The 225202-nt window shown below is 37.4% G+C and overlaps 34 protein-coding genes, 1 long non-coding RNA gene and 1 other non-coding gene across 69 annotated transcripts in view; 21 read left to right on the forward strand and 15 right to left on the reverse strand.

Annotated features, from left to right (window-relative positions):
- Window positions 1-332, reverse strand: part of LOC140793222 (uncharacterized) — a 6421-nt gene extending 6089 nt beyond the window's left edge. The window contains exon 1 of one of the 2 annotated variants that reach the window (XR_012109926.1): window positions 275-332. This is a non-coding gene — a long non-coding RNA (uncharacterized lncRNA). Of the gene's footprint in view, window positions 1-197; window positions 235-274 lie in introns of those variants that run through there. The other variant, XR_012109927.1, reaches the window with a different exon arrangement.
- Window positions 333-7494: 7162 nt separating this feature from the next.
- On the forward strand, window positions 7495-11468 carry LOC140794005 (cytokinin dehydrogenase 3-like). The gene is made up of 5 exons (XM_073145811.1): window positions 7495-8173; window positions 8270-8397; window positions 8496-8756; window positions 8821-9083; window positions 10863-11468. The coding sequence occupies exons 1-5, from the start codon at window positions 7594-7596 to the stop codon at window positions 11266-11268; spliced, it is 1638 nt and encodes a 545-aa protein (XP_073001912.1). The 5' UTR covers window positions 7495-7593; the 3' UTR covers window positions 11269-11468.
- Window positions 11469-13849: 2381 nt separating this feature from the next.
- Window positions 13850-14605, forward strand: LOC140794357 (two-component response regulator ORR5-like). Its single transcript, XM_073146370.1, has 5 exons — window positions 13850-13982; window positions 14069-14115; window positions 14195-14272; window positions 14357-14427; window positions 14518-14605. The coding sequence occupies exons 1-5, from the start codon at window positions 13850-13852 to the stop codon at window positions 14603-14605; spliced, it is 417 nt and encodes a 138-aa protein (XP_073002471.1).
- Window positions 14606-15131: 526 nt separating this feature from the next.
- On the forward strand, window positions 15132-19403 carry LOC140793338 (protein RETICULATA, chloroplastic-like). Its single transcript, XM_073144761.1, has 8 exons — window positions 15132-15702; window positions 15789-15887; window positions 15974-16194; window positions 17068-17137; window positions 17238-17317; window positions 17712-17776; window positions 17895-18090; window positions 18980-19403. The coding sequence occupies exons 1-7, from the start codon at window positions 15223-15225 to the stop codon at window positions 18086-18088; spliced, it is 1209 nt and encodes a 402-aa protein (XP_073000862.1). The 5' UTR covers window positions 15132-15222; the 3' UTR covers window positions 18089-18090; window positions 18980-19403.
- A 276-nt stretch (window positions 19404-19679) lies between these two features.
- LOC140793342 (uncharacterized) lies at window positions 19680-20792 on the reverse strand. Its single transcript, XM_073144765.1, has 3 exons — window positions 20667-20792; window positions 20419-20563; window positions 19680-20147 (listed from the first exon to the last, which is right to left on the reverse strand). The coding sequence occupies exons 1-3, from the start codon at window positions 20702-20704 to the stop codon at window positions 19881-19883; spliced, it is 450 nt and encodes a 149-aa protein (XP_073000866.1). The 5' UTR covers window positions 20705-20792; the 3' UTR covers window positions 19680-19880.
- A 107-nt stretch (window positions 20793-20899) lies between these two features.
- On the forward strand, window positions 20900-22884 carry LOC140793339 (uncharacterized). Its single transcript, XM_073144762.1, has 2 exons — window positions 20900-21874; window positions 22470-22884. Exons 1-2 carry the CDS (start codon window positions 20900-20902, stop codon window positions 22500-22502), a joined length of 1008 nt encoding a protein of 335 aa, XP_073000863.1. The 3' UTR covers window positions 22503-22884.
- A 165-nt stretch (window positions 22885-23049) lies between these two features.
- LOC140793337 (uncharacterized) lies at window positions 23050-28369 on the forward strand. Of its 7 annotated transcripts, XM_073144760.1 has the most exons (6): window positions 23050-25342; window positions 25466-25773; window positions 25870-25974; window positions 27261-27378; window positions 27718-27831; window positions 27915-28049. In XM_073144760.1, the coding sequence occupies exon 1, from the start codon at window positions 23494-23496 to the stop codon at window positions 25324-25326; it is 1833 nt and encodes a 610-aa protein (XP_073000861.1). In that variant the 5' UTR covers window positions 23050-23493; the 3' UTR covers window positions 25327-25342; window positions 25466-25773; window positions 25870-25974; window positions 27261-27378; window positions 27718-27831; window positions 27915-28049. The 7 variants fall into 7 exon arrangements, with proteins under 7 accessions (XP_073000861.1, XP_073000859.1, XP_073000858.1 ...); XM_073144758.1 differs by lacking the exon at window positions 27718-27831 and having other exon boundaries at window positions 25466-25795; window positions 27991-28369; XM_073144757.1 differs by lacking the exon at window positions 25466-25773 and having other exon boundaries at window positions 27991-28127.
- Window positions 28065-30936, forward strand: LOC140793340 (kinase-interacting family protein-like). 2 transcript variants are annotated; one of them, XM_073144764.1, is made up of 3 exons: window positions 28065-28207; window positions 29091-29352; window positions 29878-30936. In XM_073144764.1, the coding sequence occupies exons 2-3, from the start codon at window positions 29259-29261 to the stop codon at window positions 30777-30779; spliced, it is 996 nt and encodes a 331-aa protein (XP_073000865.1). In that variant the 5' UTR covers window positions 28065-28207; window positions 29091-29258; the 3' UTR covers window positions 30780-30936. The 2 variants fall into 2 exon arrangements, with proteins under 2 accessions (XP_073000865.1, XP_073000864.1); XM_073144763.1 differs by having other exon boundaries at window positions 28066-29352.
- A 617-nt stretch (window positions 30937-31553) lies between these two features.
- LOC140794358 (protein BPS1, chloroplastic-like) lies at window positions 31554-32480 on the reverse strand. Its single transcript, XM_073146371.1, has one exon. It carries the CDS (start codon window positions 32478-32480, stop codon window positions 31554-31556), a length of 927 nt encoding a protein of 308 aa, XP_073002472.1.
- A 4445-nt stretch (window positions 32481-36925) lies between these two features.
- On the forward strand, window positions 36926-40088 carry LOC140793298 (type III polyketide synthase A-like). 3 transcript variants are annotated; one of them, XM_073144696.1, is made up of 3 exons: window positions 36926-37066; window positions 37755-37933; window positions 38985-40088. In XM_073144696.1, the coding sequence occupies exons 1-3, from the start codon at window positions 36996-36998 to the stop codon at window positions 39956-39958; spliced, it is 1224 nt and encodes a 407-aa protein (XP_073000797.1). In that variant the 5' UTR covers window positions 36926-36995; the 3' UTR covers window positions 39959-40088. The 3 variants fall into 3 exon arrangements, with proteins under 3 accessions (XP_073000797.1, XP_073000796.1, XP_073000798.1); XM_073144695.1 differs by having other exon boundaries at window positions 36976-37066; window positions 37731-37933; XM_073144697.1 differs by lacking the exon at window positions 37755-37933 and having other exon boundaries at window positions 36980-37066.
- Window positions 40089-40180: 92 nt separating this feature from the next.
- On the reverse strand, window positions 40181-41886 carry LOC140793297 (small ribosomal subunit protein mL103 (rPPR7)-like). Its single transcript, XM_073144694.1, has one exon. It carries the CDS (start codon window positions 41851-41853, stop codon window positions 40585-40587), a length of 1269 nt encoding a protein of 422 aa, XP_073000795.1. The 5' UTR covers window positions 41854-41886; the 3' UTR covers window positions 40181-40584.
- A 736-nt stretch (window positions 41887-42622) lies between these two features.
- On the reverse strand, window positions 42623-53288 carry LOC140793374 (pre-mRNA-processing protein 40C). The gene is made up of 17 exons (XM_073144822.1): window positions 53082-53288; window positions 51977-52433; window positions 51758-51898; window positions 51391-51648; window positions 50696-51299; window positions 50452-50615; window positions 50295-50332; window positions 49027-49105; window positions 47685-48152; window positions 47152-47235; window positions 45720-45860; window positions 45495-45601; window positions 45265-45376; window positions 44727-44870; window positions 44434-44580; window positions 43853-43975; window positions 42623-43102 (listed from the first exon to the last, which is right to left on the reverse strand). Exons 2-17 carry the CDS (start codon window positions 52376-52378, stop codon window positions 42803-42805), a joined length of 3312 nt encoding a protein of 1103 aa, XP_073000923.1. The 5' UTR covers window positions 52379-52433; window positions 53082-53288; the 3' UTR covers window positions 42623-42802.
- A 1022-nt stretch (window positions 53289-54310) lies between these two features.
- LOC140793373 (uncharacterized) lies at window positions 54311-68823 on the reverse strand. Of its 6 annotated transcripts, none has more exons than XR_012109946.1 (8): window positions 68558-68823; window positions 63663-64085; window positions 62835-62905; window positions 62343-62738; window positions 60108-61878; window positions 59535-59627; window positions 57095-57236; window positions 54311-55375 (listed from the first exon to the last, which is right to left on the reverse strand). XR_012109946.1 is itself a non-coding variant. In XM_073144818.1 (8 exons), the coding sequence occupies exons 1-8, from the start codon at window positions 68769-68771 to the stop codon at window positions 54729-54731; spliced, it is 3762 nt and encodes a 1253-aa protein (XP_073000919.1). In that variant the 5' UTR covers window positions 68772-68823; the 3' UTR covers window positions 54311-54728. The 6 variants fall into 6 exon arrangements, 4 of the variants coding, with proteins under 4 accessions (XP_073000919.1, XP_073000920.1, XP_073000921.1 ...); XM_073144818.1 differs by having other exon boundaries at window positions 59530-59627; XM_073144819.1 differs by lacking the exon at window positions 68558-68823 and adding an exon at window positions 67265-67360 and having other exon boundaries at window positions 59530-59627.
- Window positions 68824-69173: 350 nt separating this feature from the next.
- Window positions 69174-73402, reverse strand: LOC140794277 (probable metal-nicotianamine transporter YSL12). The gene is made up of 6 exons (XM_073146238.1): window positions 72883-73402; window positions 71500-71663; window positions 71316-71413; window positions 71022-71156; window positions 70721-70910; window positions 69174-70515 (listed from the first exon to the last, which is right to left on the reverse strand). Exons 1-6 carry the CDS (start codon window positions 73337-73339, stop codon window positions 69409-69411), a joined length of 2151 nt encoding a protein of 716 aa, XP_073002339.1. The 5' UTR covers window positions 73340-73402; the 3' UTR covers window positions 69174-69408.
- Window positions 73403-75959: 2557 nt separating this feature from the next.
- On the forward strand, window positions 75960-88284 carry LOC140794241 (protein EXECUTER 1, chloroplastic-like). The gene is made up of 12 exons (XM_073146180.1): window positions 75960-76576; window positions 77133-77249; window positions 77319-77384; window positions 80487-80593; window positions 82361-82439; window positions 83466-84167; window positions 85292-85400; window positions 85513-85679; window positions 86213-86287; window positions 86363-86455; window positions 86547-86689; window positions 87822-88284. Exons 1-11 carry the CDS (start codon window positions 76073-76075, stop codon window positions 86637-86639), a joined length of 2112 nt encoding a protein of 703 aa, XP_073002281.1. The 5' UTR covers window positions 75960-76072; the 3' UTR covers window positions 86640-86689; window positions 87822-88284.
- Window positions 88285-88860: 576 nt separating this feature from the next.
- On the forward strand, window positions 88861-93587 carry LOC140793300 (uncharacterized). Its single transcript, XM_073144698.1, has 3 exons — window positions 88861-89484; window positions 89984-90114; window positions 92339-93587. The coding sequence occupies exons 1-3, from the start codon at window positions 89248-89250 to the stop codon at window positions 93066-93068; spliced, it is 1098 nt and encodes a 365-aa protein (XP_073000799.1). The 5' UTR covers window positions 88861-89247; the 3' UTR covers window positions 93069-93587.
- A 2104-nt stretch (window positions 93588-95691) lies between these two features.
- LOC140793302 (ATP-dependent Clp protease proteolytic subunit 2, mitochondrial) lies at window positions 95692-96877 on the reverse strand. Its single transcript, XM_073144702.1, has one exon. The coding sequence runs from the start codon at window positions 96701-96703 to the stop codon at window positions 95945-95947; it is 759 nt and encodes a 252-aa protein (XP_073000803.1). The 5' UTR covers window positions 96704-96877; the 3' UTR covers window positions 95692-95944.
- Window positions 96878-98067: 1190 nt separating this feature from the next.
- Window positions 98068-106306, forward strand: LOC140793303 (endoribonuclease Dicer homolog 3b-like). 6 transcript variants are annotated; one of them, XM_073144704.1, is made up of 8 exons: window positions 98068-98417; window positions 98520-98706; window positions 98849-98908; window positions 99810-99944; window positions 104676-104783; window positions 104921-105157; window positions 105490-105580; window positions 106055-106306. In XM_073144704.1, exons 1-4 carry the CDS (start codon window positions 98368-98370, stop codon window positions 99867-99869), a joined length of 357 nt encoding a protein of 118 aa, XP_073000805.1. In that variant the 5' UTR covers window positions 98068-98367; the 3' UTR covers window positions 99870-99944; window positions 104676-104783; window positions 104921-105157; window positions 105490-105580; window positions 106055-106306. The 6 variants fall into 6 exon arrangements, 5 of the variants coding, with proteins under 5 accessions (XP_073000805.1, XP_073000806.1, XP_073000808.1 ...); XM_073144705.1 differs by lacking the exon at window positions 106055-106306 and adding an exon at window positions 105789-106031; XM_073144707.1 differs by lacking the exon at window positions 104921-105157.
- LOC140793301 (uncharacterized) lies at window positions 106167-108380 on the reverse strand. Of its 2 annotated transcripts, none has more exons than XM_073144701.1 (2): window positions 108064-108380; window positions 106167-106862 (listed from the first exon to the last, which is right to left on the reverse strand). In XM_073144701.1, exons 1-2 carry the CDS (start codon window positions 108343-108345, stop codon window positions 106365-106367), a joined length of 780 nt encoding a protein of 259 aa, XP_073000802.1. In that variant the 5' UTR covers window positions 108346-108380; the 3' UTR covers window positions 106167-106364. The 2 variants fall into 2 exon arrangements, with proteins under 2 accessions (XP_073000802.1, XP_073000800.1); XM_073144699.1 differs by having other exon boundaries at window positions 106167-106865.
- Window positions 108381-111116: 2736 nt separating this feature from the next.
- LOC140793995 (uncharacterized) lies at window positions 111117-113578 on the reverse strand. The gene is made up of 2 exons (XM_073145800.1): window positions 113074-113578; window positions 111117-111808 (listed from the first exon to the last, which is right to left on the reverse strand). The coding sequence occupies exons 1-2, from the start codon at window positions 113371-113373 to the stop codon at window positions 111278-111280; spliced, it is 831 nt and encodes a 276-aa protein (XP_073001901.1). The 5' UTR covers window positions 113374-113578; the 3' UTR covers window positions 111117-111277.
- Window positions 113579-116763: 3185 nt separating this feature from the next.
- Window positions 116764-121038, forward strand: LOC140793537 (uncharacterized). The gene is made up of 7 exons (XM_073145061.1): window positions 116764-117010; window positions 117252-117282; window positions 117363-117381; window positions 117616-117716; window positions 118526-118624; window positions 119201-119376; window positions 120567-121038. The coding sequence occupies exons 1-7, from the start codon at window positions 116831-116833 to the stop codon at window positions 120651-120653; spliced, it is 693 nt and encodes a 230-aa protein (XP_073001162.1). The 5' UTR covers window positions 116764-116830; the 3' UTR covers window positions 120654-121038.
- Window positions 121039-122671: 1633 nt separating this feature from the next.
- On the forward strand, window positions 122672-126648 carry LOC140793536 (serine carboxypeptidase-like 34). Of its 2 annotated transcripts, XM_073145058.1 has the most exons (10): window positions 122672-122960; window positions 123966-124073; window positions 124526-124621; window positions 124733-124825; window positions 124905-124993; window positions 125122-125415; window positions 125511-125647; window positions 125762-125851; window positions 126134-126239; window positions 126333-126648. In XM_073145058.1, exons 1-10 carry the CDS (start codon window positions 122678-122680, stop codon window positions 126480-126482), a joined length of 1446 nt encoding a protein of 481 aa, XP_073001159.1. In that variant the 5' UTR covers window positions 122672-122677; the 3' UTR covers window positions 126483-126648. The 2 variants fall into 2 exon arrangements, with proteins under 2 accessions (XP_073001159.1, XP_073001161.1); XM_073145060.1 differs by lacking the exons at window positions 126134-126239; window positions 126333-126648 and adding an exon at window positions 126009-126096 and having other exon boundaries at window positions 122678-122960.
- Window positions 126649-129694: 3046 nt separating this feature from the next.
- Window positions 129695-132204, forward strand: LOC140793538 (thioredoxin-like protein YLS8). The gene is made up of 2 exons (XM_073145062.1): window positions 129695-129957; window positions 131712-132204. The coding sequence occupies exons 1-2, from the start codon at window positions 129838-129840 to the stop codon at window positions 132018-132020; spliced, it is 429 nt and encodes a 142-aa protein (XP_073001163.1). The 5' UTR covers window positions 129695-129837; the 3' UTR covers window positions 132021-132204.
- A 153-nt stretch (window positions 132205-132357) lies between these two features.
- LOC140793535 (pentatricopeptide repeat-containing protein At5g08305) lies at window positions 132358-134769 on the reverse strand. Its single transcript, XM_073145057.1, has 2 exons — window positions 132973-134769; window positions 132358-132887 (listed from the first exon to the last, which is right to left on the reverse strand). Exon 1 carries the CDS (start codon window positions 134733-134735, stop codon window positions 133083-133085), a length of 1653 nt encoding a protein of 550 aa, XP_073001158.1. The 5' UTR covers window positions 134736-134769; the 3' UTR covers window positions 132358-132887; window positions 132973-133082.
- Window positions 134770-135315: 546 nt separating this feature from the next.
- LOC140793881 (actin-related protein 4) lies at window positions 135316-149758 on the reverse strand. The gene is made up of 20 exons (XM_073145646.1): window positions 149486-149758; window positions 149284-149375; window positions 145620-145796; window positions 145461-145534; window positions 145253-145333; window positions 144418-144478; window positions 144241-144290; window positions 143175-143229; window positions 142778-142855; window positions 142584-142637; window positions 141855-141908; window positions 141708-141768; window positions 140103-140154; window positions 139836-139902; window positions 138971-139030; window positions 138813-138875; window positions 138146-138208; window positions 137019-137083; window positions 135872-135940; window positions 135316-135765 (listed from the first exon to the last, which is right to left on the reverse strand). Exons 1-20 carry the CDS (start codon window positions 149496-149498, stop codon window positions 135720-135722), a joined length of 1335 nt encoding a protein of 444 aa, XP_073001747.1. The 5' UTR covers window positions 149499-149758; the 3' UTR covers window positions 135316-135719.
- Window positions 149759-151390: 1632 nt separating this feature from the next.
- Window positions 151391-154723, forward strand: LOC140793240 (uncharacterized). Of its 2 annotated transcripts, none has more exons than XM_073144608.1 (6): window positions 151391-151563; window positions 151675-151842; window positions 152303-152482; window positions 153453-153579; window positions 153719-153832; window positions 154391-154723. In XM_073144608.1, exons 2-6 carry the CDS (start codon window positions 151681-151683, stop codon window positions 154504-154506), a joined length of 699 nt encoding a protein of 232 aa, XP_073000709.1. In that variant the 5' UTR covers window positions 151391-151563; window positions 151675-151680; the 3' UTR covers window positions 154507-154723. The 2 variants fall into 2 exon arrangements, with proteins under 2 accessions (XP_073000709.1, XP_073000710.1); XM_073144609.1 differs by having other exon boundaries at window positions 151427-151563; window positions 151679-151842.
- A 2004-nt stretch (window positions 154724-156727) lies between these two features.
- LOC140794147 (uncharacterized) lies at window positions 156728-157486 on the forward strand. The gene is made up of 2 exons (XM_073146034.1): window positions 156728-157104; window positions 157202-157486. The coding sequence occupies exons 1-2, from the start codon at window positions 156753-156755 to the stop codon at window positions 157369-157371; spliced, it is 522 nt and encodes a 173-aa protein (XP_073002135.1). The 5' UTR covers window positions 156728-156752; the 3' UTR covers window positions 157372-157486.
- A 558-nt stretch (window positions 157487-158044) lies between these two features.
- LOC140794210 (nibrin homolog) lies at window positions 158045-162920 on the forward strand. The gene is made up of 13 exons (XM_073146129.1): window positions 158045-158190; window positions 158324-158377; window positions 158466-158727; window positions 158837-158925; window positions 159494-159624; window positions 159891-159937; window positions 160089-160197; window positions 160276-160362; window positions 160736-160907; window positions 161523-161935; window positions 162054-162115; window positions 162198-162300; window positions 162403-162920. The coding sequence occupies exons 1-13, from the start codon at window positions 158154-158156 to the stop codon at window positions 162457-162459; spliced, it is 1623 nt and encodes a 540-aa protein (XP_073002230.1). The 5' UTR covers window positions 158045-158153; the 3' UTR covers window positions 162460-162920.
- Window positions 162921-164308: 1388 nt separating this feature from the next.
- Window positions 164309-171010, forward strand: LOC140793870 (putative pentatricopeptide repeat-containing protein At5g08310, mitochondrial). 10 transcript variants are annotated; one of them, XM_073145633.1, is made up of 10 exons: window positions 164309-167189; window positions 167277-167339; window positions 167957-168215; window positions 168328-168403; window positions 169391-169432; window positions 169586-169694; window positions 169818-170220; window positions 170339-170396; window positions 170481-170612; window positions 170710-171010. In XM_073145633.1, the coding sequence occupies exon 1, from the start codon at window positions 164596-164598 to the stop codon at window positions 167137-167139; it is 2544 nt and encodes an 847-aa protein (XP_073001734.1). In that variant the 5' UTR covers window positions 164309-164595; the 3' UTR covers window positions 167140-167189; window positions 167277-167339; window positions 167957-168215; window positions 168328-168403; window positions 169391-169432; window positions 169586-169694; window positions 169818-170220; window positions 170339-170396; window positions 170481-170612; window positions 170710-171010. The 10 variants fall into 10 exon arrangements, with proteins under 10 accessions (XP_073001734.1, XP_073001725.1, XP_073001726.1 ...); XM_073145624.1 differs by adding an exon at window positions 167532-167708 and having other exon boundaries at window positions 170339-171010; XM_073145625.1 differs by adding an exon at window positions 167532-167659 and having other exon boundaries at window positions 170339-171010.
- Window positions 171011-173304: 2294 nt separating this feature from the next.
- On the reverse strand, window positions 173305-178882 carry LOC140793871 (E3 ubiquitin-protein ligase RING1-like). Its single transcript, XM_073145634.1, has 2 exons — window positions 177796-178882; window positions 173305-173556 (listed from the first exon to the last, which is right to left on the reverse strand). The coding sequence occupies exon 1, from the start codon at window positions 178797-178799 to the stop codon at window positions 177813-177815; it is 987 nt and encodes a 328-aa protein (XP_073001735.1). The 5' UTR covers window positions 178800-178882; the 3' UTR covers window positions 173305-173556; window positions 177796-177812.
- A 514-nt stretch (window positions 178883-179396) lies between these two features.
- Window positions 179397-179469, forward strand: TRNAF-GAA (transfer RNA phenylalanine (anticodon GAA)). Its single transcript has one exon. It is a non-coding gene; the product is annotated as a tRNA-Phe (tRNA).
- Window positions 179470-181517: 2048 nt separating this feature from the next.
- Window positions 181518-183374, reverse strand: LOC140794359 (acetylajmalan esterase-like). The gene is made up of 5 exons (XM_073146372.1): window positions 183196-183374; window positions 182480-182673; window positions 182141-182353; window positions 181904-182052; window positions 181518-181802 (listed from the first exon to the last, which is right to left on the reverse strand). Exons 1-5 carry the CDS (start codon window positions 183372-183374, stop codon window positions 181518-181520), a joined length of 1020 nt encoding a protein of 339 aa, XP_073002473.1.
- A 7923-nt stretch (window positions 183375-191297) lies between these two features.
- On the forward strand, window positions 191298-192346 carry LOC140794034 (uncharacterized). The gene has a single exon (XM_073145843.1). It carries the CDS (start codon window positions 191404-191406, stop codon window positions 192124-192126), a length of 723 nt encoding a protein of 240 aa, XP_073001944.1. The 5' UTR covers window positions 191298-191403; the 3' UTR covers window positions 192127-192346.
- A 4332-nt stretch (window positions 192347-196678) lies between these two features.
- Window positions 196679-199664, reverse strand: LOC140794296 (DEAD-box ATP-dependent RNA helicase 47A). 2 transcript variants are annotated; one of them, XM_073146274.1, is made up of 2 exons: window positions 199467-199664; window positions 196679-198701 (listed from the first exon to the last, which is right to left on the reverse strand). In XM_073146274.1, exon 2 carries the CDS (start codon window positions 198595-198597, stop codon window positions 196894-196896), a length of 1704 nt encoding a protein of 567 aa, XP_073002375.1. In that variant the 5' UTR covers window positions 198598-198701; window positions 199467-199664; the 3' UTR covers window positions 196679-196893. The 2 variants fall into 2 exon arrangements, with proteins under 2 accessions (XP_073002375.1, XP_073002376.1); XM_073146275.1 differs by having other exon boundaries at window positions 196679-198704; window positions 199467-199621.
- A 6157-nt stretch (window positions 199665-205821) lies between these two features.
- On the forward strand, window positions 205822-218525 carry LOC140793570 (myosin-1-like). Its single transcript, XM_073145106.1, has 23 exons — window positions 205822-206607; window positions 208128-208229; window positions 208313-208456; window positions 208554-208704; window positions 208806-208833; window positions 209070-209235; window positions 209390-209453; window positions 209552-209565; window positions 209662-209746; window positions 210124-210227; window positions 210326-210464; window positions 211330-211448; window positions 211570-211722; window positions 211798-211887; window positions 212797-212874; window positions 214357-214515; window positions 214601-214804; window positions 215097-215302; window positions 215384-215519; window positions 215875-216004; window positions 216127-216273; window positions 216359-216438; window positions 217594-218525. Exons 1-23 carry the CDS (start codon window positions 206260-206262, stop codon window positions 218266-218268), a joined length of 3522 nt encoding a protein of 1173 aa, XP_073001207.1. The 5' UTR covers window positions 205822-206259; the 3' UTR covers window positions 218269-218525.
- A 4147-nt stretch (window positions 218526-222672) lies between these two features.
- LOC140793286 (cytosolic sulfotransferase 15-like) lies at window positions 222673-224000 on the forward strand. The gene has a single exon (XM_073144676.1). It carries the CDS (start codon window positions 223054-223056, stop codon window positions 223906-223908), a length of 855 nt encoding a protein of 284 aa, XP_073000777.1. The 5' UTR covers window positions 222673-223053; the 3' UTR covers window positions 223909-224000.
- The last annotated feature ends 1202 nt before the right edge of the window (window positions 224001-225202 follow it).

Genomic DNA, 225202 nt, shown 5'->3' on the forward strand with positions numbered 1-225202 from the left:
GAAACTTTCGAAATCCTAGCCGCCTCATATCCTAAATTAATAAACATCAAGAAGATATCATATCTTCTAAGGAAGTAATTGATACGAAAAGAAACTGGTTGCAAAACTCCGAAGCCCAAAGTTTACCGAATCAACAAGTAATCTGTTTATCACACAATTCTCTCAAAAAAACGAGAAAAAAGCGCACGAAACCCTACCGACATGGAATAGAAGAATCAAAATGACAATGTTGAGGAGAGAGAGAAAGAGAGAGAAGAAATCGTAAAAAAATTACCTGGAAAGAAGCAAGAATCCGCTACGGCGAGAGGAGATGGAGCGAGCGACGGAAGAATGAAGAATAGTGGAGTCTTGGCCGACTTATATAGGATAATAGGAACCCAGGGCCAAAACTGAAGATCCGACCCGGTATACGGATATATATATATATATATATATATTCCCCTTATATTTGGCGTAAAGTTATTCCGTATCCCTTAACCACCTTCTACTTATAATAAATATAAATTAATAACGTCATTAAAAGAATGTTTAAAATTATTAAATATCCTCATTATTTTTATTAGAGATTACAATATATTCAAGGAGAAAGATTTTTGTTTAAAGAAGGGTATTTTAGTCCATAAAAATTAAAGAAATTGTGGGAAAATAGATTTTCAACTCTTATTTTAAAGTCTTTAGGCTTTGGCGTCGTTAATAATTTTGGTAGAAAATTTAATAATCCCACATTAGTTCTAAGTAGAGGGTGGTTAAATTTCATATAGGCTATAAGTATATGGTAGTTAAGTGATACGAAATAATACAGAGGGACATCTTAATGCCAAACTATAGAAAGATAAAAATAGGAGGTCAAAATAAAATGGAGGAGAGGAGACACTAAGATCGCAACCACTTTAAAAGGAGAGAGGAATGAATGCTTCGAGAGTCTAAGGCAATAGCTCCCCAAGGGAAAAACAACTTACAAACTAGTTTATTCAGGTTCTAAACAAAATTTATAGGAGTGATAAATAGAATTTTTGTGTTATAAATTAAAATAGGTTATTCAGGTGATAAGCATGTTATTTAGGTTACAATCAAATTATCGTGTCATAAACATATTGATCGGTTAGATAATAAATAGTTAAATGGTTAAATGATTAGGTTAATAAACACAAATACGATTTGATTATTAATTAGGTTAGACAAGTTGATCCATTTATGAGCCAAACTAGATTAGACTATAACTAAATTAATTTAAAAGCTAAATTATTATATCATGTTATTGAGTCAATCAACTTTTGTCATCCCTAGTATTTATGATCAAACCAATTACTAAATTGAATGGAGTAGTTATAATTTGGACTTACCAATGATTCATTGCTCATGACTATATTTATAAGGTCTTATTTGCTCAAACTTTCAATATAATACTTCTCATGATTAATTTCTAATCTTAATGACTCTTGAAATTAATCTTTTTGTCTTAATAACTCTCAAAATGAATAGTCCAAACTATATTTCAAAAGATAAAAAATAAGTGGGCCTGGACTAACATTTATCTATAAAAAAATACTAAAAGAAAAAAAAAAAGTTTTTTTACAAAGATAAAAAAAATTCCCCTAGAATCTATAAAATATAATAGTTTAAAACCATTTCTAAGGCGATTTCAATCATTTTTTATGATGAAATCTTTCATGCTGATATCAAGTCATTGAGAAAAGGGGATCAGAAGGAGGCAGTTAAAGATAATGTTGTAGGTAAATAGAACAATCGTTACCCAGTAACCTATTTCCCAAACCATATTTACTCTCAAGGTGTTTTTTTCTTGAGAAAGTATCCTTACACTGAGGTTCGTTGAAATCACTGATTACAGAGAAGATCTAGTTCTAAGCTAAGACCAAATTTTATAACTATCTATACATATAGCTAATTTAGTTAGAAGATGGGCGGTGATATTGTTACTCCTAATAGAAAATATTTCTACGGTGTTATTTTAAAATGAATAATTTTGTGAATAAATATTTAGATTAGACACATTTTCATAATTATAACTATTTGTTAGTTATTTAACTATTATAACTACATTTTAATTATCTAACTATTTTCTAGTTATTTAATTACCATAATTATATTTCAGTTATCCAACTACTTTTTAGTTATATAATTATTTTTTAGTTATCTAACTACTAGCACATTTTAATTGGTATCTTTTCATTTTCTATAAATAGAAGATGGTGCTATTGTTTTGGACAATTTCATAGACCTAAGTGCTTGTTTTGTTACAATTAGCTCTTGTTGGTATCAATGTTCAATTTTGCGAGTTGCACCTTGATTCGTGACGGTCTTGTATCCCGAGAATAAATTGCCTTCGTAATTTTCAATCGCAACAAGTGAACAACAAATTTGTTTAAGAGATAGATTTACCTTTGCCCGACGGTTACAAATGCCTAGCCATTTGATTTCATTAATCTCCGCTTTTAATTTCCTCCAACAATTTCAACAATAGCAAACACTAATATTCAAATATTAATCTAGGATGGACATCATTTCAAAAATTATAGAATGGATCTACCAATCAGCTGAGAATTTTAACAGTAGTTAAGCGAGTCACTGAAAACCGAGATGAGTTTTTAGTCTTTGCCTAAGGAATGCCAACAAAAAATGCCAAAGCTTTGCCGAAAAGTGAATTAGCACAGTAGTTTAGGAAAGCAGAGTATCTTTGTCGTGGACTTAGTGGATCAACTAATAAAATTCCTAACTACATAAAGGTACCAGCATCAAATATATGTAATTTTTAATTATTATAACTACCCAATTTCAAGATGAGAAATAAATAGTTAATGTTGTATAATGGTCTTAATTTAAATCTTAGTGGCATCGATATTCTCATTTCTTTATAAGAAAAGATAAATACAAAAAATGCAATTCTTTTGTTTTTTCCTCAGTCGTAATATTTTCTTTTTCTTTTTTCTTTTTTCTTTTGCAGCTTTTCAAGAGGTTTATTTGTAAGATAAGAAAATGGAAGAAGAAAAAAGATTTTTTTAATTAAAATAAAAAGGAAAACCAAATAGGACATGGTTAGAAATTTTTTACAAGCTAACTACACTAAAATCATATTTAGACACTAAACCAGATTCAAATTTACTGTTATTTAAGCTCAATAAACAAATTAGAGGAGCAAGATAAAAATACTTTATGAAAAATAAAAATATTATCTGGAGTGGGTGAAATATTCTTTTTGCTAATGTCATTCATTATGTTTTTATTAAGATAAACTATGTACTTTAGTATTTTCTAGTAAATAGAGGGCTCTATTTGTGATGTTGCCAAAATATTGTTCATAATTTTCTCCAATATTAAAGATCATAAGCTCTGGTATCTTGGGTTTAGGCTCTACTTCAAAGCATTCAGAACTTCATTAGGTAGAGAAACTTCAAAGCCCAAGAAGTCCAAAAGTGAGCCGGGCCTGTTCACAATTTATAGTTTTTTTTTTTCAGCATTCATATTTCATATTATTATCTAAGATAATTACACCTAAAATTATGAACTATTATTTATTTTTATATAGACCTTCTTATTTATTTTAGTAATAAATGTCATTTTTAACTACACACAGACCTTTGGAATGTTTCTTTCGTTGGTTATCCGTTATATTTTTTATTAAAAAATAATACGTGAGATCATTTTACCCTTTGTTTTAGAGACAAAAGAAAGAAAAGTTGAGTGTAAAATGATTGTTTCGTTTATTTCATTAATATTGTCGGGGGTGAGAAATTTTACATAGTTTAGTGGATTAGTGCGGACTAAAAACGGATGATGGGTTCATATGAAAATGATTAGTAGTTTATGAGGTATGTTTTATTATCCTTGTACATATATACTGGAAGATAATTTTCTTTGCAATCTAAAATGGTTAGTATATATGAAACACAAACTCATATATACTTCTCCTGAATCCATATAAAATGCTGCAAGTCCCTGTTGATCATTTTGTTGGGAGTTTACTTGGATCCTTCTTCTTTCTTCCTTGTAATCCATAAGCTAGTTGACAAGAGATTTATTTCACTAATGGTCCATTAATGAAGTTTTTTTAATGGTCAGCATAATCTAATCCTAGATGATTAGCATTCTCTCTCCCTATTTTTCCCAAGATAATGCTAGTAATCAAATGCCAGCAGACAGTTAGGTGAGGTATAGTTTGCTAGTTCTCATTTGTTGAAAACATACAAGATATATGTTGATGTAGACAAATCACCTAATGTGATTCCAAATCCTATAATTTAGCGTATATGGAGTTTTCATCAACTCCCTAATCCAATATTGTAATCTAATGAAAGAACAAAGATTGTTTTTGTTTAATATCTAGGATTAGCATTAAAAGCTGTCTACCAATACTGACTAGGTCTTATGGATTAGATGATCATCAGTAAGAAGATTGTAAACTTATTTCTGGAAAACCTTTTTCCGGAAATTAGTAGGAAGAAGCAGTCCTTGTTTTAGACTGAAAAATTATAAGTAAACCTTTGCGAAAAAGACTTGCTTATATTGTACTCTAATTCTGACAATTATTTGGAGAGACTCAAATAAGAGGCTTTACTGAATGTCTGATAAAATTTTTGAGAAGTTGCATTAATTTTCATTGCAGATGTTCTGAACTGAAAATTATAAGTAAACCTTCACCAAAAAGACTCGCATATATTGTACTCTAATTCTGACAGTTATTTGGAGAGTCTCAAATAAGATACTTAATTTCTTGTATGTTTGATAAAATTTCTCAAGCAGTTACATTATTTTTCATTGCAGATGTTCTGATAATTAAACCGTAACTCTCATAACCAAATACTACAAGTAGTAATCGTTGATGCATGAACAGTAAGTACTGTTGAGAAAGATTTCATTCTCACCAAAAGACTTGCCTATCTCTGTTAGAGTCTACGATGATATGGCAAGATAAGGATAGATGTAGTAGAATCTAAGTAACAAAGAGCACATTGGTTGGCCATATGAGGTCTTAACTTGTCCTTGGATAAAAGCATATGATTCTAGAATAAGATGAGGTTTGAGAGGTAAATGCATGCTCTTTCGTTTGACTAGTTTCTGATGGAAATCTTGGTGTGTCTGAAAGCTTACATATAAAATCTCTGTGACACATGCATAATCTTGACTTGTATAACAAAGTATGCAAAAATATTCATATACAAAGCTTGTTAACTAAGGTTAATTAAGGCGGTAAACACACATGTTTCAAATTTGAACATGGCTTTTTGTTTCTAGATATTGTTTTTGGAGAGTAAGAAACATGTACATAGACTCGTGAATATTATACGGAGCTTAGTCTTAGTTTACTCAAATATCCAAATTTTTTATGATAAAAGTGTCACCACTGTTGAGCTAAACCATACAAATTGTGTTGAGAGAAGAATGACATAAACAAAATGATGCACGAAGATAGAGACAATCTAGATATCAAGTTAATAGCAGTTTATGCTCGTTTAATAATGTAAATCGGTAGGATGCTAGATCTCATGATGATGAAGAAATATGACTTCTTCTAATGGACCATTTTACTGAATGCTATCTTCCTCAATATAAAATTAAATTTTAGCATCTAAAGAACTCACGAGTCTAGTTCTTAGGATCTCTACAAGATGAGGAGAATGATAGAGAATAATTTTGGTGCTAATAAAAAGAGGCAAGTTGAAGATTTTGAATAAAAGAGGCAACTAAATTAGAAGAAAGCTGACCAAGATTTGGACAATGATGGAAAAAACTAATTACATGCTAATGTGGCAGAATTGTGTCCAATGACAATCTAGCTAAGTATCCAAAAAGGTAAAAAAAAATATAGACAGAAATTCACCTTTTTGGATGTGTCTCTACTCTCTAGTCTAGGGTCTAGGCAATATCTGATCCATTTATCTACATACCTCCTTTATAGGTCAATGGATGCTCATTCAACAAGTCATTTGAACAGGGAATTCATCTTTTTATTTGCTTCACTTTTTTTACTAAACATAATATGAGTAGATGCATTGAAATCTAATACGACAAAGCGATAATCTAATGGAGATTATAATTGCCAATGGCATATAGCATAAAGAGGATCTACTGTGGTTGGTGGAAGGCAATAGAAGAAGATCTACTAAGGACAAGTGGTGCCTTGCAGTGGCTTGTGGTGGAGAGAAGCAAATGGAAGCATAATTTGTAGTAGACTCTATTACATTCTATCACTTTTTTGTAAAGTGTGACAGTAATCTCCAAGGACAAGAGACAAGATTATCTTGTACCAGTAGATAGATTAGAGCCAGAGCTGAATTGGCTTAAAAAGCTCATCAGAATGCTTAGAATGGAAAGAGGATTTTGGCCTTAGCCCAGTTGCGCAAAGCTCACAGATTCCAACCACACAATCCATGGCATCCTCTTGGATGGCCGGTGGCCAATCATCATCATCACTGGATCTGGGTCCTAGATCACAGTACCAGCAACGACAGAACAATGCATAAAAGATTTGGCACCAGGGCATCTTGAGGTATTGGACATGTCTACTCATCCCATTTAATGAGCTCTGGTCAAGAGCAACAGGAGAAGTCACACAAAAGGATCTATCTTGGTATTCTTTTTAAATCATGGGCTCTTAGTTTATAAGCCCTATTTTCTTCTATTTATACATTAGACAACTGAGTCAATTCTTCTAAAAAAATCAAATGAGTTTAAACTGTGTGTATAACACTTCAGTAAAAAAAAAAAAAATCAAATATTAATCTCAATGTGTCTATAGAGAGGGGAATCAAGGCTCTTGACCCTAAAAGCCACTAATAGAGTTTAGTTGAGTTGGAGAAAGATCATTAGAATATAAAAGGAGTATCCTTTTTCTATAGATATAAATTCAATATTAAAATTAGATTTCTTTATTATAAGCATAAGCTTTGAGCTGCATTGCATTATTTAACCTGGAAGTTTAACTTAGGACCTGGAATAACTCAACCCCCAAGGGCCCCCACAAGTTCTTTTTCCAATTAAAACAAGGAGATCTATACTTTTGCCCTTTCCTTGGCAGTATATAGAGTTCTGTTCCTGTCCTGTCTCTGTTTTTACAATGTGTGTTCCTTCCATCTCCACCTCCTCATTGTTCCTGTTCCAGGGATAGAGAGAGCTACCTGGGTTTCTTTTGTGCAGATGAGAGCATCTTAAAGGTGGAGATGGGAAGGAATTTCTATTTCCTATAAGTACAATAAGACCCCCAGACAAAAGAATACAATGAGATCTGTACTTTTGCCCTTTCTCTTGACGGGAGAATTCTGTTCTGTCCTCTCTCTCTTTCTCTACTTTTACTAATGTGTGTTCCTTCCATCTCCACATCCTCATTGCTCCTGCTCCAGAGATAAAGATGAGAACATCTTAAAGGTGGGGAATAGATATAGTAGAAGATCACATGAAAGCTTTTCTGGCTATGTGACTGCTTCAACTGTTTGCTCTGGAAGTGCTCTCTCCTTTTATCTCCTTCTCTCAAACCTCATCTGGGGGTCTCAAGAATTCCTTCTTTGTGGTATCTTGTAATAATACTTGTAGTATGTAAAAGTTTCCTTGAGCATTTGAGTTGATTAGTGCTTTCTAGCCATGGACTTTGCTCTGTTCTGCACTAGAGTTAGTGTTCTGGTCCTCCTACTGGCTCTCTGTTCTCCAAACAAGTTCATCCAGAGCCCTGTGGACTTTGACCCACTAAACCTTGTGCAGACCACCACAACTGCATCCGTAGATTTTGGAAGGATTCTTTTCAACTCTCCTTCTGCAGTACTAAGGCCTCAATCCCCGAGAGACATCTCCATGCTTCTTGTCTCCTTGTCTTCTTCGTCCTTCAGCAAGGTGACAGTTGCAGCAAGAGGAGCAGGGCACTCCATCCATGGCCAAGCCCAAGCTCTTGACGGCATTGTCATTGAGATGGATTCTCTCCCTTCCAACATTGAAATCCACAAGAGAAGAGAAGGGGAGTCTGGATTTTCTTATGCAGATGTCAGTGGTGGAGCTCTCTGGATGGAGCTCCTCGAGGAGAGCTTGAAGCTTGCGTTGGCTCCAAGGTCTTGGACAGACTACCTCTATCTCAGCATTGGCGGGACTCTCTCCAATGGTGGGATTAGTGGTCAGACCTTCAAATACGGACCTCAGATTAGCAATGTCCTGCAACTGGAAGTGGTGACAGGTGAATCAAGACATTAAACATAACACCTTTTTCTTTCCTTATTGTCTTTTGAGATGCTCAAAGGCTATAATTAGACTTTCAATTTCTATTTTGCAGGAGAAGGTGAGCTGGTGACATGCTCACCAACCAAAGATTCTGAGCTTTTCAATGCAGTTCTTGGTGGGCTCGGCCAATTTGGCATTATAACAAGGGCAAGGATATTACTTCAAGATGCTCCGGAGAAGGTAAAGCTCAAAGGCTTTTACCACTCAACACTTTGCCTTGTATTATAGATGTGATCTTTTGGTTATAATTCATTGGAGATGGATTGTTACATCCTTAGGTGAAGTGGGTCAGAGCCTTTTACGATTATTTCCACACCTTCAGCAGAGATCAAGAGCTGTTGCTCTCAATGCCAGACTCGGTGGACTATCTTGAGGGGTTCATAGTTCTCAATGAGCAATCCCTTCATAGCTCTTCCATTGCCTTCCCTGCCCATATGGAATTCATCCCAGATTTTGGCACCAAGGCCAACTCCAAAGTGTACTACTGTATAGAGTTTGTGGTCCATGAGTACCAGGACAAACGCACCAATGCAGATCAAGTAAGCCCCTCATATGCCTATTTCCTCAAAATACTTGTAGACTGATGATAATCCCCTGTATCAGGTTGTGGAGGAAATCTCAAGGCAAATGAGCTACATGCCATCCCAAATGTACACTGTGGAGGTCTCCTACTTTGATTTCCTCAATAGGGTCAGGATAGAGGAGATGAGCCTGAGGAGAAGAGGACTTTGGGAAGTCCCCCATCCATGGCTCAACATGTTTGTGCCAAAGTCTGGGATAAACCAAATTAGGGACCTGGTGATGGATAATATCTCAGCAGATGACTTTGAGGGCCCTATTCTCATTTACCCATTTCTCAGAGACAAGTAAGGAATGTTCTGATCAACTAGTTTCTATTGTTAGAACTCCTTGACTGTTATATGCTAATGTAAGATATATGGTAACTTTACAATATTATTTCCCTGTTCAATATTGCCAGCTTCTTTGATTTTGCCTCGGTGTTTGAACAGTCCAGTGCCATCTATTCCTTGTGAATTAGTAAAGTTTTGAATTTAATAACTAGGTTATATTATGTTGCTTTCGTTTAGGGATTGCTTGTGGGTCTCTGTTCTTCACCATCCATCACAACTAGAACAACAATGTCAAACCTAAGCTGCTTGAGCCTTTGAAATTTTTTAAGAGTTGACACATGATTAAAAAGATTTCCTTTGCTATTCTAAAAGAAAGCTGTTGCCATGTTCTCTAATAAAGCTGATTAAACAATGCATTCTTCACATTCATGATTACAAGTACTAGCATCAAGTGACAAAAGATTAAGGTTTGACCTGTCATTAAGAATGTCTTTATTGTTTTTTTCTTTCAAAAGACTTCAGATTTTTTTCCTTTTTCAGAAAAGTAAACTTTTTAATATGGATTATATACAGTGCAAATAATTGAACATCAAAGTCAAATCTAAGTCGCTTGATTCTGTAAGAGATTTTGAGTCTGACTTTTGATCCAAGTTCAATGTATCATTCAACAAGCATATTGATTATGTCAGACTGAAATTATAGTCAGACAAAATTGCAGCATTTTGACATTCATCATTCAAAGGGCAAATTAAACAGCCATAATTTTAAACCAGTCCTTCTCAGTATTCAATGCTTGATTTAGTCTTCACTTCCTTTAAATGATCACTTATTCTTGCTATTTCACACTATATTCTTGCTTTGCAATTTGCATTATTCTGTACTTGTTATATCTATCAATTAAAGAAAATAAACTAAACTGCGAAATTTGTGCATAAATATTCTTCTGGTATAGTTTTGGATTTTACATAATTGTCACTAAAGTCTTTTGATTCTTTAAAATAGCCATAGTCAGTTTTTAACATAATATTCATATAGTATTTCTAATAGATGGTATATCCATCAAAACGTATGGTATTTATATAGATACTCTCCCAATTATTTTCAAATTAAGTCTCAAAAATTTAAATCTATGAAAACTAGAATAAAGATATTTTTATCTTTTGTATTTAAATTATTTTAAATTTAAAGTTTAATTAACTCTAAAGGATAATGTTTTAAATGATATAGACATAAAACCATGTATTTTGAGGGGGTAGATATGCAAATATCTCTACTTTAGAGAGGTATACAAATAAATAATAGGTTTTTGAAGAATAGTTATGTAACAAAATCTTTCTTAATTTAAGTTTAGTCTTAATTATATTTTTGGAAGAGCCTATATAATTTCGATAACAATTATAATATTTTGAAGAGTATGAAGATAATTCTGATATTTAAAAAGTTTTGAGTGACATTATGTAAAAATTCCTATAATTTGAGTCTTTCCTCAGAGTTGTCGTTTAGATTTGGTTAATGGATTCTTTGATACTGAACTATCTGACAAGAAATTTAAGCCGCAATGGAAGTTCCTGCTTGAAAACAAACTCTCCTATGGTGGGCTCCATTAGAGTAGACGATGCTCCTTTTTCTACGCAATGGAAGTTACTTCTCAACCTAAAATAAGATTACTAAACTTTTGGGGTGTTAAGTGGAAAATTGTTCGTTTAAATTTATTTGTTTTTCCCTCCATACTCCATAGAGACTTGCAAGCTGTTTTAAGCCTCTATATGGTTCATGGATCCCAATATTTGGCAGGTGGGACACCAACACATCGGTCGTGCTACCGGAGGCAACGCCCGGATCAGGGGAGCAAGTGATATATGTCGTAGGGATGCTTCGCTCCGCTAACCCTAAGTCGTGCTCCGGTGGTTGCCTCGACGAGATCCTCCATCGCAATACGTGGCTGGCCAAGACTGCTAGAGAGCACGCCGGCGCGAAGCAGTACTTAGCTCACCATCCATCGCTGAGCCAATGGACCGACCACTTCGGTCGCCATTGGCATCGGTTCGCCGACCGGAAGTCTCGATTTGATCCTCGGTGTATTCTCAGCCCCGGCCAAGAAATTTTCTCAAGAATCTATGCTTCCACTTCCTCACGCCGATGTCAAGATCTTATCAATGTCTACGGTGATCATCTAACCTTCCAAGCTACACATGAATGATGTATCTATTGAATGGCAAGTTGGGGATCATGGAATGTTGTACATGATAACAGAGAGAAATTGTTACAGTAGTCTTTAAATTTTATTCAAACTTAGTTTTTAAAGCTTATATCATTCAACGGAAGATTGGACACTGCTCACTATTTTTTTGGGCTTTTGATTCAAATCTCCAGCCCAATAATGAAGTGCGAGTCCAATCACTTCTAAGTCCAATATGCTGCTAATCTTTGCCGCCGCCACCTTGAATCGTGGGCTAAGGATATAGCTGCTTGTGCGTTTGAAAATTAACTACACACATTTTCCACATAATATGTATATTTTTTCTATAATTAAGTGTAAATAATGTATATCTTTCTATAATTAAGTGGACACAATTTGTGCACATAAGAGCCCAATGTTGCCAAATACAAAAAACTAATATAATTAAGTTGCAAAGATTAATACATAGGAGAAAGAAAGGAAAAAAGATAGGGTGGAACCATCCGGGGAACGACGGAAAAAGAAAATAAAAAAAGAAAGAGAAAAATCTCCTATGGAAAGAAAGAACTCCTCCACTCCACTTAATTACTTAGGCATAGGAGAAAGGATAAATCTTCCGCGACAAGGGAGACCCTTAAGACAAGGGTAGAAAGAAACTAAAATTCTTCTTCTTAGATAATTTTTTTACAATTAAAATTCTTATTTTGTTTCTAGCAAGGATTTTGATTCAACTACTTGTGAGACATGGAAAAAGTTAGAATAATATATTAAGCTCTTGTGCTCTACCACCTAATGGTTTCCTCCAATTGCTAGAAGGATAGAACTTTTCCGAGGTGATCAATTAATTTGACTTCTCCAGTTGGGAGCTGTCAAAATAATCGAGCAGCTCGATTTCAGCTTAGGCTCGAGTTAAGTGAATTTAGTCTTGAACAAAAAATTATGTTTAAAATTATTATCGAGTTAGTTTGATTATATCCAAGCTCGAAGCTCAAATTATATGTAAATTCCTCTCGGCTTGAAATAAGCTTGAATTGGCCTCATTTAAATCTCAAGCTTAACTCGAGCTCGAATTAGGTTTAGCTCAAGCCTAGCTCAAAATTAAGTGATCGAGCCTAAATAAAATTTTAGACTTACTATTAATTTCAGAGAAGCAACTCAAGTCTCTTGTTTACCCAGCCAGGTCTGATATAAATAGTTTGCATTCTTTACAATTCAGATAATTTATGCAAATTAAATATTGATTCTTATACTTTCAAGTTTGATCTGTACACTCTGGATGGATCTCTTCATGCTAAAATATAACATTTGGAGATCTCTACGCAAGCAGAGGTGTATGGCATATGCTAATACTAGTAGGAAAATATATTTTCCTTTTTCTTTCTCTTAACTATATGCATTTTGATTTCATGGTCCTAATATCAACCTTGGTAGGTGTGGCAAATAATGCTTATTAAAGAAGCTGAGATCATTTTAGAAATTGTAGTGATCTTTCTTTTCCCATAGGTTAGATTAGATTTGATAGGCGTTCTTCCTCGAGGAATGATTGTTCTTTGGACTCAATGTTCATATAGCTTTAAGGATGATAATATAATATATCTTTGGACTCAATTATAATTTTAAATGAGCCGGGCCTATTAGAAATATATACGAGTTATTGGACGAAAATTTTCATAATTATAAATTATACATAATATTTATATATAAAATAAATAATAATTTTAAGCTTATCGAGTTGAGTCTATGTGAGTTGGTTTGCACTCGGGCTCAACTTATTTAAATTCGATCTGAGTCTAGCTCAAGCTCAAGTTGCTCATTTATATTAACATCTATATACTTTGATCTCTATATTTTGCTTTAAATGGCTCAAGAACACCTTGCCATTAGTTTGTTTAATGAATAGATGAATTAAATTAACTAAGATGTACTAAATATAGATGAAAATATGTATTTAAATCAAGGTAAAATGAAAGGAGAACCACAATTTAAGGTGAATATATAAGATGTCTTCTTTCTTATAAGTAACATAATATATTCTAACTGCTTAGTGGTTGTTAGGTGAAAATTAATTATGGATGTTCTTGAAACATTGAAAGCAAAATATAATAGTATCTATATCCACGTAGCATATTGCAAATAGTAATAATAATATCTTGTGAGTGCAATATATCTATCAAAAAATATATATATGCAAGTATATCTATTATATATATAGCAGTGATACAGTGCCAAGTTATTCTCCAGTCAGAATAAATTCAAGTTATCTCGTGTATCCAACCTCTCACTGGAGTTTATTCACTGCTATTCCTACAGATATAGTGCTTATTTATTACCCAGATCGTCCTGCTCCATGAAAGATACGAGATGAAGACCATCACAGTCTTAGAGGCGGCTTTATTTATTCTGAATCCCTGTGGCAAAGATACACACGATTTCCTATATCTTTTTCTTATCTCTCTTTCCTCGGCTCTGGTGCGATTCGGTGATTCTTAGCAACCTTTGCAACTCTCTCTATATATATTACCCCACAAGATCACTAAGCTTCTCGTTCTTTGAAGAACGAGAAGAAGAAGAGAGCAGAGAGAAGGTTCTTTAGTTGATTCTCATGGCGACGACCAGAGGAGGTGAAGTAACCGGCGGCGACGGGAGTCCAGCGAAGCCGCACGTCCTCGCTGTGGATGATAGCTCGGTCGACCGCGCCGTCATCACCAGTCTCCTCCGCAGCTCGAAATATCGAGGTATTATTCCTCGGATAACTTTATCTATTCCACGAGAACACGAATAGTAAGTCCCTTTTTGAGATTGTTACAACGGTCGTGTACAGTTACGGCTGTGGATAGCGCCAAGAGAGCTCTAGAATTGTTGGGCTTGGTGAGTTACTTAATCTTGTTTAAGGGGAATAATTCTGGTGGTCTTATTCTTGGATTATGAATGGAGTTATTCGACGTAGGAGCCGAATGTGAATATGGTATTCACGGATTACTCGATGCCGGGCATGACAGGCTACGAGCTTCTCAAAACTATCAAGGTAATTTGCAAATTAATAATTATAATTATTAAGGTTTAGATGCTGTCGAATTTACGAGTAATGCCATTTGTATTTGATTATTAGGAGTCATCTAATCTGAGACAAATCCCCGTCGTGATCATGTCCTCCGAAAACGTACCCACAAGGATCAACAGGTTAGGATTCCATAAAAATAATTATTTATATCATTATATTAATTTATTTAATATATATAATTTTAAAAAGAATCTATGAATTAGTTTCAGGTGCTTGGAGGAAGGAGCTGAAGATTTCTTGCTAAAGCCTGTACGACCGTCCGATGTGGCCCGTCTGTGCAATCGTGTATTACATTGAAGATCAATTTTTTATTTTCAAAATTTAATTAATGGACTATAATATCAAGTTCTATTTGCTTATTACCTACATGGTAAGATATTAAATCATCTTATATTATTAATATGTGGTAACAAAAATCTGGTTATATTGGTAAGAGATCTCCTTATCATGATTATAGAGATTGGAAAGGCTTAGTGTAAATTGTGGCAAGTCCTTGTCTGGCGTAAAGAAAATGATATAACTTGATCCTTCTAATCTTCCAAAAAATTTATTGTTTAAAAAACATTTAATGATCAAAGTTGGTTATAATATATTCACCTTGAGCTATAAGCCTATAACCTATTAAAGTATTACGTATTTTGTTTATTTGCTTATCCATCATAAATTCGAGCTTTGTTGCTCTAAGTAACGTTAGACGATTAAAGCATCGTAACTCGTACTAGGATACAAGAAATTCCTGCACCTTCCCTTGCATAGAATCCGCTTATTTGGTACAGACCGAAGTCTTCGGATAACCAAGCGGTCCGATCAGATAAGCTGACGTGCGTATCAAACTCTCTCCAGCGTTGACGTATCAATCTTAGGGTTTAGGGTTTCGGAGTTGGAATCCTGTCCTCGAATCCAAATTTCTTGTAATGGCCTTTTCCTGCCCCAGCTTCGGAGCCCGTGGATCCTTACTCTCCACGGCCTTCACCGATCTACGTACCGACTCCTTCGATATCCTCCCCAAAATCCGAATCAAAATTAGATGTTTCGCGCCGCAGCGAAATCCCCGATCGCTTTCCTCTACTTCCTCTCCGAAAGGAACCATTTTTCCCGCTTCTCATGCAGTCGAGAGGAGGGACCTCTTCGCCGAGAAGGGCAAATGGATGACCTTCGTTGAGATGGAAGGCGGCAATGGCGGCGGCGACGGGAAACTGCCACCTGGTGGTGGCGGTGGAGAAGGAGACGTTGGGGATGATAGAGAGGAGGAAGAGTTCGGTCCAGTGATGAACTTTGAGGAGGTGATGAAAGAAACTGAGTCTCGAGGGGTGAGGCTTCCGGCCGATATGCTAGAGGCGGCAAAATCTATTGGGATCAGAAGAGTTCTTCTATTTAGGTACTTAGATCTGCAGGTAATCCTCTACTTAGTTAGAATCTGTGCGCAAAGTCTTGACTTGGTGTTAAAGATGATACCTTTTTGGGTGTTTCTACTTGAAAGGCGTTGCCTGGGCTGCTGGGTGCTGCCATAAGGTCATTTTCTATGCTTCGGAATCGAATGCTTGCAGATCCAACCTTTCTTTTTAAAGTTGGAACGGAGGTCTGTTAGTACTGTTCACTTTGGCGTTGTCTTATAATGGAGATTAGAAGCACTTGAGGAACTCTCTGGTTTTATGCACAATGCAGATTGTTATCGATTCCTGTTGTGCCACATTTGCTGAAGTTCAAAAGAGAGGAAAAGATTTTTGGGCGGAATTTGAGTTGTACGCTGCTGATCTTTTGGTCGGAGTAGTTGTGGACATTGCTCTCGTGGGTTTGTTGGCACCTTATGTCAGATTCGGACGACCTTCCATGCCGACAGGTTTTCTCGGAGGAATCACACGTGTTTGTGGAGCTCTGCCTAGCAGGTGAGAAGCAACACTGTTTTGATGGGATTGGGCTCATATTAATAAATTTAAACAGTTTCTTTCTTTTGGTTCTCCTCGCAAACATCATTCAAGGTATTCCTTCAGTTCAGTTCTACTCGGTTGGGCCTGAATTTGTGATTAATTTTGTTCCTGCTGAAGTTGAGCAGTGCGTTTTGCATTGTGTCAGTATGAGAATATGCGCAAAGTACTGTGGAGTCAGGATAATGATGGTTCTCTTCTATCCAATAATAGTTTACAATTTAATGATTCAATTAAAAATTTTCTATGGAGAAGCCTTCTCCTTGGAATCTTGTGTTAGTCCTAAGACTAAAAAAGGGTCCATCATCCCAGAGGAAAGGTTTTTGTTCAATGATTTCTTCATAGGAAAGGCAGAACGTTAACCAAATAACCGGTTACTTTATATGCTTCCTGCAGAACGTTAACCAAATAACCAAATCTTGGCTACTTCTTTCTGTTTGAATCCATCAACTACTGATCCAGAATTCTTGGTACTTCCAAAAATTGACTTTAGCTTTTCGTCATGGGAATGGACTTTAGATGATATTGCAGGATCTTCTAGTGATTCATTTTTTCAAGTGTTGCTTTGATCTGCTTAGTACTCATGGGTATCTTTTTCTTATTGCTGCCATTCTCTTTGGGATTTAGATATTATTATAGCTTTATGTATTATTTTATATTGCATTCATTAGGTTTTATACAATTTGAAGCGATTAAGGGTCACACGTACTGGTAGTGTGCATGCCAATGGAGTTGCAAACTTGCAATTCATCTTCCACGTCATTTTTCCTTGTTTAGCTTGCACATGAAATGGCTCTCATTCTTTTTTGTATGCTGTGAATTTTGTTGCTGAAGTGTTTTTGAAGCTGAAAGGCCAGGCTGCAAATTTACTCTTCAACAAAGAATTGGGACATACTTCTATAAGGTACCAAATTATTGAAAAAGTTAGAGGTTCGCTCCTTTAAATAGCTGTCGAGGTGGCTATAATTGTCATATAGAATAATGCTCGCACAATTTGAAAACAGGGAGTTTTGTATGGCTCAGTTGGATTTGTTTGTGGTATTGTGGGCCAGGGCGTTGCTAACATGATTATGACTGCCAAACGGTAATTCTTTTCTCTTTGTACATCTGACAGCTTGTCTCCTGTTGAACTGATACATACATTTTAAGAACTGATATGGTACTTAAGTTTTCATGTTAAATTATCCCTTATGCCTAAGGTTGTCCTTCGCTAGATTCTACATTCTTCGAAAAAAAACCTATTGGATTTGACACATTGCCAATGGAGATCCTTTATTATTGTATATGGTGTCTTGATTTCCATATATGGGATTTTACTTTCCTTGGACCAATGAAAGAGTACCTGACTGATATTAAGTACATTAATGTTTGTTTGCTTAAATTCTAGTAATACCTTTTGATTCTTTATTCTTGTCTTAATCCTGATGGTAGCTTCTGATATGTCATTTTGTTGGGTGTTTCTTTTGTATAATTTCTAGGTCCGTGAAAAAATCAGAAGAAGATATACCAGTTCCACCACTTGTGAAAAGTGCCGCTCTTTGGGGTATGCATGTACCACAAGACATGATTCAGTTTAACTGTTCTATCTTTGGAAGTAATGCTGTACTGAATTAGTTATGTTTTAACAAGCTTTACTCTAAAGTTAGCTGCTGAAAATCCAGGTGTATTTCTTGCTGTATCATCCAACACTCGTTACCAGATCATCAATGGTCTGGAGCGTGTAGTTGAGGGTTCACCACTAGCCAGACGTCTGCCACCTGTGGCAATGGCTTTTACTGTTGGCGTTCGTTTTGCCAACAATATCTATGGGGGTATGCAGTTTGTTGATTGGGCTCGGTGGAGCGGTGTTCAATGATGGTAACAGTGCTTTCTCCTTTTATCATCTCATTTACTGATTTTTTACATTCCTATAGGAGTTTTTGCCAATTATTTTGTGCTTGCTCTATGGATATTTGCGATCCTTGTTCCATGAAGTATTAAACTCTGAGAAATTAGTTTTTTTAATAGTTTCAATAATCTTCTATTAAATGTGCGAACCTGGATTAGGTTCTTCTCTCAACCTTCACCCTCTTTCCCACTCATTAAAAACTTGCTTGATTGAACTTTTCTTTAAGAGTTCTACTTATCTGTTGAGATGTGCATCTGACATATCTTTCTAACTAGACATATGAGATTACTTTCTGCACTTTGCTGGTCAAAGAGTTTTGGAAATTGAGGAACTACTGAAGTAGGTGCGAAAATAAAGTAAGACTACTGAATGATGAATAATCATTCTCACTTTATGCCCTGCAGATCAGGGAAGAGCTAAGATTGATACTGATGCAAGATAAGATAGTTTGAAAGGAAAATTTTGAAACTTGCAAGAACTTTGCATCATTAACTTCTTAAACAATTCAATACCAGCAATCAGATTGATATCACAATATAGATTAATTTAGGGATAACTTTTGCTGTCCTTTATTGTACTTCAGAGGAGTTTGCTACTTAAAATTGCTCTATATTAATTTAGTTCTTGAGTCCTTACTATAGGCATATAATTTCAGTTCTCTTTATGGCCCTTCAGCTGACAAGAACTGTTCTTTATCTGGCGTACATACAGAAGAATACTATAAAGGGCAAAATCAAAGTATATGCATACTGTGTTCATGAAGTTAAATTCCGTTGCAAAACCTTCTTATCCTTTACATTACGATATATTTATATCTTGTGCTTCATCTAACTATAAGTACATTTTATCTTTCTGTAGATTTGATGTATCGCCATGAAGTGCCCTTACATTTTTCTGTGTGGATGTGATGTATGGCCATGAAGTGCCCTCTTGGAGAAGTCTTTGAGGAATTTCCCTGAGAATTCAATCAGTTGGGCCTTCTTTTCCACCGCAGCAATAAAATAACAGTAAATCATGGTTCAGTTTTAACATAGAAAATCTTGTCTTCTTGGAAGGCAATTAGTTGATTTATTGTGTGATGCACTAAATTATCCTGGGGAGTTTTAAAAAAATTGTTGAATGCGAGTTTCTGAACTCGGTTGAGAGGACTGTGCATCATATCTTTCTTTATTATTACTATTATTGTTGCTGTTAATACTAATTTCAGAAAGTGCTACTCTGTTCTGAACATTGAATTCTTGTACATCCAAATGTTCATATATATTTTTTACAATTTTCTTTATAGTTGATGTATATTTTGTTACAAATGCATACAATTTACATTTGCAGTTCACACTAAAATCAAATAAATGCACTTCTATTTGTGTCAAAAAAATGCACTCACAGCTTATTCTGATACAAGTTGAACTCTTTTGCAAAATCCAGATGTTTGGTTCGCCATGAGACAGGAGCTACAAGTTGATACTGTAGCTCATTGTACTTTTATATGGAGCTTCTCTGATAGAGCCTAGATTTGGATCATAATTGCTGCTGAAGCAACTGAGAGGAGGCACTGTAATTGTGAAAAAGGCAGGATAGCAGTAGAAACTGAATACATTATCAGGATTATACAGAAGACACAGACATGCCAATCCGCAACGTTCGTTTGGAATTAACATCTGCTAAAGGGAACCATGATAAGTTTTGAACAATTTCGTAGCAAGTGTACATCGAAGCAATGGTATAACCTTCGGTTGTAGGTCCTCACATTCTGAATTCATCATTCAACGTCGAAACCCTTCTCTTGGAGCTCTTGTATAACCTCACTCCTCATGCGAAACCAGAGCTTCTGCGCTTCTTGCTCAAACTTTTTAGACTGCAACTGCTTCTGTATGTTATCTGAATCCTTGTCGGAATCGATAAATCCTTTGGGCCCGATGGTGGTGCCAAGAGTGCCTCCACTTTTTACGAACTCCTCGACTGCCTCTTTGTCACCTGGATATGGGAACATCCTGCGCTCGTACAGGTGAGCCATTTCTTTTTCTTCCTGGATTCAAACAATAATGAGTAGGAGATTAAGTTCATAATAATCGCCTTCCCTTTTAATGTAGCTATTGTAGGGCATATGATGGAAAAGATCAAACTGGTGGTGAGAAAACAAAGTTTTGTTTACATCTTCCAGTTTTCAAGGTCAATTGGGAAGAAATATTGCTATAGTAGCGTAACTCTTGCAGAGATAATAATAATCATAGGAAAGCACAAAGAAAAATGACAAATTTGTCATAACTCTGAAAGGAAATAAAAGAGGCCCATTTCACCTTTGGCCGAGGTTTAAGCGTCCACCATCCCAGCGGCGAAGTTTCATTCCACAACCAAGCAAGCCCGCCTAGGGCATACGTGCAGAGCATAGCTTTTCCCATTTGCTTCCAGAAGTAAGCATCATCCTTGTCAAATCCAAATCTCCTGAACCAAAAAAGCACGATCAAAGCTGGTAAACATCAATCGAAGAAGATTGAATGAGAGAGGAGAACGCTGGAGAAGCCAATTGCGATCCAAGAGCTCTCACCTTAGAAGCTTTCGCGCTTTTGGGAAGTTGGCCAACATCACGAGGAGTGGAGAACGGAGGAGGAGAGAGGCTTGGTCTGGTCTTAGAGGAAACCCTAAAGGAATAAAGGCATGCCGTCCTCCGTTGGATGGATATCTAACGGTGAGAATGATACATATACGGGTCTATTTTGAGCCTAATTGATCGAACCTAAGCCCGTTCCTCTCTCGACTGCTCGCGAAGGGTACACAAACATGGCGCGATTTCTCCGACCGACGAGGCAAGTCCTCGCCTTGTCTTCACGAAATCCAGCATCGCTGCTCTCCAAGTTCCGTGCTTTATGCTCAATCCATGGGCAAGACGATTCAAATGCACCGACTTTGATCCAGTTGCCTCAAATTATCCCCTCTAATGGGGAGCCATTGGGGAAAGACTTCAGCATCGAGCTCGTCGACTCGGATCTCTGGGGCGTGTCTTTTGGATTGGCGGAAGCGTTGGATTCGTCCAAACGAACAGTTGGTGGGCTACCCGATGTCTCTCCGGCAGCGGAAGAGTGCCGAGATTTTGATGATGAGATTGAGGATCTGAGGTTGCGTAAGAAGTTGTTCTACAAATTGGATAAGGGATCAAAAGAATTTGAAGAGTACAGCTTCAGCTTTCACCGGAGAACGAAATCGTCAAGTAAGAGAAATAGTCGCACGGAATCTGTTCGACAGGGAGACTGTGAGAAGCTGGATAAGAAGAAGCTAAACTCGAAGGCACTATGCGATGACAGTACTAAGATTGTGAAGCAAAAGGCTAGCATTTTATACCAAGAGAAAGTAAGATCTTTAAGTGAGAGTGGTGGTGTTGAGGGTAAGAGGGTGAGGACGCCGACATTTAATCAATTGACCGACCCTTATCATCTGCCATTCTGTCTGGATATTTTCATAACAAAAGGGTCTGTTCGGGCTTGCATTATTCATCGTATCACCAGTAAGGTCGTTACGGTTGCACATTCCATATCGAAAGACATGAAGTTCGACTTGAATTCTAGGAGAGATACAAAGGCTTGTGCAGCTGTTGGAGCAGTTCTGGCAAAGCGTGCAATTGAGGATGACATTTACAATGTGATGTACACGCCGAGGAAGGGGGATAAGATTGAAGGGAAGATTGAAATTGTTCTGCAGTCTATCACTGAGCATGGGGTTGATGTGAAAGTGAAGCTCAAACAAACGAGGCCCATGAAGGTATGCAGTTTCAACTCCATATTTTATTGCTATCATATTGTCAATTTTCATATAATACTCCTTTCTATATGGTCTGCTGCTTGCACTTGGTCCTCTTGTAAGTCCTTCTGATGGATTCAGGAAAGATTTTACTTTGGTGGTGAAAGAAACCACTTCCACCTTAGGTATTTAAGGGTCATGTAGATGATAGGACTGCACTGATATGTTCCTATATCAAACAAGAATCTTATAGCAGTTCTTACAGTATAATGTTGAATATAATCATCGACTCTACACAGGATAAGGAGAAATGTGAAGAAATTGTTTTGCAAGGAAAAGCTTGAACTGTAGTACAAAGCCTCTTCCCATCTTCACATGATGGCAAACTGTTGGAGAGCTAATATATCTCAATAGAATGCTATCCAACGTGATGATTTATCAGCTTGTATAATTTACCATGTTACATTCTAAGCTTGCTGGATGCCATTTTGCTATCGCAAAGGATCCATAAATGATTTAGTTCCTGTTCTTCTATTCTTCATGTTCAGGTTTTACTTATGACTCTTTAAGTTTCTAACCACATTAAGCTAACCATGTCCATCTTTGTTTCTTTCAGAAAGCACCGTTTGTACAGGTTGATCAAGCTTGATGATAATTTCAGGTCCTCAGTTGGCATAGTTCTTCCTGTATGAGTTGTGACTTCTAATACTTGTTTCTTTGACTAGTGGATGAAAGGTATAAAGCACTGAAATAAGGAAAAGAAGAGAAATACAACTCTTCTTGCTGGTCATCCCAAATGAAGAGTACCCTTTGTTCCTGCAATTCTTTTGAGATACTTGCCAGCTTGACCGCGACTCTCTTGTTTCTTCTCTTTGTGATGCAATGAGAACCTTGTACATACCCATCATATGTTTAATTACTGTCTTAATTAAGAGCACTGCAATTGACCATGCGAAGCTTACGGATGCCATGAGATTGTTCATGATTATAGAAATATTGAATGCAAAGTTCTCTTGTATGTACTTTCAAAAGGGCTAACTCTACAAAACAATGTCGTAAAGGGTGAAGCACTAGATAGTCACTTGTATGCTGCAATGTTCCTATATTCCATGCAGTTGAGTGCCTTTTTCTTGGAAGTAAAACTTAAGTGCCTTCTATGAGAACTCTTCAGTATTGTAAGCTTTCTCGGTTTAAAATGTATAAAAATCTAATCTGGAGTGTTTTTTTCAGGGAATGTCTAGTCTCTGAACTTATTGAATTATTGGTAATTGTTAAAGCTTGTTTGCCATTAACAATATTTGAACCAATAAATCTTTTGAAGCAGATTTAACTTTCCCTCAAGATTTGGAGATAAACAAATCTTGTATGTAATACTTAATTAAACCTTTCTTTTCATCATACGATTGATCTAATAAGGACTAACGTGCATTCAGTTCATATATGAGTAAATTTTCCTCAAAAATAGAGATTTGGACATGAAATCTAGGCATTTGCATAAATTTTTTTAAAATTTTTTCAAAAAGGGAAGATTGAGCTCTTGTTGTAACCGCTCAATTTTAAGAGCTTAATCTTACTAATACTAAAATTTAAGGAATTTTTTTTTATGCAAATGCTCTCATGATTTTTTGTGTGATTAATATATGTGTGTGTGTGTGTGTGTCAGAAGGCAAATATGCATTCCCCTTCCCCTCCCAGCATCGAATACAACTCAAATGCTCCAAGTCCAACGTCGCCGACTCCTCTCCACGCTTCCCTCTCCACCCGTTCCCGACCTCACCACTCTCTCCTCCCTCATTGCCTCCCAACATTGGTCACGCCTCCAAACCCTAACCGGCGCCGCCACCGCCACCGCCGCGTCCGACCTCCTCCGCCGCCTCCTGCTCCCCACCCCAGCCCTTCCTCCTCTCCTCCTCCTCCGCCTCTCCCGCTGGTCTTCTTCCCACTTCCGCTCTCCGCTCCCCCTCGATCTCCACTCCCACCTCCTCCTCTCCCTCGCCTCCGGCAAGCTCTACTCCCACCTCCGCTCCGAGCTCCACTCCCTCGCCGCTTCACGCCTCCACTCCCCTTCCTCGCTCCTCCACTTCCTCTCCTCCCCCTCTTCCCCTTCTTCCCTCGCTCTAATCGCCGACTTCCTCGTCCTCGCCCTCGTCAAGGCTTCCCAGCCCTCGTCCGCCTTCGAGGCCTTCCTCCGGTCCGGCGACTACGGCTGCCGCCTCTCCGTCCTCTCCATCAACCCCTTGCTCTCCGCTTTAATCAATGAAAACAAGCTCGATCTCGTCGAGATCGTGTACAAACACATGCTCCGGAGAAAGATCGGCCCCAACTTGATCACATTTAATACCGTGATCAACGGTTTGTGCAAAGCCGGGAAGCTCCGCCGTGCCGGGGACCTCGTTGAGGATATCAAAGCTTGGGGGTTCTCGCCTTCGCTGGTCACTTACAATACCCTAATCGATGGGTATTGCAAGAAGGGTCGGGCGGGAAAGATGTATAAGGCTGATGCGCTGCTAAGAGAAATGGTGGCCGCCGGGATACGGCCTAATGTTGTTACTTATAATACTTTGATTGATGGGTATTGCAAGGATGCCAACTGCTCGGCAGCGATGAGGTTTCTTGACGAAATGAAGCGGCAAGGAGTTCAGCCCAGTGTGGTAACATATAATTCGTTGATTAGTGGGCTTTGTGGTGTCGGGAAAGTGGATGAAGCTATTAATCTGATGAAAGAGATGGAGGCATTCGATGCGGTGCCTAATATGGTTACCTTTAATGGGGTTGTTAATGGGTTATGTAAGAAGGGGACGATGGCGGAGGCGAAGACCTGGTTTGATGAGATGATGAGAAGGAATGTTGAGCCAAATGTGATTTCTTACAATACATTGGTTGACGGATATTGTCGATGTGGTATGATGGAGGATGCAGTTAGAATGAAGGGCGTGATGATAGGGAAGGGGATTAGTCCTAATGTTTCAACATATAACTGTTTGATATTGGGCTTTTGTAGAAATGGGGATAAGAAGAGTGCTACTAAACTTTTGGATGAGATGGAGGAGAAGGGTGTAAGAGCTGATCTTGTGACTTACAATGTGCTAATTGGTGCATTGTGCCAACAAGGAGAGCTGGGGAAGGCAGTTAAGCTCTTAGATGAGATGTTAGATGTTGGCGTTGAACCAAGTCATGCAACTTATAATACTGTGATTGATGGATTCTGCAAGAAAGGGAACCTCAGGGCTGCATTAAACATGAGAACTAGGATGGAGAAGGCCAGAAAACGTCCGAATGTAGTAACATTTAATGTGTTCATTAGGTATTTCTGTGGCAAAGGTAAGATGGCAGAGGCTAATGAGCTTTTGAATGAGATGTTGGAGAAAGGGGTGGTTCCAAACAGGATCACGTATGGCATAATCAAGGATGAAATGATCCAAAGAGGATACGTTCCTGATGTCAAAGGATATCTTTCCAATGATGCTGCTTAACACTCCATCCTTCAGGGTAAGTAAAATAATGTTAGATGCTTTGCCTTTTCTTTTTCAAATGATTTGATACAAGAAGCTATTGTTCAAAGAGTTCCTTGTTGGGAGATGCTATAACTAATTGATGCTCACTCTGATTCAGGAATGCGTACTGTGGATTAAATTGTTACTCTGAGCCAATTGCTGACTTGATTGCATTTGAGTTTAGTTTTCTACTTCCCTTGCTAGACAAGTGAATAATACTCTGCATGTGCATTCTTTGATTCTGAATGGATCACTGTTGATATGGATTGGGCCACATGGTTGAAGCAGAGAATATTCTAGATATTAAGATCCTTTTGTGACCATGTTTCAGAACAACTAATCTTATCTTGAAGGGTCAAAAAACTATATAAATCTTATTTCAAGGGTTGTGAAAAAGTGCTGTAATTGTAACAGGAAATCTGAAAGGTGATAGGTGATCTATTATTAGGTGTGCTCAAATTTAAAACTTTTAAACAGTAAATTTCGGAGACATATGATTTAATTGTCAACCATTACTTGCAGGACATCACAAGAGCTGATAAATGGTGGATTGTACTGCTACAAGTTGGCAGATGGATTGTGTGACCAATTAGATGACTTCACCATACTAAACTTCTTGTGCTGAAGGTAAGTATTAAGAGAAACTCCTTACTGATGAGAACTGTAATAAATTGCGATGATAGTGAACTTTAGTAGCACGCTATTAAATTAAGGATGAAAGATTACATCTAAAGCCCTTCTCTTTGCTTGGCAAAATAAATATGATGTTATAATGCTGAATGCTGATTGCTGCTTCTTCCTGGAAGGCTTTTCATTATATGGCATATACACAGCGTATGAATCTCTATATAAGATTATTCAAACATCTAATTTCCTTTTAACCCTTTATGCTCCGACTAAAATGTACAGTATCCAATATTGAAACAAATAGTGATGAACAAAATTGGTGATTGTTTAAATAGTCAAAAATTTATATGCTGAGAGATACTGATAACCTGAATTTGGAAGAACATATTTAGCTAGATTACAGAAGTAGAGAGAGATTGTGAGTAAGCCTACCATTTTTGTCTTCATGCAGAAAATATCAAAAGTGTTTATGGTGTCCAACATCTGGTGATATTCTCCATTGCAAAACAGGGAAATGTAGTACATTCGATGCTCTATCATACGTTTTACTAACTGCCTCATTAATAGCTTTCAGATAATTTAAACTTCAAGGTCATGCATAACAGATGGAGTGAGTTGAGATATTTTTGATTGTTTAGAGAGTTATTGTGTACCAAAAAATAGTTTCAGAGGTCATTATAAAAAAAAGATGGTAGTTCGAGAGGTGAAAAATAAACTGTTCCTTTTATGTCACCCTAATTATAATACAATATCAAGCCATGCTATTATGATAGTTAAGTACATTGTTTAAAGTTAGGTTGGATTAGAGTTGGTTGAGTAATAATGTCTTACTTCAGTAATTCCAGCTATTGGAAGGTGGCCACGCTAACATGAACCTAGTTTTCCTGAGTCAAGCTTGTGATGACTATTGTTCTAACTTCTAACCTCCTAGATGCCCACAACTTAAGAAGTTACGATATTGCCAGCCTAGACTTTTATTACTTAGAATCATAGTAAACCGCTTTTCTAACAACTAGTTGATCTTGTTTGTTAGCTCACCTTTTATTGTTTATTTTATCTTTATCACACGCTTACTTCTCATGTCATTTAGCTGCATCCTTTGCAACAGAAGGATTATTCTCTCTGTAGTTGTAGTTAGACCCATATGTCCAGTATTCAATCTTGCTCACTAGGAAATAATTCATTACTGTTGGAAATTATCCACATTTAACGAGTTTGCTTTATTTTATGTGGTCAGAATGTCACGCGGATGTTTAATTGTTGATGGTATATACTGTTCAATGCAGGCTCTTCTCTCCTATAGGATGCATGGAGATGCAGGCGAAATCATCCTAAAGCTGACTCCTTTGCTCTTGAGCCACTCAACTGAATTCTATTACAATTGCGTGCACTCTATTAAACCAGGTTAGATCTCATAAATTGCAACTGGTATCATGAGCGTCTAGGTTATCGGATTTTTTTTCCCTATCTGACCCTTCAGCCCCAGCCCCCAGATACGGTTTGTATAAGTGGCACGAAAATAAAAAAATCGAAACATCCAAAATTGCCATTACGTGCACTCTTCACGAGTAGGATATCGTATTTGGGAAGGATAAAACTTTAATATATGAGAAAACTGTGAGTTAATGTATGGGTTGGTGTTTAATTAGATCATCGTAGAATTTACACGATATTTTGAGAAGCTTGGTAGAAATGTTATCTTTTGTCAAATTAATCTAGGATAAAACTTCACTTATTCGACAGGGATTATATAGTTTTACTATTGCAAGGGTTATGTCGAAAATACGACCCAGTGATGGTGTTTGATTAACCTCTCTTGCACGCCATGGGACATGTCGCAGTTCTGGAATCTTGCAGGTACTGCGAGCCGACGTGTCATTTTTTCACTGGAAAGATATGAACCCACGTGTCATAACTCTTTGCTGTTCTCTTTGGAACAGCGAGGAGGCCATAAGATCCATCGAATCCGCCTATAAAGTTATTAAATAAAAGCACTCGGTGTCTCGCTGTTTGTAGGGAAGCAGCAAGCACCAATGAGCGGTCTGGCCCACCACTGCAATATATGTCTCCACCGCTACTACACTGGTCTCTAACGATGAATTATTCCCATTACAACTCAGTATGAAGTGGTCTCCTTGCCTCAAAACATTCCTCCTCTAGGAGTAGGGCGATGAATCGATGATATGGTTTGAGTGCTTTGGAAGCAGCGAGTAGAACCTCCTCCAAGGTGCAGGTGAGTGTTCCTGAACCCTGCTTAGTTTCTATTTCTTGTTTTTTTTTCCTAATCTTTCTATGCCACTAGTTGCTTTCATCTTTCAACAAGCGTCTTGAGTCTGAAGCTTCTCGTGTTCTTGCACTTCTTTTCCATTTATTATTTATAATCTCTTCTTTGAAAGATTTCTTCTTGTGTTTGTGTGTGTGTTTCTTTTATTCTTGGTCGTTTTACTAAAGATTGTTCGAAGTAAATATTTCTATTGATGCATGCGACTAGTAGAGCAGTAGATATACACTAAGAAAAAGAGAGAGATATAGAGGTAAACTCTATATAGGGGCCGTTAGATTACTGCCTCACTCGGATAAATACTTTCTGGATCATTGTGCAGCAGTATTATTAGCCTATGGCTGGTGGTAAATATTTCTTCTTTCAAGGTACTGATGGTCGTCAAAATAAAATAAAAAAAGAATAGTGGTGGTAAAAATATTTCATCTCAACCGTTGTTCTAACGGAACAGAGTTGCAAGGCAGCTCCAGTGCAGTCAGTCATTGCTGCAGTCGAGATGCTTAAACAGTAATGCGACAGCCGATCCGGCGCTTCCAAGTAGCCTGTTTGCGGGATTTCCTGCACAAGATCTTCTACCCGTGAATGTCGCATTATTTTATTCCTACATCTCGATCCGCTAAAAACTTTTTCTATGAATTTGTTTTTCCTTCTGAACTGTTGTGTTTTTTTCTCTATGACGCGTTGCCTCGAGATCTGTACCATAAGTTAATCGATTATTTACGTTTTCTATGCTGTTATTACTGTTTACCGCGCTGCCAATTTGGCCGATCTCTCGTCGCACTATTAATGCAGGCTGTTTTGCAATTTTTGTATCCACTGATGGCAAAGCTGGCAGACAGTCACAGTACGAGCAGCATCGGTATAGTCAGGTTGCTCTCATAACAAACATCTCCGTAGTCAAATCCTGTAGCTCGTATCTCCTTCCCGTGTTGCCTTCGCTTTGTGTGTTGGACTGTTGGGTTGTCGTTGTTGGGTATTGGGTTGCTCGCATCTCTCCCTCCGGATGGCGACGACCGACACTACTACTATACCTGCGAGCTGTCACCACCCATGTCGGTCCTTCACATGCCCTCCTTGGCTTCAAGCAGCCCTTGCAGGTCTCTCTCTCTCTCTCTCTCTCTCTCTCTCTCTCTCTCTCTCTCTCTCATGAACTGCTCATATTCAGTGAACAATTGCTTTCGTACTTGCATTAAGATATAGCAAGCAATTGAAATATTAATAGTAATTTATTGTGGTTTGTAGAGAGCTATAACTTAGATAGTAATGAACAATTATTTCTCGTGAGAAACGAACGTAGTCCGTGGGAGGTGGTTCTGATCATGATAACTTTCAATTGTCTCATTGTCTGTCTATGAAATTTGAAATCAGAATTAATGGTAAAGAAATAGTGTAAATACCGTTTAATTCTTGAGCCTACTAATACTTTTACATTGCATTGACTACTATGAACTCGTATATCTAATTTTCCTTCTATCTAGAATTCACAAGGATGATATAGAAGTCGGTCATTTAATACCTTCCTGCACAACACCAAATTGTTAGTCTGCTATTTACCATAGTAATAAATCAGTGCGTATCTGTTCATTTCTTACATTCGGACCCATTTTGTCATTTAACGACAGATATCGAGCAGCGGGTCCGTACCCTCGCGGTGAGCTTACCGGACGAGGAAGACTCCGACTCCTTCGCAGAGCGAGCGGAGAACTACTACCAAAAGCGCCCCCAACTCATCTCTCTCCTCATCGACCTCCACCACCGCTACCTCTACCTCGCCGACCGCTACACCCAATCACTCAAAGCATCCTCCCACCGCCGCCGCATCTCCTCCGTCCCTTCCGAATCCGACGAGGGTGACGGCGACGGGGACCTCACCTCCGCCTCTGATGCCGAGAGCTCCCTCTCCTTCCAACCCGCTCCGATCCGCCGAGATCCGGGTCCAGATCCGGATCTGATCGTGGCGGAGCTGGTGGTGACCTTCGTGGAGCGCGACATTCTCGCGTCTGAGGCGGTGGAGGCGGAACGCCGGCGATCGGAGTATCTGCGAAAGATCGAGCTCCAGGGGAGCTTGGTCGAGGTGCTGGAATCGGAGCGGATGGTGCTGCTAGGGGAGAACGCGAAGCTAGGTTTCCGGGTAGAGGCTGCGGAGGAGGGGGCGGCAGCGATGGCGGTGGATCTGGGGCGGGCGCGGAGGAGGGCGGCGGAGATGGCGAGGCTGGTGGTGAGGCTAAGGGAGGAGCACCGGGTATGCGTGCTGGGGAGGAGGATCGAGGGGTTGCAGGCGCAGATCTATCGGCTGGAGAGGAGGAATCGAGAGTGCTTCGAGGCGATGAAGGCGCGGGAGGAGGAAAAGGCGAGGGAGAGGGATGAGGTGGAGCGGCTCAGGAGGGAGAACCGCCGGCTCGCGGAGGCGGCGGCGAGGAGGAAGGGGAAGTGGCGGTGGTGGTCAGGAAGCGGTAGGATGATGGAGTGGGACACGTGCGGGAAGGGCGGGAAGGGAGGAGGGTGTTTTGGTTTTGTTGGTTAGGCAGTAGGCAGTAAGTAGGCATGGGTGGTTTGTATAGGAAGGATAGGGATGGTCGAAGTCGTCTACATATTAATATGGTTGTTGTAATGTGAGGTATGTTTTGCGATGTATGGACTTTTTGTTACGTCAGTCAGACCTATTTTAAGTTTTCTTCCAACATTGCCCTTATTTAGTTATTCTGTGATGAATAAAAAATTAATGTGACTATTTTTTTGTTGAGACAAAAAGAGAGGTGTTGAGACAAGAAGACACAATCCTGCTATATATTTAATAAGGTCTCATTATCATAAATAAATATTTGTTCCCTCTTTAACTCATAAATTTTATGTAATAAGTGAAATAATTATAAATTATATTATGTGAATTATGTTTGCAAATTAATTTGATATTTTTTTTAATAAACTATCATGTTATTTTTGTCTCTCAAGAATATTTTTAATACAACTAATAAATGCCAACTTGCTTTCTCTCACACCAATGGGTTGAGAGCAGTTTAACAAGAAAAGATAATAGTAAGAAAAAAAAAAGGTTAAATGGATCTAATTGATCAAATTAAAAGCGTATAACAAATCACCCTTTGTTTCATCATGTTTATTTAGTAGTTGTAGTTAGGATGGAAAACTGACACCATTATAGCTGAGAATAGTTTTTAAATTAAACCTTGAGAATCGATCACACCCAATTAATGATATATATGATATATGATTTAAAATACAAATTTTATTTATTTTTAAGAGGAAAGCTTATACATATATCATTAGACTAAACAGTGGTCTATTTGTGCCGAGGCATACTATTGTTTATACATCTCTTTGGACCAATTCGGAGGTTCATCAACGCCATGTCCCTGGAACTCATAGTGGCATCGAATACTCCATTAACACCGTCTGCCAAACGATCCAATCCCGCTGTTAACTCCCCCGTTGCTTTCTCCGCCTCGGAAACGGCGCTTTTCAATCTCTCTTCATTTCCGTCGTCTCCTTCGTCGATTACGGCCGTCAACCTCCTCACGGCTGCCTCCGTCGCCTCCACCTCCCTGGAGAACCCCTTCCAGAGGCGATCCGATACCGCGGCCTTCACCTCGTCGAAGGCCTCCGCCCACGGGAGCTCGCTGGAGGCTCGGATCCCTACGAGAGGATCGCTCCCCTCTCCGCCGCAGAGGACGGCCACCACGGTCGCCATCACCAGCCCCCCGACGGTCTCCACGGCTTGCGTCGCCCTCCGGACGGCGTCGCCCTTGCCACGCGGCGTATCCTTCGTCCCCAGCCGTCGGATCAAGTCGGCGGTGCCGCCTCGGATCTCGTTCCCCGGCCGCGCTGCCCATTTCGCGAGCGCGTCCCGATCAAGTAGGTGGAGCCCGTAGCGCAGACGGAGGACCCGCAGCCGGATCCCCTCGATCGCCGCGGAGGCGGCGTTGCAGGCGTCGAGGAGGCCGACGGTGAAGTCGAGGTGCGCGGAGAGGGCCTTCGATTCGTAGCCTGAAGCGGCCGACGCAGCGGCTCCGGCGATCGCGAGGGCGAGGATCTCGAGGAAGCGGGAGAGGTACGAAAAGGGAATGGGCGGCGGAGATCTGAGAATTGGGAGAAGGGAACGGAGGCTCCGGGTTAGGGCCAGGGTTAGGGTCTCATCCGGGTCTCTGGAGAGGGATTGGATTTTGAGGGGTTTGAGATGGACGTAATGAAGCAGCTTAATTGACGACATCCCCAACACAGCGAAGAATTTCGAAGTATAGATTGCATGCTACTGATGTTTACCTTATATAAACAGAGGAGGTCGGACAAGAGGCGGTTTCGGAAAACAAAAAAGATAAAGAAAGAACGAAGGAAAGACTTGGAATAATTCTGCGGTCGCCGCGGGTTTGCAAGCTTGCGCTTATCCGGATGACGTTAGTTTGGACATATCAGCAACGTTGGAGTTTGATTGAAGAAAAGGAGACACGAAGTATTTGACCAAACTCTTTTTAGCACTCTATCTTTAAGAAATAAACTGCGAACTAATTTACAATAGATAAAATATACCGACTGGAAATCTAAATATGAAAAAGTAGCATAATGTTCTCGAAGAGTAGTTTATACGTAATTCTCGTTAGCACGTAGTCTTCAAGTTTTTCAATAGTTTCATTTCCCACCTAATATGTAATTTAAACGAAGTTGATAAGGCTCTTTTTACGCTTTTTGAGGAGACGACGACCCGGTTGTCTTAGAGTCGACTTTGAAACATTCTATTTTTTTAACTAAGAAGACTTTGATTTAGTATAACACTCAGCTTTTAGGAGGACTCGGCTGTTGCTGGATAGATTCCGATGATCTTTGGCCAAGCTCGATGAGATTTCTCATCCTCCTTTTCTCTCTGTTTCATTGGCAATTTCTCATGTCCAGAGAGAGTGTTTATTATACGGGAGGTCTTGACACCAAATATTATGTTAGATAGATGAGTTTTAAACTTATTATGAGGTGCTGCCACTATCAGTCAAGCAATTTTATATCGTTAGTGAAAAAATAAAGTAATTTATATTAAGTAGAATAAGTAATTCAGATAAAGATTTTTGTGGGTACGTATATAAATTATCTTATTACATGACATCGTCGTGGGTTAGAAATCGTCTTGTGTAAACTTATTTACTTTGGGTATGTTGTTTGATTCCTAAGCTTAGAGTGGCAAAGAGAGTCGTAATCTTTATATTTCATATATTAGATATCGTAATTAATCCAAAACGATTAGATATAAGGTATGACCCCATTGACCTCTCCCAGTTCGTTAACTTTGACCCTTGACCTCCTTTAATATTGTCTCCGTATGAAAGAAGTTCTTAGGTTTTTCTTTATTCCCCCGTGGGTGAAGTTCTGGCTTTATTAGGGCGTGTTTAAGTTTGTAAAATTAAGAATCCGGCAGGTAACTTTCGCATAATTAAGAAGGTCATAGATTCGACTTTAATCATAAATAATTATTATAGAGAAAATTATTTGATAGCTTCGCTTAACGGTTTGACTCGATTGATGGCTTGACGGTGTAGTTGGCTTGAAGGAACAGCGCGACAACTTATAGTGGGTCTCGGCAGCGTTTAATTCGGAGCAATTATTCGGCAACGCAAATAACTTGAAGTCTAGATTAGATAACTTATTGTATCTAGTGAGGGTTATCCCTTTGTTCATCATATATATATATAACATTCGAACTCATAAATGATAAAAAAGAATTTTAAGAATCTAGTAAAAATATAAGAAGGGAACTTTTATATATACTTATGTGGGAAAATTTTCCCACGAGAAATTGGCTCTTCCTACGTGAATCTACGGTAATTTTTTGCTAAGAACAATGTAGGAGAAAAATAAAATATTTTCTAAGATCATGTTTACTTTGAGTTTAAGTACACCCTCTGAACTCATTTAGGGACTCCTAAACTAATTTAGTAACCAAATTTTTTTATATCTAATTAAGTTTATTTTTTAAAAAATTAAGACTAATTAATCAAGTTTGAAGCTTACTCTTAAACTAAACAAAGCCTAAGGACATTCGGTAAGTAAAGAATTTTTTCCAGAGAATATTCGTAATATAGAAATTGAAAAGTGTGCCTGTTTGAAAATTTTGCTTTGGATTGATTTAATTTAGAAAAAAATTATATTTTAACTCTTCGTGATTAAACCTAGATTTACTCCACTTTCTTATAGTTTTATTTGTATTATTTTATCACGCTATGGATATATTCAAACTGAAATCATTATTTTTTTATTATATTTAATAAAAATTACGATTAAATTTAACCAAACTACACATCAATTTTAAAGATTTTCGTTAGGAAAAAAGTTATAAAGAATTCTAGAAAAGCGACTAAATTTTAGATAACAAAAATATGACAAATATTTTTTTTTTGTCATATCCATATCATCTAACATCTCATAAATATTATTTTAGATGTATTAAAACTTATTTAATCATCTACAACTTTATTTCTAATACTTCAAATTCGACCTATAGTATAATTAAATGTAATAAAAAATATAATAATTTTAGTTTAGATATAACCATAAGTGGTAGGGTGTTACAGATAAAACTATATAGGGTGAAGTGAATCCACGTCTAACCATAAAGAGGTAAATATAATTTTTCTAAAATAATTTAGAAAGAGAGAGAGAAAGGAAGACAATAGAAATGAGGAGGCAACGATAGTGGTGAGTGAAGGAAGAGTACGGTAGTGGTGATAATAGTGGGAGAAGGAGGGGCGAAAAATGTGGCAGTTGTGGATGGAGAAAGAGTTGGAGAATGTGGTGTTGGGCGAAGGAGATGGAGAAGTTGGTGGCGTTAGGTGGATATAATTTTTCTAAAATAATTTAGAAAGAGAGAGAGAAATGAAGACAATAGAAATGAGAAAGCGACGATAACAATGAGTGAAGGAAGAGTGGTGGTGGGCAAAGAAGGAGACGGAGAAGGTGGTGGCCTTAGGTGGAGGATGAGAAGGGTGGTAATAAAAAGGGGATATAGAGCTTTAAGAAAAAAATATTTTCTTAATAAAATAATTTTTTTAAATTGTCATCGAACTATAGTCTCAATTTTAATTGAAATAGAAGTGTCAATAATATTCAAAGAGCGAAGGTTGACTTAAAAGAATACTATAGTAAATAAGTAATACCAATTGTTATCTAATGTTAAACCACAAAATTATAGAAAGAAATTATATTATGTTAAAAATTCTTAAAGCCAAATTCAGGCTATCTGAGGTGTTTGGAAAACATTTGCCAAATTTTTTTTAAATTTCTTAAAATTTTATAATAGTTCTCTCCCCTGACTTCTTTTTAAATTGCCAAACAATAATTTTAGCTGTTTCTTTGTGTTCCCCAGATACTCTCGGCTCACCAATAAACCCTAACAAAAACCTCCTCCCCAACCCAACCTAAGTAAGAAAAATGTCGACTTTCCTCTCCTCCTGTCGCCGCCGCCGCTGCTCCTTCCTACCCCTCCTGCGCCTTCTCTCCACCTCTTCCCCTTCCACCGGCGGGGGCACCGCCTCCTCTTCTCCTCCCCTCTCCGCCTCCGCTGCCAAATCCCGCCTCCGCCGTGAGTTCGATCCCGATCGCGCCCTCTCCCTCCTCCCCTCTCTCTCTCCCTCTTCCTCCGACCTCCACGCTGCCGCCCTCGCCGCCCGCCGCCTCTCCCGCTCCCGCCGCTTCGCGGACGCTGCCGCCCTCCTCGACGCCCGTCGCGACCCCTCCCTCAACCCCCTTGCCTCTTCCGAGCCCTACCTCGCCACCCTCATTCTCTCCTACTCGGCGGCCTCCCTCCACCCCGACCTCGCCCTCGCCGCCTTCCGCGACGTCCCCCGCCTCACCTCCTCCCCTCCCTCGTCCCTCTCCTTCAACGCTCTCCTCTCTGCCTTCGTCCGCTCCAAGAAGCACCGCCGCGTCCCCGACCTCTTCCGCGACCTCTCCCAAGAGTTCTCCATCTCCCCTGACGCCGTCTCCTACAGCATCCTCATCAAATCTCTCTGCCTTTCCGGCAAAACCCAGGATGCCTTCGCGGCCTTCAAGGAGATGCGCGAGGATAAGCAAATCCCTCCCACCACCGTCGTCTACACCATTCTCCTCGATTCCCTCTACAAGGAAAAGAAACTCGACCAAGCCGAGGAATTGTGGAAAGAAATGGCGGCCAACGGCTGTCCCCCGGACCTCGCAGCCTACAACGTCAGGGTTACACACCGGGCGCTTCACGGGACGGCGGAGGAGGTGGCGGAAGTGATGAAGGAGATGGAGGCGGCCGGTGTGAAGCCCGATACCATCACGTATAATTTCCTCATGACTTGTTATTCCAAGAACGGGCGATTCGAGGAGGCGAAGGCGGTGTACAAGGGATTAAAAGAGAAGGGTTGCTACCCGAATGCGGCGACGTATAAGAATTTTCTTGCGCAGTTGTGCGGAAATGGCGATTTCGATGCGGGGCTGGAGGTATTCAAGGATAGCTGGAAGCAGAACAAGGTGCCAGATTTTAGGACGATGAGGATGCTCGTCGAGGGGTTGGTGAAGGAAGGGAAGGTAGACAAGGCGAAGAAAGTGATCAAGGAGGTGAAGAAGAAGTTCCCGGAGAACTTGGTGGGTGGATGGAAGAAGGTCGAGAAGGAGCTCGGGTTGAGCTCGGATGAGGAGGCGGCGGCGGCAGCAGCAGCAGCTCCTCCTCCTCCTCCTCCTCCTCCTCAGGTAGAGGCGGCTTAATTCCGGCATTAGCATAATGTCAGCTGACGACGCAAATTGTCTGAGAATTTGGGATGATCGCCGCATTATTATCACCTGTTTCCGGAGGTACGGAGTTCTTGAACCACCTGTAGAAGCATCTTAGTTGAACTCTGCAATGTTATTACTAACCAGGAGCCTGGACTAGTAGGTTTTGTTTTCTAAAAGGAATTCAATAAAAGGAACAATGTTGTACATTGCATTGTGAATTTGAATGTGGATTGTCATTCATGTATGGTTTGCCTATCTATTATTTGAAGATAGACATGCTCTTTTCGATATCTTATATGTTTGTTCCTGTTATATTTGAGATCATTGAGTTTTCTTAGAGCATTTTATCTTCTACAGTAGAAGAAGAACAAGTAGCTTCTGATTGATATTATTGTGAACAATAAGAAATATTTGAACACTTTTTGTTGTTGTTGTGATTTGCTGCTTGCTTTAACCAACTGTAAGCTCCTAAGATCTTTTGAAATCGCAATGACATTCTATATATTGCAGTAGGTCCAAAAGCTCATACCAAGAAGACTTCTAAGAAAACCTGAACCATCTTCCACCTACTTCCCACCATCATTCTGTGCTCATGCCTTCATCTCCTTCAACCAAACAGTCTCCTGAATCCAAGCAATTCTCCATATTAAAGCACTTGGAAACTAACGTAGATTATATACCTCTATAACAAAGTAAGCTAAGTCTCCATCTTAAAGAGTGATTAATACCCCCTCCTCTCAAGCATGTCTGGGTTTGATCTCAATAGTGCAAAGATGAACGAAGGGAACAGCTCTGTTGCGTGGAGTAGGAGCTCAAAGGCCACGGTTTTGGCTCTTGGGAAGGCTTTCCCTGACCAAGTCCTTCACCAGGAGAACCTCGTTGAGGGATACCTCCGTGATACTAACTGCGACGACCCAGTTATCTCACAGAAGCTAGAGCGCCTATGTAAGTAATTTATCATACCAACATTTTCTCTCTTTTCCTCCCCCATATCCCTACTTGCGTCTTAATCTTCTCACTGCAGTTCTCATTTTGACTTATTTTGCAAATTTCATGTATAAAAGAGTACACAGTACATTGCTATCCATAAATTATGAATGTCTTATTCATAGTTCATACTCAGACACTATGTAAATCTGGTACAACTAATAATATAGTTAACGTAATAAGAAGAGACTTTACCGTGTTTGACATAAATATTTACTATAACACTCCTAAGACATAGAACAATTACAATTCTTTTAAAAGCGTCAAAGGTATTTTTAATATTTGGCCTTAATCATGCTCCTTATTTTATATTTTGACAATCAAATACCTCTTTATCTATGACATGCTTTAGTCCAATATTACAATAAAACACAAAAAATTGTAATTAAGAATAACTCTTCCCTAAAACCATGCATATAAAAATTAGTCCTAACAATATTCACTTCAATCAAACGAGGTTTTGGGCAAATTATATGTGTAGTTCGATTGAGTGATTTTAATTTACCTTTATATACTTCAAATTTAAACACTTAATCTCTCTTATTTATATGAAGTTGCAATCATTAGATTTTGCAGCCAGAATTAACAATACGAACGTTTGAAATCAATGTGGTTCAATTCCAATACTTTTCACTATTAACAAGTTGTTGTATTTTGTAAGGATAATTTAGTCTCTTCATATATAAATTTAACAGTTAACTAGTTAGTAACATAATGAGACCATATAATTGTTTTGCAATAGTAGGACAAGAGGAGAGGAAGAAATAAAATGAATATGCTGAGATCACTATTCCTCAATAACTGGAGGAGTTTGTTGATTTACTAATATATCAAGAAAGTTGCGGTAAATCACAATAAGCCTAAATGTAGGCGGTGATATGCAAAAAAGCAATCATATGAAGATTGAAGCAATAATAGCAGTAGAAGATATAACACTCGAATTATTTCAATCGATTTTGTAACAATTTTATGTGCAGTTATAGTGCTCTATATATATTGCTTCTCACAGGCAAGAACACCACAGTGAAGACAAGGTACACTGTAATGTCCAAGGAGATCTTAGCCAATTACCCGGAGCTCGCATCGGAGGGCTCTCCCACCATCAAGCAGCGCCTCGAGATCGCCAACCCCGCGGTAGTCGACATGGCCGTGGCGGCCAGCCTTGCCTGCCTCAAGGACTGGCACCGCCCCGCCGCCGATATCACCCACGTCGTCTACGTCTCATCCAGTGAGATCCGCCTCCCCGGCGGCGACCTTCACCTGGCCGCCCGCCTCGGCCTCCGCAGCGACGTCGGCCGCGTCATGCTCTACTTCCTCGGTTGCTACGGCGGTGTCGCCGGCCTCCGTGTCGCCAAGGACATCGCCGAGAACAACCCCGGCAGCCGCGTCCTCCTCGCCACCTCCGAGACAACCATCCTCGGGTTCCGGCCACCCAACATGGCGCGACCTTACGACCTCGTCGGCGCCGCACTCTTCGGCGACGGCGCAGCGGCGGCGATCATTGGGGCAGACCCAATCGCTGGAGTCGAGACTCCGTTCATGGAGCTCCACTACGCAGTGCAGAAGTTCTTGCCCGGAACGCAGGGTATAATCGATGGGAGGATGACAGAAGAAGGCATCAACTTTAAGCTTGGTAGAGATCTTCCACAGATGGTGGAAAGCAACATTGAGGAGTTCTGTAAAATGCTGATGGAGAAAGCCGGGTTGAAGAAGGATTTCAATGAGCTCTTCTGGGCTGTGCACCCCGGCGGTCCGGCAATACTTAACGGCATCGAGGGTAGGCTCGGTTTGCGGCCGGAGAAGCTCCAGAGCAGTAGAAGGGCATTGATGGACTATGGGAATGTGAGTAGTAACACTGTGCTGTATGTGTTGGAGTACATGAGGGAGGAATTGAAGAAGGGAGGAGGCGAGGAGTGGGGGTTAGTGTTGGCCTTCGGCCCGGGGATTACCTTTGAGGGCATTCTGGTTCGAAGCCTTCAGTAGTCTAAAACTTGTTTTGGGTCTGATTCTGAGTGAATCATGTAGGTTGTGCTTTTGGTCTTTGTCTAAGTGTTTGTAGGTTGATTTTGGAGTATGGATGTCTTAATAAGATGCATATGGAGTTCTCAATGAATGGAGCATCCAAACGTATTGAGTGGCAAATTGTTGCATTATGATTATAGCAACAAGAAGAGCACCCAACACACATTAAATGGCAGAATATAGTGGAACAAAAAGGAAACTCTACCTCGCAATATTCTTAATAGATTTTTAAGCAATCCGCAGGCATGCACAAAGTCTATTCATCTTTTCCTCTGCAAAGGCAAACAGAGAAAAGACCAAAACAACATCCACATGAAACCAAGATGGCAAGAGTTCCTAACATCCTGAGTAAAACTGTAAAGCTAAGTTTAACAAGAACGACACCGCAGGAGCTGAGCAGGAAAAATCAGCTGGCGTCGATAACAATAACAAGCACACAGAAAATCTTATCTGTGTTTGGCTTCATATATTTGCTATATGATCCTCATCATTGATCTTCCCAATTGATTTCGTCTACTTTGTATGCCATCCATCTTCTTCGTCGCTGCTTTTCGAATGCCAAAGGACAAAGTCTGTCAGCAAGAAGACTAACTTGCGGTTTCCTCTTCCTTCAGGGCGAGTTCACCCTCAACCTTATTCCAAGCATCAACAGCATCACCTTTAACCACCATCCTCATCTTGGCAACAACAGCCTTCGCCTCGTCAACCTTTGATTCCTTCATCAAACCGTCAACCAACCCCTTCACCACCTCAAAAGGCGGCGCCACCTTCTTCGCCAAGCACTCCTTAGATACCCATAATGCCTCTCCAAACCCTCCCTTCTCTACTAAGCTCCTCATCAAAGTAATGTAAGTATCAGCATTAGGCTCCACGCCTTCGCTCCCGTTCATCCTCTTCATCACCTTCATCCTCTTAAACGCCCTCAACGCCGCAGCTGCATCCCCTTCCTTGCAGAACCCATCGATCAATGCATTGAAAGTAGCAAGATTCGGATGTACCCCCTTGGATATCATCACGTCGAGCAACTCCTCGGCCTTAAAGCTCTCACCTTTCGCGCAAAACCTTGTAATCCTACAATTAAAGGTGACCACGTTCGGCTCCAATCCTCTACTGATAATCTCCTTCAAGATCTCATCAAACCCCTCATCATCCTTAGTCCTCAAATACCCAGTAAGCAAAGTGTTGTAAGACACAATATTGGGTTTCAACTCTTCCCTCCCACTCATTTCACCGAGCAACTTACGTGCGTCGCCGAGCTCACCATTCTCACAAAGTGCGTTGAGAAGAACGTTGTGGGAGACGAGACCTGGGTCGATTTTGAATTCGTCGGCGGCGCGATTGAAGATGGACTTGACTTCGTCGAAGCGGCGGCTACGGAGAAAGGCGGCGAGGAGAGCAGAGAGCGAGACATCGGAGCGAGGGTGCGGGGAGGGGGAGAGGAAGGCCTCCAAGGCGGCATCGGGAAGCGACGCGGAGGAGTAGAGGGAGATCAGGCGGGTAAGGAAACCCTCGGACTTGGGAGAGTTGGGGTCAGAGAGGAAGGGGTCGAGGAGGCTCCGGACAAGATCGGGGCGGCGGAGGCGGGAGAGCTTCGCAACGGCGAGGGAGAAGAGAGGGCGGTTAGAGTGGAAGCGGGGGAGGTGGGTGGAGGAGAGGAAGAGAGAGGTGATCTGGTCGGGGTCGGGTTCGGATCGGATTAGGGTTTTGAGGTGGTGGATTGGTTTGGGAGCAGGAGGGGAAGATGGAGATGGAGATGGGGAAGAGGAGGGAAGGGGTTCGGGGAGGGCGGAGAAGGGGAAGCGGTGGAGGACGCGGGGAAGTTTAGGGGTACTTTTGCGGAGGAGAGTGGCGGCCATGGTTGGCTGATGTTGCTTGGGAAATTGGGAGGAGGGTTTATGGAAAGGAGGTATGTATATGGGTTTTAGTTACTAGTAGATGACCATTTTAGAGTTTTGGACCAAACTACCCCTCTCAAAGGGTTTTTTTTTTTTTTCACCACATTAATCCTGCTCGGCAAAATTATTGAACCAAAAGCGAATTCCAAATATAATTTTTTGTCTAATTTAATGACTTATATAAAAATAAAAAAATGGCTGAATAAATTACTAAATCTTAGATATATATATATATATATATATATATATTCAGCTATTTATATTTGGAAGTCGTTCGTTGTCTTAAATGCACGACGATCTGGAGCTGGGTTGATTATTTTAATAACCCTAGTATGAGCAAACCATTAAAGTGGTTGAATCTTATCATTTTATGAAGAAGGTGAGTTTGTTTTTTTTCTATCAAAGCACTGTGTATGATTAAAGATCGTTATAGCCCATTTTTTAGGGTTGACCTAATTATTCCATTTTGATTTATAGGGTTAACTTCTTTATCTAATCTATGAGTTCGTGACAAAAAAAAGCACTTCCATGTTCTTGAACAAGATACTCATAATGCAGAATACCTGCCACTGCAAAAAAAATTTCATCGTGCACTCACATTAGACGTGGAATGCTGCAGCAGCATAATTAGTCACAAGGAACGCAAGCACCTTCGTCTGGCTATAATTGAATATTCACATAACACAATCAAATCATATTCAGTCTTGCGAGGAAGCAACATATCAGAGGATAGGGGAAAAAAAAAGCTCATTTATGCAGTCAATCACTCTTCAACAAAGATAAAATTACAGATGTAATAGAAAAATAGCAAGATGGGGACTCAGCAATTTTGCTACAGAAAAGGAAATCTAAGCAGAGCTTGTCCTAAAGAAGAGTAGAAAGTAAGGGGAGATAATATACACACAAAAAGCTACCTACGGCCATGGGACCTGCTTGAAAGACTACTGGAGGTTCTACTTCTTCCATCTGTATCTGGTTTCTCCTTTAGATCAGAAGGTTTTTTCTGTTTTTGTATCATGTCTTCCGCATATCTGCGCCATATAGACTCGCGGTCTTTACTTGGCATCTTGGAGTACCTTGGATCAGGCTTTAGAAGTCGTTTTGCTTCGGTCCAAGAACTTAGAACGGTTTTGCCATCATCTGTTGCATGGGCTGCTGCTTCCACAGTTATGACTTCAGTTAGGAGCGTACGATATTCTCGTGCACATCGCTGAACAAAATACATAAAACTGAGTTTAGTTTCATCAATATACCAGAGTTTACTAACATGATTTCTGGAACAGTGCAAACTCAAAAATCAAATACTTACCATCCAAGGATAAATACCTAGGATTTTTCAGTTTAATTATCGAACAAAAATTTATTTACTACTAACTTGTAATGCTGAGAAATGATTTTTACTGCTTCAAAGTAAAATCAACACTCTCTTCTTCAATGCTTTACTCTGATGAATTCAAAATAGCGACTAATATAATGACTTAGTTTCAACTACATCACTAATTTATCCTCCCTTTGAATTGAGCAAGTTAGCTGAGACATTCAGCAGCTTAAGCTACCAAGTTACCAACCTGCTATTTTGAACCAAAAAAAAAAAAATCTACTCTTAATAAAGTAGGACTGATTTAACTGATGCAGGAATAGTATGTCGAACGCATTAGGACCCGTTTGGTTTGAGTTCAGAGATTTCTAATCTGATTCAGTAATCAAACATCTTTTTCTTTATTTTTATGCCTAACCAAATTCACTCTCTAAAAAATCAAGACTAAAAAATGAGACCAACTAATCAAGTTCAAGTTCACGCTTAGCCTCAAACCAAACAAGCCCTTAGTGAACAACAAAAACTTCAAAGAAAACATTACTTGGACTTTACTGAAATTCAAGGAACAATTAAATTTATTAGCGCAATGTATTGGCAGAGATTATAAACTCCTGCATGCAAGAAATAACAATAACAATTTACCTCATATAAGTCCTTAACATGATCCCGAAATAACTTTTCCGCATCACCTTGGCTCAAATCAGGATTTGCAGCACGGCCTTGGGGATCCTTCTCCAATTTTGGTTTGGATTCTGTCCAAGATGCCTATGGTAGAGAGTAGCTTATCAATGTTGACTATGATCCAGCAAAGTTGCTAAAAGAGAGAATGCACAGTATTTGGCAATTACCTTCTGATAATACAAGTACATGTAAATTAATGCAGTACGAAAAGTGATAACTCTGAGAAAAATGGAGGAAATTAGGGCAGCCATTCAAGTAAATTAGTCCAGTTATCAATATCTAAGTATCTAAATACATTTGCCCACAAACACGACAGACACATCCAAGAAATATCAAAATTAGCATATGATGTCACGAGTCAAGACCAAAAAGCTAATATTACCTACTTTAAATACAGAAAAACTGTAGTCAAAGTAGATGTTGCTAGTAGAAATAAATAACATGGAAGGATTACTTGAGCACGACTAACTTCAGAAAAAAAAAAACAATAAGTGCTGGAATTCGTCATAATGTCAAAATGAAAGTTTACAGTGAGAAATTACCTTTGGGTCTTTTATTGTTTCAACAAGTAAGGCTTGATAAGAAGAGACAGCCTCCTTTCTTCGAACCTTTATTCTAACCCTCTCCATTTCTTGTTCCTCTCGTTCTTTCCTTTTGCGCGTTTCACGTTCTCTCTCCCTTAATTTCTCCTGGAAAGTTACGTTGCATAATAATAATAATATCAATTTCTCTGTCTGACTAGCAATCAAATCAACATATCACAACCACATGACAAATCCGTAATTCCACAAATAGACACACTAAAACAATCTAAGGAGATGAACCTAATGTTTACCTGTTCATCTACTTTAGCTTTGGCAGATCGTTCAACCTCCTCTTCAACAGATTTCAGTTCAGATATGTATTCATTAAACAAAACCTCCCGCTCTTCGTGCTTTACAGCTTTGTATCTTGGATCACTCCTAAAACTATCTTTTACCTAGAGAATACAGCAGCCAAATAGGAAGATAAATTAAAAGTGATAGTGCAAACCAAGAATATCCAATATTCCAATTGATACTAATTCATGTTTTTGTGAGCACGTCAGATGAAAATAGTTTGTTTCAATAGAGATTAAAACATAAAATATGGTAATTTGGGACCATGTAAACATCCATGATAAATGAGATAGATTTACTGCTAATTATAATTCTTGATAATGCCAGATTTGGATTTGAAAGTCTCACCATACACATTTAATTGACTTGAAGTTTAATAAGATGAATAAAATTTGAGAGCTTAATATATTAAAAAAAGAAGAAATAGAACCCAAACATGTGCAGTTATATGAGAACAAGTAGCAGAGTTCAAGATGGTTACTACAAGGAACTCACCTTGGACCACCGGCTACTCAGAGTTATGCCTTTACTATCTCGAAGCAGTGACTTGAAGCTAGCTATAGTAGCCATACGCATTGATTGCACCTTCTCTTTAGCAGCCTTTACCCTGTATATAAAGAAATGAAAACAGGATAACAAATTGAAAAGCAGTTTAAGAAGATAATTGAGAGGAAAAGAATCACATCCCTATAGAAAAGTAGAAATGAACGTGCAGCTATACATACTTCTCATTGAAGAGGAGCTCCCGTTCCTTGCGATCTAAGCCCTCAAACCGGGGATCACTGCCCCATTTTCTTTTAAATGCTTGGTAGTCAGATTTGTGATCAATATCCTGATAATTGGACGCGTTAGTGACACCATAATAAGAAACTTCAAAATAGATCCCCACTGAATAACTCTTAAAGGTTAACGTTCCAAAAGTTCAAAGTAGAATATGAGACAAATAGTACCTCTGCAGCTTCTTCTAGTACTTGTTTGAATGCATCTACTGCAGCCTTCTGAGCTGCTCTTTTCTCTTTCCGCTCTTGTTCAGCGCGTGTCCTGACATAGTGCTCAAATATAGCTCGCCTGGAAGAATAACTTGGAACAGCCTGCAGAATAGCCGCTTGTATGATTATCTCTAAAACATTTTTAGACTATTATTAACAAGAAGAAAGCTAGCACATAAACAGAGAGCTACTAAATCATCACTGAGCTAAATAAAAGGGACCACTTATTGAAAATAAATGCTTTAGTGTAATATCAAAAGCCAGAAGATATTCTAAGATGAATCATTTAAAGACCTATATACAACAACTTTCAGCTCTTACCCTTCTAGGCATGAAATACTAAGTAAATAAACTGTCAAAAATTCTACCCCTAATCAATTGTCAAATACCATATTGACACTTGATATAGTAGTCTGCTGATGCAGCTAGAATATGTACCGTGAGATAAAAGAATGAACATATCATCTATTGAATACTAACAGTGTAGGCACAAAACTCTACATCTCGTACCCTGTGGAACTTTCTACATTTTGTAATGGACGTAAATCAGGAGAAATTTAAATACATCATTGTAGACCCAAAATATACAATTCAGGATTGAACTATGACATACAATGATAAAAGTAGTAAAGATAGCCCATTGAAGTCAAATAAAATAGAATATGGGATTTCTTCCTTTTGTGTATTAATTAATGAGGATAAACAGAGAATCAAGGGGGACAGTTGCATTTTTTATGAAACAATGTCCAATGATACACAAGATCTAGTCATATGCTGTACGCTTAATTGCTAGTTGCTTTAGGAAGAGGACTCATATCTAAATGGTGGAGTTAATGTAATGGTGATGTTTTGTCCTTTAAATTTTTATACTATTGGGGTAGTGTTTTGTTACTAAAAATTCCTATACTATTTCCTCCTGCATCTACAATTCCAGATGATTATAAAATGCTTTAGCACTTTTTTGTGAGTGACATCTTTTTCTGGCAACAAATTATCAGGCACAATTACTCAACACTGCAATTACAGCTAACAAGTACTTCAATAAGCTACAGCACAATTTAGCATATCTAACATCTAGCTATCTTTTATATTTTGTGATAACAGATAATACTACAAAAGACTAAAGCCTTGATGTACCTCAATCATCAAAAAAAGCTTTATTATATATGAATCCACACCACAAAAAACATATAAATGAATAAAGGAATTGCCTATAACTGAATATGAATAGTTTTACATACAAGGAAAGCTTTTTAGCATGACGAAAAGAATATCTGTATAAGTAAAAAAAATTCCCTGCCACAAAGTGAACACGATATATGGGTCTGACCTGAGACAAGGAGTTCCAGGTGTAGGAAAGGTCCAAAATTTGTAATCTTTAGACTCAACAAACCTTAAAGCGTGGATCAAAAACTATCTTCGGCAGCTCTTTATCCCACTTTGAAAATGGTGCCACTCCTCGTTCCTTGAGCATCTCCTGTAGTTTAGAAAAGATGAAGCATTCAAATTTAATAAAACAGTTCTTTATCCCATATCCAAAATATCCCAAATAATTTAAAACTTCTCAGCAAGTATAAAAAGATTTTGTTCAATTCCAATAAGGCAACAACAAGGCTTCTGCCAAGAAGGGTTCTATGGGGAGGCGAGCTTTAGCATTCTTACCCTATTTCTCTAGAGGTTGTCAGCCTGGGAGAATGAGTTCAGTAATGCACAAGATATACTAGTGATCCAAATTGACAAATGATTTTGAAGATGAAAATATCAATTGGATAAGAACATTTGAATGGAAAAGGATGACCTATCTAACCAATGCCCTTTTGTGTTAAAGTTATTAACTTTGTTAAAATTTATCGATTTTATTAAGGGATTCAGAAGACGCTTCTTCTTTGAACTTAATAAAACACTGAAAGAAATCATTGACATTACCTTGAACTGAATAATGCATTCCTCTTGAGTCGGTCCACTTTCCTCATCATCTGAATCTGACGAGGAATCTGTCATATTTCCATCCCCATTAGCATCTTTTGATTTATCCTTGCTATTTGAAACCTGCGGTTCCTTAGTTGTAGGCTCAACTGCTTTTAAGCCATTTGAATCAGATGTACCAGAGCCTGAAGCTGGAAGAGGTGAGGGTGAGCTGGGAGTACCAGCATCCTGCAGCTTCTTTTTAATCAAATCTAATGCAGATGAAGAAACCAGTGCAGCAGGAGCCCTGAGTGCCACTGAATCACGCCCACCAGTTTGCGCTGCAGGAGCACTTATGCTGACAGCTGCCGATACCTTCTCGGTCAAAATCACAGCATTTTGCAATTGAATTGCATTTCCTTTCAAGGAATCACCCTCTTGATTCTTTCTCAACTCAGCAATGTCTGGTGGGAGTTGCCAGCTACTCACCTGAATTAGTGGGAATCTCATTAATTCAATATTTCAATATTCATCAGATAAGCACCGACCATAAATATATAGATGCTAACAAGTACCTCCTCCTTTGAAAGAAAACAACAGATATAGAAGAAGAAATGGCATGCACTTCAGTAAATTTAAATTCTGTCCTTATCATGAAACATATGTAATGATATACCTTTTGAGCACTCAAATAACATCATCAAGGTTATCACATTTATAAAGAGTCATACAAATAATAACGAAGGACAACAATAAGATGTCTAAATCCAATTTGAGGTCACTTACAAGAAATCTTTCACCAGAATACTATTAAAATGTTGTATCAGCAAATAAGAGGCATTAGTAGTTTCTTCAATTAACAAATATCTTGGATCAGCAGTCAACTCCATAATCTTGACACAAAATACTACCACTCTATAAGAGAGCCACATGACCGAGTGCCAACACACTTGCTAAAGATTATTAGATAAGTACAGTATTAGGTTACTTTGATTTTCACCTAAAGAGGATGACTTTCAGTAAAGTAGTAAACATCTTGAACCTGAGCCTTCTTCAGAGAGAAAAAGAAAAACATGATTTGGAAAGAGTTCTTTTGCGCAAACATATACATACAAGTATGCAACTGATGCAAATAAGCAGGAAGAAATAAAGAAACCACCTCAGACCAAGACTACTTTGTCTTACATTCCAAACTAGGATGCTGAGTAAGAGTTAGTGCTGTTAAGACCACAAACATATTCTAGAACAGAAGAATATCCAACTCTACAAGTAACAAGAAATAAATTCAGAATTTCACATTAAACATGCAAATATCATGATATTAAGGCAATATTTATTTGCGCTTCACTGCCAAACAAACTACCTTGGTCTTGGTATCATAATAGTACTTCTTTCCATCATTTGTAGTTACTAAGGTCCAATCTGTGCCAGCCAGTTTCTCCCTGAACAAAAAAGAGAACCAGTATAAGCATATATATAGAACAAATTTTGAATAGCATCTGTTTGTTATGATTTCTATGTGGGGAAAAACATACTAGCATACCTTGTATGGGGACAAATAGAACAATAACTGAAAGTCTGGAACACAGTAAATTTGATTAGTCTAGCACAGTTTACTTCGCATAAGTTAAGCTGTTAAACAACTAATCATAAACACCTTAAATATCACTTCATGTTGGACTATGTTACAGTTCATGTTTTGTTTGTTCTCTGGCTTTTATATGCCTCAGAGACGAAAATCAATCCACATACCAAAAGCAAACCCATTTTGTCTAGACTCTTTCATCTGTACTTTGTATATACAATGGCTTCTCTTTGAAGACAAGATTCACTATCATTACCAAAGTGATCTTCCTGCTGACTAATTAACCTTGTATATCTCATTGAAATGCCTCCTGTCACCTAAATTTGACTTTCTTAAGAATTAACCACGTATGTAATACTTGATATCAGACTGCAATTAGTCATATAATCTAAGGAGTTGCAAATGCATAGGTCGCCCACTACCCATATATTGGCAGGGAAAAGCCCAAAGGATAATGAAAATTATAGTGGATAGTCAGAAACTAATTTGAGAACCATCCTACACGTACATGAAAACTTAAACTTTACACAAATTGATGCAATAAAAATAAAAGTTATTTCCTTTATGCCTAACACTATCAACCCTGAATATGATTGACTATTTTGAAGTGCATATACATCCATCACAATAAGATGAGTGCAAATACTAGCACGCAGCAAAAATTAAATGACCAGAATTAACACATTGAAGAGCAAAAGTTAACTAGTTGCAACTATTATTGTTTTTGCAAGCATGAACAGAGGTACAGTATAAGCTTTGAACTTTTACATCAAGACAATGAAATAATTCACTTGAAAGTTGAAACTTATCAGGCTAAAACAAATAATAAGAGATCCTTGGCTCTGCCTTACACTTTGTAAAGGAAACTTCATTCAAAGCCAAAAGAGACTTTATCAACATGAAAAAGTAAACAACTTGGATTGAATTTGCCACAAGTAAATTCTACTGCATGATTGAATTTCGAAACAATAAAATGGATTCATTTTAACAAAATAAAATCCAATGCAGCATGTCTGAAATATAGAAAGTAAGTTATTCATGCATACCATGAAACTGGTACAGACTGAGCTGTAATCCTCTCAATCTGCAAAAGAAAACAAAAGAAGAAAAAAGATTTGATTAACTAAGGAGCATCACTAGATTATTCTCTCATAAACCAGAATGGACATATTACTTGATAAAGTAATTCCTCTGTGCAACTACCTCCCCCTTAAAATCGGCAGGTTTTTCGTAAGTTGATTTTCCTGTAACAGAATTGTAATAGTATATAGCACCAGAATCTGTCTTGTGTGCTGTCCACACATCTGCATCTTCATATTTTGTAGTTGCTTCTTCCTTTTGGAGATCGTTAGCTTGTTTATGATGATCTGCAAGATATAACATATCAGTGAGAAAATTGCAACCTATTGATACTCTTGGTGACTGGATACAGGAAACTAACAGATACCGGTGGAAGGTGATTCCAGGGCTGAAGTGTTCGAAAGATGATGAGAGCCTGAGATGGTTGACGCCGATTCTTCAGGACCTACAATCGTGGAAACACCAGGAGGCTGGATACTGGTTGATGGAATAGCAGGAGAAATACCATGCATCGTCACTGGCAAAGCTGCAGGAAGGCCACCAGGATATGGTAGAAATGGGGTATGCTGCAAGTTACCTTGCGAAGGATTTAACCATAGAGCCTGAGGAGGTGGAACAATGGTAGAAACCGAAGGATAAGTTGGATAAAGCTGCTGCTGAACAGTTTGTAAAACTGGACCAGGAGTTGGAGCAGCATTTGAAGTCTGTGACAGAGAACCAGGAGATGCAACTATATTCTTCAGAGAAGGAATCACAGTTGTCGACTGGCTTATTGTAGTAGGTAGTCCAGGAGATGTCCCAGGACGTGGAGCAAAAGATGGAGTTGTTGGCATGATCAGACCTGAAGAATTTTCATTATCATTTGTGCATGATGCCACAGAACTTGATGGCTGACCAGAAGGCAACTGCACATTCTGGGAACTAACAGATACTCCAGAAGTAGTATCGGAAGCAACAACATCAGGGTTTGCCTGTTGTCATCCAAAATTAATAGATTGAAGCTCACTTAAGAAAATTTAAACATAATATTAATAACTAACAATTGAATGATCCAAAACATACTGTATTGGAAGGCATTTTTCCCTCAGAGGTTTCTGCTGGTGCCTGCTGCAGATTTCCACTAAAAGAAAAATTAGCTGGGTTTGATAGATTTCTTGGAAAAGGTAAAGGCAATTGAGCAGGTGCACGAAGGTTTGGTGCAACAGAACCAGAGAAAATTGCGTTGGGGCGAGCTAATTGCCCTGGGACTGGAGGTTGCAGCAATGCAGCAGTATTTGGTGGAACAACCTTTCCACCATGAAAGTGAGATTGATTAGCAGCCTGAGACAAGCAACATTAATTGAAGCCTGAGCAACCTAACCAATAAGGATGTATACCTTGGAATATAAGAAACCACAGTAGATTTATGAAACAAAGCCATGATAATTACAGTGTTAAGTTGAACAGTTGGCGAGACAGCATTAGCATGTGAGACCACATTATATGAGAATGAAGGTCTGTTCCCCATATACTGTCCTGGAACCGGTGGCTGAAGAGCAGCAGCAGGCACAGGAGGAGCCAGCCTGAAAACCTGGAAGTAAATAGCATAAGTTACCAACTAATAAATTAAAATATTTAAATAGATAACTAACCCAGTAAAGAATTTTACTGGAGCAGATATAGACTGTGTGTTCCCAAGTGCAGAGTTCGCCCTAGGGAAGACACTATAGGAAAATGGAGGAGCAGGAACAGCATATCCTGGTGAGGCAGCAAATTTTGGCGAATTTGCATTTATGAGAGTGTTCCTTGGGCTTGGTGGGTTTGCAGATGGAGCTGCAGGAACAGTGACTGTTGATGATGGACCAGAACCTTCGGGTGGAGAAGATGAAGTTGTTGGTGCTGCACTAGAAGTTGGTCCTTGAACAGGTGAAACCAAGTTTGAAGGAGCTCTAATTGAATCTGGCAGAGCAGAATTTTGCCCTCCAATAGGTGCCTCTGCATTTTGGGACTTCTGTGTTTCACTAGGAGCTGAATGTTGAACCTCTTGAGCAATCCACACCGGTGTTGACATAACAACTGTGAATGCGATCTCTTAATTTGCAGGATGCTTTGACAATACACCGTCCCTTCTCAAAAGTTTAAAGAAAATACAAAGCCAAAAATGCAAGAAATCAGACGTAACGTTTTATGCATATACAAAGGATTGAAAGTGCAACAAGCCATATGTAACGAGTTTTGTGCCTATAGATACTAAATAACAATTATCTTCAACAAAAAAACTAGAACTACAAGGGGCAACAATTTGATACCACTAAGGTTTAATATGACAAATACATTCCAATACTACACTGTCTTAAGATGCTAAAAGAGAATAAAGAATACTCATACCGAGTGGGAAGGTAAAATTTCTATGTTGTACAAGCTAACGTTCGAAAAATTGTGCATGGACTAGCAAACTTAAAATTTATTTAGAAAAGAGCCCAGCATTTTACGTGATCCCTGGATACAGAAACGGTTGTACTAAAGCCAAGAAAAGTTCAATTACGCGTCTTTTATGCTCAACATGTTACTATAAGATGGAAAAAGAATTGTACTGAAATCAATTGGAGACCTCTTACAGAATGAAATCTAGTACCATAGCCAGCAAAGCTTTGATTTTGACAAATTCCTAGGTAGCAAGAATGAAAAGAACCCTCTCTCCCAGATAATGAACGAAGAAAAGTAACGGAAAGCATGAGTTAAACCCTAGACGAGGGAGAAGAGGTCCCACGAACCTGAGGAGAGCGAGAGGAGGAGATAGGGACACGAAGAGACACTGCTCCGTTATAGGGGGCCGGGGGGCGACGACCGTGGTGATGGCGGCGCGAGAAGTGCGATCGGCGTAGGGATTTGGATTTGGAGGTGCGAGGAGAGTGAAATCGATACGATTACGAAGGCAATGCGGGCTTTCGGGTTGGCGGCGAAGCGGAGGGCTTCTTGCCTCCTCCTTTTAGGGCTGGGTCTTGGTTGAGCTTCGAATTGATCCAATGGGCCGGAAGAAAATTATTCATGAGCCTAAAACTAATTTCTCGCAGATTGGGATCTGACAGGAATAGTTGAGCTTGGCCAGTCCTAGATGAAAAGAACAATTTATTATAAGCACCCTATATTTTAACTTTATTATCATTCTCATCTTTTAACATATTGATTATTTGACTCCTGGATTTTACTTTTAATCCTCAAAAACAGCATGCTTTTACTTTTCTTAAAGATTAGTTATCATATAAACGAGTTAGATTAACTATAAATGCAAAGTAATCTTAATACCCTAAAATAAGTTTTTTCCAAGTTAAGGTGAAAAATGAAAAGGGAACTAAATTTTAGAATAAAAAATGAGAGGCAATTTAGTTTTTTTTTTTCAAAAGTAACATAATGTTTTATATTTTATCTAATGTTATTAGATTAAAATTAACTCTGGGGTTTTAAGGTATTAAATACAAAATATGGTGGTTGAATAATGGATATACATGATACGATATAAATAAAAATAATAATAATAAAATTGGAAAATTGTATGTCACCATTTTACCATTAAATTTACTAACAAATAACTAATTACTATTTTTCTCTTAAAAAGCCATCATTTTAATCATTCTCTCCCTCTCCTCCCTCTTCTCCCTCTTCTCCCTCCTCTCTCTCCTCTCCTCTCCTCATCCATTCACTATAAAAGATATTCTAATCATTTAATAGAATATCTCATTTTCATGTCACAAGAAATATAATTATAATACCATCAAACCAGTCACAATCAAACACCATATATTTCTAAACCAATTTAAACTACCTTGAATAAGAAATAAGAGTAACAAACTAGGTTTAGAAGTCAAACTACATCCCAACGCCACCAAAAAGGAAAAGGAACAAGGAAAAAGGGTTACCTGAGTAAATCTCAGTCATAAAAGCAGATATAAGCAGACACTTATTTGACCGAATGTCTGAAAAGTAGAAGTAATTATACACGAAGTCATATAAATTTTCAGCTTTATTCTTCTCAATATGTTAAACTTGACGTATCTTGAAGTATTGTAAGTAACATCAAAGTATTCTTCTCATCAAAGTTTGTACAAAAAAGACGCAACAACAAAAAAGTACAAGGGTTTATTCTAAGTGATAACAAAGTGAATGCTGATACCTCTAGATATACGTTAAAAGGAACATAATGATATCCTCTTCTCCGCAGAAATTTTAAGTTACTGTTATAGACATAACGTCTGGCAAATGGAAAGAACTGGTCAGAAATGAAAATTAGTAGTACAAACTCTGCCCTCCTGCCACTGTCATCTTTGTCTCATTCAGCTGGTGCGCTGCTGCTCTATCATAATGCTATGAGGTATTCACTCCAGGGTTACAAGGAAAATGGAGCTGCGAATAAGAATATAGCCTCAGATGTGTGGCCAGTCTAAATGTTCAACTGGCGCTTCACTTAAATCCCATGCTCCTTCATTTAACTCATCAAACAGTTGGTTATATCCCCAACTCGAGTAGCCGAAAAAAAACCAAAAGTCATTAGCAGATTGATCTCCTGCTCTGATACTTTTGATAACCAGGCTTGTAGCCACTGGATTTCCAAAATAAACATCTTCTGTGACTCTTATATACCCATTGACAGCTTTGTGAGCCAAACTAACAAGAGGAAAGCTGCGAACACTGACAGGACCTCCATAGAACAGGAGAGCATTTCTTAAAGCTTCTATGTTGTATGAATCCTTAAAGACTTCCCAGCTTATTCGCTTATTAATTATCACACCATGAAAACCTTCTTTTCGGTCTGCAGAAACAATAAGCACTGTTGAGTTATCAAATGGGACTGCATTCACAAGCTTGTAAGAGGCGGTGAGGATTGATCCTACAACAACATGTTGTCCCTCATTGTCCGAGTTGTCTGAAACATGAGAAGCAACATGACTGGAGCCATGCCCCCTAACTGTTCCACCAATTTCACTGTCTTCAGGCACTTGAACTGGCACAGATATATCATGTAACCTTGCCCTTTTCTTGCTTTGCTCACATGCCTGAGTCCATAAAAATCCTGACAGTTCCAAAATAAAGACTATCATGCCACTGCAGTAAGTATTACAAACTTGAAGTCATGATACCTTTTAACATAGAATGTTCAAACAATAGTAAGAAAGTATACTAAGAGATTCCGTGATACTTTTGAGTAGATTATCTCAACTCTAGGCAGGTAAACAGTCCTTCTAACTAATTCCATATACTTTTGACACATTAAACATCTAAAATGAATGTAAGTCCTGAATTGTGAAATTTTAACATAATTTCACTTCACATTCAAAAGATGGCGATTGCAGCCGTAACCATAATTTGTCCTACAAGAGTTCCAGTGAAGATTAAATTGAGGTTGAACAACATATAGCAAATAATGCAACACTAAAGGAGGACTTGTCATGGAATTGAAGCACAATAGGTGCCCATTGCACCTAAACCTTATTACAGGGACATGCAGCCAGAAGGACTCGACTCCAGTACTAGTTAAACCAGTCAAAGCAAAAGGTTTGCCATGTCTGCCTTTTTCTCCTTTTCCCTGAATACTTATCTAGCACGAGGAATTCTTATTGAACTTATGTAGGAAAATTTCTATGCAAGAACGATAATCAAGCTTTGATGCCATAACGCACTAGGAACATAAATGAACTTGCTTAAGTGAATATTTAGAGAGCAATTCCACTGGCAATCTCAACAACATTAGACAATTATTCAATAGAAGTAGAAAAAAGTCCATTATGGAAAAGTTTTTGGTGTTTATTGTCTGAGAGTCGGATATGCTTTAAATTATACTTAAGCTACAAGGCCAGCAATGTTTCATTGAAATATTCCAGATAAAATATCAAAAGTGAGCACAGCTCAGATGAGAATATTGAAATGTATGAGAAATACCACTAGAAAAAAGAATCAGAAATCATTTGTACTAGTAGACGAGTAGCATCATTAGAAAATAAGTTCTATGAAAATTACTGAAGATCTTTGGGGATGTTCAATTACTGCTATGTAATGCATCTATAAGGACATCACATAGTGTGATTGATGCAAACGTGGTGAAGAGAAAGAAATGGAGGAGGAAATTAAGAGAGGAAAGGAATAGGGTTTCACACCTCCACCCTAAAAATAGTTTGACACCAAGGTTTTCAAAAGAGCAAAGTCAAATAATATTCATTAACCTCAAAAGAAAATATAATAGGTTTATATATAGACCTACAATAAAAATAAGCAAAAGACATCCTAAATAAATAAAAATATAAAATCGATCATAACCAAATTCCTATAAGGGGAATCATCAACTGTTGGCACAACCTGCACAGGCACACACGCTATCAAATCCTATCAATGATGATCGCATTAGTAACGATATCTAAGAAGTCAGGAGTTCAAACAATAAAAGCAACTTTTTCAAAAATAAAGTAAAATTGTACACATTTCCTCTCTCCAAACCCTACATTAGTGGGAGCCCTCATGCACTGGGATGCCTTTTTTCATCAAAGAAAATAAAAATACTAGAAAATACTTGGATCATACAGTGATAAAAAGATATATGAGGATTCTTTTCATGAATAACATTACTGAAGCAAATGTTGGATGAAAGAAATGGATTTGTATAATCAAAACCTGGAGATGCGGTTTTTGTCTCATGTAAATTAATAGTACTAAATAACATCTTATGAAAATCACTTTCCAGACAAATGAAACAGCTGGAAATATGCCTATAGCTTCAGAAGAGTCAAGCTATATGTACCTTTATGCTTATTTAGATAGTGAACATTGCTTCCATGAGACTCCAAAAATTCAAAAATATTGATGACTGACATGTCACCCTCATAAGAAATAGCAGTTTTATTTTCTGCTGGAAAAAGCAATAATGTTGGATAGAGCTCCTCCTGCATATTTCCCATTGCAAAAGTATATTATAAAAATATGAAACGGTGCATAGAACACTTAAATATTGAATTCATTCCTCTACATATTAAGTGTTCATGAAACAGAGATAGAAAATTCTTGTAAAAACATCAGGCTTACAGGTTATCAGCAGGCATAATGTATAGCTTAGAGATATTAAAACATTTTTCACATTTTTAACATAAATATTCTAGTCAGTGTATTGAAAGGCGGTTATGAATTGCGAGCGGTCACCCCACCGCCTAGGCCTAGGCGAAAGGCGTGGTCTAACAATTTAATATTTAAAAAAATAAAAAACAATTGTATATATGAGTTAGGTTCTCTTTCCCACATGGCTTCTCTCTTTCCCACCACTCTCTCTTCCCCACGTGACTATCTCTTTCCCAACTCTTTTCCACCACTCTCTCTCTCTTTCCCACGTGGCATCTTCATCTTTTCCAACCCTTTTTCACCATTCTCTCTCTTTTCCACATGGCCTCTTTATCTTTTCAAACACTCTCTCTTTCCCACTGTTAAAGCACAGAGAAAGAAAGACAAAAAAAAGGGGGTGGATTCGAAGCCAGAGAGAAAGAAAAGACGAAGAAAAAGAAGAGAAGGAGGAGGAGATGAGGCAATCAATCCTCGGCCCGCTACGCAACTTTGTAGTCCACCACGCGACTTGGCAGCCCGCCAAGTTCACCTAGGCAGTCTAGTCGCCAATAGGTCGCCGCTTTTCAATACAATGGTTCTAGTACAACTCAAACTGCTCCATAAGATGAAATCAAACTACATAGAGGATGGACTGTCCCTAAGAACCACAAATTGTCCAGCAATAGGAATCACCCTCAACTAGGGACTCTACCGGAGGATAGATTCATTCATTTAAAATCAACAACCAACCTTTCAAAATTTTTGTTCCAACCAATGAATGTATTAGCCCAAAAATATCCAAAATAGTATGTTAATATTATAAGTCAACGATGGTCATGCTGGTCAGCACAGAGCGTGCCGATGGTGGCAAGGCACCTGAAACGGTGTGTGCTAGCAGCACACCCCCATGCTAAGTCGTCGTGCCGAGCCATGTTGGTCCAACATGGGTGCGTGCCAACCCATGCTGATATGGAGCTCATTATTTATAACTTTTTTATTTCCATTAATCATCATTAATCAACTTTAGATATTTTCTTAACAAATATAATGTCATATGGAGCCATTTTTTTACTTTTTCTTATCTCAATCGATCATTATCAATTAACTTTAATCATTTTCTTATTATGTATATTTCTATTAGAATGACAACTCATGCCTAATTTTTATTTCTCATAATCTAATTTCCAATCATATCATAATTAATTCACGTTTTATCATCTAATCATATTTCTTTTTTGTCTTTTTCTTATTTCCATCCATCAACTCTTTTAAATGTCTCTAAAGCTCTCATAAATTGCTAAACACAATTAGCACCTCTTCTTAACGCATTTCTCAACTCCTCTCAACCGTATCTCTCTTTAGTCTTTATATTTCACTCTTTCTCTCTTCCTATTTTATTAATAACTTCTAACTCGATGATATTCTTCAACGGTGATGAGCATGGTGACAAGCCTCGGCAACGAGCTCATCTTCTCCGACAATTTTTTCATAGCTTGTGTATATGTGAGTTCCTTTTGGTAATCTTTTTTCTTTTATACTCTTAAGTTTTTATTTTTTTGTTTTATATTTTAAAAACTAATTTGGGGTTACAAATATTAAATCTAGCTCAATTTGCTATATCTATTATTTGGAAGGATCTTTTTGCATAAGTCTAACATTTTGGTGCTATTATGGAGTGTTTAATCATTACTATTAGTTTTAATGAATGTATTCAATTATATTGTGCATCAAATAATATTTATATTCGACTATTGCTGTTTTTAATAAAATAGGCCATTTATAAAAATAATATAAAAGACTATAATATAGATTTTAATACATATATTTAAATCAAAAATCAAATCTTGATGTGACGAAAACTCAAAAACATCTATAAGTATATCCTAACTAATTATATCTTCCTATTGCTTTAAAATGAAATATTGATAGTAAATTCTCATCCAAACTCTTGCACTGGAGATATGGAATTATTTCTAAACACATGGCAGTGTGTACAAAGAAAGAGGGAAGGTGTAACAGAAGTATGTATCCAAGAAGAAATAAATATTTAAAGCAATTAGTTTGTCAAGTTAATGTAAAAATGGCTTATCCAGCGATGCTCTAACGGAAAAGTAAAGTTCTGAAACTGATTTCCAAATTAATTACCATGCCTTTTGGTCTTAAGAATGGGTAACAGTCATTTTGTGTGCAATCCATCAAGTAGATAAGCGGTGGACCATTCAGGGGAAATTCCTCAATCTTATCTGCAAGACAAAAGCAAAAGGCTTAGGTTTCAAAGATTCTTTCTAACTAAACAGGTCAAATCATATTAAGTTGAGCACAATTTTAAAAGAAAGGAATTCTTTGCAAAACATCTGATATAACAAAACACAATCATTAGATGCTTTAATGCTTATAACACAGTTTATAAGTTCATAACATTGTGTACTTCAAATTTTCAGAATATCGTATGTTCATACATTTAATGCTTACAAAACAATTTCTGAGTGCAGTATAATGTACTGAAAGTTGTCATATATTCATGTATGAAGACAACTGCAGCATCGTCCACGCAGATCATGTTGCAGATAGAGCATAAACACTGGATACTAGATTAATCCCCCATCCCTCGAAAGAACCCAAAATCCACCCAAAACAGAAAATGCCACCCTAAAGGAAAGATGACAATATTTGAATCATAGGTGACATAAAAGGTTATTGCACAGTAAATCATCACTTACTACCTTTCATATGCAGAGGATCCATGTCCTTGGATTGAAAGTTTGACATGGCCATAAAGCTCTTGAAAGTTCTATATACTTCACGGACAATCAGCTCCATCCTCTGGCAAAATCCACACCAGGGACTGCTAAAGAGCACCAAAACATCTATCTTCCAAGGAGACAAAAAAATTTCAGAGTTGATAAATGACACTTCGTTTTTGACTTCACAGGTTCTAAAACCCATAACCAGTTCACAGAATGTACTGGCTGTCACTTGAGGTATAGAATTAGCCTCATGGAGATCTAGATTAACAAATGGTGGCCTTGGGGAGTCCTTTGAACTTGCAATAGAGGAAGCAGAATGTTGATATGGTGTAAGACTTCCATTCAGAAACTTGTCTACAAAATTAACTACAGACAAGTAGCTAATATCTGCTTCCTCGGGAAAGACAAAATGTTGTTGCTGAATTGGATCAAGTATAACCAAAGAAGGAATCTTAGATCCAGCAGTCAAGGCTCTCAGAAGCCGATACCCACCATCAGAGAAATACAAGGAACCTACAAAAGGTGGACGTTCATCATGCAGGTCATCCAATTTGCTCATGGATCTTTCAGATAGTACTGCACCGTCTCCATCAAAACTCATCAAAGAATAGGCAGAATTTTGTCCATTTTCATTGGGATATGCCTCTAGGCTGCCATCAACATTATCAACATGATCCTTGGTGTCTTTCGCAGGATTTGTTGATTTATGATAATATTGGAAAGATTTTCCATATTGCTGAATGAATGATTCTGACTTCTCTTGCTTAGAACTTTTACTCCTCCCATTAGCCTGCATGCTCCTGTAAGAACTTGTCTCACCTTTCACTTCCTCAGCTAATGTATCTGCAAGTTGACAATCACTGCCTTCATTATAATAGGACTGTTCCTCAAGATTGGTTTCCGTATCAGTGTGCTCAGGTTTATTTCCTTCATCCACTTCAGTAATACCAGTAGCATCCACTAAATCACCATTGTTCATGTCAACATATTTTGGAGAAGCTTTCTCAAGCAATTTAGAAGGTAAATCAGTCTCCAGATCTGCAGTTTCAGATTTCTCCCCTTCATCCACTGAAATTATGTCACTAGCAGCTAGATCATCATTCTTCGTACTGATGGAGTGCCCAAAATCTTTTTCAAGAATCTCAGAAGTTTTGTCCTTTGCATTGGTCACTACACTATTGATAATGTTGCTTGATTGGTCAATTCCCTCATGAGTTGGCAAGGAGTCGACCACTTGGACGTCAAAATCATCAGACAATAGTTGAAAGCCAACTTCCTTGGCTAATAAGCTCATTTTGGCTTCCTTAGTTTCATGTGTAGGTTTTGCTTGGTGAAGCAATTGCGTCAGAATATCATACAAAGAATTCCCTTTATTATCATGATCCGTGTTTTTAAGTGAAATAGTTTCACCATTATTAACTATCATTATAGCCATATTTTCCTTGATTTTCATAATCTTAGGGTCTTGATGATCCACTCTTGTGTGATAATTCGAGGGGTCTGTGATACTTTTACTCCTTAATCCAGAAGGACGTCGTAGCAAGCTAGTAGCAGAATTACTTCTTCCTACTCCTCCATCCATCTGGTATGTTAGCTGATTGTGCCATGCAAACCTTCTAAGAACCTCGAGTGCTAACTTGCTCTCTTCTTGAACTTTTGATAATTCTGATGACCTATCAACAAAAAGAATGACTGAAGGCCTATTTGCTGGAAATGCAGCCTCAACATTGTTCCCATCAACATCAAGCTACAAGAAGAAAATTGAAAGTTCTAGAGTTATTTTCTTAGTTATATTACTTCATCAATATACTATGCTCTATGTAATCAGATCAAAATAAACATCTTTATAAACTTGCGGGTTAAGAGGAACTTGTGAAATCAGCAAATTCCAGCCATGAAACAGATTGAATAGCTATAATCAATCCAACAACCCAGACTGAAATGCTCAATCAGATTTAAATATTTAAATATCAAGAGATACATATAATTCACAGTTTACTTTGTGGGCCAATCTCTACTCATATGATAGCAATAGTAACTTACTAAGAACTAAGAACTTATATAGGATAAATATGCATGAAAATTTTAAACCATTATATACTCCCATGCATCTAATAAGATATTATATGAAGCCAACAAATAAGCTCTTGCATACGTTAATAAATGATTTGACATTCAAAAAAGGTGGTTGATTGGGAAATGCATAATGACCTCCTTTACGAGAGACTGATGATCTTGCAAGATGGTTCTAAGGTCATCTCCTTCTTCAACAATCACTGAACAACTGGGGCATCCTGAAAATTTAATCACAAGTAGCCATTTCTCTGGATAGACATCCAAGAAAGGCAAGAGAGATCTTTCAGATACTAGAGCAAATCTCTGCCTCTCAGGAGGTAAAAAATGTTCTCTTGCAATAGCTGCAAACTTTGTGTAGAAGGATTCAAAATGACGAAACTCTTCCAGTGTACATGTCACAGTATCAGTAGTAGAATCTTTATTTTCAGTTCTCTGTGAGACACTCTGATTTGCCAAGGTAAATCCTCCCTTCCAAGGAGAACCAGTAAGCAGATCTTCAACACCATATGTTAGCTCTTCATTATCCATAACCTGTTTTCAATCCAAAACAACTCATAAAAGAGGGCATCTCATTAACTGATACCAAAAGAAGAAGAAAGAGGAGTGCATCAGAAAGAACATGCAAACCTTCTCGTTAATGCCGAGAAGTTCCAGTTGGCCATCTGATTCTCTGGAGATGACTCCACCAGGGGTGTCAACTGCAAAATACAAATGCACATGGAATCTAAATATCCAACAGTCAAGTTTATAGTAATTCAATAGTCAGAAGATAATGGACAAACAAAGTTCAGTAGAGAAAGTGGTAGAAGTTTTGGGGGGGACACCCAAAAGGTTCAACTAGCATAACCTTAAGAAGAAATCTATTTTCATCCATGCTCTTGTCCACACAACAAAAAGTATCATTCTAAGTGCATCATAGGAAACAATTGCGTGCCATTTGTCGTTATCCTGTCTCAAGAGTCAGGATTCAAGATATATGAGCAGGAATAGATACTGAAGAACTAATTCAGACTAAATTTTCATTTTCAAAAATTCAAAGTAGCATAGGATTTTAGACAATACAATGACAGTAATAGAATTAATTCTTTTTATTTGATAGCTCAACATGAAATAAGCAAATAGTAAACGGCAAGCCCTTGATCCGATGGCTTGTTAGTTATTACAAGTGCAAATAGCATCTGATCAGAAAGTATCATATTATTAGCCTAGTGCTCAGTGACACTGTCTCAAGAAATACTCAAACGACAGTTAGAAGGCTAATTTCCCAATCAATGAACAAAAGCAACATTTTAATATTAGATTCTATTTTCAATAAAGATGGAAACGAACATTCCAGTTAAGATTATTAGTTCTAAATAGATATTAATTTTCTATGTGCAGATTGCTGTTCACATGAGATAAATAAGTTCCCAAAATGGTGTCATCAAGAATATATAACAGGTTGAGATAACACACCGTTCTGTGAATGATTCTTTAAAGATGGAGGGCATTCATAATCCCCAGAACTTTTTTTATGCGACAATTTGGCAGACCATCCACAGAACTCAAGGAGAAGTACAGATCTATCAGTTGATTGGAGAAAATTCTCTAGATCTTCTTGAGTATTTAGGGACTTCAATGGAACCTCCTCATGTTTCAGTGACATAATATAAAGAATCGAAGATAGTATCTTCTGTGCACGAAGCCTCCCATGATACTTGTATGACATAGAATGATGATAGTAGAGTATATTTATTCCCTTAGAAGCACCAAGAACATCTGCTAGCATCTTCTCCGAATTTCTATAAACAACCATCAACCTTAGAAGGCCCAACTCTTCTCTGTTAACAACAACCCGATTCTTTATTTCCTTCATCAAGGATCGTGACTCACCAGACCCTGTAGATCAGTAACAGAAGCTCAAAATTTAGATACAAAAAACATGTGACTGCAAAATAAAAGATACTATTAAATGAGTAATATCCACAGAACAGCCATCACCTAGAACAAGTCAATGCAGCATCAATTATATACTAGTATTAGACTATTAATAAGAGAGATAGTTACATAAGTTGTTTAGAGAAGCTCTGGTGGGCAAATCATTAAAGTTAGCAGAATACAAAGAGCTGATAACATATTCATTAAACCACAACAAACAAATTTATAAGACTTACTGTAGGATTCAATGAAATTCAACTTGTGGTGCAAGTTAAAGCCAATAATCAATCAAACTTGCAGAGGTATCAAAATATGTTACAACCCTAGGGGAAGGTGTAACCAAGCTCAGTCCAGGTGGGGACCGAGGGGAAGCCGAGAGCACTAGCAGTGCTCTCAGCTAGGTATGTGCACAAGATGTTCGGTGGCTGCTGTCAGGGATTCGACCTAGCCTGGCCTTAGCCGTGGGATGTGAAGAGAGCAGCCACGTATAAGACCAAGCACGAAAAGGAAAGAAGGAGGCCGAGGCAAGGGGAGCTCTCGGCCAGAGCAGTGCTCAGCTAGGGAGGGTGGCTGCGCACACGAGAAAGGGAGAAGAGCTAGGATTTGGCAGAGAGAGAGAGGACGAGATTAGGTTCGACATGATTTGGCTAGGTTGCACTCCACAACTTATATAGGAGGCTAGCTCTATTAGACCTGCCTTAGCTAAATTGGCTAAGACACAACAACTCAATTACTAACTTAGTTTGAATTGAACCCCATACATAGACCCAAACGAAAGATAATAAGTAAATAACTATTACAAAAGCAAATGACTTTGACCAACTCACAGATTTGAGCTAACTAGGCCTGACACTTGACCCGAATTATAATGATTCAACACATTTCCATACACCTTGACCTCAAGGTGATAACTTCAAAAACTACGCCGTGTAGTCTGATTTAGCCATCCAAGTTGTATCATCCTTAGAGTTGGCCTCATTTGGTTCCTCCATTAACATGATAGTAGTCGTCTTGCACGCCTGTGCCTTTAGACAAACTTTTCGATGCAATAGTAGAATAAGCCTTTGTCTCTCCTTTCATCATCTTAAGCTGAAGTAAGACGTTGTGTAGGAGGTCGTGGCTGTTCTTGGAATGTTGTTAGCATCATAAGACCAAAGCTAACAACGAGTGATCAAGCCAGCCTGTGCGTATCCTCAAGAGAACAAGATCAAGCCGCCTTCACCTTAGCTTGGATGTCACGACGGGGCTCGCAAATAAAAGAACTCCAAAGAGAGAAGTCCGGCAATTATCGAACTCGATTGGATATCCTCTCAAACTCGTCTTGATAGACACAAGCAAAGATTATTTGTGTGAGTTTGGAGAGAATAGCCTCAAAGTCTTCGTACTCGGACGACCTAAAACGTGGGCAAATAGCCTTTCTGAGCATGTCTCGTGCCCAAAATGAACTGTTCTGTTATGTCGATTGGAACCACCGGATCGTGACATCCTCTAGATAAAAAGAAGCCAGTGTGACCTTATGCTCCTTCAGTGTGCCTTGGAACGAGAAGAATTACTCCGCACAATAAACCTAATCAAGCGGGTCTCCACTGCTGAATTTCGAAAAATCCAACCACATGGTTCAACATTGGATCGTTGGTCCGCAAAGGTCCCCATATTCAAAGTCTTCTCGGCAATGGTAGAGCTCCTCAGTTATCCTCTAATATAGTTGCTACAACTTGGGTCACTCAGCTCACGTAGTGTGCGAGGTGGTGACACAAGTCCATGGTTGCATGGTATCTGCCCTCGGGCGTGCTGGTTGCTCTTGAATTTGGTGTGGGCAGCAACAGGGCAGGTATTGACGGGTGGAAGGGTCGCGTCTCTATGCATAGACAACGGTAGGGGAGGCAGTATAAACTTGCGCACTGTTGTAGCCATGACGACCATGTTAGGTGATTCAATCATCGGCTTGGACAGTTCTTCATCTCAAGGACATGAGTGTTCTCCGGTGTTCTCCGCGATGGCTAATTTCAACTGGTGAAGAAAGAGAACATTATAACCATCAATGATGTCATATACACTTATGGGGCTGGTGCAACCCTGATCTTAGGTTCCATCAATGGATCAAGCGAATTCATGGTTGGCATCGACAGACTCAAGTTGATGGTGCCTCTTCTTGCTGCCATAAAGTGTGCGGAGGCTGTAAACCAAGCTCAGTCCAAGTTGGGTCTGAGGGTAAGCCAAGTAAGCCAAGTATTAGGGGTGCTCTTGACTAGGGTTGCATGCAAGACGATTAGTGGTTGTTGTCAGCGATTCGGCATGGCCTGGTCTCAGTTGTGTGATAGTGATGAGGGTAGCCATGTGTAGGGTCGAGCAAGAGAAGAAAGTAAGGAAGCCGAGGCAAGGGATGCTCATAACCAAGGTAGCAACTCTTGGCTAGAGAGGGTGATTGCACACGCAAGAAAAGGGAGAACAACTAGGATTTGACCAAAGTTGGGGAGAGAGAGAGAGCTAGATCAGATTCAACATGACCTAGCTAGGCACTCCACAACTTATATAGGAGGCTAGCTCGACTAGGCCCGCTTTGGCTAAATTGGCTAAGACCCAACAATTCAATAGCTAATTTAATTCAGACTAAACCATACATGGACCTAAATGAAAGATAATAAGTAAATAACTAATACAAAACAATGACTAACCAACTCATGGGCTCAGTCTAACTAAAACTGGGACTCGACTTCGACCGTAGCAAAAGTTACAAAATAAAATAGCTAGTCAATAACCAAAGAGAACAAGGGAAATAATAATGAGGTATGCATAATATAAGCACCAGGAGATAGGTCGTTTCTCTTACATCAATATCTTTTATCACTCACGGTCTCATGGGGTAAATAATTTTTTCTAGACTCAACAGATACTATGGTCATACCTACTATACTCCACATGATGAGCATCCACTATTTAAGCATAATTTCAAATGCTTGTCTGGTAGCTTTTGACATATCAAATTATGAAATAATCTAGACTAATCAAAATAACGTAGAAAATGGTTCACTACATTGTCATGCTAATCTGTGGGAAACATGGATCAATCTCTAGCAGTGCGCACAGCTACAATAAGCAACATATAATCAGATTTTTTAGGTTACAAGTTTGAGCCCTACCTCTCTATATTAAAACCACGGAAACCATCCTTCATGACAATCCAAGCTCTTTCTTTCGAACTTTCCATTTTATTCAACTCAATCAAAAACTCTAATCTGTTCATCCAACAATGTGTTAAAAGACGAAAAGTAAAAGAAAACAAATTTACTTGATCAATGGATTGTTTTTTAAAATAAATTAAAACCTCAAACAAAATTGGAAAATATTGACATAAAATAAATTGCGCCACTTAAAGCACCAAAATACAGTTCCATGAGAAAACATCTAGAAATGGTGCTTCACCAATACTACAAAATAAAATACTGAATTATTCCAATCATAGACAAGGAGTTGCTCCTGTACTGCTTTACACATTAGCTATTCATGGGATCAACTTCCAACATCCCACAATGTAGATATGACTAATATGACCAGATGGTTTCTAAACTATAAATAAAGTACCAGAATCCTCCAATATCACTCCAAAGTATATCAGCCATAGTTGTTGTAGTACTTAACTACTTATCTAGCAAGATATGTAGTACATAGTTGTCTCAACATCCCAATGTCGGAACATGAAAAAGAACACCAAGAGTATAGCTCATTTTATCTGTGTTATTCTAATTCTTTTCAATCTAGTTACGAAAGTCTGGCTATGATGGATTATTTATATGGAAAGAAGTTGCATAGTTTAATAAAACAATTGCACGCGGTATCGCTATGGATTTCCAGAGATAATTGAAAACTTATTCATCTAGAAAAAATCCAAAAATGTAATAGTAATGTTGAAATAGGTCTATTTTAGGAAAAATATTACTGTATTTATAATGCCAAGACAGGCCTATCCACTCAAGTCGATGCACGCATTGTACGAAGTGTACCTTTGAATTAGGTCGATTGTCTACTACATCTTTATCCTCAAACATGAACGATGGAGCACAACCAGATTCCAGAACAATTAATGCACGAAAGATCAGTCTTTAGCAGACAAATTTCATCCCACAGAAACAGCTCAGAAGAAGCTAGAGAAAAAGGAAGTACTCTAGTAATCTAATTCATGCATTAAGAACCCAATCCGGGTATCAGGAACCGTACTCAGATCAAGTAAAGGCACACTTCCTCAAGTCAAGCATCAGCCTAAATCAATCGAAAAATATTAGGAACGATTTCGTAACCGTCCAAAATTTGAAAGGAAGAAATACATGTAAGTTCTTCATCTTTCTATCAAGAACTTTATTAATCACTCCATCAATTCTCGATCGCAAGAAGAAAATATAGGGGTAGAGAGAGAGATAGGTAAAGGGGGGCCTTACAAGGGACGGTGACCACGATAAGGATGTTCGGATGGAGACGGATCTGAGAGGAGAAGTTTCTCTTGGTGAGAGTCAGCCATTCCAATCTTGAATCCGAGCTCCCCACGTGATCGCCGCTCATCTTTTCTCCTCCGGAATCGAACACGGCCTTCGCCGATGACAAGAGGAGTAGCATCGAGGAGATTGCGACGAGGGATAGCTTCGGCTCTCCCATATTCCGCTCTACCACGCCGGGAAGCGCGCAGGTGTTTGTCCTAAAGCTCAATGGCAACTCCCCCTCACTTCTAAGTTCTAAATCCCCGGGCTCTTTGCATTTATACCCTTCAAAGTCACCTAAATTATGAACAACTCTTATGAATTATATATATATATATATATATATATATATATATATATATATATTAGATTTTAAACTCATGCGGTTTGTTTCCGTTTCAACTTACTCTCATTTACATCAAATTAAAGCACTTCACTATATTGTCTATATAATTTATTTATTCTTTTGAAAAGTGAGAATTTAGTGACATCCTACTGATATTTTGACTTACAAACTCTTATAAACATGAGCCCAAGCATTATTCCATTAGCTACATTAAGTTAATTAGCTATAAAAATATTAAAAAAACATAATTAATCTTACAAAAATATAATATAAGTTACAATTTCTTAAAATATTAGTGCATGGCGATATAATGATGGCAACTTTGCCTTCACAAACATATATGGAGATCAGAATTTCTCCAGCCAACTATCTTAAAATTTACATACATAATCTATTATTTAATCGATTTGCACTTCAACATTGTAACGATACGTACACAGACTGACTTAAATCGATCCTCGGGAAAATACTACGACGAGGTAGCAATGAAGGCATCCACTTTGGCGTTCGTCGTCCTCGACAAGAACTTCATGCAAATGGGAGGCTTCACCTTCGCCAACGCAAGCACGGACTGCGGCAGAGTCCAAAGCCCATCTCCACATATCAAGCCAGCCGCAACCGCGGGTGCAGACGCATCGGCCTCAGCCTTGTTCACAGCCTCCCACACGAACAACGCCAAGCTCCCCAATGCCATATCAATGGCAAAGTACGGCCCATTATAGAATGGTATCGCCATCGCCATCGGGATCGGCAAAAACCTTGCCGCCTTCTTCGGCACAAGATCTCTCACCAAGTTAATCAAAATGGCAGCGGCAAAGAACACGTAGCAGAGAGTTAGGCAGTGCTTGGGCAGAGACGAGAAGCCGTCGACGCCGAGTATGGCCATGTTACGGAAGACAATGGCGTAAGGCGCCGGGTACTCGCTGCCACTCGAGCCTATGTCTCTGAACGCCTTGTAGAAGAGCCAGAAGACGCAAGGAGCAGTGACGCAGCCCATCGCAGTGCCTATCACTTGGCTGACGAACATCGACCTGGGCGAGGCGAGAGTTAGGTAGCCAGTCTTGAAGTCCTGCATCAAATCCGCAGCGGTGGAAGCGATGTTCATCATCACCCCGCACGCCGCGAGACCAGCTAGCACGCCGCCGTCCGAGGCGCCGGCCCAGGCGCCGATCGTGAAGATGGCGAGCTTGCCGTAGGTGGACGCGAGGGACCAGTCTGTGAGGCCCATTCCGTAGGCGTTGCAGAAGGCTAGCACTGGGGCGAAGACGTAAACGACCAGGATGTAGTACCATTTCAGCTGGGGGAAGATGTGGGGGACGGTGGCGATCGAGACGGCGGCGACGGCAACGTAGCCGACGAGCGAGAAGGATTTTGGTATCTGGTCTTTGTAAAAGAACTCGAGGCGGCGTTCCTCGTCCAAAGAGATGGTGGTGGGGTGATCGTCTTCGGAGACAGGAATCATGGCCGTGGATTTCTTGCTCCGGAGAACGGAGGTCAGGGAGGAGACCGTCCGGATGAGGACCTTGAGGAAGTTGTAGATGCCGTCTCCAAGAATCACGGAAATCATTATGAATACCTGCAACACGAGCGTACGGAAGAAATCAAGCTTTTAGAGTATCATTACATTCTTTAACATCAAAATACTTTTTCTTTCTTCTTTTTTTATCAGGAGTCTACACAATCTTCCTAAGAAACAAACTACATTAAATCAGATAAAAATCTATAAAATATTAACTCTAATGTTCACCGAGAAAATTCAACCTATGACCTCCCTTGTATACCTGGTATCCTTTCAAGCCACGCATACTAGTAGGTGGGAGATCAGCTGAATACCAATTTCCCTTTTGATTACCAATGAGAGGCCACATGATGCCCCATGAGAGAATAGCCCCCAGAAGAAGAGATATGTTCACAATGTAAGGGCAGATCATTCCAACTCCAACATAAATAGCAGAGAAATCAAAGTAAAATCTACAAAAGAAAAAATAAAATGTACGTCATTGATTAAGTTCAAGCTTAGGTCATGACCAGTCAAAAATTAATTCATAAGTAAGAGCTAGATGCGAAGGCTCTGCATCTCACTTGTTTTGATAGGCTTTAAGGCCCAAGGTTGGGAAGGCTTGGAATCCACAGTCATCTCCAGCAGTGTAGAACCACTGGAAAAATCCCCACAGGAAACTAAAGAGGAAGAACTTACCTAGCGTCTTTACTTGCTTCCTGTCATAGATCAAGAGAAGCATGAAAAATCTAAAAAAAACTACTTGAAATTTTTCATGAAGAAATCGAGTACTTAAATTTAAAGTATAGAAAATTAATTAAATCAAAATCAGGTAAAACTATAGAAAGGCAAACTGTAATTTGCTCCCTTTTCTTTACTTTGCCAGCTTGTCACCCAGAGGTGTATGGAAGCCATTGATGAGGAAAGCAGTTGCAGTGCCACTGGGGTATATCAGCTTGTAGTCGACGATCATAATCTGAAACAAAAAAGATTCGTTAGTTGACGAACTGTAGAGTGCTGTCAAATAATTGCATGGATTGATAGCGTGAAATAGAATTCAACCTTTCTGAGGGGCACTAGGGCAAAGAGGCCAAGGAAACTGACAGTGAATAGAAATCCAATCATCCATCCTAGCTTTGGGTTCTTTATGTTCTGGGGATCATTTGCTTCTGATGCTTGTTTGGCGATCGTTTCACTCATGGCAAAGAGGTAAGTGCCAAATCCACCTGCAAAATATTTCAAGCAGCAAAGGGATTTGATGGAAATAAATAAAGGAATCAAACTGAAAGTTTATTAAATTTGTTGTCATAGCATAACATTGCAATCTTAGCAGCTATGCATGCAGAGCATTGTTTTCAGCAATCGAATTCTACTTTTATTGAACGTAAGGTTGGAGATGGAAGCCAAATCCTCAATAGAATTAGAAGCTAAGAATGCCAAGAAGCCAAATACCCAATATAAGTCGGCCTTCCATATATAGAAATCACGCTAAATATATTTAACCTATTGTGACCAATTTCTACGAAAAAGTCAACCCAGTTATCCAACTTAATTATTTAATGTATTACGAAACAGAGCTAATCCCATTCTGTAGTCTATTGGCTCTAAAAAAAGAAATCGATCAGTTGTCTAAAAGAGCAATGCTTCGATACAAACTAATATTTATTAAAAAAATTCATCCATTGATCAACTACATGTACGTAAGATAATTTATGTCCATGACTTGAAAATAGAGGGTGTAAATCAGAAATAGATGAAAAGATCAGTGTTAAATGAAAATTCCCCTTTATTCTACCTAGAGCTTTATTTTAATTTAATTTATTTTCATATTTACAGATTAAACCCTATATTGATAAAAACATATCTCATACATTTTACCAAACAAATCTGATACCAGTATGTCTTTTTTAACTATTTCGTAAATAGGTGGGGGTCGAATTGTAAATAGTAAAACTATAAAGTAAACTGTAAAAATATATAAAAAAAATGGGGGTGTTGATGAATTTTTTGTTTGTTGGCTCGAGAAGAGAGGGCGAACATAGAATTAACTGAAAAAAATTAAAAAAGTGATCGGTATTCTCGATTAATTTTACTTAATATTATTTAATCTGAACGGTTAAATTAGGAGAGAGAAATTTATAATTTTTATGGAATAATTTGCCTATAAAAAAAATCCAAGCAAAATCAGCAGCATGTTAATATATCGCCCATAAACTCCATCAGAGGAACAGCTATAGAAAATATTGAGGAGTAACGATATGCTTTTAAACACTTTGCAGAGTTTGCAGACGTTTTACAAATGGTTTTGATACGGCATCTTTCTAACGATGGATAGTGTGTCTTTCTATCTCATAGAGCAAGTATTTTGTTTTCAGCACTACTCTTACCTAAACTTATATAAAATTTATAAAAGAGAGAGGGAGAAAAAGAAAGACGTGAGCTTACCGCTGAAGGCGATGTCAGAAGCAGCAACGACGCAGGTCTGGATAACGGTATTCTCCTGGCGGGTGAACGGTAGCTTAAGAAGACCGACCCATTCCAACGCCTTCGTCCACGTCTGGAGGAAGAAGTACCCCAGCAGCCCCGCGGCGACGTTGAGGGAGGGGATGATACCGGTGGTGAGACTAAGCTTCATCACGATGACGTTGAACAGCACCGACAGCACTAAGCTCACCGCGAAGGCTCGGAACGTGAGCTGCTCCCTCCACCCCGGTACCCGTTTCCCCTCGAACGCTCTCTCGATCGACGCTGTCGTTTCCCCTCCCGTTTCCTCCCCCTCCTCCTCCTCCTCTTTCGACTCGCCGCGGTGCCGGTGCCTCAGCTCGCTCGCCTCCACCATCTCCTCGTCCCCGCCTCCCGCTCCCGCTCCCGCCTCGGGATTGGCGCCGTCGTGGATCCTCATGGCGACCCTCTGCTTCCTGGTCGAGTGTGGGAGTGTGTATTTATCAAGTATCGACTAACGTCTGATGTGGATCGGACGGTAGATAATGATGATAGAGAAATGGGCGAGCCGTTTAAGATTCTTCTACGCTAATACTTTCTAATTGCGTGGCTGAGTTTAACCGGTTTACCGTATTGTGCGCAGCCGCATCTGGTCTTAATCCCAATATCTAGGGCAGTATCTAATGTAAAAGGAATCATTTATCTGTGATGAGGATGTGTTGATTAATAAGTTTTATTTTGTTATGATTATTTGAAGAGTAGGAAGAATGGAGAGCCACGGCTTTTCCAGTCCGAAAGCGAACTCAAAAAGGGACAGTCGCGTCGGCCTTCTGTGAATTTCGTGCCATTTTCTTTCAAATGTCGTTCACTCTGGGCTCTAGCCGTTGTTTTTTACCAACCGATTCAATTTGGCCGTTGCTTTTTTCGTGGAAAATTCTTAACCTTAGTCATTGTATCATCATGCACATCTAATATTGTCAACATTTTAGTTCATAATTCTCGGGAGATTATGACTCTTTAACAAGAAAAATTCTCATATTTATTTGGCTTAAATTAGACATAACTATAAATAGAACACAAGATGAAGTTTTCCAAAGACTCATAAAGTATAAAATAAAGTATGACTCATCTACAATAGGTTTAGACTATAAATAGTGCAGCAAGCCACTGATAGGTTAGTCCACAAAATACATAGTTAGGAATAGAAGAGGACGAGAAAAGGAGTGAAGAAGGGGAGATCGCAGTCGTAGGGAAAAAGAGGGAAGTGGTAGATAGAACTGGGAAAAAATGAGGAGCTATGTTAATAGTGAGAATATGGGGGCATGAGGAATTAAATTTCGGTCACCGGTGGCCAGCCTCTGATCAAAAGCTACACCTAAAACACCCAGATGGATAAGAGAATGTGAAGGGTGCTAGGGTTGTTAGTGAAGCATGAAGCCTCTAAGGATTGGTCTCCCAAACCAGCGCAAGACGTTTGCCTCCAGGTGAGCTTAATTAAGGATGATAGAGAAATGAGTGAACTGTTTAAAATTTTTCTATGCTAATAATTAGCTCCAAGTTTCATATTTTCTGATTGTTAGCTTAATCGTATCTATCTGAACCTAAGTAAAAAAAATAAAAAATAAAAAGACAATTACATTTTAGTTAGGCTAAATTTTAAATTGTCTCATGAACTTTTGTTTGTATAATTTAACTCCTATCCTTCTAATCTATGTCTAGCCATTAGTTTTTTTTCCCTCCAAAATTAAGGATGAAACTAATTTTCTATTAAAGCTATAGAACTTTTGATCAATTTTATATTGTCTTTTTTTTTATAAATATTTTGCAATGCCTAGAATTAAAAATGAGAAGATTAAGAAAGCAAATGGCAAATTATGAAAAATATACTCATGCATCTATTTCTTAATTATTTTCTCCTCTCTAGTGTCTATTGCTTAGAACGGTCCAATTTGTATCAATTTGCTTCTGGAGGGGTAGAAATCTCCATTTACGGTAGAGTATAGTATAGTTTGGATGAGAAGTGATTCTATTTTCTCTTTGGTGATAATTTTTAAAGAAAATATCCAACAAATAACTAACAAAGCCACATTTCATTATGTTTAATATAATTAAGGGGGTTATTGCGTTAAAAAAAATAAAGTAAGGTCTCTCTCAAGGTATACTCCTAGTTACATACCTTTTGAGTTTTTTTTTTCTTTTTTACCAGACTACTTACTGTACCAAATTTTATTTACCAAAATAAATAACACCCTAAATTTAATACTAAGATGAATTTATTTTATTATAAATTTTCATTTATTTTATTATAAAATTAATACTAAGAAGAAACAGAGACACTTCGATCAATCAAAGCACTAAACATCTCATGTTGCTGAGATTATTGGCAGACAACCTTCTCTATCACCTTTACCTTCTTTCAATTATAGCCTACCTTTTGTAGGAATACTTCTACTATTTCAAATGAAATTGCTATGAATTATATTATCATTTACATATTATTTTTAGATCGTTGCGTTCATGTTTCGGCTCTATTGTACTGAGAATTTAAGGATGATGATCTTAAACTAGATTAAAACAAATTATAACTTTTTCTACTTATTTGTTATTTACTGACAGTTTGGAACTTTGGATGAGACATAAGTGCAGAAGAATAAAGTAAAAGCTAAGAGGTAAATATACAAGCTGCTTATAATAATACACTATTTAGGAACACTGTAATTTTTAAAAAAGGTCAATGTGAAACTTGGAAACTCAATTAAAACAGTGGAATATGCAAAAAAAATGATAGTGACGAATGGGATCAAGATCCAAAATACAGAGTGCAAATGATAATAAATTTAAAATACTGGGTGTAATTTGTATATTGGTATCAGTACTTTACGTACAAACAATAATAAACATAAAATGCAGGGTGGTAAATGAAAGATGTAGAAATATTATAACGCAGGTCGGCAGGAGGTTTGAACACCAAACCCAATCTGATCGGACTCGAACCCGACCGACTGCCAACCCACTAAGTCCATTTTACGAACCACAAGATATTTTTCGATATAATCAAATCGAGCTCTAAACCGAAATATATAAAAAGATCGATCGATTCGTGTGCGTATGGCTTATCTTTCCTTCCAGTCACGGCGAATTCCTCAATCTAATCCACAGATATTAATTCTCTATCTCTCTCTCTATCTCGGCCATGGCTTCTCTCCCGTCTCCCCGCATCTCGTTCCCGTCTTCTTCCTCGCACTCCGATCCAAACCCTAAAGTGTTCCCCTCAAGAACCCCAAGGTTCCTCTCTAATCCATCTCGCCCGTCGCTTCGCCGGTACAAGAGAGCTCCTCCTCGCCGTTCCAGGGGTTCCGATCGCTTACTCTGCCTCTGCCGGAACACTAATTCTAGTGACGACGATTCCGGCCGCCGGAGATGGGATTTTCTCCTCGGCGATGTCGTCCAGGGCGCCGTGAAGAAGTGGGGGGACTACGTCAGCGCGTATTGGAGTTCTCCGCCGAAGAACGTGCCGGTACCTGTGGCAGTGGATAATGAGGAGGAGGAGGAGCAGGAGGAGTTGGTGTGCGAAATGGAAGAGGTGGAGATGAAGGAGGGTGTATTGGAGGAAGTGGAAGGGAATTGGAGCTGGGATAGGTGGAAGCGGCACTTCGGTGAGATTGAAGAGAGCGAGAGGCTCGTCTATGCTCTAAAGGTTCTCTTGCTTTCGACGTTTTTTATTTGCGTTCTTCTTGGTAGTTACTTTTACCTGCGTTACACACACGTGATCCCATTTTTATGTGTAGTTGCTTAGACCAGTTTATTATTTTTGAATGATTATCTAGTGTAGTGATAGATTCTTTTGACTTGATCGGTTATTTTAGAAAATATGTACGGCTTATTGGATGTCTCAAGTTAACTTTTAAGGTCTCAAAACCTTAAGTCAGTTAATTGAGTTCATCGTTGTGTTTATTCAAATCCTAGTTGTGAGTTTCATTTAGTCAAATTCTTGAAACACCAAGTTACCATCTTTATGCAGAATGACCGGACCATGAATATTCTTGTGTAACTTAGTTTTTAGTTTAAACTTTACACATTTATTCTGTCCTCTTTTAATCTAGTATTGCTGTTATGTCTTTGCACAGCTGTTTTGTAACCACATTATATGAACTTCTTTATAAACAAATACTCTTTGATAGTCATCTTTGTTTCTTGCTGTTGAACAATCAAAATAAATCTGAACCGTTTATTGATGATATAATTTGTTTCAGTCACAGTTACGTGCTGCCGTAGCCAGAGAGGATTATGATGATGCTGAGGAGCTGAAGCTGGCAATAGTTACAGCAGAAAAATATGATGCTGTGGGAAAAGCAATTTCTGACATGAATGTAAGAAACTCACACGACTTCTTTATGTGGTTGATTACCTTGCCAGTCTAATTTTTTCTGTTGCTGCAGCGAGCTGTAGATGAGGAGCGTTACAGTGATGCAGCTTCCATTCGAGATAATGCTGGTGCAGGACTGGTTAGTTAACTTATTAAATGCTCCTTTGAATGTCCGTAGATGCAGTAGTTATCAGAATTACTTTTACAACCTCAATAATTTTTACTCTGCAGTTGTTAATTTATTAATTATTACCAATATATAAGGAATGCGTAGACAAGGTATGACATGTAGTGGGTGGGAAAAGCAATTTCTCACTACACCAGAAACAGTGTTATAAAAGTGGCAGCGGCCGCCTTGCCCCGCACACCGGCTTCCCACTAACAGGAAAAGCGGTGAAGGCTTGGTGGGCAGGCTGCCAAGTTGCGTGGCTGGCCGGGCGGCCCACTATAGTGTCGGGGCGGGTCGGATATTAATGGGTCAGGTTGGGTGGTACTAATCCATTTAAAACAAGACCCATCCCACTGTTTTCTTCTCTCCCTCACTTTTGATTTGAGCCCTAAAAGATCATACCATCGTCTCCCTTCCTCTCGATCGTTTCCGAGTGGCGGCAAGCGAGGTAGCCCTCAAACCAATTTATTCTTCTCTTTTTTACCTTTTCACTCTCCTTTATTTCTTCTTCCAAATGAAGCTCTCATGGCTAGTTGGCTACCTCCCGGTTTGGGCGTCGAGAGTGAAAGGCCGTAGAGAGTGAATTAGCAGCAACATTTTTTTTTCTTCTTCTCTTTCTCCTTTAATATTTTTCTTCTTCCCTTTCGCTGTTGGCTTTCTTCGCTTTCTTAATTGCTATAGTATATTCCCTTCTCTAATTAGCAGCAATAGCTAATTAGTTTGCTAATTCTATAGGCAATCCGACAGTGTTGATTCCTTGGCTCCTTAGTCTTGAATAATTAAACTCTTGAATGTAGATTTCTTTTACTGTTTTTGAAAATTTGCTATATTAGTAATTATTGTTAATCTGTTATGCTAGAGGAATTAATTGATGTGAACTTGTTATGAGTTTGATAATTTTGAATCTTTGATCATATCTTTGTTTTGGATGTTTGGTTGTGATTCTTGTGAACTTGTTGTTATAGCTGTGAACGGTGAATTATGATTATATTATTTGATATTTTGGTATAGTACACTATTACAAATTTTATATATAATATATTAGTGTTGAGAATTTATCATATGTAATTATTTTTTAATTTTTTTGATATAAAAATTGCTAGACTGCCTTGTCACCTACCTTATCACCTGCGTTCCGTCTCCTGGTGCTAGGCAGTAGGGTGACCACTTGCCATCCGCACCCATCTTTTCAAAATATTGACCAGAATTCTGAAGTACTTCTATCTAAGGGTATAATCAAGCCGAGTTCTGATCAAGCTTGAATTGAAATTAGTTTCTAGCCTAATTATAAAATCAAGGTTGAATTAAAATAATTTCATTTCGAGCTAATTTTGAGCTCGAGCTTAAACTAGCTGATCAATAAGCATTAAGCAATATCAATATAAGCTTAGTCAAGCTTGAATTGACTCGAGCTATTGAATCAAGCTTGAAATAAGACTTGATTCAATGATGAAGGTATAAGAACTAATATAGTAATAATATGAGCTAGATCTAAAGATTCATATTAGTCATATATACTATGTATTATATTATATTATTATTTTTCGATACGTATCGAGTCCGTCTCATGATCAAGTTTGATTTCGAGCCTATTCTGCATATCAAGCTTGAATTGACTCACTTTGGAGTCGAGCTTGAATGAGCCTTAGCTAGTCAAACTCGAATCGGTCTGATTATTTTGACAACCCTACTTCTATCCACAATTCTAAGTTCCGGTTTTGGCTTGGTTAAAGAACAAAATGTTTCAGTTGGATTTGGTCGGTTCTGGTTTTAATTCGTTGTATTGATTTTGGATTTCTTTTAATAAATTATCTTTTTAATCTTATTTTTCAGTTTATCACACAATATTTAATAGCATTTAAGCAATGAGGTTTATATTGAATTAGATACAAGTTAGATTCAAGTCAAATTTAGCTTCGAATCTGAAAAACATACTTAAAAAAATTATTATTAGAGTTGTTTGGGTTGGATGAAAGTTTCGGGGGATATATCGTATTGGACGGAATCGGAACGCGAAACGTTTCGGCAAACGTCTTGGTTTTGGACAAAACTTGAAACATGCTTCTATCAACGGAGAGTATACATGTGTTTGGATTATGAGCTATTTCTTCTCGAGGTCGATTATAAGTTTTCTCTTTAAGATTGCACGAGACTAAGCCCTGTTGACATTTTCACTTGCAGTGCACATAAATAGTTCTACAATCATATATCAGAAAATAATAAACTATTCTGATATTTGTTATATTCTTTCTGTTTATCAGGCATATATTTATTTCCATGATAACATACTTCATGTTAGCTATGAGTTGCGAGATGTTTTCGCAACTGCACAGATTTTTATCTAGGTGTCTGTCTTAGAGATAGTAGTTGCCTTTTTTTCAAAAGATTGATGGATAACCAGCTTTACCTAGGCTTTCAATAGTTTAGCCTGTTTGGATTGTTAGAGGGTGGTACTTTATTGGGATGTGGGGTTGGTGATTTTTATTTCAAACTATTCGGAGCCGAAAATATATTATAATAGACATGCTTATCCACATATATAATACTTGTGGTTAGATACAAACATTGCAACATGGTCACAAGTTTCCACTTTTTCTATTTTTGACTAGTATAAGCATATGAGATCTGTTTCTCCTTGAACGCTAATTAAATGTTCTCGAGTCGCATATACAGTGTTCCAAGTAACAGTGAGGAGGTCTGATAGATCTTACATATGTACACCTAGTCATCTATCATTGATGGGAGGTTTGGTGCACTGGTAAATCCTCTTTCTGTATGTGCATATAACTACAATTATAGGAGTAACTATTTCTGCTTTCATGCAATTTTACACTGTTACCCCCTTCCAAGCACCATCATTGCATGATATTTTTCTACTGTTCATGTGCAAAACAAGTGCATATGAATTTCAAGATCATTGGTGGTTCTTTAGAATAATAAAAAATATCTATTCCTGCTAACCGTAATTATAATTTTAACAACATCGTATGATATTTATCTCATAACTATTTATTATTTCCTTTCCTCTTTTTTGATTAAAAACTAAAGGTTGATTTATTGAAACACATGTAGGTAGGGTGGTGGGCTGGCGTTTCAGAAAATCCTGCTGATCCTTATGGTCAAATAGTCCGTATAAGTGCTGAATATGGAAGATTTGTGGCAAAAAGTTATAGCTCCAGGTATATCATGTTGATTCTAGATAATGGTTGCTTACATTCTTGAAACAACAAAGTTAATCACACATGGCATAATGAAATGAAAAGGTAAACAGAGAGTTTCTTTAGGATTAACTGTTGATTCCGAAAGGAGAGGAGATGAGAGAGCATATAAATCAACTAATAAATGAAGACAGCCTAAGTGAAGAAGAGATAATGCCAATACCATATGAAAGAAGGCTGCTTGATTCTATGGATTAATACAGAGAAAGTAGGGAAATTGGTCCTTTGTTTATCTGTATTTTAGAACTAGCTTCAAACAAAGTTGGTGATAGAATATGGAGGTGGAAAAAGCATCACTTACAGAAATTGACAAGAATTTAGAAGTAGTGCATGGAAAGGTGAATTTTTTATAATTTATTATTCAATGAAAATCATAGAGATGAGTTATTTATTAGGGTTAAATACATTTTACTCCTATATTATGGATGAAAATCACTTCACCCTTTGGATTTTGTTTTGTATCACTATACCTTTTTACATTCTTGACTAAATTGTAGCTGTAGATTTTTCCTCTAAAGTTGGTGGTGTCCATGCCTCTTTTAATTTAAAAATTGTTACCAGTTTGAATAAAAGTCGCTTTGCTCTCCTAACTTTTGTTTTATATAAGTAAGTCACCTTGAACTTTATTTTGGAATTCATATGTATTTAATACGAAGTAAAGTCATTAAGTCATTTGTTGTCCCTTTTAATAGCATTTGTATTTGCAATTTAGTCAAAGGTGCAAGGAGGTGTAGTGATACAAAACAAAATTCAGGGGGGTAAAATGATTTCATCTAAAGTATAGGGGGGATAAATTGTGTTCAAGTCTACTTATTGATATGATGTAACCGAGTTACATCTAGTCTGTGGGGTAGCACTAAAATTTATTGGAGATGGTGAACTCCTATAACGAAAAGATTGTGTAAAGGTTAACACTAAAGTTTCTACTTATTTATGCTGTTTATGTACAACTAAACTAGATATATTAAAAAATGAGGTCCTATCGGTATCTCTTTTCTTTGCTAACAACTAAACAATGTATTTTTTAATCGATGAGCTTAAGATAGGTTTGAAGTAAAATTTGAAATCATGAAGAAGAAACCTTGAATCTAATTTTTCCACTTTCCAGAAGTAATTCTAAGTCAAGAGTATATTAAGCATAATTTTGTTCTTGGAGACATCATCATAGGTAATAAAATAGAAAATAAAAAACTTCACACTTGCATAATATTTGATAATTTTCTAACAAAATTTTGTCCTTCCCTAATAAAGCCACTGTTGCTTCACGAGAAATCCTCTTTGAGTGAACATCCATTTTTCATGAAGATCCTGGAATGTAAAGTCCTTTAAGTATATCCAAAATACTAGTTCCATCCTTCACTACTAATGGGAAATCAGCTATTCTGCCTTATTTTTGTTAATGAAATGTAATGTAAAGCACCTTATATCCCTTTATGGGTTGTTTCCTGTTTATATGAATTAACTTGGATGCCCTCTTCCCTTAATTTGGATATCTAATGGTCATTACTGTTTTAAACTGCTATCCTATCTGATAAGGTGGAATGTTTGATTCATGACTCATTTATCAGCATGTAAACAATTTTGAGAATAATTGATTAAAGAATTTCTAATGTTTTGTTTGTTATTATTTATGAATAATCTTAATTAATTACTTAATCTCTGATTTAGTCCTAAAAGTGGTATTACTTGCTTCGATTGGTGAATAGCTTTTTACTGCTATATCTGCAGGCAGATAACTTCCTGCAGTCCAGGCATTCCTCTTTTCGAAATTTATCTCACTGAGACAAATGGAGAATACAAACAGCAGGTACTTAATGAGATGCCTGTCATAAATTTTGTGTCTTTTTATTTACTCTGAGTTGCTATTCACAGGGAAATATCTGTTGACAGTTCACTAAATTGGAGCTTGTCAAAGTGACTAGGTTATCATAGTCCTTGGGAAATTCAAACCCATAAATGCCTAGATACTTAGGCTAACTGTTTAGCAACTTAGCAGCTGGTCAATCAAGGATGAAAAACAGAGACGAGAAAACAAGAGTCAGGAAGACAAAGAAATAGAAAACTAAAGTGACATGAAAGTAGAGGTAAAGAGAAATGAAGAAAATAAGGTATATCATATAGATAACTAAACTTGATTTTAATGGATAAAATGGTAACTGAAAGAGGAGATGATTTTTTGTGGCACTGTAACAATGTGAAATAACTTAACTAGTGAGAGTAATAAGCATAACATTGTGCATGCAATGTGGCCTTTGAGAAGGTATTTTAATAGGTACAAATATTTTGATTCAGAACATTAGACATAAAACTCAAAGCTTTTAATACTTTAAACGGATTACTAGCAATTAGCTATAAAGATGTTCATGATGCATATCTTGATGCATTCTTTTTTCCAGTTATAGATATATATCTATTTTATCAGCAAAGTTTAGGTAATGGGTAACAGCTACCTATTTACCTCGACTGCACCTTGGTAGTGCCTAAACAACCTGGTAACTTTTACACCATTGCAATGTCTAGGATATTACTGCTTATGCACCTAGGCAACTGCTTGTGACAATACTAGATACTCTAGATTTGATACGCCATATTCCTGATAGCAATATCAAGTAGTTGATACTCTAACCATGCTCGGATTAAATTTGTCCCATAGAATGAACTTTATCTTACTTTGTACTCTGGAATTCTTAATAGAACTCTTCCCACAACCTGTTGTAATGTCTTGGTATAAAGTTCAATGTAGCCATGCATTTTTAAGAAAGACCATGTTATCTACATGTATGAACTTATTTCTTGATCCTTTTCTGATCTGTGGAAGGTGCATTCTTTTCAGGCAGTTTACATGAAACCGGATAATAATGAATCTGGCGAATTTTGGAAAATATCCAAAGGGAAATATGATGTTGGCGGTACAAGCCCTTCAGACAGTTCATTAGAAGGAAAAGCTGAGACGTACAATGGAGATGCAAACTCGGATGATGAGAGGGATGATGATGTGGACCTAGCTGCTGGACTGGCTGGTTTGGAAAATCTGTCTCCAGATATGGTACCTATTATTAAGGTCAAGGTCTTAAAAGTGGTATCTACGGGAAAAGTAGATAAAGATTTTATTTCTAAAATTATTGATCAAATTTTGGAGGAAGATGGTGATGACAACAGTGTAGAGTTAGAGAGTAAAGAGCTAGATGATATTGGAAGTGAGAATAACATTGAAGAAACAGAAATTGATGCAGGACAGGAAGCTAGTGATGCTTCTGAGGATGAAAGTGAATTTCCTATCAAAATTTCAGTGGGTGCTATTACAGAGGAGGATGGCTCACCGAAAAATTTAGTTCCTGTCCCTGCTAGGTTAGAGATACGAGATCGATTGTCATTTTCCTTATATGTTGAGCAAGATGATAAGAAAAAAGAAGCTGGTGGGACAGAATTACTTGCAAAGAAAAATGATTCTGTACGTTCAGTTCCACGTACTGCAGATCTTCTTATTCCTGATCTTGCTAAGGTTATCGGCAGAAAAAACAAAATATCTGTAAGGGTGGGTAATTCCTCTTGGCTATTTTTCCTTTTATCTCGTGCATGGCTATTTGAATATTTTATAAGACTGTCTAGCTGTGCCAAGTTGACCCTTTTATGATTTTATCTTTAATCATAGATATGACTGCTTCCTATTAATCCTAAATAGTATTTTGACCATCCTGCACGACAGTCTTGCTACATTGACTTGCATCTTTTTATGTTGCTCTATGTTTTGAGTGTTTCACACATTTTCTTAATTAGTTTTGAGGTGAAGATAGGTATCATTGTCTTGAAAAGCTTATAACTTGACTGAATTTTGCAGCTTATGATAAAAGAGTAAAGGTGACTTTGCCGCTTTAGTAATATTCAATGACATCAACTAGTTGGTCATAATCTTGTTCCCAATCTACATCTTTTTATTTGAAGAAGTGATGTGTTTGCATCTGGATTCCCCATGATAACCCAATTTTCGTGTTCTGATTTTGCGATGAAAAATAAAGTATATGATTGAAGGCCTCGCTGACAAAATTTCATCTTACGAGAAAATATCTTTGATAAATTATTGGATTTAAAAATGATAGATAAAGCCTGAAGGCTGAATCATAGGCAAGAAAAACTGCAAACAATAACTAAAATTTGAATGTGAAGATACAATTAGTGCAAAATTATTACTGTACTGATAAAAACAGAAGGAATAATAGAAAGTATCCTTAGAAATACTTATGATAAATCAACTATGGTGCTACATTTGAATCTGTGAATGGAAAAAAAAACATGTAATTTTATACAAATGGCTATTTTCGATTGACTTATTTGCACTAATTATGCAGCTTGTAAATGTACTTTTCACTCTTTCAGTTCTATTTTTCTTGAAACTATTCTCTTTAGATTCGAAGAGATGCTGATCTATGTAGTATTGCATGTTCTACTATTTCCTCCTATGATCCTATCCCATCGTAAAACAAGCTAGTGCTAGATGAATTACAGCCAACAAGTCTTGGACATGTCATTTCGTTCTCTTCTGTAGAGAAAGATTGATGTGGGGGTGTTGTAATTGCCTTTTCACATCTTTTTTGAAGGTGAGATTATATGCCTACTTTTATATCTCTTTTGAAGCTAAAATTTGCAGTTCATTTGTTGTAGATACTTAACCGGGACGGAAGGTTTAGTAGTAAGAGAGCTCGTCAAGCACTTTCTGCAGTAACACACTTTAGCCGCATTGTGATACCAGCTACTTCAGATCCTCTTAGTGGTATGCCACTATGAATAACAGTTGGTCCACTTCGGTTAAATGTTTGTCACCATTATTTGTGGGTTTTCTGGTATATTAAGTATATTGATCGAAAATATATTTTCTCTGGTAGGCCTTTATGTTGCTGCGTCTGGATTTGACTCTGAAGTCCTCTATTTAAAACGTAAATTTGGTCAGTGGCAAGAGGATGATGCATCTCAGAAAAATATGAATTTAGAATTTTATGAGTATGTTGAAGCCATCAAAGTGACTGGAGACCACCTTGTACCAGCTGGTCAGGTATTCTGCTGTTTCTCTTGATAGATCAGTTTCCAATATCTAATGAATGTTTGTTGCTCTAGTCTATATTGCGTAGTGGAGCTCTTGATGGTTGCAGAGTATTTCTAGTTGCTTCTCTCAACCTGGGGAGATGCTATAATTTTTATCCTTTTTGTTTCCCTATTTGAGAAGAATATACATGTCTGCTATTTGTAGAAATAATATGTTTTTCTGCCCCTGTGGAGCATTTCACTTAATTCAACGACCTAAGGCATAATTTATGTTTGTACCAAGAGTTATTTAAAATTGGTGATCTAATTTTTATCCCATGGATTCACTATTGAAACTTTTGATTTTCAACCAGTTGAAGCTGTCAGCTAAGACTAGTAATCATAGTTTTTTATTTTTATTTTTTTATGAACCACTAGTAACCATAGTCAAAGGTCTAGACATATCAATCAACAGATAACAAGGTTTCACAATTAATAGGATTTTAACCAATTAAGTTATTATGACTTGTTATATACATATATGTGATGTCATCTATTTTGCAGGTTGTCTATCGTGCAAAAATCGGCAAGCAGTATCAGCTTCCTCATAAAGGGATCATCCCTAAAGAATTCGGAGTGGTATTTTTCTCTAGTACGATAGTGAATTAATTATTCAAATGTTGCCTTAAATGCTTACATTTCGTCATGACTTAGGTTGCTAGGTATAGGGGACAAGGAAGGCTTGCTGAGCCTGGATCTGAGAATCCTCGGTGGGTTGATGGTGACCTCTTGATTCTTGATGGGAAGGTATATGTCTTCCTTGTATGTGAATGTATTGGTTTCTTTGTTATGAGGCATATTTTTAATGCGCATGTGGCATTGCACTCTAAATTTGCAGCACATTAGAGATGGCCCTGTTGTTGCATTCTTTTACTGGGGGCCGAATTTTCATCTTTTCGAATTTTACAACCGGTTGAGGCTCCCCGACTAGATTCTCACTCTATGATTAAGAGAGAAGAAGATGCTGACTGCAGACTCAAGGTAATCCATTTATAATATTGATTTTTTTTATATTTGCTGTGTATACGGCTTCTATTATAATACAAACATGTTTGAAAATTTTTATTTTCCACTTAATTACTATATATATTGCCTAAATCATTATAGTTGATAATTTAGTACTTTATCTTCTTAGTCAGATAAATCTTGGATGCTAAAGAAAATACTCAGTAGGTAGAAAACATTACAGAGTGCATTATCAAGTTATGTTAACATTATGGGATATAACAATGCCCAGAGCTCCTTTAATGGTCAGTTTGAATGGCTAGGTGGCCAAGGGAGTCACTATCTCTCTCTTGACACAAGCACAAATTACAAATTTCCCCCAGTTGTTATGCCTTAAATCACGCTACCTCCCTAAACTTTCATTTGTATCATTCTAGATTGATGTGAAAAATTAAATGACCGTTAATGAGGCTATCAAATTATCATAATATTTCTGTGATATAAATTATACCATTGTCTAAGTAGCTATGACATATAACTTTGAGGTGATTAAGATATTTGTTCCATGATGATGTATTTAAAGGGGCGTATATGATGATAAAGAAATTATCATTTTTAAGTAGGAGAGATTTTTAGAGGGAAGAGGGGGGAAATGCAATTTGTTTAAAGTTTGAAGAATAGGATATGGTGAGTAAAAATTTAGGGGTTAAATACATCATATGAGTTTCCTTCTCATCTTGTTATATATTAGTTCATTTCTATTTATTTTTTGTGTGCATGTTTTTAGATCTGAAATTGTTGAAATATACTTAACATGGATAACATATGTGTCCATAGATTCTAGTCCTGGTGCATAAGCACCATATGGTATATTGTGCACCACCTTTTATTTTTCTCTAATATTGATAAACATGCAAAGAAATGAAGGTTTTAAATTTACTAGTTATTGTTATAGACAATTATGCTTGCCTGTAAGTTTGAAATTTCTTTTCTCCATCGAAAGGCAGGATATCTCTTCATTGTTTATATCAGAAAAAAAATGACCCAAGAGAACTCTCTGTTTTTGGTAGAAGATAATAATTTTATTTTTGTTCATTCTTTTTTACGTCTATAGAAATATGCTCTTCATTTAATTATGTACCGGAAATAATGTAATGTTTGTTCGCAGATATTGCCAAGTTAAGTTGAACGTTGGTTATGTTTTGCATGCGAGAGTAGAGGGTCTAGCAAGCTCCAGTTTTCATAGTATCTTCTGAGCTTAATGGAGACTTGTCACCTGCTCGGCAATTCAGAAAGTCTGATATATTTTATTAAGACACGAAACCTGCAGAGGTTTTCTGTGGAACGAGAACTTCTTCCTCAAAGCTCGACATCGGAATGTGATTCTGAAGCCAAGAACCCAATGATGTGTATAGCTGTCTCGAAGCATCTTTTTGCGTCATCTTCCTCTGCTGCCTTCATCTGCCTCATGATTTATCTAGTGTACAGTTTAAACTTAAAGCAAAATAACCTGTGATCCAAACTCATACAAGCAAAGAGTTATCCATCAAAGATGGTTTTTGTTCTTTCGGTTTTAGTTTGTTGTATATGAAATTTAAGTTTTTCCTATATAGCCGAACATCTTTAAATCCTTTTTGGGAGGTGTTAACTTATGCTTGCCCTTATCATTCCTAGAATTTCTTGTTTTATGAGGAAAATAGAGATGTTCTTGGATGTGAAATCTGTAATCATACATGTTTTAGTGGTCATAGGTGGTAAGGAATCTTTCTTATTCTTTAAAAAAGTATAGAAAATAATAACAATGTTATGCTTATGGAAGCATTTCAGATTCTCAGCCATTAGTAACTTCTCTCCATAAGCTTAAGTATAATTAAATTACAAAAGCTTCCGGCATAATTTGGCATTAATATAATTCAGAAAATAAAATAGATATAGACGAAACATTTTGGGAAGGCAAAATGGTTGAGAGTTTACAATTTAATTATATTTTGTTTTTTAATATATTATAATAAAATTTTGTGTGCATAGTGTATATAAATTATATATACTCCATTGTATCAAAATATACATCAATTGTTATAAAAAAGAAATGTGTAGTCAATTTATATACTAAATCGAAAAACCAATATCGTAATAATCATAAATTACGAGGGTTTTAAGATGACCTAAAGACGAGCCAAACCATTAAGGTTCTGCCACGTGTGCCTCCAATCGCTGGAACCACGTCAAACCTCGTGCTAACTTCTCAATCGTCGCCTTCTCCCTTCCTCCAATTACCTCTTCTTTCGTGTTCGTTTTAGAGATTTCGTAGACGAATTGGCACCACGCAGTGTTCGATTTAGAGAACTCGACTAAAAATTCCTTCAAGAAGTCTCAGATATACGGATCTAGGTTTTCCCGCAGCAAACTTCCATCAGATTTTGAGCAACTTCGACGAATTACGGCTTCGAACGCAACGAGCTATTGATTAATTCCATTTGGAGTTGATTTATCTGAGAAACGAAGTTCTTAGCTATTTTGGATGTGAAGAGCCGTCCATTTGCTATATAAAAAAGAAAATAGATTTTGTGTAGGTATTTCTCGTGGAGTAGAAGATGGATTTGAAGATGGAAAGAAGTAGAAGAAATGAGAGTTCCCAGCTCCCATCTAATGGTTTCTCGGATGGGCTCGTCCATTGGACAAGGGAGATCGATAGCATCGCGACGATCCCCACGTCATCGTCTTTGCCTTCTTCGTCATCCTCGTCGTCCTCGTCGGGTGCTAACTACATCGAGCACCGAGTAACCAAGATGGATACACTTGCGGGCATTGCTATAAAGTATGGTGTGGAGGTAAATGAGAATGCCCTCTTTTGCGTTACTGCCATTCCGGGTCAAAAAGCTTTGACTGAGAATTTTCTTTGCATTTTATTTATTATTTTCTTGATACTAAACAAGTGCAATCTTGGTTAAGAATGCAACCCATAATCTGGAATTGAATTATATTCAAAAAGCTACATGGTTTTGCTCATGTTTCATATTTTCTTTTTGTCGAATTTCTAAGCATATCTGTTATATGGTGTAGAAAAAGATTAATAGATCTTGGTGTAGACTTTATTTGAATTTCCATAATTCTGTTAGCAGCTTACTTAGTACTTGTGAGTTGGAACTTGGAAGAACATGTGGAAGAGGATTTGATTTAACTTTTCTTCTTTATGTTGAATAATAGAAATTGTTAAAGAGATAATTCCTAAGGCCAGATCATTTTAGCCATCAGCACTTGTTTGGAGTTTTCTCCTGCGTTGTCTGCAATGCACTTGATATGCTACATGTTACGCATTTAATGATGTAGGTAGCAGATATTAGACGGTTGAATGGCTTGGTGACCGATCTTCAAATGTTTGCTCACAAGACATTACAGATTCCACTGCCTGGAAGACATCCTCCATCTCTTCTTGTAGCTGATGATTCAGACAATAGCAGGTGCGACTTTTTTTTTTTTTTTGGATGTGTTTGCTCGTACTTGTATAACACCTGTCAATTTATTTGTTGTAGAATTTCCACATCTACGATCTATCTAACCGGCTATATTAGAAATAAATATAATCCCCATGATCAACCGACTGGATACTTTCTTACCTTAATTTTCTTTGGAATTGGTATATTTTTAATTTGGGTTAAATATATTTTATCTCTGTACTTATGCCCAAAATTATCTTACCTTCCTGTACTTCAAAAGTTTTCAACTAGTCTTTATACTTATAAGTAAAGTGAAACCGTCTGTTTTTCTGTCAAAGTTAATGGAGTACGGTCGTGTTTATTAGACAAAATAGATGAGTTTTTTATTTGAAATTTTTAAAAATTTATATTTGTCTTGTTCCTAGGTGTGATATAATTATTAAATTTGATAAAAACCCAAGTTTAATAAAATTTACTATATATTTGACACAATCTAGAAAGTAAGAGAAGAATATATGTGAGCATTTTTTAAAAGAGAAGAAATGCTTATATATGAGGAGGATATTTTGTCCATAAAAATAAAAAATTGAGGGAATTCAGCCCTCTATTTAATTTTTAAATATGGGCGTGTACCGTTAATTTGGATGAAAAAAGTAGCAGTCTTACTATAGTCGTAAGTACGTGAATTTGTTTGAGACTTTTTAAAGTACAAGAAGATAAAATAATTTTAGGCATAAGTATAATGGAGTAAAATTATTTAACCCTTTTAATTTTAATATCAATTTTGTCTTGACCTCTCCATTTGAGCTTGTTTGCTCTGTTCTTTGAGGACTTTGTACCAGATGTTGCATTCAAAGGACATATGACTGCTGCAGTTGGTTATAGTTCTTTACATGTAATATGGAACTATGTTTGATTGATTAGCAGTTTGTTAGTGTAAGACTTGTGACTTCCCTAGAGATACTGGCTCTAGTTTTTCTTTTTCATCAGTTAGTTTCCTGAATCATAAGATTTCTCTATCTCCAAACCAATTATTTTTGTTATGCTATGGCAAATGATTTGCAATCTTTGAACATTTGGGTGGTTTAATAGATATTTTTCCAATTAAGACCAAAACACATTTGAACTTAACTATTTGTGGATTACTGCATATATGAGGGGCACAAAGTGACCACGAGGTCTTTATGGTTTTGCAACTTTTTTGCTTCTTATTATGGATAAGTCTACCAGCTGGAGACTCTAACGCCATGCTTCTCACCTTTTCTTGTATCCAAGCTATCTGACTTAATTACACCTCACGTTCTACCTAATTAATCTTTGCAAGGCCTAAGGCTTCCTTTTGCAAAGTTAGGCATGTGCCTTACTTTCTTAGCTAAATTCTTATCAAGCTTTTAGGTATTAATTGCTCATGCCACTTGTGCTGGTTCATGTTCTACCATTTTATGTTCTAACATGGTACAGAGTACAAACGTTTCATAGTAGAGTATGCCCCGCATTAGACCACAAGTACTCCATGCAATGTGTTATCATACCCCTACATCATACCACAGACATGTCCTTTACTACCAATTTACTGGTCTTGACGCATATCAAGAAATCCTTGATTTTGGTTGTATGTCTGCACTGTATAAACATAGACATACAAGACATATGCATGATCCGATCCACATTATATTCATTCCTCTGTGATAATCAAGTGTGGTGGTTATGGTGTAATTATGTGCATGTTATAGATAATGTATTACTCAAGAGTCGAGGCAACTATTTTTTTTTTAATCTGTAGGTTATATTATGGACTGTATAGTACTTCGAATAATTATATACTCTATGCATTCAAGTTGTTTATTAATGAAGCCTTGTTCAACATTTAACAGACTCATGTAGGAGTTGCAGTAGGCTGCTTAGTCTGACTAGATAAGATGGTGAGTGACTAGTTCCTTTTAGTCAATAATGGTTGTAAGCTGGCGTTGGATTTTGATAACTTTGGATGACAATTTCTTCACAGGATATACCAATTCTTTATGTTATGTTCCGTTGGCGACGACATAAAACTTCATAGTATGTTTAGCTAATGACTGTGATGGAAAGTGAATAGTCATGAAAAACCATTGTGATTAGTCGACAGTTCTTCACAATATTTTTTCCTGACATTTCTTTTCAAAGTCGATTATTCATTTCACATCTTCTGCTAGATTTGTATTTGCACTATGCAGTTCGCTACCTCTCATAACTGTAGAAGTTATTGCAGAGAGCAGACCCCTCTGCGTCAACCTTACAATGATATTTTAGATTCACTTCAATCACTCAAGCTGAAACCATCATCACATAAAGTTTCTCCAGCAATGAGCCGTTTGCAGGGATACTATGGCCTTACACCTCCTAAACGGGGACAGAAGTTCGAAGGCACTGAAATGGCAGTTTATAAAGTTGGTAGGTCTCTTTGCTTGGAGGATGATACATTGCCTAGGAAGGCACCAAATTCTGAACCACCTCCCAGCCGGCATAGGAAGTCTAGAAGCCTGGTCAATGGATTCTATATTGAAAATGGCGAGATCATCGAAGATAGAGCAATAAGTGAAGTTGCAGACAACAGTGACACTGAGAGATCAATTAGGCGGCGCCAAAAAGTTGATGCGAGTCCTGTAAGGGGCAGCACAGAAATGTTGTTGAGGGAGGAAAATAGTGGAGGGTTCTCTGGAAGGACAGGAAAAGGGCTAGCTTTGAGGCCAAAATCAGGTAGCAGAACAGATGCAGATACAAGTAAACAGAATCTCATCCCAAATGGAAACTCTTTGCTACTTGATACATTATTAACTGTGCGAAAATCATCGAGCACCTCCAATCTGCAAGATTCTGATAGCAGCTCCTCCATATGGTCAACAAGCAAGTGGAGTTTAAATCCAGATGCCCTTGGTAGACCAATTTTTGATGGTTTGCCAAAGCCCTTAACTGCTAGGAGAAAGGCTGCTTTGGATTAGGTATATTTCTGTTCTTCTCTCTTTTGGTGATATTTGATCACTGGTTTAGTTTGATTTCTAATATGCTGGCTGATTCTGCTCCTGTATGGATACCATGGGATGAGATCTTTTTACATCAAGCCTGGAATTAAGCGAGGTAGGTTTGTATACAATGTATATCTCTACAAGCAGAAAAGGGGGTACAAAGAGCTGGGTATATAAAAACATACCGAGTGGATTGCTTCTACTCTGAGTTTATAGAGGACATAACTCAAAATGCAGCTGCAATTCTTTTTGTCGCCATTTATATATTCTTTTCCACCTCATTATCTTTAGGGATGTGGTTGTATAAACGCAGATAACGTATTTTGAGATACATGAAGAAAAAGAAGTAAGTGTTGTTGAGTCTTCTGTAACATTGAAAACTGATTGTTTACATATTTGTGGGCACTTTTTGTTCCCTTTGTATTGTGTACCCTGTTGGGTCTATGCTATATACCACTAGCATAAATAAATAAATACCTGCTGGTGATTGCACCACAGAGACCTCAGATTTTGGGAGAATGTTGAAAATCTCATTGCAGTATATAGATTGCCTAGATTTTTTTTTAAAATTTTTTTTTTGGGGGTTATAACTTGTAGTTGGCTTGATGTTCCTCTGTTAGATAGGCTCTCTTTTTTGTCCACGGAACAGCGTACTTTTATGGACGCTGTGATGAATAGTTTGGTATGAGATGCCCTTTTCACATTCGATTGGTGACAAATGGATTGAAATAACATGATTAAAGGACTAGGGGTTCATGTTGTATAAATATTTTTGGATTAAAAAATAGATCGCACCGATCTAATCATCATCATTAAGTTTCCATTTCTCCCTTAAAATGTGACTTCATATTTTAAGAGTGTACACGGCACAACTTTTAAGCAAAATTTCAGGACAAACTCACTGGACCTGTCTGTCCCTCTACATTTGTTCACATTTTCGAGGTTCTGGATGAAAAAGCTTATTTCGGCATAATTTGTGATGGTTGAAAAATTGATTGCTTGCAGGGTAGAGTTGACAATACTTGCGAAGATCAAAAGAGAAGTCCTCTTGATAAAATCAAATTTCAAACATATGAGGATCTCGATAATAAATGACAGGAGATAAGAGGGACAGGGCAAATCCATCAGTAAAAGAAACCGATCTATATAAAGATGAAGGTGCCTCAAGAGGATGACAACAGCACAGCCTACTTAGTAATAGTTAGAAAAAATATTTCATTTTATCTACAACTGGGTTTAATGGAGGGAACGAATCCATATAGAAACTCGGTCTAAGAACTACATCTACAAACGCCCATTTGGTAATCAAACATCTTTTTTATACTTAACCAAGTTTACTCTAAAAAATTAAGACTAAAAAATAAGACCGACTAATCAAATTTGGAGCTTAACCTCAAACCAAATAAGTCCCAAGTGATAAGTTGACTACATAATTGGATCAACAATAAGCATTCAGGATGCTTACAAGGAAGAAGCACATATTAGTTAAATTACATGTCCCACAGCTGAACTGCTATTCAATGCTTCTGAGTATGATATTTGCAGGCAATGTGTAGCTACTAATGTTACAAAGAAAGCTGACCATGCCATACCACTAAACTACTAAAGTGAACATAATTGTGCAACTAAATTGACCAAAATTTGGATACAATTAAGCAACTAGATGACCATACATCTCATTGTAGTCTAAAGAGCTGATACTCATCACTTGGGACTTCAATTTCATGGGCTCGACAAGATAAACCTCAGACAAAAGAACTTCAATGTTGCAACTAAACCTTTAATTTCTCCATTAGGTAAAAAGCTTTACACCTACTGAAATGTTGCAACTCATGGAGATGAAATTAAAGTCGAATAGAATCATGCCTATCAGACAAAAGAACTTCAATTTCATGGGCTCGACAAGCTAAACCTTTAATTTCTCACAAGATAAAAATTCATCGCCGAACCAATAAAAGCTTCAAACCTCCATCAAGGAGAACCATTTGAACGTCTAACAAAATTGTCCGAACTCTCCATAAAGAATAACCTGAGATGACAAAAGGAGCATAACAACAAAGTTGAGAACAAGTTCTCTGAAGTAGTGAGACCGTTCACCACAACCGTTGCCTAAATTAGTGCAGTCTTAAGATTTATCACTAGTCTGCAATTATAAACTTCATGGATTGTATGTGGTAGTCATCAAATCAATTTCAAAGGGCAGGGATACGAGTTCAATCTTGATGTCACATGATATTTTCTCTTTCTTCCTTAAATATCAATATGTGAAAACTGTATATCACTAAACCAAATTGAAAATACCTTAAAGCTTAAAAGGAGATCTTGAGACAGAGAGATCTTGTCCTATTTATGCATACTGACCTCTGTTATATCAATATTTCGGTCAGGGCTTATTCTCTAGATTAAAAGAGATTATGAATTCAACCTATAATAAGCCTGGTCTAAATGACTCAGATCCAAGACTCCTAGGTTCATATCTAAGTTGAGGGATGGAAAACAGACTTCTCACAGTACGAAATTACCCTCTTAGACGCAGTTATAGCCTAAGTGTTTATCAAATTAGCTAATGTATGAGCACATAATAAGGAAGAATAAGCTGTGCATATAAGGACTCCTAACACTTTTATTTCACCAATATGACCAAATTCAGCATCCAGCTGTTGGATAAAAATGTCAACTTTCGACAGCAATGTATTCATAAATAACCATAAGCAATCCAACCAAAAATAATCCAGGCATGGAGTGGATTCAACATACCTGCCTTTTAAATCGAAGCAAAATCATCAGAATTTTACGGACCTCATCTAATTAACCTTCGATTTAGATACTAATAGAATAGATATCCAAGGGAATCATACAGGAACAGGAACCTCTTCCTTTCCCTTACCGTCTCCACCAGGCGAGACATCAACCACATCGGCAACAAGCGCCATGGGCCGGTGTTCGATGACCTCGTCGACGAGCCCGAACTCCTTTGCCTCCTCGGGCGACATGAACATGTCGCGGTCCATGCTTTGCTCGATGCGCTGGATCGGCTGCCCGGTGTGCTTCGCGTAGATCGCGTTGAGCCTTTCTCGGACCTTGAGAATCTCCTTGGCATGGATGGCCACGTCGGCAGCCTGCCCCGAGACCCCGCCGGACGGCTGGTGGATCATGACGCGGGCGTTGGGCAGCGCCCGTCGCTCCCCCGGCGCGCCGGCAGTGAGGAGCAGCGAACCCATGGATGCGGCCTGGCCGATGCAGAGGGTGGTGACGGGGGAACGGATGTACTGCATCGTGTCGTAGATGGCGAGGCCGGAGGTGACGGCGCCGCCAGGGGAGTTGATGTAGAGGTGGATGGGCTTGGACGGGTTCTCGGACTCGAGGAATAGGAGCTGCGCCACGACCACCGAGGAGGTGTCGTCGGAGATGGGGCCGTTGATGCAGACGATCCGCTCTTTGAGGAGGCGGGAGAAGATGTCGTAGGCGCGCTCTCCGCGGGATGTGTGCTCAATCACCATCGGAATCAGGCCGTAGTTGCGGCGGTGGTGCTGGAATGCGATTGGGACAGAGGAGGAGGAGGAAGCGGAGAAGAAGGCATTGGGGAATCTAGCAAACCGGCGACACCACATAGCAGAAGAGGAGGAAGAAAGCTTAGAGTTAGGGTTTAGGGTTTTGGGAAAGAGAGGAGGAGGAGATGGAGCCTTGGAGGTAAGGGATTTGAGGAGGAGAGGAGAAGGTATCCGGGTAGTGAACCGGTCTAGTTTCGTGACCGATGCTCTCTAGCTTTGAGATAAAAAAGAGTAACTTAGTTGTTTGAATGTATTAGTTAACTTTAACATTTATTTGCTAAGAAAATTACATAAATATATAATGATAATTTTGAAAGAGTCAAAAGAATTAAATAACGATTATGCTATTTTAGAAAATATATAGCTGTAATTATGGTATTCTAAAATGTTTTAGTTGCTATGTTCTTTATTACTTTCACCCTATAGAAAAAAAAATACTCTTATTTCATTAAAGTTTCAATGGAAATAATCATAAATTTTTTACTAACTTAAGTTTGATGAATCAAAATGACAGTGTATTCCTTTCATCTTCTCCTTTAATGACTACTATGATAACTTTTTAACTATTAAATTTTAAATTGATCTTCTTTAAATTTTTTGTACTTCTAAGAAAAAAGAAAGAGAAAGTAAGTACATTTTTATCTACCTAACCAGAAGCAAAGCATTGTAGAACTGATAGAGGCACCGAGGATTGAAGGCCAACCAATATATACAATTTTAAATATTTTTTCTAACAAAATTTTTAATGGAGTGAACTTTATAATATAATTAGATAACACACGATAAATATGTGTCTATTTTTTTTTCTTAAAAGGAGCGAAGTGATAGTTGAGGGGTTAAAATATAATTAACCCAAAATTATCTTTCTAAAAAATTTATTTTATGTGTTTAGTATATTTTAAAATTTAAATATAAGATTATGAGTGTTTAGAAACTGCTAACTAACTTTCAAATATAAGTGGTTAAGTGAATCAATAAATTTTATATAAAAGTTTTTAAAAATAAGGCTAAATTTTAGAAAGAAATTTTATATAAATTATATTTAGATTGAGCGATTCAAGTATAAGTTACTAACCCTTATAAATTTCTCTTACACATTGACATTTTTTTGAGGATTTAAAAAATATATATAAATTGCTCACTAGATTAGTTATGTATATTTGAAAATGACTAATTGGATGAGCAATTTTTAAACACATTGAATCACATATTTAAGTTTTGACCTGAATTGGAATTTAGAAGTATAAAAAAAATTAGGGACAGATTTAAAATAGTCAAAAACTCTAAATTTATTAATGGGTATTTTCAGTCAACCTCACATACAGGTCATTAAGGTCTATTTACAAAAGGCCCGCCCAAACGACACACAACTTCCAGTCTTCCATGCTCTCTCTCTCTCTCTCTCTCTCTCTCTCTCTCTCTCTCTCTCTCTCTCTCTCTCTCTCTCTCTCTCTCTCTCTCTCTGCACTTATTTCCTCCAGTTTCGTCGACTCATCGTCCTTCTCCTTCGAGGGCTAAACCGAAACCCTTACACGCTTCTCGTTCTTTCCCATCTCTTTTCTACCAATGGAATTCATGTCCTCTCATTCACGTCCTTCTCCCATTCATGCCTTCCCTACCTCGCTCTCCTCCATCCAACCATCGTTGCATCCCAAGAAACCGCTTCCAAGAACCCTAACAGATCTGTACCTCTCGATCCCTCATGGACGAACAAAGAATCGCAGATGGAGCGTCCACCGCCTCGTCGGAAACCCAAGGACTTTGAGCCAAGAAGGTCTTTTCTTGATCTTTACGGCCGTGGTACCTCTATGATTCTATATCTCTTTGTCGAGCAATGAGATCGGTTCTTGAAATGTGTACTCTTGATGCCTTCCAGCTATCAGGTTGAGGTATTCAAAGGTGCGATGCAGTGGAATACGATCGTGGTGTTGGAAACAGGGGCAGGGAAGACGATGATCGCGGTGATGCTAATGAAGGAGATCCGAAATAGTTTGAGAGAGAGAGAGAGCGGGAAAAGTATGCTCATTGTTTTCCTTGCGTCAACTGTTCACCTTGTCAATCAGGTGAAGCGATTATCCTGCCTTAGTGTTTCTTTGATGTTAAGGGTGTTTAGTGGTCGTACTTATTGCGCATATTTGGTGCAGCAATATGAAGTGATTAGAGATTATTAAGATTTTATTGTTGGCCAATACAACGGTGCTGCAGGAATTGGCGTGTGGAGTCCTGAATCCTGAGTCCTGGGAGAAGGAAATCAGTAGCAGAGAAGTATCACTTTCCTTTTCCATTACTTTTATAATGAGATGTTATCATCGTGTGCTTCTGTTCTAGTATCATCTCTTAGATGTCAACTTGTTTTTGATGGTTATCTTTATTTGCGAAGTTCTGATTTATTTTTTCATTTTATTTTTACCCTTAGTTGTTGAATTCGCACCTCATATCATGCTTATTGTGTTAGTACTGCTGTTGTTAATTCAATCTGTATGGTGTTGAATGCTGAGATCACCTTTATTCACTTTCATTTATCCTATGGTCAAAATAGCTAGTCTGAAGAGGTATGATGGCATCAAGTACTGATCTTTTGTCCTATCAGATAACATTTCTACTATATGTGAAAGCCAGCTAATATAGTTGGTGATATCAAGCTGCTCATTCATTTAGCAAACCAACATTTGCAACTTTTCACCAAGCCAATCATTTGTATCTCACTAATTTGGTATCTGCCTATTTGTGACAGTCGACACATCCATGCACGTGATCCTTGCTTTCGTATCTTCGTTATAATCTCCAGTGTAATGAAAGTGTCTACTTTGAAATTGTCTACCTTCTAGGTCTGGCAAACACATCAAGAAAATATGGTTTTGTTTTTTCTTTCTGTTGATTTTACTTTTTAGATAATCTTCCTTTCTGGTTTGCTATTGTCTACTTTTCTCTGTTATAGCTAAATGTCAGACTTTTCCACACAAGTTTATGTTAACTACTTTTTATTTCTTTCTCATTTATTTTTCTGCTTCCATGATGTACTCCATTGTTGCAGCTATTCTATAGAGGAACATAAGTGCCATTTCTGCACACGTCATTTTTTTCTACTTAAGTTATCATTTTTTTCTACTTAAGTTACAAGAGGTGAACTCTTTTATGAAGTCTAATCGGCAGCTTTATGGTACAGATTGTGGTTATGACACCCCAAATATTATTGGATGCTCTGAGCCATGCTTTTATGACTTAAGACATGGTGCGCTTGGTGATATTTGACGAGTGCCATAGTGCCTGTGGAGATCATCCATATACCAGGATAATGAAGGTTTGCAGAATTTTATATACCAAATTTAAGTTTCTTGGTTGATCCAATTAATTGGGACATAAAACTCTCCTTTTGTATTGCATGAAAATTTCTCTATACTACAGTAACTTGCACAAGTATGCATGATAAATAAGAATGTATACTTTGGATAATTTCATTGCTTATTTTGGTATGTTCTTTTTCCTTATCTTTATTTAGGAATTTTACCATCGGTCTTGATGGAAGCCAACCATCTTTGGAATGATTGCTTCTCCAATTGCTAAAAAAGTCCTATATATTTTCCTTTTCTTTGATATTTTTTAATAAAAATTACATGCTCCTTTGTTTCTTTGTTTTAATTCTTGTAGTTTGTCCCTTGAGTACTTTTTGCAAAGGTTATTAAGTGCAGGATCAACTAACCATGGTATATAAATAATGCCATTTGAGAAAATCGAACTTTTATCCATCTGCTCCATACCTTAACTGTTTCCCATCTACAGTAGATCATAATTTTTCTCTATCTAATCTGGATTACCATGTTTAGCTGGTTCATTTATCCTTCAAGCTCACAGAAGTTTGGAAACAGTGGAAATATATGGAAGACAATAGTACTGCAAGTCTGCAAGTTATAAATGTGTCTTAGGGACTCGGGCTGCCATGTTGGGTTTTGGGTTGCACAAGTTATAAAAACTATTCGTGTTGGTGGCTGAATTAGACTTCCATGACGCAACAAATGAAGAGATGGTTGAAGCAACCCTAGATGATGCGATGGAATCACTGGAGATCATCTTGCATACTTTACCTGATTGTGTGATGTTGCGTACTCTGTGAATTGCAGGATCCTTGAAAGGAAGGCTAGTGTCGGTGTTGGTTGTTAAAAATGGAAGCATGCATTATTTTGTGAGCAATTCGTCATTTGATGGCTTCGGGATAATATAGAGCTTGGTACATTGTTTTTAGTATTGGTGGCTGATGAGAATCAGTAGATTGCAAGAAATTTGTCGTGATGTAGAGGTTAGACTGCATGACTATTACTTTCTCATCGATATGTATCTTTTGGAACTATAAGGCTTTAATATTATATTACAAGTGCAGTGGTTGCAGAGTCTAGGACGGTCACTTTTGATTATGGAAGTTTGACTAGTTAGGAAAAAGTATCAATTGCAAGGTGATGTGGGACATACCTTAGGATGGGAAGAGTGGACACATTGTAGAAGATGATGATTCAGGGAGTAGGGGTGTTTTCGATGATGATGATGGAGGAGAGTTCAATTCAGCAGCTAACAATAGCATGGAATATCTAAAAATCCGAGTTGGGCGATTAGACCTAGTGGAGTGTATATGACAATTGGAGAGACTGTTGGAGGTCTAATAAGTGTTCTTGGATATGAAGCGTCTACCCTTAGCAAGGGCTAATGATTATTGTATTTTGAGCACACCTAGGGTGGAGCCAACAAATGTGCGACTACATCATCATCCTCACTATCAAAAGATTTAGTGGATTGTCCGGGAGTGTCAGAGAAAAGTATTATTGAACCAAGTACAAGCTCCTATTCATCACTTGTACTGTTAGTTAAGAAAAAAGATAGGTTGTGGCAAAAATTTTTATGTAGATTACCGAGCTTTGAACGACATTATGTTGAAAGATCAATACCCAATTTTGGTGATCGATGAGCTTCTGGATGAGTTTTGGGGAGCAATGTTTTGCACTAAATTGGACCTTAAATGAGTTATTATCAGATTAGATTGGTCACCAGTGATGTGCCAATATCACATTATGGACGCACGACGAACATTATGAGAACTTGGTGATGCCATTTGGCTTGATGAATGCATCGATCATTTTTTTAGGCCTTGATGAATGATATATTCAGGTTGGTCCTCCAAAAATTTATTCTTGTATTTTTTTTAAAGACATTCTTATCTACAGTAGGACCTAAAAAGAGCATGTACAACATTTGCAATTGGATATGCAAATGCATCAGGCTTTATACATGTGTGGACTTATCCTGATATGATTAGGAGTTGGCATGTTCCAAGATAGTGACGTGTAGTTTTTATTAATTGCATTGATTTAATAACTCATGATAAGTCATTTAAACAAACGTATTGTTATTGCTAGCAATTATAGGTGTGCATTGGATATGCATCTGTGATTTCATTGGTATAGATTGTATGGATTCTACTTCCTGAGCTGTGTGCTCACCACCTCTTGGTGACATCATTTCAGAGCTAGAGGAAGTAGGTGCGGGTAGCGAAGAGTAGCTGTCTTTATTTCAGTAATGACTGTTTCTATTAGTTGTATTGAGCCTCTGCGAGGGTGTTATGATTGGCTTGTATTTTGGATATTAGAGTTATATTTTGGATGTGTATCTTGAAGGCTTGTTGTGGCTTGTGGAACTTATATCCGGACTCATATTAGTTTGAGACTATTTGTGGTATGAATCTATATGTGCCTTGTGGAAACCTATTACTAACAGGTCACGTGATGTGCCGGGTAGGGGAATTTACCCACTCGGTATACACGTGTATTTAGAGGTTTGGGTGTTTCATGTATGAACTCTACTCGTCTGGTGGGGATTCCACAGTACTCTAGTTCTCCTCAGCTAGCCGGCTCCTCCAGAATCCCAAAATCCTCCTCACGCAGTGTTGATCCTATTAATTCACGCAGGTAAAGCCATGCAAAATGTTAGCGAATTAATAGAATTAATTATCTTATTAGAGAATTTAGGTTTAGGCATATACATGAGTCAAGGGTCTCCTAAGGTGAGTTCTATGTCATCCTAAAATTCACACTATTTAAGTGATAATAATTTATCTTTGGGGGAGTGGTTAGGCTAATTAATCAGGGTCTCCTAAGGTGAGTTCTATGTCATCCTAAAATTCACACTATTTAAGTGATAATAATTTATCTTTGGGGGAGTGGTTAGGCTAATTAATCAGGTGGAATAAATAAATGGGGCTATAGGGTCCAAATGACTCCAAATGGGCTAAGTTGGGGTGTTGGGTTAGGCTCAAGCTCAACTCAATAGGCAAGGGAGGAAATAGTTCGTGGGTTGCGGTCCAAACTGCAGCCCACAGGACCGCAGCCCAACAAGCTCAAGGCTTCATGGGCTGCGGTCTAAATCGCATCCTATTTATTCCTATGGGCTATGGTTTAGACCACAGCAAGCCCCGTAGGCTGCGGTCTAAGCCGTATCCCAATAAGGGCGTGGGTGGGGGTTAAACAACCCTTAACCCCCACCCTCGCACACCATTCCCTTCCAAGGGAAGGAGGCAGAAGGGGGGAGAAAAGAACCCGACGCTGCCGGTGGCCCACGTCGCCGACAGGCTTTCCTCGAGGTCGGCGGCCCGCGGCCTTCACCCGGGGTGGGTGGCTAGCCGGAGGGAAGGGGAGGGAAAAGAGAGGAGGAAATCGAGGAGAGAGAGACGCGGCCACCATTGAGGTCGACGGCGTAGCCACGCGATCGGGTAAGGCACAGCGGCCGAGGGGGTGAGTGCAGGGAAGAAAGAGAAACAACAACATCAACAATGGAAAAAAAGGTTTACTGAGGGGGTCGAGGCTGGGTGGCGTGCACGGCAAGAGAAGAAGAAGAAGAAGGGGAGGAGGACAGGGGGTGGCAGGGGCGCTGGGACGCACGCACGCGCTCAGCGCGGGTCTCCCCCTCCCCTCCCCCCCCCCCCCTTTTTTAAATTTTTGGGGTGTTACAATTCTCCTCCAAGATAATGCCTATTTTTTTTATTGAAATAAGATGTTAATTATTTCACATTGCCACATTTTTTAAAATTGTTTGTGCCATCAAACTTCTTTATCTCAAATTTTGTATTTGACACAATTTTTCTCAATTTGAATGATTTTGACATTTTGCAAATTAAATCACCAAATTCGATGCTATCCCCAAATTCAAAAACCTAAGTTTGAACCTTTGGTTTTGATACCACTTGTGCAAATTTAGATAGAGCAGAGGGAAGTGAAAACGATCCTAAAACACCCACAACACATTTCAAAAGGAATAGCAATGGATAATAGCAACACCAAATTGAGGTAAACACGAATAAGATGCTAATGGTAGAGTAATAGCTATCAACCAATCTAACCACTAACAAGAACTCCTAATGTAAGTAATCCACAAAGAAGAAAGCGAGAGGCGAAATTTATGTGGTTCGGTGATGTGCCTATATCTACGGGCGGTGCAAAACTCCGTTGGTTCACCTATTAAGTGTTGAGTAAACGTGGAGAGACCCACTAGGGGTGGCTTAATATTGGTGAATCTGTTGGTTCACCTATTAGGTGTTGAGTAAACGTGGAGAGACCCACTAGGGGTGGCTTAATATTGGTGAACATTTTGCAAAGGAGAGGAAAACCGAAAAGGACCTGGTTAAGAAGACTTTGAGGTTCGATAGAACTAAATGGCAGAAAATGTCCAAATTATTTACATATTAGACACTCATATGTTTGGGACATAAGAATCTGCTGCTGATCTCAGTTTCCATACTGATCTTTTTGTTTTCATCAGCTGGTCTAAATCTTCGGACTGTCATATGAATATTATATTACTAAGGATCTATTCTGATTATATGATGTGTGATAAAAATAGGAGCTGAGTGCAAGTTTCTGTAAGTTTGAGTCAAAACATTATGTATACAAGAGATTCTGAACTAAGATATTTGAACATGTGTCAAATAAGAGCTCAGAACCTAATATGGCATCCTTTTCTTGCACTGTGTACTTATTTTATTTTGCATTACCAGTTACTCATGCTTAGAATGGAGAAGGGAGCCCCCCTGAACTGCTCTATTTCAGCTTTGCAAGATGTTGCAGTGGCCAATGCCGAAGTTGTTTTTAGAACAAAGGTTCAGGTATGTGTACCTAGTATTATCTCTCTCTCTCTCTGCGTAGAAGGTATCGAGATTTAGTTGTGCCTTGGTTAACCTCACAAATAAAATCTGTTAACTACAGAGATATTTTTCCCTTTTGCATTTGGCTATTGCAACAGAACACTACTTGTAATGGATGGGGTAACGACACCAAATTTTAATAGCTTTGCATAAACTATTAAACACATATTCCCGATTCCAAGGTCATCACATTAACAGACAAACAAAGAACCGACAAGAAGAGATCACAAGATTCAGCAGCTCTCGTCATGCTTCTTGAACTTCAAAAGCTTGAGTGTGTATACTTAATGAGCCATAGCAAATCCTTACAAGGGGAATTACATTTCAAGCTGAAGGTACACAAATTGAAGCCTACTTGGAAATTTCTAATTTCTCTTCCCTTTACTGTCTGATACAGAACATCCCAACCTATATAGACCATTGATTTATGCAAGGTCCTCTTTTCTTGAGAAAGGATTAACTGGGAGTCATACTAAATCAATGAATGTAATTGTTGATCCTCAGTGGTAGATTTAATCGTTAAACCTAAAAGAGAAAATTAGTTGCTTCCGTGTGAAGGCTCTTCCATGTACTATCTAGATGTGGATTTATACTATTCTAATGCTTTATTAAGATCAGAAGCCACTTTTTCCTGTCTCAGTAATTTTTTTCTTTGTATTTGGTTCAGGTCATATCCATTAAAATTGGATGAGCATGGCTTCAGTCAACAGTTTCTCCAGTCAGAGATGGGCCCACAGGAATATATCCTCAACTGCCGAGTATGTCTTTCTTGCCCTTTGATGTCCTCATCTAGTTGCACTGTTTGTACCGGAATTTCTAGGAACCTTTTTCATTTCACACTATGTGCCTATTCTATTATGATTTACATCCTACACTTTTTACTATTTCTTATTGACCCTTGCATTTTATTAAATTTGATGTAGACTCTGCTAATAATACTTTTTGGTGATTTAATGAAAAATATAGGACTAGCTCGAGAGTGATTCTGCTGTTTGGCTTGAAAAATACAGAGGTCAAATCAAAAATAGTTAAAAGTCGGTGTAAATTGCAATAAACCCATAAAGCGTGGTGCTAAATGAGAAAATCCCAATTATTCTGGTCCAACTTCTGATCGACTTGGAAACCTCTTTCCTTTTCATATTAACTTGCTGTAGACGTATAAAGCATCAGGGTATTTGTCTTTTTCTTTTATCTTTTTTTCCTCTTACAAATTTTATCCATCTTCATCACAGACTCCTGGATCTCTGGAGCTGCACATTTGAGGCAAATTATAGGTCAATAGTGCAACATTATTCAAATTATACAATCTTCACTTGCACAAGGATATAGTGTTATAAACACGAGTTATGATAGCTGCCCACTTCCTCAATCGGAAGAACATATCAATATCAATGTTGTAAGGAAACAGTGTAGACGTGTAGTTGTTGGGAGAGTATTAGTCTGCAGCATTGGATTTATTTCAATCTCAATGCCAATTTACAATCTATTTCATTCTTTATACATAAATAAAAGAATATCAATGATATTCATGCTAAACAAATGCTAAAAACCGCGGGAAGGTCTTTGCCCCTTCCTCTCTGGCAATCCTTCCATTATCACCCTCTTCTTGTGCTCCGAGTTCAAATCAACTCCTTTCAAATTCATTCTACGCCCACCGTTCTTTGCTGCCGTCACCCTGACGAGTGGTAGAATGTACGAGCATGAGGAGAGGAAGACCACTGCGCTTGCCCGACCAAAGAAGACCAAGACACCCAAAGTTGTAGCCATGATCCATAGCCCGACAACTGGTTCGACTCGACCGGTTCGGACTATATGATGGTTCACGTGACGGGTGATGCGTCTAGGTAAGCTCGATTGATCTGTTGAGTTCCTGATCTGGATCGGATCAGGATTGGAGCTTGGTTGGGGCGGTTCAGCTCTGGTGTTTGAATTAGTGGGTATCGTTGATGATGGAAACTGCTGCTCAGAAATATCTGCTTGAGGTTGGGATTCTTCCGTGTTTAGCTGTTGAGTTTTGCTAGGACTTCTGCTGTTTCGAGCCTGCTAAAGTAGGAAATAAGTCATTTCTCCACATCTTTAAAAAAAACTATGAAATGGAATCACACTTGAAATCTTTAGAAATTATCTCAAAATTATCAAAATATAGGGTGTTCTTCTAAATATTCCCGTCTAAAAAAGAAAAAGAAAAACAGGAGCCCAATGGCCCATTGTAGCGATATTTAGCCATGTTGCAAGTTAAATTCCATTTACGAATTGAAGGATGTTCACATGCTTATATTTGGGAATTATAAGAAGAGGACAATGATTACCTATGCCAGTTGCAAAAATAAACAAATAAATAAATGACCTATGTAAGGAGAGGATACAAGATGGCAATATGGCATTGACACACAAGCAATCACCCATCAAAATCTAATATAAATTTCCAATTGCGTGACTAATAATGCACGAGATTTAAAGGCTAAATCTTAAAAGTTTTGACGATGTGACATTAGGAAACAAACATAACCACAGCTTAAATATGTTACTAGTTTCGACCGGTTTTAACTAATACTCCTCAATTTCATATGCCCAATTTTATTTTATTTTTAAAAAATCAGCTGGAAAACTTCCGTCCTAAAATTCTTTTTCAAAACTATTCCTGCGGGGAAAAAATTCTACTCAATATCTCAACCCCCAGCTGAGATTTTATCAAAATATGTATTTATAACCCCCACAATGATGTTAATATGTTTTTCAGAGGAAAATTATGGTTGAGATAAAGACGAGGGGGAAGTACAACGCCACGTCATCGGATAAAATCTACGGCGACTGGCTACGTGTGGGACCCACAGAAACTACGACGTGGAGGCGATGAAGCAACCTCCAGGTGTAGACTTCGTCCACTTCCAGTACTTCTCCCACGATGTATAACAATATAACGTTAGTTAACTTCCCCTCCTTTTATCCCCACCAATGACCAACCCATCACTTTGATAACGAACTAGGGATCTACGGTAAGTACGGGACAACGATCTTCCTCAAGATTCGTGCGAGTACATCAAAAAGATTCCGTTGCAAGAAGGCTGCGGACAAAATCCTATATATCCTCCTACCGCTGCCAACCTGGACCCTATCACAGGCCTCTCTATAAATGCACTATCAATCTATCTATCTATCTATCTCACGTAGCATTTTAGGTTAGAATAATTTTTAAATTATTTATTTTATTTTATTTTTTAAAAATTAAGAGGTAACGAACCTTTGATGGCTTCTTGAACGGACACTTTGACGCTGAATCCTTAGCCGCCGATGACGTATCAGTTGCAGCGTCGACAGCAACGATCTTCTTCTTCCTTCTGAATCGCGACCACGAGAACCAAGACGACTTTCCCTTGCCCTTCCTTTCACCGACGGCAGCCGCCGGTAATTCCGAGATATCGGGATCGAAGACCGGCGAGCCCCGAAAGCAGGAAGAGAGAAAAGGATTCCCCTTCCTCTTTCTTTCTTTTGGGTTTGTGATTGTAGCATCTTTGATCGACATAGTATTAGAGAGAGAGAGAGAGAGAGAGAGAGAGAGAGAGAATGGGGAAGAAAAGAAGTGGGGGAGGAGATGAAATTGAAGCCTTTTTAACTTTCTTCTTTGACAAGTATTATACTTCGATACACGTACGATGGTACGACTGATGAGGAATTGGATCCCACATTCCCACCTTTCGCTTTCTTGTATCTATTCTCGTTACAAGTCTTTGGTCGTGTTCCATTATTTTTCCTGAAACCACCTTGAGCTTTCGGAATATATAATTTGCCTTAAGACCTTAATATATAACTTTAAGAAGTGGTATCGAAACATTTGCTTTAAAATTGAGATGCAAATATGTCGAGAAATGGATTACTTGGTTGCTCTCTGCTATGACGATAAGATTTTTAATCAATTAGGAAATCAGGATATATATTTGCTGGGAAAAATCCTCCCACACGTCTCATGTATATAATAATTAGTGTTTCATTTTGTCTACAACGCTATCTCAATTACAACTCTCAACTATTTGTCAATGAATTTATTTATTTACTTATCCTTGTTGTAATAAAATTATTATGATGGAAAATAGTAATTTAGTTTTAGATCATTGGAACATTAAGCGCAGTAATGAATTAGATTATCATGTTCAGCAGAAACTGGAACAAGAAATAAGTTAAATAATGCATTCAATTGGGAGGAGGAAAATAATCAGAATCCAAGAAATGAAATCTAAGAAAACAAGGCATTAATCTTTAACCTACCCTTAATTAAGCCTATAAGCAAGGAATTCCGATATCATAAAAGAAACTAATCTGGATGATAAAAGATGGCCATTTCTAAACAAGAGATTAAATGGTAAATATATCCACATAACTATATTAAAGTCTGCAAGAGATATACATGGGTTAATAAACATTGCAACTTCCTTCAATAGACAAACATCTGTGACAACATACGTATTAAGAATATTTTATTAAAAAACTATCCTATAATCTTTTATTTGATACTCATCTCTGATCTTTTCAAACTTATGATTACATAAAGTTCTTCACATTATTTTCTATGCAACTGTCGGCCTTCAGAGCTCATAAATGACTTCTTCTAGGTGCCTTGGGGATAAAGACACCTTCAGATTCCAACACCCCATTAATAAATATATATGGTATTATTCATGGTACCTATATATCTATCTTTATTTGAGTCAAATTCACTTCGTAGCAAGAAAATCCAACTTTATATATAATACCTTCAAGAATAAAGCAACAAGCTATCATCAATATGCATGCATGATCTTCTTAACATGTACATAAGATGATTGGGTGATGCCTTGCTGTAAGTGGGCATAATCTTCAACAGAAATTAAAATAGATAAGCGTCAGCAATGATGATCGAATGATCAAGTGTTTGAATATAAAAATAAAAGACTAATGTTTTTTTAATACTTTAAACTTTTAGAGTACTTGATGAGTGACTCTGAATTCTGTTATTTAAAATATAAACTTATGCTCATTTATTAAGTCAACACTAAGAGGCCATCAAAAAGAAACAAAGTCGATTGAATAATGCATAGGACTACTCATATTAATAAACGCACATATGTTTAATATGTCCATACGCTTCTTCTTCTTTTTTCTTCTTCCAGTTAAATTAATTGTTAATTTTTTTTTAAAAAAAACTTCCATGTTAATATTACTATTTCGAATCGCTAACTATTCTCGAGCTTATCTCGTTCATTGAAGGCCACTGCCCACGTAAGTGTATAGCTAAAAGTTTTGAACTATATATATATATTCTCATAAAGGCAAATTAAGTGAGGAGAAGATATGGATGAGAGATAACTATATATATTTCTCACGTCAGACTCGGAAAATTATGGAACCTGGAAGATTGACAAGCAACACTAGAGCCAAAACAGGTGACTATGGATTCAATTACTAGCTCACCTAAAAGTTAAGGTTTTAGGTGAGTTGGTAGCTTAACATTGTATTATATATGTTGATTTTGCGATCAGGAGTGTGAAGTTATTGAATCTCGATCTTGCTTGCGTGATTTAATGGTAAAGAATTGAAGAGCATTTGATCAGCAAAACACTGAGTCAACTTAAATCTCATTAGGCCTATCCACCATTCAATTGTAATGTTTCTCTCAATCTTACGATACAAACAACGATTAAAATATACATGCATGTGATATCAAGAGCTTAGCTAGGATTTATTGAGGGGGCTGAGTAAGAATATAAGATGTGCACTATATTTATACTATATGGAGCGATTTCTAATATATATTTTTTATGGAACAGAACAATATTCCGAAGAAATTTTTGATTAAGAAGGGCCCAAATAGTGATACTAATAAAAATATTTACATTAATTTATAGTATAGTATAATTAGTAAAGAAAGATTTTAAAATTAAGGAGGGGGCCATGATTCTCTTTTGGGATAACATAGCTGGTCTATGTGTGATATTAACGATTTCTTTTCTATCTTTGAAAGCTTTGTCAGAATTTACTAACAAACTGATGTGGACATTAATTATCTGATAAAAAAAGTGAGAATTTAACGATGTCCCACTTAAATCCATGTAGTCGAGATTCAAACTAGAAAACACTTCTACTAGAGATGCAGACTTCAATCATTAATTCTTCCCTCTGATTTAAACAAGAAAAAATAACTAAAACAACTTATTACTTATTAAGGCAATATTCTTTACTGCTTCTATTTTTTTTTTTCTTCTTTTCACATTTACAATTCGCCACATTTCTGTAATAGTACTTATCAATCATCTAGGAGATGTTTGGCCTCCCCAAAAAATTGCTTTTAGGCAATCACTCTCCTCCTTTGCTCAAACCCACTATGCAAGCACTATTTATATATAATATATATACAGAAATCAAAGAAAGAAAGAAAAGAAAACCTAACAACTCCTCCCACGTACAGAAATATTCCAAACTTGTCAAGATGCATGCAACGTTCTTCGCTTGTCTCTCTCCAGAAACCCTTTCAACACAACCATTTTCTTGTACTCATCCGAATCCACGTCCCTTTCTATCACTCCATCAACCTTCTTAACCTTATCATTCCGAGCATCTGTCTCCGGCATAAGGAGGAGCGGCGAGAGGTAGAACCATGCACACATGAAGAGTATAGCGCAAAACTTTCCAGCGAGAAGCATCACAGCTAGTGCCAAGGTTAGCACGGAGAGGCCCATGAAAGGGTTGAGATGATCTTTTGATCTGCCATTAGATTCTCTCGAGTTGAGGGGCGCGGTCTTCGGCGAGCCGGGGTGGCTGGTTCGGGTGCGAATGCCGGCTCTTGCCGGGTCGAGCATCTTGTAAAGGGGAGCAGGCTTGTTGCCGGCAGTGCACTTGGAGGCAGTGGCATGAGATGATGGTGGTGGTGGTGGTGGTGGTGGTCTTGGATGGTGTTGCTTTTGTAGTTGATTGTGGTGAGGTTTAGTAGAGCAGCCTCCTCCCTTGCTTTTCTCCTGATTCAATTAAAGAAGAAAATAAAATGAGAGATATGTAAATGTGTAATAGTTATGATATATAAATAATATAATGAAAGGGTAGTTGGTAAGATTCATCAGCGTTATTTTATGTAGCACTAAAGTCTTATCACAATAATCAAAAAAAAGTTATGATAAAAATCCTTCTAATATACGTTTAATAGCAAGTACCTGAGCATATATAGTTTGTAATGACGCTACAATGATAGTTGAGCGGGAAAAATCACACCGAACTTTAGCAGGTACTCTTAATAATTAAGTATTGCGTAAACAATATATATTCCCATATATCATCTAATTATTATATATATGTATGTATAAACTTATCTATTCAATCAACACACCGCATTAAATGGATGCAAGGGATGAGTAGACACCAAGCTCAATAGATCATATGTACCCTGATGCGCCACGTAGGCCTACCGGTTGGCCAATCAATCTTGACCAATCAAATATTCTCCAGCATCTGGTAATGTAGTAAATTCCGGCAATCTCAGCTGCAGCCTGTCCAGTGCCTAATAAGAACCGGGTCGGCTAAAGCCTAAAAGGACATAATAATGGTCGCTTAGCCACCACTGATTAGACAGTGAGATTTCTCAGCACGGACGTTGTGGGACCCGCAGAAGCTTCCAAGGTAACTGACCTATTTCGTATATTTTTTTCAAATATATTTTGTAAATTAAGTCTATTTCTCTAACTAATATGAATTTATAAACTATTTGAAGGAATAGGTTCAGGGGACCAAAGCGAATCGAATTTTAAATATGCGGTTCATTAGCCGCAAACTAATAGAAACCTATTTTTCTGAATATTTTAAAGTAAAAAATATAAACATCATTTGTGAGAGAGTAAATATTTATGGAGCAAGAGAAAATTTATTGAACAAATTCTTATAGAGAGGTTTACTAATGACTGGAGAACTCGGATGAAGGCAGGATAGATTTATCATCTTATGGCATCCATCTTCGCACTATTTGTGGTTTTATTCCAGGCTTCCAGCATAAGCTGCTATCGAGGGTGTTTCTGGGATAAGTGGAGGATTGCTCCCCTCGCCCAGTTCGCTCTTAAATCGCGGTAACTAACTTCTCACGTGAACCTCGCCTATTCAAATCGTGGCCGCGCTATCTAAAGCTACTATAAAAATTAAAAAAAAAAAAAAAATTCACGAGTGCCGAATTCTATCCTAATTTTCTAAAGTCGATAGAATAAGAATATATAAATTAAATAACTATTTCAAAACTTACCTTGCGAAACTTCTCGAACAAGCTATTCCGCTTCATCGATCTCTTCTTCTTGTTCTCCAACTTATCGCCCCCATGCTTCTCCACGCACGGCATCGTCGCGTCCCCGGAGATCTCCACCGGCACCGTCCTCTTCTTCCGCCGAAACCTCGACCACGACAACCACGCCGATCCCCTACGTAACGGCCGCCCGTTCCGTCCCGCCTCGCCCGAATCCGACACGTGCGATCCGCCGAAGCACGAGAAGAGACCCGAGACGCTGTGACGGGATCCGGAGACGGGGTTCTCCTCGTCGGAAGCCATGAAAATCGAAGGCGAAGCAAGCTCAGTGGAGTGGATAAGAACAGAGAAGATGACTCATCTCGATATCGATTTCTAGAGCAAAGAATTAATTGGGATAGCGCAGATGAAGAAGGGTTTGTTAGTTGTCATGGAGATGGGATTAATTATAGAGAGAGAAGAGAGAGTTGTTGGAGGAGAGACGACGACTTGTAACTAAAAGGTGAGCGAGTGGGTCAAAACAACTGCTGAGACTTATAAATATGGATAGAAGGAGGGGCGAAAATGGAAAATATGATTCCTTGTCGGACACGGTTTTCCCTAGTACGAGTACAAATATGTTAACCATGCTATATACTGTTTATGTACACCATGAGTGTCTTAAAAGCATTTGCATCACTTAGAAGTTGAATAATTTGCTTGTTGACCAAAGTTAAATATACTTTTAGAGAGAGAAAATGTAATATTTGGCTGCTATTAATGATTTTTTCTTTTTATATGCACTAAAAGAAAAAACCCTAAATATTTACTGAGAAATTGAATTTATAATTTCTGTTATGAACTAATAAGATCTTATAGATTCAATCTAAAAGAAAACAAGATTGTTATGTAATTAGCACTTTTAATTTGCTATATAAACATAAAGACCCTAGATCCCAATATAGCGATTTTATTTACTCTTACTCCAATCCTTCGCAAGAATTTTGAAGAATTTTTTTCTCTCCTTTCTCGACCAAATCTCTAATCTCCTGTCGGCGTTCATGGGCAACACTAGAATTTTAGAAGGTTAGAGAACATGTGCATGACAAGATGTCAAATACTCAGAAGCCTAATTTTTAGCTCTATTTAAACAATCATTAAAAGGCATTAGTGGTCCATTCTTGCCAACTTGCTAGCTTCTCAATGAGCAAAAGTCATGACTTAAGAAGAAGGGCATTAATTCAATACTCAATAGTCATAAGATTCACCAAGACAAAGAGATCGAGAGTAATAAGAGAACATATGGACTACTTTATAGTCTACATAGTTGAAATTGCGATAGAAGCTTTCTCTCTACTCTTCTTGCATGTTGAGGACGCTGGATTCAAATTTGACCCATTCCAAGCCTAATCTTGTTCTTGGTCTTATTTTGATAGGATAATTGCATCTAGATCCTCATACATAGACATATCATTTAGTTAATCGTAAGATTTTTTTTAATTAAAAATATTGTATGATTGTCAAACGCTCAATTTTTTTTATTATTTTACAGGAACTAAAAAAAATAATTAAAGGTATAATAATCATTTAATATTTTCTGTTAAATTAAATAGTTGATGTCATAAAAATAAAATAAAAGGACTTATGCGAAAATGAGCTATTGTTCAGGCGTCCAGATGTAATTAATCTTATTTTAACATCATAAGTAGAATTTTTTAGAATTTTTTATTCCAAACAAGTATTATTCTGCACGTAAAACTTGAAAACTTCTCACGTAGGATAGCACGGCGTTGACTTTGACTTTGAATGTGTACATATGCTATTATTTTACTAGAGAGATTGTTGCATCTTCTCCTATCTATGATAGCCAATTAAAATACGATGGAATATTTAATTGAATTTAATTTATACAGTTGGTATGCACATTTCTACGTATCTTAGTCGTCCCTATATTTTATACACTCTAGGAGGCAACTTATATAAATACCAAGCTAATTCAATGTATATGTTTATTTCTACTTAATATCGGGATTTGTATGATAAATTTTAGGGGAATTTATCTAACACTTCCTTATTCAAGGATTTTGCTTTTAATGCCTAAGAAATTCATAACATTAGTTTTCTTACGATTAATTATTGTATAGATATCTATTGGAATTTAAAAAATCTAAGTAATTTTAATATATTAAAATCAAATAGTAAATGTCAATATGGTAGTATGTGAATAATAACTAAGACAAAATATATATGGTGTTTTTGATAAATATCTCTAAATTTTATTTAAACTTCATTATCATCATAGAATTATGCTGTCTTTTTTTCGAATTAAATAGATTTAACGAGTGGGTTAGTTAGCTTGGAGTCCCGAAGAAATCAAACATGCTGTCATTAAATCTATATTGAATTATATATAATTCTCAACATGTAGCAACTTGGGCTAATTCTTTGCTTCCATATTTATTATCTTACGTTATCAACTATTACCACCAGCGCTATCAACAATTAATAATACTATTTTACTCACAAAAATCTTTGCTCATTATAAAACATTTCCTATTTCTTTTTTATCATTGTAAGCATCACTGGTTACGTAAATTGTCAACAGAAATAATTCTTTGATCATCCACATGCTTGATATTGAGTAAATTAGTCGAGTAGGATTCTATCCTTTACTTTGTTGCTAGTTTTGGAGACACGTACTTGCCAGTGCTATTGGTGGTGTTTTTCTTTTTATTTTCTATTTTATATTTAAAATAAGTTATATGTAGGGGAGCTTTTCTATCTCTAATGCTATAATAATGCTTTAAGAAAATATATTTAAAACAATAATTTATTAAATAATATTTAAATAGTATAGAAAATGGAATTAAAATTCTGAGGTAGAGTAGTATAAAATAATTTATTAATAATTTCACTAGAGAAATTGATGCAAATGCTTTCCTTATATTTTATATGCAAAGCTAAATGCCTCATACCACAATATAAAACAGGGTATTATACTAATATTCTTGGTCCTCCTTTATTGCAACCCTTTTCTATCATCCTTGAAGACGTTAGTGAATATTATGGGAGTTAGAACCTAGTGGTGTTTGAGTTAAACAAATGGTGTTAATATTCAAATCCACACTCATTCAATATGAATGTCTTTAGTCATCTTAGCACAATTTCATTCATAAAACATAATTTATTTATATTCCTAAACTTTAATTTAACATTTTCAATGGTATATATGTCCTATCATTTTAATATTTTAATTCAGGAACAATTTATGTATTTAATTTTTTTTAAATAACCCTCTACATTTTCATCATTTTCTTTTAATTGTTTTAACACCCTTCTTTAAGAATATTTTAATAATTTAATTAGTAGAGTTATATAAACTATAGATTATAGCAATTAATTAAAATAACATCAAAATATTAGATACAAACTATAAGGACATTTTTATCAATTATTGCGGCTTGTAAGTCTGTACGAGAGTGGACTTATAATAAGTTCTCAAACAAAAATCTAAAGACGTTGTTGTTATATTTTATACGATATGAAAAAGAAAAAATATTAATTTTGAAAAAAAAATTGAGGATGTTAGAACTAAAATATTATTAATAATTTGGAAAAGACAAGTTTAAATTATTTTGCCGGTAAATTTATATTTGAATTAAGTTAAATTTAGTTTTAATTTTCTTCTCCTAAACTACCGTTTCGTTACTGGACACTTCGGATTCGGAGACTACGAAGTGGGGTTAGTCGATCGCGGCGCGAAGAAGAGGAGGCGGTGGAGATGGAGAGGGAGAAATCTCCAATGGTGAGGAACGCGGAGAAGCTTGTGGTGGAGATGATGGCACGGCGCGACGCCTCCCACGATGCCTCTCACGCCTTTCGGGTCCACGACCTCGCGCTCTCCCTCGCCAAAGAAGAGTGCTCGGACCTCGATCCCTCTTCAAACGGCGATTTGGAGATAGTAAGTATCTTTATCTATTCGTTCTCTTCTATTTTGATCTATTTGAACGCCAACTCGTATTGGGTTGTAGCCCAAATCAAACCCTTGTACTAAGAATTAGGCCCCTTTGGGAAGGTCATTTGTACTTGTTTTGCTTCCTAAGTTTGCAATATAGTATTTAAGAAGTAGGATTCTTTTTTATGGTTATGAATTGCCATTTCATCTGAAGGTCTAAAGATTTGATCTTGAATGTGTTCTCTAGGTGGAGTTGGCTGCTCTACTTCATGACATTGGTAATTATGTTTACTGCTTGCCTTGTCTGGATGTTCTTGGTGTTGACATTTATTCATCTCTTTTGTTTGGCTTCTTGCAGGTGATTACAAATATACCAAGTGCGTAGCATTACAAGTTATTCTCTTACCGCGTGATGTTAAATGCTTTTTATTTATTTTACTTCTGTTCTTCTAATATTTTCGAACACTAAATTGGATAGCTGAATGTGTTCTCTGCTGTTTATCGTGATTATCTGTTTGTGCTTTTGCGGATCTTTTATCTATTTAGCTTCATTTTATGACTTCCTATTTGAAATTTTTTCTCCTTTATTAAAGCAATTTCATGATAAATAGGGATTGTGTTGAGGATACATCTATTGTTGAGAAGTTTCTTATGGAGCAGGGGTTAGAAGAGAGCAAAATAGAGAAGATACTGGCAATTATTGAAAAAATGGGTATTTTTCTTTTCTTTTACTTTGTCTTCTGTTGCTCTTTTAGCTCGAGCTTTCAAGTTCTTTTTTTAATCTACCAATAACTCAATTTGGCTCTGCTTTTATGAAAACTGTTAACTGACTAATCTGGTTAGGAAAAAGTCATAAAATTGATCAACAACAACAGAATAAATGAAGGGATGACATTATAATTACCCTTGAATGCTCATAAACCAGGCATTTAAGTGATTGTTGCCTAAGCCTTCTGGCATCATAGATGCATAGTTGGTATGACCACATGGCTTTAAGAGTTGATTAAACTCACAAATAGGAGTTACTATGTTTGAGCTCAAGGATATGAACTTCCAATTTATATGTAAATCAGTTTGTTGCAAATTCAAAATGCCAATTATTTTATGGGTATCATTAGATTTACATAACCTCGGTTCTTCAGTCTAGGTGATCTCTTGGTCTTACCTTAAGGTGTTAAAAGAGTAGGTGGTTCACACCACCTTAGAGCAATGAGTTGCTGTCTATTTTACAAGCCTCACCTTTATTGTTTTAACATCTCAACTTAGAAGCATAGAGGGACTCTTTAAAAGCAAAGAAGCAGATGAAAATTTAATCATGTAATATTTGTGTCCTTCCATATATCAAAATATATCAAAGCATGTCCTTATAGATATATATATATATATATATGTGGATTTGTGCATATCATGTCTTAGTGATGATGGGCCAAGGCATTATTTAGTGTCAATAAATTTTCCGGAAAATACATTCTAAAGAATGTTTGTCAGTTGTGATGTCTAATATTGTTAATTTATTTCCAGGGTTTAGTAAAGAAGTTTCACAGAGACCAGTAAGTGATTCCTTCCTTGAATTCAGGATTGTACAAGATGCTGACCGTCTTGATGCAATTGGTGCTATTGGTAAATTCTGTTTAGTTGTTCAAAAAGTTTTATCTATTTTTTTATGGTCTTGTACTTGAGTCATCATCTATATTCGTGTTAGTTTGCATTTTGTAGCCTCTGCGGTGCAATTCTGTTGACTTTACTTTCTCTGATTCTGTACTTGGTATAAGCAAGTGCTTTAATTTATTTCCAACAATAATCGAGTGATTCTTTCCTTCTTTTATATTTTCCCTGAGTGATGGGGCAGTGGGGTGGTGGAATCCTTTCCTTTATAGTTAGAAATGTGAAAAAAAGGAAAGGTCCTCCCATCTTTGACATACTCTTGTTTGACTACCGTTCCAACTTATATTTCTTCCTGTTGCTTTCAAATTCTCAGGGTCCCAGTTGGTACACACACTCTTTGTCTCTATACCCTCTTAATCCCCATTAGAAAACATTGCTAATTTAGCTGGCCTTTCTTTACAATCCCTTTATTATCTTCTGCTGCAACAGTTTGAACAATTGGAAAAGGAAACCGCTGCACAGCAACTCAAATAATGCGTGCTATTTTGCATATATAATTGATGCTCCCATTCTTGTATTACTGTTCTTCAGGAATTGCGAGGTGCTTTACTTATGGTGGAAGCAAAAGTCAGGTACTGCATGATCCTGAAATATTACCACGGCAGGATTTATCAAAAGAGGATTATATGAATAAAGATGGGAAACAGACGACAATAAATCATTTCCATGAGAAGCTCTTGAAACTGAAGGATTTGATGAAGACAAAGGTAATGATACAACCAATTTATTGGAGTTCCCATAAATGTTGTAGGAGCATTTTATATTTTCTGGCATCATAATAACAAATTTAAATGAACAATCTCAACCATCTTCTACATTTCATGTGCACTTACCTATACATAATGGAGAATTGTCGCAGTTGACTTGATCTATCTACTAAAATATTTTTATAATGGAGGTGCTTGGAAAATATTTGGTTAAATCATTCCCTCAATTTAATGTACAGTTAATACAAATGGATCCACATGCATCATATACACTTGGACAGTCGTGCACACTTATTGTGGAAAGCTTAGTAAGAGACTTTGTCTCTATGAAAGAACAGAAGCTAATATTATCCTATAATGCATAAATTCATTTTTTTTTGGTCTCAGCCAGTCCATAGTTTTATAAGGACTTCTGAACACAATTGTGACATGCAATAGTTGGCTGACGACTATTTTCTGCTTCCATTTACAAACACACCGCAACTACACTAAGTAATTTGATGATGTAGTTCAATGAAATTACTTAGCTCCAAGGATTCCCTTGCCATCGGCCATGCCATGCCGGCTGCTAATCGACACAGCACATACCGTAGCACATGTCGTGTTGACACACCATGCCAATGCAAAACTTGCCAAGAAAAGAGGACGAGAGATATTGGGAGAGAGGGGGCTTATCTCTATTGAGAGTCCCTGCCTCTTCGAATGGAGAAGATGACTCCTCGCGCATGCCATAGATAGGAGAACACATCTCCTTGATTGATTGGAGAAGACGACTGAGCGTATCGTCTTAATTGGTGATCCGCAACTTATAAGAGGATTTGCCTAATCTAACTTAAAGAAGTTATATCTATTTAGGTCTTAATAATTATAATGATCTGCTTGGAAGAATTGTCTTCTTAGGCGATTATTAGGGCAATTTGATGTCCTAACCTTCTCTGATTGCAACGGGAGAATTGAGGGACCTCCTACAGCCGTAGAACACTGTTAGAAGGTATTCACAGCTTACCTTGGTTTTTTGGGGGTGTTGTCCACCTCCCATGCCACGTGCCGATGTAGCATCAGCATGGTATGTGCCAACTATCATGGCCATACTTCTTTAGCTCAATCTTTTCTTTATTCTTTTACTTATTGTCATTTTTTTTTTTTGAATTAATCTTACTGACTTCTATATTTCATTGGGAAAATCTTAGGCTGGTAAAAGGAGAGCAGAGAAGAGGCACAAGTTCATGCAAGATTTCTTAGCAGAGTTCTGTGAAGAATGGAGTGGCCGGGCTTGAAGTTCTATTCACCTGTCATTTTCACATTTAAATCTCAAGTACTCTTCAACTCTACTTAAAGCTCATTAGTCGAGATATTAGTAGCACAACTTCAAAGGCATTTTCTTTGTGAAGTACCACAGGAAAGATATCTTCAGCTAAGAAGACCTATCATACTGATTGCAACCTAATGTGATAAAAAAAATTATTAGTAACTGTTTTCTCTGGAATATTTTCTCACCCTCACCTGCTCCAAAAGATGGCATGGAATCACGTCTTTGGCATTTGTAGCACATTATCATAATATCTTTTATCCTTTTTATGGTTGAGAGCTAGACCAAAGCTTTTTGTACTCTGTAAATGTTATTTATACAGATTCAGATGTGATGGTACCACCATTGTTCTATTTTGTTGCTTCTAGCCAGATCAAGAAAATGTTAGCCTTTTTTTTTTTCTTTCTTTTTCCAATTTGTTGGCCATATCAAAATAAGATGATGCTGTTAGAAGATAAAAGTATCAAGGATTCTTTTGACCTCTCTAGTTAGTAGTTGCATGTCACAACCAAAATGGTTCTTCTTCATACCCACCTAGAATAGTGCAACATAACTGCCTCTTCCTGTGCCCCACCTGGATAGTGTGATGCTTAACCAGGCCTATATATTTCTATAAATTGGTAGTAGCTGGGGCGACCACCTAATTCACTGCAGTAGTTGATATAAGATTAAGAAATGTTCCTTTTCTGGATTACGCTTATTAATCAAAAGTTATCATTGTTTCATTTGTATGCCTTTCAGGTGGGTCTTAGACTGAGTAGTTGGTAGCTATTTGATTGTCCAATGTATTATTTATGTAGAAAAAGTATTAGAAATATTCTACGTTTTATTTTTACTATTGATATTTATCATTTAACTCTTACTTAATTTCTCAAAAACACTTTGAATTACATTTTAATTGATACAATAGAAATTATCCTATTTCTTTTAAAATAAAAAATACTCCTTATTTATTTATCTTAACTTTAGACAATCTATTCAAGGATATTAAGATTCTTTTTGCATAAAAAATAAAAAAATAAATATTTATGCGATAAAATATGAATAATAAATAAAGGTAAAATATAGGATGTCTTTTTTTTTTTATGAAGTTCTTTATTTATATTTTTGGAGCAGACCATTTTACAACCCCTGGGCCCTGGCACTTGGCTGTATGTAACAACAAGCTGCCAAACAATACTGACGGAAGCTATTTATGTTATACCAGCATTCCAATTGAAGAAATACGTGGCAGTCCATCATAGGCTGCCATTTTGACAGTCAAGTCCTCCAAATTCCTGCATCATGGAATTAGAGATATTTTTTTACTCTTTAGTCCATCGAGTCTAAAACTTCTTTCGACTTCCCATAAAAGTGGGGCCTAAATGGAAAAGTGCAATGTAGTATAGAGATTTTTATAAATAACACACTATATTTTACTTATTTTGTGTTTCACACTTCAGAATTTTATTATTCAACCCGTTTTTCCCTTATAATTTTTATTTAACGTGCTAATGTTATTTTTAACTAACTAATATCTATCGAATTACTAAAATACCTCATTATTTTCTCTCATTTTCTATATTTCTCCATCATATTCTCCGCATACCTCATCTACCATCATCATTTTTGCTATCGTCGTCGCCGCCACACCACCAACTTTCCTCATCTTGCCCCTTCCCCCTCCTCCTCCTCTTCTTCTTCTTCTTTGGGAAGAGAAAAAGAGTACGAAGAAGACATGAATAATTTATATTATATTTATAAATTATTTTGTATATTATAATATAATATTTTTTTAATACCGTCTAAGTTAATTTAGAAATGTTAAATAGGAATTAGAGAGAAAAATAAGAGATCAAGTTATAAAATTCTCAAAGAAGAGATGTGAATTACAATAAATACAAAATATAGGGTATAATCTGTACTAATCCTAATCCCTCTGATACAATACCTCACAAACATCCAAAGCCTTTTTAAGTCTTAACTATCATACAACCACTTACAACTGACCAAATGGGCTCTTTCTCATCTCTCACCTTCTCTTCTCTCCTCCTTGCTCTCCTCTTGTTCACTATTAACATCTCTTCCATTTTAGCAATTGAGTTAGATCTCGAGGTCCAAAAGCAACAAGAGGCGGACCGCGTGGTCCGATTACCCGGTCAGCCGCTTGTCAACTTCCGGCAATTCTCGGGGCACGTAACGGTCAATGAGAGCCATGGGAGGGCTCTCTTCTACTGGTTCTTTGAGGCCACCCATGATGTCAAGAAGAAACCTCTTGTCCTATGGCTAAATGGAGGTAAATTGTTATATAACACCATTGAAATGATTCAAAAAAAGGGTAAATATTAGCCGTAATTGCACGATTTTTGTTATTCTTTGTGCTGAAAGATTCAGAGTTAATGTCTTCTATGGGGATAGAAGTTGGTTTGCATGTAAAAGAATACTTTTGATGAAAAATACATTATTTAGAAGCAATATATGATGGGTTGCAAGCTAGAAAAGAGTGTATGATAACTATTCGAGAAAGAAGCTATCTTTTAATCTTCTTTACGTGCAGAAGCTAGATGACACCATGATGACAGCTCTAAGGTTGCATTCTACTTAAGAATTCTTCTTCCATGATATATATATTTAAGTTTTTCGAGTAGATGATGAATTAAGAAGGTAGTCAGGAGAAGCCACACATCCTTTTATTTATCATATCATCGGAGGCAGAACTATATATTATATTTAATTGAACAAAATAACTAGTCAAATACAGAGTAATTAGAGCTAGAAAAGATAGACCCCTTGGTGTTCATGACACATAATGTGGTTTCTTGACACTTGATGAGGTGGAGTTGATCATGACTAGTATTGGATACATTATGGTTCATGGGGCCCTTTATTAATTAATATATGTCCCTCTTTGAGAAGGACGGATTACCTTAATATTTTCCATCAACTAGTACTCTTTCTAAGGGAAAGCCTGACTTGGTTAGTTTATGCTTCTACTAGTTTCACATTCCTTTATATATGTGATCTACAATGCCTTGGGTAAGTTCCAAGCAAAGCTTCTATTTGGACTGTTGACTTCTCTCACTCAACTCTCTTGAGCTCTGTGCTCTATTGGTTGATCCTAGTAAATCCTTAAATTTAAAAGAGATTGATTGGATTTCATTTAATAACATTTTATATGCAGGTACAGAAGAATATCTATGAAGTTTTATTTGTCAAGTAGTTGACTTTTATTGGCCTCTTCCTTTTGGGGGAGAAAAGAATGTGTAAGATTTTATCTAACATGATCATAATTTCATTTCAGGACCTGGCTGCTCATCTATAGGATTTGGAGAGGCAGAGGAGCTTGGGCCTTTTTTGATTCAAAAGGGTGTTCCGGAACTCAAATTTAACAACCATTCCTGGAACAATGGCAAGGCTACTGATCATATTATAACTTTTAGTTTACTTCTTCACATCAAAAGAATAAAACAAAAGGAAGAGTAGTTATGAAGCATTAACAGTCAAACTGCAGCATAATTCCATTGGATTTCTTCATCAAATAGACTTGCATACCTTCACCTATTCTTTTGAGATAATTAAAATGGGTTCACAGATCTGAACTCATACTAGAAAAAAAAAAAAAAAAAATCTTGCCGATAGGATCCTGTTTAAGATTTTGTTTTGGACCACAATAAGTTTTTGCTGGATTGACAAAGAGATTACAACAATCCTGGAGAGACTGGTTTAGCACAAAAGATTCATTCATATTCTGTGAAGAACCAGAATCTTATCTATAGTATAAGAGTGAACTGAACACTAATCAATGATAAATGAAAGAAATTTTGAATAACATGTACCTTATGTTTCTCCTCACAATTGCAGAGGCTAATTTGCTATTTCTGGAGTCACCTGTTGGCGTAGGGTTCTCATACACCAATACAAGCTCTGATTTGCTTCAACTTGGCGATACAATCACCGGTAAGTCATGGAGTATGGCAATTTCGAAGATCCAACTTTCATTTATCTTAGCTACTCAAGGTTCAGCACACTGATGCTAATTATCTTTTGTATTACTTTTATCATTTAAAGCTGAAGATTCCTACGCATTTCTTATAAACTGGTTTAAGAGATTTCCGCAGTTTAAGTCCCATGACTTCTACATTACTGGAGAAAGCTATGCAGGTAAAGAGTTTGTTTCAGCTGAGCTGATGCTTAGTATTCAAATTTGAAGCAATCTCATTAACCTTTTGCTACTGCATAGGGCATTATGCTCCACAACTGTCTGAGAAAATATTTGATGCAAACAAGCAAGTTGCCAAGGAGAATTACATAAATCTCATGGGTTTCATGGTAATAGTCTCCAACAAACTTTCAGCTGAAATAATTCATTATCACTTGTTGGTGTGCTTCATCTTAACTATCTTCAACAAATATTTCAAAATTATTGTCTTTAGCTAATAGCCTCAATGGTTAACCAGATAGGGAACGCATTGATGGATGACGATACCGATCAGACTGGAATGATAGAATATGCTTGGGACCATGCCGTAATATCTGATCAGGTGTACCACGATGTACAGAAGAACTGCAACTTCACTGAAGGAGAAGTCACTGATGCCTGCTACAATGCATTGGATGAATACTTTGCTGTCTATGATATCATTGACATGTATAGCTTGTACACTCCTGATTGTATCAAAAACACATCCACTGCATCCAAAAGAAGGTCCTTTTGGATAGAGGGTGCTGCTCCTAAGCTCTTCTCCAAATTTGTAAGGATCTCTCTTATCTCTCGTATCACCTCTTGGCATCTATAATCTTCTATTTGGTGCTGGTCTTTGAAGTATATATCTGTTAATTGATGCAGAAAGGTTGGCATCAGAAACCGGCAGGTTACGATCCTTGTGTTTCAGACTACACTGAGGTGTATCTTAACAGGCAAGATGTCCAAGAAGCACTTCATGCTAATTTTACAAAGATTGGATACAGTTGGAGCCACTGCAGGTGCAACTGGTTACTTTTATTTCATAACAAAATTACTGAAATTAATCATCAAATTTCCGAGAATCCCAAGTATGGTGGCAAATTACATCTTCTATACCTTCTTAATGTATGCAGTGATGTGATAAAATGGAATGAAGCACCATTCTCTGTACTCCCTATTATTCGAAAACTCATTAACGGAGGCCTCAGAGTGTGGGTTTACAGGTAAAATTTCCAAGAAACTTATTCTGATTTATGTATCATTAAATGATACTAAACTTTTGAGGATATCTATCCAAGGTTGAGATATTCTCCAATTATAAGTCATAGTATGGGTAGGAAGTATAGAAGAAATAGTGACTAGTGACCAAAACTTCTTCAGAGATTATTCTCCAATAACAAAGTGCAAGAAAAATATCTAAAAATCACAGAACAAGAGCAAACTTGCAACATTGATAGCATGGTATGAGGCTAACCAAGATCGCAATTCCTTTCGCCCTAAAACAGCGGCGACACCGATGGAAGAATTCCAGTGACATCAACAAGATACTCATTAAACAAGCTTGGCCTGAAAACAGTTCAGGAGTGGAGGCCATGGTATGACCACAAGCAGGTACATATAAAAATCCTACTACTGTCTACTATGTTTACTATATCAACACCTCTGGATGAACATTAACATGATGTTTTCCTTATGGTAATGAAGGTTGGTGGATGGACAATTATATTTGATGGACTAACATTTGTTACCATCCGTGGTGCTGGGCATGAAGTCCCTCAGTTTGCTCCTCGACAAGCACAGCAACTTGTCAAGCACTTTCTAGCTAACAAACAATTGCCTCCTGCTGCTTTCTAAGTAACTTGGCTTCATATCACGTTTGATGACCATTCACATTGGCGAAAGGTTAATTCATACAGTAAGAACATTATAGCAAGCAAGGATCTCAATTTGAAGATTTCTAGCCTACTTATTAATATGAAGAATAAAATTAAGAGTTGAAGTTTTGCTTATTCCTTTACAAGCCCTGCTTTTCCCAACCTATATAATATTTTGATCGTAGGAGTTAATCTTGGATGTGTGAACCATATTAAAGTTGAAGTCTAATTTCATGACAATCTAGTGGAAAAGGAAGAACACTTCTTGGAACTAAAAGATTGAACATTCTTCTGGCCAACATATGTGGATCAAATGACTATCTCACAGTAAGACACCCAACTCCTTTGATGGGTTTTATATTTCTATGGTGTTCGAACATAAAAGCTCAAATAAGTTTAAGTTTTAGAGTGGTTGATTGTTAGGAAAGAGTCCCAAATTAATATATATATTAATTTATTTATCTTTGTGTAAATAGAATGAATTAATTACAATAAAAAAGTAAGCAAGTAAGTCATACTCAAAGACAATCAATTTTCATAAAATACCATTTAAATTTTATAAAGTTTAGTCAAAGTTAGAGATGATCACAAACTTCAAATAACTTTTTTGAATTACAAAATTAGAAATAGCATCCCATTAAATTAAAAACACATAAGTATATTTAAAATTATTTATGTCGTTAAATTAGATAATGTCAGGTGAAGTCAAACGGAGGAAAAGAGATCGGATTAGGTAGATTTTGACTAATTATAAATCTCCTAAATATTAGGTCCAAAAAAGCAGGGTGTGAATTATAATAAACATAAATTATAAGGTGTTTATTTAATATAAATCTCTCCTTATTCTAGAATCCACTATTCTACAAAAAAAGAAAAGAAAAGAATACACTATTTACTTTATCCTCCACAGTCTACAGGAGTCCAGAGTATTATTCCTCTATTTGCCACATAACGAGAGAGAGAGAGAGAGAGAGAGAGAGAGGTGGTTGTCGGCGAAGTGATCGAGGATGTCGTACCTTCTTCCTCATCTCCACTCGGGATGGGCGGTGGACCAGGCGATCCTGGCGGAGGAGGAGCGCCTCGTCGTCATCCGATTCGGCCACGACTGGGACGAGACTTGTATGCAGGTCCAAACCCTCGACCTCTCCCCTTCTCTCGCTTGATTCAATTCGTCGATTTGTTACTTTGATCTCTCTTTCTTTTCTTTTCTTTTCTTTTCCAATTGCGAGGGTTCTTTCCGATTAGGGTTTCTTCTCTTCGTGTCTAGATTGATTAAAGGATTATTTGGTACTTGCGGCTTTATGCGAATTTAAGTTTCTTGATGCCTTATTTTCAGTAGAATCTTTAGTTTGTTCATGAAAAGGAGGGAAGAAAAAAGGATATGCAAGATGGGCACACCCATTTTATAAGCATACTTTTAGACGATTTCTTTCATTTGCTTGTTTGGTTTGTGAATCATCCGATTTGAGTATGTTGGAGGAAAGGTATGTCATATATTCCATTGTGATGAAAGCTATGAAGGATTCTAAAAAATATATACAAAGTTTGCTTCTCTTTTTTTAATATGCGTGCTTTGCATTTCCCGTCTATTTTAAGGACGAAGGTGAAACCCAGGAAAGATGATGGACGGTAAAATTCTCACCAACCTTGTAATTAGTTGCTAGGTTTATTACGGGATGATATTTAGCGCAATTTGGGGCTTTCGTTCAAACCTAGAAGACATTTGCACTTAAGTTGAACCGAAAGTTCACTTAGATAAACACTTCATAAAAAATTGAAGGACTTCTGCAATTAGGACCTTGTATTTATGCAATATTATTGGACGCAAGTTTTACATATCTATAGGGCCTTAAATGGAAACATTACCAGAATTAAGAAATATGCATTAAGCAACCAAATGAAATTACACCTATCCGTAGGGTGTTGGATAAAAGTTCACCGAATACTAATGATATTTATAGCTAGCACCCTGTATTTTAAATTATTTTCATCAAATATGCAATATTATTCGAGTCGAAAATTCGCATAAATATAGGGTTTTAATTTAAAACTTTACCAAAAATTTAAGGAACTTACACGTAGCGCCCTGTAATATGCGATATTGTTCAATGAAAAAATACCCTTATCAGTAGGGTGTTAAATGAAAACCTTACATATAGGTCCCTAAATTTATGCGGTATTATTCGATCAAAATTCACATAAACGTAGGGTGTTGAATATAAAACTGTTTAAACTATAGTTATTTACATCTAGAACCCTGAATTTATGTAATATTATCTGTAGTTAAAATTCACAAATATTGGGTGTTAAGTGAAAATTTCACCGAATCTGTAGGCATTTATATTTGGGACCTTGTATTTCTTTAATATCATTTGAACCAAAAATTGACGTAGATATGGGGTGTTAAGTCGAAATTTTCATCAATTTCGGAGGCATTTACATTTAGCACCCTGAATTTTTTAATATCCATTGAGGAAAAAATACACATATATGGGGTGTTAAATGAAAATATCACCAGATATGTAGACATTTACACTTAGCATCCAGTATTTCTACAATATTATTAACTTACATCTAGCTCCCTATATTTATGCAGTATCATTTGATCAAAATTTATATAAACATAGGGTGTTAATGCAAACATTTACATTTAGAAACCTGTATTTATGTAATATTATCTGTAGTTGAAATTCACATAAGTATTGGGTGTTAAGTGAATATTTCACCGAATTTGTAGGCATTTATATTTAGGACCTTGTATTTCTTTAATATCATTTGAACCATTGTGGAGGCATTTACATTTAGCACCCTGTATTTTTTTTATATCCCTTGAAGCAAAAATTCACATATATGGGGTATTAAATGAAAACTTCACCAGATCCGTAGACATTTACATTTAGCGCCCGGTATTTCTACAATATTATTAACCGAAGATTCAAATAGAAATACGGTGTTAAATAAAAACTTCACCAAACCTATAGACATTTGCAGTTAGCACCTGTATTTCTGCAATATTATGTGGATAAAACTTCACATTTAACACTTGAAAAAATTTAGTAACTTACAGAAATTTGCATTTAGCTCCCCATATTCAAAGCAAAAATAACTTATCCATAGGGTGTTAATTAAAAACTTGATAAAAAAACTAAAGAAATTTAAGGTGCTTTTTTTTAATATATCTCTCTTTATTCTAGAATCCACTATTCTCTCTATCCTCCACAAGAGGGACTTTTATGCCTTGATTCTCCCCTTTCCGGAGCATTATTCCTCTATATTTGCCACATAACGAGAGAGAGAGAGAGAGAGAGGGGTGGTTGTCGGCGAAGTGATCGAGGATGTCGTACCTTCTTCCTCATCTCCACTCAGGATGGGCGGTGGACCAGGCGATCCTGGCGGAGGAGGAGCGCCTCGTCGTCATCCGATTCGGCCACGACTGGGACGAGACTTGTATGCAGGTCTAAACCCTAGACCTCTCCCCTTCTCTCGCTTGATTCAATTCGTCGATTTGTTCCTTGGATCTCTCTTTCTTTTCTTTTCTTTTCTTTTCTTGTAGCTCAATCGCGAGGGTTTTTTCCGATTAGGATTTCTTCTCTTGTTTGTGTCTGGATTGATTAAAGGATTATTTGGTACTTGGGGCTTTATGCGAATTTAAGTTTCTTGATGCCTTGTTTTTAGTAGAATCGTACGACCTTAATATTGGTTATGAAAAGGAGAAAAAAATAGGATATGTAAGATGGACATCCATTTTATAAGCTTATTTTTAGATGATTTCTTTCATTTGAATGTTTGGTTAAATGCGGAATTGTGCAGTTTGGCGTAAAAAAGTTCATCTTGGACTTGTGAATCATACGATTTGAGTATGTTAGGAGCAGGAGATAGGTCAGATATTCCATTGTGAAAGCTATGGAGGATACTAAAAAGTATATACAAAGTTTGCTTCCCTTCTTCTTTTTTTGTAGACGTTAGATGCGTGCTTTGCAATTTCCTGTCTCTTTTAAGGACGAAGGTGAAACCCAGGAACGATGATGGATGGTAAAATTCTCACCAACCTTGTAATTAGTTGCTAGGTTTATCATGGGATGATATTTATTGCAATTTGGGGATTTTGTTCAAACCTTGAGGATTCGTTGCAACATGTGACTGTTAGTTCCAGAATTGTGATCGACTTGTAAGCAATTGGTAAGTATCCATCATTTATTTTGGACTCTGAAGTGTTTAAGTGAATATAGTAAGTATTTAATGCATGTTTAGGTGATACTTTCTCTGATTCTGAGTTACTCCATGTTTGTAACTTGCAACATGATGGTTGTAAATGAGTAAATTCTTTATAGCAATCTGGAGGTTAGTGCTCTTAGACATAATAGAGCAAGCTCACTACCTTGGAAATATGTCTTGCCTTCTATTTGTACTGATTTCGTCTTTGATGTAAATTCTGTTTGATTGTCATCTATCATCAGTTTTATGCTGTGTATGTGTTTCTGCAGGAAGTCTTTTTCTTTCTGTCCCTGCTTTTGCTTCAATTTTAATAACACATGCTTTCTGTATAAATCTTGTATTATGATCCTCAGAGTACTTTATGTACAGTAAAAGGCATGCATTGTGATGCAATCTGATGCTATAAGCTTCAGTTTCTAACCTCTCTCAATCTTCTTGAATGCCCCATTACAAGTACTTGTAATGATGGGAATGATTTTATTTTCTGAAACTTTTGCTGAGCGTTTTTTTTTACTGAGAGGGTTTTATGCTCTTCCAGTCCATAGAAAATCTTAAAGGACCTACTGAAGATTACTCCCTATTTTCTCAGTTGTGGTGTTTACAGTTGTTGGATTTATTAAAGGCCTTAAAAATGAAAGATAACCAAGTGGGATTGAATTGTTTATTAGTTTTGGTAAATGGTGCCTTGGAATTTTAGCAAATACCCTACCCAGAAGTTACTATCCTCCCCCTTTAATTCTTTCCATGCCTGCATGTAGTCCATCAGTTGATTGATGGTGTTTGACTTTGAATTGCAACCGATTAGCCTTTCTGCAACAATTTCTCATTGGCAAGCTTGGATTACCATATTTTGCCTGTAGGAGCACGAATTTTAAGTGAATCCTCCCCTATTCAGAATGTTTTCATTTTCGGTATAATATCCGCACTCTTTGAATTTTATCTTTCACATTTTCCTTATTGTGTTATGATGGATCTTAACTTCCAAGTTGTGCAGATGGATGAGGTGCTAGCATCTGTAGCAGAGACTATAAAGAATTTTGCGGTGATATACCTTGTTGATATTACCGAGGTTCCTGATTTCAATACCATGTACGAGCTGTACGACCCGTCAACAGTGATGTTCTTCTTTCGTAACAAGCACATCATGATTGATCTTGGCACTGGGAACAACAACAAGATCAACTGGGCAATGAAGGACAAGCAGGAATTTGTTGACATTGTGGAGACCGTCTACAGGGGGGCCAGGAAAGGTCGTGGTCTGGTTATAGCCCCCAAGGATTACTCTACCAAATATCGCTACTAAACTGATACTTTTAATTTAAGTTGTGGCCTATTATACTGGATTAAGAAGCACCTGATTCTCTTTCTGTAAGCTGTGAATCTCTGGAAACGTGGTTTCAAGTCCTGTATGTTGTGTTTCATTTACCCCCCAAACCCCATGGATTAGCTCAATGATATTGAACTGCTTGTTGCATGGGTTAACCTAAGTACAAGTACAAATGTGGTACATGATGGTATTGCGTGCTAGGATATGTTGATTTCCTTGATAATTTATGATCATTTAAGCAGATGCCCCATACATTCCTTTTGTGACATATATTCTATTTAGCTGCAATGCATGAAGCAAACTAACAGAAAAATAATGAAGTTGCAGCTTTATATAACACAAAGGCACCTTATCATAGTTTTATAAGCATCCCTCATTATCTTCCAACTGATAGAAGGTATCAGAAGAAACTAGGATACAGATGATTCAGGCCTCGAACCCCCTTTGCTTATGCTATATCTGTGTATGACCACACTATCATCTCGCACCCAACAGTTTGAAGCAACTCAAATCACCACGAATTTACACATTTGCTTAAGCTAGTTGTGGTTGTTCGCAAAATAAAGAAATCACTCTTCTATGGCTATGAAATGCTTTGCATGTATTCCTTTATGCAGATGATCTTTCAACATAAGATCAGAGTTTTTAGAGTAGCTGTTGATGCCAGAGTAGCTCAAATGAATCACTCTTCTAAAAATTGCTTGCTGACAAGTTGCTAATTCTGAATCCAAGAAGTCTAGCCTTTAAAGGTCAACTTCCATTAGGACGTAGCCTAGTCTTCATACTGAGTCCTTCTCAGAAGCATGAAATGCACTTTCTTTCTATATTTTCCGAGCAGTAATTCTGAAACAGAGTGCTTGAAAAGTCAGAACTGAGCATTTTCTCATATAGCTCAACATACAAATTACACTAGATGTCATGATAATACCTCGTACTCGGGACTCTGCAGCTATAAGAGCTCTTCAGCACAAATATTAGTAACCCAATCAGAAGCCGGCTGACAATTTGATCAGTTCTGTCCATACCATCTTCTTCTCATTATATGGCTAACGCTTCTTGAATTATGCTATCATCTTCCATTTTCATCTGCAATGTTATAAGAATTAACATGGAATAAATTTCTGTGGACTGGGGATGAGCCTTGTCATGAGCAATGAACCTACAAATTATTCCATCAACATCAATCTCACTACATCCTGGAACCTTCTTCACACCTCTCTTCTCCATGGCTTCTCTCATCGTCTTCGCATCATCCCATCTTCGAGCAACAGCATAAATATTAGACAGGCCAATATACCTTCCATCGTGATGTGGCTCCAATTCCACAAGCCACTTCCCAAGGACCTCTCCTAGATGCACCCAACCATGCGCACGACAACTGCTAACAAGAGCACCTAGAACAGAAGCACTTGGCTGCACTGGCATACTGTCAACAAGATTGTATGCCTCCTCTATGCGACCTGCTCGACCAAGAACATCGACCAAGCAAGCATAATGCTCAACATGAGGAGTCATCCCTTGTGACTCAAGTGATCGAAAGAAGTTCCATGCCTCATCTACCAAACCACCATGAACACAAGCACTCAGCAGACCCAAGTACGTAATTTCATCTGGGATGACACCCACATTTCGCATTCTTCTAAACATCTCAACTGACTCTTTGCCCATTCCATGCATTGCAAGACCCCCAATCACTGCATTCCATATCAAGACATCAGTCTTCTCCACTGGAACTGCATGAAATACTCCAAGGGCCTCATGAATCGCTCCACATTTGGCATACATATCGATCAAGGAAGTGGAAAGTGCAAGGCTCATGCAAAAGCCGTTCTCCTTCAGGTACTGATGGATCCTCCTACCCTTATCAAGAGCCCCTAAATGTGCGCAAGCACACAGCACACTCACCATTGTGACCTCATTCGCTCTCGGCCTGAAATCTACACCTCCCATCATCTCAGACATTGCAAGGGCTTCCCGGTATTCCCCGCCTTTAACGTAGCCATCAATCATTGCACTCCAAGACACGACATCTCTTTCCGGCATTCGATCGAACAAATCCCGGGCTGCAACCAAATCACCGCACTTGGCATACCCATCAACCAATGCATTCCACGAGGCCAAATTTGGACGGGAAATTTCATCAAACACCCTACGCGCAAGCTCCACATCACCGCACGACGCATACATATGAATCAAAGAGCTCTGGACAAAGGGATCCAGCTCGTGCCCGTTCTTCGCGACATGGCAGTGGACAGAAAGCCCGAGCCTGAGCAGCGCGAGCCTCGCGCAGGACTTGACAAGAAACGGGTAGGTGAGGTGATCAGAAGGGACCTCGGAACGAAGCATCTGGTTGTAGAGAGCGAAAGAAGGGTTAGGGTTCTTGGATCTGGAGAAGCCCCGGATGAGGGTGTTGTAGATGAAGGTGTTTGGGAACGGGAGAGAATCGAAGACTTGGAGAGAGTAGCCGATATCGCCGGAGTCAGAGACCGCGGAGAAGAGGAGGAGCTTGGAGATGAGGAAATTGTCGTTGGAGACGCCGTGGGTGGTTAGTTGGGCGTGGATTTGCTTTAGTTGGGCCATGGATTTGCATTGGTTGAGGAGGGAGACGAAGAAGTGGTGGTGGTGTTGATGGAGAAAGGGCCTTGTGAAGGGTGGCAGGAGCATTAATTTGGCGGGGTAGAGCTCCCCCATGGACCTCAAAATATAATACGCGGGGAGATTTAAATGGATTGATACGGCGAAATTGGACTTGAATATTTTATTGGAAAAAAAACAAAAAGAAGCAAATTATAGTTAGCCCCTTTATTTAAGATAGATTTAGATTTTTCATCCAAAATAGACGATATTCTATTAATGCTAATATTTCTCTCCATGAATAAATGAGAAAATAACTAAACTAGCCCCTATCATTTACAAATGAAACTATATCTTTGTGAAGTAATTAAGTCCTTTGACGAACTCAATTAACATCTAAATTTCAAAATAGGCAAACCAGCTGAATACCAAATCTATTCTAGACGTCCATGCTCTATATTCTGTAAAGATTATACATAATTATTACCGTTCTGCTACTTATATATATATAATATTTCAAAAAGTTCATATTAGAACTCTTATTAGTGGTTAAACTCTGATCTATCTGTAGATAAGAATGTTCGAATCGAATTCCATAGACAAGAATTACTGAAGTTAACAGCAAACGCTAAGTATCGATGCTCATCAAAATGGATCGATTAATATACCAGATAGCCATAAGCCGAGTCAAGACGAATTAGATAGTAAACAACTGGTTTTCTCCATACCCATAAGGCCATAATACTATTTTGGAATTTGAAGTGGTTCTGTTTAAATAAGTACCATTCTCTTTGTCCCAGAAAAAAAGAAGAAAAAGAACAACTACCTTTCGACAAGGCAGAATCAAATAAAAATACTAGTTTTATTCAAATACAGTAGACCTATCATCATCCTCCACTTGCAAATTCTGAAAATAAAAAATATATCTCTAAGCAATAATAAGCCCTAATGTAAAGCATTGCTTGATGTTGCTGGTGAAAACCAATACGCCTAAACAATGTTATGCCTCTTACTTACTGGTCGAACATAGCAGCCAAATTCTTCTTTGCCAATAAAAATATATAACACGTCATCTAACATTGGGAGATCAAATTATATGCCTCAAGGACACTTTCTTTGGATATAGGAAACTCCATGCTCCTCATACCTGCCATAGATGTAACAGCAAATTGAAAAGGCATAAGAATTTATTCTGATCTGACTGAAAGAACCCTAATGAATCTGGTACTGATAGGAAGAAATATCAAACTTACTCAGCTTTGGAAAACCACATTTGCTGAAATGACCCAAGAGATGCTAGAATGCTCCCTCCAATCCAAACACTGTAGTAACATTTGTTACATTAGTTGCATTCTCAAAGAAACCAGCTTCCATAAGTGAGAGAGACTAATTTTCATATAAAACAAACATTGTCGCATATGGTACTGATAGGAATGTTGTTTACATGACTAACAGAAATCAATTGAACTTACTCCCCCCATCGCCATTTCGTTGTCAGTATATTTATGATCAAAGAGTAATGGGTCTAACATGCTACCAGATTGATCGCTTGGTCTCTTTGGGTTGAAATATCGTGCCTCAGCACTAGCAAATTAGATAGGACTTATGTGATCAGACCATCAAATTATCCTATCCTATCAAGACGCACTTAAAGTTTATTACTCTGTAATTTGACTCTGCCAGCAGCACAAGACCATTGCAATACTTATTACAATTACGGCTGCAAACGATTTTGAGTCAACCAGCAGTATTCTAGGACAGACCAAAATAGACCTGGTTCTCAATTTTAACCCATTCATCATTGGTCAGTTTCGGTTTGTAGAATATTGACCTGACCATCTAGTTTACCGTCTAAGTTAGATCAAGATTGCTGATTCAAAACCCTAAGCAATCCCTATAAACCAGTTGACTGAAACACCAAGCAAATGTATGGACAAAGTTCTTCAAAAGAACAACATTAATTATCACAGGCAAAGTTACCAGCATACACATTTATTTGTCATAAAGCAAGAAAAATTCACTAACAGTTTTTTGGAGAAAAAGTGAGGAAACCCCAAATAAAGCTTTGCATCAAAGTAGCTATGAGTTCAAACGTATCTCTGGAGAACTAACAAGCCAAAGAGATAAACTACTAACTGTTGAAAGGATAAAACAATCTATTTAAAATTTTACAACACATACAAAAATAGTCTTTGACTTTTTATTGGCATCTATTTGTAAGCTATTATCTTGCTCTCTTTATGATCTCATGAATCCAAGATCATAAATGTTTTGCCAAGTAGCCAGGACTGTTCTGATAAATGCAAAACACGTTACAGTAACAATGACAACAACAGAAGCACCAACTTAGCAGGAATTGTTGGGAAGATCAATGGGTAATACAGAACCATCAAACAGTACCTGAATCGCCTCTCTGTTGCATTCCCACTCGCCAAAACCTTCACGCGTGCAGCTTGAGGAGCCTCCTGCACCCATACGTGAAATGGAATTGAGAAACTCCGCACTTTAAAGTCCATATCCTATTGACTTGTCTACACAAAGATGCACTACTCTGTGCACCTCACATGAGAACTAGCATGGTATAAGCACATGCTGCACATCCAATTCGCTTATTGCCTAGAAGAAACGTTCTGCTACCATTTTTTAAACACTAAGGGATTTGCTACTCAAGAAAAAGGTTTATCATAATAATAGTAATATTCAACCACCAAATTTCATAAACAAATGATACAAAAACCTAAGCTAAATTATTAAAGGTCTGTTATAAAAATGTTGTAAGAAACATCACACAGCATAGATCTTCCTAAGATAAGTGGATAGTCTCATAGTTGCATGATCCACAAAACAATGATACATGAAAAGATGAGTATCTCTATGGATTCAAGACAATCAAGAAAAGAACACAAGGAACAACATCGCTATGGAGAGAGAAAAATATATCCATCTGTTTTCACAATTTTTTTATGTTGAGCAGAAAAATAGATGATTTACTAGATAGAAATAATAAAAGGATTAGTTTTGAAGCACTAGCCAAGTTCCTTCAAAAGTAGAAACATATACGTACAATATTTCAACAGATGATACTGAAGAAAGAAATTATTCAACAAACTATTGACAAGTTCAGAGTGTAGCATATGGACAAGAAAAGGATAAGACTCTTTCTTTCAATAAAAGGAGAAAAAAAAGAAGGATAAGACTCCTGATTAAACAAAGAGATTTTGTTAGATTAAGCTATACTAGAATGTTGGCATATTTTGAAGAATATAAAAGAGATTCTGTCAGATTAAGCTATACTAGAATGTTGGCAAATTTAGAAGAATATAATTATGTTTAGATTCTGCTGCACTTGGCTGGGATCATTTGAACCAGATATTGGTCTAAATTAAATTACAGTAAAATGACAAACTTAGAAGAACATAAGTGCATTTAGATGCTGCAGTACTGGACTAATTTTCTTCATCTTGTAACCGACTAGGGTTATTTGAATAAGATGTTGATATATACTTTATCTTTTAGTGAGAGCATACCTCCATTAAGTCCTTCTCAAGCCTCTCTTTTAACTGCTGCATTGATGATGTACCACCAGCGAGCTGTTAAGAGAAAAACAAACAGATGTTAAAATATGACAGCCACCCACAATTACATACTTACCCAAATCCATAGGTGCACCAGTGCGCAAAAAGAATGCTCTTATAGAAAGCTGCCAAACTTATCATTAGCTAAACATCACAATTTCATAGGTCAGAAAAAGTAATACATTGGTCCAAATGGTCACACTTAGAAAGCCCATAAATCAACTGCAGCAAATTGCTTCTTCTCCATCACAAGTACTACTTTTGCATTGACTAGCAAAAGGACAATTGAATTATGATAGGAGCCTGCCACACACCAACTGGTGTCATGCCATTGTGGTCCCAAGATGGTGCTGCAAACACATCTCAGGGGTTTTATATTAGTGTATGATTATTGAGCTGAGTGTCAGTATGCCCAGTGCCAATGGAAGTGAACTACCAACAACTAATTGGCAAGTGCAGATTCAAATGAACCTTTATAATCTACTGTCAAGGATAGTACTTAACATGAAAACCAGAATGGCTAGTAAGCATGAACATTGGCATGGTAACTACTTTTTAAACATGATCCAGTAGTAAAAGAACAAATTCATATGTTCGAAGAGCAGGTTAATTATCTTACCAAGATACTGCTGAACAGTTCTCTGCGGATGTCAACATCACACCTATTTATGCTCTCAATAACCTAAAGAAGGGAAAAAGTAAGCACCAGAAGATTGAGCAAAATGTTATAAATTGTAGTTCACCTTGTTTGGAAAACAAATATCAGAAACAACTAACCATTTGTGGGAGGCCACGAAGTGAAACAGAATCAACAAAGCCCTCCATTCCAGGAATAGTCTATTTGAGGGTAAAAAAAATAAAGAAGTTACATGTAGAATAATTCATGTAAGAAAGAGGAATTCTGTCTACATTGAACAGAAAGAGAAGTCGTGCGTTGTGTTTAGATGGAACAATAATTTCAAAGCTCTTATTTCAAATCTGTTAGTCTCATGCCTCTGTGTGAAAACCTTGAGGCTCAAAGTCTATGACATAGTATTATGCCTATGTATTTTATCCGGAACTTCTCAAAACGAACATTTTGAAACTTAGAAAACTTTACATCAGACACGTAGAAAGTAGGACACATAATTTTGATAATTGGAGGGCATCAGTTAGATGATAAGGCTTGCCACCATGCATCACATGGTTTGTGACTCAAGTCATGGAAGGCTGGAAGCAGCTTCTATAGAAATGGGAACAGGTTTGTGTATCTCTTGCCATCCACAGGCTCTACAATGGCAGGAGCCTCTAGCACCGAGGCACCCTTTAGTAATCTCCAGATTTTACGGAAGCAATGGATCATATTATTCTATTATTCTCTATAATTCTCCATATAAAATCAATCTAGGTATGTTGAGAAGTCAATCTTACTTCAATGGTTGGATCCTATTAGGAAGAGAAGGAAGAAAAAAGAGAAAATTTTGCTACAAGAACTTCAAATAAGCCAGAGAGTTTTACATCATAAATATTAGGGAGGCTCCGAAAGTAGTAAACGAAAATACTCAATAATAATAAATCACAACCTTACATTTATTTGAAGCAGTGAAATTTTCGGAAATGGAAATAGAAAACATCAAATAGCTAAGATATCATTATCCCTTACCTGAGCTAAAGATGGATTAAACAGAACATCGGGAATCTTGAATCTGTCAGCACCAATTTCAATAGTTCTGCCAATAGTTATATGGCGTAAATTCAGTTCAAAATGTAATAATAGTTGAACAAACTTTCATAGTAGGTATTGACAAGAACAGAAATGTGATGCAGAAAAGGAAACAGAAAAAGCATGCGGCAGTTGCATTGGACATAAAGCTAAGTTTTCATAAAAGCACTTCCAGCTGATATAAACCAAACATAGTACTGAACTTACTGTCCATCAGGAAGCTCATATGGAGTCATGGGAACATTTGCATATGCATTTTCTGTTTTGAAAAATAAAAAGGTAAAGATCAGTTAACTTCAACATTACACTCACTAAAAACAAAAGGTAAAATACACATAAAGCATACCCACTACATCAACTGTTAACCTGAACAATTAATAGGCAATGCAATACAATCAACCAATTTCAACAAACACCTGCATAACATACTCAATTTAACAGGGACTACATTTATAGAACTGATTTATTTAGTAAGCTATATTAGGTATTACTTTGTTAGAATATAAAATATAAAACCACCGTTTTTTTACAGCTTAAACTTTTAGAGCAGTTAGTGAGTCAATATGGTATCAAAGTTAGAGTTCATGGGTTCAATTCTGTCATGCCCATCTTTGTTTGGAAAATATAAAAACTTCACTCATTTAAATTAAATTCACTTCTTAAGCCCATCAAAATATTTCAGCCCATAAGTGAGGAGTGTTAGAATATAAAATATAAAAATTACAATTCTCTTATAGCTTAAGTTTTTAGAACAGTTGATGAGTTAACATACTTAAACGGACGAAATATCATGAGGATATTCTAGGAAAGATGCGAGATCGATAGGCAACAAAGAAACAACAGATTCATATAGTAAATAAGAAAAAAAGATCAAGTTTCCAACCATGAGACAAAAAAGATGGGATCACCCAAATCAAATTGCACAGCATGAGAAAGTTAAGTCAATAAAATCAAATAATTCATGCGATTAGCAACAGGTTATATCTGTAATTCTTGTATCAGAGGATTACTAACTAGGGCTTCTATAAAGTGTGCAATAAGCTTTCAGCTTACAGACGATCAAATAATTCATGTGATTAGCAACAGGTTATATCTGTAATTCTTGTATCAGAGGATTACTAACTATGGCTTCTATAAAGTGTGCAATAAGCTTTCAGCTTACAGACGAAGCAAGTTTGAAGTCGCAAAGATCAAGACATATCTGCCAAGAGAAACCTGACTTGCAAAAAGCTCATTGACTGATCTATTTTTAATATCTGTGACATATATAGAATTCAACCATAGTACGATGCTGGTTCAATAATTCCAACAAATAATGGCAGAACCCAGTCAGGCAATGAATATATTGGTTTTTTAAAAACAACTGAGGAGAATCTCTAAAATATGGATCTCAAACAGCCTAACTGATATTTGCTGTATTTTGCTGATTGAACTCAAGGATTTAGAAGCAAATAATGGCAGAAACCAGTCAGGCAATGAATATATTGGTTTTTTTTCAAAAACAACTGAGGAGAATCTCTTAAATATGGATCTCAAACAGCCTAAATGATATTTGCTGTATTTTGCTGCTTGAACTCAAGGATTTAGAAACAAATGAGCAATGGGCACTTCAAACTGCAAGATGGAACTGGGTCTGTATGCAATATGTTTAATAACTGGAGGAAATAAGATATGAGACTAGAGATGAGCCATCAATGCCTTGCATCTAAAAATACAAGAACATATAGAAGGAATTAGTATAAACATACGAGCATGATAGCAAAATAATATTGTCAATGATCAGAAATGAATTATATGAGTACTTCTCTTTACCTTCAAAAGCAGTATCAGGGACTCGGCAAACAGATTCCTTGATGTCACTGGCAATCGCTCTCTGCCAAAAACAGGAGTCTCGGAAGCAATAAATTAAAGTAAAAAATAAAATATGACAAGTAACAAAGATTTTATGATGAAACACACCAGGGAGTAAAGCTTGTAACTTTCTGTAGTGTTTGGAAAATCAAGATTTATAGTCTGTTAAATTGGCAGGAATAGACAATATTAATATCATATGTATTGTAGGAATAGTTTACAGTATGTGCTTCAACTAAATTATAAAAGGAACAAACATTTGGATACAGTTAAATAGCCCCATTCAAATCAAACTGAGATATGAGAAGACATTAACATAGCAATAGAATATAATAACTAGAAAGCTATCAAGTACAACAAGCATGACAAGTACAGAAAAAAGAACAGTAATCTAAAGTTCTTTAAAAGTGTTTCAGAGGTATATAAAAGCAAATTAGATTTAAATTGAACAGTGGAATGTAGACGCCATAGCTGGTTCATAGAAGGAACCCAAGGCAGCCTCTAAAATGTTGTTACATGATAACCTTTGTCCTTGGCAATCATTCTTAAGGATCATTAAGTGACTGACAGCAGGGAAGACTATCCATAATCTCCAACACTAGGGCCTACAAAAGATTCAGTCAAAGGGCAATAATTCTTAAAAGATTATCCTAAATGCTTAAGTACAGATAATTAATCCTCAAATATATGGCTGTGTTATTTTCTTTACATTTTAATGGAAGTTGCTTCACTTGCCATTGTGCAATTTAATGATGGATACTTAGATTTCTCAACCAATGATGGATGATTTTGCATAAAAGAATAAAAAGAAAGACATAACGAATGTCAAATTGATACCTGAAAGTTCCCTGGGTTGATTTCCTTCTTTTTGAATGAATATCTAGGTTTTAACTGCATATTTGAAAAGAAAAAAAAAAGACTATTTCAGGTTCAAGATATTCATATTTTATAAAGAAAATGACTATATCAGGTTCCAGAAATTCACATTTCATAAACAGGACAATGGAAACATAGACAAGAAATAAACTCACAACGACACCCTTGCTTTCCAAGCTTTTCATCATGCAGTCAGTTAGAAATTCACCCCCAACTGGAGAAGTTGCCACAGCCTAGGGAAACAAGCATAAAGGTCCAAATGAAAAGTAGGGATAAAAGAATATTCACATCAAAATAACAAGCAACAATAATGTACATAAACTTTCACATGCCAACTGGAACATGTATATAGTGCTTCCTGGAGCAGCTTAAATTCATAAATAAGCTTTTAATCATCACGAATGGACAGCAAGAAGGTGAATGGGCACAGCCTCATCCACTGAGGAACAAGGTTAAAGGAGTTGCCAGTTATTATGCTGAGTCAGGACCAAATAACATGGACATATCAACCATGTGCAACCTGATAAACTATGACCTGGTAAAAAAAAATACCTTTTGAAGCACATAACCATCATGCACAGCAGCAACTACTGTAGATCCACCACCACTAAACAAAAATGAGCAGCAGAGTTATTAAGACTGATCAGAGGTACTAAACAATTTCATCTGAAGACACTAAAAGGGGCATTCAGATAACAGAGAAGAGCACCAGCACAACAAGTAGAAAGATAACTAAGTCCACAATTAGAAAGATAACTAAGCTCTTAGCAGGTAAGAATTATATTCATCTATAGCATATAATGATCGTACAATGTTCTGGGTTAGGAAAAAGGAAACCAATTTTACTAAATTTAAGATTGGTATCTCATATATAATGAATGGAAGAGCAGTGCAATGGCTTGTCAGCTAGAACCATCTATTTCCACAAGGGAACAGAGAGAGGTGTCCAAAACAAGGATTATTGCAAAAAGGCCCATGATCATCCTTTAAGGGTCCCTCATTATCTCCAGTCTATATTCCGGACACTTCCATATGTAGTTCACCACAAATATCATGGAAGAAAAATCACATTACAGGTGCTATCCAGGCACTTTTATCCCAAGCAGAGTAACTCCCAACAAATGAAATTCTAATTTTTTTTCACCATGAAAACTTCTTATTAGACCTATGAGTCTGAGACACCAAAATCCCTCTTGGTGGTAAAGAAGAAGTTGCAATTTGATCATCTAATTATCTCAATGGAGTATCTATAAATGAATATTGATCAATATAAGGCTACAGTAGAGAAAAGAAGGCACTGGTTTCCAATTGAAAAGCAAGTAGAGGAAGCTTAGTGAATAATAAGTAACTTTAAGATATTGCAACACCAAGAATCAGCATGTATGAAAATCATATCTAACTAATTCTTTTCCCATAAAACTACTACAGAGTGATTCAATCCTAAGCAGCTATAATAATGGCTTAGTGAATGTAAGAATAGTCTGCCAAAACAACAATTCAGCGAAGTCAAATTTAAGAAAAATCAACCAAATAAAAAAAACCTCTATTCGTAAATGTAGCTGCAAATATGAAATGGTTCAAACAAAGAAAATGGGTTCCAGAGAATGCAATCCATCACCTATCAACAACCAAAGATGTAGCACGTCCAGAAGCAAAAGATGTGAGCACCTAGCAGTTAAAACAGGAAGTAGGTCAACACCAAGGATCACAAGGAACAACTGTACGTGCTTATCTTTGCCAACTACAAACATGAGAACATAATTTATATTCTAGAAGAGTTTCAATAAAAGCATACAGCATTTTTTGCCAAGAATAGTGCAGGAACTTTGTAATTCTCGAACATAAGCTCTGCCGCTCTAAATACAGGAAAGAGACAAGTCAGAAATGAAGAGATTGCGACGACTATACAAACAAGACAAAGATGGCATGTGGAGTTAACTACATCAATATTAGTAATTCAATATATATCAAAATGACAAAAGTGAAAGTACACAAATGAGAAAACAAATGCACAATTTGAAAAGAGCAGGTAATGAACTAGAATGTATGTATAATCAGCATGTCATCGTAGCATAAAACTATATATTAAAATCAATAAATCATAGTTCCATGGACAATTCAGGGTGAGCTGGTTTCCTCTAGTTTGCTTCTCAAAGTTTGAGCCCTCTAGAATTCAAAACCACCACTCTGGAAGACATTTAGTATCTACAGTATATGATGGATATCCAACTTTATTGTCTATGAAGATCACTACTTCAAGGTGAAACAACCGCAGCAGACCACCTTTCAGTCTTCCTTTCTATTAGTCCCTTGTGCATTAGCTGATCATGCTATTTTTTTTAAAATGACATTTAAGCTCCATCACAATAATCAAGTCATCATACAAATATATTATAGAAATCCAAAAGGAAAAGCCAAACAGCTTGATAATCAGAGACAGCTTGGCCCAAAATAAAGCGTAAATATTCAATTAAATAACTTTTCAGTGTTAGGCAAAAGTGGATTAGCGTTAAATCATGAAGTTGGCTATAATGAAAATTTTACTTATAACTTCATTAAAAAGTAATGAGTAACCAGCATGATAGCAGAGTAAACCAGATTAATGGAGTTCTTCTTTACAAACTCTTTACCTCTCTCTTTGTTGTGGAGTATTTATAGATGATTCTGCCAGTAGCATAGGATGCTCTTTGGGATCTATCAACAGTCGTTGTCTGAGAGAAAAGGCACAGTGACCGTGTTAAGAGCAAGTAGAGGGGGGAATGCTTTTCCAAAACATATTTCTCAAATCTTCCACAAACAGAAAGCAAATATTCAAATACTAAATGCAGCTCATCTCACTTGAAAGCATGATTCCATATGTTGTCAACCATATCCCAGTCAACAACAACACCATCCTTCATGGGTGAGATCACCTGCATGGGAGAGAAGACAACGCCAGTATATCAAAAAATAGTGTATTGTTCTCAAGAGAAGAGAAGAGTTCCTCTGTAAACTAACCTCCATGTTATCCCGCCTGTAATCTAAAGCTTGAGTACCCACATACAGCTTACGCTTTGCTTTGTTCTTGTCTGAATCAAGAGACTTGACACCACTTTTAGAGTCTGACATAGATTCAGAGTCTCTCTCAGACTTGATGTCATCACTATCCCCCATTTGTTCAATCGATCCAACAACCTAAATATATAATAAGCGCATCTTAGGCAGAAGCTTGAAATAGGTAACCAACAAGAGAAATACATATGGAGAGTTGCCGCCAGTCATATTATGGCCCCAGGATCATTCTATGGCAATTAGAAATTTAGAACTTACGGCGTTAAGTAAACAAACAAAAAACTCATCTTCTTTTCTTACTTTTCACTCATTTAATATACTTCAGAAGTTCAGATTCTTGTGTAACATTTGTGCCTAACTATTTTCAATCTTATTATTACATTCTAGTATAATTTAAAGTCCAGCACACTTTGGATTCCTGCTGTTGGCAGCTATTGGCATTTTCCTGTAACAATAAAATTACTCTGATATGAAATGGTTGACCCAAAAGATCACTCTTTAGTACCTCATTCCAAAACTGGATTGTTATGTTTTTTTTATGTCTAGTTGTGTGCCGAATGTTCAACTATAGTTGTATAAGTCATCATCATACAATACAAGCACTGATATATACCAGCCATTGGCACTAGGGCTGCAAAAAAGTTTGTGAGCTCAGCTCGAGCTCTAAATGGGTCAAGCTGAGCTAAAAAAACCCTAGGTCAGACCATCCTCATCTTCCCAAACCCTCTTCACCACTGAAACTATCTCTACTGGTCACCACTCGCCACCGGAACCATCTCCACTGATCACCACTCACCACCGAATAAATCATCTCCATCAGTCACCACTCACCACCAAAATCCAAAACCTATCTCCATCTTGACCACCGAAATCCATCTCCAAGCTCCTAGTAAGCTCATGTCATGAAACCTATCTTCACCACCGACCATCTCCACCTTCACCACCAAACCCATCTTCACCGATCATCCCACAAGCTGTCATGTTCAAATCAAGCTCGAGCCAGAAAAAAATACCTATTGAACCAAGCTAGGCCCAGCTCGCTCAAGCTCAGCTCATTTACGCCCCTAATTGGCACCCATGATCAGTTTGCTAGTTATTTGATCATTTACGGTTGTTTTTTGAACAATTAATCTAGCTATTTGAAATACATCTCTTTGTCATGTGAGCGTATACATGGTGACACTGATGATCAAATTATTGGTGTGGTTTTCTACTTTTCTAATACTTATAGTTCTTACTTGTTTCACTGAATTCTAAACAGTAGTTGAAGTACTTCTTGAAGACATTTACCTTGTAAAACATATGGGCTTAAGTATTTTTGCAAGTCATGTCCTACAGTACGTGTGCTTTCTTTCTTTATAATCTTACAATGGAATTAAGTACTTCTGTCAAGACTCTGAATCTTGCTATCTTGGCATGTCCTACAATACTTGTGAATTCTTTGTTTATAATTTTACAATGGACTTAAGTAGCTTGTTTACAATCCAATACTTGTGATTCTTTGTTTATAATCTTATAATGGACTTAAGTGGTTTTGTCACAATTTAATACTTGTGAATTCTTTGTTTATAATCTTATAATGGACATAAGTAGTTTTGTCAAGATTGTGAATTCTTGCTATCCTGTCATATCCTTGTGATCCCTTCCGCATTATTTACTCATGCCCAAACAGCTACAGTCAATGTAACACCCGTAATAAATAAATAAATAAAAAATTATTAAAAAAATTGGCGCACGTGCTACGCACGTGCACCCTAACCGCAGCGCACGCGCCAAGCGCGTGCGCTGACCCCTTCTTCCCTTTCCCCCACCTCTCGCAGTTAGTTGCGAGAGGTGGGAGAGAAGATCGCCGGAGTGGAGTAACTCCACTCCGATTCTCTCTCCCCTCTCCTCTATTTAACCCCCCCTTCTCCCCTAAGTTTTTTTTTTCTTTTCTTTTGCGGAATCTCCCCATCTTCATTGTTTCTCTACTCTCCTTTTCTCTTCCGAGCCGCCGAGGTCTTCGTCGCGGGCAACGAGCCACCGGAACGCCGGCAGCCGACCAAAACCCTCCCTCTTCGATCGTCAGATTCAGCATTGTGCGGGAAGGATCTTGAAATTCAGGGAGAGCCGACTGATTAGGAGAGTAAGACAAATTCCAGAAATACACCAGGCGAGTAGAATTCTATAATAGTCTTTAAATTGCATGCTTATGCCATATCTTACCTGTGGTAGTTAAATGATGCTTCTTACATATGAATTTTATATGACATCTCATATTTGCATTTAATTACATGTCAGTTCTTTTTGTATTATTTATCACTTAATGCTTAAGTATTGATAGACCCCATGTTTGATCATGATAACTGCTATTGTAATGATTATGTTAAATAAATAATAGAAGTCATGACACCACGTGCACGTATCACTATTAGTCAAGTCTCGGTTAGGCGGTGCCTTTTTACTACTCAACCCTAGGGGTTAGGGGTAGAGTGTATGTTATATGGTATTATATTAGCGGCCTACACCTGAGGTCGGTAGCAGGTGGAGCATTCAGGTGATTACACTGCCCTAATTGGAGACTAGACTAGTATGATATTAGAAAAGATGATTGAGAGATTGGGATTGTAGTTCTAGCGGTATCCGAGGACGCAGGGTCAGGGCGTCTATTGAGCTGTGTGCTCTTCTCAGCCGTATGTGATGGTTTCGCTCTGTGCGATGATTACTAGAACGGTATTGATGGGCCTACGACTGGGGTCCTTAGTCTGATGGCCACAGACAACCAGTCATATGCAGCGTTGCCAGGCATGTATGGGCGATAATACCGCTAGTTGACTAGTCCTCCTCGATTTTTGTGATGCTGTGTGAGATATGTTATTGTGACTCGACTCCTGTGTGGATTTTTCTATGCAAGATAAGCTATGATCACCAAGTACTTTACCCTGACATGTATGAGCTGCATTTTTACTTATCACGTAATATTTCTTAGATTGTTATTAGATTCTACTTGCTGGGCCCTGTGCTTACCGCCATTTTTGGTGGAATTATTTCAGAGATGATTGTAGAGGATGCGGACATTGAGGAGTAGAAGATTTAATTCCCTATTTTTCCTGCATTTGTTATTTCTATTTATTTCAGTAAACTTAGCCCCTGCGAGGGTATTTATGTTTTAGCAAATTAGAGAAAAACTTGTAACCCTAGAGACTTGTTGAGGCCTGTGACATTATTAATTCAGGACTTTTGTTGGTTTATTATGGTATTGCTTGGTTCGTTTAAAATACTTGGTGAGAATATTTCACTGACCGGTCACGTGGGAATCACGTGGACATACCCACGTGAAGAACACGTGAGTTTTGGAAGTGGGTGTTTCAGTCAAGGCATCTCAAATCTAAGGACCAAAATAACCTTTGTTCCTCACTTGATAGATACTCTTAAATTGGCAACCACATAAGACATATCAGAGAGGAACAGGATCTGAACAAACCACCAGACATGCAGAATTATGGACCTCATGGCTTATCAATCAATTAATCAACGCTAATAGTTCTCAAAGAAACAGAATGCTATCAAGATACTGAAAACCTTAACTTGTTTTCATACAATAACAAAGCATCAAATTGAGATCACTTACGGAGGGAAAGACTGCTTTTGGCGCATCATCACCGGCGTACCCTGCCTTGCAGCTGTAGGATCCCAAGTCGAGCACTATGGCCGAAACCTCATCTGCAAATCGAACAAATGTGTGGGATGGGAGAGAATGAGATCAACGAGTTTTTGATCCGGTACAAGAATCTCGACTCTAGGGTTTAGTGAGGGATTTGAGGTTAACTTACCGCCTCCGTACATTGATGCGGAATTCGAGAACGCCTCGCCGGAGTCCACACAGAGATAACCCTAGCTCAGTGGACGAGGGAAGGGGGGCGAGGCAACCCTAGTTCGAGGAGGAGGAGGAGAGAAAGAGGAGAGGAGACGAGAGTCTACTTCAATTAGAGACTTGAGGAGGGAAATTGGAACTCTCGCTCGCGTATTCGAGGAAAAGAGTAAAAAAGAATAAAAGGGTTTAAGAGGGGCTTTGAGCTTTTTAACGGCAATCTGTCCGATGTGATTACTATATCGCGGGTTAGGCTCACGGAGTAGGGGTGAAAACGGGTCGGATATTATCCAATCCGACCCACCATCCGATTAAAAAATTATATTTAATTTGGATACGGATCAGATTTTTGTAAAAAAAAAGCTGGGATAAATCCTTTTCGGATATGATTCGTAAATCGAATATTTAGTCATCTACTATTTTGTAATCTTAGACTTAGAATGAGCCTTTCTTGAGACCCATATGATCACCTCTACTTAATAGTTATCTCCAAGCTTAGATTCATCTCACCTTCTATAGTTTTATTTATGTACTTCACCTCCTCGTGGTCAATACTAAAGTGCAATCATTATTTTTTGATAAATACTTCAATACTTCTCACCTTCTATAGTTTTATTTATGTACTTCACCTTCTCGTGATCAATACTAAAGTGCAATCATTATTTTTTGGTAAATACTTTAATACTTTTCTAAAATTTATAATTTTAATTTAACGGTTATAATAGTCAGTTTTCACACAAAGTACCAATTTCTCACTTCGAAAACCATATTACGTTAAAAACTGACATATTAGTCAAAACAATTTGATTACATAGGCCTAACTCTCCGATTAGAGGTTCTTTTCTTTCATTAAAATTTTTCTCTCTTAAATATAATTATTTCTTAATTATATGATATATTATTTAATATTAAACTATTTAAATTAGATTCTTTGGAGATAGACTTTAATTTAAATGTGATTATCTATCTTTGTTATTAAATTTAATTTAAATAATCTTAATCTAAGGAGAGATTTATGTAAATAGTAAAAAAAGTATCAAATAGATAAAATTTAATTAAACTTTCATGAAGTTAATTATAAAAAGATATCAATACTCTTATTATGATATATATATATTACTCCCGCTTAAGAATATATATGTCTTTTACTTGATAAATTATTAAGATAATATATTTAAATAATAATATTTAACTATTGAACGGATAATATCTTCTAAATTTATTGCATTTCTATTATACCCTTAAAGATCTTAATTGTTATATCTTCATCGAATCGATTAATAAATAATTACCTCTACAGTAAGAAAGAAGTATTTTTTTATTAAATTTAATTAATTCATCGATCAAATTTAAAGCTATTAATTAGATATAAATTATAGGCGATTAAATAAGCTTAATAACACATCTACAATAATATTGATAAGATGATCAATATATATTTTTATTATATATTTGTCATCTAAAATCCCATTGGTATTATTTTAAATGTATTAAAAAATTTATTCAATTCTTTGTAATTTTATCTTTAATCTTGAAATCTTTTTCTTTTGGTTTGGCCAAATATAATGGCAAAAATAAGAGCTTAAATTTCGGTATAACAGTGGCACAAATGTAAATATAGGCAATGAAGTGAATTTAGGCGGGTAAAATATAAATTCCCCTTTATTATATTTGTTATAATGAGGTATCTTGATAATTTGGGTGGTTTCGTTAATCCAACTAAAACTCTAAAAAAAAAAAGAAAAAAACTAAAATTCTAACCGTTTCAATTTAGTAATAAATAAAAGGGTTGGTTTGATATTAAAAAATTTATAGGATGTAAAGTGAAAATTTCGACTGGTTTTTAATCGGTTCAATACGAGACGGTGGGATACATCAGGCTCGACTCAAACGCTTGCCATCCCGGGACGATTGTTAGCTCTCTCGAAGCCTCTGTAAGACCCAACAAGCGGAGAGATCCTCGCGTAGCTCCGTCGTCTGCAGTCTCTTCAACGATCTGAACAAATTACCCATAAATCCTAATCTTCTACGATTCGATCGGTAAAGGATTGCTCTCGGGTCTTTCTATCTCCCTTCTTCTTGCAATTGATTTCTTATCGTGGTGCGTTTTTCTTCTTTATGCCGGTGATTTGATTGCTTTTTGGTTCGCAGGCAGATATGGTGATTATCGAAGCGGAGCCACATGCTGTAGAGATCGAAGTAGCGAAGAGTTCTTCCGAGTCGACGGCTCCAATGGAATCCGTGGCTCCAAGGGGGGAAGATCCCGAAAGCGATGAGGAATCCTTCGAGGATGCTCTTACCGATGAGCAGATGCGAGAGGTCTAGTCCTGTTGATCTCTTCATATTCTAAAAAATTATTTTTGCAATCATAGTCGAAGCACTAGGAGTGATCTCCTTGAACTGTATTAATGCTAATTTGATAAGTTTGCTCTTCGAATGTTTGTTCTTCTACTAGGAAAGTTATAGGGATTATTTGTTATAAAACTGTCACAAAATTCTAACCTAAAACTGTAATCTTTTCTCTAGTATCGATTTGCTTAGCATTTGGAACTTGCTGCCTGGTCGATTAAGTTTCAAGTTTGTTGCGTAAAATTGATGAACCATGTAGTTCTCAAATCTAGTCTTGTCATTGTAATTTTCTTTAACTGCTCACAAGTTTTGAACTTTTTACGATGTCCTTAAACCTTATTCTGTATTGGTCTTATCGTCAGACATGCTTTGGAGAAGTATTGAGCTTCCATTGACTTTTTTTTTCTTTGGTTTTCTCTTTTTGTGGCAGAAAGCTTTAAATCAAGCAAATGATGCAAAGGCAGAAGGAAACAGGCTTTTCAGTGCTGGGGAGTATGACGATGCATTATCACAATATGAACTTGCTTTACATATTGCTTCTGAAGTGGAATCGTCAGAAGAAATTCGTTCCATGTGCCATGCGAACCGAGCCATATGCTTCTCAAAGTTGGTACGTTCTCCTCTAACTTCCTATATGTATAGGAATAATAATCTATAGTATTCTAGATTATTGCATTGGTTGTTATTACCATAAGTACAAAAAAGTGTCCAATAGAAGTGGCTGAAGTTATTAGATGTATGACTATTTTTCTAGTAATCATCTACTGCTACTATAGTTCCATATTTTGTTCGATTTTAGTTTTTTTTTTTCGTTCCTATCTATATGGTTCACATGAGACATATCACATAATCCCAACACTCATTGCGGCTCATTATGGCCTTTGATCAATATGACTATATTGTCAGGTATCGACCTTGTCATTTCTCCCTAGTTTCTGATTAGCCACATAGCCTTCATCTGTTACAGATTGACTCAAGTGACTGTCAGCTTAACCCTCAATTTATCTTGAAGAATAATGCACTGTTTAGTCATTTCAAATTCTCTTTATTTTTATTCTACCAATTGAGTAAAGAACATCACTCAACTCCATTCTCCCTTCTGCACATAGTAATATAATCAAACAAACTATTTATGCTCTGTGTACTGAAATCTTCCGGTCTCAAGAAGTGTGTATGTTGTTAGTCTTGCAGCATATTCCAAGATAATGGTGCATTGCTATTAAATTCGTGTCAAGTTTCTCTCATCTTTATCTCAGTTCACTTGCATAGGTAAGGTTGAGAAACATGTCATAGTTTCCTTGCTAGAGGATAAGATGTTTTAGCCTGGATTAGGCATTCTTGTACATCTAAAGTCTTAATGATCAATATATATGCATTACTAAATTATGTAGAAGCAGGATTGTTCAACAAAAAGACAACATGAATGATAGAGTTCAAAGGATTACCAGATCTCAGCTGCTGTGCAGTATGTTGTATGCCTCTAGGAAGAGAGGGATGAATTTGCTCAAGATATTATGCTTGGATAATTTATGGTGAGATTATTTATACATTTATTATCCTTTTCTTACAAACTTTTTCAGGGAAAATATGATGAGACAATTAAGGAATGCACAAAAGCATTGGAGTTAAATCCTTCATATTCGAAAGCACTGTTTAGAAGGGGAGAAGCACATGAAAAGCTTGAACATTTTGAAGAAGCTATTGCTGGTGAGTTTTGGATTCCCAATTCTTCAATTATTGTGTCATTTGCTATGATTTATTTCTTTCAAATATCTCATTTCCTGAAGTACGGATTGTTGTGCTAGTTCATATGTTTTTGATAGTTGCTGTCAAATTTTCCTTGCAGACATGAAGAAAATTATTGAGTTGGATCCTTCTAATGACCACGCTAGAAGATCATTGCTCCGTCTTGAGCCATTAGCAGCTGAAAAGCGAGAAAAGATGAAGGAGGAGATGATTGGTAATCTCCTAGCCTATTTTTCTCCTTTTTATTGTTTAAGAATTGTCACATACTTTTTGGAAGACATAACTGTAGGTTATCTATGCCTATCCAGTTCTTCTTTTAATGACAATCACTTTTGATGGTTTATATTCTCAATATAAAGAGGGTGATTGCTTGGTCAGGACTGTTTGTTCATTTTGAATAATTGGTGAAAAATAAGATCGCCGATGCAGTGCACATGTGATGTTTTATTTTTCAATATATGTATTGCATTTTGCCTAATTTTATCATGTTTCTTGTTACCTCTTCCCCCTTAGTTATTTTAGCGTTTCTTCTTTACTTGTTATTTATGAAAAATATCTGTGTTCCAAATAAATTAGTTCTCTTCATTATACCAGATGCTTTTCAATTATAGAAACCTCTGGACTGCTTCCATTGGTATCATTTTTCTTCCATTACTGCTTTGGGGGGATGAAAATATTTTTTGTTTCAATTTCACATGTAAACTACTAGTGTAGCCTGTACACTAGTATTGTTGATGGCCTAAAGTGGATAGCTTCATTTAATTTGTTACAGGAAAGCTAAAAGAGATGGGAAATTCAGTGTTGGGACGTTTTGGAATGAGTATTGACAACTTCAAAGCTGTTAAAGATCCAAACACAGGCTCGTACTCTATCTCCTTTCAGCGCTAATAGCATGTTAGATATTGAGGAACAGGAGGAACTAAAGAAAGTATTATGTATATTAGTTGAATTATGAATTATACTTGGGCATTATTGCAGCCTTTGGGTTGATTTTTTTTTTTGGGCCCTATGAAAGGAACTATTCCTTGTACTCTTACAAACCATTGTAGTACAGTGAGCTTTGCGAGGAGCAGATTATTTTAAAAAAAGAAAATTTCAGCAGTTATCTTATAGAATTTAACCCCTAATTCTTAATTTAATCAATTTCCTTATCATGTTGGTTATTTCTGCTTTCTGACGGTAGTCTCATTTTCATATAATAGTCTCATTCTCTTCACCACAAAATCTAAGCTGAGAATGACTTGTTACAGACATTTTGTCTCTTAACGAGTTTATCTTACCTTTCCAATGTGTTTATATGCTTTCCCCTGTCACATCCTTTATGTGTCTGTGTATCACACGGTAAGTTTCTTACTTTGCCCTCAATTTCCTATCAGTTTACAATTGATCATTATTATGCCAAACACCGATCATAACTCCAAGTGGGGCTTTTACAATTTACTTAGCGTTCACTTGTGAAATAGGAATAGGCTTATTTTAGAATAATCCTCCTTATTCTAGTGTAGTAACTAAACAACATCTTACTTTATTTTAGTATACTATTTCAATATTCTCTCTTATTTTATTCCATACAATTTTTTAAAAGTTACTTATTAATAATCTAAGATTATAATTATACTATTTGATATGACAACACACTAGTAATATCAGTTACAGTTGCTATCTCCTCTCTTTCTCATCTTCAGAGGCAGCCCCGTATACTCGCACAGTGCAGGGTATTACCCCACACGGTGTGGGGTAACCAATACCCTCAAGCAATCTAGAGCGCTCCTCCAAGCTCTCTAACATTCCACCGTCGGCCATGATGTCTTTGTTGTCGCCAAGACCACCTACGATGAGATCATTAGCTCCCCCTTCTTCGTCGTCCGTAAGAAACTCGTTCGACCTCCTATGCTCGCTCAACCTTACTCTCGACCTCTACGGCGTGCTCATCTTTGGCCTCTGATTCGATCTCTCCTCCCCCAACCCCAAGGTCTCTGTTGCGGCCCTCTACTTTCTCTCCTCTGTTGCCTCCTCTCCCGGCGCCCACGACGCCCTCACCATCACATTAACCTCCCCTTCCCCCATCCTTTTGCCTCATCATCGTCCTCACCCACGATGATCTCATCCTTCTCTATCATGCCTCCCTGTCCCTCCTCAAACGCGTCTCCTTATAGTGAGGCAACATCTCCGTCCTCGCCTATGATCGCTCTGACACCGTCGCCAAATAGCATCAATGAACATCCGAGTACAGGGTTATAATCTCGCATAGTGTGGGATAATACTTTGCACATTAGAGTGCGGGGTTATAATCCATCACTATAACCCTGCACAATGCGGGGAAGTCCACAGTAGAAAGGCCTCATATTATTTACTATATAACATCTAGTCAAGGGTATTTTTGTCATTGGGTTTAAAACATCACCAAATTTTAATATAATTTTATTATTTTAATGTCAACTTTGTATCACATCAAATGTAATTATTATATCTTATTCTAGTATTAAACTAAATATTACAATAGCTTATACTAGTATTAGTCCTCTTCTTTTGATTTTAAAAAATAGAATATTTATGCCTATTCCACCCTTATTCTACAAGTGAACGGGGCTTTAGAGTTATTATTTTTAATCGGTAAGATTGCTTATATTTTTTTTATAATCATGCATGTAAATAAAATATAATTAAATTACAAAAAGCTCACTCAAAGTCGATTAAACTCTTCGTTTTGTTTGGCTTCATCCAATAGAGTTTTTGACTATTCTAAATAGTTCACGTGAGATAATTTTATTTAACATAAATTACTTTCTTTATGAGCGATTTTGAATACGCTTCGGAAGAAAAGTATTTCTATACAAAAAATTGCTGAATGGTTCAGGATTTTAATTAAAGGGTTAGTTTCTATAGTAATCTTTTAAGTTGCTAAATGTACTAATAATTCCTGTGTTCGAGAGCCAGGGTTAGAAATCACTTAGTTTTATAAATAAATTTATAACAATGGTATATATATATATATATATATATATATATATATATATATATATATATATATTTGTTTGTATGTATGGAGTGCTGAGGAGTGGCGATGATTTTCCTTTTCTTTTAAGATGAAATTTAAAGTACGGGAAAGTAAATATGTCTGCAAACTCGAGATAATGATCTCCGCGGAACCCGAAGTTGGTCGCGCGCATTACGAGCAAGCTCCTATCGGGCAAATCAAATCGCTTCCACTGCCAGCATTAATTTGTCAAGCACTTGTTAATGATGTCCTCTTTTCCTCTGTTCTCACCCACCTCTTCTTCCTCTCCTCCTCCTCCATGGCGTTGGAGTCGTGGATGGCGGCGATGGCGAGAGAAGAGCTACAAAAGCTAGAAACCCAGCATCCTAATCGTTTCGACTATCTCAAACTGGAGCTCAAATCGCTCATCTCTGCACCCGAATGGGATTCTCTCTTCTACTCCGAGGAACCCACGTCTCTCCCTCCCACTTCCTCCGCCGCCACCCAAGGTATGCGTTTTATCTACTTGTCTTTCGTATATAATATATATGTACGTTATATTGCCACGCATCATCTCGTGAGCATATACTGGAATCTCTCTTGTAGTGTCTTCAAATCGGAAGAGGAAGTTTGATGGTCGTGGTGACGAGCAATCAAAGAGAGAATGGTGTTTGGGTGGGTCGAAAGATAGGGTGGAGATGGTGATCGAGCGGGCGGAGGCTTGCTTGAAGAGGATTCGACAAGTGAAACAGAGCTTCTTCGCCTTGGCCAACTAGAGACTATCGATTCGAGAACACCAACGGCTCTACGTTGCTTAATTCATGCATGTCATAAGAGATAATGTATGTTGTTGCTCATTCGATTTTTCCCATTTTGGAGCAACATTAGTAGCCACTCTCTAGCTCAGTCGCTAAATCCTCCTCTTTATCATACAAGTCATGGATTTGGTGAACTTTTTTTACTAGAGTGCGATATATATATATATATATATATATATATATATGTACACGCTTTGGTTTTATTGTGGATGGCAATATAAGAGACAGTGATATGTCCTACCTAAATCGCTAAGTTTGAATGCACAAGTTATTAGAGATATGTTGTTTTATTTGTTAGAAGGCGAACTCTTGATATCGAGATAAAAGAAATTTGGTCCTGCCTTATAGGAGTGAGAATTGATAAGCACCTCAATGTGCAAAGTTGATTAATGAATAGCGAGGGTAAAACAAGTATTTCTTATGTATCTATTGTGCAATTGATTCAAATTTATATCCTCTAATGGTTTGATTGATTTAAAACTTATACTACACTAAAAGAGATTAATTTTCAAAAATCTACATTTCGAACATGCGAGCATCCAAGCCCTATTGACCGTCGATCTGGTGGGACCCTTCTGTTCCTATGGTCACGATATAGTCCTTTTCTCAAAATGGTGCCGAACTTAAATAGGTCGGCGGGGAGACCCGAGAGGCCGAGACGAATACCGAGCCTCTTTTCCTACGCCCTCGTCTCCCTCCTCTCCTGGGGCTGGGCCGCTGGGGACGAGGCACTCGAAAGGATGGTTTGGGGATTACTTCCTATCGACTCGCTTCGTGGTAAAATTTCCCAATCTTTTTTGTTTTTCTACATTTCGCGCAAATCCTGCGGAGGCTATCGCTTTGTCCTATTATTTTGCTCGTGATCCATGTTGAATACCAAGTTTTCTCTTTCTTTTGGATCAAATTGCAGGAGCTCAGAAGTACTATATCTTCTCGGCGGGAACCTACAGAGTTGGTCGAAAAGGTTGCTCCTTTCTCAGTTTCTTCATTGTAAATTCTGACAACTCGTGTTTTTGGTTTAAAGGTTTAGTAATTCGCGTTTCTTTTTGTAGATTGCGATGTTGTTGTTCAGACGGACACTTCGATATCACGAGTTCATGCGGAAATCATTGTTGACGAGATGGTTTCTTGGGATCCTTCACGTACTGAGTCTGTGGATTTCCATTCAAATGTTCGTATCGTAGACCGTTCCAAATATGGAACATCTATTAACAAAGAATCGGGGGCAGAGGGTTCTCGTATGCGCAAAGATCAAGAAGTGGTGCTCAAACATGGGGACTTGGTAACCTTTGGAACGGGTAATGCAACCTTCAGGTGATTGATAGATTTAAGTATGACCAGTCGCCATCTAGTGTTGCATCTTTAGTAACTGTCCTTTGCGTATTTTGTGTCGAAAATTTAATCAGCCACAATTTTTTGACAGGTTGTCTTTTGTTCCTATCATTACCTTTCTTCATGGCAGAAGGCCCAGTCGAGTTGATCCTTCACTACAAGCTATCATGATATCTATTGGTCGGTGATGTTATATCCTGTTTATTCTTCTTCTGCCAATCATTTATATTTGGTTCTCTTATTATTCTTTTTCCTGTGATTACTGATATACAATTTTTAAGCTTGTCAGTTGTATCTTAGCATGCAGTCTTTGTTTTACTTGTTTCATAACAAGGTATCCTTCTGATTCAGTCTTAGATATTTTTAAATAACAAATACTTGTCTCATTGTTGGTATCTTTTTATTGGAGTGTGGATTAATCTGACTCCATGATAATCTTGCATAACTCAATTGCTTCTGCTCTTATGCTCACTTAAAATCCCGCTCATTGTTATGTTAGATTGGCCATAATATTACTAGGAGATAAAACCCTGTTATGCAATGGAAGAGCCCCCTCATTATCCAGAATTTTATGTAGGAAGAACCTGGATCTACCATTTTTTTTTACTTCCCAACTATTTATGTAGTCTTCAAGGCTGACTGGTAGAATGCTTTCTCTGTTGTCCCATTTCCTAACATAGGTGCAACTGGTGTACCTTTTGTATGCTGATCTTGCTTTCTGCTGATAATTTATAACTTTACTTTGTAGGTGCATATACTACTCGTAAGTGGAGTCATGATTGTACACATGCTCTTGTTGATGAATCTTCTCCAGTGACACTTGAGCTTATTGAAGCAGTTTTAGCTAGAAAACAGATTGTTTCTAGGGACTGGTTTAAGGTAATTCCTAGTATTTCTGTTTTGATTTAGAAACTAGTAAATATGCTCACATCTTTGACTATGATGATCTTATTACATATAACCTTCCTTGCATTAGTTTGCAGCTTAAAATCTTTGTAATCGCCTTTTGGAACTTGGAAATGGAGTGCAAAGTAATCACTTTGGATAATTCAAACTTCATTTAAAAAATATATTTTCTTGTGTAAGACTTCATAGTTTTTGGGTCCACATGTGATTTCATTATTATTACTATTATTATTTTGCAGGTGCTCGCCGAACAGAACATTCGCACAGAAATTCCATCTTGTGCTCCGTAAGTTCCAATCCTGTTTAAAGTTATATTCGACGTTTCTTTTGTACTTCTAGTGCCAACTTTATCTTTCTCAGTAAGCAAAAAGAAAACTCCATCTTCATTCATACATCAACTGTGAATAGTAAAGTTACTCGTGATTCTGTTTTCACAGCTATGTTCCAAACTTGTCTCTAGATGGGACAGATGTAAAATCTGTGGATGCTGAACTTCGTGAAAGTTGCCTAGTTGGCTACACATTTATCTTGGGATCAGCACATAAGGTTGTTTTCTTGTTTCCTTTTTCAAGATGAAAGTGGAGATTGTACATTCTTTTTTTTTATGATGCCATTCCATTGCAGTATAAATTTGGAGAGAAGCTTAATTCCTTACTGGAGGTATCAGGAGCAAAGTTTCTTCAGGTTGAGGAATACTGTTCAAATAGCCAGGTTAGAATCACTATTTCCCTTTTTCCTTTTTCCCATCAAGAAAGAGGAAGACTGCTTCTTTCTTTAGTAATTGGTGGATTTATCAGAAAGAGAAATTTGAGATTATTTTTTGTGTTCTCTCTTATTGTAGTTATTCACACCTTCGCCATTTTCTGTAGTATATCTATAAGGGAAAATAAAATAAACTTCAGAAGATGTATTAGGTTTCTCTTTTACAAAAAGAAGGCATCCATGTGCTTGTAGGTCTTGCCTATATGGGACATGAGAGGAAAGATCGCCTTGCATTTTACTTATCTGTTTCTAATGGCTCTTTGCAGATAGTTTGCATTATTTTTATAAATTATCTTCTATCTCCTGTTTACTAAAATGCCAGACTCTGGGAGATGGAGATGACAAGCAATTAGTTCTCGTTGTTCCTACAAAATCGATGATGGAATTCAATCACTTGCGTGAGCTATCTTCTTTGCCCAAAGTTACGGACTTGAAGTTGGTTGCTGCTATACTGTCTGGACGTTTGGAGGCAGCTGTCATTGAACCTCCTTCTTGTAAGTACACTGGAGCATTACTGCTTGTGAAACCTACTTAAGTATAGTATGTAATGCTGTTGTTTGAACAAGCTTATATATACTTGGAAGTATAATCTTTGAGTATTTGAGGAACTGCCTTTTGCAATCAATACAATAGTACTCGGAAAATCTGATTTTATGTTCACACTACACATTTGTTCTCACAAATGTGTTGTCTTATTGGATGCATATGTACCTAGTTATTTTACCTCCTCTGCTTGTATGCATATACACATATTTAGTGCAGGTACAAAGGAGATATTACTGTACCTTTTCTGATAAATGTAAATGCAGGAGTTTCCATTGTGTTGCCCTTTTCCTTTGTAAAGTGTACCGTGAAATAATTTGACAGTAATGTAGAGTTTTTTTTTTTTAATATTCTGCCTTTAGGAGTATCTTTCATTATTTGTCTATTTCTTTTATGAAGTGTAGTTTGTGAGTTTTCTTAGTAAGACTTTCAGCATTGAACTGAGGTCAAGTCACAATAAATTTAGTTTTACATAGGTCGTATATCCTGGGTGATTTGATTTTGCTGTGGTTTAATCCGGCATGTCTAGGAAATAACCCATTAATCTCTTTTCCAATTTCTTGCAGTCATTGTTTCATCTTCACACTCCACTGATGAGACCATAGTAGCTGATTCTGATGTTGAGATTGATACTGCAACCTCTGATCGTGTTATTGCGGGTCCACCTCAACATGACATTAAATATGAAGATGAAGATAAAAATGATGAAAGATGGAAATACAAAGAAGATGCGACAAGTCTTGAAGATAGAGAGAACAATGTTAATCTCTCCGGTGAGTCAGATAAGGAAAAGGTTTTCCAACCCAAGGATAAGGATGCTCAGGTTATAGAAAGAAAGGACAAAATTGATGATTCCATTGCTGACAGACATGAAAATTCTGAGATTATATTTAGTCAAGACTTGATTGTTAGAAGTATGAAGACACCAGCTCCTGTTAGATCTGACACAAAAGAGGTTAACTTCAAGTGCTTTAGAAAGGTATATTGCTCTGCAGTGTACTTCATTCCATAGAAAACCTTTCCATAAATTTAGTTATCATTTCAGCTCAGATGCTTCAATTTGCAAACAAGTTAACTGGGTTTCTAATGACTAACAGAGAGAAACTGTGTCTGGCAATAGCTTCAAGGACCTCATTCCATTTTCAAAAGATCCATACAAGTAAGAATCAGATCATTTTCCATTGCCACTCTCCTGGGCTCATCTAAATTTGAAGACTCTAAAGTTGGGCCACATTCTACAGGGAATCTGATTATGGAAGTAACGAATCATCAGAGTACATACGGGAGGAGAGGAAGCGGAAACAAATGGAAGCTATTGCGGAGGACCTGTTCAACAATGAAAAGGTGTCCATTAGTGCATCCTTAATAGGACCGAAAAGCTATCATTCACGCATCATCTGTTCTTTCTTCAATCTCCTATCTGAAAGCTGCTACCTAATGTTTCAGGCAAGGAAACGTGCATCTGCTGGTACTTCTATTCATGCTCTCCTTGCTAGTCGCTGACAAAATACCTGAAAGGTGTTTGCATTCCAACTGCTGTCATTTTTCTTATGGCTAAAAAGCTAGAGAATATAAGCCACCACATTACAGTTTCAAGATTCGCAAGGTCACATTCATGACCGCTCTAATCAAGTGTACCACAACTATCAGTAAGGTTGATGGCTCAGCATTATTGCTAGCAGAACCAGATGAAAATTTTGAAGCAATTCGAGGGCTATGCAAAGAATCCATGTGGGCTTCTATTTAATTAAGTAGAGATCAGTGTTATCGTTGTCAAAGAAAAATATTTTGACGTCATTTGGATGTCAATGTAAATGATTTATAAGAGTATGCCTTGATCAACGTTTCTGTAAGATATTTTTTTTGTGTGTGGAAGTGCTGTCTTGTCTTTACTCTTTGAAGTTACCCACTTTGTATCCAGTGTTGCAGATTAATTGTTACATTTCTTCGGATCGAGTCGATAACCAAGGGTGAGAAAAGTCGAATTAATCTTCACTAATATTTGCCGTTGTTTATTAATATGATGGTTAAATTACAGTCAAGTGCTTAGCATTTATTTCTACTTTGAGAAGAACAAGAGCTTAGAATTTATTATCCTCGCCATTTGTACTATTGACCAATATGAGAGTAACTGATCGATTATATATGTATATATATATAATTGGTGATGATTTTCCTTTCCTTTTAGGATGAAATTGGAAGTATGGAAAAGTAAATATGTCTACAAACTCGAGCTAATGATCTCTGGAACCCGAAGTTGGTCGCGCGCATTACGAGCAAACTCCTTTGGGGCAAATCAAATCGCTTCCACTATCAGCATTAATTTGTCAAGCACTGATTAATAATGTCCTATTTTTGGAGACAGTAGCGGTGAGAAGGGCAGTTGCTTTAGCGAAGGAGCACAGGCAGACGATCAAGGAAAGCAAACAGAAGGGATCGAGAAGCAGCAAGAGATGGGAACCACCACAGCTAGGGTGGATAAAGGTAAACACCGATGGAGCGCTTAGGGTGGGCGCCTGCCAAGGAGGTGCAGCGCCCGTATTCTGAGACGCAAGGGGAGACATTATCCAGGCGGTGTGGGAACCTTGCCCGGGGAGCTCGGCCTTGCAAATGGAGCTGTGGGCAATCAGACTGGGGTTGAGGGTAGTTGGAAGAGAATGAAGGATGGTCTTTGAATCAGACTGCCAAGAGGCCATCAGATGCTTGCAGAGAGTGGAGCACAGTCCTTGGCGAATCAAGAACTTGGTGCAGGAGTGTCTCAACCTAGCGAAGGAATGTTTGGAAGTTATGTTTGCTCACGTTGGGAGAGAAGGTAATACTGTAGCTGACTGGGCAGCAACTAAGGCAAGTGTGGCTTCCGGATCTAGTTATTACGATCGGTTAAGTCACATTCCCCCAGAGTTTTGTAATCTTATTGCTGCCGACGCGGCTAACGGGTCGGTAGTTAAGTAATATATAGCTAGAAACAGCTCCTTGACAGTCAAAAAAAATAGTAATAATGTCCTATTTTCTTCTGTTCTCACCCACCTCTTCCGCTCCTCCTCCATGTCGTTGGGAGTCGTGGATGGTGGCGATGGCGAGAGAAGAGCTACAAAAGCTTGAAACCCAGCGTCCGAATCGTTTCGACTATCTCAAGCTGGAGCTCAAATCGCTCATCTCTGCACCCCAATAGGATTCTCTCTTCTACTCCGACTTCCGGGGAACCCATTATAATATTTGTAGAGTGCTCGTCGGTAAGACTTTAAAGCTCCTGCTGTTTTACTGTTTGTCATTGGTATAACTAAGAAAGCTACGGCTTAGTGGGCTTCATGCACAAATAGAGGCCTATATGGAGAGATAGCCCACCCAATACATTAAATTACTTACTCGCTGCCTTAGTAGGAGAATAGTTTTCCTACCAGAGGGGCAAATCCGTCATAAGAAAGAAGTCGGCCGTCTCGGCAATGGTCCGTCTTCTCTCTCAGCCTTCTTCAACACTAGTTCGCACTCACTCCGCCGCTTTCACACCTCTTCCTTTCTCCCTCAATCTCCACTAGTGGCGGCTCTCTCGAACACCCCTGATTTGTTTTTTTTTATTGTTAGCTAATCCATTCTCGCGTCCACTCCAAAGTCCAATCTTATTCTGTTCCTATCCACAGTATGCATCTACGAGCACTCAGAATGACCACTTTATTCTCCATCCCCAGGAAATTCCATTGTAATCCCAATCTCCACTACATTTCCTCTCCATTCGACTCCTCGCTGTCTATGAACCGCTACGCCCACCAACTATTCGACGTTTTCTCCAAACCATCCCACCTCCGAGACAACGAAGAGCTCCGTCACCTCGGTCGTTGCCTAACCCCCGAAACCGTTGAGACAGTCTTAAAGGGCTTGAGATCATGGAGGGTTGCCCACGAATTCTTCCGCTGGGCCTCATGGCAGCCCGGGTTCCACCACAGCTGCTATACCTACAATGCCATGGCCCAAATCCTCTCACGGACCCGCCAGATTGCCCACCTCAAGAATCTGGCTTCGGAGGTGGTGTCCCGCCGCTGTCCAATGACCCCGGGTGCGTTGGGGTTCTTGATCAGGTGCCTCGGCAGTCTTAATTTGGTCGAAGAGGCTGAGTTCGTGTTTGATCATGCTGGGGAAATGAACTGCATCCCAAATTCTTATACTTACAATTGCCTGCTTGAGGTTCTGGGTAAGGCAGGACAGGTAGAATTGGTGGAGACGAGATTTCAGGAGATGGTGGCAGAGTCTAGAAGGGAGCCTGATAAGTATACGTTGACGGCAGTCTTGCAATGCTACTGCAATCGCGGTATGTTGGAGGATGTATTGCAAACATTTAATAGGATGAACGAGAGAGGGTGGGTGGACGAGCATGTTATGACCATTCTTGTCGTCGCATTCTGCAAGTGGGGGAAGGCTGAAAGTGCTTGCGAGTTGATTGAGAGAATGATGGATCTTAGAATGAGGCCTAGTGGGAAGACATTTATTCGATTAGTTAATGGGTTTGCTAGTCAGGGGAGAGTGGTTAAGGCAGTAGAGATGTTTGATAAGATGAAAGATTCAGGCTTTGTTGGAGATTTGATGCTTTACAGTGCTTTGATTGAAAGGCTATTTGAGGAGAACGAGTCCAAGCTGGCTTTGGATTTGTATTTGGAAATGAAGGAGAATAATATCTCTCCAGATGTTCCGTTGCTTAGGACGATGATCTCTGCATTCTGTAGAGAAAAGAACTTCGCAGGTGTGAGCCAATTGCTTGATGAAAACAGACAGAAGTTGAATTCTGGTGAGCTAATCACTCTTTATAATGCCATCTTGGATGGGCTTATTAACCAAGGTGGCATAGATAGAGCATACAACCTATTAAGTGTGATGATTAAACCTGTTGATTCAGAAGTCTCTGAAGTGGCTTTTGATGAGCAAGAAACAAGGGAAAATGAAGATACATGGAAAAAGTTAGTTAATATGAGTAGAACTGTTACCCCAGATTCAGATTCTTTTAATATTGTCATTTGTGGTTTATGTACGACCAAGAAGCTGGATATGGCATTAAGTCTTCTAAATTGTATGGTCAGACTAGGTTGTAGAGGGAAGCTTTTGATGCATAATAACTTGATCCACGAGCTGTGCAATGTGGATAGACTGGATGATGCTTATGAGCTTTTTAGCAGAATGAAGGGCCTTGGTTTGTTGCCCACTGAGTTTACATACAACTCAATATTTTATGGTCTTTGCAGAAAGATTGATTCAGTAACTTCCCTTGACTTACTAAGGGAGATGCGAATTGAAGGGCATGTACCATGGATAAAACACTGTACCATGATGGTGCAGCAGCTCTGCAGGACCGGTGAAGTGGCCAAAGCTTCAGGTTTTTTAAGTGACATGCTTAAAATTGGCTTTCTTCCTGACATGGTTGCATATTCTGCTGCTATTGACGGAATGTGCAAGACTGGAGAAGTGGATAATGCTTTGGCACTCTTTCGAGACCTGTCATCAAGTTATTTTCTTCCTGATGTGGTTGCCCATAATATCTTGATTAATGGATTTTGTAAGTCTGGTAGGTTGACTGAAGCACAAGATATATTTGAAGAGATATTAGAGAAAGGACTGATTCCGTCTGTTGTTACCTACAATCTGATGATTGATGGCTGGTGCAAGGCCAACAAGATTGAAAAGGCACTAGATTACTTTAAGAAAATGATGAATGAAGAAAGGCCACCTACCGTCATCACTTACACTAGCTTAATTCATGGCTTATGCAGTGCTGGAAGAGCTGAAGATGCTCTTGTCTTGTGGAGGGAAATGAGGGATAATGGTTGTGCACCAAATGAGATAACTTACACAGCTCTGATCCATGGTCTGTGCAAGTGTTCCATGGCAGACCTTGCATTGGTTTATTACCATGAGATGACAGATAAAGGGATTGAGCTAGATATGTTTGTTCAGTTGTTGCTAATAAATTCTTTGATTTTGAAAGGAAATACAGCCGAAGCTTTTGAGCTTTTGAAAGAGGCAGCTCAAAATAAAAACTATCATTCTGCTGATCCTAAAATGTACCAACTAATGAAGAAAGCAGTTCGCAAATTGTATGAAGATGAATATACTTCTTTTGATACCAGGATACTCATTGAAAGAGGCTGCTTGCCAATGATTCATAGTATCCATGACATTATGGAGGATATGAGGAAATGACATATTCTGTTAGAATGAAAATGGAATCCTTTCAAGGCTTTTGTACTAAAGTAAGTTGCCTTATGAATGTGGACTAGAATTGTCTGCTTGCCTGTTGCTCCCATATGCACATTGTTTGAAGGTGACTTCTTTTGCAGGAGCCTATCAGCCTCAAGGCACTGTTTCTGCTTAGAGCAAATACTTTTCTGCCCTCAGCAAAGGTATTTTTAAAGGAAAATTAGGAATTACTTTCTTTATCTTCATATGTCAGCAATTAGAAGTATAATCCTTTGTGTTGCGTGTTGGGCAGTTAATTGTTTTGGTAGAGTAAGTGGGCATGGTGTTCCTATTATTGAAAAGTCAAACCTAATGCAATTGCTTGATGGAAGTACTGAGACATGATAATCATATAGGTAATTATCTTGCAAAGTAATTTGCAAACTCCATGGGGGCATAATTGGAGTCTCAATTCTCTCTCAAGTCACTGATATTATTGGATCAAGTGGCTGATAACTCACAAAAGGATGTTCAAAGCAGCTTGGTGATTCTTCAGCACCTATTCTGTAGCTCTGCAAGTTTTTGCTAAAAGTGTAAAATGCAAATTCCTTCTGCTAAGAATTGAGCTTGTCAAATGTAGCTGTAGATCTGTGCTCATTCTTGTTGTTCATGTACATACTAATATACTATATTTTCTATTTCCTATCACCTTTTTTTTAAGATTTGACAACTAGACCTGGATTAACAAAGAGAGTATTATGTTTCTTAGTTTCTTCATTGTAATTTCCAACAAATAGTGTTTTTGGTCTAAAGGTCTAGTAATTCACATATCCTTTTGTAGATTGCGACGTTGTTGTTCAAATGGACACTTTGATATCACGAGTTGATGCGGAGATCATTGTTGACAAGATGGTTTCTTGGGACCTTCACGTACTGAATCTGTGGATTTCCCTTCAAATGTTCGTCGTAGACCGTTCCAAATATTGAACATCTATTAACAAAGAATCGGGGGCAGAGAGTTCTCATATGCGCAAAGATCAAGAAGTGGTGCTCAAAGATGGGTCCTCAGTGGCCTTTGGAATGGATAATGAAACCTTCAGGTGATTGATTGATTTAACTATGACCAATCACCATCTAGTGTTGCACACTTTAAGTAACCATCCGTTGTGTACTTTGTGTCGAAAATTTAATCAGCCACAATATTTTTGACAGGTTGTTTTTTATTCCTGTCTTCGGCAAATGCCCAGTCGATTTGATCCTTCACTACAAGCTATCATGTCACTAATTGGTCGGTGGTGTTATATCCTGTATACTCTTCTTCTGCCAATCATTTATAATTGGTGCCTTATTATTCTTTTCTCTGTGATTACTGATATACAATTTTTAAGCTTGTCAGTTATATCTTAGCATGCAGTCTTTTCTTACTTGCTTCATTACAAGGTGCCCTGATTCTGTGTCAGATATTCTTAAATGCTATATAGATGTATCATGTCTTGGTATCTTTTTATTGGAGTTTGGATTAATCTGACCTGGTTTCTTTTATGCTAATCTTGCAAAACTCAATTGCTTCTGCTCTTCTGCTTACTTAAAATCCAGCTCATTGTTATGTTAGATCGGTCATGCCCTTTCTTTGCAATGTAAGAGCCCCCTCATTTCCAGAATTTTTTGTAGGAAGAACCAGGATCTACCCTGTTTTTGACTTGCCAAATAATCTTTGCAATTTGGTATTTGCTATTTGATAAGGTCAGATGTTGTCATCAATTATGGTATTTATGTATTCTTAAAGGCTAGCAGAATGCTTTCTCTGTTGTCCCGCTTCCTAATGTAGGTGCAACTGGTATACTTCTGTAAGCTGTTCTTTCTTGCTGTTGATAATTTATAACACTTCTTCTTAGGTGCATATACTACTCATAAGTGGAGTAATGATTGTATACATGTTCTTGTTGATGAATCTTCTCCAGTGACGCTTGAGCTCATTGAAGCAGTTTTAGTTAGAAAACAGATTGTTTCTAGAGAGTGGTTTAAATTCGGAGTGTTGTTTTGGTTTAGAAATTAATAAATATACTCACATCTTTGACATTGATGAGCTTATTACATATAACCTTCCTTGCATTAGTTTGTAGCTTAAAATCTTTGTAATTGTCTTTTGAAACTTGGAAATGGAGTCTTAGTTCAGCAAAGTGATCACTTTGGATAATCCAATTATATATATATATGTAAGACTTCATAATTTTTGGGTCCACATGTGATTTCATTATTATTATTTTTTTTGCAGTGCTTGCTGAAAAACATACACAGAAACTCCATCTTGTGCTCCGTAAGTTCCAATCCTGTTTAAAATTATATTCAACATTTCTTGTGAACTTCTAGTGGCAACTTTTATCTTTCTCAATAAGCAGAGAGAAAACTCCATCTTCATTCATTTATCAACCTTGAATAGTGAAGCTACTAGTGATTCTTTTTTTCACAGCTATGTTCCAAACTTGCCTCTAGATGGGACAGATGTAAAATCTTCGGATGCTGAACTTTGTGAAAGTTGCCTAATTGGCTACACATTTATACTGGGATCAGCACGTAAGGTTGTTTCTTGTTGACTAGTTTTTACTAGGGTCGCATATCTTTGGTGATCTGAGTTTCCTGTGGTATAATCTGGCATGTCTAGAAAAATTAATCTATTAATCTCTTTTCCATTTTCTTGGCAGTCATTGTTTTGTCTTTGCACTCCAGTGATGAGACCATAGTAGCGGATTCCGATGTTGAGATTGGTACTGCAACCTCTGCTCTGTGTTATTGCGGTTCCACCTCAATATGACATTTAATATGAATATGAAGATAAAAATGCTGAAAGATGGAAAGACAAAGAAGATGCTGTAAGTCTTGCAGAAAGAGAGAACAATGTTAATCTCTCCGGAGAGTCAGATAAAGAAAAGGTTTTCCGAACCAAGGTTCAGGATGCTCAGGTTATAGAAAGGAAGGACAAAAATGATGATTCCATTGCTGACAGACATGAAAACTCTGAGATTATATTTAGTCAAGACTTGATTGTTAAAACTATCAAGAACACCAGCTCCTGTTAGATCTGATAATTTCCAGTGCTTTAGAAAGGTAAATTGCTCTGTAGTGTACTACATACCATTGAAAACCTTTCCATAAATCTAGTGATCATTTCAGCTCAGATGCTTCAATTTGCAAACTATTTAGTTGGGTTTCTAATGACTTACAGAGCAACTGTCTGGCAATGGTTTCAAGATCCTCATTCCATTTTCAAAAGATCCATATGAGTAAGAACCAGATCATTTTCCCTCTTGCCACTCTCCTGGGCTCATCTAAATTTGAAGACTCTAAAGTTGGGCCACATTCATTAGGGAAGTAATGAATGAGTACACACGGCAGGAGGGGAAGCGCAAACAAATGGAAGCTCTTGCGGAGGACCTGTTCAACAATGAAAAGGGATCCATTAGTGCGTCCTTTCTGAATGCTGCTATCTAATGTTGCAGGCAAGGAAACGTGCATCTGCTGGTACTTCTGCATTCCAACTTCTGTCAATTTTATTTATGGGTAAAAATTTAGAGAATATCTGCCATCAAACTACAGTTTCAAGAGTCGCAAGGTCACATTCATGACCATTCTAATGAGGTGCACCACAACTATCAGTAAGGTTGATGGCTCAGCATTATTGCTCGCAGAACCAGGTGAAATTTTTTGAAGCAATTCGAGGGGTATGCAAAGAATCCATGTAGGCTTCTATTTAATTTGGTAGAGATCAGTGTTATCGTTGTCAAAGAAGAATATTTTCACAGCATCTGGATGTCAATGTAAATGATTTATAAGAGTATGCCTTGATCGATCAACATTTTTGTAAGAATATTCTCCTCTCCTCGTTGAGGGTTTCCTCTGCTGCAGGCGTCGTCTTCTTCCTCTATGTTTTCTTTTCCTTCTCCTGTTGCCGTCGCTCTGCTCCCCTTGCTCGCCGTCGCCGCTTTGAGGCCGCCCCGCGTCGATCTCTATTTTCCTGTTTTTGCCCACTGCATCTCCTCATCCTTCGTCCCTGGTAGGGGTGGCAATCGGGTCGGGTTAGTCGGGTTCGGGTCGGGTCAAATTCGGGTCGGGTTAAGATAGTATTAACACGAACATGACCCGTTTAATAAACGGGTCAATTTTTCTAAACACGAACACGACCTGTTTATTAAACGGGTAACACGACACGACCCGTATAACCCATTTAATAAATAAATAAATTATATTTTTTATATAACCCGTTTAATAAATATATTATATTTTTTATTCAACTCATTTAACCACTTGTTTAACCCGTAAATACAACCCATTTAAATTTACATCCATTTAACCCGTTTAGAGTTAATCGGCGTAATACATCACCCAAAGAGATAAACTATCACAAATTTACACAAATCCAGCATAATTTACAATAATGTAGGAAAATTTAGTAAAAATAAATTCAAATTGTCTCAAGCTTCAACGTTGGTGTTGACAAAGCAGCAGCGGTGGAGGCAAGGCTCTAGGAGCTGGCTCCTATGGTGCGAGCTCCGGATCTGCCAAGGAAGACGAGGTGGTCGGTGCGGCTAGGGACGGAGAGGCGGTTTGAGGAGAGTGAACGCAGCAAAGAGAGGAGAGGAGGGCAGGCGGAGATGAGGAAGGGGATGGAGGCACCGTGGCAAGCAGATACAAGGACGAAGGCACCGCGGCAGACGGTTGTGGCAAGCGGAGAAAGAGCGAGGGTGACAGGCAGAGATTGCAGCACGGCGGCAGGCGGAGACTGCAGCACCGTGAAAAGCGAAGACATGGAGAGGAGGAGAGGAGGCGCGGCAAGCGGAGAAAGGGAGCGGGGGCGGCAGGCGGAGATTGCAACATGACGGCAGGCGGAGACTGCAGCACCGCAAAAAGCGAAGACAAGGAGAGACTCGGCGGTGGGCAGTAGGCGGAGACAGAGAGAGGAGACGACAGGCGGAGATGCAGGAGATGGGGAGTGCAGATGGCAGGCAGAGACGTGGGAGACACGGGAGGCGCAGAGTGGAGATAGCAGGAGGCAGGCGGAGATGCGGGAGGCGGTAGGCGGAGACGCGGTGGCAGACGATCGTCGCTGGAGAGAGAGATTAGAGATGGGGGCAAAAAATTTAGAAAGGCAGAGGCGGCTGGAGGAGTGGAGAGTGGAGAGGGTTAACCGGTTAGGTTACTTTGTAATATATATATATATATATATATATATATATATATATATATATATATATATATATTTGAGAGAGAGAGAGGTTAGGTTATATATATAAACGAGTTGGCGGGTTGACCCGACCCAACTCGACCCGTATAATTAAACGGGTCAAATGGGTCAAAACGAGTCAGTTGTATAAACCCGAACACGACCCGTTTATTAAATGGGTTAGGCGGGTTGACCCGTTTATGACCCGAACCCGATTATACCAAACCCAATCCCAATTAAATGCCGGGTTATCGTGTCGAGTTATCGGGTCAGGTCAAATTTTGCCACCCCTAATCCCTGGTTCTTAGGCTTTGGTTGGGCTGGTCCCGGTCGCCCAAAGTTTTGCTCCGGTGCCGCGGACCGACCCTGATCCAATCTCTTACCGGTAGATCATACACTCCATCATCACTGCCACGCCGTCCTCGCGGCATCCACCACATCGTGCTCCCACCCTCACCGCAGCTTGCACACCACCTCTTCAAATTGGCTGCTCTCACCGCATCAACTTCCTTGGCTCCGATGGGGGTTGACATTGGGGCTAGTTTGTTTTCCTTAATTTATTTTCCTTGATTTATTTTCTTTTATGCCCTTTAAGTTTAAGCTTGATGCTTATTTCATTGTGTTGTGCTGGTAATAAGGCTTTTCAAAATATCCCCTTTTTTGTAAAATCTAATTGGAATTAGTAGAATTATCACCTCCAGGCTTTTGTCATTAAAAATCTATTGGGGCTACTCAATTGCAACACAACTTATTGGTCAGTCTTTTGATTGGTATCTCAGTAGTTGAAATATTTTACTATTCACTGAGAGATTTGAGAGTTCGACTCCCCTCAATTGCAATTAGTGATTTGTCCCATAAGTCTCCACTATTCCTATAAGAAAAAAAAAGTAATTGATTCTAACTTTGATAAGCATGGAAAACTTCAGGCATACATCATGAAGAATCAAAAAGCATAACTGAGCAAATGAACATGGAAATAACAAGCGATTTGGAAGGGACGGTATCGTAACAAATACAGCAGAAAGAACGTTTTTCCAGTTGTGAGCTGAAACCTTGGATCTCTGGTCCAAGGTCCTCAAATCGATTTTTTGCACCAAATATAAGGAACAAGAAATTCCATCTACAAAGTAAATTGTGAACATCAGTCTATCATAGCAAGTATAGCAGTACTCCTGACGAAATAAATATTGCAGAAACCTGAGAGATGCACCATGAAATCCATCCTACATGCAAAGGAAAATTTTGCGGTTAGTACAAATGCAAATAAGTATGTGAATATCTCACCAATAACCAATAGCACAGGCTGAACAGATCCGCAGAATACCTATGACCTTGTTTGCTTTGAGTTCAAGAACTCCCCCCCACTCCTAAACTAGTTCAGTAACCAAATATATTTTTATCCTTTTTTATATCTAATTAAGTTTACTTTTCAAAAAATTAAGATTAAGAAATAATACTAACTAATCGAGTTCGGAACTTAGTCTCAAACTAAATAAGACTATAGTTTTTCCAAATACACAATCAGCAGGTAAATAGGAGTTTGTTGTCCTTCCAGATAGATGTGTTCCTTGATTAAAAAAACAATTATAAATAAAGAAACTTATGTGAATATATTCATATCTTAGCGTAAGGTAAAACAAAGGTATAACTCATCCAAGGGGTTTGCTGTTTCTATAGACTTAAAGTTGCACAGACCTAGAGCACTATTAGGACAAACAATGGAAACACAGGAAAGCATTCATCTGATGAAAAAAAAAAAACTAATTAGAAACCTGAAAGTTCATAAACCTGAAACCAGCATCTATTAATTTATGTCAGATCACTCAATAAATAAACCAACATAGTGGAGACAAAAACCAACATGAATTCCCACCACCAGCTAAGAGAATTGCATGTACTACAAACAAAAGAAACTGTACAAAAAGAGGCAAAAGTCATAAAAAAGGTAGAGAGGATACAGCTAAATAGATGTACATTAATGTGCTCATAAAGCACACAATGCAGAAGCGAACAAGAATTTGTACACGAAGCATATTCTCACCAACAAGAAAGCATGTAAAGACTGCAAACCAGCATTTGGAAATGCTTATTTAGATCAATACAGCAAGTATGCAGAAAAAAAAATGCAAGCCATAACTTATATTTGACTGAACCCTCAATTAATTAAGTCAAAAGATTTTACTTCTGCCTGACAGCAAGCACTACTTGAGCACTTAAAAATTTTCTGACTAGATAAACAAGAGAGAAATTGAATCCATAACGTATTATTTCTGTCAATCCTTGACAAATCACATATCATGTTTTAACTCTATGTGTGGCGCTGAAATCATAAGTAGTGTTTTCTCTATCCTCTTTTTATGGAATTATTTATGTATATAGGTGCAAGGCTGCAAGAGCAAGTTTCTTTTATCAAATATGAAAATTTGTTATACTGAGAGCGGAGTATGGAATTATGGCAATACATCACAAAACTCTTCAAATTTGTAGGGAAACACTTGCTTTCATAGTTTCACAAAATAAATGCATATTAACATGGACTGAGATGAGACGCTTTGGACTCTATTGTAAACTAGAAAATTTCTATAATGATAGAATGCAAGTTTGGTTAAGCCAACTCCATGATTAATGATCCACCTAACAATTACCCTGGGTAACTCACCAAATTGCTGGGAAATCACCAAGTGGCCTAATTTGCAGAGGATTGTTAAAGAGTGATTGTTCCTAGGAAAGAGTGGCAAAGTGCATGTAATAATAATGACCTTTGATAGTGCCTCTAGAAGGTAGCTTGTTGCCAAAGGAGGTGTCTGGATTGTGCCTGAGGTCATCACGACACATGCAAGAAAATAGGATGAAAGAATCATGAAGCAAATATAAGGTAACAAACTTGTGCATGACAAAACTGTTATGACATTTTGATAAGAGAAAGATATTAACCGACATATGAGAGAATGGCAGGAAGCTGAGTGTGGCAAGAAGTACAAAAGAATGGCATTGGTAATGCAAGAAAGATGTTGGATTGTGCTTTGGAAGTTCTCAGATACATTATATATGCAAGAGAAGTAGGCAATTGGTGAGGCTGACCAGTGCATGCTTGAGAAGAGGCAGAGGGTGAATGGTAACAGAAGAAAGTAGCAGCCGCAGATGTAGAGCGGAGACAGCAATAGTGAAATTTGCAAGATGGCAAAAGCATATAAGGAACAAGAGGTTGGCTTATTGAGAAAGACATGGTTGAAAGGAGGGCAAGATTTGAGGCTACGATGAAGATTTTGTACATAATGTGCTCATACAAGCACACAATGCAGAAGCAAACAAGAATTTGTACAAGAAGCATATTCTCCTAAACAAGGAAGCATGTAAAGTGTGGAAACCAGCATTTGCAAATGCTTAAATTAGATCCATACAGTAAGTGTGCAGAAAGAAAATGCAAGCCATAACTTATATTTGATTGAACTCTCAGTTAATTAAATCTAAAAGATTTTAGTTCTGCCTGACAGCAAGCACTACTTGAGCACTTAAAAATTTTCTGACATATAAGCAAGAGAGAGATTGCATTCATAATGATATTCTTTCTGTCAATCCTTGACAAATCACTTATCATGTTTGAACTCTATGTGTGGCGCTGAAATCATAAGTAGTGTTCTCTCTATCCTCTTTTTACGGACTAATTTATGTATATAGGTGCAAGGCTGCAAGAGCAAGTTCTCTCTTCTCAAATATGAAAATTCTTATACTGAGGGAGCATGGAATTATTGCAGATACATCACAAAACTCTTCAAATTCGTAAGGAAAACACTTGCTTTCATAGTTTCACAAAACAAAAGCATATTGACATGGACGGAGATGAGACAGTGGACCCCAGAGTAGAATATAAAATGTCTATGATGATAGAATGCAAATTTGGTTAAGCCATCTCGATGATTAATGATCCACTTAACAATTACCCTGGGTAACTCACCAAACTGCTAGGAAATCACCAAGTGGCCTAATTTGCACAAGTAACTCCAACATGATAGCAGACCGTAAGTAAGAGGAGGTAACAAGTGACTGGTGCCAAGGTGGTTGCAGTGTAAGCAGGAGAGGATTGTTAAAGAGTGATTGTTCCTAGGAAAGAGTGACAAAAGTGCATAAAAGTAATAATAATGACCTTTGATAGTGCCTCTAGAAGGTAGCTTGTTGTCAAAGGAGGTGCCTGGATAGTACCTGAGGTCATCACGACGTATGCATAAAAATAGGATGAAAGAATCATGAAGCTAATATAAGGTGACAAATGTGTACATGACAAAACTGCTATAACAGTTTGATAAGAGAAAAATATTAACCGACATAGGAGAGAATGGCAGGAAGTGAGTGTGGCAAGAAGTGCAAAAGCATGGCATTACTAATACAAGAAAGATGTTGAATTGTGCTTTGGAAGTTCTCAGGTACATTATATATACAAGAGAAGTAGGTAGCTGGTGAAGGCGAGCAGTGCATGCTTGAGTAAGAGGCTGAGAGTGAATGGTAACAGAAGAAAGTAGCTGCTGCAGATGTGGAAGTGGAGTCAGCAAGGTGACTTTTTGCAAGATGCAAAAACATATAAGAAGAAACAAGAGGTTGATTTATTGAGAAAGACATGGATGGGAGGAGGGCGAAATTTGAGGCTACCATGAAGTTGTTGTACATGCATAAGAATGTCAAGATTAAACAGGAGAAGAATATGGCAGGTTGCTGAAGTTGATGCATTGAGGAATAGGACAAAGGAGGCTGAGAAGGGTAATTTCACTACAAAAAAGTGCTGCCATAGATCACTTCAATCTTATGTTTGCAACACCAGCGAACCCTAATAGTTAATTTAGAACTCATTCTTGCTATTCTTCCTGCTTTAAATAGTAAAACATAAATCTGAATTCTGATAACATCAAAACAGAGCATTGATGTGCTAGTCACATAACTAGGCATATATAATGGAGAATGTGGTTCAAACTAGATTAACACATGACTCATGCAGTCATGCTAGCACTATTCAATACCTGATGAGTACTATGCAAATACAAAGATACAAATCTATTAACCAAATCACTGTCCATCAAGGATAATTTTTTCATAATCTTGGTATCTAAGTTTAACAGTTAGGTTAACTTTCTTGCCCTTAATTCTGAGTCATTGTTCAACCCTAGGTAAAAAGAGTGGCGTACATAAGGTAAATTTTTGAACCTTTCAGAGAGAGTCTAGCTATCCAGCACTCACGCATATAAAAAGTGACATATACTACTGAATTCTTTAATTGGGAAAGAGTTTTATCTGGCTTTATGCCCAGAAAATGTTGAATTAATGGAAAGATCTCCAAACAACTGAATTAACTGAAATTGTCACCATTAAACTATCTATATAACAGAACAGACCAAAATTTATCTACTATCGAGCACATCTCACTCTAGATTTCTAAACGTGAACGATCGTAATGACAATTTCAAGACCATTACCTCATCCGTCCTCAAACTCAAGTTCTCCGACTGGGCGCACCGCTCTGACCACCCGAATTCTCAGCATTGCTATCTTCGGATGGTGATCCAAAATTGCCGAATGGCCAAGGCAGCTGAAAATTAAACCTCCTCTCTGCAGGCCTAGAATCTTCCTCTCCATCAGTAGCATTAGCACCATCTCCGAAGGACCCCCCGCCTGAACTCCCCGCACCGGCAGTGTGCACTCTCCGATTCTCATAATCTGGATCATCCGTCTGCAGCTCGTAACGGCAAACCGGGCAAGAATTATGCAGCTCAAGCCACGGGAGGATGCAATCCTTATGGTATACATGCTTGCAAGGCATCTGCTTAGCAGCCTCTCCGACCTCGAACGCATCCTTGCAGACAGCGCACTCCTCATTGGTCGCCATCATCTCCTCCGATACCTTCACATCCGGCAACGATCCGACCACGGATTTCGCCGCCGGTGGAGTCCCGTAACGGTTTGGATCGTTCTCCGCCAGCTGCTCGATCAATTGCTCAAGCCCGGGGCCGATGAAGTAGTCTCCGATGTTGCCACCGAGCCGTAACCCGCCCCCAACGCCGCCGCCGCCGTCAAGGACGACCTGAATGTTGGATCCGCCGTCCACGAGAGATTGGAGATAGTTCTGGAGGAAGTGCACGGGGTCGAAAGATTGGGGATCGGAGGAGGGAGGAGGAGAGCGGCCGCGGAGGTCGAGGAGGGCGGAGAGGAGAAAGGGGAGGGGGGATTCGTAGTTAGGGAAACGAATAGGGTAAGGATCATCTGAGAAATCGATAGGATAAGGGGTAGGGTTAGGGTTAGGGTTAGGGCTCTGGTCTGCGAGATTGAGCTCCTCGATGAAGCCACCATGGCAGTCGGGGCAGGAGAGGTCGCCGGGGGAGGAGGAGGGGGAGAGGAGGACGGTGTGGTTGCATTGGTGACAAAAGTATCGCTTTATCGCTGCGACCGAGGCGTCGCCGGCGTAGGATCCGGCCGAGGACATCGATTCTCCGGCGAGAGACGGGGGGGGGGGGGGAGGCAAGGAGAAACGAATTTCTGGGCCAAGAAAATCGAGGAGGTAATTATATATTAAAAAAAAAAAGTGGTTCGTAGAGTCGTAGTTGGAAATGTCGAATAAAAACGGGTCAGAATGTCAGATACGGATCCGACATCACTAATTTATTTGAATATTAGTAGCAAAGTTTACTACGTAATAATATCTGATAACATACGGGTTTATATTTAGATAAATACTTTTATCTAGTTATCCCGATGTTTAAGAATTAATGGCCGTAGAGATTGGATAAGCTCACGAAGTTTAGTACGCCTTGTCGTTGGACAATATCCCAGTGAAAGTAAAGTCTGCATGAATCTCATAAATCCATATAACTTTTAAGAGACCCCAAATAAATTCATATGCAATCCCTTTTATTAATCTATTTAAAATTCAAACGAAGGAAACGAAAGAATTATATCACGCCACAAGAATAAAGTATCCGCTCAACTACTTATACTAGTGACTGACTTATTTTTGCCTAAATTAAAAGAGTTAAATTTATAATTTATTTTAATATTATTATATAGATAATTTGCCCACTAAGCGGGGATAGCTCAGTTGGGAGAGCGTCAGACTGAAGATCTGAAGGTCGCGTGTTCGATCCACGCTCACCGCATAATCTTTAGATTTTTTTAATTCAGTTAATAGACAAAATCGATCTGCCAATTCTTAGTTTTGGGTTCCACTTATTGACATGAACCTCCCGACGAAAGACAGAGTACGAGCCTTCCAACTCTAAAGTCTGGATCTGACTTTAAATACCAGCGGACGAGCCTTGACCGCTGAGAAGCTACTACTCTTTTTTCTGGTAACGGAAAAGATTGAGGATTTCGTATTTGCTTTGCGATGGGGCCTGGGAGTCATTCATATCGGCCAGTCTTATTCTGTCCTTCATGACCGAAGCCCTTACTGGTGGGCACATAGGGTATTGTAGTATGAAAGTCTGGGTCTCCCGCCCGTGTTAGCTTTTGCTCTTCTTCTTCTGCTAAGGGTCATCCGTATCTTCTTTGCTTTGAGCGAATATTATTTGTTTTAGGTTATAGAGGAGGTGGCTCTTTTAGTGTGAAACGAGTTTAGGTCGGACAAAAGTATTTTAGTAATAATCTTAATATGGTTAACTTAGAAGTTTAATTAAGTTTTAGTTAATGAATCTAACAATATGTTGAGTTATGTAAATATTTAGTATAATAAAGGATGCAATTTATAAATATTAAAAGTAAAGATTGTAAACCACATAAAACTATAGATGTTCAATGCAAATTTATCTTTTTCCTTAATTTGGATAGATTTGGATAAATATATTACTACTTGGATACCTAGATAAGGGAGACCTTTGGCATGGTTCGATCTAGATGAACTATGCATTCGACTCAATGTCGTCCTAATACTAGGTTTCTTTCTTTTCGTACACATTTAAAGATTCAGTTGTGCTTAGAGATGATCATTAGGCTCAACCCGTCTGATTTTAATTGAGCTAAGCCCGGCTTGAGCCAAATTTGGGCCCAGCCCGACTCAAGCCCGAGATGGTAGTGGGCGGCATAGGTGAAACCTTTGCTCGCCTGGCCCTATGACCTGACTCACTACTCTCATCTATAGCTCAACCTACTACTCTCATCTATAGCGTGATCTACAACTCTCATGCATATTCCTATAATTTTTTAAGTCACACATTAGATATTTACGATATATAACTATGTTTTCATAAAATATAACTAAAATGTCTTCATATAAGTCCATTAAACTTGGCATAATATGATATAATATTTTTTATATTCAACTCATTAAGTTAAACTCATTATACCTAACTCAAGCCCAATATCTAATAGGTTAGTAAGCGATAACAGGCTAGAATATTCTAGCTCAGCCCGGTCCGCCTGATGATCACCTCTAGTTGTGCTCCAAAGAAAATTCTTTGGCTATGCAGATTAATTTGCACAAAATTGGCATGCACCAAATCCGAGTACTCGGTTTATAAAGGGTTCTTAGTTTCTTCTATGTCTTGTCTAATTTTTCTTCTTATAAATAAGTAGTATTTTTTGTTATTTTCTTTTAAAGTTTCCTATTCTCGATTTGTAGGTAGAATGCAGGCGAGGTAGAGGTGTGGTCATAAGACATTAATTCCTGGTGAAAGTAAATCAGATGCATCGCATATATCTAAAAGTTACAAGAGTCGACCCACATCTACAGGCAACCTTTTAATCGATTAGTTCGTCCAAACATAGTAAGCAAGCAAACAAAAGAAATCTAATTCCAAAAGCATAAGAGTATCTGCAAACTAATTAACTAATAAAACTAAGTTGTCTTTGCCTAAAACCCAGCTAAATATCGTCCTACACATTAGGACTAATGGATAAGTGAATTTCTCAATGAGCACCCTTGTCATCCACTCGTATGCGTGCTGGGTTAGATGGATGCCATCCCAGCTTATGTATGTTGATGGATCTTCACATACTGTAGTCCCTGGAGAGCCACAAAGTTTACTACCGTCGAAGTTATACTGTCCGCCGCTACCACAGCAAGCTTTCGTCAAGGACGTAACGTCAAACCCTACAAGAGAATTAATGCACATAGCTTAATTCCTATGTAATTAAATGATATATATATATATATATATATATATATATATATATATATATATATTTGAGAATAAGATTGCATAAGTGCTCAGATGGTACCTAAGTTATAGGCGTTGTTCAAGAGAAACCTTAAAGCGTTGTAGTAGTCGGAATAGAGAATGACAGCATTTGGATATGAGGCTTGTAGATCTTCAATGGCGTCGAACAGCTTTGCATTGTGGTCAACGGCGAAGGCATTTAAGCTTATCAGACAGTTATTCTCATCGTAATCTTTTGGATTCGAGGAGTTAACCAATGCTAAATACCCGGGCATGCATCCGATAGGGAAATTTCCCGGAATAACGAGTCGAGTTGCACCCATGTCAAGCAATTCCTATATATATTTCAAAGATATATATATCAGTAACATTCTAAGAAATTACAAATTAAACATACATCTAGTGAATATATAAACGAGAGAACGAAATTAATTACCCTTGAAACATTAATTATTTGCTGCACAACAACTGGGATCATTTGCTGCACCTCTTCGATAGTTTGCTGTGCAAAGAACGCATAATTATAGTCGTTTCCTCCGATCTCTCCAACGAAAAAGAGTGCCTTATTGATCTTTGCAGCACAATCTACAAAAGTATAGGAATAAATAGAGCTAGCATTTAAGTTATATTAACTATGAAAAAAAAATTGAACTTAAGTTCAGCACTATATAACCTTCTTGTGATGAGCATATAGTTTTGAGGTAGTCCTTGAACCAACCAAGTTGAACGCCTAGGGAACTATTAGTGAAAGGTGGTAAAGTTTCTCCCTGTGCGAAGAAGGATTGATCAAGCGCCGTGGCTCCAGCTACAGCGAAGTTGACTCCATTATCAAAGTTGGCTTGTTTATCCAAGTAAGGATTAAGAAGAGGAAGGTCGAGATCTCTAGCTATATGAGATGCAAGATAAAGTGCAGTTAAGTTGAAGTACATAAGAGCAAGTGAAAAATCGCGCCTGTCTGCCTACACGAACGTAGAGTAACTCACTAGCCCTATCAAAAAAAAAAAAGTCTTACTAATATAGTCGATCATAAGAAGACCATTGGAGCAACGACCAGTTGCTTGACCGAAAGTAGTCTTGCCGTAGGGAAGGTTAGCAATCCCCGAAAAGGAACCATTGCTAACTCCCTCTTTTAGAAGATTTCCTGTATCTGCAATGGAGTCTCCAAAGCTATAGATGGCTTCGATGCTACAGTCTTGGGTAAGTTTCCTAAGAGATGGAAAAGTGCTAGAAGAAGTAGTACTACACTGGAGGAGGAGGGTGAAGAGAAGAAGAAGAAGAATGTTTCTAGAGGTAGATGACTCCATGCTCTCTCTCTCTCTCTCTCTCAAGTCTGAACGTTGTAAAATATTCATTGAACAAAGTTGGCTTTTATAAGGGAGTGTCCGTCTTACATAAGTTTTAGATTTATTAGAAGTCTTCTTCTATTGGACGGCTATTTCGATATTATCTTTATCGGAACGTAAGATAGAGGTATATATCTCTAAAGATGTATAGAAGTAAATATATACTAGCTTTGATACTAGTCTGATGAGATAGAGCAAGTTTGTTTTAATCTCTAATTCTTCTTCCAAGACTTCTCTGTCAACCCAAATCTCGCACAAGAATCCATCTCCCGTCTGGATACTGACAGAGATTTCGGAAAATTCGTCAACCCCGTCTCTTTCTTTACCCAAGCCTTCTCGGTCAATCGATACCTCGCACAAGAATCCATCTCCCGTCGAGATTTACCATCGGACACCAACCGGGGTTTCGAAGGTTTCCTCAATCCCCGTAATCTTTCTTCTTCCAAGCCTTCTCCACCAACCCAATGCATGTCTCGCAGAGGAACCCATTGTTAGCACTGCACGAGTTTCTGGAAGAATTTGCCGAGGAGAACACTCCGAAGATTTATTCGCCTCCGTCGCCATCGCCGTCATCCGAAAGCTTTCCTGATTTCGATCTCGTCGCCTTCAAAGAACAGAGAACTTCCAAGGTACGAGATCCCGGAGCATTTGGAGGAGGAGATCAAGAAGCTATATATATGACTTCTACTGTGAGGTAAATTCAGCATTGCCTCTTCTACCTTACTCTTGAATAAATTGGAGATTCTTTTCTTTTCCTCTGTTAATCGTGTGTTTGTACTATTCTAAATATGTCATCTCTTAGCAAATATATCTGGTATTGTTATCTTGTCGTCCTTAAAGACAAATTGATCGAGATTATTCATTTAAACATGCTTCATTTTCTTCTTTTTCTTGGACCAAACCAGTGAAATTTATAGTCTCTCAGTATAATCTTTAATTCATTTTTTTTTTCTTTCTTCTTCTCCAATGGGTCTATTCAGTTTTCATTTGCTTTGCTTAATACAGAAATGGAGCAAGTATCTTTTGGCTGATACCACCCTCAAATTGCTTAGTAAAGAGGCCTTCTTCAAGATTCCTAATTTAAATGGTACCAAGAAGAACAATAAAAAGTCAGACGTGCAATTCTTTTGTAGAATTTTAGATTGATTCAGTTCCTGAGAAGCCACCATAACTTGTATCCAGAGATTATGTTCGTCTCCAACCTTCTGAAAGGAAAGATGAACCTTTCCAGGTTTTGTGTTATATACCTTATGAATTTCCAGGTTTATGTTATGTACCTTTCCGAACTGTGGTATTGCAATCTTACATCAGGCTGCAAAATTTTCATTCTATATTACCATTCTTACCTCTGGCCACAATTCTTCTACTGATTCATGATAAATTTGGGAGGGTTCCTCAATATGGCCATATTACGCTTATCAAGTTCAGATTTCATGTGTAATTGACACAATTATTTTCTCCTCTCTTTTCTTAATTAGAAGTAATTGATTACAAACATATCACTGATACCAAACCCCTCCAACAAATGTCTGAGCAGCAGATATTCATGAAGTATTCATCTGTCTCTCTGGGAGTCCTACAATTTCATGGCTGCAAGTATTCAAACTATGCATAAGGATGTACCTGTGGAAGCATGAGTGTTCGTCTCTGTTTAAATAAGTATATCTTCATTTAAGTTAACGTTTATTATTTCTTGTCATAAAGGAATACTAGCCAATTGAACAGAACTAAGGGGTTTTGCACCAAATGAATCAAGAACAACTTAGGCCTAAGTGAACAGGATAAGATAAGATTCTGGTATGACAATCCTTAACAGCTTTATTCATTTAATGTCCTACTAAACCTTCTCAGATAATGACTGAAGATCAAGAAAATCGACTACATGTCCGAAAAATATTACAGCGATTGTATGGAAAATTTCGACAAATATTGGCTGTAGTTCTGATGACTATGAACAATTCTTCTTTCGATCTGTTTATAAGAAGGTACCATTTTTATTCTGTGAGAAGATTGATGAAATGGATACTATCATCGCTCCTAGATTACTAGTGGATAAAGAGGCTGATGTGGAGGAGTCATGATAACACAATTGGAGCTAGGCCCTGGAATTAGACACGAGCCACAGGCTTAGTTACATTAATGAGGCAAGAGGGTCTTGATTTAGAACACTGGTGCACAAAATTGAGTCGCGGATACGTTCAAATGAGTGGGTTCGTGATGACTTATGAAGAGTAATATATTGGACCAAGAAGCATAATCTCATATATCAAAAGACACCCAAATTCCTATGCACTTTTATCATTCAATTTAGCTCAAACAAAGCAAACAAAAGAACAGAGTATCTGCACAAATTCTAAAACTAATGAAAAAAATAAAATTGGTCACCGACTTGTCTATGCCTAAAACCTAATATCCAGACATTCCTAACAAAGTGCAAACTTTTTCTTTTCTCGAGAAAAGTGGGCTTGACCCCAGAAATATTTAGTCAATTATTAGGGAGATGGGAGGGGAGAAAGAGAGACGAACGCATAGTTAATTAATAATTTAACCAAGCCCATCGGAGACGAACGCTGGAAGGTGAGCCTTCATTGTCTCCAGATCTCAGAGAGGGAGGAGACGGTGAAATCCTTTCCACCCCTCCTAATGGGTAAGTGAATTTTTCAATGAGCTTCTTGGTCATCAACTCGTGTGCATGCTGAGTTAGATGGATGCCATCCCAGCTTATGTATTTTGATGGATCTGCACATACTGTAGTTCCCGGAGACCCGCAAAGCCTACTGCCATCGTAGTTATACTGGCCGCCGCCGCCGCCGCAGCATGCCTTCGTCAACGAGGTCTCGTCAAACCCTGCAAGAGAATTAATGCACATACGTTATATAAGCTATTCCTAAATAAGTGATATGTGTTTGATAATAAGATTGCATAAGGTCTCAGATAGTACGTACCTAAGTTAAGGGCGTTGTTGAAGAGAAACCTTAAAGCTTTGAAATAGTCAGAACGGAGAATGACAGCATCTGGATATGAGGCTTGTAGATTTTGAATGGCTTCGAAGAGATTTGCGTTGTGGATCGTGGCTAAGGCATTTAAGCTTGTCAGACAATTATTCTCATCGTAGTCATTTGGATTCGAGGAGTTAACCAACGTCAAATATCCAGGCATGCATCCAATAGGAAAAATTCCCGGAATAACGAGTCGAGTTGCACCCATGTCAAGCAATTCCTATATATATATATATATGTCAGTAAGTTTCTAAGAAATTACAAATTAAACATACATCTCATGCATAAATAAATGAAAGAAATATATTACCCTTGCAACACTAATTATCTTCTGCACAACAACTGGGATCATTTGGTGCACCTCTTTGATAGTTTGCCTCGCGACTAACGCATAGATATAGTCGTTACTACCGATCTCTCCGACGAAAAAGAGTGCATTATTGATCACTAAAGCACAATCTACAAAAGTACCGGAATAGAGCTAGCATTTAAGTTATATTATCTACAAAAAATAATTCTAAGGTGAGAATTATATAACCTTCTTGTGATGAGCATATAGTTTTGAGGTAGTCCTTGAACCATCCAAATTGAACGCCCAGCGAACTACTAGTGAAAGGTGGCAAAGTGGCCTCCTGTGCAAAGAAGGATCTGTCAAGTGCGGTGGCTCCAGCGACAGCGAAGTTAACTCCATTATCGAAGTTGGCTTGTTTATCCAAGTAAGGGTTAAGAAGAGGAAGGCCGAGATCCCTAGCTATATGAGATGCAAGATCAAGTACAGTCAGGTTGAAGTACACGAGGAGTAAGTGAGAAATTGAGCCAAATAGTAAAATAGTCTTACCAATGTAATCAATCATAAGAAGGCCGTCGGAGCAACGACCAGTTGCTTGACCGAAAGTAGTCTCACCGTAGGGAAGGTTAGCAATTCCTGCGAAGGAACCATTCTTAACTCCCTCAATTAGAAAATTTCCGGTATCTGCCATGGAATCTCCAAAGCTATAGATGGCACGGATGCTAGAGTACTCTTGGGTAAGTTTCCTGATAGATGGAAAAGAGCGAGAAGAAGTACTACACTGGAGAAGGAGGGTGAAAACAAAAAGAAGAAGAAGGCTTCTAGAGGTAGAGGACGCCATTATCTCTCTCTCTCTCTCTCTCTCTCTCTCTCTCTCTCTCTCTCTCTCTCTCTCTCTCTCTCTCTCTCTCTCTCTCTCTCTAATTTATAAGGGGGATCATGTCCTCCTAAAGTTTTAGATTTGTTACAACTCTTCTTCTAGTGGACTTTTACTTCATCGATATTATCTTCATGGGAAGATAAGATAGAAGCAAATATAGTCGTTTATCCGTTGAAGGTTACAGTTCGCGTGTTGTAATAGATAATTTATTTGTTTTTATCTCTAAAGATACTAGCTTCGACACAACCATGAGATAGAGTAGTTTGTTTTATCTCTCAAGACGAGATGTCTGAACACTTTGAATATTTTAATTTCTTTTCATGAACCGGGTAATCGATTTACGCCCACCGCATAATTTGTTAAAGGGTTTGTTTTGCATACATACCCATCAAAATTCCTATATTGGCTTATATACCCCTCTAAATTTTATATTTTTATTAATTAAGAATAATTGTTATTATTTTAATTATTTAGATTTAACGTAAAAAGTAATCAGATGAGTACATATACAAATATTATATGTTTTGAAGAGCACACATATAAATATCAATTTTTTGAAGGGAATACACACAAAAAAATACATTTGCTAATTATTGTGTTTTTCTTTCATTTACACCCTTCTCAAATATCTTATTTACGTTAAACCCCTCTAATCTTTGTTTGTGCAAAATATATATACGATAGATAACCAACAATTAAACATTGATCAACTTAATAGTAAAAAGATAGAAAAAAGCGTCATCAGTCTTCTTTACACACATTACTCTAGTTAAGGGCTTCTTAAATTAATACAATTCACATAGTTTCCAGTTTGCAGACTTATATAACAAGTTCAAATCATAAACTTACATTTCTTGATTATGGAATACAAGTTGAATAAGCAAATTCTAGAATTTGAAAACATATACAGTACGATATATATTACACAGATTGTTCTAAGATAACCTAGAATCATATGCTGGATCATCTCAAAGCAGACACTTATGCGCTTGGGTCCGATCTAAGTGAATCATCCGATTTCAGACCCGTTATTATGGCCACAAAGTTGACAAACTATCTTGCCCTCAGGCTGAGGAAAACCATCAAAGGCACTGAACTAGAACAGCCAGCACATGTCTATTCTGATTCTATAAGCATACCGGAAGTTTGTCCTGCGACTCTGATTATTCTTAATTCTTAACCATCTGAAGAAACGCATAGAACTCTCCTTTACTTAAAATGTAGTCCTACCATGTCACATGGCTTATGAACCTGGGATCATTCGTGGAATAGGGCCTCCTCTCAAGAAGCCTTTGAAAGAATGATCTTTTAAGTCCATTTCTCCTTGCTATATCCGATCTCACCCAATATGGAATATCCTTAGATGAACCGGCGACCACAATGACCGTCTTTTTGCTGATGAGGTTCGCAAGAGCAACTACAGCTTCTGGTTCCGTAGTAGAAGAGGCATCGACCAGAAATATATGAGTAAAATGGTCAGCTGCAATTCCAGCAGCGTATAGCCTGAAAGTACTGATAAAAGTTGATGTGACTATCATGAACTTCTGGATCTCAGGAAGCGAGGGGCAAGTGAAGCACTCTTTCTCAAATGAGCATTGAGGAATAATGTCATCTGGAACAAGATCATAGTCCCTAAAGGCCGCATTAGCACGGAATAGCTTTGAGTTTGGAATATCTTTGAGCAAACTTCTTGTCAGTGCATCACAGGTCCGATTTCTTGGAGCGCATACAAGGATTCGGCAGTGAGCAGGGGTTCTATAGATTTGGAGAATTGTTTCTTTTATGACAGTTCCCGTAGATGAGAGACACCCAGATGGTGTTTCTGAAAGTGGTCCTTCAATGAGATACGGTACAGGATCTTTGAGATTTAGAATCCGACTTGTCACCTGAAACTGACCATATCCTGTGCCTCTATCAGAAGAAAATATGTCTGTTGATGAGTTCAAAGAATCAATTCTGGAGCTTGGATCAGGGAAAAGGATGCTACATAATAAAGGATCCATTGCAGCTGAGATTGCTTGATGTGATCGCTTCAAACATACTCTATTAAAGGAGAAGCTAACATTGTACTTCTTAGATGGCGAGTGCTGCTTATGGAAATCATCTTCAAATTCTGTTAATACTGTTTTACTTCCTACAACCCTGAAGAAGAGACCCTGGCAATGTTGGAAATGAAGTTGCAGATAACTGGATTCATCTTAACATTGTAAATGACAGCATCTTTTAATCGGTGTCTTACCCAGAAGCTTAGAAGATTTAAACTAAAAACAGGACTCAGAACAGACAATATGCACATAGAAAGAATTCCAATATAGAAGTGAATACAAGGTCAGAAAGCTCTGTGACTGTGAAAAAGTACTAGATTGAAACCGAATGATGTTTGTATTCAAAATGCATATAACACAAACCTGGAAAGGTTCAGCTTTCCTTTCAGAAGGTTGCAGACGGACATAATCCCTGGAAAGAAGATATGGTCGCCTCTCAGGAACTGAATCAATCTCAAATTCTACAAAACAATTGCCCGTCCGACTTTTGTTGTTCTTCTTGGTTCCATTTAAATTAGGAGTCTTGAAGAAGGCCTCTTTACTAAGCAATTTGAGAGTGACATCAGCCAAAACATATTCGCTCCATTTCTGTATGAAGCAAATCAAATGAAAACTGAATAGACATTGGAGAAGAAGAAAGACAAATGAAGCTTGCAAGATGGCAAACAAACAAACCAACCAAAAAAAAATGAATTAAAGCTTATACTGAGAGACTATAAATTTCACTGGTTGGGTCCAAGAAAAAGAAGAAAATGAAGCATGTTTAAATGAATAATCTCGATCAATTTGTCAGTAGGAAGGAAACTAACGCCCAGTGGATCCACCAATCTTTAAGGACAAGATCACAATACCCGACATATTTGCTAAGAGAGGACATATTTCAAATAGTACAAACAGACGATTAAGAGAAGAGAAGAAAAGAATCTCCAATTGATTCAAGAGTAAGATAGAAGTAGCGAATGCACCTCACAATAGAAGTCCTCCGCATATAGAAGAGCAGCAAAGTAGTTGGCGTAGTTTGCGGGACACAAAGTTCCTTTGAGTACAGATGGCACGATATCCTTCTTGATCTCCTCCTTCAAATGCTCCGGGATCTCGTATCTTGGAAGCTCTCCCTTCTTCGAAGGCGACGAGATCGGAATCTGGAAAGCTTTCGGTGATGGTGACGGCGATGGCGGCGGAGGTGAATAAACCCCAGTTGGTGTCCGATTGTAATTCTCGACGGGCGATGGATTCTTGTGGTTTGACGGAGAAGTCCTGGAAGAAGAAAGAGACGGGGTTGAAGAAACCTTCGAAACGTCGGTTGGCAACCGGTAATAAATATTCTGGACGGGCGATGGATTCTTGTAGCTCGACGGAGAAGGCCTTGGAGTGGTGGATTCTTCTTCTCTTGCATGATGGCGTTGCTCATCTTCTTGGTAGAGGTTGCGTAGGATGTATGCAAAGAGGGGTTTCCCCTTTGGTTTACAAAGAGGAGACGAGCATCATGGTGCTTAGCTTGCAGCCTAACCATGCCTTCCATTCTTAGCGCACTATGGTCGATGAGATAACGACATCATGGCGATTAAAATACACTCGGGAAATTTCGAAGGGACCCACCCTCCAATTAAACCATTTTCTTTAAACTTGGGGAAGAAGAAGTGGTCCAATATCTTGGCCTCCTCCTGGGCTCCAATGTCAATGGCTCTCATGATTTCCGGCAGCGCAGTGGAGTAGTAATATAAGGAGAGGAATCTTTTCAGGTTAAAGGTGGTTTGTTATTAAATTAGGTTGGGCTTATGTGTCAGACAAAAGAGGATTTATAGCGGTTAAATTAGATCAAAAGAAGCTCGCTTAAGTAGTATATATTTTACTAAGTAATACTTAATTGTAAGAAGAAACTCTATGTAATGTTATTATGTGTTTATTACGGTTTAATCTATATCTCTTAGTTATTTTATGTAATTACACTAAAATAACACCCTAAATCACCCTTATCTTGATCTTCATGCTCTTCGAGATATTTAGGCCAACGTGAAGAAAATAATATTTTTAGAGGGTTGCTTTTGAGTGTGTACGGTTTAACCCCTAATTAAAAATCCTTTATTTGCTTGTATATTTCATTAAAATTAATACGTATAACTCTCAAGACATATGTTATTTAAATTTAACAATTAGTTAATCCCTAGAGGTATTCTCATTAAAAAAAAAAGAATTTTTTTTATAAAGTGTATACATGCATACACCCCACATTCTACATCTGAAATCCACCCAGTTGTCCAACGATTCCAACCACTTCTTCACTCCACCCAATATATATATATCACTTGCTCCTATATCCGGCCTCCTTAGACCTCTCTCTCTCTCTCTCTCTCTCTCTCTCTCTCTCTCTAGGTCCCTCATGAGGGCTAAGATACTAGTAGAGGAAATGATGTGGTTCGCCACAGTGGTCGCCCAGTGGCCTTTGTTGGCAACCCAGCTCATCATCCTCTCCATCTTCGTGATCCGCTACTGCACCACCACCACCGCACACCAAACCGACCAGTCCCGGGACGCCACGTCATACGACTCCTGGCCGGACTGCTCCGACGACGACTACGGCGGTCGCTCCGAGGCCGTCGACGGTGCCGAACCCAAGGAGGAGGCCACGAAGACGAAGCCTGAGGAGGAGGAGGAGGACGACGACGACGACGAGTCGTTGGACGCCACGTGGAGGGCGATGATGGAGAGGGGAGTGGCAAAGCCGGTTCTGAAGAAGAGCGCCGCGTGGGAGGATGGGAGAAGGGGGAGCGGGAGTGGACTGGAAAGGGCACGGAGGGGGACTACAAAGAAGTCGTCGGCACCGCATAAGGAGGGGGGAGCGAACCTGGAGGCAAAGAAACCGGCGAAGATTCCGGCAACGACGACGGCTAACAGAGAGGAGGGGTGGAGGAGGAGGGAGGTGTTGGTGGTGGGGGCCGACGAATTGTTCAGCCGAGTGGAGACGTTCATAAAGAGGCACTACGACCATCTCAAGATCCAGAGGCAGGAATCGGAGCAGCGACGGTACTTGGAGGGGCTTCGTCGCAGAGATTATTTCTATAATGTTTATCCTAACAACTCCATGGTCAAATATGTGGCATAACTCATAAGGTGGCAATCGAGTTGGGTAATATATGCTGCTTCCTCTTGTGTACATATATAGGCCGGTTTAATTACTACTTGCCGTATATATGTATATATATGCGGGAAATTAATGGGGGTATATGCATGACAAGGTTGGTAGTGTACGTTGATGTAAATAGTTGGTGTGTCTAAATATAAGCATGCCCATGAAATATAGTCATCAGGCTGATCTTTGTATAGATATTTTTCTGGTTGCTGTTCTTTTTGTGTCTGATATAATTATCTGTACAGATACTTGACTGTTAAAGGAGGATGTGTATACTAAAGTACATGATGGTGTATAATTCGAACTCGGGAGAATCTAGCTTTGATTCAGTGATATATATTATATATTGCTGGTTGTGAGAGCAAGCATGCATCTAATGGTGCTCCCAAACTGACCACTCGCACCTAATGATCTCTGGCCCCATTTTATAAGAACTTTTATTAGGCTCGCACCTGCAACTTCTCAATCAACAAAAGAGAAGAAATTAACTACAGGCCGTAACTTAGAAAAAATTGTCATCTTTGTCTTCAAGTGACCCAATAAGTACGGCTAACATTTTCTCTCTCTTTTTAAAAACATATGCCTCAGGGCTCAGGCTATCATTTATTTATGCATGCCAATGTTCCCCCCAGTGGCCATGCAGTATTAGTTCACTCACGTTAGTGCGTGCTTTGCCTTAACCTCAACCATCCCTCATTATACTTAACTTTGTAAACTTTCATGCTACTTTGTATTCCATTATCTTATCACCAATTTGGTACAAATCTCTAGTTTTGAACTATTTTGGAAAAAGATTAATCATATCTTTCTTTCTTTTTTCTTTTCTTTTCTTTTAATCTTCCTCCTATGATCCTATCAGCTGGGATAAGATCTGCCTTATTGACTATTTCTTTGGAAAAAAAATAAAAGAAAGGTAGAAGATAACAGTTGCTTTCCCTGACACTATTTGATGGCCACGCAGTGGACTTGGTCTAAGACTTTATGCAATAATCTATAATTGACCATTGAATAGCTACCATAACTAAATGTCTAGACTATATATATATCCTTTTAGGGCTGTATCACTTGGGCCAGTGACAATTATTTGATTAGATAGTGGAAGCTAATCGGTCAATTTAACTGCTCTGCTTACTATCCACTCTATGCAATTTTATTGCTCCTTAATTTTTCTTTTAATATCCCCATGTCTATCAGTGCAAGAAAGCTTCTTGGCCCAATCAGCAAAAGAGATTGCTATCTATTGAGATGGAACTTGCTATGCTACTGGCCTGGAACGGTCTGCACTTTTCTAATATCGTTCAATGGAAAGTAGTTTGATGTTATATTTTATGGTTATTAACAATTGTTATTTGGTTGTTTCGTGTTTCCAGGTGGGTATCTATGAGATTGATTATATTATGCTTCTAAAGACTGGAGAGTTCTTTTTGGCTAAAATAGTACTGCGCACAAACTTATTTACTGAAATATTAATCCACCACTCAAATTTAATATCTAAACGAGTCTACTAATCTCTCGTGTCTTATCTTAAAGAAACGCTAACAAAAACAATGAATTATTTTAAATTAAACCGCTAAAAGAGCCGGCAGTTGTTATGTGCTACTAAAAACCTCTTAATCGATAAGTTCACACAACAAAGAAATTTTTAAAAAAAAAAAAAAAAAAACTGATGTGTCCATATAACATAATATTAAACACTGATAAGATTTATATTTTATTTACCGAGTGAAGTGTTGATATATTTGATGTTTTAATTATATTATAAAATGCTAATTAGTTCAAGTATTTTTCAGCCAAACTCGTGAGGTGGCCCATGTCAAGAAGAGATCTATTTAAATATTAAAATCGAGTGATATACCATTCCAGTAAATAACTTTTTTTTTTAAATGCCTACTTTGATAAAATTAAAAAAAAAACCCTCCCTTAGAGCCTAAGTCATCATAGATCTTTCACATTGATTGCAGTCATATTAGACAAGCTTAATCTAAATTTCCTTAGTTGTCAGCATCAATACTTCTCAGAGAAGCTCAATGTGTCTAAAGCTCGAAATCACAATGCATAATATTATATACAGTGTTGTAACGATTGCATAATAAACAAAAGCTTAAGGCTCCCACCAACACGTCTCCTACTAACAAAAAAAAATCCTAAACTATATTTGTTTGTTAGTACTTGATCTTTCCAAGAATTTGTTAATTTGATAAACAAATTTATCAATGAGGATATTTTTAATTTTTTTACGTATCTATATTATTATATGTGGAACTTTCTTCTCACAAAGAATATTATAATATATGAAACTTATCATGCACACAGCATAGAAAGGTGGTATTACTTCTTAATATTATTCCAATGACACTCCATACTAACCACCCATGCAGACACTATTTGCTATCCATTTGGGTGACTGTGAGCCTTAGCCTATGAGACATCCGGTATACTTTGTGTTGTGGCACGTCAGCAAAATTAAATATGCAATTTTTTTTTTATCTACGCACTAATTTATATAGAAATTTTAAAAGTTCTAAATTTTTACTAAGTGTTAGAGAAAAAATTCCTATACAAATCACTCAATCGGTTTTGTAACTCATTTAGTCTTATATTTAGCTTCGAAGGTAAATTAGATACGTTATAAAGCTTGATTCTTGGCATCTTAAATCTTAATTCCAACTTGTTGTAGATTCTTTAATGGTCACTCTCAAGTCATTTCATGAAGCATTTATTATACATCTCTTAAATCACGAGGTGCTTTCTTGCTTCGAATCCTCCTTTGTCTGGACAGGAGTATTCATGTATGTGAACGCAGGATAGCCCAAAGTCTACATGGACTTCTCGTCTGGGTCTAATTATACATCACTATCTATTAATTAATTAAATTGAGCTTTCTTAGATATTAAACGAGATAGTAAGTTCGTAGAACTGTAGCTGATGCAGCCCAAGTTAATATCAAAATCAATTGATTGAATTACTTTAGATCCGAATCTAACCTGAATCTGAGATCTTAACAAGAGATTCCGACAATATATACCTTATAAGTTTGTCATGAGTGGGAATAAAATCTTATCCTATTATAAGATCTGATCGGATTTTGTGGTTTAGTGGGTCCATTGCCACCCTATTTAGCCTACAAACATATTGATCCAAGTCTCTCTCCTTAAAGATCTGACAGTGGAAATAGTCATTTTATTGACTGACCTAAAGGATTTAGACTTTGGTGGCTTTGATTCTCTCATTACTTTTTTCCTTTTCATCCTCAGAAATCAAGGAAAATATGCTAAACAAGACATCAAACCCTTCTCTTTAAACTAGCACACACAAACTAACTATAATTAAACCTAAGCAGTGAAGCTTACAAACCGATTATGCTCGGTCTTAGTTTGAAATTAATTACAAACTGATCCCTATGCATAATAATTTATTAAAAGTCTGGTGCTTAATTAGATTTGAACTCAAGATCCTTTTTGCTAGTTGGTTGTTTGAATCAAATTAAGTCAGAATGAACATAATGGATGAGCTGATTCATGAATGACTGACGCAGGAATATAGAAATGCTTACATCCATTGATTAGCTCAGCAAGCCCAAGTTTGCTTACGCACAGGATGACCTTCACATTAGAATTTAATCATTTATAATTAGCAGTTGGAGGATGGAGAAGGACACAATGTCTTTGTAGAGACCCAGGTTTTTGTACTTGCAGAATGAGGTGGAGCACTGCTGGACTGGGACTCTGGGAGTTGTGTCTATCTACCTGGGCTTTGACCAATTCACAAAAAGACCCCAACATTTCGTCTTTGTTTTTTTCTCTTTTTCTAATACTTTTGGTTATTAGTGGGCCTCTTCGCCATCCATTGCTATCTTGCTATGGAAAGTATTGGTCATAATAAAAGGGAGGATATTATAATGTGAATTGGTAGATTAATGCTTGTCAAGGGTCGGTGCTCTTTCTTGGAAATTAAGTTTCAGTTTGAAAGGAATGCTTACACTTTCTCTTTTACTTAAGCCTCTTTACTATGAAGAGCTTGGTCAAAATTAATCACAAGAGATTGGAGAAAAATTATAACTTTTGCTGTGATATAATTGAAAAAGATTGTGCGGAAACCAAGCTCATACGACTCAAATTAGTTGACATCTATGAGCCAGGTGCAGATCAAAAGTTGCACTTTGGAATGCCAGGAATGCTAAAAATATGCATGCTCATGTACTAGTGATAGAAGATCTGATCTTGGCTAGGAAACTATTTAGTTCTTTAACATAACCCAAGAAAGTGATCGAATTACTGCAGAAAAGTGCGATAATAGAGTTAATTGTCAAAGAAAAAAATAACTAAGGTGCTGCAACAATAATGTTTGACTTGTTAAAAGAAATTAAGATAAATGATATCATGTGATCAAGAATTGAGTTCTCATAGAGAAGGTCAGCCTGTAATTAGGCAAGGTTGAGAAAGAAAGAAAGAAAGACGAGCAAGCTTAACTGATGGGCTTTATATTTAAAGTTAACCACATCCTTCAGTAGTCCATTGGGCCAATATTTTAGCATACTGTTCAAGATTTCTCATTTCAATGAGCTCACAAAACATTCTTTTTCCTGCTTACATGATCACAAAGAACAGCTCGCTGTGATAAGAGAATAGTGCATGAGAGCAAACTAATCAGATATAACTGGAGAAAATCTCTTCGGTGTTAGAAAAAACATTATAGATAACAGAGGCCTCAACATCATTAAGTATTGATATGTAAACAGTATTAACTCGTCATCCCTGCTGACTCCTCTTCTTTGTGAATAACAATCTTACCTTCTACAAATTCACATAACTGGATAGCAACAGCTAGTTGCCTACGCAGCTTCTTCACAATAAACACCTCGGGTTCTTCACATATTGTGACCACACTTCCTTTGCGGCCAAGTCGGCCTGTCCTTCCTGCCCTATGGGCGTAGTGAATTGAGTCTGTTGGAAGACCCAAATTGACCACAAGGTCACACTCTGGCACATCTAGTCCCCTAGCAGACAATTCATTTGTCACCAAAATTCTGAGTTCACCATCCTTGAATTTCTTTAAAGTTGTTGACCTAGCAAGTTTGCTAAGATCACCGTGTAACTCTGCAGCCTTGATCCCACGAGCCTCTAGCTTAAAGACAGCATCCTTTAGTGGCTTGGTGTTGTTCATGAAGGCAATCACTGTCTGTGCATCCAGGGCATGGACACATCTCCGTAAGGTGTCAACTTTGTGTTGAGCCTTGGAAACACAGTAGTAATGTTCCAAGCCTGGTGGCAAGCTATCAACTGCTCCCTGTGTTACAGGGCTTGAGGTAGAGGTTCCATCAGAACTGGATCCAAAAGGAGTTGACCCTGGAAGGGAGATCGAATCAAGAGGAACTGCAGTTTTAGCTCTCACAAGGATTGGGTCGCGTCCCCAACTCCTAGCTGCCCGTATGACTGAAAATGGTACTGTTGCAGACACCATGACGGTTTGACGCTCAGATCGCCTGGCAAGTGGACCAAGTATTCCACTTTGTTGTGTACCAGATTTCCTCCCCACATGCTCAAGTATTCGATGCATATCTTCTCGGTAATTGAAAGACAAAAGCTGATCAACTTCATCCAATACCAGGAAACGACAGCCATGCGTGTGAAGCTTTCCGGCTGCTGAAATCTCTGCAATACGTCCTGGTGTGCCAACAACAATGAGTGGTTTATTTTTCTTGAGGGCTTCTTCCTGTCTTGAACGGTTTGCACCACCAACAAGCTGTTGGACGCACTTCTTATCAGCAGGACCCAGTAATTTCTCTGCCTCTCTTATTATTTGCATGCCTAACTCTCTTGAAGGAGCAACAATGACTGCTTCTATGCTTGGTTTCTTGTCAGACAGGTCTTCTGATGTAGTCTTTTTTAGTGGACCCACCTCGGAGAGAATAGGGAGAAGATAAGCAAGTGTCTTTCCAGAACCAGTATAAGATTGAATGACAACATCATGTTTCTTCAAAATGGTTGGAATAGCAGTAGACTGAATATCAGTAGGAACAATCAGACCTTCCTTCTCCAATTGATCGATTAGCAAAGGCGACAGGCCAAGCTCTGAGAATGTCTTTGCAGAGAACACATTTTCGTCTATTTTCAGTGTACTTTTCGTCCGTACAGTCTTTGGCAAGCTATTCCTGGGAGGTTTAGCTTTAATTGGAGAAACTTTAGCAGACAGCTTTGAGGTTTCAAGATCAACTGTTTTATCTTTCTTCTCTGATACAGCTTTGCATTTGACTCCAAGACTGGAAAGAGATAGTGGACTGCTTTTATCACGAGCTCTATCACTAATCCAAGCAGCTTTGTGGAACTTATTTATCCTCAAAACAGATAGCTTCCTCGAGGAAAAGCAATCGCCAACAAAGAGGTACGAACGACTGGATGCCAGCGCAAGCAAATTCCGATTTGTGTGTCCAATAATTAGCTGCATTTTAAGCTCTCAAACAAAATATAGTGGGAAAAATATGGAGATAGCCTCCGTCGTTACCCAAATATTGATATAGGAAGACCTCTAGTGCATGATGCAGCTTTCACCTGCTAAGAGGAAAAGCAAGGCCACACATCGTAAGGAACCTTATCTACTGGTTAAGACATTCATTATGATGGCACCTATTTTCCTAGTTTCCGATAAAGAGCAAAGTAAACATTTCCACTCTCATGCATTATGCATAAGAGTGGAAGCTGATTCATAATTTTTGTCGGGATACGAATCGGAGAGTGCTCAACCAATGAAGCACGGATACATATAGAGAATGAGTCGGATCCAGGGATGCATCAAATTCTTAAAAAACAGGATTTTGATACGTCTAAGATACGACAATAAAAAATTATATCCTAATGACAACCTATACATGTGTATGTGCAAAAGGAAATTTATATTCTAATGACGATCTACACATGAAATTACATTCAATATTTCAATATATCTATTATCTACGTTACCATTTAATAGCAAAAATGAGAATAGTAGATACTAAAGGCAATTAGACAAAGAAAAAGTCAGCTTAAGTAACCATATCAGAATTAGACAAAGAAGACAATTAATCATGTCATACTTAAGTAACCATATGATAATTAATTAAACTGTAAATAAGGCAGAGACGAAAATCTGCACAATTTGAAAGAAAAAAATTTCAGAGAAAAAGGGAGAAAAAACTGAGAAAAGAAAAGGATAAAATAAAGATAAAAAGAACTGAGGAACGAAACTGAAAACAGAATTTATGAAGGGGAAGGTGGAAGAAAATTCAGAGAAGAAACTGAGAAAAAAAAAGAGAGACAATTAGAGGGAGAAGAAAATACCGGCGTAAGAGAGTGAGAGAGGACGATCGTCGTTGTGGAGTGCCGAGAGAATGTTGTCGCCGTCGGCTGGTTCGTCGAGAAAGGGGGAGAACGGGGAGCGGCGGCGGCGGCGTGGTCGAGAGAGACGTTGAGAGAGGGAGGGGGAGAGCTAGGGCATTTTGAAAGAGGGGAGAACCAACGGGGAGAACGAACGGGGGTGGGGTAGGTTGATAACCTTAACGGGCTCCTTAACGGGTTCCGTTTATAAAATTAAATCCGCCCAATTACCCAAATAAATCTAAAATGTATTCAAAATAAAGTATCCAGCTATATCTGAAAACAAAAGTTAATAATTTTAATTTAGGATACTCCAAAAATATATGGGATACACATACTTACCCTATTTTGGGGTATCAATATTTAACACAGAAAATAAAATTTAAAATCACATCCTAAATAAAAAAGATATCGATAATTTTTAGATACGGATAAGATAATTTTTTAATACATATCGAATTTTAAAGTGAAACTTATAGAATCTTAAATAGATTATGGCATTTTTTTTAGACACAATTAATATAAAAACTAAAAATTTTGCAAAAATATTTTCTTGCATGTTAAATACATAAATTTAATAAAATCAATCTCTATAAAAAAAAAAACTATAGAACACATCGTTAATAATTAGAAGCAAATAATGCATTCTATATAATATAACATTATTAACAAAATTATACCAACAAGAAACAAATATCACTTCAATTGAGCATTAACATACAAATAGATTATTTCTAACTTCACAAACTTCAATTAGCTTCAACGTATGAACACTTCGTTCACATTGACGTTAAGAAAGTTAAATTAACACAAATTCAAATACAAAGTCTAGAATTATACACGAACCTTCTATATGTAATTATTTTTATATTTCCAGTGGTGAGTTGAGAAAGTACTTCTAGTACGTGGCTATTTTTATATTTCTGACCATTAAGGAAGTAAAAAAGAGGTCATTAAAATAACCCATTGCTAATTAACCTGCATAAAGACTTACATCTAATTAACCTTAGATGAATAGGTTTCTGAAGCATCTATTTTGAGCTAGCATCTTAGAAGAAACTAGATCAAAACAAGGACCACAATTACTAAAAAGATTAAATAGAAAGCATTCCTCCACTAGATCAGCTGTAGAAGATCATAAGAAGTAAATATTGTAAGAGCTTAAAAGGACATACACATCTGATCAATCAAATTACTTATAAATAGGTGGAGCGACAAAGTAGTGATAACGGTGGAGTTTGGTGGCGAGGATAGAGTGGTGAGAGCAACAGAGCTTGGTGGCGGCAAGCGAACTCGAGTAGGGTTATTGATTTTATTGTGATACTAATTCACACACTATTTGTTAACTTTATTGTGATACTAATTTTTATTATTACTATTATTATTATTATACAGTGAAATTTATTCTTTATCCCCGAACCCTCCCCTTCCCTTACTTTGAGGAACGTTACCCCTCTGCTTCCCCCTCGGGGGGAGTAGGAAAGGGTTTTATTGGAAGCACTATATAGGTCTATTCTGTTAGCTCAGTATAGGCCTATTCATTGAGCTCTATGAAGGAACAATCACTACTATTATCATTACATGTATGACCCTCCTTTAGATTTTGGATCGACTTAACTTGATTCTTCTAGGCGAGGCTTGTGCAGAACATAAAACACAAGGCGACGCCAACAACCTTGGCCCTTAGCTTAAAGGGCTCTATTCGGTCTCCACCGAAGTCGTCTTGCTTTTGAGTCTACTTGGTTCGCCATATAAGAAAAGTTATTTTGTTTTTTTCGATTTGCGGTCTCCATGGAAGATAATAGACCATCTCTTCCTTCAACAATGTCACGAGCTTTGTTCTCGCTCAAACATACAGATACATGCCAACTTTTGAATCCACTATCTCAGTATGAACTCCCTTCCTCGAACTCTGAGTTCCTCAATCTTGGCTGGAGGTAGGCTTAGTCACTTCCTTTTCAGCTCCTCCCACTATGGGGTTTCTGTTACTCTCTGCGAAGCTCTTGTGTCTATCCGTCATCAAAATATTTCCCATCTTGCGATAGAGTTTGATTTTTTTGTTGCTCACCAATGCACCGAAAGGTGTGCACGCTACTCCTTGCTCGTTGCTTCGTATGTTGATGGTTGTTTTACTTTCGCATTTTTTGTCCTCTCTTCTATATTTCCTATAGTTACAGTGAAAACAAATCACCTAGTTATTTGGGTGATGAATTGTGATCGATCGATGAGCTATGGGTTTGTATTAGCAAATTAGTAAAATTTGATGAAATGACTTGTTGCTTGCTAAGCTTCTTATGACCTCTTTATGACTTCTTATCTTCGTCTTTCTCTAGTAAAAAATAGGCTGATCATCTCTCACTTTTTTTTTTTTCTAAGGAACTGATTTGATCACAATTAATTATACCATATATTGGAAAAAATTTATTTAAAAATAACACCGTGATAAAAGCTTGGAAGCGAGTTAGTTACCTGGCCAGGTCTAATGGGTGGGCTTTAAGCGTTTTATAAGTGAGCCGGATGGGGAGGGTCAAGCCCAATATTGAGTTTTTGACCAATTTAGATTACATCTAAATTTAAATACTAAAAATGATTTATTTCATTATAGTCCTAACTAAAACGTTCTAACTATTAAGCATTTCAGTAAAATACTTTAACCATTAAGTATTTTTAAGCAAATACCCTTCTAGGCTAAGGGGGTACAAAGCATTATCGAAACCATTTCAACAAAAACACTAATAGAATTCATATTTTACTTGAAAAACCCCTGAAATTATCAACGTTTTACTTAGAGAAACACTCATTCCGGTAAACACCTAGTGCCGTACTTGTTAAGCTTGATCACCCTCTCAAACTTAATGCGAACCTTAAAATAAAAAATAAAAAAAGAGCTACAATTATTATTCCACTCCTTCTGCTTCCAAGCACTTACTTATTCCTTACCAAAGGAGATGATGATCAGTGAACAAAAATCACATACTCCCATTATTGGCCCTGTGTCATTAAGGTCCCCATCTTTGCTCTGAGTTGATGTCAGCTCCACCCATCCTCTCTCTTTTTTCCTTTTCTCCACTCCTCTCAACCTTTCTATTATAATAATAACCACACCCTCACATATGGATATCTCTTTCTCTTAGCCGTGCCCGCTTCTTCCCCTCTCTACCTTTACTACTCTTATCAACTTTCTTTTATAGCCTAATCAAATTTGCACCAAGATGTATCTGCCTATCTAGAACTTTGGATGGTCACTTGTTCGCCTGACAACTTAGACTTTTGAGTCGACTGATTTATGATACGATATGGACCACTACCCTCCTCAATTTTCCATTCCTCTTTAGCAGATCTCAAAACTAGGGAAATCTTAATACTTTTTTATTGTTTGGTTTAATTCTATTCCCTCTACGTAGATTTTCATATTACATGAGAAATAAATATTGATCTTTAATTTATAATATATTTAATTTAACAAATAAAAACTATTGAAAATATAAAGAATATAAAAGAAAATAAGAAACACATAGAACTAAATAAAAATTGACATAACAAAAATAAGAAAAAACATAAAATATATAATGTAGTTTTAACATAGATATTATCGCATAAAATTAAAAAAAATTAAAAATATTAAATATATCATCTTAAGGCGTAATAACCTTTTAATATATATATATATATATATACATTTATAGATTTTTTTTTGAAATAATATGATTATATATTTTTTTTGAATTAGAAAATTGCATGATATATATTATCAAGGTGGTTAAAAAAAATCAAGCTTAGCCAAAACTGCGTCGCTTAGATCTATATAAGCTTAAAAAATATTATTTATTAGTATATATATATACTTAGCTTGAACTAAAAACAAGCTAACACTAGATAAAATCTATCATCAAAAGTTTTACCTCACAAACTAGTTAAAAAGTTGGGTTCAGTAGTAGCTTGAAAGTCATATCATATATCCATTTTTAACACCCCAAGTATGGCGTGAGACGGTCGCTAAATATATTTATATATATATATATATATATATATGCTGGTTGGTGTTTCATGTCAGTTTCAATGTATCATGCATGCTCTCTTTTTTTTCTTCTTTTTCTTTTTCTTTCCTTGACGGCGAGCATGCCGTGATGATTTAGAAGAGGAGAGATTGCTAGTTTGCATCATCATCGTGGGCTCATGGCTTGTTCTTCACATGGTTTGTTCTTCACATGGCTGTCTGCTTCAACTCCGTGTAGCTAATGAAATAGAAAGTTTATGTAGGTATATAGCAAGAGACCACTTTTTGAAGAACATTATTAATTACTACATGTTAGCTTAACAGTAATATGGTGACCTTTCATCAACTAAAAACAAACATACTAGTTAATGTAAACATAAGAAAGATGCTATCAACAAGTATATCTTAAAAGTAGGTATGATTAGGCCAATCACTTAATGCAATCGTCGGGTCCTACCATTAAGATTAAAAATTAAGAATAATATATATCAGAGAGAGCTAACTCTTATAGTGAGTAATAATTGTGTAAAGTCTAACAAAAAATGTTAGTTGACGTCAAAGCAAATATTAACCATACTTAAAATTAGTAGGGACTTATAATTTTTGAAGCATTCCAACACTGGAATTCGATCTGGCTTCTTCTAGAAAATGGAAAAACCTAAAGTTATCTAAACTCTAGCTTTGGATAACTTCCAAACTCTAGCTTTTGTTAGAAACAATCATGCATAAGATTGTCAAAGTGCAACAAAGCAAATGATATGTTAGTTTTTTTTTTTTTTTTTGGGAGTCAAAATTGGAATTTATTTCAGATGGAATCAAACAATGAAATGTGAAGGGCTTAATTCTTTATAGCAGCCAAAGAGGAACGACCAATTCCACTAATTTGTTAGCTGTTCATTTGACAAAGTAATTCACAAGGAGTAAAAGAATTAGCTTTCAAAGGGATCATTAATTATCCAGATGGTGAAAGAGGACAATGAGTTATGGCCTATAAAAGTTTGCACATGAACAATGTACTTTATTAGGGCCCTATCCTTATGTATAGATCACTATTGCAAGGAATCTAATTTGTCCCATATTCTTTGGAAACCATTAAAAAAAAATAGAAAACTTATTACAAACATCTTATATTTTAAATTCTATCACATGGGCATTTATCATTAGCCAACCAACTTAAATTTAACTTGATAGCGACCAATAATACAAATTTTTACCGGAGAAAATTAAAATTATTTTGCACCTATATGATTAAAAGAACTAAATACCTATAACATAGCTAGAATGCTAAATAATAGTAAAAATAAAAATAAAAGTTATTTTTAATAATTTGTTCTTAAAAAATTTATTGAGGCCAATTTGTTCGGCTGGTTAATCTCTATCCAAACAACTCCTCTATTGAGTTCTTAGTTGTTCTCAATCACCCACCTCTGACTATTTAGCCCTACCACACATGTAGTCTGAGTGGATTACAAGGCATTCCAGTTAGCCCCATAGCTGGAGATATATGATTGAAAGAAAAAAAAAGGAAAATTTTGGACCATAAGGTTGGTTTATTTATGTGAAAATAACATTACATGGCCTAAACCTTTTTTTTTTTTTTTTAAACAAACCAAACAACAAATTTAAACTATACGATAGTAGAGAGTGTTTTAATAAATATTTTATTAAGTATCAACTCTAATGTCTACATGAATTTGAACTCATGACTTCTAATAGCGGTGTAAACTTAATCGAATTGGATGTTATGATGGTGTACTTAGAAAAAAAGGTTTAATATTTAGTTTAATGATGGGAAATGGTATCATTTGAACGTCCGGATCCAAACTCTAAGACGACAACTCAACACGTGACCGGCTTTCCCAGGTCCGCTTTTTGCCGGCTTTTTCTCCACCGAAGAATAGGAGAGCGAAACAGTTGAGTTCCTATGTCCGCCGTCGGATCTCGATCCGACGGTTCACTTTTGAAACGGGCCCAAGACGCTAGCCTCGACGGGCTCCCTCCTCTTTACGTCCTTGCCTCTTTTTGCAGAAAACACCCCGCATTAATTGTATTTCAAAATTCAAATAGAAAATCTTAACCTGAATCTCCTGGGCCCCACCCTTAATTCCACCTTCGTCCTTACCGGGGAATATATATTCCGTATTATACTAGGTACGTGTAGGGGTAAATCAGTCATTCGGCGTAGCCGTTAACTCCGTTAGTGTTTATTTTTCTTTGATCGGAGGGGGATTTGCTCGACCGTAAGTGTCACTTTGTGAACGGTGGGAGAACTTTCCGAAAAGGATATAAAGAAATTTATCGACCAAGGGAGTAAAATAATATCTGCGTATATATTTTTGTGGTATTAAAAAAATAGAAGAGGAGGTGAGGGAAAAGGAGAGAGAGAAGGAGAGAGCACACAGAGGAGCTCCTCTCTTTACTTCGCTTCCATTTCTCTCGAATTGGTTCTTTTCTTGATTAAACCGATTCAGAGATACTAGGAGATCATTTACTCGTTTGTTTAGGATTTTTTTTTCTCTTCTTTTTTCCACTTTATTGGATTTTCTTCAAGGTTTCCGCTGGTGGACGATGTTTTAGATCCAAGAATCGTCCGGCTCTATTTATCTCTCCATTTTGTTTGAATGTTTGGGTTTTCTTTTGAATTGCTGGGGATTAGGCTAAATATTTGTGAGAATATTTGAACGACTCTTGATTTGATCGCGATTCGGGAGTTCATCTAGGGCTTCAGTTCGATTTGGGAGGGTATTTGGTCCGATTGCGATGACGTCAGTGGAAATGCCGAAGAGATCGGCCGTGAAATCGCGCGTGCCGCTCGCGCTCAAGTCGGTGCGGTCTTTGCCGCTCGATTTCCGATTCACCACAGGTTCTCCTTCGGCGGAGGAAGGTGGAAAGAAGCAAGAAACGAGCAGTCTCGGAGCTTTGGAGGAAGAGGAGGTGGGCGGTATAGAGGGAAACGACGAGTCACCGTACAGTTCAAAGACCACTTCACGGGAGGAGAGGCCATTGGAAGAAGAAGAAGGGGAATCCGCAATGTCTCGGTTGCCTGCGGTGTCGCCGACACGAATTGAGTCCAGATGGAGTGATACTAGTTCTTATGGCGCGAAAAAGGTGCACACTTCTACATCTTTTACTTCCATTCACGTAGAAATTAATGATCTTCTGCCATTTTAGAATCTAGCTCGTAAATTATGCAACTTTTACAAGTTTTGAGTTAATATTGTCTCGCAAACAGTTATGTATCTTTGCTTGCGTACTGAACTGTCTTCTAACTCATAATATTAAAAGAACTTGTTGGCTTAATTTGCAGAATGGTTGATTATTGGCTATCCTACTCTTGATCATTATTGATGTTGCCTAATTGCGTCACAAGTATCTGTTTTAATTTTACAATACTTTGAGGATCGTCTGGTGACTGCACTGTTAATACTATCTCACATTCCCTTTCAGTCCTAGCTAAACACACCCAACTTGTTTTTTCGTCATAAGACTGCAAAACTCTTCATCTACAATTCTGCATCATTGAAACTTGGATGTCTTCTAGTCTAATATTTTAAATTATCTTTGTTGCATTATGATGAGCCTCCTCTCGTTGTTTGAAGTTGCCTTTTGTTTTAAAAAATTGATTTTGCAAGAAATTCTTTGAAATTCTTTTCCTGTCTCACAGTAATTGGATATCATTAGCTTGAATGGCTAGTATATCTATATTTGATAATAAGTAATAATAGGTAATTTGATATTGTAGACCTCCTTTGTTAGATATAATTTACCTCACGAGTTTAACTGTAGTATCCCACTGAGATGAAGATTTTTGGTCTTTGAAGGGCTGTAGTTATAATGTTGATTCTACATACAAAATCTAGTACAATTTTCTTTATTGGCTTTTCATTATCCTGATTCACCTCTTTTATAATAGAGGTATATGGATTCCTCAGTACATTTTCCAACTTTAAACAACTAGCATAACATCTGTCTTGTAACAAAAAACTTTTAATAATTGGGCTCGTTCATATTTTTTGACATAATGCTATGATGAAGAAATATCTGATGTTCATCCTGGTCCTGATAGGCATTGAATCTCATTATGGGGATTGCTGATTGCATAAACAATAAAATGTATCATAACAAATATGACGTGAAATTAGAACATATATTTTGATAGATTTACTGCTTAATGAAACAATACATCTTGAAACCAAACTATAGATGGTATCTAAAATGATGTTAACTGATCAGCCGAGTTACATGTACTTCTCTATCTTTGTTCGTGTTCTTTGAAAAGTTTTCTTTCCTGGCCGCCAGAACTGTTTAGCCACATCTTGTATATTGATTTACAATGAACTTTGTTCTGACTTCCAAGGTATTCATGTTCTTGTAAAGGGAGGCTTCATTTGAGTGATGCTAATTTACTAATCTTATGACTGTTGTCAAGTAGATTCTACAAGACATTGTGGTCATACTGTCACAAACTCACAATACATCATCTTGTATATTGTAGTTCTGAACTACTGATTTTTGGTAACATAAAATTTATAGAAAATTTTCTTATCAGTATGATTATAAGTTTATTGGTACAGTGTTCAGACTAGCATTTGACAGCAAGAATTTCATATTGAAGTTTATTGTTTCAGAAGCTTCAAGCTTGGTGCCGGCTTACAAATGGTGATTGGGCATTAGGCAAGATACTTTCGGCTTCTGGGTCAGAGACTTTTCTGTCTCTTCCTGAGGAGGGGGTAAGATATACCATCTGACACTAATGAAAATTGATCTTACTTCTTGATGTATTTTGGTTCATCATCGGAGCTATCATTTTCAGGTGTTAAAAGTGAACACCGAGAGTCTTCTACCTGCAAATCCTGAAATTCTTGATGGTGTGGACGATCTGATGCAGCTCAGTTATCTACATGAACCATCAGTTTTGTACAACTTGCAATATAGATACTCCCAAGACATGATATATGTGAGTACTATTAATTCATGTAAATAATTTGTATTAACCTCTAAAGATTCATATTTTGTCACATGAAGACATCTTTCTTTCATTTTTTTCACCTTAGACTAAAGCAGGCCCAGTTTTGGTTGCTATCAACCCATTTAAGAAAGTCCGTCTTTACGGGAATGATTTCATTGAAGCATATAGACGTAAAATTATGGACAGCCCACATGTTTATGCTATAGCTGATACTGCCATACGTGAAATGATAAGAGGTAATCTAGATGAAGTTAGCTTTTCATTTCTAGATTAATTTTTATAATGTGTCATTTTATCTACTTTACCACTGACTATAAGTTCAATTCTTTATCTGCAGAAGAAATGAATCAGTCGATTATTATAAGGTTTGTAAGTTGATGTTGCATTTTTCTGGCCACTGCTTTAATATGTAATAAATCTATGGTAAAATAAGGAAAAGAATAATGTAATTTGATATTGTCTTATATGCTATGGTACGTTGTACTCTATGCTATAGAAGTTCAGAGTCTGTTCCCTTTTCACTGCATCATAAATTCATAATGAAGTTCATAGAGCCAATCAATCTTCTCAAATACCAAATTTATCATTTTGTTCTTTTTAGTGGTGAGAGTGGAGCAGGGAAAACTGAAACTGCAAAGATAGCAATGCAGTATTTGGCTTCTCTTGGAGGAGGTAGCGGCATAGAGTACGAAATTTTACAGACCAATCCAATACTTGAGGCATTTGGCAATGCAAAGACATCAAGGAACGATAATTCCAGTCGGTTTGTGAGTTATCTACTGTATCCTCCAGCCTTCCCATGTTGTCATCTACCAACTTTTCTTGAAGCCACACAATTACTAGCACATGTCTGAGATTCTTGTGCTGATAACTTGTGTTTCTTCTGAGATTTTTCACTCATGTCTTGGTTTACAATTTCAGGGAAAGCTTATTGAAATCCATTTCAGTGCTACTGGTAAAATTTGTGGTGCCATGATTCAAACATGTAAGTTCCTGCTCACTCTCTTTATTTTGCACTAAACATGCTTCATTTTGGACTAACTGTGACATTTGACCTCCTTGTTGGCTTGCTGTCAACGGTAGTTCTACTTGAGAAGGTATTTAATACTTACCCTCTTTATGGGTATTTTTTATTGGAACAAAAGTAATTTCATCTTTTGTTATTTCAATTGCTCCAATTTTTTCTTGTGCAGTCAAGAGTTGTACAATGTGCAGTTGGTGAACGGTCATATCATATTTTTTATCAGCTTTGCTCTGGTGCTCCTTCGTCTTTAAGAGGTATGAAACCTCCATTTATGTCATATATAATTTTTATCAGCTTAGCAGTTACCTTATTATCGTAGATAGCTTTTCTTTCTCTTTTATCTTGCTTTCAACTCTTTTATCTCCCTTTAACATTTAGGTAAGTCAACTATCTCTTGTTCTCAAACATAGGCACTGTTAGCTCAGTAGCTCTCTGATGCTTCTATATATTATTTTTCATATTCATTATTTTAGGAAGATATCATTGTGGAACTTATATGATCTTTTATTTTTTAGATGCCATATCTCTTCTGGACTTTGGAGATGTTCTTATATTTTCTGCTTTGTACTGTTCTCTTGTTGTAACTTCTCATTTACCAGCTTAAATGCTGCTTTCTTTTTCCTGGAAATAGAGAAATTGAATTTGAGGCATGCAAATGAGTATAAGTATCTGAAGCAGAGCACTTGCTATTCAATTGCTGGTGTTGATGATTCTGAAATGTTTCGATCTGTACTGGTATGGCTCTAATTGCTTCCCAAGTTTGTCTCATACTTACACTTTATAATATCTTCAGTGTACACTACTGTCATGCTGACTAACTTCCATTGTTCCAGGAAGCTATGAATGTTGTTCATATCAGCAAAGAGGATCAAGAGAATGTATTTGCAATGCTTGGTGCAGTCCTATGGTTGGGAGAAATTTCATTTACTGTGATTGATAATGAAAACCATGTTGAAGTGGTTGCAGATGAAGGTAAAACCCTACAAGCAATCTCTTTTATGATACATCAATTTATTCTCATATTATTATACCCTCTTCAAGTTTTTTTCTTTTCCATATTTTCATTCAAAATAGATGTTGGCAAGTTGAGCAAGGTCCTTCTGTACTACCTAAACTTTGTACAGATTGTGTCCACCAATTCGACAAATATCGATTTTATTTCTTATTGCTTGTCCATTATTAGAGCAGGCTTTCTTTTCAGTTGTGAGTGTCCTATGTTCTCCACAAGACTCTTAAAATTAGGTCAGTTTTCCATTGTTTAATGATGGTAATGTTTCCTGATCCTTGACATTTTATTATTTGATTCAATAAAAATCTATTCATGCCATGAAATTTCAGGTCTCAACTTGTTCTGTTATGCATGTGAATTTGTTATAGTCTGTTAACTGAACCCTTTTATTTACTTCAGAGGCTCAGAGTACATGAGTCAATGTGATGTCACAAGTATGAGAATGCCACTTAGATATGGAGTCAATAGTTTATAGTTTCAGAGTGGAGAGGGACTCAGAAATTGGACATGCAGATGCATGCATTACCATACCAAGTCCATGTTTATAATATAAAGGGTTGTCTGCAAACCAGCATATACTGATTTTCCAGTCATTTTGTTTTCTTTATGTATGTAGCACTTTAAATTTCCCACTTGCTGTAATTTGCCTTGATCATCGTCTTGCTTTTCTTCTCCAGATTTATAGTCTGCTCTTTTGTTAACTCAAATCTACATTTTTTTTAATCTTATCATTAACTTTATGCCATATCATTTGTTAACCTTCTACTTTGGCTATCTTCTGTGGTGCATCTGTTGTTTCTATACTAAAGACAACTGGTAATGTTTCAGGTGCACTTACTGTCGCTAAACTTATTGGTTGTAGTTTTGACAATCTTAAATTAGCTCTATCAACTCGTAAAATGAGAGTTGGCAATGACAATATTGTCCAGAAACTTACTCTTTCACAGGTTCGTGATGTTTCTCAATTAGAAGTAATATTTATTGAACCAGAAGGTATATTGGTTTCATTTTTCATCTTTGTTGAAGAGTGACTCAAAACTCACCAGCTTATTTTGCTTTTCATTATAGGCAACTGACACAAGAGATGCATTGGCTAAATCACTATATGCTAGCCTGTTTGAATGGCTCGTAGAACAGATCAACAAATCACTTGCAGTAGGCAAGCGTCGCACTGGCAGATCTATTAGCATACTTGATATCTACGGCTTCGAATCTTTTGATGTACTCTTCTTCTCACGTGAATGTGCCTGTTGGAATTATTAGATAAATTCTCATAATGAATTCATGCTTTTGCAGAAGAACAGTTTTGAACAATTTTGCATTAATTATGCTAATGAAAGGCTGCAACAACACTTCAATCGCCACTTGTTTAAACTGGAACAAGAGGTAAGTTTGTGCAATCTTTTAGTAACTAGAAAGGGAGAAACAAATAAGGTAATGAAGATTTATGTGATTTTGTCATGCTGTAGTTCAAATTTTATGGTTATATTTTTGATTTATTTAGCTTCTTGTGACATTTCTTATTAAGTTCCTTAGTGCCTCTGTTATTTTAAATCTTCTTCTATGGTAGTGAATGATAGTTTATGCAGAGAGATGATTATTATAACACGCTTCTTATGAAAACTTGTCTGAAAGGTTGCCTCTACTTTCTTCTATTCTAGTTGTAGTTCTTTTTTCTTACCAAAACATTCAAATCTACCATAAGAATCATCAGTGATGGAGTTAATATCCTAATGAAGGATAGTTTAAGTATCTGGAATTTGCTTTAGAGCTCATTGGTGTTTAGAAACAGAAACTTAAGTTAATATTTGCCGTTAGAGCTTCATCTTTCCTATTTTTATGAATTATGCACACTTGAAGGATGGTGTTGTTAGTCCAAAATGGTCTCTGAATTATCGAGTATTTAGTCATAGTAGAATCTATAACCTAATTTGTACGTGCCTTGACTACCCGAAAAAACTAAAAGTATGTTTGATGTTCCTGCATCTCGGTTTGCTGTGTTATGCTCCTTAAATCAATTAATATGTATTCTCTCTAATCACATTCTTTTTCCTTATTCTTCTGATATTTGTCATGATATAGTTATCTCTTTACTTGTCATGCATAGCTCACTAGTTAACTTCTTTTCCACTTCTATCATTGTTTTCCTTTTCTATGTTTTGTAACTATTTTGTTGTTGATTTCTTATAGATAATCTTCTCATGTGTCTCTTAAAATCTTTTTTCGCCAAATGTTTTGATTCTGTAGTTTTGATCTCTTAAAAAATTACATACATACTATCCTTTCTGTCTACAGGAATATATTGAAGATGGCATAGACTGGGCAAAGGTTGATTTCGAGGACAACCAAGATTGCCTAAATCTTTTTGAGAAAGTATGGAATAGTTTACTCGTTTTACTCTACCTACTGGTTCTTTTGTTTGCAGTTGATTGCCTATGCTTAGCTACCAAAAGTATTGAATATTTGTGGAGGGGATGCTTTACTTAATATTATTTCCTTGGTATCCTGTATTGTTGTGTTAAAGCATATTTAAGCAGAGTTTTTTTTCTTTTTTTCCTTTACAGTTTACTTCCCCCGGACTTCACTTAGCAATGAAGTAATGACTTCTTTTCATCAATGGTGCCATCTAGTTTGTAATATTGTGATGAATTAGTGTATTGTCCAATCAAAAGAGAGTGGACTAATGCACTTAGTTTTAGCAATTGCTCATCCGGCTCGTTGTGCTATTTAACATTACTTGTGGTTAGGGCTATCAAAAGAACTCACCAGCTCGCAAGGCTCGTAATTTTCTAGCTTGAAAAATTAATCGAGCTGAGCCGAGCTAGAGTCATCTCGCTCGCTCGATTGGAGCTCGATTACCATAACATTATTTATATATATATATATATATATATATAGCCATAGCCCTTAGATTGTCCAGCTTAGTCTTTAACACAATCTGCAAAATATTTTATTCTTCCTCCATCACTATGCAAGTCACATTAGAAGTGACAACAAATTAGTGGCTTGCAAATAAAGCCACCATGTTCCTTTCCTTTTGTTTTGATTTGAGCCACCACATCCCTTACAAGACGAGATATTCCTTCATCATGACAAGCCACCATGCTTCGCCATTGTTTTTGAAAACACTCCATCATCCTAAGTGATTGCCCCTTCTGTCTCAACCGACATTGCCTTTCTTCAATCCCATCAGAGTCAACCTCGCCACCACCTCCCCCACTGATTCACTGGAGCAAGCAACTTTGCGTTCCCCTTCTTCTTTGCCAGTGTTGAGGGAGACGATAAGTCGGTGTCGAGGGAGACGCCATTGTCATGAAAGATGACGAGGAGGTCGCAATTGAGCTATTGTGCTGAGCCTGCTTTATTCAGCTTGTCTCAAGCTCCAGCCAAGCTCAAGCTGAGAAAAAAATGCTATCGAGCTGAGCTGAGCTGAACTAGGCCCAACTCACTCAAGTTCAGCTCGTTTACACTACTTGTGGTGGCAAGCTCAAAATTAAGTTTCTCTTTTAGCACGTTAGTACAGAATTGTGGATGCCCAAAGTCGTATAAATATTATAGGTTTTTACAGTGAAATAGCATAACTTGAAGGCCTTTCTTCCTTCATTATCATGATATATTAATTGGAAAATCTGATATTGTTACCCACTTTGATCTATTCATAGTAAACTTGTTACATTTCTAGTTAGAGTGGGTGAATCATTAAAGCAAGATGAAATTTTATATATTTGTGAAATTTTTATTACATTTCTGCTGCTGAGATCTATAGATGTCAATATGCAAGAAAAGGATAATTATCTTATATTCATTAGATGCAGTATATTATTGACACAACTTTTTCTTTGTTACACTATGCAGAAGCCTTTGGGGTTGTTGTCTCTTTTAGATGAGGAGTCCACTTTCCCTAATGGTACAGATCTCACTTTTGCGAACAAACTTAAACAGCACCTTGATTTTAATTCTTGCTTTAGAGGAGAAAGAGGCAAAGCTTTCACTGTTCGTCACTATGCGGGGGAGGTTTGCCTTATGTCCTATATGACTCATACAACATTTATCTTTGCTTATTAATCCAATGTAATTGAAAATTAAACTCCAAAATTAGGTGGCCTATGACACTTCGGGATTTCTAGAGAAGAATAGGGATCTATTGCACATGGATTCTATTCAACTCCTTGCTTCAAGCAAATGCATTCTTCCTCAATTATTTGCATCCAAGATGCTTGCACAATCTGATAATTTGTCATCAAATCCATATAGATCAAGTGGAGCAGATTCCCAAAAGCTAAGTGTGGCGATGAAGTTTAAGGTAAATCTTTGGCAATTTTTTCTCTGCTCAACTTTGATTGCTCATATGATGCTGTATGGATTTGATTGCTTTTATTTACTTTGTCTCAGTGAAGAGTAGAAGTGCTACGATTTTTATTTTTTGTTTTGGTGTTGTACAATCTCCCTGCATCTCTTGTAGCTGGAATATTATTGGATTTGGCTTCTATCAGTTGATTGTATCTAAACCCAGTCTGCATCAAGATGTCCCAAATGTATCTCAGGACAGTCTATAACATAAGCAATGTCGATTAACTTTTACTTGCGATCTCTAGGGGCAACTATTCCAATTGATGCAAAGACTCGAGAGTACAACACCCCATTTTATACGATGCATTAAGCCAAACAATTCACAACGTCCAGCAATTTATGAACAAGGACTGGTACTTCAACAACTTAGGTGTTGTGGTGTTCTTGAAGTAGTCCGAATCTCAAGATCTGGGTATCCTACGAGAATGTCTCACCAAAAGTTTGCCAGACGGTAAGTGACTTTTGTGCTTTTCCAGATCATTTATGCAATCTTATCCATTTCAGAAGGTATAAATGCTCTATCTCATACCAGGTATGGCTTTCTTCTTCTTGAGAACGTTGCATCTCAAGACCCACTTAGTGTTTCAGTTGCAATTCTTCAGCAATTCAACATTTTGCCTGAGATGTACCAAGTTGGATACACAAAGTTGTTCTTCCGAACTGGTCAGGTGAGATAACTACTGTTGGTTGTCAACTGACAAAGATTGATTCACATTATCGACTGCCCTGACTTGTTAGTTTGGTAATGTAGAGTGCACCAAGTAATATATGATTGTTTGCTACATGTCTTTACTATGATCCATAACATAATACTCCCCAATAAATGCATCCATTTGAGGACTTGCATCAGCTTTAGGTACCACAATTTCTTTTTTTTGTTTTGTTTTGTTTTGTGAGAGTATGATTTGTTTGATCCCTTGGAAAAGGATTAGTACATCTTTAGCTGAGTTTTACTTGATCACGTGAGAGTATTGAGTCAAAATTTTCTTTTGTTGGTGTCATCATGGACTCTTGAAAATAAAGATTGGCGCACTGGAAGATACAAGAAATCGCACACTGCATGGTATTTTAAGGGTCCAGAGCTGCTTCAGAGGCTATCAAGCCCGTCATCATGTGAGGGAGCGGGCAAGAGCAATTGTTACATTGCAATCATGTATATCTTCTAATCTTCAAAATATTGGAATTAGATTTTCGAAATTATTTCTTTTTCTGATTTAAGGTTTGTTTCTTTATTTATTTCAATCTCTGATTTGAGCTTTTTATAAATTTTTGCAGTTGTTAGGGGTGAGAGGTCAAGACAAGTATATTTGGGCTTGCTGCAGAGTCACAGAGCTGCAATCATTTTGCAGAGAAATATTAAAGGAGGGGCTGCTAGGAAGAACTTTGTAGATATTCGTAATGCTTCGGTGGTAATACAGTCAGGTAAGAATCTCTTTTTTCTTAATGTCTTTTGGTAGACATGATGCAGTTGGATTTGCTCTAATGATTCTTCAGTTATATTATACAGTTATCCGTGGTTGGCTCGTTAGAAGGTGTTCTGGAAATATAGCCCTGCTGCACAACATAAGAGGACTAGAAGACAAGAAGGTAATGTATTTTTTTAATAAGTCAACTTGTTTTCCCTTGCAACATGCATTGATGCATAAGAAAGATGCATCTCACAATCTAATATAAATCATTCTACATGTTCAACTTCCTACATCATAGGATTTGCTGCAAAAGTTCTTACTTGGAAATTGATTTCATAGGCTAAATTTGAAGATATTAATATAGATCTTCATTATGCAACATTAGCATATAGATTGTTTATTAATTAAATTTTTTATCAATTCCTTAATTTTTTTAGCTTTTTACTTCAATTTTCAGCTCCTAGATAAAATAGTTTTGCCAACTAAGGTTTCTCTTTCTGGTAGGAAGCTAGAATACTCTGTTTTTCTCCATTCTTGCTATTCTAATAAAATACTTTAAGACTGTTGCAAACAGTTCCTTTTTAATGTTAGTACAACCACACCTATAAAACTGGATTCTGAGAAAGATTTAAATACATTCATTTGCAATTTAACACAATTTTGATATTTCTTAATGTCAACTCTGTATTTTGTCTCCTTTTATGTGGGTGCAGGTGCCTTGTACAAGTATCATTCAGATACTTGGACTTCTGATGATGAAAATCTTTCCTTCATGCATCTAAAATGAAATAAAAACCTAATTATATATCATTATAAGACAGGTGCCTTGTACAAGTATTATTCAGATACAAGTATTTTAAGACAGGTGTTTTGTACAGGTGCCTCGTACAAGTATCATTCAGATACTTGGACTTCTGATGATGAAAATCTTTCCTTCATGCATCGAAAATGAAGTAAAAACCTAATTATATATCATTATAAGACAGGCTTTAACCATTAGTTTTGATGACATGCTACTGTAACCATCTTATTATTGGACTTACATAGTCATATCTGCAAAAATTGCTGTATCCTCTTAGGACAATTTTAATCCTCCTTGCACTTATTATTTGGATATAAATATTAGTTGAATGTGATACATAGAAGCAATTATGCATCATCGATGTTCTGGTTTTTCATTTATTTACTTTGTGAAATATTTAGAAAAATTCAAGCAGATGCCACTGAGTAGGAGCTGGTTCAGCCTTGGAGCTTTATGTCTTTTGAACTGACCTTTTCTTTGTTGATTATGTGCATGGAGTAAATCGCTGAAGCTATTTTTAATTTTGTTCAGGGGTCTGAATCTGATCAGATACTGGTTAAGGCATCTGTCTTGGCAGAGCTACAAAGGAGAATTTTGAAGGCTGAGGCTGCTCTTAGAGAGAAGGAAGAAGAGAATGACATACTCCATCAGAAACTCCAGCAATATGACAACCGGTGGTTAGAATACGAGCAAAAGATGAGATCTATGGAAGAAGTGTGGCAAAAGCAGATGAGATCTTTGCAGTCCAGCCTTTCTATCGCAAAGAAAAGCCTTGCTATGGATGATGCTGAGCGAATATCAGATGCATCGGTGGAGCAAAGCTGGGACAGTAACACAAACCATGTCGCAACCAGGAGACGTGAGGACAGTGGGACACATTTGGGGTCACGGGTCCTTGACCGTGAAATGAGTGCAGGCCTCAGTGTTATCAGCCGCTTGGCTGAAGAATTCGAGCAACGGAGTCAAGTTTTTGTTGATGACACAAAGTTCCTGGTGGAGGTGAAGTCTGGGCAGGCAGAAGCTAGCCTCAATCCAGAAAGAGAACTGAGGCGGCTAAAACAGAACTTTGAATCATGGAAGAAGGATTTTAACCTTCGCCTACGTGAGACTAAGGTTATTTTAAACAAGCTGGGAACTGATGAAGCAAATTCCGATAAGGTAAAGAGAAAATGGTGGGGAAGGTTGAACAGCTCAAAGATCATTTGAAACATTTCTTTTATCTTCCATCTCATTATAAGCCAAGCATCGTATATTTGAGAATCTCCATAATACAAAATCCAGTTTCCTTCTCAGCGTTTGTAAATGATGAAGGAACAAACCAGTTTCCGGCACTGGTTTTGTGAATGATGGAAGACCAACTGTAGAGGTTTTCCATGCCCCTTGCTATAGGTGACCCCAACAACACGATTGTATGTAATTACTTGGAGTTGAATTGGCTTAATGGCAAGTAGGTTTCTTGCAAATTAAGAGCTGTCATACAATATTTCTTCATATCTAGATCGATAAGTGATTATATGAATGACTTTTTCTTGAGCAGCAGGTGGTTCAATAATTTTGGTAAAACCAGGTTCTTCTGCCCTTATACATCCATAAATTGTGGCATCTGTGTAAATTAATGGACTTGTTTACCCTGTTAGTCTTATTTTCTTCGTGTTGATAGATTATTTGGACATTTTTATTTTTCCCTTAGTGGCAAATTTTTTCAAAATCAAATTTATATTTAAACCCCGTAACAGTCACGATATGAACTCAAATGAATCTCATTTTCGCAAAGGGGAGAAAGATCAATCAGAAAATCGGCAGGGGTAACTGGGTAAGGTTCTTGAATTGCATAACTATCTTTAATATTTAATTATTCTATTTTATATTCTAATGATATTTTAGTAAAATTTTTAAAATGTTTAGTTTATGATGTATATGTTGTTTTTAATTTTTTTTTGTGCATATATACCCTTGAAATGTTTATTTATTTATTTGTATGTCTAACTAGAGTTCATATTTACATGTATATCTCTCAAAATGCAAAACATTCAGTTTTAAATTTCTTATTTTTTGCATGAATACTACTTGAAATAAACTACCATTAAAATTTAAATATATAAAGACAAAAATATATTTACTTTTGTTTTTAAGTATTTCTTTTAGCTAATAGTATTTTTATCCTTTTATATTAAATAACTTAACTTATTTTTTTCACAAAAATAACTTAATATGAAAATAACCATGAGAGTATTTATATAAATAATACTTGTTTTGAGGGATATACGTACAATATAGATATTTTTTAAAAATTATTTAAATCTATTTATATATTATTAAAATATTTTTAGAAAATCAGCAATCAGACCGGGTGAACCGCCGGTTGAATCAATAACCCACAATACATAATTACTAGTCATATCAGATACACTTGTTATCTCCTATTTTTCTCCTCTATAAAGGCAGCCCCGCACAATGCGGGGTGTTACCTCGCACACCTTGCGAGGTATTACCCCGCACATCCGAGTGTGGGGTTATAACTTCGTACACCCATGCAGTGCAAGATATTATCTCGCATACTTGAGTACAGGGTTATAACCTGCATACCCGCATAATATGGGAAAATTTTGAAGATATCATTCTCGCCGGCTCAAGGGTATTTTCATCATTTAGTTTAAAACATTACTGATTTTTAATACTTTCATATTAACTTTATATTACATTAAATGTAATTATTACTCGTTATACTAGTATTGAACTAAACATTATAATAGCTTATACCGGTATTAATTTCCTTCTTTTAGTATTAAAAATTAGAATAGGTATACTTATTCCAATCTTAGTTACTTTTATTTAACCAAATGTTATATGAAAATTATAGGAAAAAAAAGTTGAAATTATAAACATCTCAAAAATGAAGCGTTGATCATAGAATTACTAAAATATAGAACGTTATTTGAAAATTTTCTAAAATTATAATTGCGGTTCTTCCTACTACTGCAACAAGATTATTTCTGAACCTATTTAGTGCCATAATGGAGCCAAGTAATTCTCTGAACCACGTGAGCCTTAATTGCTATTTTTTTTAATTATTCGCCGATCCACCGCCACCTACTTCTTTTTCATTTATTTATTGTCCCGAGTCAAGCTCTAATTTATAGTCTAAATAAATTAATCATATCAAAGAAAAGTACAACGAACCAAAATTAACGGCGGGGACGAGAAAGGCTTATTTCTCAAAATAAATAAATAAATAAATAAATCCCCCCACGACACTTAATTAATAAATTGTTGATTAACTTTTGTGTTTAATATGCTCTCAATGATATATAAGCACCACGAGCAACTCCAACCGGGCTCCAAATTCTAAATTTGGAGCTCGGTTGAGCTTCAATTGGGCTCTAAAGCTAGCTCCAAATTTGGAGGCCTACTATAAAAATAGAGCTAACTCTTTTTGTCATTTTAGCATTTTAAAAATATCAAAATTGCCCAATAATTATTACATTCAATAATTTTAATTTTATTTGTATTTTTTATTAAATAATTTAGTTAGTTAAACTGAGTATATAATTAGTTTTACTAATCAGTTTTTACTAATCAGTTTTTAACAAAAATAATACCATTGGAAATGTCTCATCAAGACCTTTAAAATGAGTATAATATTAAATTATTTTTGAGTTAATTTAAATTTAAATTTTTTATTATTTATAAAAATGAGTCTAATAAATTATGTGTCCTAAAATATAATTACTCAAAATTATTCTCAATGTAAATATTAAATATTAAAATTAAAAATCTGGATGAACGTGCTTTCTTTCAAAGAAAAAGACAGAAAATTTGTAGAAGAAGCAATATTCATTTTCAAGTCGAAGGTTTATCGCAAGAAGGTAGATACAGTCAAGAAAAGAGAAGATGGCTACGGAACCGGAACCGGTGACTATGGAGATAACTTACCAGAATATTAAATATCTATTATTTTTATTATGTTTGGTTAATTTCTGCTTATTTTATATAATGTAATTTTGATATTTTTAGTTAATAATATGTAATGTTGATTTTGATGTTTATTTCGTGTAATGTAATTTTGATGTGTTTAATTAAAAAGTTAGTCATTTAAAATTACTTTTGAAAATATTAAATATTAGTCTTATTTTAAAGATCCCGATAAGAGTTTTCTAACCACATATTTTTTATTAAAAAATAATAACACTAAGATTCCCTATTAAATAATTTAAAATAACTAATATAATAATATATATTATATTATTATTTTAATATATATGGAGCCCGGTGCTTTGGAGTGCACTTGGCTCTTGTTCTAGTTTTGGTTCCATATTCGGGCTCCAAATATACGGAGACAGAGTCGGAGATGCTAGCGCTAATAAGTCTCTTCCTAAAAAGATACTAAATGAATTTGATTGGGTCCGCATCTATCTAGGGGTGTAAACGAGCCGAGCCTGAGCGAGCCGGCTCTGGCTCAGGCTCGGCTCGAAATTAGTTTCGAGCCTCATAATGTTGCTCAGGCTCGGCTCAGCTCAACCCGAGCCGAGCTCGAGCTGAGCCTAACTGAGCCCGAGCAAAGCTCGAGCTCGATTAGAGGCGGTGGCGACGTGGGCGGTGGCGACATGGACAGCGGCTTGCCGAAGGAGTCGGAGACGGATGGAGGAGGCCAACGACGGAGGAGGAAGAGGAGGAGGAGGAGGAGGCCGACGGCGACGGAGGAGGAGGCCGACGGAGAGGAAGGCGTGGCGCCGTGGTGGTGGCTTGCCGTCGTTGTCGATGGAGGCCGACGGGGAGGGAAGAGTGAAGGTGATCAGGTGGATGAGGGTGAGAGTGAAGATGAGGGTGGGGTGGGGGGAATTGAGGATGGGGAAGATGGTGATGGGAAAGGTGAAGTAATTAATGAGGGTGGGGTAGGTGAGGGTAGGTGAGGGTAGGTGAGGGTGGGGTAGGTGAGGGTGATGAATATTGTGTTACGGGTGAGAATGAGTTAGTGAGGGACACGTGGCAATATTTCTGTATGCCACGTGTCCTTAGTCATATGGAGTCAGGCTATCGATCCTATCGAGCCGAGCCTAAGCGAACCGGCTCCAGCTCAGGCTCGGCTCGATATTAATTTCGAGCCTATTATGATGGCTCGGGCTCGGCTCAGCTCTGATCGAGCCGAGCCGAGCCCGAGCTGCTCGTCAAGCCTGACAGCCCTACATCTATCAATCGCATAATCTCTCATGTCCGTATTATTAGAACTAAAAATTTTATATAAAAGATCCAAACTTCCTCTTTGAGCTGTTGGATTAAAAAGTAATAATACTAATTAAGCAGCAGAAGATCACAGTGAATCTGTCATCGACTCATCTCAATAATGCAAATAACACCAGGTAAGTATTTTATTTTTGTAAAACGTATTAAAGCTGTAATTTAGTTACTATGTTAGTTATTAAAAAATTTATACAATTAATTTTCTCTCCTATTATTATAAGGTTTTTGTTCAATTATGGATGATTAGACAGAAATCTGGTGATAATGAAACATACTTATCAAAATGAATCCAAATTACTATAATATTTAACTATTCGCACAGACGAGATGAAATAATTAGAAGAGAGCATCAACAAAGTCATCATAATTTTTTTAAAACAAAGTTTGGTACTATATATTGGCGATTTAATCATAGCCCGTAACAATGACAGGACATCACACTGCCCAACAGTTCATCTCTTTGTATATATCTACTGCAAGCTCCCATTGTGAAGTAACTGCAGAATCCAAGGTAAGCCTTTTGAAGAGCAAACCACCAAATTAATCTAGAGTCCAAGAGTCCCAGTTATGGCTTACACCAATCTCCTACTCTCCCAACGCCTCAACTCCCTAACCAATGATGAGGAGGAAAGGCGGCATAAGAAGATCTACGAAGACATAACCCAAAAAGTTTCCACCTTGCCAAGAATGAAGTCCTTCGTCGTCCGAGAATTTTACGTTCACAAAGACGGCTGATGCATCTCTCTTCCCGTGATGGTCGGCTCCATGGTTGCCCAGCAACACTTCAAGGCTCGCCCAAGCGATCTAATCCTCGCCTCCTACCCCAAATCCGGCACCACTTGGCTCAAAGCCCTTCTCTTCGCCACAGAGCATCGTAAATCCAACACAAACCCCAATACACCTCACCCCTTGGAGACCATTAGCCCTCACCAATGCGTCCCCTTTCTCGAGTCACAGGTGTACACCAACCGCCGGATCCCAAACTTGGACTCGCTTCCCTCGCCGAGGCTCTTCGCCACCCACATCCCGTTTTGCTCACTGCCCGAGTCCATCCTGGCCTCCAACTCTAAGATTATCTACATATGCCGAGAGCCAAAAGACAATCTCATCTCTCTGTGGCATTTTATCAGACAGCTGAGGGTGAAGGCCAACCTAGAACCTTGTCCTCTGGAGGAGGCCATTGAGCCCTTCTGCAATGGTGTTTCCTTTTTTGGGTCTCTATGGGATCATGTTCTTGGTTACTGGAAGGAGCATTTGGAGAGACCTCATCAGGTGTTGTATCTTACGTACGAGGGGTTGAGCCAAGACCCACGCGGGAATTTGAAGCGATTGGCTGAGTTCATCGGGCGTCCTTTTAGTGCGGATGAGGAGAAGGGAGGAGGGGTATTAGATGCGATCTTGAAGCTATGTGGGATTGAGAAGTTGAGAAGCTTGGAAGTGAACAGGTGCGGGAAGATGGAGATTGCGGAGTGGCCGGTGGAGAATAGTATGTTTTTTAGGTGTGGTGGGGTGAAGGATTGGGTGAATCATCTCACGCCGGAGATGGCTCGACGGATCGATGAGATCACCGACAGCAAATTTAGAGGATATGGTCTCACAATTTTGTAAACATTCGAATAATTGGTTGGCCAATATCTACTATTCTACTGGCGACTGGCGTGTTGTAATTAAACCATATGATAATTAATCTTATTTATTTATTTATTAGAGGAAAAAAAAAAAACTAGTGAGATGATAATAGATCCACGTTTATCAATACGCAGTTCTCGAAACAGCTAGTTGATAATTTCCATTGATGAACCGTAAAATGTCCTTGTCGTCCCCCGACAAGAACAAACCTAATAATTTAACCTGAAAACAAATCAAATTAATGCCTTTTTTTTTGTTTGTTTTCGTTTCAGTAATTGGGCAACTATTCCTTTCTTTTTCTCGCATGCGGTTCTTGTGGCTCTACGACTTCTTCATACATTTTATTTTTTGAACTAAATTAAATATTGTTCGGCCTCTATATTTCTCTCACCTTCGTAGGAAAATAACCTAAAATAGATATATTTCAGCAAAAAGAGTAGGGTGTTCCGACCTCATTGATTTAATCTATAAACCAAAGAAATTAATTCGGTAGTAGGTCGAACTACTCATGCTCAAGCAGTGAGGCCTAACTTATTTATTTTCCTTTCTCAATAAGTCAAAAAGATTAAATTTAATTATATATATTTAAATATTTAATAATATCTTACATATCTTTAAAATTCGAACCTGAATACCCTCATGCAATAGAAGTTTTTTTCAACCTACTGAGTTCTATTCTATTAGCCAGATCTAATCATATGTTATGGAGTAGAGATTAATTATATATTTATCGATTGTTTGGTTGCGCTCCAGGCTTTTAAAATATCAATAAATAGTGTCTTGAGAAGAAGAAGGCTCGATAGTTACACCCACTATTCAGGATCTTATCGGATTACTGTTCAACTTTTGACTGTAATAGGGAAGGGCATACCATCTAGACTAATTCACGGGTCCACTCCAAATAAATTGGAGGTAAATTTATCAAAAAATTATCCTATATTTATTTTACTATAATTCATATTTGACAGATATTTATCATTCAACTCTTATATTTTATTTTTAATATCTCAAAAATACTATGATATTAGTGTCCTTAACGAAAAATTATCATATAAATAAGTTAAACTATTTATAGATACAATACATTTCTGTCATATTCTAATGAAAGAGCATATTAGTTTTAATCTAACGACTATAATAATGATTAGTTTTTATATTCGGTACCAATTAATATCACATTACATAAAAAAAATGATTAGATACATCTAACTCCCAAATTGCATGTACTTTACATGTGATAAGTATGATTATGTGTTGGTTACATGAGATATTA

This window comes from Typha latifolia, chromosome 8, assembly GCF_019914945.1.
Source record: "Typha latifolia isolate L0001 chromosome 8, TyphaL0001v2, whole genome shotgun sequence".
In the NCBI taxonomy this organism is placed as follows: Eukaryota; Viridiplantae; Streptophyta; class Magnoliopsida; order Poales; family Typhaceae; genus Typha; species Typha latifolia.

What these genes read in the sequence shown, in the direction of transcription:
- LOC140794147 (XM_073146034.1), top strand. Translation starts at nt 156,753, where the DNA reads ATGATCTCCGCGGAACCCGAAGTTGGTCGCGCGCATTACGAGCAAGCT. An exon ending in TTCCTCCGCCGCCACCCAAG is followed by an intron (nt 157,105 to 157,201) that starts GTATGCGTTTTA and finishes TCTCTCTTGTAG; the next exon opens with TGTCTTCAAATCGGAAGAGG.
- LOC140793342 (XM_073144765.1), bottom strand. Translation starts at nt 20,704, where the DNA reads ATGTTGGCCAACTTCCCAAAAGCGCGAAAGCTTCTAAG. An exon ending in AAAGCGCGAAAGCTTCTAAG is followed by an intron (nt 20,564 to 20,666) that starts GTGAGAGCTCTT and finishes TTTTTGGTTCAG; the next exon opens with GAGATTTGGATTTGACAAGG. An exon ending in CGCTTAAACCTCGGCCAAAG is followed by an intron (nt 20,148 to 20,418) that starts GTGAAATGGGCC and finishes GTTTGAATCCAG; the next exon opens with GAAGAAAAAGAAATGGCTCA.
- LOC140794241 (XM_073146180.1), top strand. Translation starts at nt 76,073, where the DNA reads ATGGCTTCTCTCCCGTCTCCCCGCATCTCGTTCCCGTCTTCTTCCTCG. An exon ending in AAGCAATTTCTGACATGAAT is followed by an intron (nt 77,250 to 77,318) that starts GTAAGAAACTCA and finishes CTGTTGCTGCAG; the next exon opens with CGAGCTGTAGATGAGGAGCG. An exon ending in AAAACAAAATATCTGTAAGG is followed by an intron (nt 84,168 to 85,291) that starts GTGGGTAATTCC and finishes CATTTGTTGTAG; the next exon opens with ATACTTAACCGGGACGGAAG.
- LOC140794034 (XM_073145843.1), top strand. Translation starts at nt 191,404, where the DNA reads ATGAGGGCTAAGATACTAGTAGAGGAAATGATGTGGTTCGCCACAGTG.
- LOC140794357 (XM_073146370.1), top strand. Translation starts at nt 13,850, where the DNA reads ATGGCGACGACCAGAGGAGGTGAAGTAACCGGCGGCGACGGGAGTCCA. An exon ending in CCGCAGCTCGAAATATCGAG is followed by an intron (nt 13,983 to 14,068) that starts GTATTATTCCTC and finishes GGTCGTGTACAG; the next exon opens with TTACGGCTGTGGATAGCGCC. An exon ending in AGCTTCTCAAAACTATCAAG is followed by an intron (nt 14,273 to 14,356) that starts GTAATTTGCAAA and finishes TTTGATTATTAG; the next exon opens with GAGTCATCTAATCTGAGACA.
- LOC140794358 (XM_073146371.1), bottom strand. Translation starts at nt 32,480, where the DNA reads ATGTCGTCAATTAAGCTGCTTCATTACGTCCATCTCAAACCCCTCAAA.
- LOC140793298 (XM_073144695.1), top strand. Translation starts at nt 36,996, where the DNA reads ATGTCAGCTGACGACGCAAATTGTCTGAGAATTTGGGATGATCGCCGC. An exon ending in ATTATCACCTGTTTCCGGAG is followed by an intron (nt 37,067 to 37,730) that starts GTACGGAGTTCT and finishes CCTCCTCTCAAG; the next exon opens with CATGTCTGGGTTTGATCTCA. An exon ending in ACAGAAGCTAGAGCGCCTAT is followed by an intron (nt 37,934 to 38,984) that starts GTAAGTAATTTA and finishes TGCTTCTCACAG; the next exon opens with GCAAGAACACCACAGTGAAG.
- LOC140793995 (XM_073145800.1), bottom strand. Translation starts at nt 113,373, where the DNA reads ATGGCTTCCGACGAGGAGAACCCCGTCTCCGGATCCCGTCACAGCGTC. An exon ending in TGTTCGAGAAGTTTCGCAAG is followed by an intron (nt 111,809 to 113,073) that starts GTAAGTTTTGAA and finishes TAATTGAATCAG; the next exon opens with GAGAAAAGCAAGGGAGGAGG.
- LOC140793870 (XM_073145624.1), top strand. Translation starts at nt 164,596, where the DNA reads ATGCATCTACGAGCACTCAGAATGACCACTTTATTCTCCATCCCCAGG.
- LOC140793339 (XM_073144762.1), top strand. Translation starts at nt 20,900, where the DNA reads ATGGCGCGATTTCTCCGACCGACGAGGCAAGTCCTCGCCTTGTCTTCA. An exon ending in AACAAACGAGGCCCATGAAG is followed by an intron (nt 21,875 to 22,469) that starts GTATGCAGTTTC and finishes TGTTTCTTTCAG; the next exon opens with AAAGCACCGTTTGTACAGGT.
- LOC140793374 (XM_073144822.1), bottom strand. Translation starts at nt 52,378, where the DNA reads ATGTCAACACCGGTGTGGATTGCTCAAGAGGTTCAACATTCAGCTCCT. An exon ending in CACAGTCTATATCTGCTCCA is followed by an intron (nt 51,899 to 51,976) that starts GTAAAATTCTTT and finishes ATTTACTTCCAG; the next exon opens with GTTTTCAGGCTGGCTCCTCC. An exon ending in AAGCTAAAGTAGATGAACAG is followed by an intron (nt 44,581 to 44,726) that starts GTAAACATTAGG and finishes GTAACTTTCCAG; the next exon opens with GAGAAATTAAGGGAGAGAGA.
- LOC140793536 (XM_073145058.1), top strand. Translation starts at nt 122,678, where the DNA reads ATGGGCTCTTTCTCATCTCTCACCTTCTCTTCTCTCCTCCTTGCTCTC. An exon ending in TGTCCTATGGCTAAATGGAG is followed by an intron (nt 122,961 to 123,965) that starts GTAAATTGTTAT and finishes ATTTCATTTCAG; the next exon opens with GACCTGGCTGCTCATCTATA. An exon ending in ACTTGGCGATACAATCACCG is followed by an intron (nt 124,622 to 124,732) that starts GTAAGTCATGGA and finishes TATCATTTAAAG; the next exon opens with CTGAAGATTCCTACGCATTT.
- LOC140794210 (XM_073146129.1), top strand. Translation starts at nt 158,154, where the DNA reads ATGGTTTGGGGATTACTTCCTATCGACTCGCTTCGTG. An exon ending in CTACAGAGTTGGTCGAAAAG is followed by an intron (nt 158,378 to 158,465) that starts GTTGCTCCTTTC and finishes TTCTTTTTGTAG; the next exon opens with ATTGCGATGTTGTTGTTCAG. An exon ending in ACGGGTAATGCAACCTTCAG is followed by an intron (nt 158,728 to 158,836) that starts GTGATTGATAGA and finishes ATTTTTTGACAG; the next exon opens with GTTGTCTTTTGTTCCTATCA.
- LOC140793373 (XM_073144818.1), bottom strand. Translation starts at nt 68,771, where the DNA reads ATGGGAGAGCCGAAGCTATCCCTCGTCGCAATCTCCTCGATGCTACTC. An exon ending in TTCTCGGCATTAACGAGAAG is followed by an intron (nt 62,739 to 62,834) that starts GTTTGCATGTTC and finishes GATTGAAAACAG; the next exon opens with GTTATGGATAATGAAGAGCT. An exon ending in CTATCTAAATAAGCATAAAG is followed by an intron (nt 55,376 to 57,094) that starts GTACATATAGCT and finishes TGGAACTGTCAG; the next exon opens with GATTTTTATGGACTCAGGCA.
- LOC140793340 (XM_073144764.1), top strand. Translation starts at nt 29,259, where the DNA reads ATGGCGACGACCGACACTACTACTATACCTGCGAGCTGTCACCACCCA. An exon ending in GCTTCAAGCAGCCCTTGCAG is followed by an intron (nt 29,353 to 29,877) that starts GTCTCTCTCTCT and finishes ATTTAACGACAG; the next exon opens with ATATCGAGCAGCGGGTCCGT.
- LOC140793881 (XM_073145646.1), bottom strand. An exon ending in TGGAAAGCAAGGGTGTCGTT is followed by an intron (nt 142,638 to 142,777) that starts GTGAGTTTATTT and finishes TCAAATATGCAG; the next exon opens with TTAAAACCTAGATATTCATT. An exon ending in GCAACAGAGAGGCGATTCAG is followed by an intron (nt 135,941 to 137,018) that starts GTACTGTTTGAT and finishes ATGTTACTACAG; the next exon opens with TGTTTGGATTGGAGGGAGCA.
- LOC140793535 (XM_073145057.1), bottom strand. Translation starts at nt 134,735, where the DNA reads ATGGGGGAGCTCTACCCCGCCAAATTAATGCTCCTGCCACCCTTCACA.
- LOC140793570 (XM_073145106.1), top strand. Translation starts at nt 206,260, where the DNA reads ATGACGTCAGTGGAAATGCCGAAGAGATCGGCCGTGAAATCGCGCGTG. An exon ending in CATACGTGAAATGATAAGAG is followed by an intron (nt 208,705 to 208,805) that starts GTAATCTAGATG and finishes CTTTATCTGCAG; the next exon opens with AAGAAATGAATCAGTCGATT. An exon ending in AGAAACTTACTCTTTCACAG is followed by an intron (nt 211,449 to 211,569) that starts GTTCGTGATGTT and finishes TTTTCATTATAG; the next exon opens with GCAACTGACACAAGAGATGC.
- LOC140794277 (XM_073146238.1), bottom strand. Translation starts at nt 73,339, where the DNA reads ATGAGGATCCACGACGGCGCCAATCCCGAGGCGGGAGCGGGAGCGGGA. An exon ending in CCCTAGTGCCCCTCAGAAAG is followed by an intron (nt 71,414 to 71,499) that starts GTTGAATTCTAT and finishes TTTTTGTTTCAG; the next exon opens with ATTATGATCGTCGACTACAA. An exon ending in GTGGCTTGAAAGGATACCAG is followed by an intron (nt 70,516 to 70,720) that starts GTATACAAGGGA and finishes CTCGTGTTGCAG; the next exon opens with GTATTCATAATGATTTCCGT.
- LOC140793300 (XM_073144698.1), top strand. Translation starts at nt 89,248, where the DNA reads ATGGATTTGAAGATGGAAAGAAGTAGAAGAAATGAGAGTTCCCAGCTC. An exon ending in CTATAAAGTATGGTGTGGAG is followed by an intron (nt 89,485 to 89,983) that starts GTAAATGAGAAT and finishes TTAATGATGTAG; the next exon opens with GTAGCAGATATTAGACGGTT. An exon ending in GATGATTCAGACAATAGCAG is followed by an intron (nt 90,115 to 92,338) that starts GTGCGACTTTTT and finishes AAGTTATTGCAG; the next exon opens with AGAGCAGACCCCTCTGCGTC.
- LOC140793240 (XM_073144608.1), top strand. Translation starts at nt 151,681, where the DNA reads ATGGTGATTATCGAAGCGGAGCCACATGCTGTAGAGATCGAAGTAGCG. An exon ending in CCGATGAGCAGATGCGAGAG is followed by an intron (nt 151,843 to 152,302) that starts GTCTAGTCCTGT and finishes TTTTTGTGGCAG; the next exon opens with AAAGCTTTAAATCAAGCAAA. An exon ending in GATGAAGGAGGAGATGATTG is followed by an intron (nt 153,833 to 154,390) that starts GTAATCTCCTAG and finishes AATTTGTTACAG; the next exon opens with GAAAGCTAAAAGAGATGGGA.
- LOC140793301 (XM_073144699.1), bottom strand. Translation starts at nt 108,345, where the DNA reads ATGTCGATCAAAGATGCTACAATCACAAACCCAAAAGAAAGAAAGAGG. An exon ending in CGTTCAAGAAGCCATCAAAG is followed by an intron (nt 106,866 to 108,063) that starts GTTCGTTACCTC and finishes TTCCTACTTTAG; the next exon opens with CAGGCTCGAAACAGCAGAAG.
- LOC140794005 (XM_073145811.1), top strand. Translation starts at nt 7,594, where the DNA reads ATGGACTTTGCTCTGTTCTGCACTAGAGTTAGTGTTCTGGTCCTCCTA. An exon ending in TTCAAGATGCTCCGGAGAAG is followed by an intron (nt 8,398 to 8,495) that starts GTAAAGCTCAAA and finishes TTACATCCTTAG; the next exon opens with GTGAAGTGGGTCAGAGCCTT. An exon ending in TACCCATTTCTCAGAGACAA is followed by an intron (nt 9,084 to 10,862) that starts GTAAGGAATGTT and finishes AATATTTGGCAG; the next exon opens with GTGGGACACCAACACATCGG.
- LOC140794359 (XM_073146372.1), bottom strand. Translation starts at nt 183,374, where the DNA reads ATGGCGACGGAGGCGAATAAATCTTCGGAGTGTTCTCCTCGGCAAATT. An exon ending in TATATGCTCATCACAAGAAG is followed by an intron (nt 182,053 to 182,140) that starts GTTATATAGTGC and finishes ATACTTTTGTAG; the next exon opens with ATTGTGCTGCAAAGATCAAT. An exon ending in AAATAATTAATGTTTCAAGG is followed by an intron (nt 181,803 to 181,903) that starts GTAATTAATTTC and finishes AAATATATATAG; the next exon opens with GAATTGCTTGACATGGGTGC.
- LOC140793537 (XM_073145061.1), top strand. Translation starts at nt 116,831, where the DNA reads ATGGAGAGGGAGAAATCTCCAATGGTGAGGAACGCGGAGAAGCTTGTG. An exon ending in GGCAATTATTGAAAAAATGG is followed by an intron (nt 117,717 to 118,525) that starts GTATTTTTCTTT and finishes ATTTATTTCCAG; the next exon opens with GGTTTAGTAAAGAAGTTTCA. An exon ending in TGATGCAATTGGTGCTATTG is followed by an intron (nt 118,625 to 119,200) that starts GTAAATTCTGTT and finishes ACTGTTCTTCAG; the next exon opens with GAATTGCGAGGTGCTTTACT.
- LOC140793338 (XM_073144761.1), top strand. Translation starts at nt 15,223, where the DNA reads ATGGCCTTTTCCTGCCCCAGCTTCGGAGCCCGTGGATCCTTACTCTCC. An exon ending in TGTGGAGCTCTGCCTAGCAG is followed by an intron (nt 16,195 to 17,067) that starts GTGAGAAGCAAC and finishes TTGTTGCTGAAG; the next exon opens with TGTTTTTGAAGCTGAAAGGC. An exon ending in TTGGGACATACTTCTATAAG is followed by an intron (nt 17,138 to 17,237) that starts GTACCAAATTAT and finishes ATTTGAAAACAG; the next exon opens with GGAGTTTTGTATGGCTCAGT.
- LOC140793871 (XM_073145634.1), bottom strand. Translation starts at nt 178,799, where the DNA reads ATGTCCTCGGCCGGATCCTACGCCGGCGACGCCTCGGTCGCAGCGATA.
- LOC140793303 (XM_073144704.1), top strand. Translation starts at nt 98,368, where the DNA reads ATGGAGCGTCCACCGCCTCGTCGGAAACCCAAGGACTTTGAGCCAAGA. An exon ending in AAGGACTTTGAGCCAAGAAG is followed by an intron (nt 98,418 to 98,519) that starts GTCTTTTCTTGA and finishes GATGCCTTCCAG; the next exon opens with CTATCAGGTTGAGGTATTCA. An exon ending in AGGAAATCAGTAGCAGAGAA is followed by an intron (nt 98,909 to 99,809) that starts GTATCACTTTCC and finishes TTTATGGTACAG; the next exon opens with ATTGTGGTTATGACACCCCA.
- LOC140793302 (XM_073144702.1), bottom strand. Translation starts at nt 96,703, where the DNA reads ATGTGGTGTCGCCGGTTTGCTAGATTCCCCAATGCCTTCTTCTCCGCT.
- LOC140793286 (XM_073144676.1), top strand. Translation starts at nt 223,054, where the DNA reads ATGGTCGGCTCCATGGTTGCCCAGCAACACTTCAAGGCTCGCCCAAGC.
- LOC140793538 (XM_073145062.1), top strand. Translation starts at nt 129,838, where the DNA reads ATGTCGTACCTTCTTCCTCATCTCCACTCAGGATGGGCGGTGGACCAG. An exon ending in GGGACGAGACTTGTATGCAG is followed by an intron (nt 129,958 to 131,711) that starts GTCTAAACCCTA and finishes CAAGTTGTGCAG; the next exon opens with ATGGATGAGGTGCTAGCATC.
- LOC140793297 (XM_073144694.1), bottom strand. Translation starts at nt 41,853, where the DNA reads ATGGCCGCCACTCTCCTCCGCAAAAGTACCCCTAAACTTCCCCGCGTC.
- LOC140793337 (XM_073144758.1), top strand. Translation starts at nt 23,494, where the DNA reads ATGTGTGTGTGTGTGTGTGTCAGAAGGCAAATATGCATTCCCCTTCCC.
- LOC140794296 (XM_073146274.1), bottom strand. Translation starts at nt 198,597, where the DNA reads ATGCAGCTAATTATTGGACACACAAATCGGAATTTGCTTGCGCTGGCA.